This window comes from Cheilinus undulatus, linkage group 2, assembly GCF_018320785.1.
Source record: "Cheilinus undulatus linkage group 2, ASM1832078v1, whole genome shotgun sequence".
In the NCBI taxonomy this organism is placed as follows: domain Eukaryota; kingdom Metazoa; phylum Chordata; class Actinopteri; order Labriformes; family Labridae; genus Cheilinus; species Cheilinus undulatus.
In genome coordinates, this window is record NC_054866.1 from 4,090,183 (window position 1) to 4,378,540 (window position 288,358).

General features: G+C 39.9%; 2 protein-coding genes across 2 annotated transcripts; both read right to left on the reverse strand.

Moving 5' to 3' along the window:
* Nucleotides 1–20,809: 20,809 nt before the first annotated feature.
* On the reverse strand, nucleotides 20,810–194,084 carry si (sucrase-isomaltase (alpha-glucosidase)). Its single transcript, XM_041804892.1, has 48 exons — nucleotides 194,026–194,084; nucleotides 186,491–186,614; nucleotides 184,448–184,533; nucleotides 184,242–184,362; nucleotides 178,457–178,566; nucleotides 178,021–178,172; nucleotides 170,548–170,719; nucleotides 170,146–170,245; nucleotides 169,035–169,147; nucleotides 165,672–165,797; nucleotides 156,220–156,351; nucleotides 155,967–156,086; nucleotides 149,449–149,562; nucleotides 146,218–146,302; nucleotides 143,689–143,806; nucleotides 136,458–136,629; nucleotides 131,578–131,694; nucleotides 125,126–125,280; nucleotides 122,934–123,018; nucleotides 113,531–113,587; nucleotides 104,739–104,863; nucleotides 103,246–103,334; nucleotides 103,034–103,083; nucleotides 100,262–100,453; nucleotides 98,426–98,575; nucleotides 98,117–98,323; nucleotides 97,435–97,589; nucleotides 93,615–93,783; nucleotides 89,400–89,496; nucleotides 86,223–86,335; nucleotides 85,823–85,948; nucleotides 77,791–77,919; nucleotides 77,526–77,639; nucleotides 77,047–77,109; nucleotides 75,705–75,821; nucleotides 75,529–75,619; nucleotides 75,260–75,398; nucleotides 73,315–73,448; nucleotides 68,569–68,603; nucleotides 67,846–67,962; nucleotides 49,986–50,134; nucleotides 49,184–49,268; nucleotides 49,011–49,067; nucleotides 44,993–45,117; nucleotides 43,171–43,259; nucleotides 37,072–37,121; nucleotides 31,370–31,540; nucleotides 20,810–21,212 (listed from the first exon to the last, which is right to left on the reverse strand). Exons 2-48 carry the CDS (start codon nucleotides 186,612–186,614, stop codon nucleotides 21,135–21,137), a joined length of 5,475 nt encoding a protein of 1,824 aa, XP_041660826.1. The 5' UTR covers nucleotides 194,026–194,084; the 3' UTR covers nucleotides 20,810–21,134.
* Nucleotides 194,085–275,707: 81,623 nt separating this feature from the next.
* slitrk3a (SLIT and NTRK-like family, member 3a) lies at nucleotides 275,708–288,190 on the reverse strand. The gene is made up of 3 exons (XM_041808741.1): nucleotides 287,961–288,190; nucleotides 287,371–287,458; nucleotides 275,708–279,982 (listed from the first exon to the last, which is right to left on the reverse strand). Exon 3 carries the CDS (start codon nucleotides 279,922–279,924, stop codon nucleotides 277,210–277,212), a length of 2,715 nt encoding a protein of 904 aa, XP_041664675.1. The 5' UTR covers nucleotides 279,925–279,982; nucleotides 287,371–287,458; nucleotides 287,961–288,190; the 3' UTR covers nucleotides 275,708–277,209.
* Between the last annotated feature and the right edge of the window lie 168 nt (nucleotides 288,191–288,358).

Here is a 288,358-nt window from a genome sequence, read left to right on the forward strand (position 1 = left end):
TTTAGATAGATAGATAGATAGTCATTTATTGTTATTGTGTTGTAAAACCACAACCACATTACATTTGGAAGTCTCCTCTGCAGCAACAAACACAGTTGTCCAAGCGGTGGTTAGAAATCTTCAGCTTCACATCGTCTATCCTGCTGGCGAGGGAGCAGGCATCCAGGAGAAAGATGCTTGGTAGGGCAGGTTTCTGTGGGGCTGCTCTTAGCTTAGCCTGCAGCCCGGCTTGTTTGCCCCGCTTCTGCCTTCTCGCACAGCGCTGTCTCTTCCTCCTTCCCCACTGGCTGTGGTTGTCGTGCTGCTCTGCATCCTTCTCCTTTCAGTCTCCAAGTCTCCTTCAGGAAAGATGTAAACTCCGTGGCCATGCTGTCAGTTCTGGTGTAAGTGTAGGTCTGTGTTCGTACGTGCCGCCCCATGCTACCTCAATAGGTAGCATTCAGTAGTCTCCTGTTGATCAGACAGTGTTCTGAGGTTCTTGTTAGCTTTTAAGCTAGTAAGGAGTTGTAGTTGAGACTGAGGTCTTCTTTTCACCTTTTTTGGGTTTTTCTTGATGGAAATTTCCCGTTCTTTCTCTAAAATGTGTCCTGGATCATCCATCTTCTTTGTTTTCATAGGTTTCAACATATGTTGTAAACTTAATTGTGAAAAACACTACAAGTCCAAGATATCACACAAAAGTACATCTTTCTTGTTGCCAACTGCTCTGGTCACAACAATTTTAATCACAATCAAACACAAACAACTTATCAGATGTTGAAATTGAGACATTTTACAGTTTCATTAAAATATTGGCTAATTTTGAATTTTATGGCAGGAATACAACTAAAAAAAGTAGGGGCAGGGCAACAAAAGGCTGGAAAGTAAGTGGCACTAATGACTAACAGCTTGGGGAGCATTTTGCAACTTATTAGGTCAATTGTAACCTGACATGCCAGATGGATGGGTTTTACACATCCATCCGGAAGACCTTCCATAGACGGCGTTTTGAGGGTGATTAGATGAACGTTCAGTCTGTCTCATCTTCATGGGCCAATCAGAGCAACAAAACACGTGACGTAGCCATTACCAAGATGCACCTGTACAAAAGGAATAAACTCCATAGAGAACTGTATAACGCAAACCATGGTGACTGTAGACATGTCAGAACACAACTTTGTCGTTTTTGAAAAGAAAAGAGCTCACTGCTGTTCTTTGGTCTTCTTTTAATGAAGAAATGTTGTCAAGTTTTGATAAAACTGGTGCTTTGGCAGCATCCAGGCTAATGTCTTCTGCCATAATTGCACCAGCCTCTTGCTGCTGCTTGCATACGTCACATACATACACAATGGTTCAGACAGGAGCTTAACAAGATGGATTTGCCAGAGAAAAATACAGAAACATGCGAATCCATCTGGTTTGCAAGGTTAGGTTATTTGGCAACAGGTCAGTAACATGATTGGGTATAAAAGGAGCATTTTAAAGATGCAGCGTCTCTCAGAAGTAAAGATGGACAGAGGTTCACAAATCTGCACAAGAGAAAACACACTGGAAGTATTTCAGAAAAAAAAAAAAACTACCCCACCATCTACAGTGCAACATATCATCAAAAGATCCAGAGAATCTGGAGAAATAAAAAACAAGCATGACTCTGTACTGGAAATCACTGCAGAGGCTCAGGAGCACTTCCAGAAATCTGTGTCTGTCAACACAGTTCACTTTGCCATCAACAAATGACAGCTAGAGCTGGATCATGCAAAAATTAAGCCACAATCCAGAAATGCAACTGTATACTCTGATCTCTGTTTTCCAAAATAAAACTGCTGTGCCATGATCTGCTGGTGAAATGCATTGCTGAGCAAATCACACCTTCTCTAGTAAATTGGAGCAGCTCCACTGCCTGCACTCCAGTCCAGCTCCGGTGCGTCCCAGAAGCGCCCCTCTGCTCTTCTTTGTTGGAAATATGCAGCAGGGCTATTTTTAGCACCAGCCACTGCCACATCCCATCAATCCACATTGGGCAGATCGATCCAAACAGTCAGGAAAACATGCAAAGAGTCCAACCATTTTCAAAATTAAACGAAACGATAGGACTCTCTGTTATAAATCACTACATCAACATCACGCCCATCCTGCAGCCCAAGCGAAAGTTTACTTAGAGGTCAGGGTGTCACAGAGTTACAATAACACTGCTGATGAAGAAAGTAAACCTAAACCTAACCTAAGTAAACCTTTGAGGTGGAAACCAAAAAATTTTACATGAAGCCACACATCCTTTATAGCTAACATGAACCTTTTAACTTTATAAAGTACTCACCCACTAGCAAGAAAACCATGGAATCATGTCAAAATAAAGCAGATCAACCCCAAGAAGGCCAAACAATTCACAATTGCATAAACTCACGGTTCCCCATGATCACTGCCCTCTTGCTGATCAGAGCTGCATTGTGCAATACACACTCCTCAAGTGTATGAGGTCGCTTGCCTTCAGCTGGAGCAAAACTGTGGTGTTGTGGAACATGGTGCAGCAGGTGTATAAGGACATTTCAGGTGAACCAAAATAGAGTCTTAATGGAAAACTGTTCGGTGGCCATATGGATCAAAATTTGAAACACTTACACGAAACCAAGGACGTCATGTCCGTCTGGCAAAAGAGGAGGGGGACCATCCGGGTTATCAGCTCACAGTCCAAAAGCCTGCATCTCTGATGGTATAGGGCTGCATTGGTGCATATGGCGAGGGTCGCTTACACATCTGGAAAGACACTATCAATGCTGAAAAGTGAACTGAGGTTTACAGTAACATATGCTCCCATCCAGACAATGTCTCACTCAGGAAAGGCCTTTACTTTTTCAACAAGACAATGCTAAACCACATACCACATCCATCACAACAGCATGGCTTCACAATAGAGGAGTCCAGATGCTGAACTGGCCTGCCTGCAGTCCAGACCTTTCACCAATAGAACAAATTTAGAGCATCATAAAAGGACAAATTCAGCCAAGAAGACGGAGCAAGAATCCTAAATAAGACAAGAATGGGACAGCATTCCTCTTCCAAAACTCTGGCATCTGGTCAACACTTCTCAGAGGGTTACACACTGTTTGCCTTTTCCCCATCCCTATTTTTTTTTTTGATGATTTGCTGCCATCAAATCCACAATGAGCTAATAGTTTTACTTAAATGGTAGAATGTCATTTTCAGTACATTATATGTTATTTTTGTTCTATAGTGAATATTGCTAATCATTGCATTCTGTTTTTGTTTACATTTTCCACAGCATTCCAACTTTTTTGGAATTTGGGTTGCAATTTATCAGCCTTACAAAAAAGACATGGTTTATTTGTGATCTCAGGCAACAGCACTATATTATCCATCATCCTCTAGGGTCACAGCAACGTCTCTGAAATGTTGAGCTCTGTGGTGACAGCTGATGTCACCATATCTGTCACAGAGCACCAGGTCAGGTAGGAGACATGTTTCAAAATAACACAAAGTATAAAACTCAGATACTCTGTGCCTACATATTAAGATTTGGACCCTAGCTAATCAACAGTACTCCTGCATTAAAGGTAAACCGATGTAACCCTGAAGCGCTCTGACACTGAGGTCGTGGGTGCTGCCTGCACAGAGAGCACCGTCTGGACACCGGCTCTTACGCCATAAAGATATATAGAAATGAAATGAAATTTAGATTAAGACTAGAACGTGCAGAAAGGTGATTTGTCAGCAGTCAGAATTATAATTACATTGTGCATTCGTTGACAACAAGCGAATCAATTTGCAAGGCTTCCTGAGCTGTGAGGGTTTGTGTGAGCGTAATGATGTGAGGGCATGTGACAGAGAGAAAGCAGTGGTTGAGAGGTGAAGATGGCCAAAGTGACAGAGACAGATAGAGATTTCAAAAGGCTACCGTCTCTTATCAGCAAAGGTCACTCAAGCAATTACGTGACACATTGATTTATATCCCCTGAGGCAAACACTCCCACAAAAGCAGGAACAACACACAAACACCCGCACGCACAAACACTAACACCCGCACACAGGAGCCGTATCAATCCGCCACCCAGCTCTAATTATTATTGTTTTCTGGGGAAGTCTTGTGGTCGGCTGACATCATTAAGGTCTTGGCCACTGGGAACAGGCTGTTTTTAGTATCTGCTCTAACTCCTTCCTACGTCCTGACAGCAGCACTCTGTCATTATATTAAACATCAGTCACTCACCCCTCCCCACAGGCAGCTCTTCTGTACCTGCATGTTCTGGATGTGTGTCACACTGTGGCTCAGTCCCTGCCCTTCCACTTAGGCTGCTTTAACACCCACAGCATCACAGAATCTTTGTCCAGATTCAGATGATGAAATCATCCACGGTTCATTTTGTGTTCACACTGAGGTATCGTGAAGAGGGCCAAAACTCACACCAACAACGTGGGTTGACTTGGATTAGCCAGGAGGTCAAACCAACATCAATATTTTTGCAGATGAGCAGATTTATCAAACGTTTGACTCCACTCACAAAAATAGGAACGTTAACGAGGTTCACTCATGAACGAGAGGGGCTTTCAACGCTTCACTGCTGTTATGATTTAATGTGTGACCGTGTTAACTGAGACATTTAACCCATGAAAGTGGCACTCATTGAAAAAATCAGAAAATCAAGATTTAACTCGAAGAATATCATTTTTGGACATCACAGAACATCCCCTTTTATATATTTTATATATTTTTTTCACCATATTAATGGTGAAAATTGAAGTAACCATTTATGGTTTCATGAATGTTGATGGTAAAAATAAATAAATAAATAAAATAAAAAAATAATAATTAACAGTATTTAAGGTCATCTATGGGCAGAAATATGAGGTAGGAAAAACTGAATTTATTCAATTGATATTTGAGTTTTTAGACTTGAAGTATTAAAATAAATATTTACAATTAAATCAGTCAATTTTAATTTGTGTCATCTCAACTTAATATTTGAAGTTAAATTTAAAAGTTTCATACTGAATTAAAAAAAAACTTGAAACATTTTTTTCCTTGCAAGAAATTAAAGTCCTTATGTTAGCCCCCACCCCCCTTCAAATCTTGAAATAGATGTTAGATTCTTTGTGCACATTTGCAGCTGATAAGGAAAAGCAATCAAGTGCAGAGTCACAGGCTGTGTCTGAAACCACACACTCATTCTCTACTCCCTATCCGCTATAAAGTGAGCAGCATATAGTGGAATATAAAGTGGACTCAACTGCAAAACACAAAAATGATTTCGGACACTACTCCGGCCCAGGCGATGACATCATTGCCGTATTATAGTTAAAACGTTTAGCAGCAATGGCTCGTAAATTTCCTTGATGACGGCTGAGGATCGAAATTAACAATAGAATTTTAATGAAAACTGATACAAAATGTAACGTATTTTCACAACAAAATAAATATACTAATAGAATTAAAAAAGTCTCTAGAGTGACAAAATAATAAACATTTTTTGTGTGTATTATCAGTTACTTTTTCATAAAGATGATGGTCTCGTGTCTTTAATCATCATGGGGGAAAAAGTTACTCCATTTGGAATCCTTAATATTTTGCAGATTTGGTAAAACCAACAAACAAAAAAGCGTTTTATAAAGTTTTTAAATATGTTCCCGTGCTCCTCCCGTTCGTCCGTCATGTTTGAGAGCAGCAACAGCGAGGCATTATGGTAAATATTGCTGGCTAGTGACCATCGGTTGTTCACTACTTCTTGCAATGCATTGTGGGATAGAATGAGTGCACTATATAGTGAATAAGAATGCTCACTCAGAATTCGGACACCACTACAAAATGGCGTGCTCACTATATAGTGCACTATGTAGTGAATAGGGAGTGATTTCGGACACAGCCACAGCGAGCCGTTTTGACCAATGAACACCTTTGCTCTGATCATGTGATTACCTAATTTCTCCACTGCTTACTAATATCTGATATATTTGTTTAACATGTACTTTGTTTCATTTCCTCCAATACATGGTAAACTGATACTGAGTTCACCCCACTGATGTCCATGGTGAACAAGGGGGAAATGGCGGTTCTTCTCCTTCTGTTGTTCATTGGGTGTTGGAAAAAAAAGGCGATTCTGTCTCCAACAGCAATGAAATTTACTGATGTAATCAAAACAAAGGGGCTGATTTGCCAAATGGTGTTCAATGACTCAGCACTTGATTGCTCTTCCATATCAGCTGGTTGTGTTCATAAAACCTTGGAAACTGAATTTGACCATTTAAATCTGTAGATAGCACTGAACAGGAGGTCTTGATTTTTTTTTTTTTTTTTTTTTTTTTGAGAAAGAATGCAGTTTAAAGTTTTTTTATTCATTCTGAAACTTATGAATTCAATTTCATAGATTGTAGCTTTTTCAAATTTATCCAAGTCCAATTTCTGCTGACACATTTTTCTACCCTTACAACTCTCGCAGAGTCACCTGAGATAGCTTCAGTGTCTCCTGACTCTGAGCCATCAGGGCTGTTGAAGCTGTTTTTAGATTCTGACTTCTTTTAAAGTTAAATCACGACTGATTTCAGGAAACTGTGTAGGTAATGGAGGCACCAACTGTTTCAGCTTATAACTTCAACAGGAAATCTACAACAATCACAGAATTAGAATTATTGGGTGAATGTTATCAGTGATGAGACTCAATAAAAATAAAAGCTGATTTTTACCATTTCAGTAAATTTAAACTTTTAAACTGTTGCTGAACTGACTAAAAACACACCACTTATTTTTCTTTATAATTCCATCAGAAAATTTAAAAAAAATCACTAATATTGAATGTATAAATGAAATTTAACACAAAAAACGCTTACAGTAAAAATACAAACTGACAAAAAAAACACACAAGTATAATAAAACTGTCACAATTTAATAAAAACAATGTTCTAATCATTATTCCTTGAAAAATCTGTAAATGAGTTAAATTTGAATCTGGCCTGTGGCCCTTTACCGCATGTCTCTCCCCACTCTCTTCTCTGTTTCCAGCTCTATCCACTGTCCTCCTTTATCTAATAAAGGTACAGAAAGGCCCAAAAACAAATCTTAAAATAAATACATAAATAAATAAAATAAGTGTTAGATATTTGATGAACCATGTCATATCTGCAATGATCCTCAATTTTTCTTTCTTAAAGTTGCAGGAATGCCTAAAAATAGTAACCATGGCATCACAGTCACAGGTGACTTGACCCCAACAAATATCCAAACTTATCAATCTGTACACCTGCACTGCCTCAGAATCTGTTAGAATGATGGGTCTGAATCCAAGAGCTAATGGCAAAAAAGGAAGAATGTGATTTTACAGGTTCAGATGGATTTATTCAGGGAGACAGAAGAAAATAGTGTTTCCATTTTTTTCTTTTCATCATTAGTCTAGAGAAGGATACTGCAGCATGCCAGTGCCACTATGATAGTAATGCTAAAGAAATATAGCAAAGATGACTTTTAGCTGATTCTTCAAAATTATTCAATCAGTCAATCAAAAATCAATCAATCAGTCAATTAATCAACATATACTGGGGTCCCAATGGACCCTATGGTAATTGCATGAAACAGAGATTTCAGTGAGCGTTGCCCTTCAAACTAACCTCGCAAAGCAGACAGATTCACCAGTTTCCATGTTTCTTACTGGTGAATCCTACTTACACAGCACCCGTCTGAACTGTTTGGGCCCAGTTAGAAAGTGACAGGACCAATCAGTGTTGAGGGGCAGTACTTTCAGGTGCGGCAGAGTCGTGACGTAAGCAAGCAGCAACAAGAGGCCGGTGCAATTATGGTGGAAGACATTAGCATGGATGCTGTTAAAGCGCCAGTTTTATCAGAACTTGACGACATTTCTTCGTTAAAAGAAGAATAAAGAACAGCAGTGAGTTGTTTTCTTTTTAAAAATGACAAAAGTCGTGTACTGACATGTCTACAGTCGCCATGGTTCACATTGTGCAGCTCTCAATGGAGTTTACTGCTCATTAGCAGCTACGACGTCACACGTTTTGTTGCTCTGATTGGCCCGTAAAGATGTGACAGACACAATGTTCATCCAATTATCCTCCCAGTTTTTTTAAAGGCTCTGCCCTTTCCCAAACACAGTCTATGGAGGATTTTCCAGATGGGTGAGTGAAACAAAACCATCTCTGTCAGGCTACCTTCAAACAGGTCATGCTTGAGGAAGCTATATAGTGTAGCAGATGGGTATAGCTTCTCTGCATTTTTCAGTGAGTTTAAGGTAAAAAAAATAGGCCAAAAGGACAGTGTTGGCTCAATAGCATGCTGCATATACCACCCAAAAAGCCTCTGTGTTTGGTACGACTTTTCAATGTGAGCTTCAGGTAGGGCTGCACAACGGTGCAGGGGTTAGCACTGTTGTCTCACAGCAAGAAGGTTCCTGGTTTGCTCCCCAGTCAGGGCCTTTCTGTGCAGAGTTTGCATGTTCTCCCTGTGAATGTGTAGGTTCTCTCCAGGTACTCCGGCTTCCTCCCACCACCAAAGACATGCTCATGGTGGTGACTCTAAATTGACCGTTGGTTTGAGTGTGAGTGTGCCTGGTTGTCTGTCTCTATATGTCAACCCTGGGATTGACTGGCGACAGTCCAGGGTGTACCCCGCCTCTCGCCCAATGACAGCCGGAATAGGCTCCAGCCCCCCCCCCCCAGCGAACAGATGGATGGATGGAGCCTTATCTGAACTGTTGTTTGGGTCGAATAGCTTCGTCAGAGACAGCAACAAGTTACTAAGCTAAAACAACAGATAAATGAGTGATTTTGACTTGTGAGTGATTGATTACATGCCATTTACTGTGGATACGAGCGGATATTTGACAAGCCGGAGTACTCAGATGAACTTCTGCAGATGAGCAGGAAGAAAGAGAAAAACTGGTTCACTTTCCTGTATCATTCAGAGTCCTGATGTCGATCAGGTGGGGGAGGATTTCACCTCAAAGTCTGGTTGACGTCAGGCTACTGAAGGCTTATATGTCCAACCTGCTGCGGCTGCTGTACTGTAAACACTGTCTAAAACTAAATCCACATACCAACAGACAAAGAGGAGGTGATGAGACAGGCCTTAAGCCTTCTGCATTGGTTTTATTGCAGCACAGTGGAGGTTACTGCTTTGGGGGGCAAACATAATGACAGGAAGGTGTAAAAGTTAGACTGCGCCTGTGTCTCCCAACTTCTCCTCTTCTGCAGCAGGATGTATGTGCATATGTGTCGAGGAATTCTGCTAACAGATGTTTAAGGTGCGTGAGCGGAGGTTGATGAGATCACATGCACCAACAGAATTGGATTAGAGGGAATTTTCTCTCACATTAGACTTGCACTGGAATGCATTACAGCTGGTAATGAAATAAAGGACTGATGGCCTGAGATGCCCTCTGTGATATCAAATCTCTCCCAGCAGAAAGCCTTGTGAATCCCTGCTCCATAGTTTAAAATTTACAACTAAATAAATGTGGTTAGACAGAAAGTGAGCATGTAACCACTTTAGTTCACACTGGTTTACAGACATGAGATAATGCTGTAGTAATCTCTACAAAGAGAGTCATTTTTAAACCTCATAAAATGTCATTAAGCTGGATGAAGGAATTGATAAAAGCAGCAGAAACCTTTGACAGTTGTGCAGAGCAGCAGCTTCCCTTTTTCCTAAAGGTGGTATGACATTTTTACAGAAATGTGCATAAGTAGGGGTTTTATATTGTAGCTGTTCATCCACTGCTATGAAAACACTAATGGTTTTTGTTCCCTGACTTTAGCCCACATAGAACTACTGATGAAGACAGTTCAGATGCCAAAGGAGGCCACGTTTGCTCTACTGTTACTTTTCCTCTTGTTTCAGTGATACTCATGTTTGCATGGTGTCGTTAAGATCCGTTATCCCCAACATCCGTTATCCCACCCAAACAATCTCTGCACTTCATTTACACCAGGAGTGTCAAACTCAATCACAGCAGGGGCCGGATTCTGGATTCAGGACTAATGTTAGGGCCTAACAGGGTCACCTTTTTAACCATAAACTGTCAACCCTGTTTCACCGGTAATAGAATATGAAAAAAACAAAACAAAACAAAACAAACAACAACAACAAAAAAAAAAAACATAGCACTAATGATAAACGATTTTGACATTTATAAAGTTAAAAAGATAAGTTTGAAGGCTAACAATCTGAGAAAAGTAAATTTATTAGTTCAAAAAGTTCAATTCATGAAATTGAAATTGGAAAAAAAAAAGTTTTTTAAAGGCAAATTTATTACAAAGAAAGTCAAAATCATGAGTTTAAAAGTTCAAAATATGAAATAAAATTATTATCATGAAATTAAAGTCAAAATATGATTCAAAATTTTAATTGTGAGTCTAAAGCGGGGTACACACACATAAATAATCGGGATGTTTTTGTCCTGATTTTCCCCCTTCCCGACCAAGGATGGCAAATGCCAGATTAGCTTGTGTGTGGGGAAAGCCGACGACTCCCGAGTCATGACTCCATGAATTGTGACGTGGAAGGGAATGTAGCCAATCAAGAAGCGAGCTGACTGACAACAACTCACCTCTAGCTCGCCCAGTAGACTATAAAGTCCGTGTTCTCCAGTGCTGTCTCCAGGATTTTCTCCACAGTCTCCTCTTTTTTTTTTTTTTTTAAGTTTGTGATTTTTCCGTGGGTCAGTGTGGCCATTTATTATCTGTCTGTCTATTGCCTGTTTGTTTTTATGATGAATGTATTGATCGTAAGCAGCGCTGCACTTATGTCCATGACAAATTTCCCCCCGGGGGACAGTAAAGTTTATCCTTATCCTTAAAGATAGTCCCAAGAACACCATCATTCCCTCTTCTTGTGTGTCCTCTTCCATGTTGCGGGCTGTGTTTTCCGGTTCTTGCTATCGGTTGTTGGTGTGTTTCTTCTTCGTCGTTTTTGTTAGATCATTTGTGATCACGCGAGATTTCTGGCTTGGAGGACGAGATTCTAGATGAGGGGAGGGGTGGGACAGAATCATGATGTGTGTGGTGTGCTGTGTTGAGACTATCGGAGCACACCACACGCACACGTACCCCGCTTAAAAGGTCAAACTATGGGATTGGATCATGTGCACAAGCAGGGTGTTATTTCTACAGTCCTGAATCTGCGCTTCTGAAACTGCTGCCAGATACCCCCTTCTCAAAAACAATGCATCCCTTCCCCACCCCCAAGGAACCACTTGGGAATTTAAACGTCAACTTTGTTAGTTTTTATTGGAAAAATCCCAACATTATGGGTCCTCATACACTTGTTCTTGCTAAAATATAAGTGTACATAAAATATAAGTGTACATAAAATATGTAGAAATTGTCAGTTATTACCTGTGGTATTAGAGCCCCTTGTAGAAAATAAAAACAATGACATCTATTATCAACACCAATAAACTAAAAGTTCTCAACTTTGAATTTATAAATGTATATTAACCAAAAGTTGGGGTTTTAGGGATTATGAACCAAAAATTGGGCCACATTTTCAGTTCTAATCTTGTCAGACTTTAAACTGTTGTACGTTTTTTACATGAACAATCTAAAGTTTAAGTTTCTATTGTTAAAATACAGCTTTTTATCTTGGGAATTTCAAGTTAGTGTCTTATAAGTCAACAATATTTTTAACTTTAAAATTCTGAGTTTGGTTTCTTGTAAATTTAAGAATTTATTATCCAAAAAAGAAATCTTTTTTCTCTCAAAAATGAACAGATCCTCTTATTTTTTTTGTCATCTTTTAGGGTAGCCCTAATACACTGTCATAATTATGTTTCTAATCTTATTTTAGTCAAATAAATGCACATCTTGTTTTGACAACATCAGAGCAGACAGGACCCTAAGACCTTTGGCAACCCCCCATAGGGGTGCCGGGACCCCAGGTTGGGAACCGCTGCTTTAGAGTTGGCTTTGTTTGTCAGCCCTCTGAAGGCTGAGCTCCTCCCAGTTGCTTATGTTCCTTTTCTTACCACAGTTTTCCATTACTGCCCCTCGTCACTGATTGGTCCTGTCACTTTCTAACCGGGCCCAAACAGTTCAGACAGGAGCTTTGCAAGATGAATCCGTCAGTGAGAAACAAGATAACGGGCGAATCCATCTGCTTTGCAGGGGTAATTGTCTCATGGACATTTGTTAGTCAGCAGTCTTCTTTTTGATTGTGGTTGTCTGTACTGAACCAGAGTGAGAGAAAGAAGGCTATAAAAGCTATGAAAGTTGAACTTTTAGACATAAATCCCAGGAAAAAAGAACTCATTCATGGTTGTCTAAATTTCAGAGATGTATATGTTCACCTTTAGTGCTGAACCAGACAATTTACACCATGCTTCAGTAGCTTTACTTTTAGAAAGTTTGAACCAAACACATGCAAGCATAAATAGATTTGATACAGTCTTGTTGTCGGAGAAGAAAGCCAGATTTGAGTGCCCCATGTTGATCTGTCGAAGAGGCTCAGACAGACTTCTGACAGAAAAAGAAACCATGCAGACAAACACTGATTTACAACAACACATTCTGATGACAGTGGAGTCAGGGGGCATTCTTTATCAGCTTAATTTCTCCTCTAAGATCAGAGATGTAATCTTATTTTTAAAACAGCTGATAAAACCAGAAAGCACATGTGATTGTTTCACTGTTGTCTCTTCTCAGCGTCTTCAGACAGCAGTGTTATGATTCCAGGAAGAATCCTCCGTCAGATCAGCAGCTCAATTAGTCCTGCTGCCACTCGTGGGTGGCTGGCTTTGTTTTCTAAGTCATAACAGAGAGCTTTTCTCTTCAAAATAAAATATTACCTGAACAATGACGCCTGCATAAATCACCCAATATCCAGCTTTTTTGGAACAGAGTCCCAGTAATACAGAGACAAACACCTCCATCTGGCATTCAGCAGTGAGAGCTCTTTACATTCAAACGGTGGAGGGCCGATCGGCGTGGGAATCAATTTGTGGAGCCCATGGCTGAAATGATATCATTACGTTTACTGCAGGCTGAATAATGGATGACTGTATCATAATGGGAGAGTAATGTGATGAGACAAAGCACAGGTAGCTGTAGGTGAGAGCTATTATTAGAGTCTAGTGCCTGGTGGAGGAACACAAATCACAGCTGGGCACACGCCTGTTAATCTGTTTATCATTCATATCTGCACTGGTTTTAAAATTCATTTTATCATAGACGTTAATTTCAACAAAACTCTGTACTGTTACTGCAGTTTTTCTCACTTAATTTACTCCATAAAGTTAAGATGGATCATGAACAACACCAGGACGAGCACCTTCTGTTTTTCTACTAACAATATATCTATTTTAAGATATCTACCAACAACCAAAAGGGTGATTTTATTGTGAAATGCTCCATAGCCCCAGGACCCTGCAGGTCCTCTACAGCAGGGCTTCTCAACCTTTTCAGCCCGCGACCCCCAAAATAAAGGTGCCAGAGACTGGGGACCCCCACTGTACATTCACCATGCACATTCAGGAACCATTCTGGGACCCAGCCAAACTGGGGGCCCATGGAGGTCAACAAAACCATGGTCCATGGTGAAGTAAAGCTGTGAAAACCATATTTTCTATTTGACCTGAATAATAACCACTCTAATCAAAGAAAAACATATCTCTTTCTATTCATTTGTGTAGTAAATAGCCTTCTTAAAAGAAAATAACTTTTGTTAGAAATATATTTAAAATGGGTGAAAAATTGCTTAAATTAGTGAATAATGGCAAAAAACGGTGGAAAAGGTGCTGAAATTGGATTTTTGAAGAACAAAAATGGGTTAAAAGCGGCTAAAATTAGAAAAAAAGTGTTAGAAATAACCAAAAAATGATTAAACAGGCCAGAATGGGCACAAAAACAATGGATTATAAAGTGGCTGAAATGGCTTTTAAGTGTAAAAAATTGAGGGAAATTAAGTGGATTGGGATGAAAAATTGATATAAACTAGCAAAAATGGGATAACTGGTTAAAATGGGCAAAAAGGGTGTAAAAAGTGGTTAATATTGGCAATAATGGGTAAAAAACAGTCAAAGAGTGGCAAGAATGGGTCTAGAAGTGACAGAAACAGGCAGAAAAAAGTGGTTGAAATGGTTTAAAATGGACACTAAGGGTTTTAAGTGGCGAAATTGTGCTTAAATTGGCAAAATGGTGTCAAAGAGTGATGAAAAATGCTTAAAATTTGGTAAAATTGGTGTAAAGTGGCAACAGTGTAATTTTAAAAATATTCTTAGTGTTTTTAAGGCATCTGGAGGCCCCCTGTCGGTGTCTCGTGACCCCCCAATGGGGTCCGGACCCCAAGGTTGAGAACCACTGCTCTACAGTGGTTCTCAACCTTTTCATCCAGCGACCCCCAAAGTAAAGGTGCCAGAGACTGGGGACCCCCACTGTACCTGAAGCTGGTTGAACACAGCCATAAACATTCAAGAATAGTCATGTGCAGACAAGGCCGTCCAGTGGGGGGCCTTCTGGGGCCCAGCCAGACTGGGGGCCCACCATGGAGGTCAGCAGAATCATGGTCCTTTGTAAAGTTAAGCTGTGAAAACCACATTTCATATTTAACCTGAATAACATCCTCTCTTCCCATGGTAACGAATATCTTCATTCAAGTGTGCCATAGTACATCCTTCTAAAAAATGTAAACCCCTGTTCTTAAAAAACAGAATTTAAATGGGTTAAAAATGACAGAAAAATTGGTGGAAAAGGTGGTAAAATTGGATTAAAAAGTATCAGAAATGTAAAAATAAGATGAAAGTTGCAAAAATTTGATAAACTGGCAAAGAAAGTGGTACAAAGAGATTAAAAAGTGGCAGAAATGGTTGGAAATGTGTTGAAATTGGATTAAAAAGTTGGAAAACATGGCTTAACCAGCAAAAATTGGTTAACTGAATCAGAAAACTGGGCAAAAATGCACATAAAAGTGGTAAAGAGAGGTTAACGTTGGCAATAAGGGGTCAACAGAGGACACAATAGGAGGAAAGTGGCAAGAAATCGTTTAGAAGTTACAAAAACAGCCAGGAAAAGTGGTGGAAAAGGTCAAAAAATAGATGGAAATGTAACAAAAAGTGAAAACAAATGTGTTAACATTGGCAAAAATTGGTGAGAGAAAGTCATGATAACAGGTTAGAATTGGGCAAAATTGGTGGAAGTGGCAAAAGTTGGAAAAAGTGGCAAAAAAGATTGAAAAAAAGTGGTCCTGATTTTCATAACAAGTGCATCTTTATTGATTTGCCATGGATTTCTGTTTTTATCCGTATCTTTATCGTCAGATGATAATAACATTAATGATATTTGACCATGTTCCTGTTTGAGGGGATTCTTTCCTGCCATCACATGTTCTGTAAAATGATAGTGGAGTTTTACAGAACATGTTATATAAAAACACAAATGTATATGCTTTGCTAGCTCAGCTTTGCTACCCCTCCTTGCATGATTTTTTCTTAATGAAAAGAAAAAAAATCCTACATTTTGGTCCTCACTTAGATATCAATGAATGATTCCCCCCCAAACACACACACACACACACACACACACACACGATATATGGGTACCAAAAAGTTGTTTGAAATACAGGAAAATTTCCCTGTTAAATTTTCAGGAAATTTCATTGATAGATTTGGGAATATATCGTTGAAAATTTTGTAAATTTTTGAGAGCTTCATAGGAAGTATTTTGCTTTGAATTTTTTGAGTATTTGCATGAAGAATTTGGATTTATTTTGGATTTTCTGAGGATTTTTTTTTTTAATTTTCAGTCATTTTGTGTTAATTTAGGAAACACGTTTGTAATTTTGGGGAAATCTTATTATACTTACTGTTGAAAACTTTGCCTCTAAATTTTAAGGTATGATCATGGAAACTTGGGACATTTTTTTTCTGGGGGGGGGGGGTTGATTTGGGAATTGGTATTCTTTGAAATGTCTAGAATTTAATGGAATTTTTAAGGAATTTTTTGATATATTTGGGAGAATTTTTCATCATTTTTCAGGGAATTTTCAGGAATATATTTGTACATTTTGGGTAATTTGCTTTGAGAATTTGTCAGGAATATAAATAGAATTTTTTTGGGGGGAAATGTTCAATGAAATGTAGGCTTTATGAAAAAATGTAATTGAAACGTTTGAGGATTATCTAAAGAAATGTTGGCATGGTGGCACTTTAAAATAATATGTTTTTCAGAGCTTTTCACAGATATTTTAGCTAGGTTCTTTGAAATTTTAGGGATTCGTGTTGATATTGGACTTCAGTTTTGGTCAAAATTAATTCCTGTTCAAAGTCAAGGCTGAGCTTTCAAACTTATGAGGTCTAAATTATCCCAAATAAGAGGGAGAAAATAAAAATGCTTTCCAAACAAAAGCTCAGTTCTCAGGAGGTTAAAGGGACTTACAGTTGTGACTTTAAGTAAAGATTAAAATGTACACATTTTATTGACTAGAACTAGAGTAAACTATAAAGGTTAAAAATGATGTTTCTATTCAACATGTGTAGATTTACATCAAATCCTGTTTTATTCTTTTATTTATTTATTTTTTTCATCACAGAAGTGATCTTTTTCCTCATCCATGGCACCTCTGTGACCCACTAACTGAATGGTGACCACTGGCTTATGCTGCAGGGTTAGGGTTAGAGACGTAATGTTCATATAGTGATGAGATACAGTCAGGAGTCTGTGTATTGTGTTTGCATGTTCTTCCTCTTTTTTTGGACTGATCTGCTGTTGTTAACAGACTAATGGTAAAAAGTGATGAATATTTGGTGCACCACTGGTCGAGTGGTTTGAGGCACTACCCATGCACGCGGGCAGCCTGGGTTCGAATCTGGCCTGTGGCCCTTTACTGCATGTTTCACCCTACTCTCTTCCCTCTCTCCAAGTCTATCCACTGCCCTTCCTCTATCTAATAAAGACATGAAAAGGCCCCAAAATAAATCTTAAAACAAAAGTGTTAGATAAATGATGAACCATGTCATCTCTGCACATGCCCACACCAATAAAGCACACATAATATACCACTGTGAGACCCTGAACTACAGCAATGTTATTAAATATGCTTAACACTTTAAGCTGCTCTTAATCATCCCACCTTGTCCTCATGCTGGAGAGTGGCAGACCTGCAGGGTATCCACCACAGCATCATGCATCTCTCAAATCAAAGCATTTCCAATTATCAGGAGCACACTTCTGGAGATGCTGCACGCGGCTCCGTCCACTGGCCATTAGTTCTGGCTGTTGGTTATTTTATTCAGGACACCTGTTCACCCTGTGCACAGCAGTCGGTTTCCCCACTGAAGCCTCTATGCGCTCGAATAAAGGCCAGAGCAATCTCATCACAGTTCTTTCTCTGCAGGTAATGTGCAGTAGATGCAAATTAGGTTAACATCTCTTTCCCTTGGATTCAGTGGATGATGGAGCAGTAACTACAATCTGAGAACATGGAGTGAACTAGAATGGTTCTAAGAGGGTTTCACTGATTTTAGGGAAAAAGAACAAATTATACAAAGTAATTAAGAAGAAAAACATTTCTTAGCTGTTCATTCGAGTATTCTGAACTGATAAAAAGTCATAATTAGTTAGACAGAACTTCAACATCAGTTGTATTGATTGTTGTTTAAACTTCTTATTATTTCTTCTGACTTTACAAGTGAGTCCTCCTGAGTGTTTACTCAAAGCCCCATCCATACATTATCTGACCCTTTATGTGGGGTCACATAAGGGCTGGATCTGATCCCAGCTGTTAATCAGCTAGAGGTGAGATAAACCTGGGGTGTTCCCCAGCCAATCACAGAGGTGCCATGTACAGACAAACCAGCAGTCACACTCACACCGATGGGCAATTTAGACTCACCAATCAACCCAAAGAGTTTCTGGACTGCGGGGTTAAACTGGAATACCTTAGAAGAGCTCACCCATGCACATGGAGAACATGTAAACTCCACAGAGACAAGACAGGAAATAAAACCAGAAACCTTCATGCAGGGGGCGACAGCGCTAACCACTGCACCACTATGTAGTCCATATACCTAAAGATGCCCCTTCAATTGTTTAAATCCATGTAAATCCCAAATTCCAAACAGTTGGACTGCTGTGTAAAATGTAAATTAAAATGCAATGATTTTCAAATCTCATAAACCCATATTTTATTCACAAGAGAACATAAAAAAACATATCAGATGTTGATTTGACCATTTCATGAAAAATATAAATTCTGAAAAAAATATATAGGGATAGGGCCATGTTTACCATTGTGTAGCATCCCCTCTTCTTTTAACAATGTCTGTGAAGTGTGAAGACCAGCTGCTGGAGTTTTGGGAGAGGAATACTGTCCCATTCTTGTGTGATGTAAGATTGTAGCTGCTCAGTGGTCCTGTTTTTTTTTTTTGTTTTTTGTTTTGTTTTGTTTGGTTTGTTTTTTTGCCAGATTTTTTCCTTTTATGATGCTCCTATTCTTTTCTCAGGTGTAAGGTCTGGACTATTGTACTATGAAGCCATGCTGTTGTGATGTATGCGGTACGTGCACAACCAGGCATACACTGTGCGATTTCAAGTCAACCATATGATGGTCATGGCAGAACTCATACTGTGTGTCTGAATCGCTTACAATGCACAACCATCATGCTCGATTTATGTGGTCGTGCCCGACTTGAGTCCTCAGACTGTTTGAGTGAAGTCAGGATGGACTGTGACAGAAATACGCAGAGTTTCTTTTTAAAAAAGTCTCACACTGTGGTGAAGTGTTTCTATAATTTAGAACGTTGTCTGACAGTTTACAAAAGGAAAAATACCCCAAAGATGTTTATTTTGCTGTTTCTGCTCTGACTGTGGGAGAGTCTAGAGTCGTAACACCAAAATATCAAACATGTCAGAAATCCATCCGACCAGTTGGGAGTAGCTCATCGACCATAGTCAGGCCGTGGTCGGCTCTTGCACCCTGTCGTACACAGCACATCAAATGACTGAAAGTCAGCCCAGTGTCAAAGCGAGTCATGCAACTCAAAATTTGCGGCACAATCGGACAACAATCGCACAATGTATGCCTGGCTTAAGCATTGTCTTTCTGAATATGCAAGGCCTTCCCTGAGAGACATGTTCCGATCTTACAGTATGTGGCGTGCAACAAGATAACCAACAGAGCACACCTTTACTGAAAGACACATTTACCAACTAGAAAAGCAGAGAGCGCAGACCTCCGCCATTAGCCCTACCTCCCAATAGTGAAGAACCCTTCAAAAAATGCCTGGATCCATCCCCATGTGCCCCCCACCATGGCATTTGCCGATTACTCCCTCCCTGGTGGGGTGAAAACATGGTGAGGCAAAGCATTGGCTTCGCTACGGGTGCCAACAGATGCACCCATTGACTCACTGAATGACTGAAAGTCATGGTAAAGGGTGAATATTCCTCTGTTCCTCCCAGCATTGAGAGTATTCTCGCTGCAATTCACTCTGTCACTCTGTTACGCTCCGACTCGTCTCCTCGACCAGGCGTGTGTCTTTCAAACTCTATAAACTCCAAAACTTTGAATAGTAACACACCCAAAAGTTGCTGCTGGGATTGAAGTTACTCATGTCTGCCATCTCCTGGTGTAAAGTGGTAACAGCGCAGACCTCCGCCATTAGACCTATCTCCCAATAGAACAGAATCCCTTAAAAAATTCCTGGATCCAGACGGTGATGCAGATCAGTCCCAAAATCTAACCAGTTCTTTTTTTATGCCATTTCTGACATGTCCTGAAAATTTCATGAAAATCCGTCCACAACTTTTTGAGTTATGTTGCTAACAAACTAACAAACAAATAAACAAACAAACAAACAAACAACAAACAAACAAACAAACCCACCCAATCACATAACATCCTTGGCAGAGGTAATAACTCATAACTACAAACCTTGCACCATCAAGCACAGCTTAACAGCAAGCAAGCAACATATGCCTAGCTCTTGCTAGCCTTATACATCCATTACAATAGCAATTTTGGTTCAGTTTCACTGAAACAATCAACAAGTTGCTCCTCCATTTCTGTGGTCCGTCTAACTTTATGATTTACGTCTGTTGCCATGGCTGTGTTTGCTGTGCTTCCTCCCTCAGTCACCTTGCTTCCTGATTGACTTCCATTCTGTTACACAACAATCCAGAGAGTGCATGCTCAGCTTTCTTCAGTGTTCCCTACACAACAGGATTTCAGACTGAAATACTTAATATGCTTAAAATGTACTACTCCAAATTGATTTTAACACAACTCACACCACAGGAAAATCTGACAAAAATAGATAATCAGACCACTGAAAGGCTACAGATATTAGAACAGCAGTGGAGGAAGAGACACTGGACTGTTTATTGCCTATGCCTTTTTTTTTCCTCCAATGAGAAGAAAGTGTCTTTTTCACACCTTGGTGTGAAGTGCTGCAAGGACTTCTGGGAAGATGAATCCCTCAGGCGTCATGGCTCTTTGTTTAAGATTGGCCTCCAAAACTTCTCAGACTGATGCTTCAAAAGTGGCTCACTAATAGAGGAGTTTAAATGTTTGACCTGATGATGTTCAGTGTTCCTGAATAAATCTGGAGTTCTTTTGTAAGACCTGAAAAAGCTTCAAAATTCACCAGTGGGGCTCTAACAGAAATACTGTATGTGGTAAAAGAAAAATCTCTTAAGCCAGTGTCTACCACACACCTTGTTTCAGTGATCTTACTAAAAACACATCCAGAAATCTTTCAAAATGCTGGAACCTTGAGGGCTAATCGATTGCTGAGTTTAAGGATTCATTACTGCGGCACCATTTAGTGTAACTCAGTTACAAAAAGAGACAAAAGAAACATTTTTTTCTTACAATAAAGCACTTTAATGGTTTTTAGTTTTATGTATTTGGTAGGGAAACAAGAACAGTCTGATTGTCTCACTCAGTCCAGTTATTTAAACAACAAATGTATATTCTGTCTGCAGTCGGTGTAATGCAATGTTACACAATATTTGACATGACGTGAAAAAATACAAATAAACAGCCTTAATTTGGCCACAGAGAAACAGGACATGAAAATATAGGCTCATCATTTAAATTCCAGCAGCAAAGAGCATTTAATTTAAATCACATTATATCAAATGGACCATTATGTACAGGCAGGCTTTCAGAATTATTCACAAGAAGCAAAACACAAGAAGAACTTGTTTGTTTAGGCGCTGGTCCTCCAGGTCATGGTGAAAGTCTCGTGCACAGGAACAGACTTTGAAGTTGCATCAACAATCAGCTCCTGTAGACACAAAGAAAAAAAGAGAAAACCATAAATTTCACATGTCGGCAGGTTTCCTGACATCCTACCTTCCTGGTTTAAAGATATTGACATGTTGAAGATGAGGGTTTAGTGTAAACAACATGAAAGCCTGCCACACCACCAACAATGGCACGTTCCCTTATTCCCCACTCTGACTCATCTACTCTCTAGATTCTCCTCATGTGCTGTAGGTCGTGGCTCTCATGCAGGCAGTCTGAAAGCCCCAACTTGTTAACAAGAAGACTGAAATGAAAATCAAGCTGTGATGCTGACAAGATGTGGCCGCCTCGTTCTCAACTTGAAATGGGCTTTAGATGAGAATGAATACTGAACATTACATCCTTATCTTTGACACTTTTCAGAAAGTACATTGTGTAGTCTTACAGGGGAGCAGTAGGAGTATTATTGCCTGAATTTCTGGCTCAGTCTAGCTTCGGCAGGACAGTAGCAGGATTTCAGTTTTTCAAAATAAAACAAAAGCAGTGAAAATTCATTTCTAAATGACTAATTCATCGTGATTAATAGTCATGAGTAATAAAAATACTGACAAAAATAATCCCAGTCATTCTGGCCAAAATTGTCCATCTCTATTGGTAGTTCCACTTTTTATCAGCTTTTCACCACTAGATGTAAAAAAAAAAGGAGAGTAGTCTTTGTTGAGAAGACTTCTCAATTCAAGAAAAAGTACAAAGCTTCAACTCTGCATCTTTAGTTGGGATTTTTGCAGTTGGTTTGCACCGAGGTAAGCTGTTTTGAAAAGAAAAACGAACAAGAACTCGAACAATCAGATACAAACTCTCTTTTGTCCCGTGTGCAATTAATGCTTTGGACTTGCACAACCCCTAAATGTTCTTTCCTTGTGGTGATGATGATGATTTTAGTGTTTTTTAGAATGACCTTATAGGATATGTTGATCATTTGATAGTTTTTACATTGCACATTCACTTGTGAATGTTCTTTTGTGCACTTTATTATGAAAATTTCTCATCAGAATTGGAATATTCTTTCTTAATCAATGTTAGTAACATGATACTACTATGATGTAGCTTGCTGATGTAAACTTGTGTGTTCTTAACTGTTCTTGTACCACTATCTGCTCAGCTAAAATGATTTCAAATCTTTTAAAATGGCAACCAAAACCAGAAAGATGTGGAAGAAAATGGAAAACTACCATCCAAATGGATCATAGAATAGCCAAAGAGGCAAAGAGTCAGTCAATGATGAACTCCAGGATGGAGCCCAAGAAGGTCTAAAGTTACCTGTGAGCACTGTAACAGGTGAAGATGCCTATGTGAAGCCAAACTATTGGCAACAAGCCTGCATAAAGTCCAAAGATGAGGTTACAAATGAAGAGGTAACAATTTTCCACTGGCCTGAAGAGAAATGGTCAACATTTTGTGGACTGATGAGAGCAAGACTGCTATTTTTGGATATAGGGGTGGCACATAGTTTGTCAGACGACCCCCAAACACTGAATTCAAGCTACAGTACCCCGTGAAGGCAGTGAAGCATGGTGGTGCACGCATCCTGATATGGGGATGTTTTTCTTACTTTGGTGTTGGGCCTATTTATGGCATACCAGGGATCACAGATCAGTTTGAATACATCAAAGACTTAGAAGAGGTCATGTTGCCTTATGCCAAAAAAGGAAATGCCCTCGACACGAGTGTGTCAACGAGACAGCGAACCCAAACACACCAGTAAACCAGCCCAATCCCAGGATGTATGTGAAATATATCCATGCACTACATGGAACAGTCAAGTTAGAGTTGAAGAGGTGTACTTAATAAAGTGATCGGTGAGGGTATGATGGAAGAAATGACGTGCACAACTTGTTCTGTGTTTTGTGACTTCCTTTAGGATTGAGCTCTACTGAATTTGACGGATATGAAAACGTGGGGAACATCCCTGAATGTCCCCTGAATGTAATTTAAAAGGGAGTAATCCCATTCCCCTCCTGTCATACAAACAGCATGGGTCCCTGGTGAAGTTAAACAAGTCTGGGCTTATCCATGTGATGAGATATTGTAAATGACAGCATGAAAGGGCCCATAAAGGTTCAGAATGAAACATCTTGTCCTGTACTCGACAGAAATAGCTCTCCTATCTCACTGTATTTAAATGACACAGCAGCAGCTGCTTACCGCTCCTTTCAACTTGTTACCCTATCAGACAATACTTAAGGAGATGAATGGATTGTCTCGCACTGAAACACCACTTATTACCATGCGCACACAGTGTCACCCTCATCCCTTCGCTCTCCATCTCCGTGCCCTTCTTCCCGCTCTCCACCCATCTTTCATTCTTCCTGTTTATCTCCTTCCCCTCTCTCTTTCTCTCTCCATCTATTTTCTTTGTCCTTCCTTCCCTTCGTTCTGAAGACGGACCGCCTTTCTGTCTTTTCATTATTCTCTGCCCACCCGTGCATGCCCGACACACACACTCTCGAAATCCCTCTGTCATTCTGACTTTCTTCATCTGCAATTCTTACCGTCTCTGCTCGCTTCTCCCCGTCTGTCTGCTCCAAGAGCAGTATAAATCAAAGGGCTTCCCGGCTTTTTTTCACCTACGATTATTTATGGAGCTGCTGCCGCAATCATTTTCATGCTCCCGATAAGTGCGCTGAGTACAGTACACAACCTAGACGGGAATATTTTATCACAGGCCAAATGAGAGAAGAGAACACATGCTATCTTCTTAAACTCGGCCTTTTATTCTGCTTTACACTTGTTGGAGCAAACCTCTTTGACACCCGTCCTCCATATCAAACAACTATTAAGTTGACTGTGAGGCAGTTCTCCACGCTTCTATACAGGTTTTTCTTCCCCCATCTTATCCTGGCATGACCTGAACTCAAGTACTTTGTGATTTCAGTGTTTACAAAGAATTATCTTCTATTCTGTCACTGTCTTGCCTCATAAAAGCCGAGTCTTGACCTTAGCTATCATTCTGGATAGCATTCAAATGACTGAAATGTCCTTGTGCCTTGAAAAGAGTGCATTTACGCCAATTTTAATATCTTAAATATGATCCTCATCCCTGTTTTGATCAAACTCAGGATATGTTTTTTTACATGTAAACTAAGAAACAAGGTTATTCATATCTATGCTTGCATAACTAGTTACTTCTATTGTCTGATTACGTCATCTTATTTGTGCAGGCATCTGTGCGGATTTTTTTCTTTTCTTTTTGACACTTCAGCTATTTCTAATCTGAGAAAAATGAGACCACAGTGGCTTATTGCAGACATTTAAATGCCAACGTTATGCTGCAGATATGGCGCATCAGGCAATGACTGCCACTGCATAAGAAAACGACAGCCAGTGTGGATATGCAGACCTCAACATCTTCTCCCATTCTAACTTCCAGTTGTATTTAAGTTTTTTTCATTCCCAAAAGACAAAACTCAGTTCTTCGTCCAGGCCTAAGACCCACTTGTTTGTTTTGCCGATGTCTCACTTGGCTGAAGTGCCTGAAAACTGGGTACAGCATATTTTTTCATTGACTAAGCCACCCTGCAAAAGCCAGATTAGTGGAGGGCTGCAGTGATGGTTGTCCCTCTGGAACTTTGTCCCATCTCCACACAGGATCTCTGGAGTTTGGTCACCTCTTTTATTAAGGCCCTCCTCCACTGATTGCTAAGTTTGGCCGGACTAGCAGCTCTTGGAAGAGTCCTGGTTGTGCCAAACTTCTTCCATTTGAAAACTATATGGCGGCCACTGTGCTCTTGGGAACCTTCAGTGCAGCATTTTTGTAGCCTTCTCCAGAGCTGTGCCTGTCAACAGTCCTGTCTCTGAGCTCTGCGGGCAGATCCTCTGACCTCATGGCTTGGTTTTTACTCTGACATCATCATCAGCTGTGAATCTTTCTATAGAGCAGGGGTTCTCAACCTTTTCAGCCCGCAACCCCCAAAATAAAGGTGCAAGAGACCGGGGTCCCCCACTGTACCTGGAGGTTGTTGAACAGCCATGCACAGTCAGGAATAGTCGTTTCCAGACAAGGCTGCTCATAAGGGGGATAAAGGGGGAGAGCTTTCTGGGGCCCAGCCAAATGTGTGGGGCCATGGAGGTCTGCAAAATCATGGTCAATTGTAAAGTTAAGCTGTGATGTCCTTATTTTATATTTAACCTGAATAATTAGCAATCTTAAAAAAAAACAAAAATATGTTTTTATTATTCTTTTGTGCCTTAGTAACTAGCCTTCTTAAAAATTTAAATCTGTTTTCTTTAAAACGGTATTAAAATGGGATGAAAATGGCAAACATTGGTGGAAAGGTGTTGAAAGTGGATTTTGCAAGAAGCAAAAATGGTTCAAACTGGCAAAAATTGGTTAAACAGGCAAAAATGGGCATAAAACATAATGAAATATTTGTTAAAATGGGCCTTAAAGATGGTTAACAGGAAAATGAAAATGGAAAGAATTGGTTTAAAAGTGGGGCAAGGGTTTAAAATCGACAAAAATGATCATTAAGTGGCAAAAAATGTTTTAAAATTGGCAAAATTTGTGTGAATTGGCAAATGTATAATTTAAAAAATATTCTTTTTTTAAGCATCTGGAGACCCCCCCTCAGTGTCTCGTGACCCCCAGTGGGGTCCCGACCTCAACACTGATAATCACTGCTATAGAGAGGTGAGTGCCTTTCCAATTAATGCCCAATCAATTTAATTTACCACAAGTGGACTCCAGCCAGGGTGTAGAAACATCTCAGCAAAGTCAAAGAGAAATAGGAGAAACTTCAGCTAAATGTCAGCTGTGTTGTAAAGAGCTCAAATACTTAGGTCAACATGATATTTTTTTTTCTTTATAAATATTTGCAAACAAAAATCAAAATTCTGTTTTCATTTTGTCATGATGTTGTGAGAAAAGAAAATGTAATCGACTGTAACTTTAGGCTGCAACATAAATAAATAATAAAAAAAGAAAGGTTAAGGGGTTATGAATACTTTTTGAACACACCATTTTTGCTGTTAATCAGTCTGAGCACTTGAATTAAGTTTGTCAGGGCCAGTATCAAGGCTTGTTTTCTTGTGGATTTCTCCTCTCAGAACAGGAGCTTATCCCCGTGGGTGAAGTCAGAGTATGGTTGGCATAACCAACTACAAAACTGGGACATAACTGGTTTAGCATCAGGTCCCACTACCTACCACCTCTTTGAGACAAATTTCTTAAACTTTGCAATAATAACCAAGTTTTGACCTGAGATGGAACAAATATGTGGCAGATCAAGAAGATAGAGACCTTTCCTTCAAAATAAAAGCTCATCAGAGACTTTTTTCCCCATAATTTTTATCCTAGCAGACATCCGCAACCCAATGAAACTGCCTTCGCAACCCACGTTGGGGTCCCCAAACTGCCAGTTGAGAGTCAAGAGCCTGGAGGTTATGTATGTGCACCAATAAAAAGAGGATATTTTTCTCAAAGGTGGCAGCTCTGGCTCAAATCAAGCCTGTGGCTCCTCTTTTGCACCTAACCTCTTTCTTACCTCCTGGTTTACAACACTATTAACTGTCCTAGAAGGCCCAAAAGAAAATCTAAAAGAAATATTAAAGCTGTCAAAAGTTGGGATTCAATTTAATGAATTAATCACAAGAAATAATGAAGATTAATCACACTTTGACATCATCAAACAACCATCCATTGCCGCTTGGCAAATTCAGTGCCAAATATTCTCTGTGTTCTTATTTTCTATCGTTTTTATAAACTGAAACATCAACACCATCTAACATGATGAACTAAACTCTTGATAACCTTTGGGGTTTTACATCAGATCTGCCTGCAGGTTATTAAATTATAAATAAATGCAGTATAAAAACTGTCACTGAAAAATCATCATTAAAAAAGCACAGACAGAAACTCTCAGTGACTTCTTGATGATGTAACTGAACATGGGGTTTGACCTTGACCCTCTTTATGAAAACATTGAGGAAAGTCAATCACAAACACAAGAGATTTCCACAACAGGCGATGCAAATGTGTTAATTTTCCTCAATAAATGAGAGTTACCTCAGGAACTGAGAGGCATTTTGGACATAAATTCATCATGTAGCAGAACCCTAACAGGCCACATGGCTCAGCTACGAGAACACCACTCCCCACCATTCTCTCTCTATTTCCACTCAGCCATTGGAGCAGATGATTGAGAGCCAGAGAAGGGAAGTGACGATCATTTTACATGAGCGGCCTCCAAATCGGCGTCCTGACTGGAGTCTTTATTACAAAACAACAGTGTCAGGAGGGATGCAGAGTTGATTACAGCTATTAGATGACACAGTGTGGCTCAGCAGGGGGCGGGTTGTGAACCTGCTGTTTTTTTTTTTTCTTCTTTTTTTGTCACAGTGACAGTTTTTGACAGGCAGAGGAATGCTCCATCAACTTGAAAGCTGTTTGTATGTATTTATAAATTGAGTGCATGCAGCGATGAGAGAGGCTCGCTGGGCTGTGATATTAACGTGTAAAGTGAACTATTACATGCAATGATTTTATGCACGTCAGACAGTGATTAATATGTTTATCTTCAGGTTACTCAAGCAAAAATTTAGCTGAGCGTATTTCTGGGCTGAATATGAGTAACCTGACACACCGGATTAACCGTTTCACATTTCTACAACATGGGATATATTACATAACATCCCATATCCATGACATAGGCATGCACCGAAGTGTAAAAGAGAGCTTCAGAGGAGACAGCTTTAAAGTGTATATGCACAAGTATACACTGAGCCATATGCAGGAGTGCATGTACAAAATGACTTACTGACAATCTATACGGAGCAAAAACTAGAGTGTTGAATTCTCAGTGTTAATCATTTTGATTTTAAGTGTTATTTAAACTTCATTCTGAGTGGAATTGCCTTTAGTAATGGGATTATTGGGCTGTGTTAAACCAGTCAGTGTTAATCCAGTTCTGTAGAGAGTCAGTTCATTTAAAGGGATACTTCAACATTTTGGCAAATTTGTCCATTGCCATAATTCCTATAGTCTTAGTAATAGGTTTGTTATCTTCAGTTGTCGGTGCAAGCTGTTTTTAGATCGGCCGCTGTCAAGTTCGGACCTGCTGTGCCAGCTCAATGTAAGCAGACGGTATTCTGGCTTTCCCTCATCAAACTCTTCAAATACACAATCCAACAACTCCAAAACGCTCTCGTGGACAAGTTGTCACCTGCACATTCACCATGCTATGAAATAATAACATAATTATGTAACATTACGATGCAAGAAGCAAATACTCAGACCTATTTCTTGAGTAAACCACTGGGCGGAGTGACACAGTGCAGCAGCCATGCCTGGAGTGTAGTTCCGGCTTTGCATTTAGCTTAAAAACGTCTCCGTCTCGCAATGTTCCATGATGTTCCATATTTCATGGCGTGGTGAATGTACAGGTTACAACTTGTCTTAATGAAGGAGGGAGTGCAGATTTTCAACTGTGCTCTAACTCTACATCTGTCTCTTTGCCACAATCCGTATTTTGCCACACTTGTTCAATGTGAGGTGGCAATCTCAGTAAAATATGAAAGGTGCTTGCCACTGTTTTATCTCAGAGTGGAAGTTAAATCAACACTGATGTTTTTGCTGTGCACAGTGTTGAATAATTCTGGTTAAGTGATAACGTAACACTTTAAAGTGTAAAATGAACACTCAAAAGAGTGGTTATTACAGACTTTTTTAGTGTTAGATTTAACACTCTCAGTGTTAATTTAGCTCTGGTGATTTTGCTGTGTAATATACCAGTGCTCACACAATAACAGAGTTCAGGTTAGCCACTTTTGCTGTGTAAGTTATCCCCTTAAGATTAACTCCAACTGTTCTCTGTTAAGCTTTTACTTTGAATTTGTGCTTTTTAAACTACAGTTACTATACTTACGTTCAGATTCAATCATGCTTTGATAGTGGAAGAAATTAACAAAGTTTTGGCAGGTAATGAAACTAAATTTACCAAAGACAACAAAGAACTTGTTACGGATCAAAGAGTTAGAAAAATATTTAAAGTGAAGTGTAGAAAAGGCAAATGTATGAAGTCACAAGAGGCAAACAAAATGCAAACTAAAAACTCATTTATTCAGCCTGGCATAAGTAGTACTTTATAAATTTATGGTTACAATATTAATGCATCATTATTACCTCCACCAAGGAGGTTATGTGATCAGCAGGGTTTGTTAGTTTGTTAGTGTGTTAGCAACATTACTCAAAAAGTCAGAGACGGATTTTGATGAAATTTTCAGGAAATGTCAGAAATGGCATAAGGAAGAACGATTCCATTTTGGGACTGATCTGGATTACTGTCTGGATCCAGGAATTTTTTTAAAGGATTTGTTATTATTGGGAGATAGGGCTAATGGCGGAGGTCTGCGCTCTCCGAGTGCTTTTCTAGTTTTATTCTACTTTGCGTGAAATGTGGGCGCCAGTTCTGATCCTTTCTGTCTGAACGGGACTTTGTAAAGAAACGAGATGCTAAATGTGATTATTAGAGCAATTTGGAGATTAAATATGTAAACTTTGACCATCTCATTTGACCCCATCTCAGACACTGAGATGGGGTCTCTAGATGGCTTAAAAAACTAAGCTCATTTTTTACATTACACTGTTGCCACACCAATTTTGCCAAATTTTAACCTGTTTTCATCACTTTTTCCCTCCAACTTTATCAATTTTAACACATTTTTGCAACTTAAAAACCATTTAATGTCCATTTTAAACACTGTCCACCACTATATTTCTGCCTGTTTTTGCCACTTCTAAACCAAATCTTGCAATTCTCTGCCTTTTGTTGACTCTGTTGGCACATTATTGCCACTATTAACCCCTTTTACCACTTTTTAAGCCACATTTCACAATTTGATATGCCAATTTTTGCCCGTTTCTGAGTTTTTCTGCATTAGCTGAGCCTTTTCTTGCCAGTTAATATCAATTTTCATCCGATTTCACCAAATTTCAACCTATTTTTGCCACTTTAACGCCATTTCAGCCACTTTTGAATCCCCTTTTACCCCCTACTATACCCATTTTTGCTACTTCATTTCTAATGTATTTTAATTCTGTTTTGAACAAAAGGATTTACATTTTTAAAAGAGGGCTACTTACTACACAAATGAATTAAAATGTGTTTCTTTGATAAGATTGGTTTTTATTCAGGTTAAATATAAAATAACACAGCTTAACTCTACAATTGATCATATTTTTGCTGGCCCCCAAGTTTGGCTGGGTCCCAGAAAGCCCCCCCCCCCAATTCTTGAATATTCATGGATGTGTTCAACCCCGATTAGGTACAGTGGTGGTCCCCGGTCTTTGGCACCTTTATTTTGGAGGTCGAGGTGAAAAAGTTGAGAACCACTGGTCTAGATAACCTAGACAAGCATCTCGCTAACTTTATTAGCATCATATCAAGGAGTTTTAACATTTCTCAATTTAGTTTGTGGGGTTGCTGAAATTCTTATTTCACTAACTAATCATCTTAAAATATGGGAATTATATTGATATTACTAGGAAATCTCTAATTTTGTTTTAAGAATTAATAATAAATCAATAAAGAAAGAATTACCTCCATGACACATTGAGACAGCAACTTTAAAGCACTGATGTTTAAGGCATGTCACGTTATTAGTTCCACGACTGGAGCAACAGGTACTGAACATTACAGAAAATATCAGTTATAAGTTTTGCCTTATAATAAATGATTGACACAGTATTAATAAAAGTTAATATTTTTTGCTGTTGACGCTTAATCCCCTCAGTAAGCCCATGAGGGAAACACATTTTTACTGTTATTGTTACTGTACCAGAGGCTCCACCCACATTCATAGCTACAGTAGATCCTCAGGTGGATAGACTTGCAATCATTCAAAGTTTTTAATTAATATTTAAAAAAAAAATTACTATTATATTAAGTTAATGTCTTCATTTGTTTACTGTTTTATTCCTTTGCTTTTAAATGTCTCATTATTTTCATTGTCTGTTTTTTATCCACCCATATGTCTAATACAAGTTCATTAAATCATATCAGTGTGCATTAATTTCTAAATCATTTGTGTGACAAACAGGAATGTTAAAGGAGTAATGCCTTCATTTTGGTCTGTCCTAGTGATGAATATAACAGTCAAAGTCCTGGGACAGGTTTCACGTTTCAGACTAAGCGTGCTCACCTGAGTGTCCAGGTTGTGCGTCGGGGTCAGTGAATGCTCCGTTCCTTTCCCATCTGTTAGAGTCACATGAGTGATGTTAACAGAACCTGCACCCCAGACCTTCACCTCACCCAGGATGAGATGGTCAGCAGCAGCCAGGCCGTTGTGCTCGATCTTACTGGTCAGTTTTTTCTGGAAGAGAAAGTGACACAGATGGAGAGGGATATAAGAGATTAATAAAAAATAAAAACGCAATGCAGAATTTAATTGATTGATGTAGTAAATTTTGGTTGCTGAGTTAGAGCCATTTAATAAGAGGCTTTCTCCATATTCAAGTCCACAGCCAGGAGGGTTCAGAGGGTTCGGTTTTTATTTTATTCTTAAATTAATAAATGTCTCCCTCTAAGAAACGATGGCTGCCAACAATTCTAAACTTACCCAACAAAATAATGAAAAAATAAAACAAACTAATAGAAATCCTTGTTAAAATCACTTTCACCTATGACTGTGTTCAAAAATCCACGACACACCTAACTGCTGTACGTCATAAACTGGACAGTAGTATACATCCTACCACACTAGGATGTATACTAGACTGGACAGTGTTTTTAGCTGTGAAACAGGAGTACCCTGGTCCCACAATGCATTGCAGCTCTCCAAACTACTCAGCAGCGGAATCTGTCTTCCAGCTGACAAGCAGCATTAATGTAAAAGTAATCAAATAGTAATATGCTACAAATGTAGTTAACTAATATTCAACTATGTACCTGCATTAATAATGAATATATGTTTATTAACCTTGAATTCTATTCATGCAGGTCCTAGCTTGATGCTAGCTTTATTAAAAAAGCAAGGACCACAAATGCACAATGGCAGGCTGTAAGAGGGAATAAAAGTAAGTGGCTATAATATCAAACTTTATACGACAACGTCAGTCAGAGGTTTGACCTACAATTTCTCATGTCTCAAGTCTAATTAAAGGTCACATATTTTACCCTTTTAAGACAAGTTCATATTGGTCTCAGAGGTCCCCAAAACATGCCTGTGAAGTTTGTTGCTGAAAAGATACTCCAGTTTTGGATTTTTGTATGTCTAAAAACCTTCTGGTTCAGGCCTGCTCTGAACAAGCTGTTTCTGTGTCTGTAGCTTTAAATGTTAATGAGCTGTCTGACTCCACCCCTCTCAGGAAATGGGTGTGGCTCTCCTGATCCTCCTCTGAGCCGATCAGGAGAGGAAGGCGGAGCTTTCTTCCAAGCGGGGAGGGCCAACCTGGGGGCGGGGCTTACTCCCCACATAGCATCATGAGGAGAAAATCAGAGAGCGTGTTTCAGCACACATTTTCTGAAAGGTGGGAATGTGGACAGGGCAGGGGCACTTTTTTTTGTTAGAGAAGCCTGAAAAACTATATTTTGCATAATATGTGACCTTACAGCTTAAAATACTTGTGCAATAGCCATGAAGATTAAAAAAATGTTCTCTTTTCTGATTTCCGTGCAAAATATGAATAAGTTTGTTCTCATACAATAACCTAAAAAAGACAGCATGCACCAAAGGTTTGGGACAAATGACAGTACACTCAAACGCAAATACAGTGTTAATACAAGTACAGTATTATAACCTCTATCTCTTTGCTTTTTCTGTCAGTTCCCTGCTGGAGACGTGCACATTTGAGCTCTCTGATCCTCAGTTTATCACAGTAAAACTACAGAAATCTAAGCGGGTAACATGTTGTAAAAAATGGTCTTATTCTGAAGGTCCGCCATAGAGCGCTACATGAACACACCCTCATGAACACACATGTCCACATCCAGATAGCGATCCAAAATGGCATACGATGAGCTAATCTGCCAGGCAGCTCCAGCCTCATTGCCTAACTTATCCTCATCTTCTCACATCTGTCTGTTCAAACACACACCCACTCCAACATGTGCACACGCACACTCTTAGGCTCTCTTTCTCGCTCTCTCCCCCCTTCGCTGTCAGACAGTGTGCCTGTTTTATCGCTGTGTGAAATTGCTTTGGAATGAGCCTGATGGTAGGCAGAGGACAGCCACAGATGTTTGGCCATGCTAGGCTCTGTGTGGGTACGTGTGTTCTCTGGATGTGTGCATGGATCCCCGTTTGTGTATGTTTGAGTCTGAATGGTTGATCACTGATGTGAGACTGTGGGCTTTTGCTTGGCTAAAAGGCACGTAGGGCTGGGTTAGTCCCATTAGTGCCAGTGATTTGGGAGTGTCTGTCATGTTTGACTCAGAATGTGATCAAACTGGTGCACACTTGCTTCTTAATTAGCCACATGACTTATGCAAATGCAACACGTAGGGCTCTTTATCAGCTGCACTGAGGCACAAACATAGGCACAGTTAAATGTTCTGTAATTCTTTATCCATATTCAAATGAAAGATAATATCAGAGTAAAAGCACATATGATAGGGTGGCTTTCTGTCTGTCTTAGTCTGAAATTGCACCCTTTTATCTGCTGTTTAGAGCACATCCACCACTGAATGATACATGATTACAGCCTCTCATATTCAATCTACTACTGAGGAGTCTTGGTCTCAGCAAAGGGTCTGTTTTCACCATATTTGGAGTTATATTTTTACTCACATTCAAGCCCAAAGATACGGTTGTTTTGTGAGTTATTTTGGCGCCGGGATTTGCGCTCCTGTAATTAAAGCCACACAATTTCCCTTTGTGCTTGTGTTTATGATAAGAGGTTGTTAGTGCAGACAGAGATATAAGTGCCAAAACATGCACCACAAATGCACTCTGATCTGCATAAACACAGCCACAGCTGCTCCAATCCAATCACCTCCATGTGAGCGAGTTCTTTTGGAGCCATAAAACACGAAACAGGTGCGTGCACAACAAAAGCCTCACACCTGCTGAATGTGACATTGTGACTTCATTAGAGATGTTTGCTTGTGGATGGCTCAGAATTAAAGGCTTTTACTGCTTTGATGGAAGGATTTGACTGCATTGAAACCTGCCTAAAACACTAAAACTAAATACAGTAAGCAGTAGAGGTGTAAAACACTTGTTTCACTATGTATGGTGGCCCAGAAGTTTGAAACAGTTTTTTTCTTTTTTTCTTTTTTTTTTTTAAGATGTATTTTTAGGCCTTTATTAGTTAGAGGAGGACAGTGGATACACTTGGAAACAGGGAAGAGAGTAGGGAGAGACATATTGGAAATGGTGCAACCCGGGCCGCCGGCGTACATGGTGCATGTGCATGAAATAATAACGTATAATTATGTAACATTACGATGCATGAAGCAAATACTCAGAACTATTTCTTGAGTAAACCACTGGGCGGAGTGACACAGTGCAGCAGCCATGTCTGGAGTGTAGCTCCAGCTTTGCATTTAGGTTGAAAACATCTCCGTCTCATAATGTTCCATGATTATTTCATAGCGTGGTGAATGTACAGGTCACAACTTGTCCACGAGAGCGTTTTGGAGTTGTTGGATTGTGTATTTGATGAGTTTGATGAGGGAAAGCCGGAATACCATCTGCTTACATTGAGTTGGCACAGCAGGTCCGAACTCGGCAGCAGCTATCTAAAAACAGTTTGCATCGACAACTGAAGGTAACGAACCTATTACTAAGACTATATGGACGAATTTGCCAAAATGTTGAAGTATCCCTTTAAAGGGTTGTTTTATTTATATTTCATTTTTTAATATTCTTTTGTATTTTATTCACACAAAATTGCATTTTACAGAACATTGTTGAAAATGACAAAACTAATTTACATTTTACAAAAACATGTTGGCAAAAGACAAAAAAAAAAAAAAAAAAAAAAAAAACTCATGTTAGGGTTTCACCATTTCTGATGAATTGTCCTTCGTAAAAATTATCAGTACAATGCAATTTTGTTTTATCATTTGGAAAAGGTTTTTTTTTTTTGTAAAATGTTAAATTGTTTTGTCTTTTTCAACAGTGTTTAGGAAAATGTAAATTGGTTTTCATTTGTAAAAGTGTTCTGTAAAATGTTAAATTGTTTTGTTTCCATTTGTGAATGTCTTTACAAAATGGCAATATTTAGTAAAATTTAAATTTCTTTTGTCATTTGTAAAAAAAAAAAGGTTAAATTATTTTTCAATTGTGATTTTTTTTTTTTTGTAAAATGACAATGTTTAGTAAAATTTTAATCTTTTGTAATTTGTAAAGATATTTTGTGTTCCACAACTTTGTTGTTCCTAATTTTTTTTTCTTTTTTAATATTAAAATGTTTTTAATAATGCCAATGTGTTTCAAACTTAGTAAAAGTTTTCTGATAATTTCATTTTGCAGACTTTATAATTTTGTTTTCCTTTTATTGTAAATGTATTTTATAAAGATGTATTTTGTCAGTTATAAAAGTGTTTTATAAATTTTATTTTATTTTTTCATTTGTTAAATTTGTTTCATTAATTGTAAGCGTTTTTATAAAATAAAAATGTTTCGTCAAATTCAAATCCCTTTTCTCATTTTTAAAGGGGTTATGTGTTTCACAACTTTGTTTTGTAAAACTTTCGTCAAAGCGTTTTGCTTTTGTAAATTTAAAAAGTTTTTTTTGTTTGTTTTGTCATTCGTAGAAGTGTTTGGGTTTTACAACTTTGTTTTGTAATTTTTTGCCTATGTAAATTGTTTTATAATATATATATATATATATATACATATATATATATATATATATATATATATACAGCGCTTAACAAATGTATTAGACCACCTGTCATATTTGTCTCAAAGACCATCCAGCATCATGAAGTGCTTTAATGCGGACTCCTTCATTTTCAGTCAGCTCTCCATGTTTTACCATTTTGAACAGGAATGAGGAATTTCAAACTGAATTCACCCAAATTTGAGCCGGCTCACTGGGCTTCTCTGAGAAGTCAGAAATGAATCAAGTATAACATTCAACCACTAAAACTCATTTTTCTGTTCAGGAATGCAAGTAAATAACTATAATTTGACATATTAATCAAGAAATAGTAAAATGATTAACAATTTTTTTCAGTTTTTTGTAAATCAGTACATTTGAAAATTCATGGATAACAATAATAATTATATTTTAGCATTAAAAATATGATTTGGGTTAAAGAGCTTCTACATATTGGTGTATTAACCATTGCAGAAACATAAAAAGGGATTTAGGTAATTACCAGTACTGTTAATTTAGGGCAGCTGTGGCATAAACCTTACTTTGGTTAGGGTTAGGGTGGTCTAATACATTTGTTAAGCACTGTATATAAATGTTTTCGATAATTTTAAAATTTATTTTAAGCTTTGTAAACTTGCTTTGCTAATGTAATTTTATATTGCACTTCAAGGCCACCAAAGTCATGATATGAAACAACATTGATATTATGGACAATGAAGGGAAATTTACTACATCACCATTTTGGTTGATCTTAAAGCTGAAAAACCTCCATTGTAAAAAAGTTAAACTACTTTAAACTGATTATAACAATGTTTTGCCCTTATTGTTTAAAACATATACTTTTGTGTAATTGCTCTCTAGATGTCAAAGAAAAGAGTCCTAAATCTGAGATCTTAGTTCCAGAGGAAAGTCATTACTTTGTAAAACACGTTCATCATAAAACATGATCTTTGTGCTTATGCTTTAATAGTTATCTTTTAAATGTAATGCCCTCTCTATCCACCTGTCTGTATTAATAACAACCATGATGGTAAAGTTAAATGTAATGAGATGTTAAGGTAGACCCTGAACTCACCGCTGCTGCTGTAAAGGTGGTCAGCAGGTATTGCTTCTTCCCAAACGTGTCTGAGGAAACAAAAAGAGTAAAAGGGTGAGAAAAGGGAATAAAGAGAGAGAGAAAAAATCTTTTTGAGACCATCTAAATGAATCGTAAGTGATTAAATAAAAGACCTTATGGAGTGGTGAGGAGTTATGTGCATGTTTAAATGTATTCAAATGAATGGACGACCACCACTACTACTGCAACAAGTCGGCTACTTCTAAACACACAACTTCTACTAACGCCTAACTTTCATACACAAAGCATTTACTCAGTTCTTTAATGTGCAGAAGCGGACATAAGAGGAAACACTGAAACCCATACAAAGAAAAAAGACCAACAATATCAACGGTACAATTAGTAGAATTCACACATAGTGCTGGGTTTATTTGTGTACTGCATCAAAGTACTTCAGTTGATATCATGATTTCATTGATGAATTTCACATAATGAGGGAGAAAATCTGTTAAAAGTGGCCTTCCTGGCAAAATTCATCCATGAAACAAAAACGTCGGTTTGCTATTTGGTAAATTCACCTTAATGAGTGCATTTTTAATTGAAAAGGCTCGATTCAAAACATGAAGTAACCACAGAGGTGAATGGAGCTGAGCAGACCTGGGTGATCATCATGAAGCTTATAGGCATAATATCAAACTAGTCTTAAATCAGAAAGATAAAAAAAAAACAGAAAAAACAATGAATATTTTTTTCAAATGATTCAAAATTGTATATTTTACTAATTTTTATGAAAATAAATGAATAAATGCATTAAATGTAAAATAAAAACAGTCGTTTGGTGAGATTTATGCTGGAATCAGAGTAATCACAAAAGCTGTAGAAAGTGAGTCTGCACACAAATTTTGCTGGGCCCCTGACAAACCCAGAGAATGGGCCCCTAACAAACCCAGAGAATGGGCCCCTGACAAACCAAGAGAACGGGCCCCTGATAAACCTAGAGAATGGGCCCCTAACAAACCCAGAGAATGGGCCCCTGTTAAACCCAGAGAATGGGCCCCTGACAAACCAAGAGAACGGGCCCCTGATAAACCTAGAGAATGGGCCCCTAACAAACCCAGAGAATGGGCCCCTGTTAAACCCAGAGAATGGGCCCCTGACAAACCCAGGGAATGGGCCCCTGACAAACCTAGAGAATGGGCCCCTGACAAACCCAGAGAATGGGCTCCTGATAAACTCAGAGGATGGGCCCCTGACAAACTCAGAGAATGGGCTCCTAATAAACCCAGAGGATGGGCTCCTAATAAACCCAGAGAATGGGCTCCTAATAAACCCAGAGAATGGGCTCCTAATAAACCCAGAGAATGGGCTCCTAATAAACCCAGAGAATGGGCCCCTAATAAACCCAGAGGATGGACCCTCTCCAGTTATGATTCATGGATGGTATCAAGCGTGTTGATTCAGTAGCATTGGTGCTAGCGTCCTGGCTAACTTTCCTCATTTTGGAGCTGAAAAGTATGTCATACTTTTCATTGGGTTCTAAGGTTGAAAGTATTTATTTGTGCCACCTAATAACTTCTTTTCCCACCCAATTTTGCCACTATTATTCACCACCTTTTCAAAATTTTGGGCCCTTTTTGCCCTTTTTTACCCACTTTTGCCTGTACACCACTTTACACCATTTTTTTTTAAACCAATTTTCATCCCTCTTTATGACCCTCAATATTTGCATATTTTAATGAGCCTGTTTTTGCTCATTTTAATCACATTTGTGAAGCCCATTTTGTTGCCAGTTGAACCCATTTCTGACCATTTTTCCTGCCTCAGTTAACCCATTTTTTGCCAGCTTAAACTACTTTTTCATCCCATATCACCAAGTTTTCCACCCTTTTTGCCAATTTAAACCCAATTCGGCCACTTTGTAATTCATCTTAATACTTTTTATGCTTGTGTTGCCACTTCTAGCCCATTCCTGCTACCTTTGAGATCCCTTTTCTACCATTTTTGTTGCCATTTTAACCCATTTTAATACTGTTTTGAAGAAAAGGAGTTGACATTTTTAAGAAGACTACATACTCCAGCACAAATAAATAATAAAGATATTTGTTTTTTTAATAAACAGATTTGCAGGGCTGGGACAGAGCTCCTCCTACAGGACTAATGCTTCTCCATTCACTCTTTTGCACTTAATTTACATTTAAAATACACACCATAATAATCATTTACCAAATACTAGAGGCCCACCTATAGTGACTTTATCTTGGGGCCCCTTGGAGCTTGAGGCCCCCACTGGCTGCCTACCCCTGCCTGATGATAAAACTGCCCATATGTGTGTTGAAGAGTGAGCTGATGTGACTTTCTGTGTCAATAAATGATCAGTTGATGAGTTGGATAAGTGAGTGAGTCATGTTGTAAAGAGCTGCATCATTCAGTGAATAAACCACTGGGTAGTTTAATGAATACGAATTTAAAAAGTCCTAAGAGTGACTGCCAGACTTACCCACACTTTGACTCATCACACAGCATAATCTCAACTAATTATCAGTTTAAAAAATGAGTAAATAATTCAGCCGAACCACAGGACTGGTTAAGTGAATGATGCTGAATGAATGAGTGGATAAGTGATGAATGAGTGACTAATGCACAGTGTGACTGACAGCGCAGTGAAAGCCTCTGAAGTGAAACTCAAACATGCAGAACTGGAGAACAGCAGATAATACAGGTAAGCAGGAGAGGCAAAGCAAACAAGAAAGACATAGCGAGGCTGGGCTGCAGACAGGCAGCGAGACGCAGACGAGAGAAGCGAGCAAGCAGATAAAAGAGGAGTGATGGAGAGCATATCTCCAGGCAGCGACACGGGGAATTACTGTAATAGTTTCTGTCACTCCCCTTCTCTGTCATCCCTCGTTCTCTCTCTATCTCTCCCTTCCTCTCTTTGTCCCAACACAAACATGCCTTTCACAGAGGAGTGCATCTCTCTCAGAGGCACTTCAGAGGCCGATTCTGTTCGTATATCAGCGTATGAGAGAGAGAGAGAGCGGCTGAGACAGCAGAGAAGCAGCTTTGATGTAGTTTTCTCTGTCTGTCTGATAAAATCAATGAGGAAATTCATATTCAGGGAAAATAACTTGGTGCTTTCTCATAATGTACATAAGTTTAGGAAGTACTTGGATAAAGCCATCCGGGTGGATTTTCTGAGTCGCAAAACTCGATGCTAGATAACAGAGCTTATCTCTTAATCCGTTTATCCTTAATTATTGGCGTTAATTCTGTTAACTGATTTTTAACATGGATGTTAATTCGAAACCTTAAACTTCTGTAATCCAGTTTCTGTTAACCATATATAAAAGCAAGAGCACAGGCCTCCTGTAATTGTGAAATGTTGCTCCACCCTAAATCAGGGGTGTCCAAACTGTTTTCACAGAGGGCCAGACAAAGAGAAACATCAGGATGATGGGGGTCTGTTTGATACCTCACCTTTAGAGGGGAGACCCAATAATATTGGGTCTAACAGCGCAATATTTGCACATGCTAATATCTCCAAACCTGACACAACACATCCATCTGGAAATCCTTCAATACTAAGCAATTGGGAAAGGGCAGAGGCTTTGAAAAAAACTCGGAGAGTGACTGGATAAATGTTCTGTCTGTCACATCTTTACGGGCCAATCAGAGCAACAAAACACGTGACGTAGCCGCTACTGAGGAGCGTGGGCACAGCTCCCGAGGAATAACGTGAACCATGGCAACTATAGACATGTCAGTACACAACTTTTGTCATTTTTGAAAAGTAAACAACTCACTGCTGTTCTTTGTTCTTCTTATAACCAAGAAATGTCGTCAAGTTCTGATAAAACTGGCGCTAAGCTCTTCCGCCATATTTGCACCGGCCTCTTGTTGCTGCTTGTTTACGTCCTGACTCTGCTGCACCTGAAAGTACTGCCCCTCGTCACTGATTGGTCCTGTCATTTTCTAACTGGGCGGCAACGGTTCAGACGGGAGCTTTGCAAGATGGATTCGCCAGTTAGAAACACGGAAACGGGTGTATCCATCTGCTTTGCAAGGCTAAATATCTCTTCTTTTGCAACAAATCCACAAAAAAAACAATAAAACAGCCAAAAGGGTTAATTATGTTAACAAAAACAAGACAAAAAATGTTGATTAACAAACTTTATTCGATGAGGAGGACGGGACGAGGATGGGCTAAAAATACATTACTGATGATAAAACGCTGATGAAAAATTGATTACAAAGACAAGATGAGACTAAAATGTCCACGCCGGACTGATGGACATCCAGATTCTATGATATTTCTCCTCTGTGTGTCTAACCTGCTGTCTGTCAAAACACATAGACAGCACAGACTCCTAATATTAGCCTCTGTTGCTGCTGTAGAGTAATCCTCCTCAGTCTTGGTCAGAGTTGTGATGATAAAAAAATCCAAAACCTTCTACTATATCCCGTTAGTTAAAAATTTTAATCCAAAGTTGAAATCCTCGTTAAAATCGGCGAGACAAATGCTAATTAGTGAGCCACAGGAGAAGGCATACTGTTACATTATGATGTGTTTAAAAACAGTTAGACATCTGACAATTCAAGGAGGTTGAAGTTAACTTATTATGATGTGTTCAAACTCACATGGAGAATAACTGAATTTTACTTTTGGGTGAGAAATCTGAATAAATGCAGTCCTTTAAAGAAGAAATGTTAACTTAATACACAATTTTAAATAGAAATAAAGCATGAGTTCAGTTAAAACATGTTGTCTCATTTTCCACCCTAAATGCACCAAAATTCCTACAAATATTACATTTATCAATAAAGTGTTTGATAATTATTATTATTTATTTATTTATTTATTTTTTACAATTTGGGTAATGTTTTAGGGGGAAAATAAGATGTGACTGAAAGTTAAGACTAAAGGCCCATTTATGCTCAACGTTAAATACAGATCCGGATACAGACGGAGCCTTCTCTCCGTGCGTTCATTTCGCCCGTATTTCTGCATGTTTCCATAAAGCTCACGGATACGGGCCAAACGGAGCAGTACCACCAGAAACCGTGGGGGCAGTGTTGCTGTCACTACCTGATACGTAGCTCTAGTGAGACACGAAGAAGAAATAACAATGGTGGAACTTTTTGAGGAAAAGTTGTGCGAGTTTTTGTCTTTTATACAAGAGGTACATTATCAATACCTTCTTCACAGTCGCCATGTTTGTTTTTGAGTTTGTTGTTGTCATAAACTTTTGACTCCCCGTGGATGTATTGGAAAGGACCCATGGAAGTATGTGAGCAGTGACGATAACATTGTTTGAAAAGGACGTATATACATTTTCGTATGTAAAGGGAGTATAAATGGGCCTTAAAATGTAAAGAATGTACGGAGTTTTCATTGACTAAAACTATGAAGGGTGAAAAGAACTAAAATATGACTAAAACTAAAACTGTTTTGTCTAAACACTAAGATTATAACTAAATCTAAAAACAGATTCATATCGGTTCCACATTGTTGTTGATAAAAGGTTTACCTTAGGAAACACAGTAACGACTGACTGAGATAGAGAGTGGAGAAATGAGAGGGAGAGAGGAATAGCGTTTGATTTAAGCCCAAATCAAACCACTTTTACTGCCTGTAGCATTACTGCTGCAATGCTGTAATGAGACTGATTTTCATAGGAATGGAACAATTTTGTGCTGAATTTTAGGGAATATTCCTTCTCCTACTCCCCTTTTTACATACATGTAAATAGGACAGGGCGCTGTTTGCTTGGCTGAACAGTTTGCATGGATTTTCCCTTTGCATACTCTCTTTGGATCTGATGTGATTTATTTTTCCATTTGTACAGCTAAAAATGTGCTATACTTTAGTGGATCTCCCTCTTAGTTATTAAAGTTAGTAAAACCAGTCCACAGGGTTATGATATGCTCTGAATATGCTTTAAGACAAAAAATCAGGCTTTATTGCAGCTTTCTGTCAATGCTGACATGGCTATATTGACTCTTAAACCACATGGTAATTTTCAGGATTAACTGGTCCGTAAGTGCACATGTAAAAACAATAAATGATCAGTGTTTTTTTTACGTGTATATGTGGATGTTCCAGCGTGACCTTACACTTACCTATTCCCTCCCCGTCGTCCCAGAAGAATGATCCTTGAGCTCTTCCGCTGTCGCTCAGGGCAACGATCAGTCCTAAAGGATTCTTGCGACTGAAACAGGAGGGGAGAAGAGGCTTATAGCAGATTGCTAAAGGACAACATCTATTTATACCTGCTGCTGAGGACAAATACATTAACATTCCTGCTGGGAGCATTCACCTGATCTCACTGCTACAGGAACACTCATCACCCTCTAACTGTCTCCCTGTCTCATTCTCACTTTGTCTTTCTTCAACATACACTCCAGCCAAGGTAGGTGACAGTCCCCTGGACAGAAGTCAGCCATACTGAACATATGCACACTAATAAACCCATCATTGTCTGATTATGGAGTTACCTGGTCGCTCAAATGTGATAGATAAAGGCCATTATAAAACAGTAAATTATAATGGTCACATACAGCTTATTGCCTGATAATCTGGTTTCTTTCAGTGCATGTTTTATTGTTTAAACTGGTTTCTTTCAGTCTGTTACATCAGTGTTTTACTAAATACACGAGTGGAAGCAGAAGAAGAAATAAAAAACAAACAGCAAACATGGTACGCAGCAGGAAGAACGTTGGGGTGCGGTATTTTCAACTGAAGATGAAGTGAATTTCAACCTCGGCCAACGGATAAAACCATCCATCTCATAGATGAAGGAAATATAGAAATGGTAGCTTTTATACGACCAATAGGAGAGCTGCTTTGAAACCGCTTGACCCCACAAAGGCCTAAAAGGGAAAGAGCCTTCAGACAGTTGCATTCACTATGTGGAGCTGCAGCATGGGGAGTTTTACTCTCCATCCCTCCTAAATGATGCATCTAACAGCTGCAGAAATACAAAAATGTTATTCTATAGTACAAGTTTTTGTCCTGTCTGACCCTTCTACAGCACAGGGACACTATTCAAATCACCAGAATCAGAAAAGTCACAGCCAGAGTATAGCTAAAGTTATTTACATACCAGTTCATCCACAGTGGGACCACTGCCATGATGAAAGCCTACAAGATTACAGACAGTTTGTGTTTGGATGTGTTTCTGATGTGTTTGGATCAATGCTGCTATAAAGGGAAATAAATTCTTCTTCACTAAAGTATAAATGAGTGCCAATTACAGCTGTCTTTAATAGATAATAAAGTTAACACAATGTTTGATGTCTGGATTAGGAGGGGTCTGTCCACTGCTACCGTCTATTTAATCTACAGAAACAGAGGTGCATCTAACCTGTATTTTCCCACATACACCAGCTATGGCATGTTCTGCAGTGCTGCAGTTTTGCTCCGACCTAAGGTAAGTGACCTTGCAGACTGGAAGCATATCCCTGAGTAGCATAGCCCTGAGTATCTTGAGACAAGAAGGCAGAGATTTCGAGAAAACTGAGAGTTTATGCAGGAAAAGTATGTAAACGGCAGATTATTTTGAACTACTGTTCATTTTGACATGACTCCATGATTTTAATGCTTCCAGTATGGATGGGTACTTTATTAAGTTAATAGCTTTTCCTTTTCCTATAGCTCTGTGATGCACTGACCTCCTAATGACCTTTTGCTTGGATGCGAAGTAATGTTGGTATAGTGTTGATTTACTGTCAGAAGTCTGTGCATTATGTTGTATTTTGAAGTTGACCGAATACTTTGCAAATTTTTCTGACTATTTGGATTGATCTGCTCTGTGTGGACTGATGTGGCTTGGAAGCGGTCAGTGCCAAAAACAGACCTGCAGTGTGTCGCTAATAAAGACACACAAACACAAACTAAACACATCAGACTCTGTCTTGAAGAATCCAAAGTGTGAGCACATACCTGTAAAAGGTGTTTCTCTCTGGAGCCTGCCATGGTAGGATGTATCCCCCTCTGATATGAAGGTTAATATGGTCCAACGGTGTGGGCATCTGAACCATCTGACCTCGCACTCCGACCTCTTTAGCCTGGTGAAAGCAGAAATAATGACTTACTGTTAAGAGGCTAGAAATACTGTCGGGTAATTTGACATGGATTCATTTCATTCAACAATTCCTTCATGGGATATTGGCATTTTAGGCTGCTAAATCACAAAGCACGCAGTAAAAAATGTGACATCTCTAAAGGCTACATCTGAAACATTTCAGTGATTTATAACCTGGTGCAAAGTTTCTTTTTTTTTTCCAGCATTTTCCACTCCATCCTTGGCCCTGACTCTAACAGCTCGCTCCTCTTTGTGTACAGAAGGGACAAGTTAAATGGAGGTAACCACTCCTCTCCACCCTCCCCAGCCAACATTTATGCTGTTGTTTCTTGTGTTTGTCTTTATGATGCTGTCAGACGGATGGGGAGTCCCTTAGCTAGAAAGAGACAGAGCTATTGGATGTTTGTTTTTGTCATCAGGACACCTTCTGCAGTTGTTGAGCTGCAATGAATTAATAATATTGTCAAAGATATGTCGTTATTACTTTTATTTTAGTCTTTGTTGTGGTTTCAGTTTTTAAGCCACTTTACATATTTGTGTTTCTTTCTAAAACATAAAATCCACTGGGAAAAATGCACTTTTGGTACCATTTTTCATCTGAAAATTGGCCCCAGCTTATACACCACTGTGACTGATACACCAGTATAAAAGAGATGTGGCCTCCTGACCCCAACTGTAGCAGCCAACATCACACCTGCTGCAGACTGGTTCTACTAAAAATTCTCCATTCCTTTGGCAAAATAAGTGTCTGCTTCTCTGTTGAGAAAAATGCTGGGATATAAAGAGACAGACCTTCTTGTGAGGCCATTTTTCCCATCTTCCCTCCCTCTTTTAAAGAAAACAAGGGACAAGAGAAGGTGAGCTACACTGTATGGAAAAAATTATTTGTCCACATCCGTTTATTTTTTAATTCAGGTGTTTCAATCAGACCTGTTGCTACAGGTGTATAAAAGCAAGCACCTGGCCATGCAGCATCCATTTGCAAACATTTGTGATCCTAAATGGGTCATCAAGCGTGGTACTGTGATGGATGCCACCTTTGCAATAATACGATTCATGAAATTTCACCCCCACTGGATATTCTACAGTCATCTGTAAGTGATATTAGAAATTGGAAGCGTTTAGGAACAACAGCAACTCAGCCCAAGGCAGAAGGCCATGTAAAATCACAGAGGGGGGTCAATGGCTACTAAGGTGCATAGTGTGTAAAGTAGCCAATGCTCTGCTGACTCCATAGCTGAGGAACTTTTACTGGCATTAATGTAGGCAGAAAATCTGTGGCAGGAGCTTAATGAATGGGTTTCCATGGCCGAGCAGCTGCATGCATGCCTCCTATCAACAAGTCCAATGCCAAGCGTTGGACGGAGTGGTGTAAAACACACTGACACTGGACTGTGGAGCAGTGCAAACATGTTCACTGGAGTGACAAATTACACTTCCCTGTATGGCAGTCAGATGGGTGAGTCTGGGTTTGGCGGATGCTGGGAGAACGTTACCTTCCTGACTGCATTGTGCGAAATGTGAGGTTTGGTGGAGGAGGGATAAGATTATGGAGCTGTTTTTAGGCCCCTTATCTCTAGTGAAGGCCAATCTTACTGCTTCAGCATACCAAGCCATCTTGGACTATGCTATGATATGGTAGCAAAGCATAGCATAGCATAGCATCTTGGACTATGCTATGCTTCCATATTTGTGGCAACAGTTTGGAGAGGATCCTTTTCTTCTCCAACACGACTCTGCTCCAGTGCACAAGCAAGGACTATAAAGACATGATTTAATGAGCTCTGTGTGGAAGAACTTGACTGGCCCAAAAACAAGCCCTGACCTCAATGAGCACCTTTGGAATGAACTGGAACTGGGATCGCAAGCCAGGCCTTCTCATCCAACACCAGTGCCTGACCTCATAAATGCCTTGCAGAATGAATGGGCACAAATTCCCACAGAAAGCCTTCCAAGTAGAATGGAGGCTGTTATAGCTGCAAAAGGGGGGGCAACTCCATATTAAAGTCCATGTATTTGAATATAATGTCATTACAGTCCTTGTTGGTGGAATGGTCAGGCGGGCTTTGGTACTCTGATGGGCCTTAAAGGTACTGCAGGTGGGCCCTTAGAAGCCTTTTACAATTAAAGATAAACATCATAAACATAAACGTCATTTTTAAAAAAATCCAAACTGCTTTTAAATGATTAAAAAGTACTAGATTTTTATATTTCTTAACAGTCCCAGAACTAAGAAAACTTAGCCCAAACTTTTTACTCATGTCACTTTTTCATTACTTATTTTGTCTGCTGTAGTGAACCGGTGTCACAGTTTAACTGGTGTTGAATTAAGTGGTGACATTCCATTAAACATTCTCCAATGTTGCTTGCTGCTCGATTAGAAGAATTTATCAGTGTCTTTAGGGACACAGCATTACAAGGAAAGAAGAAGGAGTCTCTTGTAGGGCTGTCAGTATTTATCTACAGTCCCATTTAAATTTCATTAATTATTTTTCACAGATTTCAAAGTATATTTGAATATTTATACACATTTTTATTAATATGTATGTAAAGCATTCAGTTGCTTTAATCACCATGTATTTACACATTTGTCCACTAGAGGACCCTCCAATATTGCATTACAGATTGGAATGAAGAAATAATGAGCTAAAAGCAAAATTAGTCAATGTTAATTTTTATGAACTTTTTTAGTGCAAACAGCCACCTGCACCATTTAGAGGCCTTTAACAGGTATTTTGGTACTGATGGTTAACTTTACAATGAACAAACGGGTTAGAATTTAAATGTTGAACAAAAATAAATTAAATTGCGCCGCTTGGGGCTGTGATGACATCATGATTATAATGAACAAAACTCTTAAAAAAATGTTGGTACTATATTGTCCCTACATGTTTTTACCTAAAACACGAGGCCATCCACGTTTTCTAAATCAAGAACTGAGGGTTTTTTTGTTCACTATTGTCCCAACCGTGGAGAAAACCCTCCCCGCCCTGACGGAGGTGCCTGGTATGCACAGTTAATGGCGTGCCAGCTGAGACAGGAGAGGATACCCGAACCGGAACGTTTTCCACCACGACAGCAGGTTACAGTCGGTGGACATCGTGGTTTTACTCTCAGCATCTCTTAATGCAGCGAAGCCTCACTTGCCAAATCATGACCAGCGTGTGCATCACCTTTGCGATAAACATCCCTAATGGCGGCCATCGCTGCGCCTCTGTGTTTTGGTGTGAAAACTTTATTATTCATCATGTCACGTGTCATGTGACGAAACATTCAGTTCCTACACCCACATATGGGTGAAGTAGAGGCCAAGGAGAGAGGGGAGAAACTCAAGAATGATTATAAACAGCAAAAATATTGAAAAAACACACTTGAATAGTAACTTCAGCCTTCGAATAATAATGAATTTTTAAATATTCGAATTATATTCTAACCCTGAACTTTGTTCCAACAGCTTTAGTCTTTTGTGGCTTCAGCTCCTCCTAACCCTAACATAGGTTGAGGTCAGTGCTCACAGAATAGACCAGCAATGTGCAAAAGGTGTTTCAATCGATACTTTCTAACATGTAAATCCAAAGAAGAAACTAGAGCACGAGTCACTTTTTGTAATTTGATAGAAGTGTAGAGGACTAACATTTTCACGCCTTTTTGTTACACTGCACCAAAGAAATATTAATTATTATAAATTGCATTTCTTCCCTCTTTAGGACAGTCTCAAAACCTTACATGGTTTCTCTACTTAATCCTTAATTTTACAGATATGTTCTGTGCCTTTATCTTTTTGAGGCACAAATATGACATCTAAAGAGAGGGACTGCATTTTTAGATTTCCTTTTTTGTCCTGTGTTATTCCAGTGGTGATGAGCGTGGACTCACCGTGTGGTAGTCATACCAGCGTGCATTTGGTACATAAGCATCCACATTCCTGGCTCCCTGGGAAAAATAAAATAAAATATACAATGGAGTCACTGCTTCCCTTAAACAAATCCCATGCTGCATGTGTGACATGGTTAAAATGACAGATAAAAAGGGTATATATGAGTGTTTACCTGGTCGAGGGCGGGGGAGATGAGCAGGGCCGGCCCCCACAGGAACTGCCTGTGAATATCCCATGTGGTTTTGTCCTCCACAAACCTGCGACACACCAGCACAGACACCATTAGGCCTGAGTGAAAAACTCTAACGGACGCTCTCCTCTGTCCCCGGCCCAGACTACTTCTAGAGCACTCATTGAGAATTTGACGGTTTGAGGACGCAGCCAGACTTGCTCTGCCAGCTCCTTAAATAACATCTGTGACTTTACAAGACTCTCTGTAAAATGAATTAATTTGTCCTTTTTGCATTCAGTCCACACATTTCCATCTTGGAGCTGCCAACTTTAGCCAAATTTGTCCGTGGTTGGCCTCCAAACAGTCTCAGACTTTGAAAAACAAAGTGCCTTGCCCAAGGGCTTTTTATTTAATGTAGCAGCTTTGCCAGGGCAGGCATTCCTAATCTTTCTTAGCCTGTCAAATTATTCAAATGAGATTTTTTTTTTCCTCCCATTTAACTTAACATCTGCAGCTAATAAGACTGGCTTTGATGGTAACAGTCTGACAAGTTGTTCAAAATTAGCTGGGTATTAAAACAGAGAGATGCTGAAAACGTGTTTGTGCAATTAAATGAAAGCTCCACCTATAACCACATGAGAATCTCTGCATACTAATGAGAATCAGTGTAGTATGAAATCAGCTTATCTTTACAGTGAATCACAAGAAAGGAAGCCTGGTAATAGATAAATGATCTGATGAAGTGATTGCATGTAAATCTTAGAACACGATGGTAAGATAAGCTCTGTCTGTGTGTTCGTACTCGTGCAGCAGCGGCCTGACGACGGTGCTTCCTGTGGTGTGAGCCTCAAACATCAGTGTGTACAGGTATGGCAGGAGGGTGTAACGGATGTTCAGCACGTCCTTGGAAGCTTCTGCGAAGACAGGACCCCAGGCGACAGGATCTTGTCTCTGATGGAAAAGAAGAGACAAGAAAATATCACAGATTGTTTTATGAAGAAACATCTGCTGGTTTTTAAAGCTCAAGTAACAAGTAGGGATGCCACTAACGGCTGTTTTGATCATTAACTAGATGCGACTACTGAGACTGGCACAGCAGTGCTGAGTGTTCAATTTGAGGCAGATAGTCACATTCGGCATGACTGAACACGACTGCTCAGACAGGCTGAGGGGCAAAACATTCTGACACTCAGATGTTTGCTCAATAGGGATGAAAACAGGAGGAAAACAGACTAATATTCACTTAACTAGGGATATTTAGACTCAACAGAGATCCTCACTGTTTAATAGAGACATGGTGGACCGTGGAGATTGATATGACACCATATATTGAGTTTTCTGACAGTTATATGGACTTGAATTCAAATACGAAACAGAGCTGAAAGGTACACATGGCACAAGGCACAACCTCTGGTCCTGAAAAATGGAGCCAATGTGGGAGTGCAAAAAATTGCAATAGAGTGAGTGTCCACTTAAGGCTGGCTGTAGGAACACCGGAAGTCCCACACACAACACGTGTTAAAAAGCTGTTATGTGTGGGACTAGAGTTGTTGCTCCTTCAGTCATGACTTTATATCTTTGTAAAAATATTTAAAATCAAGCTGAATTTTAGCTCAGTAGGTAGACTCAGAGGGTATCCATTGATGTCACTTTCAGCATGCAACACGACTGCTCAGCCAAGCTGAGTGGCAAACTGAAATTAGAACTGGACAGAGATCCATGCCGTTTCCTAAAGACACTGCAGCCTGTTGACATGTGTGGTCACATATCGACTTTCCTGACATTTATAATGGACTTTGATCAGCCGTTTCTCTGCAGGCCTATTCAGGGTCTGTTAACTTCTTCTTCCTTCAGCTGATCTTTAAAAAGATCGCTACGTGGTTAAGAATCTGCTTGCAAAAATCCAGGGTATAGCTTGTTTTTGTAATGTGATAGATCCACATATATCAGCTCTCAACTTTCATAGTTGGATAGCTGTTAGCATGATACGTTCACTTTATGAGTGGTCACGGAAATAACGTCAGTATTTAACCACATCGAAATTAAATTAGTTTACCTAATATTTGGCCTAATCAAATTAGGCTGCTTTATTTAATCTGTGATAAATATCAGAGGACTCACAGGTTGTTGGTCTTTCCCCTATAAAACCAACTGTGTACCAACCGCAGTACTGTGTTATATATAAAAAAGTTGGTTGGCCTTCTCTGGCACAGAGGCGTGATAAACACCTGTATCTCTTTATCTATAACCCTTTATTGGATGTACACCGTCTTATATAACATCAATGCTAAAATGGTCATCTGGACCTTAACAAACTCACTCTACTGACTGTTTAATGCTTCAGGTTCTACGTATTTTGACACTCTAATTTCCCTGAGACAATTTAAGTCGATTATTACAAACCTTTTTGCCACAGTTTGAGATTGTTTCTCTGAGTAAAATCTTGTTAACTTAATCTGTAATTGTACTTTAGTCATTATTTAAATGTATTATTACTAGTAGTAGTGTTTTTATTCTTTATTTTTATTATTATTATTATTTTTATTATCCTGTAACTCAACATCATTGTAAATGAGGGAAACCTCAATGATCCTCAGAATCAAATAAAGGTTGATTATGATGATGAATAGCCCAGCTTCATCTTGTGTCTTTAGTAACGTACCTTTACGTCTCAAACATTTCTATAAATATATTCTATCAGCTGAGGATTTGGACTGGACACGGTGAGCATCATCAAGGAGTAATTATTAAAAAGACGACATTTTTCAGCTGAATTAACATCGCTTACCGTTCACTACCCACTGACCTCTATCACCTGTTCATTCTTTCTGCTACTCTGCCACGATGACGTCCCATGCATACCCTTTATTCCAGAGTTGTGGCCCTGTAACAGAGGGAGCTGGCTGTCCATTGGGACCAACAGTTACTGTTTACTGAAGCCCATGTGTTGATTCAATAACAATTGGCAAACACAGATGGAGCCAGACCATGCAAATATTTAAAAATCTTCTTAAGATTGCTGAAGCTAATAATTATTTTTTGAATGTATTCATCCAGGATAATCTCATTGAGATTAAGAATGTCATTTACAAGAGTGTCCTGGGCGAGGCAGCCCAATAAGGCTTTCAGCTAATTATATTATAGGCCATTTCAGAAAAAAAAACATTCATGTATTTTACCTTTAAAGCTCCTGTGTGGTTTGAGTTTAAATCAACTTGCAGCATACATACTTTATGTTGTCCCACTAAATTTGAAATTGAAGGACCATCTGTAATCAAAACAGCTGGAGCTGATCCCAGCTTTCATTGGGTGAGGGTGGGGTACACCCGGGCTTTTTGCCATTCAATCTCAGGGCTGACATATCAAGACAACTAACCAACTACACCACACTTACTATCATTTAAGGCTGTGCAATTAAATACAATTTAGACTTCAGTGCAATACGGCCTACTGCAATTTTTAATCACAGGAGATAAAACCTGTCAAAAAACTTTTTGTTTGTTTGTTTGTTTTTTTTGCAGGAGAGATGCTCTACACATAATAGGAACATTCAAGTGTCTTTTTCTCTTGGGTAGTTTGCAAAAAATCCTGTTATTTATTAAGATGTTTTTTGTATTCAAAGTAAGAAAGACGTAAAAATGATCATTGCCTTGAATGCAATATGAATCAAACAATCATAACAACTTTTTTCGAATCCTTCAGCCTTAAAGTCAATTTAGAGTCAGCGATAAGCCTAACTAGCTTGTTTTTAGACTGTGAGATGATGCTGGAGTACCATGCACGCACAGGGAGAACATGCAAACTCCGAGAGGAAAGGTCCTGTCCGACCGAAACAAGGAACCTTCTTGCTGTGAGGCGACAGCGCTAACCCCTATGCCACCGTGCAGTCCACTTTATCAGATTTTGAGCCATGCTCTCTGAGAATCAGATCAGGGTATCACTGAGTAAGGCTAGGTCAGAAATTTTTTAAAGTCACAATTCCTGAGCTGTAGCCGCTTGCTTAGATTGTTTATATGTGCAAGAGACAAGTGTGCAGTGTCTGAGAGAACAGATTCCCTTTTTCCAAAGATTCACACTTCAGAAGCTCTGTGGATGCTTCATTTCTCTGTTACAAGTTCAGAGAAACTCAGACATGCGGAGCTTTGCAGGAAGGAGCCAGTGGAGTAGGAATGTATTACGTTTAGACCTGTCTGTGAAATAAATGTACATTTACACGCAGCTGCGTTTCTCTTATCTTGTCTCTGTGTTTGCACTGTTGACTCTCTCCTATTTGGATTTCAACAACGTGCTGAAAACGAACTTTGAAACTGAAACCAGGCATGAAGCAAAAAGTGACAGCTACATTTGCAAGTTCTTACCAGATATTCAAATGGCCCGTGTGTTGTGTTTATACTGATGGATGAGGCCAAAACTGCTCTCTGCCACACTGTTCTGACATTTTACCTCATTTTAATTAGCAACAAGTGTTGCATCCTTTCAGAGACAAGGGCAGAAAAAGAGGACACGGTGTACTGTCATCCTCTAGATGTGGGCCAATCTAAATGAATTAGTTCATTCCTGAGACTGTGCTGGAAACAGTAATCAGTCTGGTCGTGTACACTCACACAAACACACACGCACACACGCACTGAGGATCATGAAGATTTTCATTTGAAGCGTGTCATCACCATATGCTCCTCCCTATGATGCCGAGGGTGTGTGTACTCCATTTGCATATGAGTGTGTTTCAGCATGGTTGTGTTTGGAGGAGTTCTGCAATGCTGCGCGACTGATTATGTATCTGCACTCACGATCACTTCATTACATATACCCGTTTGCCTGCTCATTACTGCAAATATCCAATCAGTCAATCACATAGGAGCAACTGATACATTCAGGCCTGCAGACATGGTCAAGGTTAAGTCTGAAGCAAGCATCAGAATGAGGAAGAAAGGTGATATGAGGGAGTGCTCACACCAGGACGAGTTGCTGAAGCCCAGGCTCCTACGGGCACGCATGCATACTCCAAGACTAACTGAGCCTGGGCAGAGAGGCCTCATTTATGAGACATGTCACATCGTGACAGTAACTCTGCTCACTTTGTGGCTTCTTTGGTCAGAAAGAACTCTTTAACAGAGATGGGCGATACCAATGTTTTTAATTCGATACTGACCGATACTTTTTGATGTAATTTTATTGATACTGATACCAATACCGATACTTTTGAAGAAAGAATAAAATATTGGACTTGCAAACTTTCAAAAGTTACACATTTCAGGCAGTTAAAAAGGCGTATGCAGGTCATTCAGAAATTCATTTAAGGAGAAACTTCAATTAAATTAAAATGTTTAAGCAGGTAAAATATATATATATATATATATATATATAATCATAGCACAAACTTGTATATAGAATTAAAACATCCACAACATAATCAATATATTTTCTTTTTTAAATTCAGATAGAAGGGTTAGCCATCTATACCCATTAATTTGAAACAAAAATGTAAGAAATACAAGTCATCAAATATTTTCATAGAAATATTTATCTTGTTATGTTTTTACAATTTGGTCTTTATACATTTTATGGTATTGGCATGTGGTCTCAGTATTTTTTTATGTTTTCTTACAATTTTGTAATTTACGTAGGGACCACACTGAGTGAGAAAGACAGCCAGGTTCACATCACAGACTATAAAATGACTTCATATGCGAGCGAGTGGAGTTGCTAAAATCTGTTACTCATTAATGATTGGTCCTCAAAGTCACATGGCAGGATCAACATGTCTGATTGGTCCTTAAAGCCATGTGACACGGACGAGCAGGTAAGGCATGTTTGATTGGTTTCCAAATTCATGTGACACGGGCTGGCAGTAAAGCCAAAACAGTCCAGGAGAGAGAGGCAGGGAGGCACTTGGTGGAGAAGCGGTGGTGAGACGTATTTTATAGTAGTCATTATGGTATCGACACTTTGCTAAAGGGATCGATACCAAAAGAGTACTTGGTAAATATCGATATATATCGATACTTTAGAGATTGTGGAGAGGAGCAGTTGCACAGATTATACATTACATCCATGCTGTGTACATGGTGTGCATGCGGTATTCAACTAGTGGCTATGGACTAGCACTTATTGTCATCTCTTCTTCTGTGCTCTCGAACAGAGAAGCCACTAGGGCAGTCAGATCAAAACAAAACAAACAGACAAACAAAACAAAACAAAACAAACAAAAAAAAAAAAACAGCTGTTCTCTGCAGAAGAAACTGCCTACCACAGCTGGCTGCGCTAGAAAAACAGAAGAAGTGCATCCAGTGTGCTGCCGCCATTGTGGGATGCAGAGTATTGTTAATGTTGTCAAATAAAAGTATGACTGAAAATGTTCGTTGACTACTGTTTTTCCAAGTCAAAGACAAGACTAAGACCAGCTAAAAAGATTTCTAAAGAGATTTCTAAGATTACTAAAACTTACACCAAAAGTGTAATCTTAAACAGCCTAGATTGTCAGGTGCTGGTCAGTTGCAGGAGCAAAGTTAACAAAGCGAAATTATCAGCTGCACACTGAAAATAATTTTACTTAGACTTTATTATGGGCGAATAATAAAGTCTTAAAATGTCATTTTCTGTGGAAAAAATTGATCAAAACCAAAATTAAACAGGGTAAAAATGACTACAATGTGACTAAAACTAAAAGGCATTTAATCTTAAGTAGAAGACTGAGACCAAAGTTAGAAATAGATGTCAAATTAACACTCATGCAGAGCAAGGTTATAATTGTTTTGGATTTTTCATTAACTTTTATTTTTATTGCGTTTTCACTTTCAGTGTTTGATTTTAGTTTAGTTTTATTAGTTCTGACTGCTGGTTTGTTAGTTTAGTTTTTATTCTTTGCAAAAAATGCTTTGTTTTAGTTTAGTTATTAGTTTTAGTTTTATACGGATAGATGTTGGGACTGAGTGAGCATCATACATTTTTAAAAACATACTCAAACAGGCTACTCTTCACTCATCGTTTTATTTTATTAATGATGATATTTGAATACAACTCCAGACATAAAACTACCACTGTGTGAAGTCTTAACCAATCAGATCAGGCAATTTTAAACTCCCCAGACTTGTGTGTCGGTGCCAGGATATTTTATTTTGTCTCCATTTTAATTTTATTTAAGTTAGTTTTGTAAGTGCACTATACAGTTTTAGTTAGTTTTTGTTTTTTGGTAAAGTTTTGTTTTGATTTAGTTTTAGTTAACTAAAATTATTTTTTAATTTTAGTTTTAGTTATTTAGTTAGTTTTAGTTAACTATAACGACCTTGATGCAGAGTCTCTCCTATCTCAGCTGCTGAAGCTTGGAACTCCTTCAGAGTAGTCATAGGTGTCTTGGTGGACTCTCTCACTAGTCACCTTCTTGCACGCTCACTCAGTTTGTGAGGACGTCCTGATCTAGGCAGATTTACACATGTGAAATATTCCTTCCATTTCTTAATGATGGATTCAACTAAACTCCTGGCGATGTTACATGCCCTGGATTTTTTTTGGATATACCTCCTGACTTATTCTTTTCGATAACCTTTCTTTGAGTTGTCTGGAGTGTTCTTTTGTCTTCATGGTGCAATGGTAGGAATACTGATTAACCAGTGACTGAACCTTCTAGACACAGGAATACAATCACTTGAGAAACATTTACTGCACTTAGGTGAATCCAGTTTCACTTAATGTGAGACTATCAGCACAAATTGAATGGTCCTCTGTTTTCACATTGACATTAAAAATGTTTTTAATATAAAATACTTGAATTATTTGGACCATGATTGATTTATAAAATCAATAAAAGGGTAAAACATCCAAGGGTTGATGACCATTAAAGGCTCTGTATATAGGTAGCACAGAGTGAAAAAAGCATTAAAATAAAGTTTTATAATCAATAAAAGTCCCCGAGGAGGAACCCTGGCCCCAGCAGTAAGGTCCAAGCCCCTCAGAAAGCCCCAAATGTTTTCAGATCATTAAAAAGCAAAGTCTGATTTGTGTCAGAAGAATTGATATGGCACCAATAGAGAACACATTTTTATTTTCATAAGTTCCTCCTGGCCTAGAGATGTTTAAATGTTAGGATGTGCTGACTTATATTGCTCTTTTAAGAGCTGATGAAGAACTGTTGGCTTCGTGGGCATGTCCTCTTTCTGTAGCTGAAAAGAGATACTTCAAAATATTTTGTTCACTTGTTGTGATTGCTTTTAGAAAAATGGTGAAGGGCCTCATTGGTCTTTACCTGGCACCTCTAAATCCTCCTCTAACACCTCTAAATATACTGGTTGCTGTCACATGAGTAGGTGATTAATTGTTTGCATTAATGAGCAGTTTTAAAGGTATACCTAATAAAGTGATCAGTGAGTGCATGTGCCTATCTTCTTATCATCTTTAAACAGAGAAACCATGAGATATCATGATAAAAACATCCCAGAGACCAATAAAATGACAGACATTTTCCTCCAGCTGTAATTTAGCAGGGTCACACTTGATAATAGTTATTAGCTGTAGCCCAGTGGTTACTAAGTGCAGGCCTAACAGCACATGATTGAATACAGCACATTTCCATTATGTTATGACCTCAGGAGTTTACCAGATTATGATTTAATTTTCTGAGGAAATTTACAAGTTGTAATTATCTGGGAAACCAGAAGTTGTCCCTGTTTAGATACCCTCCTTTCACATCTTCACACCTCAATATCAGATGTGCTCACTGGGAAGTAATTACCGTGGTAAGTTGTGAAAGTTGATATAAGTGTAAAGGAGTGGGAGTGATCAAATGAATCTCAATGAGTAGGTTTGGGCCTGCTCTGCTCTCACAATGACAAAGAGGACCGCTGAATTGTAAAGTATTCGCTTCTACTAAGAGGTGGGTGTAAGATTTGACCTATAACTTCTGCCTACATTGGAACTAACTTAGCTGTTGCCAAACTTTAAATCTTAATAAATAGTGAGCACAATGTAAGAGAGAACTAGGCTCAGTTTGAACTTCTGCAGAGCTGTGCAATAGCAATAGCTGGTAAAGAAAATGCCAAGCCAAAAGTCCCACTTGAATGCACATTAAAACACACTTTGAAATTAAGAGGAAAGATGGTTTCAAATAGCTTTACAACTAAAATATTCCATCAGACACTTCCGAGTCAGATATTCTTTATAAATAATGTGAAAAAAGTTTCTGACAAACGATTGTTGTGGAAGGACTCCAAGAAAGTGTTGAGAGAAAAAGACACATGATCAAAAGTAGTATCACAAATATCAGTTTGGGGCCTTCACACATCAGAATGCTACTCTTAAGAAATGTTTCCCCCGCCTACTTTGCGTTTGTGTTTTCTGAGCACAGTGGCCTCCGTAAATCTCAAATGGGGCAAGTTTGGTTCAACCAGGACTCCTCCAAGCTCTGGTCGCCCAGCCAAACTAAGCAATCGGAGGAGAGCAGCCTTAGTAAAAGAGGTGATCAAGGAATCCAACAGTCACTCTGATTGAACTCCAGAGATCCCATGTGGAGATGGGACAACCATCACTGTATCCCTCCACTGGTCTGGGAATGATGGCAGAGTAGCTAGACATGAGGGCAAAACCCAGGGCAAAACACATGAAACCCCTCTTGAAACTTGTAGACTGATCAGAGTTGAGGAAAGCTGAACCGAGTGAAGTACAAATATCACAAATGAAAACCTGTTCGACAGCCCTCAGGACTTCAGACTTCTGCTTTTCTATGAAATGCTTATCTAAGGGTAAATTTGGACAATATGATGTAAAATTACAATTTAATTAATTCTACTATCACAATCAGCTAAAAGCCATCAGTCCAAGCTGTGCAAGCCTTCAGTTTGACCTGGTCTAATCCTATCAATTATTGATTCTAATATAAAAGGAGTTCTGATCTCTGAATCAACGCTAATATAACCTACTCATATATTACCATGTTTGTAGTTTGCATCCCACTCATGACACTGAAAATCACAAGGCTTACTTATTATAACGTTTAAATGCTAATCTGTCATGCACACATGAATAATGTTTCATTTTTGTGCTGTTACACTGTGAAATGTAGAATTCCCAAAAAGATATCTCCCGAAAACTTTTCAATACTTTTAAAACATTCATTGGAACAAATCTTGCATGACTTGACAGTTATACCACTGTCTGTCAGGCCCTGCAGGTAGACTTTTCATCAGTGAAAAACCAGAGGAGGGATTGATGAAGATGTGCAAGCAGGGAGTGCTGAAGCCTGAGAAGCAGACTGAGAATCCATCTTATGAATCCCCCTAATTTATGGCCACATTTATGGTGGCAAAAAGGCCTTGTGACACACACTGATTGCAGTGGATATGTGAGTGCATGCATACTCGCACGCGCAGGCTCCCAGGAAAAATGAGGTTATCTGCCTGTGTCAGCCCTTCTCATCTTTTCCATCTTCTACTCGTTCTTTCTCTTCATTTATCTGTCTGAAATCTACTCCCTCGCCCTATCTCATAAACCTTTGAGCTTCTGTTTTGCATTGCAGAGCTAATATCATGAAAAAGGAAATATATTTGGATGAAAAATATGTCCCTTTGGGTGAGGAACAATAGAAGTGAGCCGAGTATGACTACTCTGCTGAAGCAGCTAGTGGTGGAGAAAATATCTTTTTGTTTAATTAATTTTGGACCGCTCTGATTCGACTGTAGACCCTGCAGTGTAGTGCTGTAGCAGAGAAAGTGTCTCAAGGTCAACGCTGAGAGTCGTCTGAGGGCAAAGAGACAGTAGGCGTGACAGAGCTCTGGGAATGACTCTGCAGAAACTCTCCTCTCTTTCTCTCTCTCTCCACTGTCTCTGACCTTGTGCACCCTCCGGTCTGGTTTGGAGCCTTAATACTTTGTTGTCAAACGCCTTGTTAAGCAGGCTGGAAGGTTACAGTCGCTAACTGTGTGATGATTGGAGATTTTATATGACTGGCAGGAAAAATAATACAGTTTTTACAGTAGACTACACAAACAGCTGACCCTAACACCTCCTCCTCCCATCCTTCAGACCTTGTTTGTAATTATTTTTCCAGCTTCCGTATACCTTTTGGATTCGACATAAGTGTTAAAGAGTGATTCAAATGTTTATTAAGCCTTGTTCCGGCTTTAACATCCTTCTGCAGCCCTGTTTACATTTTGCATTTATGATGCAAAATTGACTGCACTTTTTGCACGTCTCCATACTCTACATTAACAGTACATCTTCAGTTCTGTCCTGAACTCACTGTCCCTCCTTTACTCATTCTGTGGCTTTCTTAAGGTGGTTTGGCATCCCTACATGCATGCAGTGAAGCTGATAAGAATGAATGCAGGTGAATTAGCCATGAGCTAAGAGGCTAGTGGTGCCTCTAACAGCTTTTCTCCTCATATTGTTAAAACAAGCTTTTAAAGGACAAAGTGATACATGTGACAACCTCCTGCCAGCAGGGCCTGATGTTTTGTGTTGCCCCGTGTGCCTGTCTGTTCCTGCTGCAGGTTCCTGGTAGGTGCTATTTGCCACATCTGGAAGGACCTAGCCCAGGGGTGTCAAACTCAATCACGGCAGGGGCCAGACTCTGGATTCAGATCAACCTGAGGGCCCATCAGGGTCAATATTTATCCATAAAGGGCTAACATCATTATACCAGTAATGTAATAAATATGAAAAAAAAAACTTGATAATTGCTTGATGATAAAGTATTTTGAGATCAAAACAGTTAAAAAATATAAATTAAAAGGCTCATAATCTGAGAAAATGTATTAGTTCAAAAAGGTCAAAACATGAAATTTAAAATGAAAAAAAAAGTTTTTAAAGGCAAATATATTAGAAAGAAAGTCAAAATTATGAGTCTAAAAGGTCAAAATATGAAATAAAATTTGTAATCATGAAATTAAAAGTCAAAATATGATTCAAATTTTTCAATTGTGAGTCTGAAAGGTCAAACTATGGGAGTATGAAGTCAAAGAAAAGAGTTGAAAATATGAGATAAAATAGAAAATAATGAGTTAAAAAGGTCAAACATGACAAAAGTTGAAATTGTTAATCTAAGCTCAAAATACTACATTAAGTATGAAGTACAAAATAAAAAGACAAAATCCTAAGTTTGAGTCCTAACTGTGAGATGCAAAATTGAAAATATGAAATAAAAAACACAAAATTTCTTTTCCCACAATCAAGACTTTTTTTTATCTAATTATTTGTACTCCTTCCTTTTTCAGATTTTATGACTTAACAAGGATATCTGAAATCATCAAGGATAAGTTGACATTTTTATACTTGAGAAAATCTGCAGACTTCATACCAATGGATCAGTTGTAACAGGATATCACATGATCTTGCAGGCTGGTTTCATGTGCTGGATTTGGCCCCCAGGCCTTGAGTTTGACACCCATGACCTAGCCAGTCCTAGAGGTGTATAGAGCTTAGTAGTCTACACTCTCTATCAGCTTTTGAACTGGGCTCTGCTGTTTCCAGACTTCTAAAATGTCTGCCTTGATTTGCCATCTTTTGAGTCAGGCCATGACAAACTCTATACTTAAAAAAAAGAAAACAATACCATGGAGTACTGGTTAGAGTGAAATGCCAACTAACTTCAAGATGACTAGTCACATGGGAGTCATGCGCTATTCGGAGATGGCTCATGTTTCCTTTTCCCATTTTTGTTGTTGTTTTAAAGACATATGAAGAGAAAGCAATAAGACTGGCTTTCTCTTCATATGTCTGGATCTCTGGATCTTTAAAAAAGTAACAATCCCCATCATTCTGAGCAAGGCCGGACTGATAAATAAACCCAGCAGAATACAGCTGACCACGTCAGTGGACGACCAATCCAAACCAGATGACGGCATCCCAGACCACTTCTGTAGGCAGCCTGAGTGATCAGATATCAAACCATTTTAAGTGCACACTACGGTGCATTCACAGGAAGCATTAGCGATTAGCATTTAACATCTGAATGCATAAATTGGACACAGTTCCCTGTCAGTGCATTGTACTTGTATAAGTGAGGTTTGTGTGCAGGTATACAAACACACATGAACTTGAGTCAGGCACATGCCGATTTGAAAACCTCAATACGCCCTTACTCTGACTCTGACAAGCTTTATTTTGCTTCCAGGAGAACTGGACAAGAAAATAGGATTCTGCAGCATCTACAGGTGCATCTAAAATACTTTTCAGGTGCACCTAAAAAGGTGAAAATATTTTCAATTTTTCTTTTTTCTGTTATATAACAGAAATGCTGACTTTCTGGAAAATACGCTTATTTATTCATTCAGTACTTGGTTGGAGCTCCTTTTGCACAAAGTACTGCATCTATGTGACGTAGCATGGATCATATCAGCTCAAGGCACTGCTGGGGTGTTATGAAGCCCAGGTTGCTCTAATAGCAGCCCTCAGCTCGTATGTATTGTTGAGTCTGGTGTCTCTCATCTTCCCTTTGACATTTCCCCAAAGATTTTCTACGGGGTTCAGGTCAGACCAGTTGGCTGGCCACTCAAACACAGTAATACCAGGGTCAGCAAACCAGTCTCTTTGAGTTTTGGCTTCACTGTGGGTGGGGGCCAAATCCTGCTGGAAACAGAAACCAGTATCTCCATAAGGCTTCTCACAGATGGAAGCATGAAGGTCTTTAAAATCTCCTGGTAGACGGCTGACAGCGTTGACTCTGGACTTGATAAAGACCAGCGGACCAACAGCAGCAGATGACATGGCACCCCAAACCATCACTGACTGTGGAGAAACACTGGACTTCAAGCACCTTGGATTCTGAACCTTCCAGATCTTTTTCCAGACTCTGGTACCATAAATTTCTAAATAAAATTCAAAATGTACTTTCATCTGAAAACAAGACTTTGGACCATGGAGCCAGAGTCCAGGTCTCTGTCTCCTTAGCCCAGGTGAGAAGCTGAAGACATCTGTGGTTTAGCAGTGGCTCAACACTAAGAACACAACATTTCCATCCTTTTCCTGGACCCGTCTGTGTGGTGACTCTTAATCCACAGAAGCTCCCCTAAGTTTTTGAATCTGCTTTGTTTGACAATCCTCTGAAGGTTGAGCTTATCCCTGATGCTTATGCTCCTTTTCTTACCACACTTCTCTCTTCCAGTCAACGTTGCATAAATCTGCTTTGATACAGCCTCTTGGAACAGCCTGCTCTTCCAGCAGTGACCTTCTGTGGCTTCCCCTCCTTGTGGAGGGTGTCAATGATTGCCTTCTGGACGATAGTTAAGTCTGCAGCCTTCCCCATGATTGTAGTTGTGTGTGCTGAACCAGAGTGAGAGAATGAAGGCCAAGGAACCCTTTAGACTTTTCCACAATATTCTAATATTTCGAGGCGGTGTGTTTTTTGTTAGCTGTAAGCTGTAATCATCAAGATTAAAACTCTCAAACTCTCAGTTTCCTTAGATTTTTTAAATGTAGCAGTTTGAGATAAAAAAAAAAACACAGACATCTGTGCAAATAAGATGCAGAAATCAGAAAGCTTAATACCAGTATTATCATGTATACAGGGATATTTTTAACCAGGTTACTCGGTGTGCATGAAAATACCATATTTCTAAAATGATTAAAAGCAGGATAAGTCACATTTTGTTCTTTTTTCCACCAGTTTTATCCTTCATAATTTCCCTTTGTCTTTCTTTCAGCCTGTGAACAGGGTCCATGTTCCCTTATCTGTATTCATAATTTCACCTCCCCATCCGTCTTTTATTTCTGTCCTATTTGGTTTGAATACCTTTACATTTCTTCTCCTGATCCCGCTTACTTTTCATTTCCTCCGACTTTGTCTTTGCCTCTCTGTCATCCAGAGCCACCCTCTCCTGCCCTGTGTGTGTTTTTTCTGTCAATTTCCTCCATGTTTAAACACCCATTTGAAAGCCATTATTAAATGATTGGAATCATGGGGGTGTGTGTGAGAATGTGAGCGTGGAGTTGAGGTTAGGTGCTGTGCATTGGTCCCCGGATCACCTTGAGAATTCAATTACATCCCCACTCCATGCGTTTAAAAAGCACAGGCCCTGACACACACCCACCCACACACACATTTGTGTCCTGTCTAGTATTGCAGACTCCAGTGCAGCGAAAGTTCGCCCGGTGGGATCGATCTCCGGACGGGTGTTATTGGATTTCTCAGATGTGTTCCAACGCTCGAAAAGGTCACCGCTAGAATGAATGCCACCAACACTACAGCCCCAAACAGGTCTATCTTTTTGTGTATGTCACACTGATTGAGCAGAGGCAGGTACAGAAAGCAGCCTCAATTTTTTTTACCCGTTTTGGAGACAATAGGCATTTTTGGTAAAGTAAGGGTGGTGTCACATAAGGTACCAAGGCCTGGATCCAAGAGGATTCGGCCTCCAGTTCATTTGAATGGTGTGAACACAAGCAGACTGGGTTTGGGCACCATATCCAGAAAAACACCAGTAGTTGCTCAAAACAAATCAGCTATATATTTTAATGTACAGCAGACTATGATGTTAAGCATTCAAACCTGTGACTAAGGGCGCATTCACACCAGAGCTGTTTGGTCCGCTTTAAACAAACTCTGGTCCGTTTCCCCGAATAGTCCAGTTCATCTGGAGTGGTGTGAAAGCTCACACGAACTTTGGTGCGGACCAAACAAGTGGACTCTGGTCCGCTTGAAAGAGGGGGTCTCAGTCCGCTTCCTAACGAACCCTGGTTCGTTGGAGATGTGAAAGCAAAGCAGACCAACTTGTGAACCAAAGGCAGGAAGAGGCATAAAGCGTAATGATATACGGATTTATATGTGATTAAATACGCTCAAATACATGTCGGTACCTCTCTTCACGTCTATGTATCCATGGCAACAGTCTGTGCTGATTTATTCGTCTCTTGTAAAGGACATGCTGGACAGCTCACCACCTGGCCGGCTGCTCATAATGCCGAAATGCAGGAGCAGAAACCACAAGACAGTATAAATTCTGTGTTTTTTTCATTGTTTATGTGGAAGAAAAGACCGTTGGAAGGAGTTTCGTCTTCTTCTACACTTTCTTTTCTTCTTGGTCGCCGTTTGTTTGTGGCGACAGCGCCCCTAGCGGTCAGATGTTGTAGGTGTTCAGACTGTTTGGTCTGTTTGACCAAGACAGCAGTGTGAATGCAAACCAAACCAAAGGAAAGTGCAACTATGTTGCCATTTTTGTTCCAAAACAGACCGAGTCCCTGGACTATCAGGTGTGAAAACGACCTAACTTTAAAATGAACTTCAATTCATGAATTTGATACACTTTCATCTTGATCCATTATTATGATTCACAAAGTGTCGGTCTTTATAAAAAAAAAAACAAACAAACAAAAAAAAAAAAACATGTCTAAACATCCAGACGCCCTATGGACTACTGTTTGGTATTCTTACAGAAGAATACCAAACTAAACCGTAGCATAGTATAGCAAAGCACAGCATAGCACAGCTTTGCATAGCTTAGCATAGCATAGCATGGCATGGTATTGCAAAGCATACCATTCTATACCATACGGATGGGACACGATGTGATACAATACAAAACAACAACTTATGATAATATACAAAAATATAGCATGCCGTATCATATACACCTTGTTTCCACTTATACATGTGACCAATATCCAAATATTTGCAAATACACAGGCAATGCACTTTTTTATGGATGGATCAAAAGCTGATAAACTATCTGTAGCAGTTGGGGAGAGGATAATATTGTCATATTTTTTGCCTTTAAGCAGCTTGGAATATGTGTTTACTGGAATAAAAGAGATAAAACAGGTCTAATATAGGATATAAGGAAATAATCGCAGAAGTTGGCCAACTAGGGAAGCAGCATATATTTCATACATGGACATGTGAACAACCAAATGAGCTGACCTAAGCTAACTTCCTTAGCCCTTTTAATGTTGGTTCATTTGTCAAATAACATTTTTTTTTTTTTTTTGTTTAATCTAACTATCACTTCCAATGGAAATAGAAATAGATACAAACAGAACAAAGTTACCAATGTTAAAGCAGACCAGTGGTGGAATAGTCATGCTTCAGCACCATACAAAATAGTTGCTATTAATGGAAATTTAAGGCGTGAAATAATACTTTTGGTCTGTCAAAACTTTATTATAACTTACTGACGCTCAATTTCTAGGATATCTCTCTGTAAAGAGGATTGATCTAAAAAAGAAAAGAGTTGGAAAACTCTTATTGAAGAAGTGTCTTTACTTTTAATCTTTTATTCTTTGATTTATATTTGATCATGAGCATAGATGTTTGATCTTTGAGGGAAAATAAATCACAATGCCCACCACATAAAGAAAATCCGTTCATCCTCTGTTTTTCTGTTGATTGTTCTTTGACCAATACTAGCTGTTTATGGTGAAGTTGTACAGAAAAGGAGTTTTATTTTATCTTTTGTTATCCTTTTTATTCATCTATTGTGAGAGAAAAGAAGGCAGAAAACAGCCAGGAGTGTGTTGTTTGTTTGTAACCTGAAGTGATTTCTTGGAAAGGTTAAGTCGAGTACATTGAGAACTTTCACATTTTTGGTGTTTTTTATTTTGTTTATGAAAAAATACACAAGAATCAAGTTTGATATTTCTTGTATTAAATTGAAGAATTTTTGAGTATTAATAAATGCTTTTATTTTGGTAGGATCAGTAGTGTGTGGGCAGGTAAGAAAGACAGGGCAGGCACCTGTGAAGGTGAATGTTTTTTCTTTCCAGTATGGCAGAAGCCAGCAAGACACCACAAGAATACTGATTTTTTTTTTTTGTAGAGAACTGTTGCATTTCTGCTTGGTTGTTGATATTTCTCCATCCTGAGTAAGATCCACCATCTCAGTGATGCATTGGTTGGTTTGATTTACAGTCTGTACAATCTTAGCTTGACTAGGAATGCACAATATTGGGGTTATTACAATAAGGGGATATTTACAAATTAAATGTAGCTGATATCAATACCAATATATAAATGTAGTTTAGACCTAACATTTCAGTCTTTGAAACACAGTTTAAGGATGAACAAAGAAACATTCTTCTGGCTCTAGATCACACTAAAGTTTACGTAAATAGGATGAACACAGAAAAAGACTTCAGCTGTCTGTCGGTCCTGCCAAAAGTAAAAAAAAACATTGATGGATACAAACAAAAGGATTCCAGCAGCAAATGGCAGCACAAACTGAGCTAATTTGCTCCTCTGTCTGATCTCAAAGTCTGATTTCCAAATCATACTGCTCTAATCATCTTCAAGCACCACACTTCTGTAAAGTTAGTCAGCTTCCAGCAGTTTCCTTTTGTTTTGTGTCTGAATGTGGAGATGAACCATCAGCGTCTCTGTTCTCTGATTGGCTGTTTGCTTTGGTAGACATTACTGAGAGGTGTAATTTAGTCTGTTTTGTTTTTCAAGTACATTCACTTACTAAGCATATATGTTGGTTTTAGAGATGCAACAAACATTTTATATGTTGTGCTACAGGTTTTTGTTCTGTGCTACAAGATTGTCGACCTCTGTAGCACCAGTGTTATAGGCAAAAAAAGTTAACGTACAGCCCTGCATACCCTTTATTGTTGCCACAAGAATGAAAAAAAAAAAGATGATATAAATTTTTTATGGCACAAAGTTGGCCTTCAACATTTAAGTTTGCATACCCACCAGTACATCACAACGCAAGTGATTGATATAAGGTTTTGAATGCACTTACCGGGTTACCCTTGCCGTTGTGGTTGCGTGAATATGGATAGAAGGCCCCCAGCTGCATCCAGCGCAGACACATCTCATACTCAGCTGGGTTGAAGAACCCACAGATGTCCGCCCCGGTCTGAATGGGGTACATAAAAACAATGTCAAAAAGAGTGTGTGGTACAGAAGTACACAATGGAAGAAAAATGGCAGCTACATCAGTCGTTGCTGGGAATCGGGGTAAGATGACTACCAATGAAAGGGTCGTGTTTCTGAAGTGTCTTTGGCCTGACACTGTGAGAGTGACAGATGTTGTGTATCTGACCCTGTGGCTGCGCTCAGGGCAGGTTTAAAATACAAGGATCGATAAGGTGTCAGATTATAAATATTATTAGACAACAGAGGAGATGAGACACAACAGAGGGGCGGTGTGTGAGCGAAGATGAGACGGCATTAAAGCTGCAAAGACAGCGAGGCAAACAAATCGAGACACTTTAGAAGTTACATTAAAGACCGCTCAATTGATAGGAGTTTTCTCTCAGATGATGTTAGACTTCTGCCGGCCTCTCAGTTGGGTCAGGGCTTGTAACGACATGCTTCACATTGTATCTGCAGATGTCCTTTGATCAAAGGGTCTCACAAACCAAATAACATCAGTCAGACCGCTGTAATCTACTTAGAGAGGACAAGGTCACATCAACGAGATTATGTGTTGTCAAAACCGAGATCAGATGATGATACTTACGTAAGAGATGCCGAACAGACTGAACTCCATCATGCCTGCAGAACAAAGGGAGATGATGCTAAGTTATGCCGAATTAAACATTCCTTTTATATTTCTGAGTTGGATAAATCACATCATAGAGTGTATTTACATGGACTTGAATATCCCAGAAATGAGCATTGTCCTGGTTCTGATCGTATCATCACCCAAAGAAACCGGGTTATTCATGTCCCTGTGTTCATATAGTATCCTGCTGTCTGATCACTGCAACTGTTTTGTGTAGATGGATGCTTACTCTTTACAAGGATAACCATGGACTTTAAGAAATCTGAGAAAATGACATCACTTTGGCCTTTTGAGCACTTAAAATGCATTGTATGTTGCAGAACACAAGCAGCATTAAACTTGTTCAGGACATTGTGCATGTTGGGGAACCAGTGTCATGCATCCTTTAACACAGATTTGGATAGATCAGCATGTTGACATGTCCTTCAGTCTAAACTTCCACTAATTTTTGATTCTTTACATGATAAATACTAGTACACTAGTTTCTGATTACTGTATGTCATTTGTGCAGGCGTCAAAAGGTCTAATGTTTATTTTTTACAACACAAAGTCAGACCACTTTGGCTTATTCCAGATAAGCAGAGGTCTGTTATCGCCACCATGCAGGACAAAAGAGCAAAGGGTGAATGTACACATCTGTGACCGACAAGAAACTTCCAATACTGTCAGTTTTTAATTACCAAAAGACAAAGCTGAGTGTCGTCATTGCTCCAGGAGTAGGACTCTGTCATTGCTGATACATCTTTGGTTGAGGCTGCACCTGCACAAATCTTCAGCTGCCAGAAAATGGGATAACAGCTGATTCAGACGATGTGTGTTATGACTGTGTGACAGCTCTGGTGCATGTCATCTCTGGCTTTCATACTGGGTACAGCAATGTGCCTAAGTTTAAGGCATGCAGGGCGCTTAGGATTCACAATGGGGTCAGACGTACCACGACCTAGGCTGGAGAGGGTGGCCAGAGTCAAGCTCGACACATTTTGACACTCGTGTGGTGATAGGCACGGAGACCACTGGGATTTTTTGGGCCCTTGGGACATCTAAAACATGACCAACAGGCTCGTGGCAACACTACTACTCATCCAGACAGTACCCTAGGCCAGTGGTTCTCAACTTTGGGGTCGGGACCCCCTTAGGGGTAGCGAGACACTAAGAGGGGATCCCCAGATTCCCTAAAAAAAGACTATGAATGTTTTAAAAATTGCATTATTGCCACTTTACACCAATTTTAACCAACTTCCATCCATTTTCCCACCAATTTTAACACATTTTTTCCATTTGACACCTAGTTTTGTCCACCACTTTTTTTCTGCCTGTTTTTGCCACTTCTGAATCAATTCTTGCCATTTAAGCCTAATGCTGCCTCTGTTGACCTATCGTTGCCACTATCAACCCCTTTTTACCACTTTTTACACACAGTTTTCCCAATTTACCCACATTTCACTATCTGATATGCCCAATTTTCAAGTTCAATCAATGTCTGCCAATATCTGCCTATTTTCTTTCTCAGTTAACACATATTTGCCAGTTCATATCAATTTTTCATCCCATTCTACCAAATTTCCCCACATTTTTGCTAATTTAAAGGAATTTCAGCCACTTTACAACTCCCTTTTACTGTGATTTTTCCCCTTTTTTTCTACTTTAACCCATTTTTGCCATCCTTTTTTTTTTGCCATTTTTCTATAATTGTTGCCACTTCTAACCCATTTCTGCTACTTTTAAAGTCCTATTTCACCACTTTTCCACCTTTGTTGCAATTTTTAACCCATTTTAGCAATTTTCAACCCATTTTAATTATTTTTTTCAACAAAAGGGATTTACATTTTTATGAAGGGTAATTACTAAATAAATGATTAAAAATATGTTTGTTTCTTTGACAACAGTTGTTTTTATTCAGATTAAATATAAACTATTTTTAATCACAGCTTAACTTTATAATGGATCATGATTTTGCTGACCTCCATGGGCCCCCAGTTTGGCTAGGCATCACGAAGCTCTCCCATTTATCCCCCTTATGGGTGGCCTTGTCTGCATATGACTATTCTTGAATGTGCATGGCCATGTTCAACCACCTTCAGGTACAGTGGGGGTCTCCGATCTCTGGCACCTTTGTTTTGGGGGTTGTGGGCTGTAAAGGTCGAGAACCCCTGCCCTAAGCCTTGCTTATTTGCTACATCCACTCCACTACTCTGCCTTAAAGGTGTAGACTTAGCTATTTTTAAACAGATTATTTTCCCATACCCCTGGTTCTATGCAAAGACATCCAGAGCACGACCAGGGTTGTGTCAATCCCCCATACCACTCGATGGTGCCCTTAGTCAGCTTACTCATCTATGCCTGACTTGAGTGTCAATGTTTGGCTCAAACATGCCTAAAAGTAATGCACAGTACAGTGCATGTTGGCTGCACATGTTTTTTTCCTCAGTAGCTCTCCCTAAAAGTGACTTGATTCATTGTAGAAAAAAGCAAGGGAAAAATCCATCCATTGAAAGCATTCTGCACTACAGAGTTCCTTCAGGGACATGGGCTAAAAAAGTGTCTAGTGCACACCAAAAACTTTCTTCTGTGCATTCAAATTTATTTCATGCTCACAAGAAAGTTTATCATGAGCTTGACGGTCTCCTGTGCAAGTCAAACTTTGTGGTGCACATGCAGATGTATCTTCCACACACCAGGAATTTTCCTTTTCTGCCAATGTCCCTTTAGGGGCTTCATACTGTATAAACAAGGTGAGTTTCTCCACAAAAATGCAAAATCCCTCAGAGTTTCGGAGTTATAGAGTTTTCCTTTGAAGAGCACAAACTGGAAGTGTGACTGTACTGGGTTTATCTTGCTTATGACACCTCCTAATAATCCAGACATGTATGCAGTGATTCCATAAGTCGGTGTCTGGACCCTCTCAGGGTGTCGTGAGACACCAAAGGGGTTATGAGATGCCTTCAATTAAACAAAAACAACTGATGATTTCATATCATTTTTTCCACTTGTTGATAATATAACTAAAATATGTTTATTTCATCAGAAAACACAGCTACTAGGTAAGATACACGCTATAAAAAAGTAATGTGTAAAAAATACCCCAAATTTAAAATTTGAACTTGATTTTGTTTTTATATGCTTTAAAGGTGCAGTGTGTAAAAATGGGAATATGAGCACCATCTAACAGTCAGATTTCAGATAACAATGCTCACTTTTAATGGTAACCATTGAAACTAGTGGGGTTAAAACATTCATATCTGTTATTTGCTGCCTTCTGTAGCACTGCAGAAACATGCAAGATGCCAAAATCCAAGATGGCAGAATCCATAGAGGGACCTCTGACCCCCACCCTCCCCACCCCTATGTATGAAAGGCTTATTCTAAATAAAAAAACAAATATAAATATTTTATATAATCAGTTGATAAAGCACTCATTTAGATAGGCATATTTATCTATTTATGTATGATTTTCCCAACATTGTTCCACTAAATGCTTCCATGTTAAAAACTACAAACTGCTGCTTTAACTGTCCAGGGACAGTAAGGGTCTCTGACATTGCTAAATTGTGGGTTACATGCTTAAGAGTATCGGAAGAGTGTGAAAACAGGGTACATGTGGCTATTTATTGATTTCCTGTCTGTTTTAGGCTAACCAGTAATTTCAACATAACCAGCTATGCTGAGCAACCTCCCACATTGCTCTGCACGATTCAGCACAGCCCCGAGCAGCTTGAGACAAGAGGGCAGAAATCACGGGGGAACTGCATGTTCATGGCAGAATAGTATGTCAATAACCTTGCAAAGCAGATAGATACGCCTGTTTCCGTGTTTCTCACTGGCGAATCCATCTTGCAAAGCTCCCATCTGAACCGTTTGGGCCTGGTTAGAAAGTGACAGGACCAATTAGTGACGAGGGGCAGTACTTTCATGTGCGGCAGAGTCGTGACGTAAGCAAGCAGCAACAAGAGACCGGTGCAAATATGGCAGAAGACATTAGTGTGGCTGCTGCTAAAGCGCCCGTTTATCAGAACTCGACGACATTTCTTCATTAAAAGAAGAACAAAGAACAGCAGTAAGTTCTTTTCTTTTAAAAAATGACAAAAGTCGTGTACTGACATGTCTACAGTTGCCATGGTTTGTGTTATGCAGTTCTCTATGGATTTTACTCCTCAGTAGCAGCTATGTCACTTGTTTTGTTGCTCTGATTGGCCCATAAAGATGTGACAGACAGAACATTCATCCAATCACCCTCCAAGTTTTTTTCAAAGGCTCTGCCCTTTCCCAAACCCTGTCTCTGAGAGGTTTACCAGATGGATGTGTGAAACACACCCTTTAAACACCCTTTAACTTTATTCTCAAGATTCTTGGCATATGAGATGCAGCTCTCAGTGGTTGTCTGAAAGCCCTGACTTGTTAACATGTATGTGGAATTAAAAATCTACCAGTGATGCAGCTATTATGTGCCAGCCACATGTCTAGTCTAAGTCTATGGTGAAAACACACTGGCACAAGATCAGGCACTGTGATTGGGTTAATGAGAGTAAGTTGAGTTATATGGGTGTCTGAAATCAAGATATGCGGTTTACACTTCTAAAACCTCAACACCAGGATACTCAAGTCCATGTGAGTGCACTGGCTCCTTTTTCTTATGCCTACATGACTGTCAGCAAAACTAAGAATCAAACTCATTTTTTTCTGTGACTAGGTGTTACTGTCTACCTATAATGGATTTGTAAAGCTGGTCCCAGCCAGAGAAGTTGTCTCCCAGCCAATGTCCGACCCATTTTCCACTGGAGGGGTAGGTGGACCTGGTCACCACGATGCCTCTTTTACCCGTCACATCCAGCAGGGCGCTGCACAGAGAAAAGTGAATCAGGGGTTTATGATGGAAACAACAGACTCAAACTAGCAGCACATAGAATGTAAAAGTATATTATCCCCTATAAATGAAGTACATTCATTATAGACGCATAGATCATTCTGATCAGTTGTGATTGTTAAATTCAGCACAGTGCTAAAATGAAACAATTGGTAAGATAAAGCACATGGGCTCCAGGCCCAAAGGTGCTAATCATTTCCAGGCTCTTCTGTTAGCTCTCCCGCCAATCTGTCCTCCCTGTGGTGAAAGGAAAATCTCACCACTAGGACCAATGTACTCCAACACTGGTGATTATTATCGTAAAGATTTGATGAGGTTGTATTTCTGCAGATGTATGTGTAATGCATTCCCCGTGGCTGCATTTTCCTCCCAAATGCATTTGTGATAATATTTCCTGCTCTTCCTGTTCTCCTTTTTCTTCATCTACATCTAATTTAATTTGACTGTGTTGTGATTATGTAGGGCTGAGATATTTATGCTAATTAGTCTTTGTATTGCCTCCTGAACCAGACTAAATTTGGACAAAAACATTTGTTTGGTCTCACAAACATCTGCCTGATTATGGGGCATATTAGAGTTTTTCCCCTTTTACGAAAATACACCAAAACAACTACATCTCATGATTTTTTTTTTTCCTTTTTTGTTTATTTGAATTAAAAGAACACCTGCCTTGTTTAAATTTGTCACTCCTTCTCCCTGGAATAATTTGCAGAATGAACTCAAACTTGGTGGTCTGGTCTCACTGGAAGCCTTTAAGAGGAGGTTGGTTGACTTGGAGGCACTCACATCTGTCTTTAGATGTTTTGAATGATGTATCTTGATTATAGTTGATCTAAACAAAATTGTGTAGTTCTTTTTATTAGTAATATTTTTTTTAATGTATTATGGTGGTGTTTGACATCTTATTTGTATGGCTGCTCATTGTTTGTCTGCTTGTTTTTATTCTGAACAAGTTTTTTTCTCCAGGCAAAATAAAAGTTAAATAAATATAAACAAAGTACAGCTATACTAGCTACTTAATTAACATTACTATATGAGTATGCTTTAACAATGTGAGCTTAAGCAAATATAACTAGAGCTAAAGTAGTCTTGCAGAGATGCTGTAGCTACATAGCTAATGTAGCTGCTTTATGATCTTACCTTTAGCTATGAAGCTACGTTATCTACCTAATTCATGCAGCTACAGGAGAAACGTCAGCTACGTCCTCCGTCTTAGAATGTTTTCATTTATCACTAGTGGCTCTCTCAGATGCCTGGGGTAGTGAATAAACCAAGTTTCAAACATGAGAAATTGAGTCTTCTGAGTCAGCATATATCATGTTTTTCTTAGCCTGAATGGTAATGGCATTATAGTTAATAGTTAATAATAGATAATAGTTAATAATCAGTTCTAAAAGGCAGCATAGACTGAATGATGTTGTGGCTGATGAAGGACAGTAGGAAGAAGGTACTGGGTTATGTCTTCTCCTATCCCCCCTCCAGCCTTTCCGAGTTTTTAGAGAGATGGAGCTATCCTCATACATCCTACTGCACCTTATTCTACTGTGAGGTCAAAAAATAAATAAATAAACATCAAACCAACTGAACATGAACAGAACTCAAAAGAAGAGGTATTTTTAGTTGTTTTAAATGAGAAGGAGCCCAGCAACCAGAGGTTTTGTCTAACCTATTAACAGTAACCAAGGAAGGCTGTCATGACAGGTGTAGTTCACTAATTTAGCAGAAAATAATACTTTCTAATGCAAACTTTCTTTAGATATAAAACTAACCTACACAATCACTTACTCATATGTGGGCTTGGAGTGTGACCAGCCGTAGAGGTTGTGGACATCATAGTGTCTGACTCTCTTTCCATCACTGAGAATCTGCTCGCTGTTCATGCACAGAGTCTTGTGCTTCAAGCCAAGATGTTTGGACTCTAGGGCTTTTGGACACGAGCACAAAAAGCAGTCACAATGAATTCTTTTTAAGCATACTCCTACTGTTGCCATCACAGCGTTATAATCTTGTTACAAAATGAGGAGACCCAAGCAGTGGGACTGTGTGTGTCTTACGTGGCATGTAAGGAGGGAACTCAAGGTCCTGATTGCCAAGGCATTCCCCTCCAACCGTGCCATGGACAAAACTGGCAGGCTCATTCATGTCCTGCAGATGAAGAAAAGGGACAGAAGTCAGACAGAACAGTTAAAAAGGTCACTTTATTAAAATTAGTTGCCTTGGGTTTACTTACAATCCAGATGCCATCAAACTTGGTAATATTGTGGTAGAAATCTTCAATCTCTTTGTGCCACCACTCTGCCGTCGTTTGGCGGAAGAAGTCTGGGAATGCTGCGTAAGATCTGTATTCCTGGAGATAAGATAGTGAAATGATGAGAATAAAAAAAAAAAAATACTAATCCAAAGCTTCAATATGCATGCTTCTTGACATGCTCAGCTTCTTGAGGGAGCTCAAAAAGTCTACATGTTCATTTTCTCAGCCTGCTGCCACCGCCACAGAAAAAAGTAAGAAAATGATGGATGGATGGATGGATGGATGGATAGATGGATGGATGGATGGATACACACATGGATGGATGGATGGATGGATTGATGGACGGATAGATGGATGGGTGTTGGATGGATGGATGGATGGATGGATGGATGGATGGATGGATGGATGGATGGGGGTTGGATGGATGGATGGATGGATGGATGGATGGATGGATGGATGGAGGGATGGATGGAGGGATGGATGGATGTTGGATGGATGGATGGATGGATGGATGGATGGATGGTTGGATGGATGGATGGATGGATACACACATGGATACATGGATGGATGGATTGATGGACGGATAGATGGATGGATGTTGGATGGATGGATGGATGGATGGATGAATGGATGGCGGATTGATGGATGGATGGATGTTGGATGGATGGATGGATGGATGGATGGATGGTTGGATGGACGCATCGATGGATGGATGGTTGGATGAATAGATGGATGGATGGATGGATGGATGGATGGATGGATGATTAGGGGCGGATGGATGGATGGACTGATGGATGGTTGGATGGATGGATGGTTGGATGGATGGATGTTGGATGGATGGATGGATGGATGGATGGACTGATGGATGGATGGATGGATTAATGGACGGATGGATGGATGGATGGATGAATGAATGAATGGATGGATGGTTAAGATGGCTTAAGAGGGAACACACGTGTTTTCCAGAACAACATTTTCGAATGATCCAGGTGTAAAACAGCCTCAGATTTCACTCATGCACTATAATAATGCCTATAACTGTACAGATCCTGTGCTACACTTTATTTTCTGAGCTTTTCTTTGATTGCTTTTAACATTTTTATCTGTCCAGGTTTAATTTCCATATCAGTATGAGCAATGTTGTCTCATAACCTTTACCTTGATTTTCTACTTTCATTTGTTTTGGATAAAAATGAAAAAGTCAAATTCCTGTTATGTGTAAACTTACTGCATAAATCTATTCTGGTCTTGCAGATTCTTTCTGTGAGAATCAGGAAAACTTTCAAATCTGCTAACAAAGTAAAACTGGAGATAACTTTACCTCTACTTGGGTATCCCAGTCCAGAGACTCATCCACTGTGACGTTGGGGAAATCTGGCCACACCTGCACAAATATATAAGGAATTATATCAGCAAAAGCAAATTAGGTAAGAGTACCTTGATGCAGACAAGATGGCCGATCTACATCCAATCCACACCGGAAGTCTATACGTCTAAGGTAAGGCTTAGGCATTAAAACCCAAGTGGTTAGGTTCAGGGTAAGGCAGTGGAGAAGGTGATATATTTGAGATCCAGCACCAAGGGTTAGGCTTAGGTGCAAAAAAGACTGACAAACACCGGCAGCTGAGTCCAACACGAAGAAGAAACTTTCACTTGGGTCTTCTGGCATGGATTGGATGTATAGCGACGCCCATGTCGGCCATCTTGACTGCAGTTGGTTCCCCCTTAAGTTAGGTCCTGTTTCAATCCATGGTGTCAAAAATGTATTTGAAATTTGACGCTACATTTGTGCCCTCTTACCTTCCCCCACACAATGCCATCACTGAGCTCTTTGGGCCATTTGATGAAGACGTCTGCAGCAACACCTCTGTCAAAGGCCGGGTAGTCGGTCTCATTTCCTGAGATAGCTGGATCCTGGAATAATAAATGAAGAAGTCTTGATTAATAAATGTAAACAGATGGCATTCTGCCTTTATGTCATGCAGTATTTACATCTGCCCTTTGTTTGATTATCCAGGACCAAATCATGTGACACTATGAATATTTTATGATGAAGTAGCATTACCAGAATGAAGATGAACCTCATGCCCTCTCCCCTCATTCTGTCCACCAGAGCAGGAAGTCCTGTGAAATTTTTGTCCAGGACAAAGTCCAGCTGGCGCTCCATGTAGTCGATGTCTGCATACTGAACATCCTACGGCAGAAATGTTAGAGACAAATTAGGAAGAGTTTGATTAAAATTCTCAGACAGAAAGGAAATAAAACCACACATTAAAATGTAAATAACTTCCTGTATTTATGAGTACTATAGTGTTGGCCAACCAGGAAGTTAGCATTCATTAACAAAAGCCTTTGTTTTGGTTGGTTTTTTTTTGTTTGTTTGTTTGTTTGTTTATTTTGTTTTGCTCTGTGTTTATGGACTTTTGCTGAATATCTCAGTGGTGGAAATGTCTAATACATTTTTTTTTCATAAAAGTAATCTTAAAAACAAAAACACTACTTTCATCATTTGAAATAAAGTATCATGAAGTGTAAAGAAAAACATGAAAAGCAGACTGATAAAAACCACTATTAGAGGTGACTGTGAGAAATGTTGCACCTTAGACCCAGGCTATTCAGTTGGAGGCCCTGGGGCCAAATCAGGCCCCCAGTGTCATTTCTAGTGGCCCTTTAATTATCCAATATGTAGAACTTCTGCCCTTAACCCCTCAAAGCCTGTTGTATCATATTTGATACATACTTTTATGATACCTCTATCTAATCAATATGATCAATAAATGACTTAAAAAAAAATTCTGAATACAATCTGATAAATGATAAAAAATGCTCTCAAGTGGATTATCAATTATCAAAAACACCTAATGTATCAAATGAGATACAAAAATATATATACAGTGCTTAACAAATGTATTAGACCACCACCCAAAGTAAGGTTTATGCCACAGCTGCCCTAAATTAACAGCATTGGTAATTACCAAAATCATTTTTTATGTTTCTGCAATGGTTAATACACCAATATGTAGACGCTCTTTAACACAAATGATATTTTTTTATGCTAAAATAAAATTTTTATTGTATCCATGAATTTTCAAATTTACTGATTTACAAAAAAACTGAAAAAAATAGTAAAGCACATTAATATTTCTTGATTAATATGTCAAATTATAGTTATTTACTTCCATTCCTGATCAGAAAAATGAGTTTTAGTGGTTGAATGTTATGCTTGATTCATTTCTGACTTCTCAGAGAAGCCCAGTGAGCCGGCTCAAATTTGGGTATGAAAAGGTGAATTCAGTTTGAAATTCCTCATTCCTGTTCAAAATGGTTAAACGTGGAGAGCTGACTGAAAATGAAAGAGTCCACATTAAAGCACTTCATGATGCTGGATGGTATCTGAGACAAATATGAGAGGCGGTCCAATAAATTTGTTAAGCACTGTATGTGTTAATTTTTATGGAAATTTGGATTTTTTTGTTTCAGTAGAAAGTTAAAAATTCATTTCAGTCCCCCAGAAATAGAATTTTCTTGCTATACTTTGTATTTTCAGGCTTTAAGGGGTTAAATACCTATACAAATTTAAAAAGTGACCATTCCTATATCATATATTTTTTAACTGAGGTCTTGCAGTATTTCAGATATTTTCTAAGCCTCCACAGCCTCCTTCTCCACACTAGTTATAGTTTTAAATTGTGGACTCTGTTAAATGAAAATGTCACATCATAATTTATTATACTATACTATATTACACTGTTTACTGATTTACTAAACAGAAAACCAAAGTTTGATTTTCATAAATAAATATCTTGTTGAAAGGAAGGTATGCTCTGAAAAAGGCACTTCCATGTTTGTGCTGGAAGTGACGCTAGAATGCACACTCACCCTGTGACTGTATCCTGCGTTCTCTGTTAAATGGGTTTTTCAGTATTTTTGAGTCATATGAGGTAAATGGCAGTAGTAGTGGTATAAGCCTCCAGTGATTTCAGTGGGCATCGCTCCTATAAGAAGGTCTCAGCAGTTGTACCAACCAGGAAGTAAGGCTACACAGCATAACAGATGAGGCTGGATTAAAACAATACTCAAAGAGGAGTGGGCCAAAATTCCTCCACAGTGATGTGAAAGACTCATTGCCAGATATCACAAACACTTGCATGCAGCTGTTGCCACCAAGGGTGGACCAGTTATTAAATTTAGAGAACAGTGACTCTTTCTCATAAGGCCAGGTAGGTTCTAATGTTCTGAAATTTTCAGTGTGACAAATATTAAAACAAAATAAAAAATAAAATAAATAAATAAATATAGGAACCGGGCGAATTCTTGTTCACAGCATCATGAAGTATTTCTCAGGCCCTTCATATGGATACCTTTTCAGGAAGTGGCCCCCATTCTTTCTACAGTTTATGGTCAGGATAAGGAAAAACAGCAATCACAGATGACCATATTACCCGCCTAAAGGTGGCAGTCATGCTTGTAACCATTAGCCAACTACTTTCAAACAAGCAGTGAAGAGGAGGAAGTAGACATAGGAAAACACACAAAGAAGAAAAGTTAAATATGGGTGCAGTAGCAGAGGAGCGTCGAGACCACTGGCTTTTTTTTTTTTTTTTTTCAGCAACTTCTCCGTGGTGTTTCTGAGAAGCCTCTGGATGTAAAAGCAGAGGGCGCTGAGGACATTAGTGATGCTAATGCATTTAAAATGCCATGCATGGATAAACAGAAGTAGAGAGGTTCCATCCTGTGTTTACATGAGTTGTTCTGTGCTCCTTTACTGACGAACATGTGTCAGGATTTCGCACAAGTAAAATTTGAATATGAGAACTCAGAAAGGCTCTACTATACATGTTTTACTGTCATCATTCTCCGTATTTAATGCTATCCTTCATGGTAGATTTTAGACTTTTAATTTCTGTGTTGCTTTTTAGTTTGCATCTTTTTAATCTGTTTTTCCTCCTTTTTCAAGTTTAATACACAACTATCACCAGTGGATCTCAATATTATGACAAGGATCAAACTGTAAGCTACACTACTGTCAGCTGAAAAGTAATAAATGAGGGAAACCCAGAATTGGGCCTATGAATTACAATATAATGCTCTCTTTTTTACAGATGAACTAAACCTGCACTGAAGCGTGACCTCAAGACTGAGGCACAGCTGAACCGTGACCTCTGTTAAAACCACTAAATCCCGACTATCCGTAATAATGAGGTTAAGATTGAGCATTCTATCTTTTTTAGCAGAAAACTGCAGAGTTTAAGCCAGAGTAATTTTAGCAAAGAAACAAAACAAAAAAAAAAACAAAAACAAAACAAAACTAGGTGGCTGGTGGATGAGTTTACATGTTTGGGGGGGCACAGGTTGACAAGTGGTTAAGGTGCGCCCCATGTATGCGGACGGCCCGGGTTCGAATCCGGCCTGAGGCCCTTTACCGCATGTCTCTTCCCTGCTCTCATGCCTGTTTCCAACTCTATTCACTATATCCTCCTCTATCAAATAAAGGCACAAAAAATGCCCAAAATAAACCTTTGAAAACAAAACAAAACAAAACAAACAAAAAAAAAGAGTTAACATGTTCCATGTGATGTTGTTTAATGTCCCTGACAAACTCTGTAGTCTCAGTTAGCCATTTGTTAGCAACCATCTTTTATAGGATGTGAAAAAGCTTCATAATTTACAAATGTGGCACTTCAGCATGTGCTCTAAATCACAGAAGAAAATCTCAAACAGGAAGTTCTAAAATGCTCATAAATATCTGGGTTTTAGGACTCAATGCTGCAGCACTAAATTTAGGTTTTCTATTTATGCTTTCCCATCACTATGACTTAATCACAGCTTTTAATAATGCTGTGCATTTTACATTAGACCTTGGATAACCCCAAGAATCCATAAACTGCGTAAAAGTAAGTAAAGTTCATCTGAATGAATGAATGACTGCTTTAGAAAATAAATTATGATTGTAACTTCAACAGGGTAGAGAAATAATAACATTTCTAACTCTGATGCCAAAAGCTTAGACTACTACTTATAAACATGGGAATCAGAAATGTTTGTCTCAACTTGTGACATTCACTTTCCATGCAGCAAGAGCACAACTTCGTCTTCTCTGTCTGTGGTAGTTAGAGTTAGTGAGCCTATGTTTTGGTGCTTTTATCCCATTGTGCTGATGATTCAGAGTCATTTTGGCTGGCTTGGGCTCCTTGCAGTTCAATGAAATTTAATAGAGCATTTGTTTGGAAATCCTCCTGTTCTACTCTGCACAGAGGAGGGCTCTGCTGTCACATGGAGCTTCATGTCATAGTTAAATATAAACCTCTCATACATAAACATTGTTTGTTTTAAACTTTTTTTCATCGGCTGTTTGGCAACAGGAATGACTCAAACGTGAACCCTGGATTTTAGCGTCAGACAGCATTATTGTTTTGCTCAAACTGGAAATGTCTAGAGGCTGTGAAACAAAGAAATGGATTTAAAATGGAATTACAGGTCACATTTCATTTGGTCAAACTGGATATACTTGGTGTAATCCATGAAGTCATGTCTGCATTTAGCTACATCCCAATAACTTCTTTAATCCTATTTTGATTCATGTAGTTACTGTCTGCGTACAACAAATCAGATTATTACAAATAAGGCCAGATACTGGAAAAAGCTCAGTCCATTTCACTGAGAGCATCTCCTGAGGATAAAGGGAACTCTCAGATTGTATTAATTCAGATTATGGAAAAAGACACAGATTGACTGATATACTGTAAAATCTAGAGTAGAAGTCACCCTCGTATTTAAGTCGCCGTCTGATGTTTGGAGTCTCTGAGAGGGGGAAAAAAGGTTGAACTGTCTTCCCTTGTGATAACATCCTTTGTGTTCAATGAAGTGTGCTGTTTCTGTGCAGCTCTTTAAGTGCCTTCTGTTTTGATCTACTAGTTATAGTATGGTACTGCATGTTATTTTTACATGCATTGATGGGCAAGATGATTCTAAGTGACTGCTCTTTTACTAACAATATAGCTTAGGTGACATCCTGACATTAGAACTCACCTACTCACCTTTTATGAATTAAAACAGCTCATTCATTATTTCCTACATATGTCCACTTCGGCTTGGTAATGCTATATTAACAGCTTTAACAGCTTTTCTCCCTCATGCTGTCATAAATATGCTTGTAAAGGACACACTGATATACATTATATAGACCAGGGGTGTCAGACTCAATCCTAGCATGGGACAGAGTCTGGATTTAGGTCTAACCTGAGGGCCAAACAGGGTCAACATTTAACCAAAAACCGTCAACCTCATTTTCATCAGTGATGAATTATGGGAAGTAAAAAATAACGTAGCTCTGATGATAAAACACCATAAACATCAGCATAAAAAAGTCAAAATGATCAGTTGAAAGGCTAAAAATCTGAAGTAAAAAGGCCAACGTATTAGTTCAAAATAAAAAGAAAAATAAAACAGAGAAAAAAATAATATAAAAGACAGAAATATGAGACTGAAAGTCAAAATCATGAATGTTAAAGATCAAAGTACGAAACAAAATTCACAGCTGTGATTTTAAAAGTGAAATATGCGAATATGAAACTTAGAAGTTGTGAGTTTAGAAGGCCAAAATATGAGATAAAATTCAAAATCATGAGTTTTAAAGCTCCAAATATGAGGTAATATTCAAAATCACGAGTGTTAAAGCTCAAAATATGAGGTAAAATTCAAAATCACGAGTGTTAAAGCTCCAAATAGGAGGTAAAATTCAAAATCACGAGTTTTAAAGCTCCAAATATGAGGTAAAATTCAAAATCACGAGTGTTAAAGCTCAAAATATGAGGTAAAATTCAAAATCACGAGTTTTAAAGCTCTAAGTATGAGGTAAAATTCAAAAACATGAGTTTTAAAGCCCAGAATATGAGGTAAAATTCAAAATCACGTGTTTAGAAGGCCAAGTATGAGATAAAATTCAAAATCACAGGTTTAAAGCTCAAAATATGAGGTAAAATTCAAAATCATGAGTGTTAAAGCTCCAAATAGGAGGTAAAATTCAAAATCACGAGTTTTAAAGCTCCAAATATGAGGTAAAATTCAAAATCACGAGTGTTACAGCTCAAAATATGAGGTAAAATTCAAAATCACGAGTTTTAAAGCTCTAAGTATGAGGTAAAATTCAAAAACATGAGTTTTAAAGCCCAGAATATTAGGTAAAATTCGAAATCACGTGTTTAGAAGGCCAAGTATGAGATAAAATTCAAAATCACAGGTTTAAAGCTCAAAATATGAGGTAAAATTCAAAATCATGAGTTTTAAAGCCCAGAATATGAGGTAAAATTCAAAATCATGAGTTTTAAAGCTCCAAATATGAGGTAAAATTCAAAATTATGAGTTTTAAAGCCCAGAGTATGAGATAAAATTCAAAATCACAGGTTTTAAAGCTCAAAATATGAGGTAAAATTCAAAATCACAAGTTTTAAAGCTCCAAATATGAGGTTAAATGCAAAACCATGAGTTTTAAAGCCCAGAATATGAGATAAAATTCAAAATCACAGGTTTTAAAGCTCAGAATATGAGAAAAAAATCAAAATCATTAGTTTTAAAGCTCAGAATATGAGAAAAAATTCAAAATCATGAGTTTTTAGGCTCAGAATATGAGGTAAAATTAAAAATCAGGAGTTTTAAAGCTCAAAATATGAGGTAAAATTTAAAATTATGAGTTCTAAAGCTCAAAATATGAGGTAAAATTAAAATCAGATTTCTAAAGCTAAAATATGAGTTAAAATTAATATTTGTGAATTTAAAATGTAAATATGAGATGAAATTATAAACTGTGTGTTGAACAGGCCAAAATTATTCATTAAAAAAGTCAAAATATGACCAAAAATGTGAATCCCAAGTTTAGGTTGTAATTGTAAGATGCAAAATTGAAAATTGGAAATGAAAACACAAACTAATTTTTTATCTAATTGTTTCTTTCTACTCTAAATTAAGAATATTTTTAATGATCAAGGTTTAGTTTACATTTTAATGCTGGAGGAAATCTGCAGACCTCATACCCGTGGGCCAGTTATAGTGAAAAAGTGATATGATCTTGAGGGCCAGGTATAACTGTACCATGGGCCCGATGTGGCCCCCAGGCCTTAAGTTTGACTCCACTGATATAGGCCAAAGTATTTGGCCACATCTGTTAATCCTTGAATTCAGGTGTTTCAATCAGACTTGTTGCCAGGTGTATAAAATTAAGCCTTGCAATCTCCATCTGCAAACATTTGTGATAAAAATGGGTGGTTCTGAAGAGCTCAGTGACTTTACGTGTGGTACTGTGATGGATGCAATAAGATGGTTTGTGAAATTTCCTCTGCATTAAATGTCACACTTTTTGTTACATGTATTGGTTGTGGAAAATGGTAATTATGTAAGAGAAGGGATTTCAAACAATTACAGTTTTTGTTGTTATCAATGTCTGCATTGCAATTAATTTGCATATTTTGAAATCCTACTATTTTTCCATTTAAAACTGTTTTTGTTCACTTTGTCTTTTCTACTGCTTTAAACTAAGGTTAGTTGTCTTACTGTTTGGAAACAGATCTGTTATTTTTTTTAAATAAGGAACTTTAGGTAGATTGGAGATCTTGACATAATCTTAACCACCAAAAAGAAACTTTTTATGGATTAAAAATGGAAAAAAGGGAAAAATAAATATGATAAATGTTTGAGATGACAAGGTTTAGATAACTTTTGATGTGTTTGTGAGCTGCCCGTGAGATTTTAAAGTGAAATGAGACACAAAGGAGCAGTGGTGACTTGTTTACATTACTGTGACTGCAGGGGGACGCTGACGTGGCTTAAGCAAAGTCTGCTGAAAGGAACAATAGAGTAGACATTATGTATATGAGAAAAATGTATGCACTAGTTATGGGTCTTCATTTATTGCAATTAATGCATCAACTCTGGCAGCCCTATTTAAATGATAGCACTCTTTCTGTTTTGCTTTATTACTCTTAGATTTTCTTGTCATTGTGCTGCAGTACAGACTGCCTCTTAATTTGAAAGGAAGCACATGTGAGAAAACGGTTCCTCTCTTGGACCCCGATGTATTTAAATAAAAAAGTCTTTTAACTTACATAGGGTATTCCCGCCTCCTTCATGTCACTGTAAAGATCTGCTATCTCTTGGTCGTTTTCGTAACCATAGCGACAAAGCTGGAACCCAAGGGACCAATAGGCAGGTAGAACCGGCCGTCCAATCAGCTGTTAAGAAGAAAAACACACAAGGAAGTCAGAACAGTTCAGAGCAGGAAAAAGTTGTTTTGCTGGAAAACGGGACAGTGACCACAGAGTGTTTGTTTGATTCTGTGTGTGTGTTTAGATAGGCTAAATGAGAGCGTGCACTGAAGCGAGGAACTCCCAGCTGCTGCAGTCCATCAACAGGGGCCCAGGGCCAGGGACAAAAACACACAAAGATAGCACACACCAATCCACGCAACTCCACACACAAACAGGGCAAAAGTCAGAGAGAACTTACCGCAGTGTACTGCTGCACCACAGACTCTGGCGTCGGTCCCAAGACCATGTAGAAATCCAGGATGCCTCCAAGAGTTCTGTAGGTTAACGCTGGAGTGGGCTGGAACGTCACATCTGGACAAGGAGTGGATGAGACACTTCTGTCACTCAGAGGTTTTTTTAAGATGGTGTGTAGTTAATCTGCTAGCATGAAATGTGTGTGGAAACAAGGAGAACTTTGAATGTTCTCACTCCCATAGTTTGTTAAATTTGCTCAGATAAAGACAATAAAATAACTTAATTGTTGCATTTTCTCTTGGTTGGTTTTCTGTTCATGCTGCAATGTTGTAAAGCGGGCAAAAGTATACACCAGCAACAGACTGCCCTAATGTCATTATGGCACAACCTGCTTTTCCTACTCCAAACTCCCACTAGGGTGTCCAAACTATGCAGCCTGTGGACAATTTCTTATTGGCCTGCAGTGGATTCTGTAAAAATTAAGAAATGAAATAGTCGGTAGTAGACAATGATACCTGTGCTTGACTTTTTTATGCTCGCAATGAAGTTAAGCAGTGACAAGTATGAAGGCTGACAATGTTTTAAGTGACATAGATGCCAACTACAGCGGTATTTTATACGACAATGGCAATACATTAGACCGGTGTTTCCCAGCCATTTTTTCTTGTAGCACCCCCCACATGTATCTAAAAAGGCAGAGCCCCACAAGGACCCATGAGAGAAGAAAAAGAGACACACTGTCGTCAAAAATCAACATAGATTTCAATCGTTTCAATGATAAAATCCTAAAAAAGGCTTATGCATGCTTTTCTTATCAAAACACCTTTGTATAAACTACTTAAAAACTGCTTTATCATGGTTTTAGTCAACATTTGAAAATCTAATTTTGACAATTACTCACTATTAAAAGCTACCCAAAACCTTAGTGGAAGTGGGACATGTTTTTAAAGTTTAAAAAAAATGTTGACTTACTTTAAAGGGATACTTTAACATTTTGGCAAATTTGCCCATTGCCATAATCCCTGTAGTCTCAGTAATAGGTTCGTTACCTACAGTTGTCGGTGCAAGTTGTTTTGAGATCTGGGGGGACCGATATACCAGCTGCACAGCTAACGCTATGGAAGCAGACGGTAGTTTTTGCTTTCCCTCATCAAACTCATCAAATACACAATCCAACAACTCCAAAACGCTCTCGTGGACAAGTTGTGACCTTCACATTCACCACGCTATGAAATAATAACGTATAATTATGTTACATTACGACACATGAAGCAAATACTCTGAACTATTTCTTGAGTAAACTACTGGGCGGAGTGACACACTGCAGCAGCCATGTCTGGAGTTAGTTCCAGCTTTGCTTTTGCTGAACTTTAAAACATCTCCGTCTCATAATGTTCCATGATTATTTCATCCTGATACATCCTCAATGTTTTTTCGGAGTGTTTTAATAGCTGTAAGGCATTTATTTAAATTTAATGTTTTTTTTTTTTGGGGGGGGGGGGTATTTGGCCACCGGCCACCAGTAGATGATTTATGGCAGTGGTTCTCAAATGGTGTGCTAGTGTGCCTTAAGGCAAGTCCAGGCGTGCCTTTGTACAATACCTTATTACTACAACTGTATGGCATGTACTGTAACCAGGCCTGCCCACAGATCTGACTGGACTCCTGAAAAACCCCAGAGAAAGGGAGTTGTGATTTACTGATGATGTCAGTGCATGTGTGTGTGTTGGATTAGTAGCACTGGTGCTAGCATCCTGGCTAACAGTTACCTCATTAAGAGCTGAAAAGCATGGCATGCTATTATTGGGTTACATTTGGTGTTGAAATGATTATTTCATGCTATTTTTAACAAAGTTAACCGATTTTTTCTACCCATTCTTGCCACTTCTTTTGACAACTTAAACCACTTTTTGCCACTTAGCATTTGTGCCCACTTTTGACTCATTTTTGCCACTTTCTAGGAACTTTATGTAGTATTTAACCCATTTTTGCTACCTTTTTGCCACTTTTGGCCCAATTTTGCTATTGTTTGGCCATTTTTTTCCATCATATTGAACCCCTTTTTACCACCTTGTAGCTACATTAACCATTTTTTGCCACTTTACTGCCACTTGTGATCTATTTTGCCACCTTTTTGCCCATTTTTGCCCACTTTTGCCTTTGTTTGACAGTTTTTTTTTTCCAAATTTGTCCTTTTTTTAAATCACTTTTAACCCATTTTGACCACCTTTTTTACAACTTTTAACCTGTTTAGGCAATTTGTAAGACTTTTTTGCAAATAATTTGACACTTTCAACAATTTTTTTGTCTATTTCAACCCATTGTTTGGCCACTCCCCCCCCCCCCAAATTTCTGCCCATTTCTGACTTTGTTTTACCACTTTTTTTTGCCAAATTTACCATGTTTTTTTCATCACTTTAACCCATTTTTGAGACCTTTTGCCGACTTTTTCCATGATCCCCCAGTTGGGTGGGCCCCAGAAAGCTCTCCCTTTTATCTCTCATTATCAGCCACCTTGACTGTAACAGTCAAGTCTATTTTTATACATATGGTGTGCCTTGAGATTTTGGCTTAACCTTAGGTGTGCCTTGGGCAAAAAAAAAAGTTTGAAAATCACTGATCTATGGGGTATTGCCCAGATGGATGTGGAATAAATCCCATGCCATGGAAACAGTCTATTCTGCTGGCAGTCTGTACCCAGAGTTTTATGTTTTTGACTTGACTTGATGCTGTTTGCATAACTGTGTCTGACCTCCTGTTTGGACTGCAGAAATGCAAAGTGACTGAGATTTGTCCTAAAGGTTAGATGCAGATGGACTATGAGGGAATTTTGGGTAACTCTGCTCATGAAATGCAAAGATATAGCAGTATGTAGGTAAATGTAAATGTAAATGTGTGCATTGCTGTGTATTATGCAAATGCAGAAATGTGCAGATGAGGGGAGTGTTCACGTTGCCATGTGTCGACCTTATATAAGCCTCCTGTCAGAGGACATGTGCTCAGAACATGGAGAATGGCCCCACTCATTAATAAATAAGTGCTTTCTGTTTATCGTGTGTGTGTGGTAGGATGGTTGGCCTCATTTGCATGTGGCAAATGTGCATCAACTGACAATCCATGTTTACGTCTCAGCATGTGGTAGCATCTGAAATAGTGCACTTTGCTTGTGTGTTTCTCTCACCCATGGCATTGCTGTTGAGCAGCAGCACTCCGTGAGCATCGGTGGTGTCCTCCAGACCCATATAAAAGGGATGCACTCCGTAGCAATTCATCTTGTACTGTAGCAGACAGACAGAGAGAGAGAAGCGAAAGAGTGATGGTTGAATAGCTGGTTTGTTCTGTGATTTGTTCTGTGTGTTTGTTTCCACTTTGTTTATTCATGAACACTTTCCTTTACACCTGACAGGACATATTTCACTGTGTTTTGGGGTATGACAGCTACACTGCCACACTGGGCTTGGTCCCAATGCTGTCAACATAATCGAAAAAGTTCTCCAAAAGTAGAAAAAGTTTCCTACGACCATCCTCTATGCAAATTAAACTACATACTTCATATTTTAGTCATAAGTCCCACCAAATCTCAGAAATTCTGCTGGCCTCGGTTCAGGCATCAGCAGAGAACTGGGACATCTTGTGTCTGGATTTAAGTTTCTGCTGGATGCTAGAATCTAATCAGGGAGTCCTTCATGTATCAACAGAGCATTAAAATTAACAACAGCTCTGATGTGTAGTGGTCACCAGCTTCAGCATGGGTAAATATAAACAGGACCAGCTGGTCGTACGCTTGTGCACATTGTAATGCCGTCCAACTGCATACAGCAGCTGGACGTTGGGTGGGATGGAGCAGGTGACTTAAACAGTGTAAAATAAACAGAAAATATAGCAATACTTTAAAGCAGAACAAAATGGCAGAACACTGACATCCTTCATCTGACATCAAATCCAGTGAAAGATTACTCAGACATGGATGATTAAAAGGCTTTGTTTAAATTGAAAGCAGTACGCAGTGCCGACACTTCTAAATTTTGCCCCTTGGCGTAGCAGGACTTCTTTTCAGTACACTCTCCTGTCTTCTCAACAGCTGACATTGTCAATGGATGATTCATGACAGCGTCTAAATAGACACATTCTGTGACACACAGAAACAACAGGAGGACTGTGACCTTTCAGCACAAACTTGTTCTCCAATATTTTGGGGACCTGAAAGGGAAAAGTCGTTCTCTGACAAAGTGTTTTCAGAATATTCACATATAAAGGAAAAAAGAAGTCCTTGCTCTTTTTTGTATTGGCTGTTTATTCAAAGCAGTTCCCGTCTGTAGTGACATAGAGGGACACATCACAGGCTCTCTATCTCTCTTTCTCTCAATTATGAACTTTTCAGGCAGTCTCCACTATGATCTGCGCAGTTTGGCAAAGCATGACGCAACGACAGAACAGCCTAACAGCCGGCCATTGGCTGCTACAGCCCAGCCACATTGCATTGTGGGATACAAACAGACAATATGGTAGACAACATTAGCCACTACCAGCAGAGACAACTGAAAGATTTATTTTTTTTTTAATTTATTTAATGACGTTCAATATCAGAGTTACAGGTGTGGACTTAATCTTTAAACACTCTGGAAAGTCACCAAAGTTCCAGCCACCCGAGTTGCTAGAGAAGTCTCCACATCTGAAAGGCAAACTAGAGGGCTTTCAGGGAAAAAAGTAGGAGGCTACAACTTGTAAACTTCTTGTAACGTGTGTTTCTTCTTGACAACGACGTCAGTCTTGGAGGGTTAATGCATATAATGCATATGTATAACCCAGGAATGTGGGGTTGCAAAAATAATTATTGAGAGATATGTGGTATGTCAGACATTCTGGCTTTTATTAAAGTTGTATGAATAAATATTTACCATTGAAATGCATCTCTGCTGTCAAAAAGATGTTAGCTGTACGCTGGATGTCTCCACATCTGACTACAAGTATTCCTGTTTTTTTCATTTGCAATATACTTTTTTTTTTTGTAAACAAAGACCATTTAATAATTGGTCTATTAAAATTCTTTCACAAAAAAAGTGAACTAGCATGATAAAACCTGGTGCAACTACGAGCGTTCTCAGTCAGGCTTGGAACAATCAAAGGTTGTACATACTTAAGTGGAATGCTGGAGATAAGGCTTCCTGTTTTATGTCTAAATGTTTTCTTTTAATACTCTCTGAGAATTATTCCAAGTTAAAAATCTGCTGTCAGCTTCCGATTGTTTTGTCTGGTTTCCTGCACGCACATCCAGCTTTATTGTGGAGAAACTCTGCCTGTACCACAGTTTACAGCCTTGTTGTGAGGAGTTTAAATGTGTGCACTTTATGATTGTTCTTCTGCACCATGAGGGTCCCTCTGTGTCCTTCAGTGTTTAGACAAGGATGGAACTAGACAAACCGCGCTACGAGAAACAAGGATGGAAAGGTGGCGGGGGACAGGAGACCTGCCACTTTCAGATGTCAAGGTCCTGCAAAGAAAACTCACGGGCACGTCACACTCCATCAGCCTCTTGATCTTCTGGTTCATGAGAAGTGGTTAAACTATAACACAATAAGTCCAAGGACACATTGGGGATGTCGGAATGCGGCTCTTTCTTGTGCTGGGAGTGCACATGTCCTTGTGGCCTTGCTGCATGATGTTATAGCCTGACTGGAGAAGAGGAAAGGTCATTGGCTCGTCCACTAATGCATAGTGACAGCCAGTGACGGTGTTCTGTAGGTCACTCTCTAAGGGTCTGATCTGACAATCACAATAGACACATATGGACTTTATGTATCCTAACATGACTCATACAATATTAGTGACAGTCAGAGGTGTGCAGTCAGGGGCAGCAGGGCCAGCACTGTTAGCCCTGTTTAAAATGAAAATGATATATGTGGAATCAGTTACTTGTTTAGACTGAAACTCTATCCAGAAATGAATGGTTAATAAACAGAAATTTCGTACGTCCTAAATGCATCACAGCTCCTTTCCTCTGCCGGGGCCCGTGGTCGTGACATTGCAAGCCTGGGCGTTACTATTGGGGTTACAATGTTGAGTGACAGTATCATCACCCAATCAAATTTTGATGTGTTATTGACAGAACCCCCTAGGGCCAGCTGAGTTTCTCTGAGTTTGGCCAATGGGCAGGTGCAACGTGATGACGGATTGTCAGCCAGATATCATAGGAATGGCGCTGGATTTGACAGCAAGCATGATTAAGTTACAGACCTGCTTCTTATGCATTTTTCAAGGCACTTGTTTGCTGAAAAAATGGGAGATTAACTAAACTTAGCTTACCTAGAGGAAGACCAAAGCCATCAAATGATTTGTGCACCATTAGACAGCAGTGAATTATGATTGCTATGAGTAGTTGACAGCAAGCCCAGAGCAGAACGAACTGTTTAAGTGGACATGTCTACTCTTCAGTACAAACCTGGGCACACGGATTAGCAGTGGATATATAGTATGTGCTATTATGACTGCATGGACATCTATAAATGTAATATTACCGCTCCAAATGTTTCTGTTAACACAGTCAGCTTAGGGTCTACCTATGCACCACCAAGAAATAATTCCTAAAAAGCAGAACTTTCCAGAGGAGTTACAGCCATATTTCTCACTTATTCCTTAAACACGCATATGCCTTCTTCCAGTCAACATCTGGAATTGCAGAGGCTCTGTCGACTGCTATTATATGCATACTTTTATCATCTATTTTGATGGAACTGATTCAAAAATGTTCCCATTCTTAAACGAGATGAAAAACTCTGTAAAGAGCATGTGTATGTCATCCTCTCTTCGGATCCATCGGCTCTGTATCTATCCTCATTTTCCTGCTCTCTTTTCCTATTTTCCACCCTTGCTTTAATTCCCTCGCTCTCCGAGGGGCCCCATAACACTTGTCTGAACCCCGTGGAGCCGTCTTGACAGCTCAGCAATTAGGCTTAATAATGCTGATGCAGGTGGAAACCTCATCCTGTCTGGCCTTGACACCAGCAGAGAAAACATGATGACACTCCATAACCGCCGTTCACATCAAGAGCAGCACATCAAAGTGACGCTAACGTGAGAGAGACAAGTTTACATACTGTGCAGTGAGGTTGTTTACAAGTCACCTCTGCAGTCTCTGGAGGGTTTGATGTTAAAGGCATCCAGTGCAGGGTGCTCTAGTTCATGCGCCATAACAAGATCAACACTGGTTTTGATGGAAGGTGTCAATGATTTCAAAGGAAGCCTGCTGTAAACAATAATTTAACTCCCAGTCAAATTTCATGCATTGAAATCCTTACAAGTCAAGCATCCTTTCAAAAAGATGATATGCAGGTATGAAGGAACAGGTAATTCAGAGGAGCTGTTCCCGCTCTTACATAGAGTCAGGAGTGATACTTACACCGGGAGGCTGGTCCTTAGCGAACATGCCCCAGGTGTGATAGTTGAGGTTGTGTTTATAGGTGGGGTGCTCCGTCTCTCCAAAGCCGTACACAAACTCTGACGACAGCCGCGTTGACACTTGGATGAACATGTCTGAGAAGGTGAAACCTGGCACGGCAGAGTCCCAACTGCAGCAAGCGACGGAGGATTAAATCGGTGGGAGATGGAAGGAGAAGAGAGGAAAGAGTGTTATTGTCAAAGGGAGTTATTCACAACATGTTTGACACAAATAAGCATAATAACCAGTAGGAACTGCAGGCATCCCTTCAATATACTTCATACATTTTAATTAGCAGCATTTCTACTGACACTTCTTAAAAACGCAGAGAGCTTAACTACAAAATAATGTCACCCTGGCTTGGAGATATGCTTTGAAAAGACTCCGATGCTCGGCTGCTTTACGTGACATCATTGCGGCTGCTGAACAAGAGGGAAAAACTTCAGGCAAGGAAACATGGGGCAACTTTTCTGAGCATGTCTGATTGGATAACAGCGCCAGAGGAGTTGACTCAGCATTGTTACTTTAATTTCACAGGAACTAGAGAACGGCATTCTGCAAGAAAATAGTCAATTTAAATGTTTATCCCAGGTCTCACTTTATTACTAATTAATGGAGCATCTATACGGAGTGTAAAATACCACCCTATGTTGGAGAATTTATGGGACAACAAGGTACGATTGCTGACGGTGGGCTGGGTTAGACAAAATCTTGTCACAAGGCTCCTTCCCATTTGAAACAAATAAAAATAGCCCACCATTTGACTAACTTTCACTGACGTTTCTTTATCTGATGTCTTTATAAACTCAGCCTCAGCTAAATCATAAAGACAAAGACACAGAGGGTGTACGAAAGCCATCCCCAGATGGCGGCCCGTGGTCCCAGTCTGGCCCGCCAGACCAAATTACCTGGCCCACACAGTCATATCAGAACAGTAATCTAAGAGGGAAAAGTATAACACAGGGGTGTCAAACTCACTCACAGCAAGGACCGGATTCTGGGTTGAGGTCTAACCTGAAGGCCTAACAGGGTCACCTTTTTAACCATAAACTCTCAACCTCATTTTGCCGGTAATAAAATATGAAGAAAGCACTGATATTAAGTCATTTTTGAAATTCAAGTCAAAACGATAAGTTTAAAGCTCAATAAAATAATTTTAAAAAGTGAGATAAAAGGTCAACACACAAAATTAAAATGTAGAAATTGTGTTTTTAAGTAAAATTCATGAGTTTGGAAAGTCAAAATATGAGATAAAATTCAAAATCATGATTTAAAAGTCAAAATATGACTTAAAATTTTAAACTGGGTAACCAAAATGTAAGAATATGGGATTCCACAGCCAAAGTTAGGGGTTTAAATTGTCAAAATAGGAAGAAAAAAAAAAATCATACGTTAAAAAGGTCAAAATATGATATAAAAAGTAAAATCGTGATTTGAAAAGGTTCACGTATGACATTAAAAGTCAAAATCATAAGTTTGAGTCATAATTTTCCAAAACATGAAATTAAACCACATTTTTTCTTCTCCATTATTCATGTTTTTTTAATCTCTTGATATTCACTCTTGATTTTTTCAGATTTTGATGACTTTAACAGGATGTTTTAAATCATCAATGTTAAGTTTACATTTTTATATTGGTGAAAATCTGCAGACCTCATACAGGAGGGCCAGGGAAATATGCCATGATCTTGCGGTCCAGATATTACTGTACCACGGGCCAGATTTGGCCCCCGGGGCTTGAGTTTGACACCCCTGGTATAAAATAAAGGCCATAATATAATTCTATTTAGAACTCACATAGACTTGATCCTTTCTCTTGACACCTGACCCATTACATGTTTTTGTGCTCTTTGCATATTCGCTGCTCACAAACCAGTAAGCAAACAACGTGCATATTTTCAGATTGAAAATGTAAACTCCATTTGGTTAAACTTTACATTCAATTGTTGTATTATGGGCTAATATTGTTTCAGAGTACATTTTGTTTGGTGTGCCACTAAACACCAGTAATAACTTATATTCACCTGTAATCACAGAAGAAACAATATCCACATACATCCCAGACATTGCAGTGGTGTCATGGGTAGGAAAGAATGCGACCCCTGGCCTTCAGCTGTCTTTACATGAAATATTTTGGCCCTTGGGATAAAGTATTTGGGGAACCCTGGTGTAGGACAATAACTCTTAAAAACATGTTAAAATCACTTCAGTATTTCATAAATGTGATGCTAATGTTGCTGGCCAAAGTCAGCTGTCCTTCCTCAGTTGCTAGCTGTGTCACTCCCTCTGTCTTTCTAGCTCCAGGGGTCTGAAAAATCCCCTAAATCAGGGGTTCTCGACTGGTGGGTTGGGACCCAAAAGTGGGACGCAAAGCTCTTTCTAGTGGGCAGCAAATGTGTGCCGGGAGAAAGTTTTGAATGGACATACAGTTCATCAATACATGTTATTAGGTTTTTCTGATTAAATTAGTAATTCTGGTCTTTCTCCCAAGTTTTTAACTTTTCTTTAGTCATTCCCCTGTACAATAAAACTGATTTCTTCAGAGGTGACCATATTTCCATGTTGTCTGAGGAAAATGGAGTAAAATAAAATGTAGTCATTTTATAGCAATGCTCTTTTCAAACATTTTTGTTTTAACCTTTCTCCTTTAAAGGTCAAAAATGCAACATTTTCTTGAAATTAATGTTATAGTTGAACATTTTTAAAAATGTGTCTCTGTTTGTCATAAGAAGTCGGCTTGTGTACCACTGCTCTAAATGTCACCAAGAGGGCCCTTCTGAACATTGTACACAATGTGACATTCAGCAACAACACTTCTAAGAAATCATGAGCCTCTGACATGAGAAATATTCTAAATATCTTATAACTATAATAAGTAGAAGGGGCAGTTAATAATTAAAGTTCCTAAATGTATTAAGGTAAAAAAGGTACCTAATTAACCTCCTGAGACCTGAGCTTTTGTTTGGAATGCATTTTCCGTTTCTTATTTGTGTTGAGTAGGAGCTGTTAAATTGAAACCTTGCCTTTGGACAGGTGTTTCTGTGAAATTTTCTTCTCCAAAATTCACACAAAGTCCCTCAAATTTCAAAGCAATTCCCTAAAATGTAACTGAAAGTACTGAAACATGTTTCTTGTATCCCATGAAAAGTATCCCAAAATGTCTTCAGATATTTCCCAAATGTTTCACAGAAATGCTATAAAACCAAAACATTCAAATAAAAAGTTTCCCAAAAATTCCATTTAACCTCATAATTTTTCTATGAAAATGCCCAGATATGCCCAGCAAATTTCCCCAAACTCTACAAACTATGCACATTATATCCCCAAAATTTCCATGACTATACTTGAAAAGTTTCAAGCAAATTCCCCAAAATATCCAAACAGCAAATTCTCCCATCATTTCAAGCAAATTACTCAAACTTCAATGGATATTTCAGACAATAATCTCAAAACAGCAGAAATGATTACTATGCTGTAGGAAAGCCAGAATGTAATGTGCTCATATATGCATGGAGGGTAAAGCAAGCTGAAGGTTAAATACCAGGCCAGATTAGGTCTAGTGGGCAAATTCACCATGCTTGCATTATTTTACTCCTTTTATAAAGTCATGACAAATTTGATTCAGTGTAATATAATAAGGGTTCATGCCAGATTATCTGCACGACTAGGCCCACTAACACATTAAGGGATCACTGTCCTAATCCTACAATATTAAAGCCATGAAACTAAATCAAAAGATTTTTTTCCTAAAACATTTAACCCTATCAGAGCTTGTACTTACATTTTCGTTCCTGTGCTTTTCCTAACGACCTCGATACCGAATGGGTTGTTGTTGACCCGGACTTCATAAAGCCTCTTGGTTGCGTCTGTCTCAGGTGTAGCAGGAACCATCAGCGGCACAGGAACCTCGTAGCGATCAGTGGCAGGGTCCCAGATCTGGACAGACATGATATGTAGGTGTTAATTCATGTGTGTTTATGAGGAGCTCTTAGGTTAGAGCTTTAGAATTAGGGCTATCAAATAATTTTTTACTATCAGAGGAGCCAGCGGGTAATTAAACTCTTGCAGAGGGCCAGTAGAGAAGCAAAAACATCTTTCCCAACAGGAAAAGCTATCAGTGCGGCGCTTTGCTCTTCTTTTAGTAAAGACATGCTGTCTAGTTTTGATAAATCTGCCACTATAGCTGCATCCATGCTAATCCTTTCACCTGCCACCATTGTTTACAGGTTTGCAGTTGCTTCAACTTAGCCCAAAGCCTCTTTCTTCTTACATGCTGCTGTTTGGTCTGATCTGATACAAACGTATCAGATTGAAGCTCTGCATAATGAATCTGCCTGACGACGGACATAGAATCTGGCTAGGGCATCTCCTTTTAAAGGTTAGATAGCCTTAATTACGATTAACAAGTATAAAGAGTGACAACAGAAAATAAAAGTATCAGGGTTAGAATCAGCCAAACCCACCTTGAACTGCAGCATTTCTGAGCTGTGGTAATGGATCTTAACATGTAGAGCATCAATGTCTGGTGACCCAGGGCGGTAGCTGCTCCTGTACTTGTTGTTTCGGGTGATCTCAACCGTCATGCCTGTGTCACTCTCTTCGAATGTTGTCACCTGGTATCCGTAGTCGCTTGGATAGTAGCACCATGGAACACTTTCAAGAGCGCTTTGCTGAATGTGGACAGAGGAGGAAGCAAATAGGAGTAATTCTGTAATGTATTATTAATGATTTAATGTAGGATTACAGCATGCATGTGCGACTGAGACTCATACCTTCCAGATGCATCCTCGGGCCTTGCACTTCGCCTCATCGGCGTTCTCCTCTGGATGGCAGTCAAAGCGCTGGTACTCCTCTGCCACCATTTCCCACCGTATCCGATAAGACTCCCCCAGAGTCAGCGAGAGGTTGTGCAGCAAAAGAACCTTGTAGGTTTGAGAAGAAGCAAGATAAGAACAAAATCTAAGAACACTCAAGGGCACTCTGACCAACACTTAAGCATTAATGTGACAAGATAAAACATTTAATTTTGCATTTAGCAACATTTAAATATGCTGTAATTAAATCAAACATGGTTCAAAAAATATCAGCTGCAACTTCACACAGTGAAATTACGCTGCAACGTGCTCTAAAAAAATAACGTCATGCAAATTTGATGTGTTTGAAGTTTTTCAAAATTATATAATTGTGTTTTAGAGTTTATCTTAATTTGGATATTAGTGAAATATTGCTCCTTCTCCTCACACTCCTGTGCACCTTCTGTGTTTGCACACTGCCCTGCAGTCTCATGCCCTTATATGGACATAGTAAGGGTGTAAGCTTCCAGCTTAAGGACACCTGACATTCATCAACTTAAGAACACAGGTGAGAACAATTCAGCAGACCAAGAACATGTAATGAAGCCCAGATTTCTCTGAAAACTTTTATGAAGAACAAATTTAAGAAAAATCCTGTAGTTATTGGTGAATGAGGCCCATGGTTTCTCTCCCAGTTGCCTCTAAATGTACAGCTTTTCACGCGACTAAGCCCAAACACATTTCCCAGAGATGGCGCGCGTGCTTGACGTTGCGTGTGCTATCAATTAAGACACAGCTGCTAATTTCCCTCGCTGTTTCAACAGCCTCTGTTGGGAATTATGACTCATTCTCACAACAAATCTCGGGGAGCCCCTTTCACTCTCGACACCACGTTTGCCATCTGAAACATCCTCAGCTGGTGAGCAGGCTCCTGGGATTTTTGTCAGTCTATTTTTTATCCTTTTCTCATTTTATTTTGGAAGCATGCTTCAGTAATTCTGTTTTGGGGGGGAAAACATCCTGCACATAACACAATGTTGGTGGAAAAAAAAAAGGAACTGCTGCAAAGGCGGAATGGGCAACGGGATGTTTACAGACATTAAAGAAAAGGAGAGGGAGAAAAAATTAGTTCAAAAGAAAAAAGCTCAACAAAATCAAGGGGAAAGAATAAAATACAAGCAGCTGAATGTGCTCCATACAGGACTAATGATGTTTGGCATCTGTGAGCTACGTTCAAGGCCCAGGCTGACAAGGCTTACTAAGACTGATGGACACAACAGACCCGTGTTTAGGTTTAACAGCACATTTACCCTTCACCCCATGGAAATGATTACTGCTGGAATCTTTTGATAGATGCATGCTTATATGTGTGACTAGCAAGACCTTGAGAATCCACACAACCATTTAGTATGAGCACATGAACACATGTGCAGCTCAAGCAGATCTTTAAAGCATTACTTAACCAAACCTCTTGACACTTTATAGACTCATGCCTCTTGCTCACAACCCTGGGCGCCTTCTGTGGGATCGCTGCTCTTAGTCATCCTTTCTCATTCTTTTTTTGTCTCTCTCCTCCACACACACTCACAAAGAGCTTTCATGCTCTTCAGCCAGCGAACATTGTTATCATTTCTTACACTTAGAGGCTAACCTTGAAATGTACAGTAATGGTTTCCCATTTGGTCAGATTGAAACAAACGGCTGACGCCTACAAGATCAACTAGTGCATGAGTGCAGCAGCATGTCTGAGCATTAAAGAGTTAATGAATGCTGTTTATTCTGCATTTTATAACAGTGTAACTTATGAACGTTTACCTCCTTGACTGCATCGTACTGGATGTTGCTGTTTGGCACTGCGGTGGTAGAGTCTCCACTCGATCCCGTGCCAACATGAGTCACAGAAACAGACGTGGGTGGATTAGACACGCCAAGGACAGTGATGTTAGTGAACTTAATGTCGGCTGGGTCTGTGTAGCCAGACTGGGTCACCTGCATCGTCAGAACTCCCTGGGGAGGACAAACAATAAACATGATTCATTTAACGTTCAGAAACCTGGGCACTCATTGATCCAGGAGAGTCTGCAGACTGTTCATCTCTGACGGCCACTCACATCTGTTCACCAGAGAGGAGGAGCTCAGAACCCTAAAACCGATGAAATAAAAGCACAGCAAACTTCCATTCAGGGTTTTGGTAAGGGTTAGGGTAACCATCAGGATACAGAAGATAAAAGTTAAAAATCTGACCTGCAAAAATTGACTACAAAATGTTTAATAAATCAAGTAAACTGTCTGCTTACAGGAAATAGCTTGTCTTCCATTAGCTGCATAAGCAACAAATGTAATGAAGCTACATGGCAAAAGCTAAGCTCACAAAGCAGCTATGTGAGCTACATGAACTCCATTATCTATGTAGCTAATTAAGCTTTGGACAAGTTTGCCAGAGCAAATGTTGCGAAATCTAACTAAGTTATAGATAACGCACTAACATAGCTAACATAGCTAATGTAGCTAAATAGCTGATGGAGTCAAAGCCAAGCTCACAAAGCAGCTGTATAAACTATTTAGACATGTTATCTACATAGCTACATTAGCTTTAGATACATTTGCTAAAGCTCACATTGCCAAAGCTCACTTAGCTATGGATAACAGAACTATGTAGCTCATGGCTAACATGGATACATAGCTTACTGAGCTACAAAGCTAATGGAGATAAAGCTAAGCTTGCAAAGTAGCTATGCAAGCTACTTAGACAAATTATCTACATTTTTTCTTTTTTACCTTCAGCTATGTTTGCTAAAGCTAACTTAGCTCCATTGGCTTATGTAGTAACTTTAAATACACAGGTAGCATAGCTATGTTAGCTTTAGCTTTAGCTAATGTATAGAGCCACTCTTAGTGTATCCACTTCTATAACAGGTCTATACATAATTCAGTCCTGCAGTAGACCTCTGAGCTTTTTCTCTGTTTTATTACCTCCGCCAGGGTTTCTTAGTTTGTTATTTTTTTTTTAGGAACATAACTCAAAAAGTTATGGACAGATTTTCATTAAATTTTCAGGACATGTTAGAAATGGCATAAGGAAACACTGATTAGATTTTGGGAGTGATCCGGATCACCAGCTGGATCCAGGCATTTTTTAAAGGATTCTATACTGTTAGGAGACAGGGCTAATGGCGGAGGTCTGCGCTCTCTGAGTGCTTTTCTAGTTTATTTAATGTTTCTTATCTGTGCTTAAAAAACTAACTTAAACTGAAATTAAGGACAAAATATTCTCAGTTTCAGTCTTCCACACCGGCATTCTGAGAGGCATATATGCCTAAAGATTATAAAACGGTCTGATTTGATTGAATGAAGACTTCCCTCAGTTCATTTTTGGACTTGTGTTCAAACTTCTAATTTGAAAAAATAAAGAGAAATATTAGAAGTAGCCTGTTTGAAAGTGTTGTTGAAAATAATGTCATGTTCACTTTTTTTTCCCCCTTTTAAATCTTGTCCCTGTCAAGTATTCCAAATTTCTAAAAGAAGAAATAAAACTAACACTCAAACTAATAGAAACTAAAATAAAACAAAGCATTTTCTTTTTTTTTATAAAAACTAAACTGAAGTAAGTAACCAGCAGCAAAACGAATAAAATAAAAACTGAATTTAAAACAAAAAGTAAAAACTATTAAAAAAATTAAAAAGCAATGAATATTTTAAAACCATTATAATCTCGGTCCCTAAGGAAAAAGATTGGGAACCACTGACCTAAAGTCAATGCAAGAATTGGATAACGGACAGTTGGATGCATTTACATAATGTTTGGGTCAATAATGCTGGTTTTTTTGTGGAAAAAGCAAAGGAATTGTTTACTTCTATTACTATTTTTAAGTACTGTAAAAAAAATCATAAAAGACCTTGGAATATAATGAATTAATAAATTAGTTTCAATGATAATAAAATTGAATATTTTAAGAAAAGTAGGGTTCCTTTTAATTTGCTATCTCAATATATGAGGAATTGATAATACATTGCATGTGGGGGTCCCTAGAAGAGGCTTTTGTACTATTTGGCAATCCTCATCACAAAGTTTAGGAAGCCCTAGTCATAGGAAGTAAGTACGCACAGATTTGTACGCACTGCCCTCATTAATGGATGGCCATAAATTCTTACTATTGTTGGCACATTTGCTAGCTTGCTGTTTTAAACACACTGAAAATTAGATGAAGTCCATAACAGTGCTCAACAGTCACAGCTTCTTACACTGACTGTTGTCAGATAGACTGGTAAAGCAACTAGCTTATCAACTCCCAGAGCTCTTGTCCATCAGTCAAACAGCTGTTTCTATAGATTTCCTGTCACCACTGCAATGCTAGCGTGCAGAAAAAAACATCATCAGCATGTTTTAAACATGCGAGGCGATCCTGAGCACTGTGAACATGGAGTACTTGATCTAACAAAGCTTCCTGTGCACCACGGATCAATCATGCTTGGAGCTCTGGACTGGAAAAGTCTGAACTCTCCCGTGGTTTTGAACTTGAATTTGGATCAGAAGAAATATGTGGGCTGGATTGAAAAGATGGCGGGGGTTCTTGGAAGAAAACTTACATAAACAGCTGAGAACTGGTAGTGGATGTGGTTGCCAGTTTTAACTGTGTCTGTGAAAAGAAAAAGAGCAGATGTGACCTTCACATGTTAGTGTGTAAGCTGAGAAACAGTGTCACAGTGTCATGCTTATTAGAAAAAAACTCATAACGAGGCGCAATAATAATATGAAGAACATACTGTCACATATGTCAGTATGTTTGCAAACACAATACCTCTAGAATCTCCGTCATCCCAGAATAGCTCGCCCGCCGCCTGGTCCTTGTCATCAAGAGCAACAATAAGACCCATGGGTCGACGGCGACTGCAGACACGTAAACACAAAAGAACAAACACCATATGCACATGTTAGCAACACCCAATGAATCAAGCTAAGTGCTAAGTGTTTTAACCTTTTATCAATTTTAGAAATCAATTATGGTCAACAGAATTTTGCTTTTTCGCAAGAAAAAATTACAAAAAAATCCCTTTTAATGTCAAAGCAATAACAGGTTTCTACAAAGTATTATCAATTAAATAGAAATTTGTAATGTAAAATAAGCGGCTGCATAAATATTCACCCCGTTTAAAGTGACTGACCTAATTCAACAGAGGTCCAGCCAACTGGTGCTAAGAGTCTCAAAATTGGTGAAATGGGATCACCTGAGTGCAGTGAATGTGTCTCAAGTGATTGTAGTATAAAGACACCTGTGTCTGGAAGGTCAGGTCACTGGTTGATCAGTATTCCTGGTTACCATTACACCATGAAGACAAAAGAACACTCCAAGCAACTCAGAGAAAAGGTTATTTAAAGTACAAGTCATGGGGATGGACAAAAAAATCCAGGGCATGGAACTAACCCTAACCCTAACCCCTAGTCAAATCTAGGGATGCCCAAATTTTTGGGCCTGGTATATCGGCAGATATCAAAATTTCTGCCGATATTTACATCCGACATTTTGCCTGTGTATGTCAGCATACATCTACTGTAAACTTTGTCCATATATACTAATAAATTAGTGGAGTTGTAGGCTGAACCAACAAACTTATGCAGATTGAGGTCTTTTTCTTTATTTATCCTCATGCTTTAAACTTTAAAGTGTCTTTTTAAAGACTACAGTTTGTTTCCTCGGTCATTCTCAAACCTTAAAGTGTGTCTAAATGGACTGAAATTTCTTGTCCGAAAAGCACCGTCAGAATGTGCAAGCCTGAGTGAGACCGACCCGCCCAGACTTAGAGCTGTGATTGTAGCCAAAGGAGACTCTATTAAATACTGACTCGATGGAGTGAATATTAATGCTGTTACTTATACTGTTACTAAAAGCCAACTTATATCGACCATGATTGGTTGATGAAATCAATGAAAGGGTAGAACATCCAAGGCAACCATGTCTGTGAGTGCATTATGAAAAAAGTGCTTCTCAGCTGGTCTATACTCAGACTCCTTAATGAGAAATCTCAACCTAAATATCCAAAATATCTTCACCCACTCAGATGTATTTGCAGTTGGATAGAATGGAAGAAAGGTTTGATGAAACAATGAGAAAGGACAAAAGTAACATGTTTATCCACTTAGAACATCCATGCATTGTAAAATATTTGTCCACATTTCATTTTTGTTTCCCGTCATACTTTCATGACTCGTGAGCTACATCACATATCATTGCTGCATTTGATAAGATCATTGAACATTATTCCAGCTCAAAGATGTGTGTTCATGTGTTTGTACCTGTAGGTGGTGGTGACATCGGGCTCCTGTGTGGGGAGGATGGCTCCTCCTCTGATGTGTAGGCCAAGCTTGTCAGCAGGAAGATACATGTTAACATGCTTTTTGCGGTGTTCCAGCCGTTCCATCTGATGGGGAAAGAGCAGAATCTATTAGTTCTCCTGCGTGATGCACTGTGGGAAATACAATCCCCCTCGTTGCTTGTTTTAAGGTTATGACAGTAGATAGTCTAAAGAGGAAATGCTGGGGAGAAAGCTTGACCATCTTTTGACTGTTTAACTGCAAGGCTTTTAACAGAAACTAGTAGAAGAGCACATGTTACCTTGGTTTTATCTCTCTTCATTGGCTCACAGTCTCCCCACTCTCCATAAGGAGAATGACAAACCTTTACTTTACTGAAAAAGACTTACAAAAATTTGTTTGAAATATATGGAAATCTTACATAGCAAGTTTAACCTCTGCACAACAATTCCTCTAGTAGGTGTATTTTCTGTTATTGAGGGGTGGAGATGGACAAAGAATCTAAAAAGGGTCAGCAGATAAACTCAGTTGTAAGCTAAATTCCTCCAATTCCAGCGTCTATTCAAATCCTTTCTGTTTTTGGCAAATGTTGAGAAGAATATGCATGGTTTTAGTAATGCAGGGTTCCTTTTTGGTGCAAGATAAGTCTTTTTAATCATTTAGATGTTGTTCACAATGTTGTAGCATGTCTTTAAATAAGATTTAAAGCCAGATGCCTTAAAAACAAAAACTATTCTGACTTATTTTAAACTGTCGATTTTACCCATGGTCATTTGGGAGATTAATGCAGAAATCAAAGTTAAATTTATAAAATCCTTCAAAGTAAAAAGTAAAAGTTGGCATCAAACAATTATTGGGTTTTAATATTGGTATTAGTATTATATATTTATTTGTGACACCTTTAAAAAACTTTCCAGCTCAATTTTGCCACTTTTCATTAATTTTGCATCCATGTTTGTCCCTTTTTGCTCATTTTTGACACTTTACACCAATTAAGCCACATTTCAACCTGCTTTAATTACTTCTTCCAACCAATTGCTGCCACTGTAAATCAATTTCTGCCACTTTTCAATCCCATTTTACCACCTTTTCTGCCAATTTCTTCCAATTTTAAGACATTTTGTCACTTTTAAACATTTTCACCACTTCTTTGCCAATATTTGCTACTTCTAATCTACTTCTTTCCACCCATCGCAGTTTCTGTTGACCCATTTTTGCCAATATACTTCTTTTAACTACTTTTTATTGCTTATTTTATCCAGATTTCACCATTTGTGTTGCCCATTTCCACAGGTTTAACCCATTTCTGACACTTTTGCAGAAATTTTGAACCCATTTCTGCTCATTTCTAATCCCATTTCATCCCCTTAAAGCCACTTTTAATCCCATATTGCCACTAAAAACCCTTTTTATCACTTTTCATGAGAGTTTTTTCAACTTCAACCCATTTCTTTCATTTTTGTTTTTATGAAAAGGGATCTACATTTTTGAGAAGGATATAAACTACAGGACATATGGATAAAAAATACTTGTTGCTTTGAAAAGAGTGGCTATTATAGAAGTAAAATGGTTATTTTAGCTTAATTTTAGAATGGACCATGATTTTGCTGACTCTTAGGGCCCCTCATTTGTCTGCGCCCTGGAAAGCTCCCCCCTTTCCGCCCCTTATGGATGGCCTTCTCTACACATGGCTATTCTTAAATGTGCCTGGCTGTGTTCAACCACCTCCAGAGATGTTTTTTTTATCCCCATCTTTTATTGGTCTGAGTGTTTTTAATTTCTTATGTCCAGTTGTTATTTGTAAACTGGCCTCACATTTTATTCAGCTTTAATCAGTTTTATTTTCTCTCTGGACTGCACTAAACATTTTGTTTTTGTTAAATGTGTTTGTAAATGAATATTGATTGGATTAGTCCTATAAAATTTTAATTAATATTAAAATGATTCTCTTTAAAGTAACCTGTCAGCAGTAGTACTGCTGTATTCATTGCTTAAAATGATTTAATTCTTCTATGGTAAACTTTTTGTACCAAAGCAACAAGCCAGATTTCTCAAATATACTTGACAATAAAACCCAACTCTGATAAATATTCATGTCAAACAATACAAATATTACATGGTAAGAATTTAAAACTATATAAAGTCTTAAAGAGTCTTAATTTTACCAGTGGAAGGTCTTACATTTTAGAAGGCACATGGCCTAAGGCACGTCTTTGTCCAATCTTCATTTTCTAGCTGAATATTTTTGGTCTAAGCAAATATTTGCATGGTTGAGTGAAGAACAAACTGGTCAAAAATATGGTTTAAAATGAGCAACTAGGCACACTCTTTCCAGCATAGCCTCCATGAGTCTGATAACTTTCCTATGATGAGCCTGTAACAAAAACTGATTATCTTAACTCTTAGTTTAGGCTTGATTGCAGTTAAATCTGTTTTCTTATGACCTGGCTGGAATGGAGACTCAAACCAGCCTCAAAATAAAATGAACAAGACAGAACACATACCAATATTTTCTTTAACAGTTGGAATATTTCCATTCATAATATAGCCCATAACTTAAATATTCTATTTCTTGATTTTCACACTATACCTCATAAAGCCGCTTGTTAAAATAAAGTGGCTGGTAAAAAATGTCAGTGGCTGGTGTGTTTGAATCCACCAGCTTAAGAAGCAAGTAGGTGACACAGGTAATATCCCTACTGTGCATTGAAGTATGTTACGTAAACTAGATTGCTTCCTTGGTTAAAGTAATGGTGCTAATTTGGTTAGACTGAGAAGGGGGTTTTCCATTATGTGCTAGCGTCAAGCAAATAGACTAAGATGACTCATGTCTGAGAAAACGCCCCCTGCTGGAGAGTCAAACACCAGCCACCACTGCAGTTCACTTTTAGTGAATCATAGCTAGGAGCAAAAATGTCTTCAGGATATTTTGTGAATAAAACCAAGCTGAAAGAGGTTGCAGAGAAACTACGTTTCGTAATTCTGGTGCAGAGACCCTTTGTGAAAGGGAAATATTGTGTTCAGAATAAAAATACTCCATGTTCCTGAGGCTTTCGAACACTATTTGTAAATGCACCAACTAAAGTGTTGTGATTGTGACTGTCATTTCAAACGCACAACCGAAGTGTTATCTTTCAGACTAATCAACAGTCGAACGGGCTGTTTTGCAAAGCAGCACTTATTTAAGATGAGAAAACACATTTCTCTTTTTCTCTCTCAGTCTCTGAGCTCATTTTTCAGAGGCCCCTGATGGAGCTCGGTTAATTTCAGACCCCCTGAGGACCGACTCCTCTGACCAGCCTCAAACAATTTAAAAACTCTCTCTTCATCTCCTTCTACCTACTTCTGTCTCTGCGTCCTGTTTCTCTCTCTCTTGTGGTGCTCTAATTTTTTCATTCCATTTTCTTCCTCTCCCATGGAGGTGTCTGTGTGAAACTGTGTGCATGCACCATTTTTATACAGTACAGCAGAGTATGGGCGAGCTTGTGGGCTGGAGTTAGTGGAGCGTCTACAAGTAATTTCAGATCTTATCACGCCCTCATTGTCTGCCTATGGAGGTCTTCTCCAGCCTTGTCCTTTCTTCTTCTCCTCATTCCTGCTGCCTGATCCTCCCATCTATCCAATCCTCCACATACATCTCCCCTACTTTCTTTTCCCCATCTTCTCTCTCTGTTTTTAATGGGCTGTGTCTAAAATCTCACACTGTTCACTACATAGTGCACTTCATAGGGAGTAAGCCATTTGTTGTGCTGTCCAAATCCTGAATAAGTATCGTTTTACTCCATTGAGAGCACTCGATGGATCCCACAACCTGTTGTTGAAAGTAGAGTACCACTGATGGTCAATGTCCAAATTATAAAGGATGCTGCAGAGATGATGAAGTATTATTTCTGAAAAAGTACATATCATATATTGTGTTACCTAGAGGATATTTTACAACAATCCTTCAATATAAACTCAAAATCATTTTACTTGGACCTACTTCCTGTGTAGTGCTGGAGTTGTTTAACTCAATAAGACAGCACATAGCTCATTTAGGTGGCACATATTCATGTGATTTACAAGGATGACGCCAAACAAAGTCTATCTCTGGGAGAGTTTAGAGCTACTGGACACTATGCAGATTCTGCAGGATTCTGAGTTAAGCCCGTCTCAGACTGGCGGCTGTGTTTTGCTGCTTACATTTGCCGGTGTGGCTTTCACGCTTGTTGCTGCACGTTAGCCGCATCTCCCCGCTGTCAAAACTCTGTCATTCTTCATACCTTTTACCTCAATAAACTCCCCTACAAACGACTTCATTCAGTGGATGGTGGAAGTGTGACGGCAGAAGTGCCCTCATATAGTGTTTATCTTTCCTCTTCTACCAGTTTGGAGACAGAAAGCTTCACTAACAGTAGATCTTTAGAGAACTATTTTATTAAACAGGCGCATTTAAGCTTGTGGCCTTCCTCGGGTTATCAAGAAACACATTGTAAACATATTCTACCCATGCTGATGTTCATAATGTATGTGCTACAACAAGATAAATATGGCTCTCCATTAATCATTTTCCTGTCTATTATGGCCTGGTGTGCGGAAAACAATATGCAAGACCTCTAATCTCTAAATTCTACATGCCTGAACCGCAGGTATCAGGCACATGACACCCACCGCTCATTCAGGCAGTCTGAAACCCTGACTTGTTAACATGCAAACAAACTTAAAATCCAAGCGTGTCACACTCCCAGTCTAAAACGAGCATTATTCACCATTGCAGGTAATAAAGAAACCAATACAAAGGGAACTGCAGATAGCTGAGCCGCATGAACATTGATGCAGTGTCCGGAACAAGGAATGGCCTTGGCCGACAGTGAGAGCACCATTTCACTTCACCATAGTGGTGTTCATGCTCGGGGTGTCCGGGCTAATCAGTAGCAGCAGTGTAGGATAACCCACCAATGAGAGATGGACTATACTGAACAATCCACAGTGGAAACTTTTGTCTCTCTTCAGGACTACTCCAAAGAAATCACAACAATTGGATTTGTTTATATTAGATACTGTTTTAGCAGAGGTTACAGTTGAGATCATCAGTTTATGAGAACTATTATGGGACAATTGGAACTCAATTTTCATTTGTAATGCAGAGTTTTAACATGGTGTTTAGTTAACAGAGCACTGATTAGTTATGTGTTTGGATGATTTGTTGGTGTTTTTAGTGTTATGGTAGCAGCTAATGTGCTAACCGGCTAACTTAGAGTTAAGGGTGCTAATGTGAAGCTAAGTGTTTATGTGTTAAACATAGCGGCACATCGAGTAGTGGTTCTCAACATAGGGGTCGGAACCCCCTTGGGGGCCCAAGGGGGGGTCGCCATAGGCTTTCCAAAAAACAACGAAAATGTTTCAATAATTTCAAATTGTTTATTTTACTCATTTTAAGAAAAATATATGCTTAAAATTAGTTAAATATAAAATAAATGACCATTGGTTATCCAGGCTGTAGTAACAGGGTAACAATTTCTCTGGTGTACCATCAGGCTCAGTTTCTACTGTCTCGGTCTTGGGTCAGCTTTGGAAATTAAAATGTGCATCCAGTCCTGCATGAAGCAGTATCATAGTGAGTTTGTGTTTGTATGTTTGGTGCTGTTTAAATGCAGGTTATTGCTCACATTTGGCTGTCTAAAGTAAATGACTGCTAGCTGTCGTAAAGGGCAAAGTCAAAAGCCAAACTAGTGCCAAATGAAGGGCTGTTTGGGAGCCAAACAACCAGCCAGGCTGAGTTGAGCCAAATTATCTGAACCTTTTAAAAAGAGAGAATTTTCTCGTCACAATGAACAAGACTGTACAGTCATCAGCTGAAAAAACCACAGGTAAGTTTAGAGTTTAATGAGCTAAATCAAGGCAAAATTGTATTTAACTGAACTGGACGGGTTTGTGGAAACAGACCAGACACAAGTGTTGTGTGACACCTCTCATCCTGGCTATTTATAGGACTTTTGCACTTTCAAACCTTGGCATAGTCCTGAAAAGCCCAAACAAGGCCTTTTAGTAACATTTCTCCATGCAGAAGTCATTACTTGCCCCTTAGGTTGACTACTCCACTGCTGCATGATGTCATCTCCAAAGAAGCTATTGCTATTAGCTATTTAGTTATTGTGGTAATGAGTTCACTCTGTACATAATGACTTCTTAATTTTGACACAAGTTCCCTTCATAGTGCACTATAGACAGCTGTTTCTGTATAGGAAGTAGGCAGGGAATGATTCTGTGACTCAGGACAACCATTGACTGTCCTTTCCCACTTTCTCTTCCTTCATTTCCTCTTTTTTTCTCTCCTTCATCCCACTTTTTCTCCATCACTTCCTCCCTCCGTGACTTGTTTTTCATGGTCATTTTCACTACATCAATACATCCCCCCCACATCCTTCCATCCTCCTACCCAGAAAATCACTGGGGACCAACCGGGACAAGGGGCCGACGGCAAGACAGCCAATCTAATCGTTCATCTGATCAGTGGGCGCTTTACATCACCAGTGTGACGCCCAAATAAGGTCCCAGAGGAGCTCAACACCTCTTTTATCTCTCTGTCAGGGAGATAGTCTCTCTTCTCTCTTCCCTGTCCCCTCTTTCACTCTATCTTTGTCCTCACTCTCGCTCTGTCTTATCGCTCTCGTCTCTCAGACTCAAACAAAGAACTCCAGGCGAAGACTTTCATGTGATACATGTGCTCCTTTATGTGTGGGTCTGTGGTGTATGTGTTAATTCCCCTGATGTAACAGGACTCTTTTAAGCCTGTTTGTGATATTTCTAGTGCTTACAGGGAGCACTGATGTTACTAATCAATTAGATACACCTGTACAATCAGCATAATCAAACACAATAACGCTGCAATTAATCCTGTTTGGCTTATTTGTCGCCCTACTTTCCCTTTTTAATGCATCAAGCTTTTCACTTACACTTCTGAAGACTGTGTCAGACATGTTGAATCAACTCTCCAGTATTTTTCATGCTTTGTGAATTCGATTACATGACATTAAAAGGTGTTTTAATTCATAATCTGGCTCCTTAATGCATGCAGAAAAAGAAACACCCACAGTGTTCTGTCTAATAAAAACACATCTCAGCATCCTCATGTCAGATTATAAGAAAATATTTCATAGCAAACATAGAGTACAATATTATTATCACAGCAGGATTTGATGTTTCCAACTAGCATACGCTCCATATTCTGTCAAATGTATTTGTTTGTCACTATTGTAATATGCAAACATACACTTGAATTTCATCATTTTACAAAATATTAGTGATGCACGACATCTCTGATATCAGTATCAGCTCCAGAAGTGTATTACTTTTAAATTATTTCCCTGTTTTGTCTGGAATATCATTGCTTCCTCTGAGATAATCACCCCAAAATTGCAGCAGAAGCCCTCATGCAGTTTCTTCTTTTTTTACTTGCTTCCTGTTTTATTTCATAGTTTGTTTCCCTTGTGTTTGATTTTTTCTGTTGCTGTTCCTGCCCCTGTGTTTCCCCTCCACTTTGATTGTACTCATTAGGGTTCACCTGTGTCTTGTTTGTCACTCCTGTGTCTAATCACTCCCACTCTATTTAGTTTCTGTGTTTCTCTGAGTCCTTGTTAGGTCGGTAGATGTCTTCTGTCCCTCACAATCCCCATGCCCTCCTGTGATTTTTGGTCTGTGAACTATTTGTTTTCTTGTGAGTATTTTTGTTGCAATTTTTGCCCTTTTTTTGTTTTGATATTTTAGTTGTGCCTTTGCACTTGTGTCCACTTTTTTGTTTTGTGTTTTCCTTTTTTCTGTCCCACTCTGTCATTGTAGTGTTGTTGATCTAAGCACACAGAAAATTTGCCCGTAGCAAAGTGCGTGCTAAGTAAACTCAGTCGGTGGGCAAGTTAGTGCCAGCATATGATTACGGCAAATCTTTGGTGGAAACGGTGCGAAGGAGAAGCTAACGTTGGTGCAAATACTGAGAAAATCTTGTTGCCTTCAGCATGCCGCAAAAATTCTATGTGGATCTGCCCCTCACTGTTTTTTATCAGCTGAATTTATCAGAAATGATTCCACTGCCTTAGCAGACTGTTTGACTGAGCATCAGCACAGCTCCTGCTACAGGTTCTTGTGATACTGTGATCTTACTGGCCTCCCTGCATGCACACTTAAACCTCTGCAAATGATCAACAATACAGCAACACGTCTGGTCTTCCACCAACCAAAGAGAACTCGAGCAACTCCACTGATCACCTCTCGTCACCTGCTTCACTTTGACTCAAATTCAAGACCCTACTCGTTGGTCTTGTCTCTAGACTCAGCTAGCTAAGACTCATTCTACCACTGGAGACAACGGAGGAGAAGAGTCTAGCTAAGACTCATTCTACCACTGGAGACAACAGAGGAGAAGAATCTAGCTAAGACTCATTCTACCACTGGAGACAACAGAGGAGAACAGTCTAGCTAAGACTCATTCTACCACTGGAGACAACGGAGGAGAAGAGTCTAGCTAAGACTCATTCTACAACTGGAGACAACAGAGGAGAAGAGTCTAGCTAAGACTCATTCTACCACTGGAGACAACAGAGGAGAAGAGTCTAGCTAAGACTCATTCTACAACTGGAGACAACAGAGGAGAAGAGTCTAGCTAAGACTCATTCTACCACTGGAGACAACAGAGGAGAATAGTCTAGCTAAGACTCATTCTACCACTGGAGACAACAGAGGAGAAGAGTCTAGCTAAGACTCATTCTACAACTGGAGACAACAGAGAAGAAGAGTCTTACCGTTTCATAGTCGTACCACACAGCATCTGGGATGTATGCCCACACGTTGACTGCCCCCTGCAAAGAACAAGAAAAATGTAAAACAAGTGATGTACTTATAGACTTAAACAACTATTGAAATGATTTGTTTTCCACTTCATATTCAGATCTTATGCCTCTGTTTGGTTCAACACAAATTTTTCAAAAAGTTGGAATGCTATGTAAATCAGAACACAATGAATACCAAATCTCATTAACCTATATTTTATCAACAATAGAACAGAAACAACATGTAAGATGATAAAACTGAAACATTTTACCCTTTCATGGAAAAAATATTAGCTCAGCTGAATTTGAATGACAGTAATACATCTCAAAAAAGTTGGAACAGAGAAACAAAATGCTGGAAAAGTCAATTGGTACTAATGAAAGACAGAGGAGCATTTTGCAACCAATTAGGTCAACTGGCAAAAGTACAGTAAGATGACTTGGTATAAAAGGAGCATTTTAGGGAGGCAGAGTCTCTCAGAAGTAAAGATGGGCAGAGGTTCACCAAACTGTGTGCTGACTTGGCCTGCCTGCAGTCCAGACCTTTCACCAACAGAAAACATTTGGAGCGACATAAAAGTAAAAAAAAAAAATAATAAATCAGCAAAAGGCCCAGGACTGTTGAGCAGCTAGAACCCAACATCAGACAATAATGGGACAACATTACTCTCCTAAAACTCCAGCAGCTAAATCTCACTTCCCAGATGTTTAGAGACTGTCGTCAAAAGAAGAAAGGATGCTACACAATGGTAAACATGGCCCTGTCCCAACTTTTTTGAGATGTGTTGCTGCCATAAAATTCAGAATGAGCTAAATTTTTTTATGAAATGGTCAAAAGAGTTTCAAAACTTCATACTGTGTTTTTGTTCTATTGTGAATAAAATCTGGGTTTATGAGATCTGACAATGAATGCAAAAATTTTTTTTCTTTACATTTTAGAAAGTGCCCCAGCTTTTTTGGTGCAGTTGTTGTGGCATGGACATCAAAATGTCTAAGTTTTGTGCAATTTCAGGGTTTTAAACAGAATAAAAAATGTGAAAGAAGGTTTTGGATCGACCGCAGAGGAAGCATGGGTAGGAGATAATGCTTTCCAAATATGAGTAACTTTATAATAAAGAAGATAAAAAGTTTCCATCAAGCTGGGTTATTTTTTAAAAAAAGCCTATCATCTGATACAAAGTTCCCACAAAGCCCTTGTGACATTTCAGTCTACAGCGCTCTGATGCAACAGATGATGGAAAAAGACAGCATCAAGCGACGACTGATATGTGACAACCTTTGATGGCTTAAGGTGGAGGACAGACAGGAGCAATCAATAGAAGAGCGCCGAGTCTTTGATATCGTTGTCACTTCCCTGCTCTTTCTGACAAGGCCGAGCAGAGGGAGGGGGAGGAAGATAAACAGAGAGGACATAGCCGAAGAAAAGAGCAAACCGCAGGTCCTTCTCAAACCAGACCCAGTGGTGAAATACACTATGTCATCTGTGTAGGCCATGGCTGTCTGTCAGAGACACTGATGGCAAAGACATCTCACTCCCTGTCTTTCTCTCTCCCTCTCTCTCTGCAGCAGCTTGTCCTATTTTGTGGCCCTCTGGGTCCTGGTATAAGGAGCAAGAATGAAGGGTGACAAGAAAGCAAGGGAATAAACAGGTTAGAGAAAGAGAGGGTGATAATCCATCTATCAATTACACTTATCCTGCTCTGGGTCCTGGTGTTAGGGGCAAGAATGAAGAGTGGCAGGAAAACACATTCAAGAGAAGAGGAGGGGGGCGATCTAACGTTACAAATACATCCACTGATTGCTTCATTATATAGACTTGCTAAACTGCTTCGTAATGCAAATATCTAAAGAGCCAATCACAGACCAGTATGCATTTAGGCATGGAGACATAGTCAAGAACAGTGCTTGTCAATGGGTGGGTCATGGAGCTCTTTCCAGTGAGTCGCAATTAAATACTCGGAAAACAACAGCAGCTAGAGATGTAGCAAAAATGTCTACAATGTACGGAAGCCCCAAGTGGCAACACATTCATAATACGTCATTGCTCTGTGAAGTTCACACAAGTTATTTTCTCAAGATTTCAACCTCTGAATCTCCTTTTTGCAGAATAAAAAAGCTGGTTTTTCAAAGATAAAGACACAGTTCCTTAAGAAATTACCAGAACTTCTATACTGTACTGGGAAAAGGGAATAAAAATAAAATGTATGCATGCATGCCCTGTGTCCTTACATATGCAAGCAGAAATCCCATGCATAGCATGCTCACTGTCCACAATGGATCTGTTAAATATTCAATCTTCTGCCCGATGAATTTCACTTTCTCCTCGAGAAAAAAATGACACCTGATGCTTGAATGTTGAAAGCAGAACAGACGCATGGCACTTTGTGTTTGTATTTGCCCGACAGCTTTGAGCCAAATAGATTTGTCGCCATGTTGGCAGAGTCAGAGCACAGTACATTCCAAGCCATTTCTGTTTGACTTGTTTTGTCTCTTCTGGACTTTTTGACTTGCAAGGCTTGTAAAACATCAATCCTGTGGTGTACAGTCAAGCTCTAAACATCCTTTTGTCAGGCTTGAAGAATATGTGTGCTGTAGCAACGTCACAAGTTGTGGAAAAAAAAAGACAAAAGATTGAAATTTAAAGTCCTACATTTGCACAATTATCCTAACTCTTGCAGACCAAAAAGTGAAGAAGTCATTGTGTAACCAAAAAAAACAAACTTCAAAATATTCACATAAAAAAACAAACAAACAAACAAACAAAAAACATTCTTGCTCTTCTCTGTATTGGCTCTTTTTGTGTCATTATTAAAAGCACAAAACATGGCCTTTTGGTAGTGTTTCTCTATGCAGAAATCACTTCTTGCCCCCTAACGGTTGTTTCCCACTGCTGCCTGATTTCATCTGCAAGGAATCATTAGCAGGGTTCATCAAGTTCATCTGCACAAGAGCCAGATTTAGTCTTGACAGAAACTCTGGGGGCCGGACTTTCAAAAAAACAAAAGTTAAATGAATATTTTGGTCTGATAAACGTATTATTGTATTATTAATATTTGTATTTTTTAAGGCATTGCAGTGGGATCTATCCATGAAGCAGGCCACAAAAAGACAGGCCTGCCCACAGAATTGTCTGGGCCCCTTAAAAATCCAAGAGAACAGGCCCTCCCCGGTTGTGATTTAGCACCGGTATTGACTCATTTTTGACACTTTTTAACCCCTTTTCACTGCTTCATTTGACCATTTCTGCAACATTCTTTTGCCACTTTTGATCATTTTTGCCTCTTTTACACCCATTTTTGCCACTTTTCCCCATTTGCCACTCTTAAACAGCTTTTTGCAACCTTCCTGCTAATTATTACCCCTGTGTGCCACTCTTTAAGCTCTTCTCACTAATTTGTCAGTTTATTTTTGCTATATTTTGCCACTTGCTGCCCCTTTTTGCCTCTTTAACCCATTTTTCCATTTCTTAATCCCTTTCATACCACTTTCCCTACATGTTTTATCAAGTTTGTGCCACTCTTTTATCCATTTCTACCATTTTTAACCTATTACTAAACCTTGTTGCCTCTTTTTTTGCTCTTTTACCAATTTTTCAACATTTTAACCTCCTCTCACCACTTCTCCTGCCTATTTTTGTCCCTTTGCACCACACCAATTCAGATCGCTTTTTAGTCTGCACCAGAATTACAAGTAGATTACAATAATAATCAACTTCTTTTTTTTTTAATGATATTATTTTTATAGACCTACAATCCAAACGCAGCCATCAGCCATGAGTAGCTACTGTAGTTGTTCTGGCTACTGCCTTGCTGCCACAATGTTTTGTACTCTGATAAGAAATACAGCTACCTGCTTTGGCATTTTGTAGGGACAGCACAGTTGAAATAAATTTCCAAAAGTGCCAAAAATAAAATAGAAAAAAAAAAAAAAACCTTCAAAGCACCCCTCAGGAAAATTCCTGAAAATTTTAAAGCAAATTCACCAGAGAGCCCAAGCAAATTTTCAAAAGTTTTTATGGAAATTTTCGACAATCATCTCAAAAATTAGAATCACAGAATTTATTACTATATTGTAGAAAAGCCAAAACACAGGGTCTCAGGAGGTTAGGGCAGGAGGTTAGCCACTGGTCATAGCCAATAAGGTATGCAGAAGAGCATCTCTGAACCTACAACACATCAGACTTTGAAGCAGATGTGCAACAGCAGCATTTAACCACATTGTGTGCCAATCCTGTCAGCTAAGAAGAGAAAACTGGGGCTTCTCACACTGAATCATCAAATCTGGACAATAGGAGGTTGTGAAAACATTGCTTGATGTGATTAGTCTCCATTTCTGCTGCCACATTTGAAACGTTTGGTCTGAATTTGGTGTAAACAACACGACAGGCTGCCAGACAGCTAACAACCACGCCATGTTCAGTAAATCACTTTTCTGCCTTATTCTGATGCTCAGTTTGAGCTTCAGCACATCATTTTTACAACGTCTACATGATTGAATACATTTGTGCTGCCATGTGATTGGCTGGTTAGATATTTGTCTTAATGAGCAGTTAAACAGGTGTACCTAATGAAGTGATCAGTGAGCATATGAGTAGTCTGAAGGCAAAATCACTCAAAAGGCACAGGTGAAACATTAAAAAGAATGAAATATGATAGTAACATATTTCTTTAATGGCCTGCTAAGTAAATTAAATGACATAATGCCCCCTTAGGAGGGTAAATTTGCAGTTTGAGGCAGATCACCTGTCACAACTGCTGCACAGCCTGCAGGATTACGGCCTGGGGAAATAGATGCTCCCCCATACCTCGTTTTCTGGTGTCTGATTTGCTCCCAGCGCCAATCATTCACTCAGCTGACAAATGCGAAGAGACCGCAGGACTTAGCGTGGCTGCTAACTGTGATTGAGAGGGACAAGGCGTGGGGCCTGTATCCTCATTTAGAGTACTGAAGCCCAGTTAGCCATGAGGTAAGTTTTGATCAGGTGGGCCAAAGATTCATCCTGGCAGAATGATCAGATGGCAAGAGAGAGGGATACAGGGCTAAAGAGAGACACAGAGAGAGGAGGGGAAAGAGATACGGGATGAAATGAAACGGGATCACAAGGGTGAGTTGACAGCAACTGATTAAGAGAATGCAGATGAGATAAGGGAGCCAACGTTTGATGAAAGGATGAGCTAAAAAGAAAAGTGAGTAATGGGCAAGAGGCAGGAGAGTGGAAACACGGATGACGACTAGAGGGGATGACAGAAAGAGAGAGAGAGTGTAGGAGATCTCCCCGGTTTATCGCAGAGATCAAGGTTAAAGCATTGACTGATCTGAATGAGAGAGCAGGAGCATCATTAGGGGAGAGGCAGGCGGACAGAGCGATAAATAGAAAGAGACAGAGAGAGAAAAGAGCCATGAGAATAATGAAGGAGGAATTTGAAGGTAGGATGTGAAGGGTTGTTAAGGACCAGCCGGTGACCTCACTCGAGTGGCTGACACTATCTCTTCATGTGGCCCTTCACGGCCTGATGCATGTGGAAGAGATAGTGGGCAGTGGGTTCTTAATGCCTGCACTCAGCCTGGTGTGCACCACAACACCAAAGAAGATGGATATTCAACCACCTCAGGGCCTCCAGTTTAAAGAATCTGTTTCAAGTGGCACAGAAGCCGTCCGAGGAGCCGTTAGAGCCAAAGTCAACGTGCAGAATGACTGTGTCTGTGTTTTTCTATTTCTATTTGTATGGTTTTAAGGAGTCACAATGAAAATATTGACTTATGCACTTAAAAAAAAAAAAAAAAACATTGTAAAGGTATTTCAAGCTTCAAACAAAAGAAAGGGCCACAAACCACATGCATTAGCTCACCATCAGAATTTCCATCACAGTGCCTTTCAGCACCACTGAAAGTCACTCTAGAAATGACAAATGATGTCCTCTAAGATCACACCTCACTACAAGCAAGGGCACCATGAGGGGGCATAAAGGGGTAATGTTTCTGACACCCAGCGTCATGGATGGCCGATGGAGGTCATCGTTGTCCTGGAAAATAAATCTTCTCCCAAGCTGTTGTTCTCTTGCAGACTGAAAAAGATTGTCCTCTGGGATTTTCCTGTATTTTTCAACATTCATTTTACCCTCTACCTTTACAAGCCTTTCAGGGCCGGCTGCCAAGAAGCATCCCTACAGCTTGATGCTGCCACTACTGTGCCTCATAGTGGGGATGGTGTGTTTGCGGTGACATGCTGTGCTTCCTCTCCTCCACACTTATGTTCTCGTTTATGGCCAAAAAGCTCCATTTTGGTCTCATTAGACCAAAGAACTTTCTTCCACTTGACCACAGAGTCTCCCACATGCCTTTTGGTGAACTCTAGTCCAGATTTAATCTTCAACATTGGCTTTCTCTTTGCCACCCTTCCATAAAGATTTGACTGGTCAAGTACAGTTGTTGTCTGCAGAGTCTCTCCCATCTCAGCTGCTGAAGCTTGGAAGTCCTTCAGAGTAGTCATAGGTATCTTGGTGTCCTCTCTCTCTAGTCTCCTTCTTGCACGCTCACTCAGTTTGTGAGGATGGTCTGATCTAGGCAGATTTACACATGCGACATATTCCTTTATTTCTTGATGATGGATATAACTGAACTCAGGGGGGTGTTCAGTGCCTTGGAAAGTTCTTTTTTTGTATTCATCCCCTGACTTGTACTCTTCAATAACATTTTCTCTGAGTTGCTTGAAGTGTTCTTTTGTCTTCATGGTGTAATTGTAGCCAGGATTATTGATTCACCAGTGACTGAACCTTCCAGACATTCACTGCACTCAGGTGATCCCCATTTCACTAACTGTGAGACTACTAGCACAAATTGGCTGGACCCCTGTTGAATAGGTCAGCCACTTTAAAAAGGGGAGAATATTTATACAGTTATTTATTTTACATGACATATTTTTTGTTTAACTGACATTACTTTGTAGATATCTGTTTTCTTTTTGATATTAAAAAGATTTCTTTTGTAATTTTTTTTTTTTAAAGATTTATTTTTGGCCTTTATTTGATAGGATAGTGGATAGAGTCGGAAAGTGGGGAGAGAGCGGGGAGAGACATGCAGGAAATAGTGCCACGGGCCGGATTCGAACCCGGGTCGCCTGCGTATATGGCATGCGCCTTAACCACTCGACTACCGGCGCGCCGTAATTTTTATTTTTAAACCAAATTATATTGGCCATGATTGATTTTTAAAATCAATTAAATTGTAAAATATCAAAGGGGGGTGAATACTTTTATGGGCACGGTACCTACCATTACTTGAAAGCAACAAAAAATTATGTAGCAATTTCAGAAGAAAGCTCCTCAACATAAAAGACTTTGATAATCATCTTACACAATATAATATATCTGGGAAGGCCTTGACTTTTTCAGCAAGACAACACCAAACCACGTACCACATCCACCACAACAGCATGGCTTGCTGTGATGGATCAGACAAGAATGGGACAACATTCATCCAAAACTCCAGCTCCCCACTGTTCAGACCTTTATAGACTATTGTTAAAATTGGATGCAACACAACAGTAAACATTGAACCGTACACCGCAGAGAAGTTTTGTGAGGGTCTAACGGTATTAAAAAATGGAAACTGCTCAATACACTACTGAGAATATCTCCACTTGTTGAGATTTCTCCACCGCTGAGGGAGACATGAATGAGAAAATGCATAGTTACATTGTCACAGTCAGCTATTATCTCTCATAGATGTTATTTAGAGACAGGCGATCAGCCACTGCTACCTTTTGGACCAATCACAGTGCGTACGCTGCATTTTTTCAACCCACAGGTACATTAAAAAAAAAAAACAACAAAAAAAAACACTAATCTAGTAACCTGTATCGTCACTTTACAGGCCTGTACAGGTCACTCATACCCTAAGGCAGGGGTTCTCAACCTTGGGGTTGCGAGACACTAAGAGGGGGTCTCCAGATGCCTTAAAAAACTAATAACATTTTTTAACTACACTGTTGCCACTTTACACCAATTTTGCCTAACTGTAACCCATTTTTTTCTTTTTCATGCCAATTTGCCAATTTTAACATATTTTTGCGACTTAAAACCCTTTTTTTTGTCAGTTTTAAACCCTTTCCAACACTTTTTCTGCCTGTGTTGCTACTTCTAAACCAAATCTTGCAACTTTCTGCCTATTGTTGGCTCTGTTGACACCTTATTGCCAATATTAACCCCTTTCACCATTTTTAAGCCACATTTCACAATTTGAAAAGCCCATTTTTGCCAGTTTCTGATGTTTTCTGCCACAGCTAACCCTTTTTGCCAGTTTATATCAATTTACATCCCATTTCACCAAATGTCTACATATTTTTACCACTTTAACACCATTTCAGTCACTTTGAATTCCCTTTTACCACTTATTATGCCCATTTTTGCCATTTTATCCCATTTTTGCTAATTTTTTGGTTATTTTTTTTTGCCACTTTTGTCTAATTTCTGACATTTCTAACCCATTTCTGCTCTAATTTCACCACCTTTCTTACCATTTTTTGCTATTTTTATGTAATTTCAATTCAGTAAAAAAAAAAAAAAAAAAAGATTACACTTTGTATTTACATGTCTGCACATGACTGTTCTTGATTGTGCATGGCTGTGTTCAACCACCTTCAGGTATAGTGGGGGTCTCCAGTTTCTGGCACCTTTATTTTGGGGATTGTGGGCTGAAAAGGTTGAGAACCCCTGCCCTAAGGCACTGAAAGCATAGCCAGTCCACTTCTCCATGAGAAACTTTTGCTCAGTGATTGGTATTACTTTATCCCCGTCCTCACGATGAATCCAATTGGCTTTCTGTAATTCACAAGAGGCCAGGCTAAATTGCTTATTAATCAGGCCACTTTGACATGACCGCAGCGACTGTGTGTGCACACAGAAACACACAGTTCAATGTACACACAAGACACGGAGAGTGAGACAAACATGCACGTCACACACATATACACACTTCTATCTACACTTCTAATCTGCTAGTAATGAGGTCAGTGCTCTCATTAGAGCTGAGAGAAAAGAGAGAGGATATGAAAGAGAGAAGAAAGAGGGATGAGAGGAGGGGAGGGCAACAAAGAAAATCCCATGTCATGTTTTCCCAGTGGAGGTCAGGGTGTGTATACGGCGAAGTTAGTGTGAAGAACTGAGCAGCATCATCTGCAAGGCACATTCCTCTGCATACTGCATGTACACTTCTTACGGAACAAGACAGTATCATGTCCACAACACACAGTCCACAATGAGTGCATGAAGACCAGGCATGCACTGTAGTACAATGATCAGAGTATGTCAGTATATTCTGTCCATGTATTCTGGCATTGTGCATCTGTGCATGCATGTATGCAGGTCTGTTGGCTGACCTGGTCCAGTACAGGTGTGATGAGCAGATGTTTCCCCCAAAGGAACTGGCGATCCACCGTCCAAGTTGCACTGTCAGAGTAGAACCTAGAGTATGACAAAGCAAAGGATCAACACAATTAGAAATCTTTATTTTCTCAATGTTTTGGCTACCAAAAGCAGTTTCACTGTGTTGAACGGATTTTATCTTCATTTAATGAGTCGTTCTGCTAAGATTTTTCTTATTGAACAAAAATGAGAAAAAATAGAAAAAGATAGATTACACCTTTTTTTGTCATGCCCCCTCCTATTTAAAATATTTGAGAAAACCCCTATGTTTGACAAATTTCTGTTTATATAAAACAATTGATTTGTAGTATAAACTTGTCATCAGTTACAAATGCAGACAAATTTACAGCAGGGTGAGAATAACACCGTGTCTTTAAGAAATCATTTCAGTCAGGAAAACTCTTGGTGGTGATGGCTCTGTTTAAAAGATCCTTTTCCAGTAGCAGCAGAAATATTACAATCTGTATTTATTCTCTGCAGTAAAAAGCAGCTGCTGTGGAAAATTCAGAGGAGGAAATGCTAATTACGTCATGTTTATTACCACAAGTCACTGTGTATCTGGCCTCTGTATCACGATACATCTTATGTCAGGATGAAAAATACTCCCTTATCACAATGTGGATACCCTATGTCAGACTTCTTAGTTTTAGCCAGAGTTAATTTCATCAACTAAAACTATGACTAAAAATGTTTATCGACAGCCTTTTTTTTTCAATGACAATAACTAGACTAAGTCTAACAAAGATAGATCTGTACTGACTAAAACTGAGTTTGAGTTTAGGTTTAGTTTTTGTCAAGATGACTAAAACTAGACTAAAATGTAATGTGGTTTTCATTGGACATTTAAAAGCTGTATTTTCTCCACTGTGGGTAAATCCTCCAAAAACAACGTAGATGTAGCTCGTCTGCCTCTCAGCTGTAGAAAGCAGGGACCCCAGCTCAGACAGAGTGCAGAGAACACGCCAACATGATTTGGTACCAGATTTAGGCAAGAAAACAAATGCTTGGACTAAAAGTAAAGACTAAAATGTGAGAACTTTTTATGGACTAAAACTAGACTAAAATGTTTTGAGTTTTCATCGACTAAAACTGGACAAAAAACAAAAGGGATAGAAATGACTAAAATGTGACAAACAGTAAAATACATTTCATTTAAAGATTAAAATCAAGACTAAAATTAAAAATTGCAACCAAAATTAACACTGGTTTCAGCGCAAGGCGGTGCTACCAGGCTAATTCTGTAACCAAACATTTTAACAAGATTTTAGTGTTGTGTTTTATATATTTGTGACTAAACTAAGAAGACACTGTAAACTAAAAATAACCAAAAAACAAAAGGATATCTTGTTTTATTACGCCTTAAGTGATTACCGCAGCAGATAGCAGCAACTATAGCGTTCCAGTTGTGTAGCCAGTGTCAGCCAGGGCCAAACAGGGCCCCCTGAATTCTGATTAGCCTCCCCAAAAATCCTTAAATCATTTGGCTAACTAACTAGCCATGTGAGCACACTCAATCACTTAGAATATATAAAAATACATTAGATTGGTTTTACTAACTTTAATATCCTCAAAGTGTGGTATATGGAAGTGTCCCCCCCCCCCCCCATTCTTATCTATTTCTATAAATGGCCTTCAGTGGAAAAACTTTGGACTCTCCTGCCCTAAGTACACCTTTTAGCCACGTTAAGGTCATAGAATGTACTTAAAAGACATGGCCCAGGGGAAAGGTTGTTAAACAGGAAGTAGTCCAGAAACAGCTGAGTTGAGAAATGGCACTTTGACACTAGTCAAACAGCCCCCTCTCAAGCCATTTAGTCCAAGAGTCAATTATGAGCCAACCCTAACTGGACAGAACAGGATCCATCTTTGCAGAGGTATCATACACCTGTGATCATGCCACACAAACACGCCTCTGTACTCACATCTACAGGCTTAATGCTAAACCATCATAGAAGTTCAGTTTGTTTTCCTGGGAGTAATTTCAATGGCAGAGTTCATTCTTACTCTGTGAACACCAATGGTCAAGTCCTTCATGACTGCCTCTGACTACATAGAGTGGAAATTAGTATTCAAAGGACTTTAAAATATTCATTCAAAATATTCATAATATATTCATAATTTTCAAATATTTAATTGAGTGACTTACTCATGCATCACAGGACGTACTACCGTCTCTCCGGTGGTGTGGGCTTTGTAGAAGAGAGTGTAGAGGTAAGGCAGGAGGGTGTAACGAATGTTCAGGTAGTGTTTGGACGTCTGCACCAGCACGGAGTCAGGGCCGTATGCAGCAGGATCCTGGGGCTGGAAACAGAATGATGAATACAGGAGATGGTATTAATGAATGAAAAACGAAGGAACTAGAAAAAAAATATAAAGATCTGACTTTTATCCTTGTAAGGGAGAATGTACTCTGATCATTCTAAAGCAGAATGTATTTGTTTGTACCCTTTTATATTCACAATCAAGCCATTGAGCTTCTTTATATCAGCCAGGAGCACACTCTTCATACATTTTACCATTTTACTGCAAAATGGATATACAATTATACTTGGCAGAGAAGGCTCTGCTGTAAAGATGCTCCTTGGGTTAGTAAAGCAGCATGTTTTGACTTTCCAGTGAGTGCCTTGCTAGAGAACCCCATTTAGATAGATACATTTATGATAATGCATATTAGATATGATAAAATAAGTCCAAAAGCAATTAATCCATGGTAGCATGAATCTCAGTATGAGGGTTCAACAAGCTTTATGCCACAAAGGAGGAGGCTGGGGTGGAGGAGGTTAAGCTAAGCCAGCAGCAGCATGGTGCATCGGCATTAATGCAAGCAGGAAGTAGTGAGAGGTAGGTCATATTCAAATACAGTATGTCATATTCAAATATATGGCTGTGTAGAGAGAAAGAGCTGTGATTGGCTTTGGGAGCTGAAAAACTGGGATCAGCTGATCCCGGCTGAGCATACAACAACAATGTCCTGCACGAATTAACGCTGAGCTCCATTTCCTTTTTTTGAAATTTCTTTTGACACATTTACTCATATATGGACTTGAAAAGTAACTTCTGATGTATTTATGTTAAAAAGATATCGAGTAAATCACATAACTTCGCTGTGATTAATCATGATTAATCACAGCATTTTTGATAGTTTAAGCATATTTTTATGTTTCCAGTTTTTCTAAAGGTTGTTCTTGTCAAGTTTTTTCTATTTCTATTCTTTTAATTCTATTTACAGCACATTGAAAGTGCTGATCTGAGTCCTTTTCAATGCCACTATCAATACTTTCTATAGTTTGGTGGAAAGAGAAAATAAGGGCAAATATTTAAACTACAAGTCTTAGCTGAGTAGAGCTTGAGTTAAAAAGCTATGATTCAGTCTGTCACATATACACATATATGTGTATATATAAACACATATTCACACTGGATTTATTGATGTTTCACATGAAATTTTCCCATTTTTATGAGACATATGCTCATGCTTTTTTCATGCTTTTATTTCTACACAATTGGACTGCTGTAATGCTCTTTATGTTGGTTTTAACCAGGCTTACTTCGCACGCTTACAGTTAGTCCAAAATGCCTTCTCTGTGCTGGCTTCCAAATTGTGGAACGAACTGCCTCTCGAAATTAAAACATCCCCCACCTCACTGACTTTTGAATTGCATCTTAAAACTCATTTTTATTCTTTGCCTTTTAATTCAGCATGAGAGTTGTGTGATCTCTGCAGTAAAGTTTCTGCAGTTTATATTTTCATTATAAATTCAACATGATTTGTTGGACTACAGCCAGTGTACAGGAGGCATAATACAACAGACTTTTCTCTCTGTTTAGCTGCAGAGCCTGTATCAGACACCACTTACACTACTTCAGCCATGGCTAGATAATGAGGGGAGAGTTGTTTCTATCTGTAAACATTCCCATACTGTACATTAAAGAAAATCTTTCAGTGTTCTTTGCTCTTCTTTGATTAAAAAGAAGTTGACCAGTTCTGATCAAACTACTGCTTTAGCTGCATCCATGTTAATCTAGTCACTGGCTGCCATTGTTTACAGGCTTGCAGTCGCTTCATGTCTGCAGCTTCCGTCTCTTTTTCCTCGAATGACACTGGCTAGATGGAAGGCATATCAACTCAAACCACTGTAAGATGGATCCACCTGATGACAGACATAAAATCTGGCTAATCCACCTGCTCTACATGGTTCAGAGAAACAAAGAATTTGGGGAAAAATAAAGGAGGGAAATATGAAAATTGAGAGAGAGACTTGAAGTGAGAGGATATAAAAGAGTGAAGAGGACCAGAAGGAGGGGTGAGATGCTCGGGGGGAAGAGGGAGGAAGAAAAACAAGGAACTGTTCATTTCCTTTTCTTTCAACATCACCAATTTATTCATGAGGAATAAGTGGACATTAACCTTATTTATAATGATTAAAATGGAAATTAACTTTACATAAGACTAATCTAACAGCAAAGTTTGCCAAGAAAATGAGCAAAAGAGAACTGGAGAGAAAAGAAAAAAGGAATGTGTGAGAAAGAAACAGAAGTATGATTTAATTTCTATGATAGTGGAGAGTGAGAGGGTGATTAGCTGCTAACAGGCCGTGCTCCTCTCATCTGGCTAATCATTTATGCCCTCGGCACCTCTGAGAGTGTGGACTGGCCGGCATGGCCGTGTGATGAGAGCCATGATTAGGGCAAAGCAAAGGTCACACATTAGCTGTCTCATTTAGAGGAAATTGTACTTCAAATTCATCATCATCATGTCCCTGTCCTCAAGCAAACACAATCCCCCCCCACCCCCCCCCCCCCCCACCCCTTTCTTTCAGCGTTTCTTACCCCCCACCCTCCCCTGCCCCACCTAGACGTCGTGCTATTTTTGAAGCAGTGATGAGCGTGGAAATGTCACATGGAGAATGTTGTGAGAGCATCAATTTCCATGCTTTTCGATACAGGAGATGGACTTACTCTCAGAGTTATTTGTGTTCATCTGCAATAATAGCACAGTATGCAACATCAATATAAACACTGTTGGAGGCTCAGCGGAGCTTTTCCTGTCTCCCTGTAACATTTTCTCTAATCTGACATGTGGCATTTGCATTCATAATGTGCTTTTTTAAAGAAATATAAATATGGCTCTTTTTCATGACGGATCAAATAGTCGTTAAACCTTCTGAGAGCAGTTGTCACTGGGAGTCTCCTCCCTTTGTCCAAAAAGAGGCTTTTAAATACCAACTTAATTACTATTTTCTAAACACCCACCCATAAATAGCTGAAGAGAGACAGTATTTCATCCTTTTTTACCATCTTGGACACAAAAGAGTCAAACACCAAGGGCTGATGTTTACGGCACTGGCAGACAAAATCAAAGTAGCCCAGCGTTTTTAGCATCCTGAGCAAAAACGCGCTTGGTGTCAGCTCTTTTTTTTTTTTTTTTTTTGCTCACAGCATGCTTGGTTAAAAATAGTTCAATATTTGGAGGCACCACACTCATTCGTGTCACCCCTCCCTAACCAACCAATCATAATCAAGAAGAGACGGGACTTATGGTACCACCTTTGTCAACAGCAAAGAGGTAACTTTTCTTTGGTGAAGTTTCCCGGTTTACAACTAATACAAGGACAGAATTCCTTTATATTGTTTATTGTTGCTCTATTTTGGATAATGCAAATTGACACAAGACTCTGGATGGAGCTAAACCTAAGTAGTTAGCTAGAGTTTTTGCTAAATGGGTGGAAACTAAGGATGCTTCTAACCGTCTATTTCCCTATTCGGCTATCTGCTTATTTGCATTTCGACTAGTCTAAAGAGGACAAAACTACTAGAAAACTGTTGAATTCCTCACAGGGTCATTGTGTTAGAGGGTGTGACATTAGCCTGATATACTCTACAGCGTGGCTAACATTACAAGCTAGTGCCACTAGTCATTGCTCCTCTTTGCAGATTAATATCGTGCTTTGATATGTGGCCTCTTTTCACTTTGGGTGGAAATTATACCCTAGATGGGTTACACACCACTTCATTTCCATTTACTACTTAAAAAACTGTCATGCCGCCCTGTTCCTACTATACGCTAACGCTAAGCTACCGCTAAGCTTCTCATGTTTACATCAGGGAAGTGCTAGATGGGAAGGCAGTGGCCATTAACTGAAGCTACAGCGGCCTCTAGTGGCAGGAGGTTCATTACAGGTTAAAAGAGCTTTATTAAATGGGATTTTAAGCCTGTGTTTATAAAAAATGGTAGGTAATTAGTTTAACCGATTCATAAATCCCATGCCGGCTAATTTGCTAAACAAATTTAACCGTTGTAGAGATTAACCCTGCGCATCCCTAGTGGAAACTGACTGCAGACAAGTGAAGACGTTAAGACATACTTGAGTCTAAAGGGTGTCCTCAGCATGGTGTCCATTTTAGGACATCTTAATGTCTCAGATTCAGGTGAAGGATCTGAAAAGGCATCAGGTTCTTAGGAAGACCTCTGTCATGTGTGAGACCTCAGATACAAAGGTCTCAGGGATAAAGGTGTCAGAATTTATACAAAGGTGTAAGCTGTCAGGAAAACAAAGCTATCAGGCCTCAAGAAGAATGGTGTCAGTAGGTGTTAGGTCTCAGACAAAGAAGCTGTTAGACTTTAGATGAAAAGAGTCTCAGGGAAAAAGGTGTCAGGTCCCATGAACAAGATGTCAGATCTCACAAGGAAAGGTGTCAGTAGGCGTTAAGTCTCAGAAAGAAAGATGTTAGACTCCAAATGACAGGGTTCTTGGGAGAAAAGGTGTTAGATGAAGAAGTTTAGATGAAAGGGTGGCATGTCACCAGAAAACATACGTCAAGTTTAAGGAAAAAATATATCAGGTGTCAGGTCTTATTAAGAAAGTTGTCTGTATGTCTCAGGTCTCAGAAAAAGCACCATCAGATTTCAGATGAGAAGTGTCTCAAGAAAAAGGAGTGAGGAAAAAGGTTTTAGGTCTCAAAATATGGGTGTCAAGTCTCAATGATAAAGGTGTCACGTCTCAGGATATAAAGTGTAAAGTCTCAGGAAAAAAGGCATCAGACTTTAGAGTAAAAGGTCTCTGGATTAAAGGCATTAGATGTTACGACAAAAGGTGTCAGGAAAAAACTGTCAGATATTAGGAAACGGGCATCATTACCCATGTAAAAGGCATCAGGTCTCAAGACAAAAGGCTTCAGGTCCCAGGCAAAAGGTGTCAGGTGTCATATCCAATAATTGAAGGTGTCAGGCCTCATGAAGAAAGCCGTCAGTAGGCATCAGGTCTCAGGAAAAAAGGCATTTGACTTTAGATGAAAAGGCAAAACTTCTCTTGAAAAAGGTGTCAGGGAGCATCAGGTCTCAGGAAAATAGCCGTCAGACTTCAGATGAAACATTTACAGGTCTCATGGAAAAAAGAAGTCAGGTCTGAGTAAACAGTATCAGGTCTAGGAGGAAAAAGGCATCAGACCTCCAATGAGAAAGGTCTTGAAAAAAGTCTCAAAGTCTACAAGTCTCAGGAAAAAAGGTGTCTGGTCAAATGAAGAAAGGTGTCAGGTCTCATGAAGAAAAGGGTCAGGACTACTGAAGAAAAGTGTCAGATCATATCAAGAAAGGAGTCAACAGGCCTCAGGTCTCAGGAAACAAGCCATCAGACTACTGATGAAGAGTCCACAAGTCTCAGGACAAAGGTGTCAGGTCTACTGAAGAAAGGTGTCAGCTCAAGGAGGAAGAAGGCAACATGTCACTGGGAAAAGGGTGTCGGACTTCAGATGAAAAGTTATTTTGCATTTTCTTCTACCCAAAGATCATGGCTGTGTATTTATAAAGACGAGTGCCCTGGTTTCATAGATTTCTAATCTACATATTGATGGCTGTGACAAGATATGTAGAGTCTGCTTTTGCCTGCATTTGTCCAAAATTAAAGGACCTGTACATATCGTTTTTCGAAGCATATGACATGATTACATGAGAAGGGAACATTTTAAAATGTAGCAAAGGTATAATAGAGGCCATCTGTCACCTAAAGTCTCTGGTAAATCAAACACCAGGAAGGAAATCGCATGCTTTATAAAACCAGGCAGAAACCTAAAGATGAAATGGTTGTGCTGAGAGTAAATGATGTACCCATTCAAAGGTTTGTAAATGGTTTGATGCCCATGGGGGCCACCTAAATTGAAATTGCTTCGATATTTTACAATAACCTGTCTGCCTCTCCACCATATGGCACATCATATTACAGCAATTTAGCTTGATTTCCATTAACGTTATCTTTTACTTAAAATATAAAACATTAACCTCTGGGATGAGCATCAGTCTGGCAGCGTGCTTCAGATTTACTTTGGGCTCAGATGTTCCAATACCCACAGCAGCTATAATAATTTTCAGCGGCTAACCTCCCCAGTGCTAAAGCCCAATTCAGAGCTCCAACTGCTCCCATTTAAAAACACACAGATGATATACATGCATGCTGAAACATAAATCCATTTTGGAGGCTGCAGCGTGTATATAATGTTATGAAAAGAAGGGTATACCCTGCAGCACTTTCCACCAGATGATGGTGGTGTGATGCATACATCTAGAAGTGACAGTCTAATATAAAAGTAGAGTTTCTACTGTACCTTGTAGCCTTGAGCATTGTGGTTCCGGCTGAAGGGGTAGAACGCTCCCACCTGCATCCAGCGTCGGCATAACTCTTCGCTGGAGTCGTCAAAGAAACCACAGATGTCAGCTCCGATCTGAAACACATGAAGGGTGGACGCTTTGACATTTAAGTTGAAGTACAGTATATTTCTATTACAGCCTTAAATGTTAAACTCAATGTACTGGCATTCTTCACATGAGTGCCATTTTACTTGTGAAGTCATGGGAGTGTGGAGTGGATTGGAAGTTCAAGAATGTATGTTGAAGTTAAAACACATTAAAGTAGCTCAGCTCAATAAATGTCAATGTAGACACCTCCAGAAAGAAGACAAACATCTGAATATCTCCTGCAGTAGTGGTCATAAACAGGCCCACAGCCTAGCCTGGTGGAGACAGGGTTTGTTTGGGTTTCTTATTTCAAAAAATAGGCTTTTCGCATTTTACAACTTCACTTTCTTTTTATTAAATTAAAAATCAAAGCCTCTTAAAGAACCATGGCAACAAAAAACAACCTACTGGTTAGTCCAGTGAAATGTAGAAATAATAAGATTTTCATTGAAAAAGAATACTCAAAATGAGATCATTTGTCTACATTGTCTTTGATAAACTGAAGTAAGTGTTTGCAGTGGTTTGCTACATACTCCAGCTGTGCAGTGCACCACGGCACCATGGTTTTGCTCTGAAGGGGAGCAACCTCAAACACTGGAACCATGTCTTGAGCAGTGGTTCTCAAATGATGTGGCACTGGTGTGCCTCAAGGAAAGCCTAGGTATCTCTTGGGAATTTGTACAACTCTAAGTTATTACTACAACATCATGAAAAGTACTGTAACCAGGTCTGCCCACAGAGTCAGCTGGGCCCCAGAAAAAAAAAACAATGAATGGGCCCTCCCCAGTTGTGATTGATTGATGATATCAATGCATGTGTGCTGGATCAGTAGCACTGGTGCTAGCATCCTGGCTAACAGTTTCTTTAGTTGGGAGCTGAAGAGTGTGCCTTCTACTGTTGGGTTCAGATGTTGAAATTATTCAATGGTACTTTTAACCACTTTTGCTCCCAATTTTTGCCACTTAACCCATTTTTACTGCTTTTGCCATTTTTTCCACTTCTTTAAGTCACATTTAACCCATTTGTGTCCCTTTTTCCCAATTTTTCGCCATTTGTGGCCCATTTACACCTCTTCTCTTCACCACCTGGCTTCAACAGCTATTTGACTATTGTAATCAAATGGCTGACATCACACAGGCTTTGTCCAATTCTTTTTACGGACTATGGTAGAGTATCAATGAGCATTTAAACTGGTTGGAGGACAAAGGACTGAGATCAGAAGACCGAAGAGACACACGTGAGCGGGCTTTCCAAAACTCTTTATATGTGAAAGATGCACCCCCTTATTAGAAATCACTCACTGATTGGATGTTGCAGCTATTGGACTTCCATAAAACTTTACAACATCAGCAAAGATGAATAATGGAGGAGAAACTGAGCTTTAAAAAGACAGGATAAATGGGCCCAACAAACACAAAACAGATTATTAAACAACAGCAGTCTCGACAGAGCCAATAGTGATGAGGTGGGAAATTAAAAAGTGTTTGAAATGAGTATTCTCAATGAAATATTCAGCAGAGATTTAATAAAAATCAATACAAAAAAAAAAAAAACTGAAACGCTACGGAGTTTAATATTTGATTAGTTTTTTGATTCACCATCAAACTTAAAATGTGTTTTTGGTTGTCAGATCAAAAGAATCAGATATTTCCTTGAATAGTTATTTTTTGTGTTTATTAAATTATAAAGAGAATAAAAGTCTGAGAGAGCAGGAGTCTGTCAGAAATAAACACGCTTTACATCCAGAGTGGGGTCAATAAAGATTATATCAGACTGATCTGGTTTGATCATTGTTTTATTTTTTTTCTAAAGTTAGACACCTGACTATTTTTCTTTGTGGATGCTGCTCTATAAAAACTGTATTTATGAAACACAGGGATTATAGTCAGATAACATACACTGAGTAATTAGGATAATAAGTAATTGTATAATAAAGCATGTGTGTGTAGAAAAAGCCTGTTTTTTAAATGGCTGCAGCCTTCTTTTCATGTTCAGGTGACGTCAAAGAAACCACAGACGTCAACTCCGATCTGAAACACATGAAAAGCGGACGCTTTGACATTTAGGTACAGGTAAGTACAGTATGTTTCTATTACAGCCTTAAATGTTAAACTTAATGTACTGGCATTCTTCATGAATGCCATTTTACTTGTGAAGTCATGGGAGTGTGGAGTGGATTAGAAGTTGGAAGGATGTATATGTTGAAGTTAAAATGCATTAAAGTAGCTCAGCTCAATAAATGTCAATCCAGACACCTCCAGAAGGAAGAAAAACAACTGAATATTGTCTGCAGTAGTGGTCATAAACAGGCCCACTGCCTAGAAGGAAGTCGAGCTTAGTGGACGGGCTGTTAGGTTGATCCAAAGTTCGGCTGGGACATCGACTTCAATATGGAAGCTGCTGCAGATTGGCTTCCACCTATTGTAAGCAAACGGCTGACGTCACACTGGGTTTGTCCTATTCTTTCTACAGTCTGTGGTTTAAATGGAAAGGTCAGGAAAGATGTGGTCAGTGTTTCTCATTGCAGTATGTTTCTGTCACTGGACAAGAGGCGGAGAGGCTTTGTGAGCTAAGTATGTGTATGATATTGTCTTTATGACTTAAAAAAGAACAAAAACTAACTAAAGATCCCCAGGTTGAGTATCTCTGTCCTACAGTAAAGCCTGAACGTGAAAGCCAACCACAGCTTGCTCTTTTAAAATGTCTTCCTTGGCATCTGCTAAATTAAGTCATGATTTATTGGCAGATAGAGTATGCAGGCAGTGATCTTTATTTACATTAATTGCACAATGGAGTCCAAAAAGAGACTTGAGTCAAAGGCCAGTCCACAGAGACTGCTTCTTTCTATTGTTTACTACTGGCCACATTCACAACAGACTCAATGGGGGATGATCGATCCAAATCCCATTTCTCCTGCTGTCTTCCTCTCTGTCTCTCTGGGTTTGTGTGCCTCTGAGTCTGTGTGCTAAAGAACCAAAAATCTGCTTGACACAGTCCCACCAGGACGTAGTTGGCATCCGCACGACCCCCCGAGGCTCACAGCTGGACGTTTCTGAGTGTATGTGTGCTCGTTCGACTTCCTGGCGTTTTCTTACCGCAGGTTGAACTCCGTGCACAGACGCACATGTCCAACGATACAGTATAGAGTGCACTTTGTGCTGACAAGGCAAGTGTTTTATCGGAGTCCAAGTTTTTTTCACGTGCTGTTCTGCCTACAAAGAGAGCCAGTGTGCTGCCAAACTTTGTAATGGATCGCTTTCCAAACACCCCATCCTGCCATTCTCTGGTCTTCATGCTAATTTTGGAGCAGAGATCTCAGGTTTAAGCTGAATAATCTTTAAAAAGCTGACAGACAGAGCCAGTACAACATGTTAACCAGACTAAAACACTAGAAAGGCTCTGATTGGCTCTAACTAGCTGTATATGAATTTCTGAATGGTCTTTTGGCTTACAGAAGTGCTCCATCTCTTTTTAATCATTAATAGCAGTTCAGTCTTTGTCATTAAAAGCGCTTTCACTCCAGAGCTCATGCCCTTTGTTTCAATTTAGATGATAAATTTGATCCATTGTTGTATTTGTCCCTTGGGGGTTCTGGTGTTTCAGACTGTAAAGTGAGCCAAAGCGTGCACCAATGAAGCATTGTCCTCATGTCATTATGTCACAGCCTGTTTTTCCTACAGTGTGGATGAATTGTAGTTGACTTCCTGTTAGCTAGCTAGCATTCTGGTTGACAGAATTACCGCCCATACAGCGTGAGGACATTAGCTAATGGGACACATTTCTTTTTTTTTTCTTTTTTTTTTTTTTTTTTACCTGGCTATCAACCAGTTTATTTCTAGTGTAAAAACCAGCTTTTAAACACGTGTTGGTTACGTGACTTTAGGTCTTCCTGCAGCCAGCCTCAAGTGGACACTCGCCCTAATGCAATTTGTTGCACTTCCACAGCTTCATTTTTCAGGACTGGAGTTTGCCGCTTGTACTCTACGCACGTACGAAAATAGATCAGGGCTGTTAAAACTTTACAAACATCATACTGACCACGAGAGGTTGCTGTCTCTCATGCAGCTACTTTGATGCTGCTCCGTCTGTCCCATAGACTGAAGAAAGCTGCACGTTTTTTTTTTTTTGTTTTTTTTTTTGTAGTGTCAGATATGTATTAACTTTTATGGGAAAAGCTAGGAAGTCGAGACTGCTTGCCAACTTCTTCAATTGATCCTGGTTTTAAATATTATTCCTGTTATATCCCAGTAACTTCAGTAAACACATTCCAAGCTGCTTAATGGCAAAAAACTGGAAAAACTGCCAAAAGAGCAATGTCATGACAAATGATTAGTATTCAGACAGGTAAATGCTAAATTTGGCAGGTGGGGGAAGAAAGGGGAAGGGGGAAACATCATGTTTCAGGACAACTTCTAACTATCCAGGTGTGAAAGCAGCTTAAAACAGAACCAGACTAGAATTTTGGATGACTGCATTTGTTACCTTACTGGTACCTTTTGGCAATTAAAATCAAACAGAACAAAGTTTTGTATTAAACAATGCTTTGATATCAAAGTTCACAAGTAAAATGGCCTCAAAGCACAATTAGATCCTTAAAATTAAAATTCTTGGTGCAAAAAAATGCTCTGAAATAAATCAAAAACAGGAAAGAAATTCTTCACACATCTTCGTAGGACTATGATTGCCACTAGTTCGAATTCTATCTTATTTCTTAGCTTATATTGTTTCCCTTGCGTGAAGATTTACTCACATAGGGAATCCCAAAGAGCCCAAACTCCAGCATGCCCGGGATGGCCCATTTGATGTCGTTCCAGTTGGCAGCGTTGTCCCCCAGCCAGTGACCCGAATACTTCCCCACACCTGGGAAGGAGGAGCGGGTCAACATGAGGGTACGGTTTCCTCCAAAGACACGCTGCAGAGCTCTGTGGGATGGAGAGGAGGCAGCGGGGAGAGAAGGAGAACAAGCAGGGGGAGAGAAAGAGGTCAATAAGATAAAACAGACACAGGGACTCAGAGATAGAGAGGATGACTCAAAGAACACCAGAGTAAGAGATACCAGAGCTCATACTGTACAAACCCACAGAGGAGAGCGAGATGTAGAGATACTGGTGGGGACACAGCCAGAACTAGTCGTACTTTTCCTTCCCTGTTGTTCATTATTATTTTGTTTGATGAGGGAAATCGAAGCAGCATCGATTTCCATGACAATAGAAAGCCCTGATGATGTTTACAAAATGTGTCTCCTGCCAATAATACATTTTAATTAGTGGACAGAGAGGAGGAGGAGGACGGAGAGGAGAAGGAGACAACAGAGAGATGAGCTGGCTTTGAAGGAATGACTCAGCAGATTGACTTTAGCAGGTCAGGATTGAGGGCGTCCAGAGAATATGTGTGGATCTGTCAGTGAGTATGTGATCTCTCATAGGCGATAGCGCTCAGCAGTGCCTGCCCACTTTTTAGGCAGCGTGGGTCCTGGAAGCCAATTTCACCATTCAAATCCCCCATAGACGTTTTGTACAATCATTAGTCCAACGCTTTGGATGCATGAACCAGCTACCTCAGTGCTCATGACTGTAAAACATTTGATTTATGACGGTGTTCAAAAATGGATAAAAGGAAGAGGTACAGGACTGTGTATATATTTCCTTACAAGGAGAATGGAACTACATATTCCACAGTTTATTGGGATTTATTTTATTTGTTGTTATTGAAAGCTTTTCAATCTTTTAAAGTATGTATTCACCTTTTTTCCACACTTATCTTTATCATAGCATTTTTATGTGAAATGACAATGCTATAATATGTCCTAGTTTGAGTATTTATGGCCTCATACTGTGGTGGCATGTAGTGTCATCATCAGCAGTCGACAAGCTTCATTCGCAGGCTCGGTAGACATTTCCATGAAAACCAGAGACCACACAAATCAGAGACATCACTGTGACACTCAAGGATACTGCTCTCTCAGTACTTTGCCTGAGATCTGGAATAAACTATTTATTTTCTTAAAACGAGGTAAATATCTTAAGAACTTTTCTGTTTTCCAGGAGACTATGTCATCGTTTCACACTCCAGTAGCCTGTGGCAAGTCTAACTTGGATTTTTTTTGATAATATAGCTAATTTATTCAAACATGCTATGGCGAAAATGAAGGGGATTTTTACTTCCAGAACCACACTGTTGGGAACTATTGGTTTGCTAATCAAAAACACCCAAGGACCTCAAATATTTTGATAACACACGTACAAAGTTTGTGAGAGTGTGCAGAGAAAGTTTGTCGAGGGCAGAGAAAGTTTTAAGTACACACTAAGTTTTGTATGCAAGCAGAGACAGTTTAAAGTGCACAGAAAAAAAGTCTTGTATGCAGTATGCAGGTCGAACGGAAGAGGATTAGGGCTACTGAAAAAAAATTGAGACTTTTTCTACATGTGAGAAAAAGTCAGAACTCTGAGCTTAAAGTCAGAATTCTGAGAAAAAAGTCAGAATTTTGACTCCTGAAAAATGTCAAAAGTCTGACTTTAATTCTAAATTAGACTCAGAATTCTGACTTTAATCTAAGAATTCTGACTTCAATATCAGAATTGTGGCTTTTTTTCTCACAAGAAAAAAAAAAGAGTCTCAATTTCTTTCTTTTTTTTTCCAGTGGCCCTAAGTCTCTTCCCTAAATTTGTACGTTTCGTACGAAAAAGTTTAGAGTGACACAGTGAACATTTTTTACGCAAGCAGAGAAAGTTTTACGCGAACACAGTGAAAGTTGAATAGGTGAACAGAGAAAGTGTGAGACCACACAGAGAATGTTTTGTTAGTGAGCAGCAGAAAAGGTTTTTCCATGCGCAAAGAGAGTTTCTTACGCAGGCAAACAAAATTTTGAGCACAGAGAAAGTTTCGTACGTGACCAGAGGAAGTTTTGTACGTGTGCAGGGAAAGTTTTAAATGCACAGAGAATGTTTTGTACCCAGGTAGAGAAAATTTTAAGCAAGCAAACAAAGTTTCATATGCCCACGGGAAAATCAGAGTGGCAGTTTCACAACCAAACAAAGGCATCCTGAATGCGAGGAGAATGGTTTCAGCATGAGCACCTGAAATTTGAGCAACCAACTAAAGATTTGAGGACAAGCAGATATTTGGAGCACAGACGTCTAAGCACAAGGAGGCAGTTTAGAGTACAAGTGCAGGTTTAATGGAAAGTCTGAAGAAAAATCTAAGCCTAAAATCAATAATTCATATTCTCAAAATGTCAAATATGCTCTCGAGTTGTGCAGCATAGATATACAGAAGCCTACATAGGAAAATATGACACTTGTTCAGTGACACTGGTGTTTTTGGTCAGTGCACTGCCCATTTTCAAAAATGTTGTCATGTCACATTGTCTTTAGGAGCTGAGCACCTAGGGTGGCCATATCCGGAATTTCAATGCCTTGTCCTGCGTCCGGCGTCCAGCGCAGCCTCAAGCTGGACGCTTATTTGTCCTCTTTTTGGAATCGCCCACCTGAACGTAACGCAACATATTGTGCATTGCTCTCTTTCTCCGCACATCAGTCTGGTGTTTGTATGTAATGTATATATAACATTGACCAAACATAAACTTTACCTGGCCGTCACACATTAGTTGTATCTCGTGCCATCTGTGATCAATAAAGTGTGCGCAGTGTCAGCTCCCTCTCTCTTTCTCTCCTCATACTAGCTGCACAGAAACTTTGATCACGTCTGTCCCATACACTCGTTATTCTGTAATGTCTCTTGTCAAATGTCAACTTCTATTATTGTTTAGTTTGTGAATTTATGATAAGACTGTGAAGTTTGTCTTGCTTCAGTAAGTGCTGCAAAGTGTCCTCCTTTTTGGTGCTGTGGAAATGGCTACCCTATGAGCACCCTAGACGTTCTGATTCAAAAATCGCCCCTGTGATATCTTTGTATGTATGCAATCTCTGTCTATAGTGTGTTTATAACAGAAGATAAAGTACCAGTAAGTGCTTCAAGTGGCACAGCTGCATTTGAACAAATAACAGCTGGGCTTTAGCAGTTTTTTATACAGCTATAAATTAACAGGATAAGATAGTTCTGATATGCCCCATCAGAGAACCTTATATAACTGCAGACACTGCACAGAGCTATACAGCCTCATTTGAAGAAAAAAAAAAGGTAATACTTGAAAGGTTACGGTGGCATTTTATTCAAATGTAATGATTTCTACTGGCATCTCAAGGTACATCTGGCGTTTCTTTAGCAGAAATGAATGATCAGAAATAAATTACCTATTAAAAGTATGCACCCCCTTGAATGTCTTATCCTTTATTGATTTTAGAGATCTATCACAGTCAGTGTAATTTGGCTTTTTTGGCAAAAAAAATCCTCTCTGAAAGTAAAATTAAAAATAGTTTTATACAAAGTAATGTCAATTACATACAACAAATGACAGCATAAATTTTCACCCCTTTTAAGTCAGTGTTTAGTATAGTCCCTTTTGGCTGCAATCACAGCACTGAGTCTGTGTGAATAGGTCTCAATCAGGCTTGGACATCTGGACCCTACATTTTACTCTATCCTTATTTGTTAAAACTGCTCAAGCTCTGCCAGGTTGCACGGGGATCTGGCTGACAGCCCTTTTCAAGTCCAGCCACAAATTTCCTATTGGAACCTTTGTTTGTTTCCATCCCCTGACTTAGACCTTTCAATAACCTTTTCTCTCAGCTGCTTGGAGTGTTCTTTTGTCTTCATGGTGTAATGGTAGCCAGAAATACTGATTAACCAGTGACTGGACCTTCCAGACACAAGTGTCTCTATACTACAATCACTTTAGACACATTCACTGTACGTAGGTGATCCCCATTTTATTAAATGTGAGACTTCTAGCACCAATCCACTGACCCTTTATTAAATTAGCTCAGTCACTCTAATTTTACATTGCATATTTTTATTTAATTGACATTACTTTGAAGAAATATGTTTTTACTTTGACATTAAAGAAGTTTTTGCATTTTAATTTAGTTATCATTTTTTTTCTTTTTTGCCAAAAAAGAAAAAATTATACTGGCTGTGATTCATTTTTAAAATCAATAAAAGGGAATAAACAGGCACTGTAGCTGCATGTTTTTACATCAAGAGAACAAAAAGGTAAAATGTTCTGACATGTTTTACAGTGATAAATAAATTTACAAAGCTGTTAAAAAACTATGCCAAAGAAAAACCATATAAACTCATTGATCACTTCATTAGGTACACCTGTTCAACTGCTCATTAATGCATGAATGTATTTTATGAGAGCAACCACGCATTTAAGCATGTAAACATAGTCCAGAACAGGAAAAAGGTGATTTATTTGTTTATTTATTTTTTGGTGGTCTGGTAGGCCACGTTCTGACCATATGATTTGCAGCAGAAGTGTAGACCCATCAGACCAGGCAATGTTTTCAATAGTCTTCTATCATCCAATTTCGGTCAGCCAATGTGTATTATAGCCACATTGTTGCTCTAAAGCAGGGTAAACATGATAAGAATAGTGCTGATTTTTGGCTTGAGTCTAACCTTCCAACCAAAGTGAGTAGAGGCCTGGTTATGGGATGTCTAAAGATTGTATTGCCAGATTCTGATCGTTATTGTGTATTTGAATAGTTAATGGCCAGTGAGTGTTTTTCCACATAAAATGGCTTGGCTGTGTATTTAATATCTTCTTTTTTGCATGCTACTTTAGTTAATGTATGTGTTGTTGTGATTGCATTTTTACTTTCATGGGAAGTTTTCCATCAGCTGAAAGCCCATTAGTGCAGGTGTGTACTTCCTCCTAATTATTGCTATTTCCCATACCATCACCATTAGAGCAAATTACAACTCCAACAACTGGTGCCAACTTTTAGCCTTGTGTGGAATGACTAGCCAAGGGCTTTGAGACGAAAGAGTACCAGCCTAGATGCAACTTCAGCTATATTTTTTCTATTTTACCTCGTGGCGTTTAAGTGCAGTGTCTTGCTAATGTGCCAGGCTCCCATACGTTTACTCATCTGACTATAATGATGCTAATTTTCTGAAAGTCTTTGAGGGATAAATCCGACGTGCTCTGGCAGTCGTCGTCTGCTCCTTTCAATCTGGTACATCAGTTTTATGTTTTCTTTTTTTGCGTGTGTGATTGAAATTAAGAATAACTACATTTTGGAGCTAAGTCAAACAAAACAATATCAGCACTGGGATTACTCTTATGGTGCCTGCAAAGTCGAAGAAACATGTACAACCTAAATCCAAAAAAAACTGGAACACTGTAAAATGTTAAAAACGGGAATGCAATGACTTGCAAAACACATAAACCCATACTTAATTCTCAGTTTAACATAAACAATATTTCAGATGTTGAAGCTGAGACATTTTAACATATCACATAAATATAAGCCCATTTTGAATTTGATGGCAGCTACATATCTCAAAAAAGTTGGGACAGGGGCATCAAAAGGCTGGAAAAGAAGATGGTACTTATAAAAACAGCTTAACCACTTAGGCTAATTGGCAACAGATCAGTAACGTGACTGGGTATAAACTGAGCATTTTAGAGAGGAGTCTCTCAGTTGAAAGGAGGGTCTGAAGTTCCCCTATCTGGGAAGAAACTGTGCATAAAAAAATTGTGAAACACTATCAAAAAAATGTTCCTCAATGTAAAATGGCAACGACTCTGACTATCCCACCATCCACAGTTTATAATAGTAGACTAGTATTTGATGTTGGTGGTCTTCAGATCCTCAGGAGGCACCTAATTAAAAACATGCAATGATTGCAATCACTTATTCTGTTTAATTTCTTTTAACAGACCAGAGTGTTATCTTTTTTACCTGACAGTTTCGACTGCTCACTTGCAGTCTTCCTCAGATATAAATCAGCTGACGACACACGTCACAGCAACATCACGTGACCACTCTGAGGAAGACTGCAAGTGAGGAGTCGAAACTGTCGGGTAAAAAAGATAACACTCTCGTCTGTTAAAAGAAATTAAACAGAATAAGCTACTAGTGGACCAAATGAACCTCATTGGATGATTGCAATCACTGTCCGTCAACACAGTTGGCCTTGTCATCCACAAATGCAAGTTGAGGCTGGATCATAAAATGAGAGGCCATTGTTGCTGCAATCAAATTCAAAATTAGCTAATATTTTTGTCATGAAATGGTAAAATGTCTATTTGAACCACTAGTATGTTATTTATGTTTTATTGTGAATAAAATGGGTTTCTGAACATTAAAACTCATTGCAGTCTGCTTTTATTTACAGTTTAAACAGTGTCCCAACTTTTTTGGAACTGGGGTTGTAAAATGCATGCATTTTCATAGACCTAGTTTCAATTAGCAAATTTTAAAATTAAACTTTTCCAGAAGCAGTGTACCATCTGCATGAGGAACATAGCATTATGCAAAGACTGAGTAGATTTAAAGGCATTACTGGCCAAATGTTTGCACTCAAGCTAGCATGTGTTCCCTCAATTAGCTAGAGTTTTTGGCAAAGATATTAGTAAATAAAACAAGTGATATAAAGTCTAGCATTATTTATGCTTCTTAAATTTCCATATCTCAAAGAAAATACCTCATATCTCCCATTGATTCCATCTGGAGGTTTTCTCAGTTAAAGAGTCCATAAACTGATCCAAGGCCAGGCTCAGAATAGAAATACACTCACTCTTGGATCTGCACTCATTAAAACTCATTTCTGCATTTATCCCATGGGATCAAAGCACCATGACTCACATGCAAGGATTTACCAGAGGGCAGAAGTCACAGCTGCACTACAGGGGCATATTTATGTGTTGCACTTTTTTGCACATTAGCTCCAAAATTCTGTTCTGGGGTCAGTTATTGAAAAGTCCATTTTAGAAAACTTGATTTTAAAGATTTTCTGTGCTCTGATTACATATGGTGTATTAAATCTGCCAAAGCCTCACTGCTCTGAAGGGTTTGCTGCAAGCTGGCCTCCAAGAAAAATCTGCGATAAGTGGCTGTAAACGCACTCACTTTTCAGTAGCCAGCACCATGGAGTAGCCATATAGACTGTGGACATCATAGTGGTTCCCCCAGGCCTGCTTGGCATCCATACACAGCGTCTTACTGTACATCACCTCATCCAGGATCTCTGGGGGAGAGGAGAGATGGAGAAGGTGAAAGGATGGGGTAAGGTGAGCCGAGGTATGGAATGAATACAAAACATCAGATATCAGATGCAGCGAGAGGAGGAGAGAAACAGGAAGAAAAAAAGAGCAGGAAGGAGAAAGAAAGACACTGATATATACAGCAATAGGAGGTGGGGAGAATGAGGAGAAAGAGAAATGGAGAAGGAGGATGACTAAAGAGAAGTCCAATAAAAACAGTGGCACCAAGGGAGCATGCCTTTTCCACTTATGATGGTCCTGTCTGCGACACAGTTCAAGTAAAAGACACGGAAAACGAGTCATTTCTAAAATTCCTCACCAGGGACACATTATTTTAGATGAGTTTTCCTCTGGACCTGGACTACTATAGGAGCTTTTGTGTTAAATTTATCAACTTTAGAGCTACAAATCGCAGGCCAATGACAACCTCTGTTACTTCACAGCTGCACTGCAAAATCATCAGTGTTGATTCAACTCCCACAGTGTTGCATTTAAAACTTTACCTGAGTTTATATCATTCTCATCAGCCATAATTACACTTGAGGAAATATTTACTTGAACGTGTCAATATTCAACTCTCCTATAGTGTTCATTTTTTGCAGTGTACTTATCACACAACAGGTTAGTTCCTTTCACACTGTGTGTTCATTTACAGCATTTATTACTAACACATTGCAATGCACTTCCTACACCTAATTAACTTTGCCACCTCATGTTGAACACCTGTGACAAGCTGGGGCGTCCTCTGGCAAGCACAGAGTAGAGGGACAAACTCAAAGCCAGGTGATGCTCCTCTTAAAAGACATAAAACCTCAACAGGCATGATGTCTCTAACTCAGTGGGTAACTTCACTCATGGTGCAAAAGCATCTAACATCAAAAACAACAATAATCAGGGAAAAACACAGGCAAAGGAAGCCCAACAGTGATCAGTTATACATCAGGCCACATCTATACACTCTGCCAAAGGGAATGATGGAAAAACTGCCAAGATACCCCCAAGATTTTAAATTGCAATTGGCAGAGCTTAGACCAACTTCATTCAGCTCAGTGAGCAAACAAGGCTAGCTAGCAAGTAGTGATGCACGATAAGTTTTTTTTTTTTTTTTAACTGATACCAATAACCTATAACTTCCTACTCCTGATGGCCGATGACCGATAGGAACCAATATTTTTTTTTTTTTCTCAGTTGTTGAGAAAGAAGTTTATTTGATGTATTTATGCAAATCTGGAGGTAAGAAGGGGTTAATATGTAGTGAGCAAAGATATCTAGAACTAATTCTAACTGGCATCACTCATGTTTACATCAAAAAACAAAGAACTATTCTGACTTTACAACTGTTTTTTTGTTTTTGTTTTGTTTTGTTTTGTTTTTTTTAAAGAAAACAAACGCCTTTATTATTGCTGGATTTAATCAGTTAATATTTTATTATCGCGATAATAAAAATTTGTAAAATACAGTGCTTGACAAATTTATTAGACCACCTGTCATATCTGTCTCAGAGACCATCCAGCATCATGAAGTGCTTTAATGAGGACTCTTTCATTTTCAGTCAGCTCTCCACGTTTTACCATTTTGAACAGGAATGAGGAATTTCAAACTGAATTCACCTTTTTATACCCAAATCTGAGCCGGCTCACTGGGCTTCTCTGAGAAGTCAGAAATTAATCAAGCATAACATTCAACCACTAAAACTCATTTTTCTGTTCAGGAATGCAAGTAAATAACTATAATTTGACATATTAATCAAGAAATATTAATGTGCTTGACTATTTTTTCAGGTTTTTTGTAAATCGGTAAACTTGAAAATTCATGGATAACAATAATAATTATATTTTAGCATTAAAAATATCATTTGGGCTAAAGAGCTTCTACATATTGGTGTATTAACCATTGCAGAAACATAAAAAATGATTTTGGTAATTAGCAATGCTGTTAATTTAGGGCAGCTGTGGCATAAACCTTACTTTGGTCAGGGTTAGGGTGGTCTAATAAATTTGTTTAGCACTGTATATGCAATCTTGGCCAATAATTTATCAGTACTGATAATTATCGTGCATCCCTACTAGCCAGCTAATTAGCCAAACTAATCTAGGGAACATTAACCTTTATGAAGTGTAGACCTAAAAATTTCATCTACCATTCATTGAATCAGCAGCATTGTCCACCGTTGAACCATGGTCTGTAGTTTCATGTTTGTGAATTTGTTTGTAGCTCAGAGCTTTTGAGGTAATCATGCATTAGCTTGTTAGCGTTCGTCACAGTTTCACTACATAAGACCATTCAGCTTCTTACAGACTGATGAGAACGAGTAGTCAGCGGTGTGTTGGTATCAACAAAACACCAAATCTAGAGTTTAGCTTTAGCTTCCAACACAGAAGAATGAGGTTCTTACTTGGTGTGTATGGAGGATAGTTGAGGTTGTTGTCAGCACAGCCTTTAGTTGATCCTTTCTTGAAATTAGACACCTCATTCATGTCCTGCAAATGAACCAGAGAGCATTAATTTATGAAACAGATTTTTTTACACATTCACAAGACTATAAAGTACACTTTGAGCTAAAAATTGCTTTATTTCCTACATGCAATGTTGGATACAAGGATTCGTACTCTTTTTCACTGTACATTTTATAATGACAGTAACAGCTTCCGTTCTTAAGTTATGACACATTAAACAATAAAAATTAATTTGGTGGTGACTGTGGCTCAGTAGGTAGAGTCGATCTGTAACGGGAAGGATGTGGGTGCTCAATCCACACCACATGTTCAATTTGTCCTTGGGAAAACCACTTAACCCAATTCACTCCCACTGCTTTGTTGGTGTAAATGGTTACGAATATGTAGGAATGGTATAAGCCAATCCTGAAGGCCAGTCCTCCATAGCAATCTATACTATCAGTGTGTGAATGAGGAGTGAGTGGTGTGAGAGGGAGTGAATGGGTAGGCATGACCTGTGGTGTAAAAGCACTTTGAGTAGTCAGCTGTTTAGAAAAGTGCTGTACAAGACCAAGGCCACCATTTACCAGTTTACATTCCAACCATTTCAACTTTGATCAGCTTTAGTTTGATAACCTGGCAGAGGTAAAGAGTCACATGACTTGGACTTGAGTCAGACCTTAGTCATATATTTATTGAGTTGGAACTCAACTGGACAAAATCAAATATGACTTACATATAAATATAAATATAGACTTACAACAGAATTTGGGCTTCAGCAACAATGACTTGTGACGTTAATCGGGCTTAAGCCTTATGACTTGAAAATAGTTGAACAATCAGCTTGTTTGAAATTTTAAATAGCACAAAGAACTGTAAGTGGATGCTTATGTTTGCTGATAATACTAGCAGCTTGCTTAAAGAGGATATTCAATGATGATCCAACTTTTTGGTATTTTTGTATATAAATTTGGTCATTAAGAGCATCCTTTGCTCATGCTCTGGCCTTGTCTAAAGCCCAAACATGTCTGTCTCTTCAGAAACAATACTGGACTTTCTTGTTTGTCAAGACAATTAATATACCCGAACTTGCTTTCATGCATGGACACAGCTCTAACCAACTCAAGGAGGCAGAATTTTAGGGCCTGATATTTTTGCCATTTTGCAGTGCAAAAGTACGAAGCAACCAATTTGCACCAGGTTTGAATTTTTACCTGCTTTTGAGAGTTGTTGAGCCTGTTAAATCACCCAGATAGTACTGAATTTGTCAGAACAATAACCTAATAATGAAACTTTGTATTCTAACAGGGTTGAGGGTGAGAGCACCTTAAACAGTTGTTTAGTTTGGTTGGTCTTAATTGACCATTCAATGACTGAATTTGGATGTACAGCCTCATCATTAACAAGTCTTCTTGTTTCTAAGATAATACTTCATCCACTTTCATAATATCTTTATTATTTCACATAAAAAGTGCTCTAAGCTACAGTCTTTGCTCTCTGACTATCCCACATTTGATTGTTTGTCCCAAAAGTCTTTCTTGAGCTGGATCTTTAAATATTTTTAAGTGGACATAACCCACTTTGTAATACTTTTGCTCATATATTGAGGTATTCAGTGCTTCCACTGACCCATAAATGGGAATTAAGTGGGCCCAGTTCTTGGTTTCTTTGTCTGCTTGTGGCTAAAAAAGCAGAATCTGGCAGTCTTTAGAGGCTGTGTCAGTTTTGACATCATAACTAGAAAAGCACTGCGAGAGCGCAGACCTCCGCCATTAGCCCTATCTCCCAACAGTGAAGAATCCTTTTAAAACTTCCTGGATCCGTCCCCATGTGCCCCCACCACGGTATTTGCCGGTTACTCCCTCATTGGGGTGGAAACCCGGTGAGGCAAAGCATTGGCTTCGCTATGTGTGGACTGTCATGGTGGAAGCATTGCCTGCCGGTACCAACAGATGCACTGACAGTCTCACCCATGGTCTCACCAGACGACTGGAAGTCATGGCAGAGGGTGAATATTCCTCTATTCCTCCCAGCATTGTGAGTATTCTCACTACAATTTGCTGTCTTTCTCTTTGTTACGCTCCGACTCGTCTCCTTGACCAGGCATGCGACTTTCAAACTCTATATACTCCAAAACTTTAAATAGAAACACACCCAAAATGCTGCTGGGATTGAAGTTACTCATGTCCGCCATCTCCTGATGTAAAGTGGTAACAGTGCAGACCTCCACCATTAGCCCTATCTCCCAATAGTAAAGAATCCTTTAAAAAATTCATGGATCCAGACGGTGACCTGGATCAGTCCCAAAATCTAATCATTTCTTCCTTATGCCATTTCTGACATTTCCTGAAAATTTCATCAAAATCCATCCATAACTTTTTGAGTTATATTGCTAACAAACCAACAAATGAACAAACTAAACCCACCAGGTCACATAACCTCCTTGGCGGAGGTAATTAATCACTGCAATAATACCTACCCTTCGTCAGGTATCTTAACTGGATCTCCACCTGTGGCTAAAGAGGTTTGCAGCTGTGCTCATGTTGAGAGCTTGTTTAGAGCTGGTGAAACCTCCTCTGATATTCGATCCAGGCTATATTTAGTCCAAAGTATGTTACAGAGGTTTACTGCGATTGCACTGTGTTCAAGGATGGATGAAGGGTGTGGTATGTGCTTTGGGTATCTTTGCAGGTTGACTAGTCAGATCAGAGAGGCTGGGAAGAACAACGTCAGAATTACAAGTTGCCTCATTTAGAACGAGAGTTAATGTCCTTTTTAGGACTTGAAATTCAAAGTGTAAGACTTTGGAATTGAGACTTGAAAACTTTGACTTACTTGTGACTTTAAGAAATACTGACTGGGTTCCACCTCCGGCTAAATGTGAAACGATTCGCACTGCAGTAAACAACTCTGGTAGTAAGTGAGGCAGATCTCAATTTTCAGCCTAGAAATCATTAATGCTGTAATATGACCAGCCTGTTTTTGTGTCAGCCTGTATTTGGTGCTCTTTACAGTCTCTGATTTTCAACCCACAGTAGAGTAATTGCAGCTGAAAATTACAAAAAATCTAGGCTCAGTGCCCTGGTGTGCAATAATTGGCTGCGGTGTAATGTCAGCTTCATAATTCTCCGTTAGTTAAAAGGAAAGTGGATACACACTCTTCATTTTGCGTGTTTTTAAAATTGACTTACAATCCAGAGGGCATCATGTTTGATCTCCCTGGAGAAGCGCTCGTACTCATCAACCCACCAGTCGATGCAGCTCTGGCTGGTGTAGTCTGGAAATACAGTCTCTCCTGGCCACACCTGCGAGGGAGAGAATGTGGGATGAATGTGTTTAAAAGTACTTTTTAACAGTTCGGAGTAAAACTCAGAAAAGTTCAGGCTTCATACTGAGCTTCCCTGTTGATTGTATTCCCCTCATGTGGACTGTTTTTGAAAAGACTTCATTAAAAAGTCAGTTTAACTTTTAAAAGCAACAACATGTCTTTAAAAACCCAACACTGCTCAGGTAAACAACAAAAATCATTCATGCTGCACTTCTGATACACACAGCTATTAACAGAGCCTTTGGTTAGTACTCAGTGTTAATTTCATCCACAATTCTGCACATTCTGGAAACTCACAGACCAAATGCTGCAATACCACCACAACTCATGGGGGCAGTGTGAAGCTAACACTTCAAGTCCAACTAGCATAACACAACAAAGACCAATAGTTTGGAAAATGACTGACCTTTTGCAGAAATACCGCCTGGTGTGGCTCCCAATGAACAAATCCAGCCAGACCAGGAAAACCCAATTAAAATGATGACTAAGATGTACCTCCTGAGTCCGAAACAGACTTTGGCATCTGTAACGTTTGCATGGTTGTGTCTAACATGGTGTCCTGCCTGTACTATCTAGAGATCTATCTGTGAGTTCCTCAGCCTGTAAGTTCAGAATGTAGATTTTGAAAACCGCTTTCTTAGAGGAAGACTGACCTCACATGTATGCCAAGTGTGCTAAACTAAGGTAACAGAGCCTACTTCAGGAACGCTTCTATGCCTGAGTTTACATCATACATATTCACCCACAGTAGAAATTAGAATCAGCCAACAACTGCTTAACTGTAAGACAACAAAACCTACAGGATCTATCGTCTGTTTCATGTGAAGGACCGGTGTTATGGTTTAAGTAGTGACCATGTTAACTGGTAACAGATATCAAAAACTTTGTTTAGCTTTTCATTAATTTTGTATCATCTAAGACTATATTGTACATAACAGAAAATGCATTGTGACATTGTCAGGCAGGTTGATGCATCATCAATGCAGAAGTTGTACCATAACGCTGTGGAGAAGAGCTGGAAGGCAAGGCTTTCAATTTACCGGTGGATCTTCATTCCAAGCCTCACCTATGATCATGAGCTTGGGGTAACGACCGTGAGAACAAGTCTACGGACATGAAACAGATTCCTCAAGAGGGCAGCTGGGCTCCCATAGAGACAGGGTGACTTTAGGAAGGATGTCAATATAGAGCCACTGCTCCTAATCTCAAAAGGAGCCAGCTGAGGTGGTTTGTAACCTTGCAAAGCAGATGGATACGCCCGTTTCCATGTTTCTCACTGGCCAACTTGCAAAGCTCCTGTCTGAATCTTTTGGGCCCCGTTAGAAAGTGACAGGACCAACTGGCGACGAGGGGCAGTACTTTCAGGTGCGGCAGAGTCGTGACGTAAGCAAGCAGCTACAAGAGGCCGGTGCATCTATTGCGGAAGGGATTAGCTTGGATGCCGCTATAGCGTCAGTTTTATCAGAACTTGACGACATTTCTTCGTTAAAAGAAGAACAAAGAACAGCAGCGAGTTGTTTTCTTTTCAAACACGACAAAAGTCGTTTACTGACATGTCTACAGTCGGCATGGTTCGCGTTATGCAGTTCTGTATGGAGTTTACTCCTTCGGTAGGAGTGCAGCTCGGTGACAGCTACGTCATGTGTTTTGTTGCTCTGACTGGCCCATAAAGATGTGACAGACAGAGCATTCATCCAGTCACCCTCTGAGTTTTATTTCAAAGGCTCTGCCCTTTTCCAAATGCTGTGCATGAAAGATTTACCAGATGAATGTGTGAAACAAATCCATCTGGCATGCCAGGTTAGAAGGTTTGGGCATCTGATCAGGATGCCTCCCGGTCACCTCCCTGTGGAGGTCTTCCAGGCACATCCAACTGGAAGGAGACCCTAGGGTAGACCCGGGACTCACTTTAGGGATTAATGTGGCCTGTTAACACCTCAGAATCCCTCAGAAAGCGCTAAAAAAATGTCACTGGGGAGATGGGATGGTGCTGATTGCTCAGCTTGCTACCTTGGCCCAGTCCCAGATAAGCAGAAGAAAAGGGATGGATGGATGGATGGATGGATGGATGGATGGGCGGATGGATGGGTGGATGGATGGATGGATGGATGGATGGATGGATGGGCGGATGGATGGGTGGATGGATGGATGGATGGATGGGTGGATGGATGGATGGGTGGATGGATGGATGGATGGATGGATGGGTGAATGGATGGGTGGATGGTGGGTGGATGGGTGAATGGATGGGTGGATGGGTGGGTGGATGGATGGATGGGCAGATGGAAGGATGGATGGATGGATGGGTGGATGGGTTGGTGGATGGATGGATGGATGGATGGATGAATGGATGGATGGATGGGTGGGTGGATGGGGGATGGGTGGGTGGATGGATGGATGGGCAGATGGAAGGATGGATGGATGGATGGGTGGATGGGTTGGTGGATGGATGGATGGATGGATGAATGGATGGATGGATGGATGGAAAATGTTCTGTGTTTTAACATGTTGTAACTACAACATCCTTTGACAACTGAAAAGCATTTCTTCAGCTAAAAAGCCACCACTTAACATGGTCACTAGTTAAACCATAACACCTGCACTCCTACAGCATTGTAAACGTCGAAGGCTCAAGAATTATGATCATGTTTTCACTGATGAGTTCATGATACATATTTTTATTGCTTAAACTCAGGCATTTCAATTACAAATAGGGCTGTCAAGATTAATTGCAATAACTACAATTAACTACAATGCACAATTAGTGCACTATTTTTTATTGCATTTAATCTCATGCTGGGGCTGCACGGCGGTGCAGGGGTTAGCACTGTTGCCTCACAGCAAGAAGGTCTCTGGTTCGCTTCCTGGTCAAGGCCTTTCTGTGCAGAGTTTGCATGTTCTCCCCATGCATGCTTATTAAAGCAGGCCTGAATCCAAACAGGAAGTCAGTTCAAGACAGAAGAAAAATCCAGAAGAACAATTTCAAATGCAAAATAATAGAAATCGATATGCAATAAGAGTGATTAATCATGATTAACTACAGAAATACTGGGGTTCAACAATTGAAAATTTGAATCTTTTGACAGCCCTAATTCAAAATAAATCTTATAATTTAAGCACAAACCAGTGTCATCTGTGTTTGTTTTTCCTTTGTGTACTGAAGTTACTGTAATTAGCTGATAAAATCCCTACATAAAGCTTAATAAAATGCATTGAACACATTTAATTAGGCTTCTCTATGTCAAATTGTAATATGCATCTCCTTATTAAACAGCAGACTCCAGTAGATGCTGAAATAATCACATTTTAATCACAAATAAGAATCGTGCTGTGAATCAGGAATCGATTTGGATAAAAAATTAATTCATCTCTTTTGAAAATAATCCTTAAATCTAAAAACCAGGTAAGCAGAGGAGGGTCAGCAGAGCCCGGCTTGGCTTGGGTGGAGGTCGCACCTTGTGTTTGCACTTGTGACAAACGTAGAGCATAAATGGTTCCTAAGAGGGTGTGGGCGAAAGTGGGCTGATGGAAATGCCAGAGAAATAGCTTAGGAGATGTGGAAATGACAAAAAAGAGAGGAGAGACGAGCAGAGATGAAGTAAGGGAGAGGGCGGGATTGAAGAGAGTGAGTAGAGAGAGACAGACATGTAGAGGAAGAGAACAGAGGAGAGGAGAAATCGATAATGCAATAGAAATCTCTAGACGTGACTGTGTGTTAGAAGTCGTCCTTAATGACGTGTATTGAGAAAAAAATGATTAATCCACGGAGAAAGGCCGAGATTTCATGTGTGTATCAGAGCGTGTGTTTTAGTGTGCGAGCCCCTCTGTAGATAGAACACAGCAGATATTAAATCTCAAGGTTGCTCTTGTAAGCTATCTTTTACCTTTTACTTCCACCGCCAATAACTTTACAACCCAGTTTGTAGCGACGACATGAATCACGCTCCTGTGTGCACACGTGCCCACGCACGCATGGATTTACAGGCAGATGTTTTTGGCAGGTGGTCAGAACTCCAAGGTCAGAGCTTATTGATAGTCCCTCACCGTCTCCATCTTTCTTTTTTACAGTCATTTCTTCCTCTAGATTTTGTCTTTCTGATGTTTGCAGCTGCTTACTTACACTGACACCTACAGTAAACACTTTCAGCAAATCTGCTGGCATTTGTGGCTGTGTATCTGAGTCCATCTTTTGTCTGTTTTTATAGTTTCCTGTCCGTCAGTCTGCCTGTATATGCCACTACCTGTCTGCTTGTATCCATCTCTATCTCTGCTCGGAAACAGCCGGTGGACCGCTCATCCTTTTTTGTGTCTTCCCCTGATAATCTGTCTTTTTGTCTCTTGTCTCTTACTATGTCTGACTTCCTGTGTACTTGGCTGTCACTCTCCTACACAGAGACAGCCAGTCCGTCTCCCTGTACATTACTCTCTAATCTATTATTTGTGACTGGCGGCCTACCTGCACATGCCTTTTTTCTCCGCCGTGTTTCTGCCTGTCATTTCTACCTTGAAAACCCGCGCTGACTCCTTTCTCTCGGCGCTGCTTTGTTTACTTCCATCCACATTTTTCATTTTTTCCTGGAGCATCCTAGGCATGAGGTCGTGCTGTGTTTTTACTCGCACACAGAAACATAAGGGGCCACCAGGAAAAGCTTTCATCCTTATCTTTGCGAGCAATTAGCCGTCTTAAAGGCAGAATAAATACCAGACTGTGTCTGCATCCCCTTTATCAGTGAAACAGCTACCGTAAAGGTCGCTCTGCAAACGCCCCACTGTTTTTTATAACCGGGACACATACTTACATTCATATGGAAATAAACTAGAATCAATTATAATCACACATGCGTGCACAGACATAAAGCACAAACAACCAAGAATAGCTTCTGGTTTGGAGATAGATGCAAACAGGCTGACTGCCGTTCCCCACTCGTCTTGCTCGCACACTTACATGCACACTTAATTCACAGCGCGGTGATGCAGAACATTTTAAGATTAAACACTAATGCAGAATCAATGCATATGTTTGACCTGTTATAAACAGCATGAGAAAGCGATTAGCAGAGGGACTGGGCCTAATCGTGTGCGTAATCAAAGGCAACACTATAAAAGCATCGGAGCAACAGACTTTTACCCCCCACCTCCAGCCCTCTCTGCAGGGGAGAGCTTTTCAAACACGTGCTCTGTGGGAAAAAGGATCAGAAATAACATATTGCAGGCTTGAACTTCCATTTGGGAATATTATGCTTTGAGATTGTGGTGAAACAGTCTCACATACGCGTATGTTTGTTTGTTTACAGCACAAATCATCAACTGGTAGTCAATCAGCAGACGAGGCCCTTTTAATAGTCTGGGTATTATTGCATGGATAAATGTGGGTCGGCCCTTTTTATATGCTGGGTTATTACAGAGGGTTAAAATTCCCCCCATGTGTTTCCATTTTAAATACTTTTTCATGGTTGACTTTAAACGGCATTTCTTTTTTGACTTTAGGGTAGTGATTGTGTCACATGATGACAACAGTCTGCAGTTTTTTTAATCAAAAATGGCCATACTGTTATTTCTATTTTCCCACACGCCGAAGGCATTTAAACAACAGTTTGTTTCAGCACTGTCATGATCATTAAATGCAGTAGTGTCAAACATTGCTGAAAGTTAAAGAAGACATCTTTTAAGCTAGCTGACTTTGGATCTGATGACAAAGAAAATGACTGAACCAGGAACCCAATGTGACCGAATCCTGACACAATAATTCACTGATAAAAAGCATGTAAATAAAAACAGAATACAACGATTGCCACATTTCATAAGCCCATATTCGATTCACAATGGAACATAAACAACATACCAGATGTTGAAACACAAACATTTTACTTTTTCATGAAAAAATATTAGCTCATTTTGATCTTTGATTTTAAGTAATCAAACTGGCATTTAAAGGGTCAAAATCCTCAAAATGATTGAATGTGTGATAGTTTGAGCACAGCTGAAGTTGTTTAAGAGATTTATGAAAAAAGAAAGCTGAAAAAAATATTAATCTGTTAAGTTTTTAGCAGTTTTTTGAAGTGGACACTTTTGTCCTAAATGGTTTTAAAGGGTAGTAAATTTTTTTCAGTGTTCCCCTGACCTATTACACCAATTGAAATTTTAACTTAAAAATTTGCAAAGAAGGAAACTTTGAGGCAAAAAATTAGACCATATGGACTAACACAGCCAAAATGGTGAGCAGAGAAAGAGGAAACATTTGCCCAAATGAACAAAAATGTCGAGCCAGTTATAAAAAGTGCAGACACAGGATATACATGGAACGGGGGTAGATTTGGCAAATATTGTTTGAATTTGGATGTGAGTATCATGGAGATTGAATTGCACCAGGTAAGGGAAGCTTACCTCTCCCAACAGAGGAGTTTCCCCATCAGATTCAAAGACCCAAGCTTCTTTCTGAGTCCCACGGTCATAGGATTCATACGGAGTGTTTCCTACTCTCTTACTGGTCGCTATGGCAGGATCCTGACAGCAAAGAAATAAAGCCATGTGATTAGAAAACAGAAATTTTAATTCAAATAGCTGCTGGTGAAGAAAGGCATAGCAGCGTACGTCATAAGAAGAAGAAACTGGCCCAAGAAAGACCAACATTTCTCACCAGGATGAGGATGTATCTCTGCCCCTTCTCATGAAGGTAGTCATAAAACTGCGGCAGCTCACTGAACTTGACTTTGTCATAGGTGAAATCTTTCTTGTCCTCCATGTAGTCAATGTCAGTGTACTGAATATCCTGTATAAAGAAGAAAAATCACACTGTTAATACTGAAAATCCACCAGAAAATCACTTCCCTAGTCATGCATTTGGATGATCTTTTGGAAAACAGTATGTTGTCGGAATAACTTGATGAGTTTACTTCCACAGAGATGCTTTTTGATATTCAGAGCTTAATTGGAAATTCAGAAATGCTGGCATGGCTCTCATGCATTAAAATCCCATTTGCATCTTGCATGAATAAAACAGGCAAGAAAACCTCTTAATACCTCTTAAAGTTCCTGTAAAGCAGCATCAGACATTTGTCCAAACAGAAAACACAGTATGTGATAGAATAACATTTTATAAATGTGTGGAAAGACTGAGAACTGGGAGTGACTAGAATATGGATTTAGACTGTAAAGGTTTTTTTTTTACGTTTTCTGGTTTAGGTTTTTTAGGCTGAGATTAAATGTGGAACTCAGTGACCGGCCTGGGTCCCATATGCATAACCTTGTTCCCTAGGGATAGGGTTAGGATATAAAAGCATGAAGCACTTTATCTTTGTACAGTCTGCTGTTTTGGTTTCTAACTACAATGATTAAACAAAAAAGTAATGTAGAGCACTAAGGATTCATCACAGGGCCTTATGTGCCACAACCAGCATCTGTCACTCAGCAGCCAAGGTCAAGCTTGATGGCATCTCTGTTGACCAACAAGATGCTGCATCTCAAGGGGCTATCCTTCAATAGATTCAAATCTACCCTGATAATACGCTCGTGGACTGCCAGCAATTTTTTGAGCCCTTGGGGCAACCACAATACAACTAGGGCCTTTTGCAGCCTTACCACCTGCCCAGATAGTCCCCTAGGCCATGCACACTCACCACATCCACCCCTTACTCTACCCTAGAGGTATGGGCTTGGTCATTTTTTCAAGTAGATCATTCTCCCATGCAAGGACACTCAGAGCATGAACAGGGTTGTGTCACTCCTCCATTTCACCTGATGGTGCTCTTATTAGCCACATCTATGCCTTAAAGGGGACATATTATGCAAAAATCACTTGTTCAGGCTTTTCTTACACAAATATGTGTCCCTGGCCTGTCCACAATCCCTCAAATACCAGAAAGATCCATTCCCTCTCCCCCTCCCTTTCTCCACCTTTCAGAAAATGTGCTGAAACAAGCCATTCTCAGATTTTACACCTAGTGACCTCACCAGGGGCGTAAGAACCTGCCCCCAGGTTTGGTTGGCCCTCCCCCACTTGGAGGAAGGTCCCGTCCTCCTCTATGCATCTTCCTCTTAGCTCCCAGCTGAGATGTTGGATAGCTAAGTGGGTTACCCTGCTGACTGTGGTCTGGATAGTTGATGGTTCAAATCAAAGTCAGGTCCTAAACTTTGGATAAGTGTCGGTAACATCAGGAGTGCTGCATCCATTTCCTGAGAGGGGTGGAGTCAGACACCTAATTACCATTTAAAGCTGCAGACATAGAAACAGCTCGTTCTGTGAAGGGCTGACACAGAGGGGGTTTTAGACATGCAAAAATCCAATACTGGAGTGTTTTTTTCAGCAACAGACGTCACTGACATGTTTTGCGGACCTCTGAGAACAATGTAAACTTGTCTTAAAAGGGTAAAATATGTCTCCTTGAATTCAGCCCTAAGTCTTGGCCCAAATATGTCTGAAAAGTTCTGCACATTACCGTATATATATAGCAATGGCAACCTATATTTACTCTTACAAGTCTGAGAAAGAACATGTTGTTTCTACTTGTTGATAAAAAAATCCCTTAATGGGAGCTGGAGTCCTCTGTGGCATTTTTGGCATCATTGGAAAAGTTTTAGATGAGGTTGTTCATGTCTTATTCTGACTTTCTTGCTTTCTAACTACCCCTTCATTCAGGGGTTGGAAATTATCTACCAGCCAACGTTTGTGTTTTTATTCAGTTTCTGAAAATTTCACTTAACCTACGAGCTAGGGAGACAGCCAGACCAATGAAAACAACATAACAGGGTGGTTTGTGACAGAAAATGCTAAAAATTGAATCCCTGTCTTCCGCCTCTCCCACTCTGACACTGGTCACACACGTCGACCACAGTGCAGGGGTAGAAAGTAACCCATTACATTTACTCACTTTACTGTAATAAGGTGTTTCTGGGTTCTTGTACTTCTTTGAGTACATTTAAATCAGTACTTTTACTTCTACTGAAGTAAGTTTTAACCAGAGTAGCTGTACTTTTACTTGAGTATAATACTCGTGTACTGTCTCTGCCTCTGTTGACTACACAGTTGCACACAGAGAGAGAATGATTCCACAACACATCCCAAAACAGCAAACACTAGAGTGATGATATGTCAGTGTTAAACTTTTCAATGTAGTTATTTTACAGTGCTGATCAACCAGTGTTAGTTTAACTCGGTAAAGGGTCAATTACACTAAGCTCCACTCAATGTGAATTCAAACTGGAGGGTATGTGGGCAGAGCTTCCCATCATGCCCTTGGGCAGAGCGTTGGGTTTGAATGTTTCCTGTTGTACAGTCATCCCTGCTGGGGTTCTTTTGCTCATGTTTCTAGTGAATGGCTGTTGTTTTCAATGTGAGACACATTTGGACCATGGGTGAAGTCATCCACTGAGTTAGAGTTCCCTCCTTAGGGTGCTTTTACATTAGACCCAGTTGTTTAGAACTGTGCCACAGCGCGATCCCCCCCCCCCCGACTTGCTTTCTTACTAGCAACATCGAACCGTGCCTGGGCACACTTGCGTATTTACTCAGTCTGAAACAACAGGTGATGGTATGCACGTAGCTGGTTTACAACCCCGCAAAGGAGGAGAAAGAAGAAGACTCTACCATGGCAATTACTGGGGTCATGACCTGAGCGAAGATTATTTTTCTTTTGACCCGGCAAAAAGTCAATCCTGCAGCCATGGATGATTAAAATCACTTTTTAATATGCCAGCAATGCCGCTCTTCTTATCTTCACATCTACTACAGCTCAGAGGATTAAATGGGCTCGTGCTGCGCAGATACAGCGGTTTTTGAGGTGACAGGAGACTTTTATTTCCTTTGCACCTCCTCTCACTGACTCCAACTTGTGTTCATCTGTAAGGTGAGTCACAACAGACCATTTATTGACTGGATTCTGATGATTTCCATCCTTTATTGAGGAAAAATTGTGAACATACTGCCGTGCTGTGGAAAGAAGTTTAGTTTTTACGATGATGTCATAAAGCTGATACGGCGCTCTGTCCTGTATCCGAGTGCGGTTGCATTCACATCTCCTCCGAACCGTGCCAGAGTCCACTGGAATCGCGCCCGAGACCACCTCCCCGGGCCAGGTGCTTGGGCGCGGTTCATTTGCATTCACACTACCCAAACGAACCGAACTTTGGACTCAAGTGCACTTGGACCTGGGACCGGGCCCCTAGTGTGAAAGCCACCTTAGACTTTAGGTGTTCCTTAAGGTAGTGTGCATTCTTCATCAGTATGCATTGCCTTGCTGTGAGTTTGACTCTTTCCTTTGTTCTTCCCAGTGGAAAACTTGCAACAAGATTTTCAAGAGTGACTACAGCTCTGTCAAATTGTAAAATATTGAAGACTTAAAGGCTGTACTTCAACTATATGTAGTGTGCATCAAAACAGGTTTTTAAAAAGTGCTAAGTTCAACTCTATATGAGTGTCAATGTCACTATATTTTACTTCATTTTACAGGGGCCCACTGGACTTTCACGTGGAAACTTCTGGCAAACTACAAAGTGGGCTTTAACATGTTTGTGCTGAGGAGAAGCTTCCATCTAGCCTCTCTGAGTAATCATCAGGTTCTTGGTCACCTCTCTTACCAAGGTCCTAATCCCTGATCGCTCAGCTTGGCCAGAGGACCAGCTCTTGGAAGAGTCTTGGTTGTGCAGAGCTTCTTTCATTAGAGAATTATGGAGGCCACTGTGCTCGTAACAATCCTGACTCTGAGCTCTGCAGACAGCTGACCTCATCATTTGGTTTTTGCTCTGATATGCATTGTCATGTGTGAGGCCTTCTATAGAATGGTGTGTGCCTTTTCAAAGAAGTGGTCTAAGGGGTTTAGTCACGCTTAATAAAGAAAAGGCAAGGCGTTTAAAGTGTTTCACTAATCCCTGTATTTCTCAGTATGTGGCAAGAGTGAAAAAGTCTGAAGACCTCTGCTTTAAAGGGACTTTAAATGAGCCAAATAATACTTCCTCTTCTGTCATCATCCTAGCACAATATATTCCAGTCTCAGCATGGCTAATAACAACACTGTGCACCATTTGCACTGTGAGATAATGTGTCAAACCCTAGCTTGTCTGTTGACCTTCCTTTGCTGGGCTTTCGGAGACCTGGTGTGAGTGCAAACAGCCAGGTTAATGTGCTGCTAAACCTTGGGAGGACAATGGGAATGTTAACACATTCTTCTGTTTTTTTTGGTCTGGGTGTGATTTTATGTTTGTTCGCTGTCTGCCAAAGTCTACTTCATATCGATAGAGCAGATGGTTTGGACGGCTCTGCCAGATCCTTCCTCTAATGGTAATCAGCTCCAGACATATTAGGGAGAATGTGATAATGCCCTCTGTGGTCTATCTAATGGTTATCAAATATGTCCCTGAGTACGGCAGGAGAGGAAGCAGCTGCATCCTAATGTGTCCTGCCATGAAAGAAAGATAGGAGATTATCAGAGTGAATTATTGAGACGGGTTTGAAATCTGGTTGGGTTTGATCTTTGAATAAGACAGAGTTCAAACCGCGTCCTTGATTCGTGCAATCATTGCTGAGTTGTGATGCAGTTAAAGTGTTTTATGAGGGAGTATAAAGATTAAAGCTGGAGTTTACCTTAGTAATTAAGGTATAGTGAGTCCATCAAACACCTGTGCCCTGTGTGAAATAGACTTTTACAGTTACTAGTTGCAGGCTTGGCCAAAGATAAGCAGCGAGGCTCATTCCCTGGAAAATGTCAACCAGGACTGGTATTTATGGAGTGTCTCAAAAGGGAAGAGCTGTTGGAGTAGTTTTAACATTCAGATCAGGATGAATGAGATAATGAAAGAAACTCGGTCGATTGATCTTTGATCAGCGCCAACATTCAGCGATGCTTGAAAAATAGTTGTCCCGGGATTGAACCTGTAGAGCCCAGCAGACTCTTCATTATTTGACAGAAAGCTGGATTACCCCGTCTAAGCTAAAGGCCATCCCTATCACTCCGACTGTCTGTCCAACTCCCGCTTCAACCTTCATATCACGTCTCGGCAGATAGTGTAGTGGTTAAGGCTCTCGCTTCTGGAACCACACAGCAGTGCATGAGCGGTTCAGATTTAACAAGGTGTGCACGAGGTGAAGTATCGATTCCTTTTGCCTTTCTTACAAAAAGCTACACAGCTCTAAAGAAATACCCCACACTGTATGAATACTGTGCAGCACCGCTGTCTGATTAAAGACAGGCACTTTTGGAGATGCACCATTCATCTCAAGAAAGGGAAAATCCTTCAGCCTCTTCAAATGTCATGCAGCATTTACCTTGGGTTCTTAATTGATGTCTTTTCAGCTTCATATTGGGCAACTTGTAAGAATGTCAAAGCTGCGACTGGGTTTTATTTCAGAAGGTCCTGTTTCTCTTTTGCTGCAAAGAAAGTCTTGTTGATGCCACATAAATGCCTCTGATTGACGACGGTGATACGTTTGCATTCATCGTATTAACGTCTCGAATCTTTGCTATGGTATATTTTGTGGCATTGACACTTGTTACAAATTTCAAGGCCCTAACTCATCATTTTTCTCTATATGTTCAACTTAGGCAACCTTTATAAGCGACTCCCAGACTAAACTGTTGGCATACCTTTATTTAAAACACTATATCCTGCTTCCTCTGTACTTGTGCAATTTAATACCTGTGAAAAACGCTGGAAGTGACGTTTCTTCACTCTGTGACCTGTTGTCATGCTCAATAGGGAATCGACAAATAAAGAATAAACCAGCGTAAATTAGGGCTACTTGGACTCCACAGGGATCCTTGCTGTTTAAAAAGACAAAATGGATCTTAGGCATTTATATGTGTCCATAAATCAAGATTCCTGACGCTGATATGATTTCAGAGTCAAAGCAGAGCCTGAAGGCACATTCTGTCTGGTTTCATTAGTGGTGGATGTGAAAAAAACACTAATGATCGGGTGTTTCTCCATTTTTCAATGACCCATTTACTTTGACTAATCTGTATAAAGATCACTCTGTAGTTCAAGGGTGTCAGACTCAGGATTCTGGGTTTAGGTCTCACCTGAGAGCCTGACAGGGTCAACATTTAACCATAACTGTCCACCTCATTTTCACCAGCAATAAAATATGAAAAAAAGCACTGATGATTAATCATTTGGAAAAAAAAAACAAAAAAAAACAATAATAATCCAACTTATTAGTTCAAAAGATCAGAACATGATGTTAAAAATTGAAAAATAGTGTTTTTAAAGATCAAATATATGAGGAGAAAATTGAAATCATAAGTTTGAAATGTCAAAATATAAGATCAGATTTGAAATCATGAGTTTAAAAGTTAAAATATGACTTAAAATTTTAAATTGTGAGTCTAATAGGTAAAAATATGGGATTAAAAAGCCAAAATTAGGAGTTGAAAATTTCAAAATATGAGCTAGAATTCAAAATTATGTCTTAAAAAGTTACAAATATGACTTAAATTTAAAATTGGGAGTTTAAAAGTTCAAATTATGATTTAAAAAATAAAAATTAATCATTAAAAATGTCAAAATATGAGAAATACATTTGAAATCACAAGTTTAACAGTCAAAATATGGAATTAAAAAGCCAAAGTACGGAGTTGAAAAGGTCAAAATCTGAAATTGGAAATTTTAAAGGTAAAAATGTGGCATTTGAAGTCCAAATTATGAGTTGAAAAGGTGAAAGTATGACATGAAAAGGCAACATCATAAGTTTGAGTTGTAATCTTGAGATGCAAAATTAAAATATGAAATAAAAAACACAAATTAATTTTCCTTTTCCACATTCTTGACTTTTTTTGAAATCTTTCTTACTCTTTACTTTTTCAGATTTTTATGTCTTAACAAGGATATTTGAAATAATCGAGGTTCAGTTCACATTTTTGTACTGGAGGAAATCTGCAGACCTCATACTGGTGGGCCAGTAATAATTCAAATATGACATGACCTTGTGGGTTGGATATAATCATCCCACAGGCCATATTCAGCCCCTGGGCCTTGAGTTGGACACCCCTGCTGTAGTGGATAAATTAGTTTGTAAAATTTTGAGGTGTATCTCAAAAGGGGATCAATGTATCCGCGCTTTCTTTCTTGCAGCTCTCAACTGCCATATAACGATTGTGATGATGAATATATATGTTATCAGGTCTGATAGGTTCAATTCAATTCAATCAACTCTGGTATGAAAAAAAGTCCACTTAAACTATTTTATTCAATCTGTGATAAATCCTGTCCAGTTCTGATCAAACTGCCACCTCTGCTACATCCACTTGAATCTCTCCACAGGCCGCCATTGTTAACAGGCTTGCAGTTGCTTCAGCTAAACTAGCCCATTGCTATCACCTCTGTCTCCTCGAATGATGCTGAACATCAAATCAACTTGAAGCTTTGCGAGATGGATCAGTCTGACGACAGGCATGTAATCTGGACAATCCATCAGCTTTGAAGGATTTGTGTCTGGGTGAGCTCGTCTCTTTAAACCTTTAAAGACGATGCATCATGACTAAACCACTCTTTAGTTATTTTTTGTTTTCTACACTTTTAACCGAGCATGCAGACGATATACCGACCAATGAAATGTAAACACAGTACTATGCAGAATTTTTAGGCATGTTTGGACCAAAAATTGAGGCTGAATTAAGGCCTGAATGTGGCGAAAAAGCTGCCTGAGGGCATCGTCAGGCAGGTAGGAGGACAGGCACAACCCCAGCAATGCTCTAGATCAGTGGTTCTCAACTGGTGGGTTGAGACCCAAAGTGGGTCGCAGAGCAGTTTTTAGTGGGTCACGAATAGGTCTCTGTAAAAATAAAAATGGTGCCAAAAAGTCCTGAAGTCCTCAGTGGACATGCATCAATGTCTTTTATGTCACTCTGTTTTGCTGTTAAATCGGTTAAATTTGAATGTTTGGTCAGTATTCCAACTAATTAATCTCCTTTACTTGCAATGAATAAAGCTGCTTTTATCATGATAATGAAGTAATTTCTCAAGATCTCAGCAAAATCAGCAAAAATGTACACATAATGATGGGAAAAGAGGGTGTAAGACTTGCCAGTTCTGTCCCTTCTGTTTTTCATATTATGCATTTTGGTCCAATCATGCTCCAAACTGCAACATATTCCATTAACTAAACATGCGTTTTTGAATATTTTTTGGAAATTTGGGTACTGTTTGTGGTAAGAGAGACTGGTGGCTCCTGAGGCTACCCAGTTAAGAACCACTGCTTTAGATTAGTCCTTGCTTATTACCAGGAGCATGGGGAAATAATCTAAGGGTTGTACGGTTGCTATTAACCCCTGGTAGATGTCCCAAGAGCCTAAAAACCACTAGCAGCCCTCGGGCATATTACTAGGTGTGAAAAGGCCCGGACAAAAGAGATGCCATCAAGCTTGACCTTGGCAGTGACAGACATGTCAACACATTGCAAAGCAAGCATCAGGTTGTAGATGTTTCAGCTGATGACTGTTTGCTCTGCAACCCAGGACTGACTCCCTTGTTGAGTCTTGTTGTTATTGCACTGAATTTTATGTCTCTAAACGTGCTGCTTCATGCCATTTTGATTTATAGCTTAAATTTTACTGGGAAAATAGTATAATATTAATATCTAACTTTCAATTATACAAAGATTTGGTTGTAATTTGTCCTCAATTTTCATATCTGGCCTTGTAATGCATGCCAGTAAACATAGTTTGATGGTTTTATTTCCCTGATAGTTTCCTGATTAAGATCTCATGCTTCTGTTTATTTTGGTGGTGTTGTTTCTAAATTAAAGAGCTGTTTCTTATATTGTCAAGGAATCAGACTTGCATGAATGGAAGTGGAGCCGCCACCTTCCACCCAGTCTGATATGAGTTTATTGTGGCTTTTAATTGTGAGTACAAACAAAATGTGACAAGGATTCACATGCTGAAGATTTACAACTCAGAGTTGAGACGATGTTGCCAGACACATGGGGACGAGTCAGGCACATGAAATCCAGCGTATCTCAAGGACAATAATAAGATTAAAATTTTACCACCCTGATTTTTTCCTCATGAGTAAAAACAAAGAAAACATGTGGGACTGAAGACAAACAAACACACCAGATGTAGGTCACCTCTGAGAAGAAGAGAAGAAAAGCTGACTTACATATGGGATGCCTATAGCGCGGTTCCTTTCAACGGTTGCCTTGACCTCATCCAGGCTGCCGTAGTCCCATCGAGAAAGCTGGAAACCCAGAGACCAGTAGGCAGGAATGACCGGTCTGCCGATGAGCTGGACAATACGAATGGTAATAGGTAAAAAGAACTGAGCTTCTATAGCAAAATATACAGTTTAATTAGAAACTATTCAGACCCCTTCACTTTGTTCAGTTTAATTATGCTGCCCTTCATTTTTAATTCTTATTAATCTACACTCAGTTCTCATCAGGACAAAGTGAAAAAAGAATTTTAGAGTTTTTTTTATAAACTTATGAAAAATAAAACACTGAAATATCACATTGGCATAAGCATTCAGACCTTTTACAACAGCACTTGAAATTTTGATCAAGTTCCTCCCATTTCTCATGATCTTTGCTGAGATGTTTCTACACCTTGATATGGAAAGGACCATTTTCATGTGGATTTTTTTTTTTTTTGGCAAAAAAGTCTATATAAAACTGTCTTTGGTTTCTTCTATGTAAAGTGGAAGCATTAAGGTAAGAATGCTCTGTCTGACTCGTTCAATATTTCAATTTTGAGCATATTGAAATCTGTGTGTTACTGTGTGAAAGTAATTTGTATGTTCTACAAAGAAACAACCTAGATATAGTCTGAGGTCCTGAGCACTGTGGAACAGGTTTTCATAGTAGTAGTAGTTTTCAAACTTTTTTCGCCCAAGCCACACCAAAGGTTAGGCCAAAATCTCAAGGCACACCATAGAACAGTCAAGGTGGCCCATAAGGGGGATAAAGGGGAGAGGTTTCTGGGGCCCAGACAACTGGAGGTGGCAAAAGTGGGCAAAAGGTGGCAAAAATTGGTTAAAGTGATGATAAAACATGGCAAAATTGGGTAAAAAGTGTCAAGACAACGTCAAAAATGGTTAACAAATGGCATAAGGGGCCAAAAAATTGGTTTATAATGGCAAAACATGTTTAAGTGTCAAAAAGGTGGAAAAATGGCTTACAAGTGGACAAAGGGGTTAAATGTTGTAAAAAGGTGGTTAAAATGGTTTAAAAGTGATTATAAATGGGAAAAAATAGGCAAAAAGTGGCCAAACAAAAGCAAACGAAGTGAGTGAAAATTAGCAAGACGGTGGCAAAAATGGGTTGAAAGTGTCAAAAAGGTGACAAAATAGGTTACAAGTGGCAGAAAAGTGGCAAAAAAGAGTTAAAGTTGCTAAAACATGGTAAAAAGCCATGAAAAAATTGGCAGAAAATGTCCAAATCATAGCAAAAGTAGGCAAAAACCATCAAAAAGGTAGCAAAATAGGTTAAATGTGGCTTAAAGTTCCAAAGAATTAGCAAAAATGGGTCAAAAGTATTTTTTTAAAAAGTTGCAAAAATTGTTTAAGTTAGTGGCAAAATGGGTAGAAAATTTGGTTAACCTGGTTAAAAGTAGCATGAATAATGATCATTTCAACACCAATTTTAACTCAATAATAGGTTGCCAAATGAGGTAGCTGTTAGCCAGGATGCTAGCACCAATGCCACTGATCCAACACACATACACACTCATCGATAAATCACAACTGGGGAGGGTCCATTCTCTGGGGGGTTTCAGGGGTCCAGCCAGATTCCCAAGGCACAGCTAGACTTGTCTCAAGGCCCACTAGTGTCCCTTGCCACACCATTTGAGAACCACTGTCATAGAGGATATCTCTGTAGGGTTGAGGAAAAACTGAATAGAGCAGTCTCCCAGTCATTGCTGCTGAAAAACACCCCCACAGCATGATGCTGCCACCACCATGCTTCACTGTTGGGATGGTACTGAGCAGGTGATGAGAGGTGCCTGGACGTCTCGTAGAATTGAGGCCAAACAGGTTTCATTACACCAGAGAATCTTGATTCTCACAGTCTGAGAGTCCTTCAGGTGCTTTTTTAAAACTCCACACTGTAAACCCAGATAAGTTGACTTGACTTAAAACATCTGAGGCAAGTGACTGCACTTAAATGGTTTTAGAATTGACATTGAGTCTGCTTAAAATGATGAAGTAGTTATTTCATTACTCAAAGACTGGGCTTAACTTTTTAAGTGGTGTCTACTAAAGGACAGTTTATTTATTCTTTAAATTTGTTGTACAATCAACTTCCCCTTGTCATCTATTCAACTTAGTATTTTAAGTAAGAATAACTAATTTTCTAGGGTGTAATCAAACACATTTCTCACCCATTAAACTATTTTTTAAAAGTTGTTTAAACTTAAAACTTATTCCCAAAATGTTGTGTTGACAGTATAGGCATATCAAAATAAACACACAAGGCAGGGCTAGTTCATTTTTAAGAAACTTAAAACACAATAAAAAAAACAGGAACACTCCATTAAAAAACACTTTCTTGGAAGTATCTTGCTTTTAAATCCCATTCAAAAAACTTTTTAGTGACAGATTTGTAGTACTTGAATACATCATTGGCTTTCGTGTGTTTTGCGCTGAGGAGATGCTTCATCCAGCCACTCTGCCATAAAGCCCAGATCAGTGGAGGGTTGCAGTGATGGTTGTCCTTCTGGAGCTCAGTCAGAGTGACCATTCAATTCTTGCCACTCTGACTGAGGCCCTCCTCCTCCAGTTGTTCTGTTTGGCAGGGCGATCTGCTCTTGGAAGAATCCTGGATGTGCCAAAAGTCTTCTATTTGAGAATTATGGAGGCCGCTGTGTTCTTGTGAACCTTCAGTGCAGCAGACGTTTTTTTTGTAGCCTTCTCCTGCCTGTCAACAATCCCGTCTCTGAGCTCTGCGGGCAGTTCCTTTGACCTCATGACTTGGTTTTCTCTAATATTCATTGTCAGCTGTGAGGACCTCCATGAGGAGGCGCGTTCCTTTCCAAATCATGTCCAATCAGTTTAACTGACCACAGGTGGACTCCAATCAAGGTGAGAAAACATCTTAGCAAAGATCAAGAATAATGGGAATAACCTGGGCTAAATTTATCAATGCACTCTATTTTACCACTGTTTTTGTTGGATTTGCTGGAGATACTGTATTATATAGTGTATTATGCCGCTCAATTTTAAGAGTTTATCAGGGCCTTCAGAGACATTAAGAATCTGAAGGTGAATACTTTAGTCCTGTTATGTTTGTATTAGGGGGTTTGGTGGCCCCAGAAGATTTCCAGGTTCAGATGGGGCCATAGCACACTAGTGTGTGAACCACTGCCCTAAACTACTCCAATTTTACATGTTCTGAGTTTTATTACCACATCAAGGCGACTCTCTAACCTTGTTTGCTGAACAGAATGCTGGAAAACATTCTCTTTATTGAGTCACTCAGAGTTTAAGCTATAAAAAGTAGCAGAAAAGAATTAATTTGTGCCTCACCTCCAGGAATTCCTGCACCACTTGTTCTGGTGTGTCTCCAAAGAGAATGTAAAAGTCAAGGACTCCTCCGATCGTTCTGTAGGTCACAGCGGGAGCGGGCTGCAGAGTCACCTCTGAAAAAAGACACCAGAGATGGAAACAGTGCCAACTCAGTCCCACTACTATCCTGAACTATAAATCATAACCTTTGAAAGGCCTCTCAAATAACTGTGAACCTGCAAAACTTCTCTTTCTGAGAATATTGCTTTTTATTCTTTAAGGACTCTGAATGCTTCCATTCATCTCCTTGGAAAGAAAAGAGAAATAGAATGTTTTCTTAGATTGGTTGATGATAGAGTCAACCATGAAATGGCACTTTTTTCTTCTGTTTGAGAGCCTGATATAATCGGTCTGTGAAGTCTTTAAACATCTGCATTTGTACACTCATGGAAAACTTTATTAAAAATATATGCCCATCATTAACACAATTATCTAATCAGCCAATCACATGCCAGCATCTGAAGCATTAACACTGTCTTAACAGTATGCAAGCGCCACTATTGCAGCACATCACTCATCTTTGCATGCCTGCTCTCCACACTGCAAAAATTTACTTCCCTTTTACTTTCAGTTTTGTTAGAAATATAACATATATCACTGTCATTTTCAATGTGAAGAAAGGGAAGTTTTCACCGGCTTTAACTCTGCAGAGCTGTCTGGTTTTGCCTCTGTGTTAACAGATGCCAGAGACATGGATATTATCAATGCCAGGAGTGCCATGCCCATTCATTATTTTTTTTCTTTTTTATTATTTTCCCCAAATCTTAAAGTCCCTGTAAATTGAAGAGGTAAAAATCTGAAGAAGAGATTGGTCTGTCTCCATGCCTTAATGCAGTGGTTGCTGCTGTGTAATTGGCTGAATACATTTTTGGGTTCATGAGCAGCTGAAGATGTATGTAGTCAGTGACTCAGAGTCTGTAAAATGTGCTTTTTTTCTGCAAGCTTCTCTTTCGTAACCATGTTTTGGACTCTTTTACATCTCTTGGTTAAGGACATTAGTCATTATCTGAATACTACATGCACTTGTTTGTCTCTTTATGTGACTCGTGTGCTTGCACGTGTTTATCCTTACCCATAGCATTGCTGTTCATGAGGAAGACCCCGAATGACTTGCCACTCTCATCCTCCAAACAGAGGAAGAAGGGATAGTGCCCGTAGAGGTTGTGAGTTCCCTGCAGAGAAGACAGACAGATGAAGGGACTAACGGAGGAGGTGTGAGGCACGTGAAGGCTGTAGGAGACTGAGGGGTTGACTTCACCACCTAATCAGCTTACAAGGCATTCAATTATAAGCCCTCTTGGGAAAGGGAATTACACATGTTGTGAGCACATGTAAACATGCATCTTGCACACAGACCCCGGTTAGACTTGTCAAGTGTAAGCCTTTGAACACAGTCTGGCAGAGCAGAGCGTTGTGAGGACTGACATGTGTTTACATGCAGAAACATCTGTACGTTTACGTGGGAAAGGCTCACCCCGTTAGGGAAACCATCTCTGGTGAAGATCGGCCAGGTTCTCCAGTTTGTGTCATGGCGATACTGTCTATGCACGTGCTCTCCAAGGCCGTAGATATTATGGGATGGAAGCCTGGCAGACAGCTGCAGATACTGATCTGAAAACACCAGTGGACCTATCGTGGTGTCAAACCTAAATGTAAAAAATAGAAAGAGAAAATGAAAACACAAGTCTCTGGTGGGAGGTGAGAAGACAGACTGATGTGAGAAAGAGCAAGCGAGGGGATGTGGGAAAAAAAAGACCAGGGGAGCAAAAAAAAAAAAATGTGAGAGACAAAGCAGGGTGAAAGAAAGTGAGATGCAGCGAGAGGAGAGAGAGAGTGGGAGTGGGGAACAAGACAAGGACGTGTGGAGGAGTTGAGCTGTTGAAAGAAAAAAAAAAAAAACAGAGAGAAGACAGACCATCCCATCAAGCTCTAATAAGCCCTCTGGGTAGCTTTTCTACAGCCCTCAAAACAAGACACTGGTGGTTGAAATACTAAGCCTATGCTCCAGCTGTACACAGCTGACAGAACAGAGGTACACAGACAAAATGGACAAATTAAGTTTGTATGGGCAGGACATTCAATGCAAATAGTGAGAGCAGATGCATGTATAAGCAGTATAAACATTTCCCTTAAGTGTTGAAATAAAATGAAAAAATGATAATGACCGATTGCTCCTGTTATGTGATACTGTACATATTCACTTCTTCAGCCTGATGCTAAAGGAGAAAACCTTTCAGGGGATTTTGCAAATTTAGAAAAAATAGAACCCTGAGATATCATATTGACATATTCAGACCCTCAGGTTCCTCCCATTTCTCTTGATCCATGCTCAGATGTTTCTGCACCTTGATTGGAGTCCACCTCTGGTAAAAGGTAAAGGCCTCACAGATGACAATGACTACCAGAGCAAAAATCCAAACCAGTCAAAGGAACTGCCTGCAGAGCTCAGTCCCAAGAACAAAAATAGAATAAGTTTGGACCAACCAGGACTCTTCTAAGACCTGGTCACCAGGCCAATGGGGGGTAATCAGGGGAGAAGGGCTTTCATAAGAGAGGTGACTGAGAACCCTGTGTGCAAAAAAAAACTGGCAAAAGAATATGTCACACAAGAGTGGTTTATATAAAAGGTTCATTTTAATTCTAGAGGGAGTTTCAAAGCACAGTCCTGACAGGTCAAAGTACAGGCTATTGAACCAACACTGTCTATTTATCAAAAGAACTTTGATTATGAGACAATAATGGTTTCTTAGCAATAATTCATTATGACCTGATGAATATATTGAGATATTAAAAGGTCCATCCACAGAATTTATTGAGTTATGATGGTAATAAATCGCTGCTTTATTCGATAAAGGAATATCAAAAAGTTATAAAACCATAAGAGTAATATCAGCGCTACTCTAGGATACATTAACAATAATGGCCAGAGCAGGAGTCTTCTTAAAGGAGCAATGCTTACCGAAATCACTGGAGGCTAATGCCACTACTACTGCTAGGTACCTCATACAGCCCAGCTTCAAAAATACTGAAATATCCCTTTAAACAGCCGCTAAGTTTTCCACCTCTCTAAAGAATCAGGACCCATCCATCCATCTTCTTCTGCTTATCTGAGATCGGGTCATGGGGCAGCAGCCTAAGCAGGAAAGCCCGGACTTCTCTCTCCTCGGCTCTCTTCCTCCAGCTCTTCCAGGTGGATGCCAAGGTCAAGGCCAGCCGGGTGACAGTCTCTCCAGTGTGTCCTGTGTCTTCCCTGGGGCCTCCTACTGGTTGGACCTGCCTGAAACATTTCACCAGGGAGGCGTTCAGGAGGCATCCAGACCAGATGCCTGAGCCACCTCATCTGGTTCCTTTCAACGCGGAGGAGCAGCGGCTCTACTCTGAATCCCGACCAGATGGCCGAGCTTCTCACCCTATCTCTAAGGGAGAGCCCAGACACCCTGTGGAGGAATCTCATTTCAGCCGCATGTATCCGCAATCTCGTTCTTTCGGTCACAACCCACAGCTCGTCATCAAAGGTGAGGTCAACTGGTAAATCGAGAGCTTCGCCTTTGACCTGGCTCTTTCTTCACCACGACAGACCGATGCAGAGACCGCATCACTACTGACGCCGCACCGATCCGCCTGCCAATCTCCCGCTCCATTCTTCCCTCACAAGAACAAGAACCTGAGATACTTGAACTCCTCCTCTTGGGGCAGGATCTCATTCCCAACCCAGAGAGGCCATTCCACCCTTTTCCGACTGAGAACCATGGCCTTAGATTTGGAGGTGCTGATTCTCATCCCAGCCGCTTCACACTCTATTGCAAACCGTTCCAGTGAGAGCTGAAGGTCGTGGCCTGATGAAGCCAACAGGACCACATCATCTGCAAAAAGCAGAGACCTGATTCTGCTCACAACTTTTATGGACAGAATTTCAGGGCGTTGGGGGGCCCGGTTTGGTGGCCTCAGGGATCCGAACCCCTGCTTTAAAAAACATCCAGACCTTAAGGTCTAGTATGTTTGATTTATTCATATTTTATAACCTTTAATTGTGACTCTTATTTGCCTTGAATGTCACTAGCCTGTTGTGTTAATTCACCATTCAAAGACTGACAGTAAAACAGAGAAAATGAAAGAATGAAGTTTGTACAGGCAGTAGAATAAGTCAAAATAAATGACTGAAAGTTATTCTCAAGTATTGCTTTGTTTAACTAGAGGGAGTGTCTGAACAGGAGTCAGAGATCAGGACGTTTATTAGTATGAATTAACTCATGATTCCTTATAAAAACATTATGATGGCTTGGTGCAATTTACAGATATGAAAGTGATTTTACAGCTTTTAACCTTGATATTGCTGAAATGAATTAACTCATGATAGTAATCAGTCATGTGATAATGGCAAATCCAAATGTTATAAAACCATAAAGAGTCAAATCAAAGTGCATTTTCCAGCAATAACAGCTTTAAGAGCGGGAAAAGCACATGAAGGCGTTATCTGGTTTATAATTAACTGTTAATGCTGTTGTGCTCACTGTTTGTCTCATACAGCTTGCCATATGTATTTTTTTTACTTATCTCTTGCATGCAACTACCAAACAGACTTCCCATCTTGAAAGAAAATGAGCAAAAAAGGATGAAATAGCCTTTCCAAATAACTGCAAAAAAGAAAACCCTAAAACTTTCACTTATTAGCAAAATAGTGGCATCTGTATAGAGGTTTCATGTATGATGGCTAAGTTAAGTTAACTTACTCTGCAGATTGTATTTTTTGTTATTTGTCTTGATTCTGCTTTAAATTAGCAGAGCTCACAGCTGTTTTTCTGTTAAGGGCTCACATTATTTTTTAGAATCAATTTTCAATGTGAATTTCTTAATTTGAAAAACAGGGCCAAAACTTCTGTCAAATTCTCATCCCTATTTCCCCACAATGGGGTCTCTTATTGTAAATATGGAACATGTTTAACATTTATGATTTTAAATCAGAGTGGCACCTATCATCTCTTGAGCAGATCAGAAGAGAGAGAATCCCTCTTAACCTAACACCAGAGAGGAATCTGTCCAGATTATCCGTAAAAGCATCAGATATTCTGGCCTTTACTGGTCTGATGAAGGTAATCTGGCCCAAAATTAGCATCTTATATCAGAGTTTCTGGTATTTTTCTGGTATTTACTGGTCTTTGCCAAATACGGGAGGTGGAAAAGTACCAGACTATTGTAACCAAGTAAAAGTACAGTTACTGTGGTAAAATCTACTTGGATAGAATTCCTGCTCAATAAATCTACTCGAGTAAAGGTAAATAGAGAGTCATTTAAAATGTACTCAAAGTACTGAGTATCTACCATGGGGCTTTCACAGTGAAATATGACCGGTCCTCAATGTTCAGTAACTACAAGAAAATATGGACCTCCGGGTTATTTATTATAAGGTTTGACCAAACCGAAAGTGCAATGCAACGGTTGTTTTGGGAAGAAATATTGTTTTCTTTTGCTATGTGCATGCACTGACTGTCATGTTGTGAAAGCCAAACAACTGGTTGTTTTTACGTTGTTGGCAGAAAGCTTGGACCTCCTTATGGTGGTTTTCAGTGTTTATTTTTTTACTTCAGTACTTGATGGTTTTTAATATAAAATTAAGTAGAATACTTCACTTCACTCACGAGTTTTGATATACATCCGTACGTGTTAGACCCGGAGCCTGACCCTGATAGTTCGGAGAGAGAGGGGGAAGAAAACCAGCAGCAGCAAAGGATAGAGCAGGACGTATCTGTTTGGTAAGTGTTTAACTACTGTGTTTCTAAATGGCTAAATGGCCTTGTGGGGGCGGCCTGTTTCGCTTTGCCGGCAGCACAGACGAACCAGTCAGGAGATCCTATTACAATGACCTCATCAGTTCACTCTTTCGAAATCTTGTCTCAGGAAGATCTCGGATATCTCGGGAAGATCTTGGAGAGATTCCCAAAAAAACATTTTCATCAGTTTACACTCTAACTCCAAGATTACTGCCACATATGTTTATCTTGCGGTTTGAAATTTGCATTAGTAAAGCATGGACACCCAATATTGTGACTAAGAAACTTTTAATATAAACTCAGAGTAATTTTACTATGACTCACTTCCTGTTTGTTGCTGGGGTTATTTGTCTACGTGACACAGCACATGGCTAACTCTGGCGGTGAATATTCATGTAATCGACATGGACGACATCAATCTCACCTATCTCAGGTGGACTTTAGAAACTATGCAGGGAAATCAGCCCATTGAAGCATGTTGAGTTAGTCATGGCTGAAGGTAACTGAGAAGCCAACACAAAGGGAATTGCAGATAGCTGAGCAGAATAAACCACAGTCCAGCTACAGGGACTAGAAAGGGCCTGGACTGAGCAGAAAGGCAAAGAAAGGGCAGAAAGGCACCATTTCATTTCCCCATAGCTGGGTATTCAAGATGACTAGACTAAACTATCCACAGTGGATGCTTTAGTCTTTCTTCAGGAAACTTCAAAGAAACTACAATGGTTGGATTTTACTGTTTTAGTGGAGGTTACAGTTGAGATCATCAGTCAATGAGGGCTAATATGGACGGATTGACAGTAAGACTTAATTTTCATTTGTTTTAAAGTAGTGTCTAGTTAATGGAGCACTGGTTGTTTGTTTGTTTGGACGATTTGATGGCTTTGTCATTGGAGGATGGTGTTTGGCTGTTGTTAGCTGCTAAGTTATGGTAGCAGCTAATGTGCTAATGGGCTAACTTTGAGCCCGCAGAGGTAATGTGAAGCTTAGTGCTGTGTACGTGTTAAATGTAGCCGCATATTGAGCAACTGACTGCATGTGTATAAGGAAAAGTTTACACTTTGAAATATGTTTGTTCAAACAACTCACACAAAGACAAAGTAATGTCTTTCTGAAGCCATTTCCAAGGTCTGGTCATAAGTTATATGTGTAAACAAGCAGGCTGTAAGAATAAGGTAAGGATTATTCTGGTTTACTGGAATTTTAGATGCAGGTTTTTGGTCACATGGCTATCTAAATGTCAGGTAGTTATTCTAAAGAGCTGAAATGCTAAAGGACTGTCAGTCATTTTGGCGAGAGACAGAAAAGTCTAGAGGAAACTCTGCTTTATACTGTGTACCCCACTTTAGGTTCCATTTTAGACATCAATTTCTCCCAAGCAAAGAGGCTTTTCTTCTTCCATGTGTGTTTAATATAATAGAAAACCTGATTTGGATGTAGCTGGATGTATTCTGTCACTCCATTGCTTAAAAACTCACATAAGCAAAACTGAAAGGATGCTAAATGATAAAAATATCCTGATCATACTGTTTAATGTGGACAAACTGCATGCATTATCCCCCTGCAAGCTGCTAATCTTTTCCCTGTCAGAGGTTAAGTATGAGCGAGCCAAGCCTGACCTTTACCATGAATATGACATAAGCACCCTGAGGGATTATGAGAATTCATATAACATGTGGCCTCATAAAGACAGGGTTAAGGGAGCAAAGGAAAAGTTAGAGCAATCTGATTACTAAACAGCTGCTAATCTTCAACAACTAATCTCCCCAACAGCTTCTCGTCTCCCAGTTGAAGGTCATCATATATGCATAGTTAATAAAAACAATGCTGCGTAAGTGAAGGAAGATAAAGACAGAAGCCAAAGGTTGTCATGTGATGCAAGAACAACCTACAAGGAAAATAAATTCTTTTAGTGCAGAGATGTTGGAGATAAACACACAAAGCTAGTGTTTTTGTAGCCAAATCTTTGATCCTGACCGCATTATCTCGACTGAAATGTCAGAAGGAAAGCTGCAGCTTTCACCTTTCCAGCAGAGAAACATCTGAGTCATCTAGATATGAGATAAACGTTTGCCTTGTGAGGAAATTTGTCATGCCCTGTAATTGGCAGTCAGCTCTGATTCACAACAACAAACCCTGGCATCGTGCAAAACACCATTAGTGCATAAGCCATGATTATATGGCACGTGCATCACGTCTTAGAAGTAATAAAAACCACAGAGCCCATGCCCTAAATCCCCTATTTATTATGAGGTGTCATGTTGTGCATAGAATCAATGATAATGATGCTGTAATGCTATGTGGTGTCTAATATGAAGCATCTAAGCCGTGCGCCCACACAAATTGGGATGATCGATCACTGCTGTGTCACTCGGGGCTCGCAAACTTGCCTGGATTGGCATGAGCATAATTACTTGTTGCTGTGGGAAACTAACATGTGAAGGTGCTGCATGTCATTAAAGCATGGTAATGAGATTATGTGGTGCAGGGACCACCTTAGAGGATGTAATTGCATTAAATGAGATACAAAAAAATCAATGCAAATCTATTGACAGCTGCCTAGTCTAATTTTTACTGCATGACTGTGAGAGTTCAGTACATAACAAGTGTGAGAGAGTAGCAAGAGGCCAAACACCAAATTAAATATTCAACATCTCAGCTGGCCTAAAAATACTTTTGGGGCACTCTGGCACTACAGCAGCCTCCAGAAATACACATTCATGCAATCAGCTAGGATTATAGTGCAAGGGGCCACCAGAGCTGATTGGTCCTCTATGTGTTATTCATGTTCCGGGTTGGAGCAGCGTGCTTTGTAGCTTTGTGAGGAGGAAATTTATGCTGCAAAACAAGAGCGTCTAGAGCAGAACTTTGCAGAAATTTCCAATGTCAAGGAGAGAAAGTATTACTTCCCACTTCCTTAAAGCTAAAACATGTGGAGCTTGAAAAACTAACTAGAATGAAATGAAATTACAATCAAATTAACCTTAGTTTTAGTCTTTGACAGCAGCATACTGACTGACATTTACACTGACTGATTATTTTTTCAAAGCCTCTGCTTTTTCCCCAAACACAGTCTATGGAAGGTTTTCCAGATGGATGTGTCACCGCTATGACACACAGTGTGCTGCTGTTGTTCTTGAAAATAAATAAATAAAAATAAAAAACATATAGAGTGCACTCACAGGACTTTTTTGTTCTCCTTCCTGCGCACAATGAGGCCAAAGGGCTCGGATTTCACCTCCAGTGTTTCGGTGATGGCGCTGGACGGGTTGTTGGTGATGCTGCTGACGTGCTCATGAGGGACTTCGAACCTCTGCTTGTTAGCATCATAGATCTGTCAGGAGGAAACAACCACACCGCCGGTGTTAGCGTGGCATCTTATATCCCCATCATGTTCCTACTTTGTTTAGTACTTCTGTGTTTTTTCCTATCTTTTTGTTTGGTGCTGCATTGAGATTAAACATGCTTCAAAAAGACTTCTTTTGAAAGAGGAAAGACTAGACTAGATTTATCTCACTGTTCCCTCAGTTGTTATCAGGGTTTATGTATGGAGGAAGTGTGTGGAGATGTTAAATGAAAACAGTGAGAGGGAGAGAGATGGTGCTCATTAGTTTGTACCTTAAATCGCAGCCTGTTGTCCGTCTGCATTTCTGCATGAAAGGCCAGTTCTTGGACATCAGCTCCATATAACGAAGGAGAGGCCATTCTCTTCATCTTGGCATTGTACACTGCAACATTAAAAAGATAAAAAGACAAGTTTGAGCTAACAAAATACCTATAAGACCTGCCATAAACATATCACACTGAAATAAATCCATTTAGACTCTGAAATGTGCGAAACAAGTCAGCAAGTATGGAGATTATGTAAGCCCAGTGGTTCCTGCGGGTCAGGACCCAAAGGTTTTCAGTGAGTTCTAAGTTGTTGCAGACAAGGAAGCCCTAAGCAAATGCACATCAATTTTGATTGTTGTCTTCAACCTTTTTTCAACATCTTATTTGGAATAACAATGTTGGTATTCCCACTAGAATGTGGTTTTTCACAAGATCAATAGAAAAAAAGGGCAAAACATTTTTTATTGTAACAGGAAGTGGAAAAGAATAAATTCTGTGCATGCATGTCCTTCAGAGTTTCTGTATTATTGTGGCACTTTTTAAACACAGTTTTGGTCTGTCTCTTTTTTTAAATCTTACATTTTGATCCATCTAAAGTCAATTTCAAGTCCAAGATAAATGAGTTGGCAGTTGTGACTGCATGGGACGTCCTGAAACTTTGGTCTGAACCAGACATGCCATCCAAACTGCAATATATTACAATAAATATGTTTGACTTACAAGAAGTTTTCATAATTTTGGGGTCAGCAATTCTATACAAGAACATGGGGATTTGTCTTTGGGCTAAACCAGTAGAAAACCACTCAGAACTTTGTCTCTTCTGCCTGTTCCCTTTGGTTCATGGATTGTTTTTTCTTTTTTACATAAGGCTGACTGCATTGCAGAGTGAGGCATTGTCACATTTACGTACATTAGTTTGGAAGTTTAAAAGAAGTACAAATGCATCTTAAGAAATTAAATTATCATTTTTTTCAAAAGTTAAACTTCCATATATTCTAGATTCATCTCATCTAAAGCGAAATATGTCAAGCTCTTTTTTGTTTTATCCTTGACGATTTCATTCTAGCACATGAAAATCAAAACTCTATTATCTCAAAATTTTAGAATTTTGTGGAAAAGTCCAATTTACAAAGGTTTCCTGAGCCTTCATTCTCTCACTGGTTCAGTACACACAACCACAATCATGGGGAAGACTGCTGACATGACAAAAGATCAGAAGAGATTCACTGACTCTCTCAACAAGGAGGGTAAGCCAAGGAAGGTCACTGCTGAAAGGACAGTCTGTTCTCAGAGACTAATAAAAGGAGCACAAGCAACAGGGATGAGCTCAGCCTTCAGAGGACTGTTGAACAAAGCAGATTGAAGAATTAAGGGAGCTTCACAAAGACTGGACTAAGACTGGAGTCAGGGGATCAAGAGCCACCACACACAGACGGGTCCAGGAAATGGACTACAAGTGTCATGCAACTGGATTGCTGGACCATTGCTCGGTGGTCCAAAGTCAGATGAAAGTACAATTTGGATTTTCTTTTGTCAATCAAGATCCCACGGTCTGGAGGAAGATCAGAGTGGCCCAGAGTCCAAGCTGCTTTAAGTCCAGTGTTTCCACTCACCACAATCAGTGATGGTTTGTGCTACCATGTCATCTGTTGGTGTTTGTTCACTGGTCTTTATCAAGTCCAGGGTCAATGCTGTCAGCGTCTACCAGGAGATTTTTGAGACCTTCATGCTTCCATCAGCTGAGAAGCTTATGGAGATACTGGTTTCCTTTTCCAGCAGGACTTGTCCCTTGCCCACAGTGAAGCCAAAACTACCCAAAACTGGTTAGCTGACCCTGGTATTACTGTGTGTGACTGGCCAGCCAACTGGTCTGACCTGAACCCCATAGAGGATCTCTGTGGAAATGTCAAGAGGAAGATGAGAGACACCAGATTCAACAATCCAGACGAGCTGAAGGCTGATATGAGAGCAACCTGGGCTTCATAACACCTCAGCAGGACCACGGACTGATCGGCTCCATGATACAAACATTGATGCAGTAATTTATGTAGAAGAAGCTTTGACCAAGTACTGAGTGGACAGTAGACAGTAGGTGGTGGCATGTGCATAGTTGGTTTGAAATCCATCAAGAAGGAGAAAGAAGAGTTAGTGACCATTGCAAATATTCATGTCATGTCTGGTTGACCTTTGTAATCCACCATGTGGTAGAGAAGTCCATCCTACTTCTATGGATGTTTTATTATTTTAAAGATTCCAACAATGACCCTCTCCCTTCCTCAGCAGCTACTGTGCAGATCAGATGATGAAATTGGTGCACATTGCACATGTAGAGACCTTCTTTACAGCTCTAGTTCCTGATGAGTACCCGTTGCTCAGGCAAGATTGTGTTCAGTGGATCTTGAATCATATGAAGACCACCTCTTCGAGCAGACTATGAACTCACAGAGACCAAATTAGTTATAAACTGGGGTCAAGTCCGGGTCATGGGGCCACCAACAGTAAATATAAAGCTTGTGCAAGACATAGGTAAGCAAAGCAAAGACTCAGTTCACTACCATGTTATATCTTTTTTTAAGTGTCCTTGGGTTCCTTGAAAGGCGCTATATAAATTCAAGATATTATTATTATTATTATTATTAATTCAAGCAAAAACCAATAAATTTGGTATTCCATTGGAATTTTCTGTGCATGTTTCAGAGTTGAGTGCAGAATCTCTTTGTAGCGTCTGCTAGTTTCCTAGTTTCAAACAATGAGGAGAAGACTTTGGAAATGTCAACTTCTCTGAAACATTCTCCACATCCTTTATTACATTTCAAGTGGTTGTAAAGCTGAGTGTTGTTCTCAATGATCCTAGCGTCCCTCATAAATCATTTTTAGAGAGCTGTGCGCTGACAGGAGAAGTTTCTCAGACTAAATAATTGTATTCAAATAAAACATAACTTGACAAATCCCTTCCTTCAATGATGAGTGACTCACACCACTCCAAAGTGACTGCAGGAGTCCTCCGTTTGAGCACTCTGCTGAAAATTCATCAGGTGAGCTGGGGTGGGATTTCATTCACTCACAGCTGTAGTCCCAGGTTATTCATTTACCAGGATGATCAAAGGGTACAATATGCTAACAGAGCTCCCAGTTCTCAGCCACCTCTCAGCTAAATCTGGCTAAATTTCATGGTCGCTACCAACCAGAGAGTGTGTAACACTCAGACTGTCATAAAGACAGGTGAAGTCATTTTTGTTTATCAGGACTGACAGTCCTCTGCAGCCTGATTCAGACTGGGCTCGTGAGACACATGTCTTGGCCAGGACACGGCGTGATTTTCATTTCATGTGCAAGTTAAAAATTCAGGGCTTTCAGACTGCCTGCATTAGTGCCACATCTCACATGCACACCTATTTTTTTCTGCAAGCTGCAAGTGGTTCTTAACCAAAATAGACTAAGAGATGATTGCAGAACACACAGTGCATTCTGAAAGTTTTAAGACCCCGTTCACTTTTTTCAGTTATGTTATGATGTTATAAAAACAAAAAAACGGAGCTATCACATTGACATAAGTATTCAGACTCTGCAACAACACTAAAAATTTAGCTCAGGTTCCTCCCATTTCTCTTGATCTTTGATTAGATGTTTCTACACCTTGATTGGAGTCCACCTGTGGTAAATTAAACTGATTGGGTATGATTTAGAGGCCTCACAAGTGACGAGGCATATCAGAGCAAAAGCAAAGCCATGAGGTCAAAGGAACAGCCTGCAGTAGCCTGCAGTAGTCAAACTTGTGCAGTAGCACAAGTTTGACACAACCAGGACTCCCTACAGACCTGGATCATCTGGCAGCTCACTGGCCAAACTGTTTGGCGTTCACATGTTTTGCACTGAGAGGCTTCCACCCAGTCACTCTGCCATAAAGCCCAGATCAGTGGAGGGCTGTAGTGATGGTTTTCCTTCTAGAACTTTGTCTCATCTCCACACAGGATCTCTGGAGCTCAGTCAGAGTGGCGGTCGGGTTTTTGGTCACCTCTCTTACAAAAACTGAGGATAAACCACAAGATTCCCACTGTATTTTACCCATGGTTCCCAGTTGGGTCAGATCTGCACCAGTCTGCACTAGCTGGGTACAAGCAGCATGGCTAGTTGGCACAAAAATCTTAGCGTGGTTGAGGTCCAAGACAAGAATCTGTGACCCAACCTCAGTCGCCGTCAATCAAACATGTTTAAATATTTTTAGCCGAATCTGCGAACATGTGTTGCAAACAGCCAATGAAAAAGAGAGGGTGGGACACAGGAAATAGTGTCAGAAGATGACAGGAAAAAATGGGAATATCAAAACAAAGATGGCGAACAGTGGACAAATTTTATTAGTGTTGACAAACAACAAATACTGATTGAGATTGATGCCTTCAGTTTGCTTCAGTTGGTTTGCAGGGGTGGAAAGTAACTAATTACATTTAGTCATGTTACTGGAATGAAGTAGTTTCTTCGTACACTGTACTTTTTTTGTGTATTTTAAAATCAGTACTTTTACCTCTACATACACGAACAATTGTTTGTACCCTGTTCGAGCACGATTACCCCTCTCCTCACATCTGCTTATACATTAGTAGCACCATTCTGTGCCCGAGCACCCTAACTTACATACAGTCTGATACAGAAGGTGGTGGCATACGGTTGGTTTGCAAATCCGCCAAGAAGAAGAAAAAAGAAGCAGCTATCATAGTGAGCGTTTCGACCAACATTTTTACTGTACTCTGAGCAGGTAATAGGAGCTATGGAGCTTGGGGGATGAAATGGGCCTGTGCTGCATGGATAAAAAGACACAGGAGAAGTTTAGAGCTCCTTTATATGGGGGGACAGAGCCTTCTCCATAGCTGCCCCCTCCCTCTGGAACTCACTCCCTAAACATATCCAAGACTCTTCCACATTCAAATCCCTGCTCAAAACCCACCTTTTTAAACTGGCTTTTAATGTTTGATTCTGTTGTCTTGTCTTTGCTGCCTGATTATCTGCTTGTTGTTTGCATGTTGTCTGTTTAGCTGTTATAGTGTCTTTTGATTTCTTTGGCATGTAATGTCTTTTAACTTTTATACAATGTCTTTGAGTTCTTGAAAAGCACTTTATAAATAAAAAGTATTATTATTATCATTATTATTATTATTATCATCATTATTATTATTATTTATTGCTCTAACTGGGCCGTGGTTGCATTCACCATATCTGCAGATTGTGCTTGAGTACACATAATTTGGACTCTTTAAATAGTCTTGGGTACTGAGTCCAGGTCAGATACATGTATGTTCATACTGATCAAACTATCAGGACTTTGGGGTCAAGTGAACTCAGATCCAGGGCACCATAAAGGTTTTTTTTTAATTATTTTCAGTCAAACCAATTTTATAAACAATCCTCCAGACATTATTTCAAGGGTTTTCTTTTTTTATTTATTTAGGAAAAATGTGCTTGGAAATGTCGCTCAGATTTAAAATGCCCAATGGTTTTTCTTGCTTTTACACAATAACTGAGTTCTATACGGCAGTGAAATCAAGCAGAAAATGGAAAAACCTGCATGCTGCAAAGTCAATCATGTTTTCTGATATGCCATCCTTGTCATATTTCACAGAAACCAACGCCTTAGGCAGACTAAGTGAAAGAGGAAAAATGATGTGAGGAGGACAGACTGACAGATTGAAGGAAAGTGGAGCAGTTAGAATTAGAAAATAACCCAAACAGAAGCCAAATGCTTTCATCAGCTGGTGAGCGCATGAGAAGCGTAGATTGAGCACAGACAGGGATTTACCAAAAGCAGTGGGATTCTCCATAGTTTCCACCGTGTAGCTGTGGTTGGTGGAGAAGAAGCACCAGGGGACATTTCGCTCATCCAGTGGGCTCCAGCAACAGCCACGCATCTCACATTGTTGCTGTTCAAGGAGATAGGTTAGTGTTAGTTATTTAGATAAACCTTCACCCCAAATATTTATGTAAATCATCAGAGCTGAGTCACACCTTTGAGGCGCCAGCGTCAGGGAAACAGTCGACTCTCTCAGCCAGAGGAATGTTGGGACACTGAGGAATGAATTCTTCAGTAGGTTCTGACAAAAGAAGAAAACATTCACTGAAAACACAAAATTCAGCGCAGAAGAACAACAATCTTCATTTGCAGGCAGAAAAATGTGGTTCAAGGGTGCTTTCACAGTTTTTGCTTTGTTCTGATGCAGAAAATGAAATGAGTCATTAGTGTATTTCGTCTTTGGGGTGGATTGTGTTCACACTGCGATATTGTAAAGTTAGACAGTCTTTGCAAATGTCAAAAGTGTGTGATGATTAAGATTCAGGCAGTTTATGAAAACTTACATTTTGAACTATGAATCCTAGCCTCTTATTTCTCTCCCTCTTGAAGCTAGCCATTGTGCCATTCTTATGACGTTATGCATGGCTTTTAATGCCTTACAGAAGTTTTTTAGTTTAACTAAGGGTACACTAGGCCCAGTTGTTTTGAACCGCGCCACAGCACGATTCTTGCCCCTTTCCCTTCCCCCCGCTGGCTTGCTTTCACATTAGCATCACTGAGTATGTACTTAATCTGATACAGCAGGTGGCAGAATGCATGTAGCTAGTTGACAAACTCGCCAAGGAGGAGAAAGAAGAAGAAACTCTTGTGGCAACCACTCAGGTAATGACCTGAGCAAAGTTTGTTTTTTTTTTAACCCAGCTGAAGAGTCCATCCTGCTACCAAGGATGAATTAAAATCACTTTTTAAGAGGCCAGTTACATCACAGCTCAGATGGTTAGATGCTGCACGGATACAGCAGTTTTTGAGGTGACAGGAGACTTTTATTGCCTTTTCATCTCATCTCACTGATTCCAGCTTGTGTTCATCTTGTGTGAGGTAAGGAAAAACGTGATCAAACTGCCAGAAGTTTAGTTTTTACGATGACGTCATAAAGCTGATATGACGCCCAGTCCTGTATCCACGTGTGGTTGCGTCACATCTCATTCAAACTGTGCCTGAGTCCACTTGAACCGCAACAGAGACCACCTCCCAAAGTGGGCCCGGGCCCAGTGCCTGGGCGCGGTTCATTTGCATTCACACTGACCAAAACTAACTGAACTTTGGGATCAAGTGTACTCAGATCCAGGACTTGCCCCCTCACCCCATGTGAAAGCCAACTAAAACACTGCATCGATAGCCAATTATGCTTCAGCATTTGAAAAAAAATATATGGTTGCTTTTTATGCCTTTATTCAGAGAGCTGGACTGTGGATAGAGTAGGAAACCAATAAGAGAGAGAGGGTGAGACATGCAGGAAAGGAGCCGACCAAAGCACTCGTTCATCTGCACTCCTGCTTCAACATTTTTGAACATTTAAATTTTCTCAAAGTTAATTCATTATTTTATTTTTTAGTAACTTTGGCTTAAAATATGTTGCATATGGGTTGAGGAGATGCACCAATTGTGAAAATTAATGTTGATATAGTGACAACTCAGCTAAATCCTGGTGCTTACACCAATTTTCATCGATTCTTTTGGTGTAACACTCCTATTTTGCCAAAGTTTTCTCTTGTAAGTTCATCCAACTGCTGACTTTTTTTTCTTCGCATATTTGATCCTGCAGTTAGGTGTATCTGAAGCCAGCATTAAACAGATTGTATATACCAGCCAATGGCAGCTCTGGATACCTGTTCATGTCACCATATTCATCGATGACTGATGTATTGACGCATCCTTAATGTCCACCATTAACACTGTAGCACCTTGTTATCTTTAATAAGCTTTGGTGCAAAATAGAAGTTATGGAAGCCATGACTGAAGGCAAATGAGTTACTTCAAGATTAGATTTATTTATTTGCTTTTGAAATAACCCGGATTACCAGTCATCACACACTTTCTTCCAACCATCTCAGGAGTGTTTTCAGCAAATATCCGTAGCCTTTTTCTCATTTGATTGCAGAAAATACCAAGCATGAAGAGTTACACTGAAGCAGGAGGAATGTGGTCAGCATTTAAGCCAGTTGTGCCGGTTGTGTATTTGCAGGGTGTTCACTTACCATCTTTAAGGACTCCAGGCTCTCCAGTGACAAACAGGACTATGAGGGTGATGGCCGCCACCGACATCAGTGCAAACATGACCATGAGGGTCACCTCCAAACCCGAGAACCGCTTTCTCCCCATCTAACAAACACAAACAAGCAAGCACAAGCATACAAAATGAGTGATTACCAAGGCCAAGATCATTAACACCCTATAATGACACCAAGTATACTGAAGGCAAGGTCTCCAAGGTCTCAAAAACTTCCCTTGCTTAATGAGGCCCATTGGCGGGACACACTTATACACAAAACAGTCAAAATATGGTAAACACAGATCTGACGCATACATATTTCCCTTGCATTAACCTTGGAGAAGTTTAGAAAAGGCACAGACATTAAGAAATAATCTTACAGTTAGAAAAAAAGAGTCAGGGAGTCGACAAATCTCCCAGACAGGCCGGGTTTAGTCTTTTTAAAGGCACCCATCACATCACTCAAGCAATTAGGCTTCACTCCAGACTTCTCTTTGAGACAACAACAAGGTGAACGTCTGTATGTGTGTGGGTTTGTGTCTGTTTGGTTGAATGAGGAGCTTATAGCTACCAGGTTTAATGTGCTGTGAAGAGCAGGCGAGGGTAAAGAGAGACAGAGAGCCAAACGTGTGTGCCCCCCTCTGTATCATACAAAATCGCTAAAAAGTGCCTGCCAACTTGAAATGTAACACCACTTTACAAGGGAAAAAAACACACACTAACTCTTCTCTACATCATTTAGCTAATTACCTAAAAATAGCTCCCAACCATAACAGCGGATCATTTTACTTCTCCACTACACAGACATGGTGATACATGGGATATGCACACAATTAGCCGGGAACAAGGGCACTTTGTGGTTTCGCTGCAGTGCTTCCCATCAGTACAGGAAGTCTAGACTATCATCTGATACTTTAACTTTAATCATGGCTACTTTAAAACATATTTTTAAAGTTAATGTCAGCTAAAGAGAAGGTTTGTCAGCTTTAATGGAGTAGTGCAGGCATGATGGACTGGGCCCTTCCAGATATTTATTTATTTATTTATTTATGTTTGCACATTTGTCACACTTAAATGTTTCAGATCATCAAACAAATTTGATTATCAGACAAAGATAGCATGAGTAAATACAAAATGCTTTTTAAATTATTTCATGCATTAAGGCTGAAAAACTATCAAAACCAACTGCCCTATGTGCGCAAGTCATTGCCCCTCCTAATGGTGATTAACCACATTTTTTTTTGAAAGCTAAGCTTAGTTTTAAGAGTCCAGAAATCTCTTAAATAGAACCTGTCTGACAAAAGAGCTCAAGAAGATCTGAAAATAAACAAAAACAATGGATTATAGCACCATCTAGAGAAATTCAAGAACAGATGATTAACAAAGTCATTGACATCTATCAGTATAGAAAGTTTACAAAGCCATTTCTAAGGCTTTGGGACTGCAGCTATTAACCACAAAAACAGAAAACTTGGAACAGTGGTAAACCATCCCAGGAGTGGCCTACCAAAATTAATCCAAGAGCTCATCAAGGAGGTCCCAAAAGAACCAAAAACAACATCTGGAGACCTGCAGACCTCACTTGACTCAGCTAAGGTCAGAGTTCATGACTCAACCATTAGAAAGACACTGGGCAAAAATGGCATCATGGGAGAGTTCCAAAGTTAAAACCACTGCTGACCAAAAGAACACAAAGACTTGTCTCACATTTGACTTAAAACATCCTGATGATCCCCAAGACTTTTTGGAAAATATTCTGTGGACTGATGAGACAAAAGTCGAACTTTTTAGAAGATAGCATCCTGTTACATCTGGAGAAAAACTAACACTTTTCATCAAAAGAACAACCTGGACCACTTGAACCATTAATTCTGCTCTCTACTATAATATCCTGAAGGAGAATGTCTGGCCTTCAGTTCATGACAAGAGCACAAGGGAAAATGCAAGAGTTTTTGGCTGTTGTATGGTGGTGGCTAATGTGCTAGCAGGCTCAGTGAGCTAACGTGATGTTAAATATTGTTGCTCATGTGGAGCAGTATGCATGTTGAAACTGTCTGTATGTACAGTCATAGATGAAAGTATTGGCACCCCTGGAATTTTTCTGGAAAATGCACCATTTCTCCCAGAAATTTTTGCAATTACAAATGTTTGTGGTACACTCATGTTTATTTCCTTTATGTGCATTGGAACAAAATGAAAAAGCAGAAGAAAAAAGCCAAAATTGACATAATTTTACACAAAAGAATGCTTCAGAATGCTTGATGCTTCTCCATGCTTGGTGTGACACACACAGGCACACAGCACAAAGGCTGAGTCAACTTTTAGACATTCTAACTGGCTTCAGGTGTGATTTCTAGATTGCCAGCACCTGTTACTGCCACAGGTGAGTTTAAATGAGCATCACATGCTTGAAATAAAATGATTTTCCAACAGTTTCAAATGGGTGCCAACAACTTTGTCTGGCCTGTTTTAAAGTTTTGTGTAAAATTTTGTCAATTTTGGCTTTTTCCTGCAGTTTTTTTTTTTTTTTTTTTTTTTTTGTGGCGTTCCAATGCACATAAAGGAAATAAACACGTGTATACCAAAACATTTTTAAATGCAACAATTTTCGAGAGAAATGATGTATTTTCTGGAAAGATTCCAGGGGCGCCAATACTTTCATCCATGACTGTATGTAAGACACAGCTGATTAGTCACTGACAGTCATTTTTAATGGGCTGATCATTTTTGTAAACAGGCAGACTGGATCAAGACAGCAACAGCTAGGATGTTTCTCCAGTCTTGGATTTGGGCAGTTTCTGACAGAAATTTATGTCCAAATATGTTGTAACAACAGTTATCTTGTACAGCAGAGTAACTCAACACATGAATACATGTAAAGCTAATGTGAATAGGCTTGTATTGTATGTGTGCTAATGTAAGCTTTTTTTTTTGCTAGCTGAACTAAACTGCTGCCACTGTTCATGTCCGACATCTTTCCTCTTGATTTTTTGGCTTTTGGAAAGCCCAAGTCGAAACTTTTAGAGTATCAGCCGCCTGATTTACAGGTCCTGCAAGAGCAACGCTTTGGCATACTTATGCTTACAGATTTCACTGGGCCGCTGACAAACCCAGAGAATGGGCAATCCCCAGTTTTGATTTATTGATGGTATAAATGTGTTTGTTGGATCAGTAGAACTGGTACAAGTCTAAGTGCACTCTGTCTCTTCCAGTTTTGCCATTTTAAACCCAATTTGTCTCTATTAACTCAATTTTTGCCACTTTTTCATCCTATTCCACCATCTTGTCTGCTCTTTTTTGCAACTTTATATCCATTTTTGTCACTTGTAACCATTTTTTCTGCCCCCTTTTTAACCACAATGATCTTTTTTCTATTGCAAAAATAAATGATTACTTATTTGTTGCTTTGATAAGAAAAGGATATCATTTAGCAAAATAGACCATGATTTTGCTGACTTCCATGGGACCCCCAGTTTGGCTGGGGCCCCAGAAAGCTCTCCTCTTTACCCCCCTTATGGCCAGCCTTGATACTAGTCTCTGCTGAAAGCTTGACACGCCTCCTGTGCATAGTTGTGGCTGCGTAGGATTGGGCAGAGGCTGTTTTAGGGAGCAGCTTAACAAACATCTCAACTCATATCTGCACATATAATAAATATATTGTGGCAGGCACTGTGGAAACCCAAAGACTGACTGGAAAGGAAGTTCTTCGAGCAGACACACCATGTGGAATATTGAGGTGAGTCCTAACCATGAGTAAAGTCTCAGTCATAGTAGTTTTAGTATTAAACAGCAGGTGAAAGGTGGACTAGCAGATGAGTTTTCATGCTTGGAGTGTCAAACTGTAGTCCTAGTTTACCACTTGTTATTGCTCACCTTTTGTAAGAACTGAACAAGCTTCAAAATACACAAATGGGGCACTACCAGAGTAAAAAAGGAGGTAAAAAAAGATCAATCTTGTGACCACCACAGAGCTTGTTTCAAGCATCTCAGAGCTCATTCAACATCCCTATGAACTTGAAGACAATGGAAGCAGAAGTGCTAAAATGCTAATTCATATGTGTGTTTTAAGACTCATTACTGCAGCTCTCTATTCTGTTCAACACTGGAATAAAAATGTGTACCAGTGCAGAGTATCTGAACAAAAAAATCTGGCTACTCATCAGTATTCAGAGCCCTCCACAGACATCTGTTCTTCAAGGCTGTGTTGCAAGTTACAGTGAATTATTTACTCCACTGGCAAAGAGCTGCACATAACCAATGTTATCATTAACAAACTCAGGGTGTCCGCTCAAATGGGGAGTGAACTGCATAATGCAAACATCTGCAAGCTTTTCAAAGTGTTCAAGACAAGTAATGCTGCAGTACTAATGCATTTCTCAAGGTAAATATTCTTGTTTATTGATCATTTTACAAAGATCTTAGAGTTATGAGAAATGAATCGCAGCATGACAGTAAAATTCATCTGCCATCGCTAAGGAAAATTATACAGGAAGAAAAACAAAGATGGTTACACTTTATTAAAGGGCTCATAAATTATCATGAATTCATGCATTAAAGTCAAGCCTGATTATCCATCACTAATTCACGTACTACTACTTCAGACATCAGTTAGTGCATTAAATGTTAAATCATCACGGCTCATGGGCTTTTAATGCTCATGATTTCTTCATAGGTAAGCCTGCAGTTAAAGGAACAGGACAAAAACCTGACAGTGTAATAACTGTCATCACTCCATCATTTTGTTGCATTTAAGTTAAATTTTCTCAAAAACAGCAGAGCAAAATGTCTGACATAGGGTCAGCCCCAATTGAAATTTTCATGTTTTGGTGGAACCATACAAATCCATTGCACAGGGGCCCCAAAAGTGAGATAGGCCCCTGGGTAAGACCTACATGCGTGAAAACTGGCAAAAAATATGTATTATGATTAGACAAAAAAATGACCCATGACCATCCTCTAAAATGTACAGGAACTGAACTGCAAACCATTTTTGGTCAAATTTTGTCATTTTTGCCAATGCACACATTTTGCATTTTAACAAACTTGTCCAAGGGATTTTATCGGATTGAGTCCAGAATTTTTTTTGCATAAACTAGACCACCTGGAGATCTAAAGTTTTCATCACTGTGACTTTTTAACCATAGGGCGGGGCCATTATACGGGCCTGATTTTACACTATTTTTTTTTTCTTTTTTTTGCAGTAAAAATGACACAACAATGCCTTATACAGTGCTTACCAAATTTATTAGACCACCCTAACCCTAACCAAAGTAAGGTTTATGCCACAGCTGCCCTACATTAACAGCATTGGTAATTACCAAAATCATTTTTTATGTTTCTGCAATGGTTAATACACCAATATGTAGAAGCTCTTTAACCCAAATGATATTTTTAATGCTAAAATATAATCATTATTGTTATCCATGAATTTTCAAATGTACTGATTTACAAAAAAACCTGAAAAAATAGTAAAGCACATCAATTTATTTATTAATATGTCAAATTACAGTTATTTACTTGCATTCCTGAACAGAAAAATGAGTTTTAGTGCTTGAATGTTATGCTTGATTCATTTCTGACTTCTCAGAGAAGCCCAGTGAGCCGGCTCAAATTTGGGTGAATTCAGTTTGAAATTCCTCATTTCTGTTCAAAATGGTAAAACATGGAGAGCTCACTGAAAATGAAAGAGTCTGCATTAAAGCACTTCATGATGCATGAAGTAACAGGTGGTCTTATAAATTTGTTAAGCACTGTATGTTCATATGAGGCTATATAGCTCATTTTGTCCAACAGAGATTGCTGTCCTGTCTTTCCTTTAAAGGGAAAAATAAGCACATATTTTGTTCATTTTGTGTTGTGAGCACACATGGAGATATGATTTATATTACTGAAAGACAGCATGTTTACCATCAGGTTGACCAGCTAGTAAAATATACATAATGATTATGCCTTGTAAACTAAGGCTGCGTCCACACGGAAACCAATTCAGGTGTATACGCAAAAGTTTTTTGTTGGATCCACACGCAAACAACATTTTGGGTGTCTGTAAATGATACTTTTTGAAACCGGGTCCCAGAGTGCATAACTCCGTATAACTCCGTGTGGACTGCTATACGGGTCTTTCTTGAAAAAATTACGTCACACACAGCGTAGCTCCCTTAAGGCGCCTGCGCGGGTTCAGCCAAAACAATAATAGCGGACTACACGGTTGTGTTTGTGCTATAGAAGCTACTGAGCTTGTTATGGCTTTTACAGAAAAATCTAATGCTCCTTTACCACCACCGCAAAACGCATACACCATATGTTCTTAAATCCAACGTGGAGAACAACCAGAAGGGAAACTAAAAGGACGTTTGTGTCAGTTTTCTGTGATTTTCTTCTTCTACTTTGGTGCATTTCCATGTCAGCATTACAGCGCCATGCATAGGCTTGGCATATGTACTACAGCGTTTTCAGTCGTTTCAGTGGTTCCGTGTTTACGCGGATATTTCCTGAAACGATCCATTCTTTACAACTTTTCCAAAACGAAATGGCAATATATCGTTTTTGTCTCCATGTGGACAAGCCAACTTTGAAAACTTCACTAGACACACACAGGCACACACACCCCGACACACCAACACACACACCCACACACACCGGCACACCCACATAGAGAGCAAATAGCTGTGTGATTTGCATTTGTTTAGATAAGAGCTATGCCATTTACATATGAAAAACTACCCAGGCACAGGGACAGGAGGGGGGCCTTTCTCAGCTTGAAACTGCAACTCTACATCTGTTTCTGGCATTTTCTTGCCTTGAATTCCCGTGAAAAGTTGGAACGTGTGAAGTTCCCTGGAAAGTCACAGGGCTGAGAATTGTTGGGAATCAAATAAATGCAAAAAATGTTGAATGTAAAGGAAAACAAAAGGGTGACTTTCCGAGATGAATTGCAACTAAAATTTTGAATCTTTATTACAGAACTGGGAAAAAAATGCTAATTTTCAATAGAATTTGACTAATATGACACCATGGGTGCACTAAACTGACTGACTGTTAAATAAAGTGTTATCCCAGCTGTTTAAGAATTTGACTTCATGGATGACATGACTTCACAGTCACACCACCAAAGACTGTGTTATTTTTAACAGCGTTAAAGACATATTATCGCTCAGCTTTATTTGACCAGCTAGAAGCATGAAGGTATGGTAATTATAACCCTATGAATTCAGCAGATTGTTTTGTTTTTTTTATGTCCCTTTAACTGCAGATTTATCTATGAAGAAGCCATTAAAACTCATGTTATGGTGATTTAAACACTTTACATTAAGAAATGCATGAAGTCAGGCATAAGATACTATTCCTATACGTGCATTACAGAAAGGTCATCATAAGTTCACACATGCATTCTTGATCATTTCTGGATCCTATAAAAAATACTTCATTTAAAATGACAGTATGTAGTTAATGCAGTGAAATGTATGGTAATGTAAACTAAAGAGTAAAACAGAGAAAGACAACCAGCAGCTGCAGTCTTACCTCGGCTCTCTCCAACGTTCAGGTCAAAGTGTGCGTCAGTTCAAGTGAGATAGCGTCTTTTAATCCACAGGATGTGTTGTTGTCATGGGGTCTCGCCACTCCTTTACTGCCTGTTTGTGAACATGATACGTGTGTATGTTTTACAGTCTCTGCATGCGGCCCTCAAAGCCATAAAATATCAGATAACTATCTGGAGAGTGAGGAAACAGCTGCAGCTAAATCCCCATATCAGGATTTTACAATCTTCTCTGCTATCACGTTTGATATCGCTCTCTTCATCACCTTGTATGTTTATAATTTACCTGAGATTATCATGTATTTATTGTTGTTTGTGTAAGCTATGACTCACCACAAGAAATCTTTACCCCACTGCTTAATCAAACACCCGTGGCACTCGTGCACACTCACTCGGACACACACGTACTTATCAATTATATTGACTTGTTGCAGGAGGAAAACACAACTCTTTAAAATAACAGTGTATGGTTCACAGAGGTCACAGTAAAGTACTCAGCTTCAGTCGTTATGGTTGAGAATATCCCTGAGTGACAAAAGTATTCAGCCACTTGACACCAACAGGGACTGTAATCACATAGTATTCAAATACATGTACTGGCCCCCGTTTGCTGCTATAACAGCTCCACCCTTCTTGGAAGTCTTCCCACAAATTCTGAAGTGTTTTTATGGGAATTTGTGTCCATTCATTCTGTAGAGCATTTACGAGGTCAGGTACGTATGTTGGACCAGAAAGCCTGGCTCAATCTCTGTTCAAGTTCATCCCAAAGGTGCTCAATGGTGTTGAGGTCAGGGTTCTGTACAGACTTGTCAAGCTGTTGCCACAAAGTTGGAAGCATAGCACTGTCCAAAATGTCTTCATATGCTGAAGCATTAAGACTGGCCTTCGCTCGAGATAAGGGGCCAGGCCAATCCATCTTCTTCTGCTTATCTGAGGCTGAGGCTGCAGGGGTATTAGGTTAATCAAGTCCACCCAGATGTCCCTTTCTCCTGTGACACTTTCCAACTCCTTCTGGAGGATCCAGAGGCGCTCCCAGACCAGACAGGATATGTAGTCCCTCCAGCACATTCTGGGTCTTCCCCGAAGTCTACTGCCCAGCTGGGTGTGCCCTAGACACCTCCACGGGGAGGCGACCAGGAGGCATCCTGATCAGATACCTGAACCACCTCAGCTGGCTCCTTTCGATGCGAAGGAGCAGTGGCTCTACTCCTAGCTCCCTCCGGATGTCTGAGCCCCTTACTCTATCTCTAAGGCTGAGCCCAGCCACCCTCCAGAGCAAACTCATTTTGGCCACTTGTATCCGTGATCTTATTCTTTCAGTCATTACCCAGAGTTCATGACCATAGGTGAGGGTTGGGAGGGAGACTGACTGGTTAATTGAGATCTTTGCCTCTTGGATCAGCTCCCTCTTCACCACAACGGTCCAGTATAACGCCTGCAGTACTGCTGATGCTGCGCCAGTCCGCCTCACTCCCCACCCAGGGCCAAGCCCAAACCCCGAAAAACAGCCCCATCCCATTATCCCTCCTCTACTTAACTTCACAGCTGGCACAGTGCAGTCAGGCAGGTAATGTTCTCCCAGCACCTGCCGAACCGCCCATCTGACTGCCAAACAGAAGTAACTTTTCACTCCACAGAACCTGTTCCACTGCTCCGCAGTCCAGTGATGGTGTGCTATACACCACTCCAACACTTGGCATTGGACCTGGTGATAGGTGGTTTGCATGCAGCTATGGAATCAGCAGAGCATTGGTGGCTTTTACACCTTACGCACCTTAACAGTCACTGACCCTGTTCTGTAATTTAACATGATCTTACACTTTGTGGCTGAGTTTCTGTTGTTCCTAAACACTTCCACTTTCTAATGACGGCATGTACCATGGTTTTTGGGTCATGGTTCAATATGTTGCTTAGTTTGGGGGTCACAGCAAGTACAAACTTCACTATTGAGAACACAGCTTGGTATTTACCCATTTTGTTTGGTCCTGGTTCAGTATGTATTGTTTTGACGGTTTTGTATGTACCTAGGTGTTGTGGTTGCAGTTTGATATGTACCTCGGTTTGGGTATCACAGTTTGGTGTGCAACTCATTTTTGGGGTCATGGTTTGGTATGCATCTTGTTTTTGGAACCACTGTTTGATATGTACTTTGTTTCTTGGTCACAGTTCGGTATGTAACTCACTTGTGGGGTCATTAACGATATGTACCTGTCTTGGGTCACTTTTCAGTATGGACCTTAGTTTTGGAGTTTTGGTTTGGAAAGTATATGGTTCAGTATGATTTGGCTCAAAAAGCTCCACAACAGTCATAGAATCAAAAACCATTAGGTACAAATCTGGTCCAGGCCTGAAATACAGGCACTGAGCCGAGCCAGCCTATGCAGGGCTGAACTCAAAGACAATGTGGACTGGCCTGGATTTTTGAGGGCCCTGTCTAAGCTTTCACCTGCATTAGAGCTGCATGCCTGACTAAGGTCCATTCTTTGAGGCAGTCGTCTTTTACTTTGCTGACCTCAGAAAGCTCTTACCAGAACCAAGTACTCAACTCGGATGTCTAAGAGCCATCTCTCTTTCATTTAAAAAGCACAAATAAAATGGTTCCAGTGAGTTTGACACATAAAATCAAATAAAAAACCACACTGAACTGCAGGAATGTTTGTCACAGTTCAAACAGGGAGACTGCTCTGTGTGGGTGAAAGAGCATTGATCTGTCGGGGCGAGAGAGGGAGGGCAGCGGGAGTTAGTCATTGTAGATGATACAACATGTGTCTGGCCGGTACTCATGATTCATTCAAACATTTGGGCTGTTGGTTATTAGCTAATGTCAGCTGACCTGTTGTTGGTGTTACTAAAAAGCTCAAGAGCAAAGGGTTATTCTTCTTCAGGCACTTTACGGCATTTACAAAACAGCTTCAGGTACTTCAACTGCATGTTTCAGGAGTGGAGGAGGGCTGACACTGATTTACATAAAAACCAGGACTCGACTGTTTAACAGAGAAAACTACAGTTAATGTGGAAAATGAAATGTTAAATCTCATGTTGATTTCATGTGGGCACAAGAAAACAATAATGACAAGGGTAAATTTACTCCATGATAGCCAGCTTTTACTCCAGCTTTCACATGCTAACACAGTTTAGCTTAACCATTTATGATGTTCTAGTTACCATTTTTAGTTTTTTTAGTTGACTATTGATTGAGATACCATGCAGATATCAATCAGAATAAATCATGTGAAACACATAAATGTTCAATGATAGCTTTTCTAGTTGAAGATTGTACTTTCCTAGCAGTGCAACAGACTAATTGTGGTTTTAGTGGTAGTAAAAGCAGTGGGCACAGTTTAGGGATTGAATTTTGCTGCATTTGCAGTACTTGAGTACTAGCATATCATAATCAACGTTATTTTTTCTCTTCTGCCCATCAGCATTTCAAATCCCAGCTCTGCATGAAGTAGCAAGAGACGATAATGTTACCAAAGGCCTTTGAGTGCATAAATGTAAAGAAAACATCAACATAGAGCTCTGCAGTATGAAGAAGACGGTCCAAATGTTATTCAGTCATTACCATCAACTCCCTCACAGACCAAAACACGCTACTCTGAGAGAAAATAGCTAAAAGTAACATCTGACCATTGATGAGTCTGTTGTACTTGTCAATTTGACAACACTTGCCTCTTTCCTCATGCATCTGTTCCACACTTGTAGCTTTTAATACCCATGATGGCGGCTTTCTGTCCAACTCGACAAACACCATCGGCTTGCTGAAGTCTTAACAAAACTTCATGTGACCATGTCTTTGGCCAGTTTTGTTATTAGAAAGCCAATCTCCTCTGCTCTGTCATAATCACAGGTAGTGACTGCTAACCGGCAGTAATGGCTAATGTTTTGGCTTTTGACTTGCTTGTCCCATGAGAGTTATCGTAGCTGACGTTACAGTTGTTGGCACTGTAATCCGGCATACCTGGAAAGGATTTACCTCTGTGTGGCATTTATTTTTTTCTTACTTTTACGGTTTTGTTCAGTTCGACAAACCCACAGCATTAGCACACATCACACTAAATCAGTTCAAATATTGCTGCCTTAAAAAGAAGTGTGCCCAGTGTGCAAGTTAAAACATCCGTGACAGCCACTGTGAGTACGAGCACCCACAGTGCTTAATTTGTAAATCTTCAGGACCCAAAACACTGACCTGGTGTTGTTCCGGCTGTAAGAGGAAGGCAAACATGTCACGGAATACATCAAAATACGCACAATGGTGCCTTGTGCAAAAATGGACCAATAAGATCACATGACTGCAAACAACCTATTAATCTAAATGTTTAAAAAATGAATCAGCGGCAAAGAAGCACGTACAATTGCCCATCCACAGAAAGTGCCTATCTCTCTCATTCTTTCTCTGAGTGATAGCTGTCAGTCAAATCTGCGCTGTTTCAGCACCAAGGACAGCGCAAAATCAACACCAGCTCACGTAGCCGATCTAAGCACAATTATTGCTAAACTTTCACAACACTAAAACCCAACTTATACAGTTGAAATAATTGTTTTACGGGCCAATCAGAGAGACAAAACGTGATGTTATAGCCCCTGCTGAGGTGCACCGAGTAAACTCCATATAGAGCTGCATAACACAAACCATGGTGACTATAGACGAGTCAGTGCATGACTTTTGTCATTTTTGAAAAGAAAACAACTCACTGCTGTTCTTTGTTCTTCTTTTAACAAAGAAATGTCGTCAAGTTCTGATAAAACTGGCGCTTTAGCAGCATCCAGACTAATCTCTTCGGTCATAATTGCTCTGGCCTCTTGTCGCTGCTTGCTTACGTCATGACTCTGCTGTACCCGAAAGTACTCCCCTTAACGCTGATTGGTCCTGTCACTTTCTAACTGGACCCAAACTGTTCAGATGGGAGCATTGCACGATGAATTCGCCAGTGAGAAACATGAAAACGGGCAAATCCATTCGCTTTGCAAGGTTAGGTAAGCGGTGGTCCAAACGAGGCAAAGAAATCTTCGCCACAGCTGCCGCTACTAGCTATGCTAACTACTGTAATCCTGTTCCGGTGGGATCCAGCACAAATTAAGCCATGACCACCCATCCCTAACACGGTTGATCAAAATTTATCTCTGTGTCTAATAGTCTGCCCCTGGGAGCTTCAGTGTGCTTCCTTCTTTTGATCATGATTATTGATTGTTTTTCTTTTTTTTTAAGATCATTTTTGGGGATTTTGACTTTTTTGATAGGACAGTTAAAGAATGATGGGAAACACAAGAAGAGAGAGAGGGGAAAGACATGCACCAAACAGGGCAGAGACTGAGAATCGAGCCTACGTCCAGTCAAAGGACTCCAGCCTCTGTATATAGACATCTGCTCTACCCTCTACCCTAACAGCAGGTCTGTATTCAAACAGGAAGTAAATAACCCTGTTTAAGACAGTCCAAATATTTAAAAATGATTGGTTTTAATTGACACTTATTTAAACTATGTTTTGTATATAACTCCAATATCAGCAGAGGGACAAAGCTCTTCATTAAAGAGTTTTGCATATTCAGAGAGCTAGATTTACTCTGTGTAACTTGTCTGATTTTCAGCCCAGTCGTTGTCCTTTGTTAACAATTCTCCACAGCCTTTGTGGGGTAAGATAGATGACTGCACCCTCTGCAGTGACACCAACACAATGCTACAATCATCATCATGAGGCAGGTCAGAAGCAAAGAACGCCACTTCCTCTCTGGTACGCACACATGTGAGAGTGACTGGGACTTGCAGGAAATTGAAGCAGACTGTGGGCTTTATGCATGCAAACAGTTCCCATGTTTGTAGATTAAAAATGAGCTTTGTGGGAAGTGCTACTTCTATTTATATTCATTATTTATTCATTCTATGACTTTGCTTAAGACTGATTAAGAATAAAGTGACCACAGTGAAGTGACTGATGAAACAAAAGTCTGTGGGCTTTATGCATGCAAACAGTTCCCATGTTTGTAGATTAAAAATGAGCTTTGTGGGAAGTGCTACTTCTATTTATATTCATTATTTATTCATTCAACAATAGGGGGCAGTGCACATTACTGATCATGAACGTGTAAATGTGCCAGATTGTAACCACGGGCTAATTTCCATCCATCGTCCCTGGCAGGTTGATGGTAAAGATATTAAAGTGATTAAAAGCAGACAACACATGGAGACCAAGTATTAAACACTATTAAACAAAGACCCAAATATAATAAAACAGGAGATGGTTGTATGACTTTGCTTAAGACTGATTAAGAATAAAGTGACCACAGTGAAGTCTGGATGAAACAAAAGTCGTGTGTACACGCTCGCTAGCAAAAACTGCTAACAACAACACAGAGTCAAGTATGATAGCAAAATGCAGCTTTTTCTAATATTAGCAAAAATGCTAACAACAACACAGAATCAAGCTATGATAGCTAATGTTGCTAATGCTAGCAAAGACGCTAACAACAACACGGGATCAAGCTATGATAGCTAATGTTGCTAATGCTAGCAAAGACGCTAACAACAACACAGAATCAAGCTATGATAGCTAATGTTGCTAATGCTAGCAAAGACGCTAACAACAACACGGGATCAAGCTATGATAGCTAATGTTGCTAAATCTAGCAAAGACGCTAACAACAACACGGGATCAAGCTATGATAGCTAATGTTGCTAATGCTAGCAAAAATGCTAACAACAACACAGAATCAAGCTATGATAGCTAATGTTGCTAATGCTAGCAAAGACGCTAACAACAACACGGGATCAAGCTATGATAGCTAATGTTGCTAAATCTAGCAAAGACGCTAACAACAACACGGGATCAAGCTATGATAGCTAATGTTGCTAATGCTAGCAAAGACGCTAACAACAACATGGGATCAAGCTATGATAGCTAATGTTGCTAATGCTAGCACAGACGCTAACAACAACACGGGATCAAGCTATGATAGCTAATGTTGCTAATGCTAGCAAAGACGCTAACAACAACACGGGATCAAGCCATAATATCAAGCTACACGGTCGCAGTGCAGCAGACCCACATTTGTCCTCAAAACGACAACATCTAAACTAACTAATGCGATCGCTAATGGGTCCCCAGAGACCGCAGACCATCTACATCATTGATGACCAGGGGCTTCAAGACATCATCCAGATCGCCTCGGGTGACCCGTACCGCAGAAAACCTACGAGAACTACCGTCTCAAGAATCCTTGAACTGTATGACAGCTAAAAAGGCAACTAAAGTGATCATTCACTTTACAGCACAAGTTATTATCTACCTGGTGTGTTTGTCCTCTGGGCTCGTTTGCAGTTTATAAATATTATCGCTCAGTGAATTAAGACACTCTGATTTACAAACCACAAATAAGTTTAAAAACTCTACTTTGTGTAATATTTCCTAATTTAAACACTTTACTTGTACTAATTTATCTTCAACAAAAATGCAAGTAAATGGTAGGATTTTAAATGTCAATTTATAGATAATAATAATAACAATAAAAATATTTTTTTTTAGTAAAAAGCACTTTCAAAGTGCTGTACATAATGTTAAGATAATGAAAATAAACACTTGATAATAAAAATGTTTAAAAATCTAAAAATTACTAAAAGTAAAGAAATGTAGTGATTTATCATGTTTATGATTATGACTTGATTTTTTTTATCAATTAACAGCACTAACATAAATAAAAATATGTATATCCATATATGCATATATATTTAAACATATATATATATCTTTTTTTTTTCTCAAGCACTTTAGGTCCATATTTTCTTGTTGTTGCACATTAAGGAAAGGTTGTATTGCACTGTGAAAGCCCCTTGGGTATTAAAAGTAGCTCAGTACTCCGTACATCAAGTAAATTTTAAATTTTAACCAGGGTAACTTTTACTTAAGTAGATTTATAGGCCAGAACTTTTACTTCTACTCAAGTAAATTTTAACCAGATTAACTGTACTTTTACTTGAGTACAATAGTCTGGTACACTTCCACCTCAAAACTCCAGCAAGTGAAAGATTTTTTTTCAGGGCTCATTTCATCCTTCAGATGACAGAAGAATTGCACGTCCTTCTTCGGACACTGGGAGGCTTTCTGCAGCACTCCTGTCCTCACAATGTGCAACGAAAGAAACAAAACTCTTTGTACTCAACCAGCTTTGTACTCACCAAACGTTCAGATGAAGCTCAGTACATGAAGCACACAGTGGGGGGCAGCTGCTGTGCAGGTAAAATGGCAAATGAGGGGTTGTCACAGGGCCCTCTATTACCTGTGGACCCCTTACAGTTTCTACTTAGGTCTCCCCTTTTAGAAAAATCAGTGAAGTGCTGCAAGGGCTACTGGGAAGATGAGTCTCTTTGAAACTTACCCAGACTACAAAATAAGGCTTCTGCTACGCTTGCTAGGCCTGAGTCCAGCCCAAAAGCCGTGTCTGTTTCCATGAAGTGCTCATGGAGATCTCATCTGAACTAATACTTCTATTTTAACAGCAAACCTACAAAAAATATTTAAATCGTGTCCAGTCAAAAATATAGTAAACAGGATAGGCTGAACTCAGAGGAAACAAGGATTTTTGGGTCCAATCTTAGCCCTAATGCAGTCTCCATTAGTTTGACCAGAGTCTGCTCCTGAACATGGTGTTAGATACATAAAAATCCTGGGGCTTTGCACTTGAAGTGCAGAGAAAGAGCTCCAGTTGTCTGCTGTCTAGCACCATGGGCCCTTGTGAAGCCTCAAAGGCAGCTGAACTCTGCACTGTTGATCAAGTTTGTCAGTCTGGGAAGGACTGCAAATCTACAGCTTAAATTGTGTACAGTGTTTCTGGCCAGACATCCTTTCATGCCAATACATGCTGTAGTTTGGTGATGGCTTCGGTCCATGTCAGCCCAATAAACAGAATGGAGAAGATCAGCTGAATGAGCTATTCACTATCTGGAGACGCAATCATCCACTCTTCCCTCTCACCGCTTGATTGCCGTGGAAGATAGAATCGAAGGCGTCGAGGTGAGCTCTGGGTGAGAGCGTGTGAGTGGGTCCTGATAGGTGAGACTTGGTGTAAAGACAGGCTTTCATAGCTGTCTCTGTGATGCAGCGTGGATACTGTGTGAGAATTAGTGACATAAGAGCGACTTATGTGTGTGTGTTTCATTCTGCTCACTCTTTCTCTCCTTACAATTCCAATTCCACTCTGCCACTGCCAATTTCAGGTGCTCTCCCTCAAGAATGCAGCGCCAGCCCATTTCAATAGAACAAACTGAAATTGGCAATTCACTCCCCTGTATCGATCCAGTCACTCTAAAACCTGGCACTCAACATTGAGAGCTGCCAACCAACCAATTTTATACTTGTGTGTTTTTGTGTGTGTGTATGTGGGGGGGTTGTTTTCGTTTGTGTAGGAGGGGCACCTGCTCCAATAAACCACAGAGGGAGGATGGAGGTTGTTTACCTGATACCATATCTGCATAAAGAAGGATTTTACTAAACAGAAATTAAAACTTAGTTTATAAAACTTTCCCAGAATGTTGAACAATACAATATGGAGATTTAGAGCCATATATCCCTTTAATCCAACTTTTCTTCGAGCACATTAAACACAATCAAGACCTTAACATCATCCAGCATGAGTACGTTTACATGCACACTAATAAACCTTGTGGAAAGCCTTCCCAGAAGAGTTGAAGCTGTCATAGCTGCAAAGGGTGGACCGACGTCATATTAAACCCTATGGATTAAGAATGGGATGTCAATTAAGTTCATATGTGAGTCAAGGCAGGTGAGCGAACACTTTTGGCAATATAGTTTATCTTCTTTTTTGAAAGGCCTGATGTGCCTGTAAAATGTCAACATGTTTTGAACAAGTTGAGGCCCTCAAAAGTCCATCCAATGACAGAGAAAAACAGATAATGGAAAAATAGGTCCTTACTTTGTCCCTGATAATAATAACACCCAAAACTACCCTAAACTGGCTGTGATTTACAGCGCATTCAGAAAGTTTTCAAACCCCCGTCACTTTTTTTTAGTTTTCTTAAGTTGCATCCTGATGCTACACTCAGAGCTCAACAGATTTTCTATCAGCTGACTGCCCAGGTAATATGGGTAATATGACCATTTCCGTACGCTGATGGGTCCTGTCACATTGTAACCGGGCCCAAACGGTTCAGATGGGAGCTTTGCAAAAAGGCCAGTGAGAAACAAGGAAACGGGCATATACATCTTCTTTGCGAGGTTTGCGTTGCAAGGGAATACCTTGAAAGGCCTTTGCACACTGGGTCTGTTTATTTTGTCTGAATTTTTCGAACATTAAAAAATAAAATCGAGCTCATGTTGTTCTAATGACAGTTGCACACTCAAGCTGAAATTTTCAAACTTTTTTTTTGGAACAGGCTCGATTTTATGCGAAAGTTCACATCAGTTCAAGTCATTTAAACAGGTGACTGATGATTCAAAACAGTGTGTCCTCCTTGCTTGCTCACACTCGCCGGACCCCTCTCCTCTTTCTTTTTCTCTCACACTGAAACCTCACGTAAAACACCAAAATTGCTCAATTATTATGTGGATATGAACCATTGAAATATAACAGATAGACGGGGGATTGTTTAGTTCAGCGCCTGTTGCTTTATTCTCTTGCTTGCTCACCCCTGCCCAGCCCCTCCCTCTTTCTCACTCTCTCGCACCAAAACCTCGCTTCAAACACTTTGCTGGTGTATTATGTGGATGTAAGCCATGGAAATATAACAGACAAAGGCATACATTATAACCTACTCACAGGTCATAACAGAGCTGAATTATAAAGGTGATCTCCGTTTCTCTAACTTGGATCAGTGCTATGACACATGAGCAGGTGCTGCATGAAGCTCTCTGTCTGGATGGATCCAGCAGGATTTTAAAGGAGTGACAGAGGCTCGCAATACAAAACAATTTCTGCACAGTCTACGAATTTAAAGGCGAATAAAAATGCACTTGGGCCCAGTGGGCAAGGTTTGAGTGCGTGACGTTTTTTTCGGATTAAGGATCTGAAGAAAACACATCCGAAAGTAACGGACCCAATGTGTAGACCTTAAATCAGTCATAACTTCAAACTCTTAGTCAGACATGGCGTTACAATCAGCTGGAGCACTTAGGTCCAAAGAGGACCTGCGATTATGTGAGTAACTGTCAACAAACCCATCTCAGCCGCTTGCATTCAAAACTACGGACACTCTGCAGAAACACACACCTAAATGAACCTGACTCCTTGCACAATTTACAGCTTAAATGCCCACGTTAGTAGCTGAGGCTTACATTTATATGCCAACACAGTGAGAGAAAGTCTGAAACCTGCCAGATCACATGGTGTGCACAAAATAAATACAGGTCAGGTGTCACCGAGTGATCTGCTGACAGCTTATTTTCTCTCTTAATAAAACTATAAATGCATCCAAACATAATGAAATATGGCACAAATTAAATGCTCATGGCGAAACGTGAATTAAAACATAATTTTACCTTTATACAGCAATATGTGGTGCTGATATGCACTGCTGTCTTTTCCTCCCAGATCTCTGTCCTGTTAGGCCAGCTGTTAGTAACATGGGGCTACTAGCCTGCTAGCAGATGTTGCTAACTCCCATCCCACCTCATCTGTTCTTGCTCTGCAGGTGTCCCGTAACTCAGAGTTGATAGGTGCATCAGCTGTTGTTCTAGTGGGCCGACTGCTGCTGGTGACTTCTGGGTCACAGCTGTTTTTGCCTTAAAAAAAAAAAAAATCCATTCCATTATGTTAGCTGAAATGAACGCTTGCTGCTAGCTGTAGCTATCAAAGTAGCACTTGATGTCTGGGATTGGTGGGATGTTTTTGGATGTGATGATTGTGTACAAGTCAGGATGTGATAGGCTACAGGCTGCAGCAGACTTACAGTCACACACACTCAGTACAGCACTTGAGAAAAATTAGCATGTCACTTTACGTTTTCACACCCCTCGAGAAGCCTTAGCCTCCCCGAGCCTCACACACCCGCCGCCCCTGTCTGAGTCAGTCATGTTGATCCAGTCATTCAGCCTCCTAGGAGACAAAGTCGTCAGGCAGTTACACTGTGGTGTTGCAGTTGATCTCTCTCACTCACTCAGCCCGTCTTTGTGTTTCTGTTGTATCACCAATAGCTGCACAAGGCATAATATGCAGGTGGCCCATCTAAGTGTTCCCATTATGCAGCCTTCCCCATAAGCATGGCACAGATGTTAGACCCTATGGGGGACAAACAGCATAGTGAATGAAGAAGAAGATGCTAATGTACTACTTTAACACTCACTGGGCTTCTGCTGTGTCATTTCTGAGGGAAATGTCTCTCATCCCTGCTGTTCTCGTCTGCATATTTTGACAGGGACGCCCCCCCCCCCCCCCCGCCTACACATGGTCACATGGCCACACGCTCTCTTAAAAAATAATGAGTCTCTAACAACTGTCAGTTCATTTAATGCAGCAATCAAGCCCTAACAGTGCATGCTGATTCAGTGTAAACATTAACCACCACTTTATTGTTTGTGTGTTATAGATGACGGTTGTTATTCATGTTCAGTACAAAGCTCAACACCCACTTCTATCTGTAAAAAAAGGTCAAAGTGTGAGCGTTTCATACGGCCCTCTCTCGCTGCTTTTAAATCAGCCATACTGGGACTGCAGGCTGTAACCTTACGAACTCCTGCAGGCCTGAAGTGTAGCGGAGGTGAAGAATATGACAGTAAACAAAGCACAGAGTTTTTCTTCATCTTTTTACAAGTAAAAGATGAAAATTAATGACAAATAAGCAATTATTATTAGGAGGGTCAGTATTTCATCATTCCAGTTGGGTTCCCATTAATCCACTTATCATTAATTATTATGTTTTTATTTATTTCTAACATGAACAACAATGATCTAAACCTTTAAATTCTACTAAATTCAGTTTCTGTTTATGTCATGTTCAAAGTAAAAGCATAGAGTGAGATGTTTCTACACCTTGACTGAAGTCCACCTGGTAAATTATATTGATGGGATGTAATTTGGAAAGGCACACCTCTCTATAGAAGGCCTCACAGCTGACAAGAGCAAGAGGCAATGAGGTCAAAGGGACCTGCCTGCAGAGCTCAGAGACAGGATTGCTGCAAGACAAATCTGGAAAAGACTGCAAAAAAAAAAAAAAAAAAAAAAAAAAAAATCAGCTGGTTCCCAAGAGCACAGTGGCCTCCATAATTAGCAAATTTAGCAAAAGCTTGGCACAACCAGGACTCTTTCAAGAGCTGGTGGCCTGGCCAAACTGAGCAATCATTAGAGAAGAGCCTTAGCAAAAGAGGTGACCAAGAACCCAATGGTCACTCTGACTGAGCTCCAGAGATCTTGTGTGGAGATTCGACAAAGTCCCTGAAGGTCAACCATCACTGCAGACCTCCACTGATCCAAGCTTTATGGCTTTTATGAGTGGCTAGATGGAACTTTCTCAGTACAAACACATGAAAACCTGCTTGGAGTCTGCAAAAAAACCTCCACATGAAAGCCAAGCAGGCTTTTGTACCACTCGGCCATAAAACCTAGATCAGTGGAGGGCTGCAGTTTTATACAACACAAAACTCTGGGATTTGATTGTACTTGTCTATGCAGAAAAAAAAAATGTCCTGCTCCCCATCTGGAGTCTTCTACAGGTAGACATGCATTTTTGATAAAGGAGGATTTTAGTTTTGGGTTTAGCCTTTTATACAAATAGAGAATCTTAGATCACTGAAAGTGTACCTTTTAGAAAACTCCTTTGAGGGTGAATTTATTTAGAGATTCAAATTCAGTTCAAATTTTAACATCTTTATTTATCTGTTAGGAACGCCATTTGGGTAAAAGCATCAGTGCATCATACCCAGCCAACCAGGAAGGCTTCTTTTAACAGCTTTTCTTCTGCAATATTAGAAACTCTTGAATGAAACCAACACATTTGTTTAATGTCTAATTAATAAACTTTTTGGAGAGCAGTTTTTACTGTTTGGAGCAAATTATCAGCAGTTTATCTGCTGAACATTAAGAGTGTCAGTCAGGAACACTCTCATACATTTAAACATTGTTTATCATAATGGATCTACAGTTTTACTTGGTGAAGGAAAGGCTCTGTCCAAAAGATTCACCCTGAGTTATTCAAACAGCATGCTTTGACTTTCCAGGGAGTGTATGGCTATAAAACTCTCATGGATAAAAACAGTTATGACAATAATTATTAAATACAATAAAATTAGTTCAAAAGCAATTAATCCATAGCAGCATGAATCTGAATATGAGAGTACAACAAGTTTTATGCTATAAAGGAGGAGGCTGGGGTGGAGGAGGAAGTCAGGAATGTGGTAAAAGAAATGAACTTGTGTTTTCATTTAATATTTTCAATTTTGCAGCTCACAATTATGACTTAAGCTTACAGTTTTGACTTTTAATCTCATGTTTTAAACTTTTAGACCTTTTTAAACCTTAAACCTTTTTAACTCATGACTTTTTTCTTTTTTTTTTAATTCAAACTTTTAATATGTATATATGACAACAATACACACAGGTGCAGATGTTGACAAATACAAACAGACATTAACATATTCACAACAACACATACGAGGGAGATCAGTGCATGCTCATACTTAAATAAATATTCAATTCATTGTCAAAAGGTTCAAATTGTCCTATACAGGGGAAGATCCAGTTTCAAAAACAAGACAGAAACAAACACAACATTTCTCATATTGACCAGATTCAACAGTCAGTCTAATTAAATCAAATCAATATTGGCAACGATGATATGTGCCCCCGCACCCGCTTATAAATGATTTCAGACCTAAACTTAGTGTCATTTAGTGTATCTGTTATTCACTCCATACCTAGAAGATTAAAAAACTCAAATATCCATGTTTCTATAGAAAAACATTTTGGTTTGTGAATTTTCCAGTTTGACAGAATCATTCTGTTTGCAGCCAAGAAGGCTAAACCAACTGTCTTTCTTTCTTGTCTTGTTTTTAATTGTACAGCCCTGTGACCCAAAAGACACACAGATGGACATGGAGCAGTATTTACATTATGATCACTGAAATTAACTTACAGACTTCTGTGCTAAATAACTTGACTGCAGGGTAGAGCAGGAACATATGGATCAAATTTCCCTCTCCTCCACAGTCATGCCAACAATGATTTGAAGCACTTTGGTCTATTCTTTTAAGGCTAGAGGGAGTAATATAAGCTCTATGAAGAATTTTCAGCTGCATTACTCTACCTCTGACTGAATTTGAGGTTGTTCTAATGTCACGCCAAATGTTTTCCCACTCTGCAGAACCCCTAAATCAAGTTCCCATTGTGACTCGGTCTTTGAGTTCGGGTTTGGGGAGGAATGAAGCATTAACTTACATAAACCTGAGACTGCTCCTCTGTTTGACGATAAAAATCTGATTTTTTCGTCAATTTTTTTATTAACTTGTTATTTTGAATTTCATCTGGTGCTTTGTCCTATTTAACATTCTTACTTTACTTTTAAGCCCACATGTTGAACTTTTAGAGTCACTGTTTTAAAATTCAACTCACATTTTATCTTCTAAACTCAGGAATTTGACTTACATCTTGAGCAGTTGCCTTTTAAAAACATTAAAACACCTTTTGACCTTTCTAACTAGTAAGTTTAACTTTTTATCTCAGAGTTTGAGCATTTCAACTTATCATTTTGACTTTTTTAATCTTATAATCATCTATTATCAGTGCTAAGTTTGGTTTTCCCATAATTCATTACTGGTGAAAATGAGGTAAACTTTTTTTTTTAATTTTAGGCTCTTCGGTTAGACCTAAATTCAGAATCCCGCCTCTGCTGTGACGGATTTTGACACCCCTTCTCTGGAGGCTTATGGCACTACTATTGCAAAGTACCTCATACAATCCTGCTTAAAAAATACCAAAATGCCCCTTTAATGGAGTTATATTCTTCCTTAACTGTGCCCTCCCCTGATTATTTCACATACGTCTGCTTGGCAGGGAGGAAACGTGATCCCTGTTTGAGTCTGAGTGCACTTCTCCCTCCTCTACCCCAAAGGTTCTTTCTGATTGCATTTTAAATGTAATAGCTAATGTTATCTGACAGCTAATTATCTGAGCTTAAATGTGCTTATGATAGCAAAATATCTCACCAAATGCACAGTTGGTCATAATTACTTCCTTATAGTAGCGTATACTGCTCATTTTAAAACGATCCTTTCCACAGTCCTTAGAGTTTCCATAAAAAAGCAGCTACCTCAGCACCAGTCATCATGATGTGGACTTTAGACTCTCAGATTTCCACTAAAGGTAAACTGATCTATGTTCATAAAAATATGGACATCACATTAGCTATAGCACTAAAGGACAAAGCTTATATTTGGTGCATAATGACTTAAACGCATGCATTACAGCAGGATGAGGATCACCACATGAATGTGGGTTGGCTCCAGCGTTGACAAACAGCTGCCCTGCTGAAGGGCTCCCTCCTGAGTCTCTGCGCTGCAGCTGATCCCTTTAGCCTGCATGGGGAAAAAAAAAAAAAAAAAAAAAACAGTTCTCCCCAGGTGATCAGAAAAGCTTGCTGTGATTCGCTAACTCTCCATGTGTAATATCAAATTATGTCTCTTTGAATTGAGTCAACTTCTATGCATCCAAGAACACACATTTCAGATCTTTATACCATCTGACATTTCTGTTTTACTGTTAAACTTTTGCAGCCAAACCCTTTGGAGAGCTTGCAACATCTTTACTCCCTCATGGTGTGTCTGCCTGTCAAGCAGAGAAAAAGAAGAAAAGATCAAAGGAAAACCGAACATCAAGCCTCTTTCTGACATTTTACTGAGACACCGTCTCTCTGTTTCTTTGGGCTTTATACTTTTGTATTCATAGATTACGATCTACAAATGCTTTGAAGATGTTTTTATGATTGCATGTTTGCATTAATCATCAGCTCTTAAGATAATCTTTTAAGCAAATCCATGTTGCATTTTTTCAAAAGATTTTTAATGGAGTTTAATGCATCTATCATAGAAATATTACAGTAGATAGAGTCAAAAACTTGCTGGAGAGAGTGGGGAATGACATGCAGGAAAGAAGCCGAAGGACTGAGTGAAGGTGGAGTGGCCCGCATCGAGGACAACAACCTTTGCACATTTTCATTCAGACATAACGCAAGCCTCTGAGCACCTTGAATATTTCTTTCCTTGAATTTAGAATACGTACAGGTGCATCTAAAAAGGAACAATATCATCTTCCATATAGTCTAGATTCATCATTACAAAGTGAAATAAGTGAAATCTCAATGATAACAGCTTACAGCTCATGAAAATCAAAAATCCACTATCTCAAAGTATTAAAATATTAGGGAAAATCTAATTTCAAAGGCTTCCTGAGCCATCATTCTCTCACTTTGGTTTAGTGCACACAACCACAATCATGGGGAAGACTGCTGACTTGACAAATGTCCAGAAGATGATTATTGTCATCCTCCACAAGGAGGGTAAGCCACAGAAGGTCACTGCTGAAGGGCCGGCTGTTCTCAGAGGCTGTATTAAAGCAGATTCATGCAAAGTTGACTGGAAAAGAAAAATGTGGCAAGAAAAGGAGCACAAGCAACAGGGATGAGCTCATCCTTCAGAGGATTATCAAACAAAGCAGATTCAAGAACTTAGGGGAGCTTCACAAGGACTGGACTGAGATTGGAGTCAGTGGCGACCACACGGAAAATCCAGGAAATTGACTACAAGTGTTGTGTTCTTAGTGTCAAGCCAATTCTGAACCACAGGCAACAATGCAAGTGTCTCACCACGGTTAAGGAAAAAAAAGGGGTCGTTGCTCAGTGGTCTAAAATCCTATTTTTAGATGACAAAAAGTGTTGTCAATCGAGGTCCTGGAGTCTGGTGGAAAGTGAAGAGGCCCAGAATCTAAGGTGTTTGGAGTCCAGTTTCTTCATATTCCACAGTCAGTGATGGTTTGAGGTGCAATGTCATCTGCTGCCAAAATTAAAAGCACCTGAAGGACTTAGACTGTAAGAGACATGATTCTCTGGTCTGATGAAACAAAGATTAAACTGTTGGGCCTCACTCCTAATAAATGTTATATCTGGAGGAAACCAGGCACTGCTCATCACCTGCCTAATACCATCCAAACAGTGAAGCATGATGGTGGCAGCATCGTGCTGTGGGGGTGTTTTTCAGCAGCAGGACTGAGAGACTGAATGGAGAAAGGTGCAGAGATATCCTCAATAAAAACCTGTACGGTGGCACTCAGGACCTCAGACTGGGTTGTTAACCTTCCAACATGCCAATGATTATAAGCACACAGGCTACACAACACAGAGTGGATTAGGTATGTCCTAGAGCCATGGTTCTCAACTGGTGGGTCTGGACCCAAAAGTGGGTCGCAGAGCTTTTTTCAGTGGGTCGCGGATGAATGCCTGGGGAAGAAAATTGTGCCAAATTGTCAAAGAGGCTCCATAAAACAGCCATGATTTGTCCTGTTTCACTGTTTTGTTACACCTTTTGTACTGTCCCAGGCCCAAGCTCTAGTATTTTTTTTAATAAATGCATCTGATTAACCAAAAAGATCTCCAAAATTTAGGTTGCAATTCTCCCTGAGGAGTGGATGTTGGGTCCTGAGACTCAACCAGTTGAGAACCACTGTCCTAGAGTGTCCCAGCCAGAAACTTGATTTTAACTCTGACATCTCTGGAGAGACCTGAAAATGGCTGTCCACTGATGGTCCCCACCCAGCCTGACTGATTTTCAGAGGATTTACAAAGAATAGCAGAAAGTCCCCCAGTCCAGGTGTGCAAAACTTGTTGCCCCATATTCAAAAAGATTCAAGGCTGTCATTACTCCCAAAGATGTTTCAACTAAGCACTGAGTAAAGGTCTACGATTAAAAAAGTGAAGAAGTGTGAATACTTTCTGAAAGCACTGTTGGATTGGTGCCCAGAACTTTTTTTATATTTAAAGATAAGATTTATTTAATATAATTATGCAACATAAGGTGAAATCATGAGAAATGAAACTGTTTTTAAACTGTCGCTGACTTGTTTTGCTCAAACAGAAGTATTTTATGTTCTGTTAAAGCTCAGCACCACAACAGACTAATAAATAAAGCATCCCCTTTATATCTGAAAAAAAAGCTCAGATTGCTGATTTAGACCCCCCCCCCCACACACACACACCCCTTCTCTCTCATCAGGCTCCGAAGTCGGGCTGCACGGGTAGCAACAACAAATTTCCTCGTTGCCATGGCAACTCTGAGCTGGGTGAACTTTTGTCAGGTGCCAAGTGCTGCAACAGAGCGGCGTTGGTGATGTGTGCGTTTGTGAGCGTCTGCATGGGTTGTGTGTATGTGCTTATTGAAGAGAGTATCGCCATGGTGAAAAAAAGAATCAGCCTATCAGGACTGTGAATCCCCCTCCTCTCCGTCACTCTCACTCCTGGCCTGTGTGACTCTTCTTCTCTTTTCTCATACTTCTGTTATCTTTCATTCACAAACGCCTTCGTCACTTCTTCCCATCGCTGAAAATGACTCAAAGGGACTCCAACTTTCTAGACCCCTCGCTGCTCTCATCTGCTCGGCTGTCTGTTTCTCTCTTTCCAGCGTGAACACAAACGTGACAACTTATTGTGAGCTCTTCAGTTGTTTTGGTACACCTACTCTCCTCCCTCGCCTTGTTCTGTGATATGCTGAGTCTTAGCTCTCAAAGAACACGATGCATTGATCTTTTCTATCCTCCCTCATTCTGTCTTTCTCTGCTCCCTCCATCCATTATCCTCCTTTTGTTGCGCTCATTTCTTCCCTTCCTGCATACATCGCTAATGACCTCTCTGCTGATTCAGAGTTATGGCTTATCTCTATTTCAACATGACGGTGAAGACTATTATTAATATGCCTTGACTGGAAATCAAACAGCAAAGAGCACTGCAGCTGGAGACACAAAATATCTCTTATAAAACATCTTCTGCCTCAGTTACTGCACACAGAGTTATCAGAAAGATAGAAGTGAAGATGGTCGTTTACACCCTGCAATTACATCCTTTTTGGGCATTTTGTTACCAAACGGTAATCTTTAATTCTAGGTGCGGATGCACCTCAGTGCATGCTGGAAAAAGTTTGATACTGGATAGCTACAGTGCACTCAGATTTAGTATTCAGGCCCCCTTCACTTTTTTTAAATCTTGTTATGTTGAAGCCTGGTGCTACGTTCATTCAGTTTTATTTCTCATTAATCTACACTCAGTGCCCCATCATGAAAAAATGAAAACTGAATTGTAGAAATTCTTGCAAATTTGTTAAAATAAAACTTAAGTATCTGTTGACATAAGTAATCAGACCCTTTGCTCAGTTTTTCTTTGAAGCATCTTTGGCAGAAATTACAGCCTCAAGTCCTTTTGAAGATGATGCAACAAGCACACCTGAACTCCGGGATTTTCTGCCACTCTTCTGTGCAAATCCTCAGTCAGATCGGAAAGGGACCTTCAATGTTTTCAGTTCTCTCTCAAGCTGCTCAATAGGGTTCAAGTCAGGGCTCTGGCTGGGACACTCTAGGACATTCACAGAGTTTCCACTCCTGTGTTGTCTTGGCTGTGCACTGAGGGTCACTGACATGAAGGTGACCCTTCAGCCCAGTCTGAAACCCTGAGACCTGCCAAACAGGTTTTCATTGTGATTATCTCTGTACTTTGCTTTATTCAGCTTTCCCCTTAAACCTGATCAGTCTCCCAGCTGCCAAGAAACACCCCCACAGCATGATGCTGTCACCACCATGCTTCACTGTTGGGATGGTATTGGGCAAGTCATGAGCGGCGCCCAGTTTAGAATTGAGGCCCAACATTTCAGCCTTGGTTCAGTCAGACCAGGTAATCTTATTTCTCACAGTCTGAGAGTCCTGGTTATGCCAGACTTCTTCCATTTGAGAATTATAGAGGCCACTGTGCTCTTGGGAACCTTCAGTGCAGAAGAATTTTTTTTAGCCTGCCCAATAGCTGTACCTTGTGTTAATCCTTTGTCAGAGCTCTGCAGCCAGTTTCTTTGACCTCATGGTCTGGTTTTTGCTGATGTGCATCAGGTCCCTGTGCACCCAAAGTGAAAGTGGTGTCCGCATTCTCAGTGCATTCTTATCAGGGTTCTGTTTGTGGTTTTCATGGACAGGATCTGGAGGCGCAGCAAGGGAGACGAGGGTTTCCGTTTTGGGAACCTCAAAATTCTATCTCTGCTTTTGCAGATGATTTGGTTCTGTTGGCCTCCTCAACCTCCAGCAGGCACTGTCGTGGTTTGCAGCCTACTGCCTGCTAGAGGTTTCTCTGCCGGAAAATGTTGGATTGCTCTCTCTGTGTGGGGAGTGAGTCTCCGCCTCAGGTGAAGGACCTCGGGTTGTTGCTCATGAGTGAGAGTGAAAGGGAGCATGAGACTGGCAAGCGGTTTGGTGCAGCATTAGCAGCAATACAGCATTGTAGTTGAGAAGAAGTTGGGCCAAGAGGATCTACATCCCAACCTTTACCCCTGGTCATGAACTCTGACTTATGACTGAAAGAATGAGATTGCAGGTAGGGTCTGGGCTCAGCCTTAGAAATAAGGTGGAGAGCTCAGACATTCTCAGACAGTAGGATCTAGGATCTAGTGTTGCAGTACTCAAGAACAGTCTTGGTCTTGAAGCCAGTCTAAAAAAGTCTTGGTCTTTTTGCTTGTCTTGGTGTCGGACTGGTTGGACTCAGGATTTGTCACCAAGACCGGTCGAGACCAGCACTGATCTGCTATTCTTCGACATCATTAATATGATAATAAGGAGAAGCAGTTGCTAAAAAAACACATAGTTACACATGCAAAAACTTGGACATCAGTCCATCTTATTTCTAGTCAGAAATACCTCTGAACACTTCCTAACTCACCTGAAAAATTTAGATAAACATCTCATTTTCAGATATTTAAAATAATCCTAGACTTTTCAGTGGCTTTTAAATACATAAAAGGATTTATCTTTTTATAAGTTAGATGGACACATTTGTTAAGATTTGAGATTTTTGCATGTTGTGGCTTAAAAGAGTTCCAGGCTCCTTGTTTTTAATCTGTCAAATTTATTAAAAAGAAAACTAAAATTAAAGAGAGAATACTCTTTAACTGTTCTACCTTGTCATGTTTTTTTTGTTTTTCCAATTGATTTTTATGGTCTTTGTCTTGTCTCAGTCTCAGGCTTGACTCAGTCTTGATCCCCAAAAGTCTTGAAAAGATCTTGTCTTGGTCTCAACCAAGGCTTGGTCTTGGACAGTGTGGTCTTGAGTACAACACTACTAGGATCAGAGCCACTGCTTCTTTGCATTAAGAAGAGCCCTTTGACCTGGTTCAGGCATCCAACGAGAATACCTACTGGATGCATCCCTGTCTGGTCTTGGCCTTGGGATCCCCCAGAAGTATTTGTGAAGTGTTGGTGAGGACAGGGATGTCTGGGTGGACTTGTCTGGATGGATGGATAGATGGATGGATGGATGGATGATTTTTAACCTGTAGAAGGCAGGTGCTTATGCATATTTTATTACAAAAAGGAGAACTTGAATATTTTGTTAAAAAATCAAGATTTGGACCCTTACTGATTAGCAGTACTTCTGAATCCCCATTTACAAAAAATGGACTTTAGTTACTCCTTAAATAAGCACTGCTAGCCTCTAAGTGCATGCTCCCATCCATTTATATTGCAAGCATATCGGGATAGCCATGACCTCAGAGGCTTATACTGCCAACATTTTCTCCTCATTTTGTCAATAAACATGCTTTTAACAGAAACAGTGATACACTATTTAGAGAGGAGAACTTGTTGAGTGCTGGTTAGATGGAAATGACAACTCAATTTAAGAGAACAAGAGACGAGTGATGCTGGAGGGCCATAAATACGCCACAGTAAGCCAGGGAGCAACCAAAATGATGGACTGTTGTTTGCATAGGAGGCAGGAAAGTGAGTTCTGATATCAGGTCGACACTGGAGATGGATTGTTAGTGTGTGGTATAAACACATGCACTGAAGTGCAGTTAACTTGGTGTCTGAATGTCCAAAATGGATGTTGATGCTAAATGTAAACAGGGTCTGTGTGTGAGAGAGTGTCCTAAATTAGGTGAATGACTTGTTGTTGCTGTGTGGCTTTGCCTGCCAACACAGAGGCCCTCTCTTCGATTTCACTCCATCAGTATGCAGCTCATCTCTGCATCACTGTCCTTGTGTTATAAATACTTAGACACACCCACAGACACGCACGCACAGAGCTAAAATAAACACGCACACCTCATCTCAGTTTCGTCCCTGACTTCATCGCTCGCTAACCTTGTGTTAAAAATAAAACAGAATAAAAGAAAAGAGAAAAACAACAGAAGCTGGACCAAGTCCAAAGTCCAAACACACGTGCATGAGTGTTCAGTACGCCACAACCACCGCCGCCTCGCTCTTTCACTCTCTCTCTACATAAACACACTTCACCCAGAAATGCTCAAACATGTGAACACAGCCAGTAAACTCATCCAACACTCTCCCCATGGTGATAAATAAAGCAGAGCGAGCTCAGCAGTAGCCCTTTGCCATGTCAGGCTTTACTGACGTCTACTTCAATCCTGGGGAGTGGTTTAATCACGACCCAAGGCACCAGCTGACTCTGAAATACACAACATGTTACACACCAGTCTACTCTGAAATACACAACATGTTACACACCAGTCTACTCTGAAATACACAACATGTTACACACCAGTCTACTCTGAAATACACAACATGTTACACACCAGTCTACTCTGAAATACACAACATGTTACACACCAGTCTACTCTGAAATACACAACATGTTACACACCAGTCTACTCTGAAATACACAACATGTTACACACCAGTCTACTCTGAAATACACAACATGTTACACACCAGTCTACTCTGAACAACACAACATGTTACACACCAGTCTACTCTGACATACACAACATGTCACACACCAGTCTACTCTGAAATACACAACATGTTACACACCAGTCTACTCTGAAATACACAACATGTTACACACCAGTCTACTCTGAACAACACAACATGTTACACACCAGTCTACTCTGACATACACAACATGTCACACACCAGTCTACTCTGAAATACACAACATGTTACACACCAGTCTACTCTGAAATACACAACATAGGACACACAATTAAAAATGACAGAAACACACAGCTTCTCTTGCGTACACACTTTTTGGTTCTTTATTCAAAAATTCACAAGGTAAAATTAAATGTGCACACACTTTTAATACAATAGAGATAAATCCTTTATATCGTCTTTATTCTATAATCAGTACCCCATCATGACAAAGTGAAAACAGAATTTAAAAAAAAATTAGCAAATTCATTAAAAATGAAAATAAAAAAATCACCTTGACATAAGTATTCAGCCACTTTGGAACAATAACTGTGTATTCCCATTTGATTCTACTAGGAGGCTACAGGTTCATGAACATGTCTGTGCATTATAAAGTCACAGTCAAGTCATTCTCAGTGTGCAGTAGATTATTTCTCTCCTAGATTTCCCTGTGGTGTTTTAAAACCCTCTATGAAATTTGGGTAAAAATCCTCAAAAACCCTTATCCAGGAATACCTAATATAAATTGAATTCTATGTTTGAACTATTCAGAGTACAAGCACATACAAGGTGTCTTTTGAAAGGTAACACTCTGAAGTTTCTTCCCGATCTGTCAGACTAGGTGTTATTGGTATTGAGTGGTCTACAAAAAAAATCCCTCTGAATTTTATTTTGAAACCAAGGACTGCAGATGCCTGGAGCTAGGAGGTATTAGCTGGAAAACTCAATTGGACCAAAGCATGAAACCTTAGCCAGTTCAGGTTCAAAACTGCTACAAGTATAACAGAAAATGAGTATTTTACACCTGTTTTAAGAGGAAAAGTCCAGGTGTTTTCAAACTGGAGACTCCATATAGGACCCTTGGACATATACCTTCAAAAAAGGCTGCTACTCCAGAGTGCTTTAGCATGGATATTTTATTTTTATTTTTCCTTTATTTTAGCAGGGGAGAACCCACGGAGACCAAAGTCTCTTTTCCAGGGGTTCTCTGTAGCAATACAGTACAATACAGAATTAAAAAATATGTGTACATGGTTGAAACAGTTACAAATACATTCATAAACACATATATAATTTATAGACACATGCCCTGGTTTTTAAATCACAATTTGAAGCAGCTGCAATCACCTTCCTTATACAGTTCAGATACAAGCTCTTTAAAAACGCTGTATGATAGCAAAGAGGGCAATCTAGCTCTCAACTGAAAATTATTCCACATAAACACTAACACTAAAAGCGGTCCTACCCCATTTGGTTCTAAACATTGGTGTTTTTAAAGTGATCCAGCTCTGAGAGCATGGGTTGATATGTTTATAGATAAGAGAGAAGTCAGGTAGGGAGGGAGTTTACCAACAAGTGCTCTGTACTGTGCTGCTTTCTATGCTGACTTAACGAGGGCAAGCCAACAGACTGATAGAGGTCACAGTGATGTGTACGAAAACTATCACCAGTAATGAAACGAAGAGCACAGTGATATATGGCATCTAATAGCTTCAAAACAGAAGCAGCTGCATGTGTGTAGAGGATGTCTCCATAATCTAAAACTGGCAGTATAGTCACCAGGACTTTTCTGTTTCTCACAGACAGGCAGGACTTTTTCCTGTACAGAAAACCAAGTTGTGGTCTGAGTTTCTTAATTAAATTTGAGATATGAGACTTTAAGGACAGATCTTGATCTAGCCATGTACCCAAATATTTGAAGGTGGCATCAGGATTGTCAGTGGTCTGTCTTGAGAAAATCATAAATTTGGTCTTAATGGGGTTTAGCATTAGTTTAAGATCAATTAGTGCCTGTTGGAATACAATAAAGGCAGACTGTAGCTGGGACAAAGCTTGACTGTGTGAGGGTGCTGAGGAGTACAGTATTGTATCATCCACATAAAGATGAACCTTACAGTACTGTAATTTTCCCGTGATGCCATTAATATATAATGTGAATAAAAGCAGACCCAAAATTGATCCTTGAGGGACTCCTTTGCTGACCACCTAAAAGGTAGACCTCACATTGTCTGCAACAATTGCTTGAGTCCTATTTGTTAAATAATTTTTAAACCAGGTACATGCAGTCTCATCAACACCAATTTTAGAAAGTGAGAAGAAGAGGAGAACGGTCAACCGTGCCAAAGGCTTTTGACAGATCAACAAACAGGGCAACACATTTCTGACCTTTATCAATTGAAGTGATAATGTCATTTATGACAAGAGATGCTGCTGAAATTGTACTGTGACCTGATCTGAACCCTGACTGATGGGGAGAGAGAATGTTATTTGAAGCTAGGTAGGTGCGCAGTTGATGATTAACCAGTGATTCTAATACTTTTGCAAGACAGGACAGTTTGGAGATGGACCAGTAGTTGTGATTTCTAATCTATATTTTTTTTCATGCCAGTCCGAAGGGTCAGATTAAAAATCATCATCTAGGTCTCAATGGAAGGGTGGCACTCTGAATTCTGTCCAGAATCAACATCAGGGGCATTGCAGGGGGTAGGCGCCCTGAGACATTTGCCTTGTACCTCAAGGTAAAAGCAGACCTCCGGAAGATGTCAGGAAGCCTCCTAATTGGTCCTCCTACTAGCCACTAGCTGGCTGCTAAACACATGTATTTGTGATAGACGGCAATAACTGATGACTGTCAGGAAGTGATCCCATGGCACAACCAGGACTCTTCCAAGAGCTGGTAGCTTGGCCAAACTAAGCAATGGGGGACAAAGGGCCTTAGTAAGAGAGGTGACCAAAAACCTTGACCTCCAGAGATCCTGTGTGGAGATTGGACACAATTCTACAGGGACAACCATCACTGCAGCCCTCAACTGATCTGGGCACTATGGCAGAGTGGCTGGACGGAAGCCTCTCCTCACTGCAAAACACATGGAAGCATGCCTGGAGTTTGCAAAAAATTCCAAATGAAAGCCTATATGGATAGCTATATTCAGGTCTCTCCAGAGATATTCAATAAAGTTCAAGTCAGGGCCCTGGCTGGGCCACACCAGGACATTCACAACATTGTCCCTAAGCTACTCCTGTGTTGTTCTGGGTGTGTGCTGAGGGCGACTGTCAAGTTTAAAGGTAAACCTTCAGCCCAGTCTGAGGTCTTTAGCACTGTGGGACAGGTCTTCATTGAGGATATCTCTGTTCTTTGCTCCATGCAGCTTTACCTCAACCCTGACCAGTCTCCCAGTCCCTGCTGCTGAAAAACACTCCCACAGCATGATGTTGCCACCACCATGCTTCACTGTTAAGATGGTACTGGGCAGGTTTATTTATATGCTAATTTGATTTGGATCCCCAGTAGCTGTCCTAGAGCACAGCTAGGCTTTCTGGGCCCCACACAGGTGGACCAGTGCCTGGTTTCCTCCAGACATAATGTTTAAAATTGAGGCCAAATAATTCAATCTTGGTTTCATCAGAAAAGAGAATTGTGTTTCTCCTTGACTGAGAGTCCCTGAGGGGCTTTTTTTTTTCCAAACTCCAAGTGGGCTTCCGTGTGTTTCATACTGAGGAGAGGCTTGTGTGTGACTACTCTGCCATAAAGCCCAGATCAGTGGAGGACTGCAGTGATGGTTGTCCTTCTGTAACTTTGCCCCATCTCCACACAGGATCTCTGGAGCTCAGTCAGAGTGACCACCAGGTCACCTCTCTTACTAAGGCCCGTCTCCCCTGATTGCTTAGTTTGAACAGATGACCAGCTCTTGGAAGAGTCTTGGTTGATACAGACTTCTTCCGGTGATATACCATTTAGCAACTAAGTCTTGTGGGCTAGTGGTTAAACTGAAAAGATAACTCAGTTCAAGATAAGTCATAAAGGAGTCATGATATGTTGACTGTGTATGAACCTCCTGTAATAGCAACAGTTTACTTGTATCCAACTTTGTAGTTTTGAGATATAAAAAAGACAAATGTTATTATTTCACATCAGAGTCAGGATCTCTAGGAAGCGCCACAATTACCATCACCTAAGGCAGACATAGATAAAGCCATGCTTTTTGTTTACTTGCATAAAACAGCAGATCACCTCAGTGGACAGGTTGGTCTTTATTGGCTGCCAGTACAGGTTGAATTTATGCAATAAATTCAATCCAGATAGAGGCATCCTAGACCATCTCTGTATGCAGTCTGAGCTATCAGATATCTGTTTCCTGTCTGCAGTGAGGTGCGTCCACACAAAGCATTAATGATTACCACTTGGTATCTGAATGCCCTAAACTGTTACAGATCCATGTGACTGTGTTGTGAAAGTGGAGTTTCTGTGCCTGCATCAATAGTTTGTTTGCAAATGTTTAAGTGTGGATAAAGATGGTTTGCACATTTCTCTCTCTCATTTTCCTCTGCTCTTACATGTCTGATTGCTATTACAGTCTGAATGAAACAGGAGTTTATTCTCAGTCCTGTGGACGTTTTGGGCCTGCCTGTGAGTCATTCATTCAGAGCCTCAGTCTTTGGATGTGACTGTTTTTTCAGCTCTTTGTTTCTGTCTTGTATTTTTACTCGACGGTGTGACAGCTCAAATCCAATAGCCTGAATTCATGCCTGTATGTTCAGAGCGAGTGTGAAGTTGAAGAAGCTGGAGTTTCACTTCTAATTTATAATTTTTCATCATCTTAATTGAGAGAACATCAAAGTCACAGTCAGCACCTTTCATATTCCCGTTTTATCATCTCGCAGGTTTCCAATTTATATTCACTCCTGATACTGCTCCAATACTTTTATGACTTGCAGTTTTTCAAGCTTTGCTCTGGAATTCAACTTTCATCTTTGGCTACCCGTATTAATGTTTGGCAAAAGCCACTAAAATTTAGAACCATGCCGTCTTCTCCTTTGGAGTCATCCAAACGTACATTAAAGTGTAATTTGATTTAGATAATTTGATCAAGTCAATCTAATTTCAAATCCAGAACAGAAGTTGCGCTAGTAAATAAGATGTCATCTGTTGTTGAAAAGAGGGGAGATGGTTCAAACAGTCTCTGTGTGAGATGATTTTTGAGCATGGTGCACTTTTAATGTAGCTCTGTAGCTCTAACACCTGTTAGAGCTACAGACCTGTTTTAGCTTGGTGGATTTTGACATCCCCTTTAGCTACTGCTACAACAGATGAGATTTCATCCTATTCAGGGATGTTGATAGTTGGGAGGCACAGACAAACAGCACATCACCATTATGCGAGAGTTATGCTCCTTCCTTCTGTTGGCGACATATTTTCTTAAGTTGGCAACACTATGTTGATTCCACAGCTGCAGAATTAAGGACTCCCATTGGCACTGATGTAAGCGCAGAAGCTGTGAGGTGAAAGCTTCATGGAATGGGTTTCCATGGCTGAGCAGACGCACATAAGCATCACCTGCAATTTCCACATACAACTGTAACACCGCCCTCCGCACAGCCCTCCATTTTGATGTGATTCCATGATTTTATTGCCTCTGTTACAGGGGAAAACATTATAAAGTTAAAAGGTTTATGTTTGCTACAAAGAATCCGTGGTGGTTCACACATGAAGAATAATAATCATGAAAAACAAATAGAAAAAACAAAACACTGGAATTAAAGTTTGATAACTTTATAACTATTAAACAGAAACAAGAAATATGAGTACATAATGGACGCCATCAGTGCAAAAGGAGTGGAAATCAGAGGCATTAAAGATGTGAAGAAGAAGTGGAGTGGTTTAAAAATGCGGGCTGTTGAAGACTCTTCTCGAGAAGCTGCCACAGGAAGTGGCCCTATGCCAGATATGGGCCATACTCCTCCCTGGGCCTCTTCTGTGGCGGGGCTGTCAGATGGAGTAGAGCAGTGGTTCTCAACGTCAGGGTTGGGAGATGGCCAGATGGCTTAAAAAAATAGAGAATATTTTTAAAATGACATCAAACTGTATATTTTGGACATTTTAATGAAAATATAAGCATGAAATTTGTTAAATACAAAATAAAGATGCTTTATCAGTAGCTTTGGTGCTAGCATCCTAAATAACTGTTCCTCATTTGGAGCTGAAAAGCATGTAAAACGGTTTAAGGGTTTTTATATTGGAAATATCTATTTGTGCAACTTCATAGCCACTGTCCCTACCCAGTTTCGCCACTATCATTGACAACTTTTCATCAATTTTTGCACGATTTGAACCTTTCATTGAAAGTTAAAAGGTTTATGTTTGCTACAAAGAATCTGTGGTGGTTCACACATGAAGAATAATAATCATGAAAAACAAATAGAAAAAACAAAACACTGGAATTAAAGTTTGCTTCTTTTAACCTAATTAAACAATATTAGCCCCTTTTGATGCCCATTTTTGCCAGTTTAACCAATTTCTGCCAAATTGTGCATATTTTCCTGCCTCAGTTAACTCATTTTTGCCAGTTCCATCCATTTTTTTCCACTTTTAAATCCCATTTTACCAAATTTGCCATGTTTTTGCCACGTTAACCCATTATTGCCATTCTTTTCTAAGTTTTGCCACTTCTAACCCATTTCTGCTACTTTTAAAATCCAATTTCACCACTTTTTCCACCAACTGTTGCTATTTTTTAACCCATTTTAGCAAATTTTTTAACTCTGTTTTAAAAAAGAAAATAGGTTTACTTTTTTAAGAAGAAAATACTAAGGCACAAATTAAAAAGAAAATAGATTTGGGATGTTTGTTGCTTTGGTAAGAGTGGTTATTATTCAGGTTAAAAGTATGGATATCACAGCTTAACTTAAACATGGGCTCCAGGTTCGAATAGGTCCCAGAGAGCTTCCCCCCTATGAGCAGCCTTGTCTGCACATGACTGTTTTTGAACGTTCATGGCTGTGTTCAACCACCCTCAGGTACAGTAGGGGTCACCGGTCTCTGGCATCTTTATTCTGGGGGTCATGGGCTGAAAAGGTTGAGAACCACTGGAGCATGCTGACCTACCATCCCTCCAACCCCCAGAGCCCATCTGTAGTAATTGTCAGCCTTTATCCCCTCAGGATCAGAATCCACCACCGGGAAAACGTATTGAAGTCTGCAGAAGACCCTCAACCCCAAACATACCAGCAGAAGATCTAAACACACTTAAGTGTCAGCTCTTCAGAGCAGAGATCGAGAAGCTCCAACCTGAGACTCAGAAATCAAAACAGGAGAAGAAAAAAAATTGCTTGAAAATTAAACACAAAATAGGACTTCTTACACTGAACTTTTCAACTTGTGTTCATCTGTTTTTTACTCCCTAAACACACATTTCCTTTCTTTCCGTGATATTTGAAAGTAAATATATCAGATTAACCCAGTACATCTTTCTCCAGGCCCCTGTCCCATCCACTTATCCACTGTTGCATGTTTTGTTGAAGCTCCCTCTGCCTGCCTCAGATAGCTTACAGCTTTTAGCTCTAACCCTGGTGTCTGCCCTCTCTAACCCTTCGAAGACCCCGGCTTTGTTTACTCATGCATGCTGAATGTTAATACGTTCAGTTAAGAGTCCAAAACGCTGGAAAAAAATGCAGTTGTTTGTCCTGCGACTTTCTGCCCTCTTCATTCCACCACGATGAGCACTATGTAAACACTCTGGGCCATTTCACTCATGCGTGGTAACACGAGCTCGGACACAGGAGGGAAAATAGGAGATGAGAGCTTTGGTGCAGATGTTGAGGGATGTTGGACTGAGATAAGGATCTGCCTTTTTTTCTTTTTCAGGCACAAATACTCAAATATTCCCCGAGGTAATCAATAATTTTCTGCTCTCAGTTTGACTCAGCAAAGATCACTGCAACATGAATGCTCTTTGAGAAAGTCTTCAGTATTTCACTGCTGACACCACTACACTTACATTTCACACATGGAATTATGCAAGTCAGAGGGTTAATTGTGTAAAGTAAGACGCTTTAGGATTAAATTAAAGGTGGAACATGAGATAAGGCAGCGTAATGTGATTAGCTAACTAGCATATAAATGGATGTAGATGTACCACATGGTTAGGATACAGAATCATGCTCTACATGTTGTTAAATGGCCAATTTATAAGGATGGTACAGTAGCTCCCAGCCAGACTGACTATGACTGGAAATGCCATTTACCCTGCTCTGAAAAGAGGATATTTATCTTTAAACACAGTTTATATTCCTTAAAGAAGAAAACAGGCTGATTTGCTTTCTAGATGAGAAGGTTAACACCACTTTTATATCTGTTTAATTTGCAGCAGCATCATCAGCAGGGTATCTCAGTTTAGCATAAGGCTACAAGAAGAGGGAGCAGCTGTCAAAATCTGGGGTTCTCAACCTTTTTAGCCCCCAAAATAACGGTGCCAGAGACCAGGGACCCCCACTGTACCTGAAAGTAGTTGAACAGAGCCATGCACATTCCAGAATAGTCGTGTGCAGACAAGGCCATCCATGAGGAGAGGAAGAAGGGGTGAGCTTTCTGGTGCCCAGCCACACTGGAGGCCCAAGGAGTTGTTATAATGTAAATATACTTTTTTTTTTTCCCCTGAATAATAACGACTCCTATGAAAGCAAAAAATATTGGCTTAAAAGGGTCAGAATTTGGTAGAAAAGTGGTGAAACTAGATTAAAATGTGGCGGAAATGGGTTTAAATGAAACCCCTGGAAATGGGTGGCTAATTGGGATTTAAAAAGTGGGAAAAATGGTAAATAAGAGTTAACCGTGGCAATAATGGGTCAACAGAGGCAACTAAAGGTGGAAAGAGGAATGACTTTGTTTTGAAGTGGCAGAAATGATAAGACAAATTGGTAAAAAAAATGGTTCAGATTTTTAGATTTTATGAAATGGGCAGAAAAGGTGGTGAAATGGGATTGAAAAGTGACAGAAATGGCTTTAAAGTGGCAAAAACTGGCATAAAAAGTGGTAAAAGTGGTTAACAGTGGCAATATTGGCTAAAAAGTTTCAGAACTTGGGAGAAAAAGGGGTGAAATTAGATTTAAAAGTACTGGATATTGGATTTAAATAGGGGGGAAATGGGTTCAACCTGGAAAAAGTTGGTTAACTAAGGCTGTAAAAACCAGAAGGTGGCAGAAATGGTTTAAACTGGCAAACAAAGGACATAACAAATAGTGAATGTGGTGAAAATGGACATAAATAGTGGTGAACAGGGGTTAATTGTGTCAATAATGAGCCAACAGAGGCAACAATAGGTGGAAAGAGGAAAGAATGTATCGTGAAATGGCAGAAACTGATAGAAAATTGGTGGAAAAGCTTTAGAAAGGTGTCTTACATTTTAAGAAGTGGGCAGAAGCCATGATGAAACAGGATTAAGAAGTGGCAGAAATGGGTTTAAAGCAGCAAAGATTGATGGGAAATGTGATGAAAACAGGTTTAAATGTTACAAAGTTGTCGTAGAGTGGCAGAAAATGGGTAAAACAAGACAAAATCAGTGTAAATTGGGGATAATTAATGAAAAGTGTCAGACAGTGGCAAAATTCAATTCTTGATTCAAATTAATCACGATTATGGTACTGGATTCTATGTTAAAGCAAACCTAAGAAGAAGTCAGAGCTCTTTGGTTGCTCAGTTAAGAACAGGGATCTTTCTCTGGCTCTTAAAGTCGCCGGGTTTAAAAACATCCCAGAGGAACAGAGAGTGTGTGAACTTTGTGATCTAGGAGAAGCGGAGAATGAATCTCATTTTCTTTTATTGTCCTTTCTGTGATGAGCTAAGATTGCCTCTGATGAAGGAGATGTTTCTTAAAAATCCTGACATATTTTGGAGCAACGATGATGACAGGATGGAATATTTGTTCTAATATTTATAAGATGGCTTCTTTTGTGGCAAAAGCCTGGGGGAAAAAAAAGTCAGGATGTCTTTTTTTCATTCGTGTTATTCTACCAGGTGTCGTCTGTTAGTTTTGGGTCATTTTGTATTAATCTTGGTGTCTTGTAAGCCTATTTGGGCTGGGCAAATTGTTTCCAAATGACACAAAAATCAAATCAAATCTGCTGTCAAAAACAAACAACAATTTGATTTTTTTATTGTTTAAAGCAAAAAATTTAAAAAAAGGAAAAAAAAAAAAAAATACAAAACAGCCCAAAACTCAAGTAAGGACCTGTTTACAAACTAGTGTCATGATTTTAGACAGTGTGAGAGAACTTTATTTCACATAGCAGACATACCTTTGCCCCCCCCCCCCCAAAGGGGGTGCAGGACCCAAGTTTGGGAAACAATAGATCCAGCAAATTCATTTTGTCTTCTTATTAATGAATAGTTTTGATTTTTCTTTTGCGGAAGACTGCAGGTGACAGTCGAAACATGTCAACTTAAAACATCTCCTACAGTTAGTTGTCTGAAAATAAGAAGCACAAGAAAAATATTTGGGAACCAACGGTCTAAATAATCAGGCTTTATCAAGCATTATTAATTATTTTGAACTTCATAATGTTGCACTACAGCTGACTCACCTGTCTTTAATACTAGTGATCACAGCACAGTAACTATTTAGCATCAGATAACCTACTACGTATCCTTAGATGCTTGTTTATAGGAGTTCATAATGACAAATATTAACAGGATGGGGCGTTCAGCAGCAGACCTGTACACTGGGGCGGACCTCTACGCTGGGGCGATGACGTATATTACCCAAGCCGAATTTTCTGCTCAAGCCCCTTGCCCACTGGCTAACCCTAAATCTAGACACTCTGGTTTTAATGCCTAAACCTAACCACTTGGGTTTTAATAGCGGGTCTGCTACTGCACGCCCCAGCGTAGGGGTCGGGGTCTGCAACTGCACGCCCCAGGGCTACTCTGAGGTCTAGTAAGAGTCAGCGGTCCGGTCATACTAACAACAGCTAACACGCTGCACACCCCAGGTCTGCTGTTGCACGTCCCAACGTAGAGGTTTTGTCGAGGTCTGCAGCCAGACCCTCTTGCCTGTTTCAGTGCTTGGCATGGTTGTCCTACGTGAAAATTGCTGGTGACACTGACGTGGACATGTTTTTTTTCTTTTATGAGATAATAAAGGGGCTTAATACTTTGTAAACCGGTGAATTACACAAGCCATGGGAGTTGATGCTTTGATCAAGGGCAGAGCAGAGATACTCAGCAGTGCCACTTCAGTACAGCGAAGTCACTGTGAAACAATCAGAATATGGCATGTTCTGCCTCACTTTTTGTGCCTCGCTGCCTTTATTGCCCAGAGATGAATTGTGCCTCTCTCAATCAGTCATCTGCACGCTCAAAGTTTTGTTCTCTCACATGTGTGTGCATGCCATGAACCGACGAGGACTGTTGTCAAATTAGAGAGCATCACCCAACTGACCAACTGGAAGGTGTCAGCTCGACAAATGATGTTGCCTTAGCTCGGTCTTTAGCTTACAGACATACAGTAGGTAGCGCTCGCTCTACCCATCTCACTCAAAACAAAATGCGAAACTTTCTCTTTAAATTTCATCACCTCTCTGTAATGATAAACTTTATTGAGACCGCCTTTACATCCAGCCCATTCTGCCCAGCAATGTCAGAGATTTGTATGCTAATGGCTATCCTGAAGTCACCAGACCGCTTCTCTCACCTCTAGGCTACTGCTGCTTCCAAACACCTCCATAAAATCATGACACATGATACAGAAAGAGGGGGAGAGAGGAGAAGAAAAAATATGGGGGGGGGGGTCAAAGCATCACCAGATGATTTTACAAGTGCAAAGGATGAGGGCGCGAAGAAAAGCGAGAGAAAAACAAGAGCGTAAAGGAGAGGACAAGGGTGGCCACCTCTCTATCTTCCTTTCTTTCTTTGTTTCACATACACACAAACATGCACCCCATGTCTCTCCTTCTGCCTGTCTCTTACATCAACCTGCCTGTCAACCCCGCTGACCCCAGCGATCCATCAAGCACTGCTGCGGCTGCAGCTCCCAGAGTCGGAGGGAGGGATGTGAGGTGAAGGAGAGAAAGAGGGACTGGTGAGAGAGGCGGGCATGGGCCTGTTTGCTTTAGTGTTCATTTTGGACACATCAGTTTCCAGGGTTCACATCAGCGCCCCTACAGCTTACAATCAGCCCCCCAAGAGATTATTGAATTATGAAAAAGCAACAAAGGAAAATGACAGCTGTCATGTGTGGCCTTTCTTTACATCTATTTACTAGATGTATTCTGGACCATTAGATATGTGTTCTGCAAGGAACTAGACTTTTCACGCCTGCATCTGGTTCCTTTAGTGGAAAAAAAAAATGCAATGTACTGAAAACACACAACTTCAATTTTTCTTATTCTTTTAACAACAGTATGTAAATGTATGTGAAACAAGGAGACCAGTTCCTCGAGTGTGGAAGAGGAATGCTGTCCCATTCTTGTCCAACGCAGGATTCTAGCTGTTCATCAGCCCCAGTAACCTGACATGTCAGATCATCTGTTTCAAATATCCATTGCATAGATATATTTCACATTCATGTGGGAATTCTCCCATAGAAAACATTTGGTAAGAGCAGGGCTTTTCAACTAAGTTTAGTTTTCGTCAGAAAGACTAAAACTAGAACAAAATGTCATTTAGTTTTCGTTGGACAATCAAAATCCGTGATATACCGAACCTTGCAAAGTAGATGGATACGCCTGTTTCCTTGTTCTTCACTGGTGAATCCATCTTGCAAAGCTCCCATCTGAACCATCTGGGCTCGGTTAGAAAGTGACAGGACAGGGGCAGTACTTTCAGGCGCAGCAGAGTCGTGATGTAAACAAGCAGCAGCAAAAGCTGGTGCAGTAATGGAGGAAGAGATTAGCGTAGATGCTGCTAAAGTGCCAGTTTTATCAGAACTTGATGACATTTCTTCGATAAAAGAAGAACAAAGAACAGCAGTGAGCTGTTTTCTTTTCAAAAATGACAAAAATTGAGTACTTACATGTCTATAGTCGCCATGTTTCGCTACGCATGCCCAGCTTGGTAACGGCTACGTCACATGTTTTGTTGCTCTGATTGGCCCGTAGAGATGTGACACCCAATCATACTCTGAGTTGTTTTTTTTTTTTTTTTTCCCCAAATCCTCTGCCTTTTCCCAAATATTTGAAGGTTTCCCGGACGGATGTGTGAAACAAATCCATCTGGCGTGTCAGGTCAGCAAAAAACAATCCATCTGTATCTACTCTGCCTCTCAGCTTCAGAAAGCAGGGACCCCGGGTTTAGCAGAGTGCATAGAACACAGTACCATGATTTGGTACCAGATTTAGGCAAGAAAATAAACGCTTGGACTAAAAGATAAGACTAAAATGTTTTTGAGTTCCATTGACTAAGACTAGACTAAAACTAATAGCTGCCAAAATTTACACTAGATTGGAGGAATGTTCTCTGTCACATTCGTGATGGGCCAATCAGCGAGCAAAGACAAAGTGATGTTGTATGCAAGCACTTCTAGTTTGCCGCTGCTGTAGATTGTTAATAGCGGAGCTTCTCCGTGAATAATATTGTGGCCAACCTCGTTCGGGTGATCTGCAAAAATATCTTCTCTGCCATTACAAGCCTTCAGTGTGGCTCTTTGCTCTTGTTTTAATAAGAAATGTGGCTCAGTTCCTATGAAACTGCTGCTTTCCTACAGCTACATCCGAGCTAATAGCCGTACCCACTCACACATCAAATAACCCTTTCTGCCCCGTAACTCTCACAAACTCATGTCAAAGCAGGCTGGCAGAAGAGCTAATGCATCTTTCCCATCATGAAAAGCTTTTGGGGTTGTTTTTGTTCTTTATTTCATCCAGAAATTTGGTCAAGTTCTGATAAACCTGACGTTATACTGGAGGCAGCCATTGCAAACAGCTTTTAGCACAACTAAACCCCTCCTGTAGCTACTGACTAGTTCTTCTGAAATGATGCTGATTGGTCCGAACAGTGTTCGGTTTGGCACAAACATTGAGGACTGGAGCTTTTTAAGATGTCTATACCTGATGACAGAGATGGAGTTTGACAAATCCATATGCTTTGCAAAAAAAAAAAAAAAAAATTCAAACTTTTCAAGGCAATCGCTGTAGATGTAACCTGGCATGCCAGATGGATTTACTTCACACAGCCATCCAGTAAACCTTCCATAGACAGTGTTTGGGAAAGGACAGAGCCTTTAAAAAAAAAAAAAAAAAAAAAAAAAACTCTCAGAGGGTTATTGGACGAATGTTCTGTCACATCTTTACAGGCCAATCAGCACAACAAAACACGTGACATAACTGCTACCGATGAGTAAACTCCATTAGAGCTGCACAACATGAACCATGGTGAATGTAGACATGTCAGTACACGACTTTTGTCGTTTTTGAAAAGAAAACAACTCACTGCTGTTCTTTGTTCTTTTAATAAAGAAATGTCGTGAAGTTCTGATAAAACTTTTGCTTTAGCAGCATCCACGCATCCATGTCTTCCACCATAATTCTTTTCGCTTATGTCATGACTCTGCCGTGCCTGAAAGTATTGCCCCTCGTCGCTGATTGGTCCTGTCACTTTCTAACCGGGCCAAAACAGTTCAGACGGGAGCTTTGCAAGATGGATTTGCCAGTAAGAAACACGGAAACAGGCGAATCCCTCTGCTTTGCAAGGATAACTTATACCTTTATACGTGGCTTTTGCCATACAAACAGACTTTGCCTCTGAACTATCATCCTGCCTTTTGTTTTGACCAAACTTTTCAAGGCAACTGCTGTAGATGTTATCATAACCGTACCAACACACAACAGGTTTTGACAGCCAGCTTTCTTGCAGTGGAGTGTCGCGACATTAGATTTTATGAGAATTGCGAGGCTCATGCCCAAAACTCCCTTCAATGGAAACACATCCAAAATGCAATTGTACTTAGTCAAAATTTAAGAAATATCGCTTTCATTTTGCGAAAAACTGTTATGGAAATGCAGCCTCTGTCGTTCCAGCTAATGAGTGTCAGAAAGAATGAGCTGGTGACAGAAATCATGCTAGAGTTAGCAGTAAACAGCGTTTATGAACCGGAGAATTGTTGTCTTTTTAATAACTACATCTTGATGATGTTCATGATTGGTTTTTCTTGGTTGTGACATCATCACAGCATCGAAGGGCATATAAAGCCTGAGATCATTCATTAACACGCCAGTATCTGAGCTGGTCAGTATTTACAGCTAATTTTTCACTTACTGTTGTTTTTATAACTCAAGTTTAAAATTTTCATCACTGAAATGGAGGAAAAAATTCAGAGAAAAGCCCAAGAGAAGAAACATGGAGGCAGGTTGCATGTCTATGTCAGTCCTGGAGAGAAATTTATTTCCTCAAAGAACAACTTGAAGAATTTCAACATTTACATCACCTCAATTACTGCGAAAACTTAGCTGTGAAGAAGGAAGCTGCAGAGCTGAAGTCTCAGCTGAGAAAGGCTCGCTTACACTTGTTTAGGCCTGAAGACAGAGTTGCAGTTTTAGAACAAAAAAGACAGACATAGAAAAGCCTTAAACAGCAGAGCACAGACTCTCAAAATGTGTCTGCTGATGAAGAAATAGTGACTGAAGAAAGGGACACCAATGAGCTGATTCTGCAGCTGCAGACAGCTCATGAGGATCTGGAAAGACAGACTCTGAAGGGGTATGGACAAGCTGCAGACTAAGATAGAGGAAATGCTGGAGAAAAATAACACTTTAAGAAGAGAAGCCGGTTCAGATGGATGTTCACATGCGCCGGCTCTTAATAAAACCAGCATTTAACTGCACCAAAGTCAAAATCAATGTTCATGTTAAGAAAGGTAGGTATGTCTGGCACAACCTCACCAACTTCCATGGTTCACAGAGGATGAATAAAGGTTTGGAGGAAACAAAGCTTCAGCAACACTTTTAGTTCAGAGAAATACTTTATTAGGCCAACGTGTTTCAGGATCATCCCAATGAAGGTCATGAGCCAAGAAACATAATTTATTAGACTGTCAAGTTTCTGCTTGCTGCCTTCATTAGGATGGCCCTGTCGAAGACAGCGAGCTGAAATGTATTAGTCTTAAAAATGACACTTTTTTGGCCTGTAACCTTTGTTGGGATGACCCTGATGAAGGCCACAAGCCAAAATGCATGGGTCTGATTAAGTTGATCTCTAAACTACAAATGTTGCTGATGCTTCGTATTTCCACCATGTTAACAAACTAACAATAAAGAATCAGAACGAGCTTTGATTTATGTTTTATTTCATGTCTGTTGAGCTGACAAGTATTTTTTTATTAGTAAAGGTTCCGACCTTCTCACTAACCCGCAATTTCTACATAGGACAACTGCGCCGCACACTGAAGTGATGCAGTTTTGCTTCGACTGAAGGTGAGCGACCTCATCACCTGGAAGCAAGTCTAGAGCGCTGGGCCACGGCATGCCCAGCCCTGATCAGTGGGCAGAGATCACATGAGGACTGGGAGTTCACGCAGGATTACCGTTGTAGGCACTGTTGTAGCTCTGTGACCTATTCACCTCTTGGTGACCCTTTGCTCACCCTGCAGGATGTAATGTTTATATTGTGATGATTTGCGTTTGGGAGTCCACGCGTTGTATTGTATTTTGAAAGAACCGGATATTTTATGCTTGTGACTTCCTTTTTGGTGCTTTTTGATTGATGTGGTTTGGCAACGGCCGGCGCTGAAAATAGACCTGCAGCATATCTCGTATGAAACGAAGCCTAGCAGCGCTCCTGGCGTGTGCTGCTGCTGGACTGGAGCGCTGGCTGTGGAAGTGCTCTTATAGACTAGAGGGACAGCGATGAGCTTCACAGTACAATTCGCTGGTGGATTGCGGCACGGTCGCTGTATGTGGAAATTGGAGGTAAGGCAACAAGCTAGGTGCAAGATACTGTTGCGATTTTCTGCTTTGAGATTTGAGATGGCGGCACTTAAATCTCCAAGTTTAAGTTTGGCATCAGACAACTCTGGTTCCGCCGATTTTGACTCGCGCTGGATCTCTCCTGGCTGGTGTAAGATCTTCTCTTAGAAGTAGGTAGCGCGATTATCAAATTCAGCTAGTGATGTTGACATATTTGGTTGAATCACTTTGGGGTCACTTACTTTCATCTACGCTTGTCTCAGTTCTTTAAATGCTCCAAAATCAAAGGTGTAAGGTTTTGTGGGCTCTGGGGAAGATTTTCCAAAGAGGGTCCTCTAAGACTTGTAGATAAATGCACCAAGTATTCCCGTTGCCCTAGTGGGGTGGGTCTCCCCATTCCCCCAGTGAAGTAGTTGCAAACGAATGCCTCACTGTCCCTGGTTGAAGTTATCCTGTGCTGCACTTCTGATCTCACCATGCCGGAGTTCATGGAGCTTGTGTACCTCATAGCACTTCTGAGTCCTTGATAGCGTGATCCAGATCATGGTGGATCTAGACACTTGGAGTCTGGCAAAGAGTCCCGTGTTGGGTGGTGGTGTTCTGTGAGGAACCGTGGCTCTGAGGTTTCTCTCTCAAAGTCACTGGGGGGTACTTGCGTAGGAAAGCTCTTGTCCCATTTCTTCCAGCCGAGAACTGTGCTTGATCTCCTCAATGTATCCCTGCTGGGCTTCTCCTGGATTGTGGGAGGCTTTAGCGGACTCTGCATAATGGTCGTTCCTAAAGCGGTCCATGTCACTGCCTTGTAATGCTGAAGATCTTGATAACACATGCACAATTTTAAAATTTGGTGAGTGTTTAGTGTGAGTGTAGTTTAGACATGTTTACAGCAACCATATTTCAACATACCTTGAGTGTTAAGTAGGGGTGTAAATGTACGTCTATTCATACCGTATCCGCATGGGCCTCTCGGTACGGTAGAGACGAGTACCAAACAGATGCATGTTGAACGAAGCCCATACACAGACAGAAAACCAGAGAACAACACGCTGTCCTGGCAACCACACAACCACAGCAAACGACAGCAACAGCCCGAATATTCCCAGATAAAAGTGTCCTGTTTAGGAACATTTTGTTTCCCAGTAAAATACAACAGTGGACAAAGACAACAACAGCAGTGCTGACATTATTCAGCAGGTGTGTCACTGACAGCATGTCGTCCAGTGAATCAACAAAAGCATTTGAAAAAGCAACACTCAAACAAGAACGTCACCTTAACGAGGAGGAACAACAAAAAGTCTCAGCAGCTGGTTATGAATTTCCCCTGATATAAAATCATTTTTATTATAACACTGGTGCTCTGGCTTTGTGAATCAAATTACTCCTAAACACGTACGTTCAACTGTCAGCCTTGGAGGAGGGGGAGAGGGGACTCCATCATGTCTGCAGCTGCATCATAGGTAAAGTTATCCTCAGATTTCACACAGCTCTTACCTCTTTATCCACCAAGATGGGCTGTGGAAAGTTCCCCCAAACTTTGTAGCAGGTCCCATTGGTTAAAAAAGTAGTCCAGTCCTGAAGTCCATGTTGAGATAGGCAGGATAGATGCTAATTAGAAAACGTAAGCTAACTTATGGTTGTATGATGATGTGTTCAAGTTGGCTGGGAAATTTTAGTGTTTAAAGAATGGGTATAAATATGTCAAAATATCAATTAAAATAACTTAGGAAATCAAAAATGTATTTACTTATTCATATTTTTATTAATTGAAGACCTTTTGAAAAGAGGTTGCAGCATTATTAATAAAATTGAAATGTTATTTATTAAGCTTATAAATTTTAATACAATTCAATACAATTTAAAAATATATATAAATTCTGTTATTTATTCGCTTTAATTACCATACTGAAAACTTACGAACCATGACTTTAAAAGTGGGGTATGTACCGAACCGAATTTTTTCCGTACTGTTACACCCCTAGTGTTAAGACATAAATTTTGGATCTAACTTTACTGGGTCTTTAAATCACTGAGTGCCATAGACGTATCTATACGTCAAAGTGTTTTTTCAGCAGCTGGCATGAGGGGGCGCTCTCACACTCCCTGTGAGTAATTTTGGGGCTTCTGGGATACGTAGTCGGAACACAGAAGAGACGGTAGATCAAAGCCAGAGAGATCAGAGGTGGAGACCCTGGGGTCAAAGAGCAGAAGTAATCTAAGCTAAAAGTTCTAAAATAGACGCTGGAAGAAATTTTAAACTTTTGCCTGAGAAATCGCTTACTCACTGAAACCGACACTGAACTTAACAACAGCAAATCCAGGGATCACCGCGGTCATTTATCTGCCTCAGTCGGCCAAGAGGCTAAAGAATGCCGCAAGGTCTCCCCCATGCGTCATAGGAAAAAGGCAGCCTCTCGCCAGCTGGATACATACAGCGACGACACTTCAGAGACGGACTTTTCCGACCCAGACTCTGAGGAATGGCTGCTGTGTGAGTGGAGCGGATCTTGTTCTCCGTCCCAGAGCTATAGAGGTAAGTTAACGTTAGAAACCCACTGATTATTCAGCCAGATTTATGGAATGAAACCATCACTCATGCTCCTGTGATTTCGGAAGCAGACTTGAGAGAAGAGCAAGCCCCATGCAGTTCTACAACACCGTCTGTTGGCAGAAAAAGAGGTAAGAACAAAAAAATTCTGTATTATAGAGTATATATATATATATATATATATAACATATTATTTATTACTTCTATAATTTACAGGTAGTGCCGCAGGACACACAAGCAGGAGAGGACGTGGGCGTATCGGGGGTCCCGTGGAGGCCGTCCGGTTCCAGAGTGTGAATGACAGTGACTGGAAGCATTGTTATTTATTTTACAATAAAATAACGTTTGTAATACAATTTTCAGATGTCTTTTATGTCATTGAAGGCAAAATTATAACATTCAAATCATTGTTTTGCTTGACAGACTCTCTTTCACAAAAATGCATTTTTCTCAGCTTTCTAGACAAAAAGTGGTCTTTTTGGTGAAACTAGCCTCTATTCAACTTCAGATAAATCAAGAACAAGGTGCAAACAAATGTTTTGTTTTTTTTTTTTCCCCATGATGATATAGAGACATTCTTCTTTCATTTGAGCTATTTGGTGTTTTCAGAGTCATAGTACAAAATATTCTGTGGGTCTTGAAAGATGACTCAAAATGGCCAAAAACGCTGGAACAAGCCACTTTCCATTTTATAAAAGGGCTGGCACTCAATGAGTTAAGTTATAAAAAAGCCAGGGATTTGATTCTAAAACACCAATAAGTTGAAAACAAACCACAAAAAATAATATCAGAATAATAAATTGAATCTATATGCAAAATTAAAGAATAAGAGTAATCCCTGCTAAATTTCTTTCTTATTTAACCTCTTGAGGCTCGAGTTTTTTTCTGGAAAGCATTTTTAGTAAACTGACATGTCAGATCAACTCATTCAAAGATTCACTGCATGGATAGAGTTCACCAAAAGGCATGTGAGAGACTCCATGGTCCAGTGGAAGAAAGTTCTTTAGTCTGATGAGACCAAAGGCTTTTTGACCAGCTCCCCAACACTGCACATAACCACAAATACACCATCCCCACTGCACGGCGGTGGCAGCATCAAGCTATGGGGATGCTTCTTGACAGCTTGCCCTGGCCTTCTGTTTTCACTTTGACATTAAAGATTTTTTTTTTTTTTTTAGTAAAAAGCCAAGCTATATTGACCATTTATTAATTCAGTTAAAGGGTACTGTACTGCATACAGCTTACAGTTCTTGCCATAGTTTTTTTTTATTTTTTTTTAAATTTTAAATCAGCACTCTTTTGCTTCTTCCAGGATACAACTACAGCTTGGACTGTCTCAGAGAAAGGTTTCAGTTTTCCTCTCATCATTCTCACTCTTCCAACTTCTTCTTCTCCCTTCTCACCAATTAATAGCTTGCCTACATTTCCTTTCACTCTCCCAGAACTGATGCTAGCAAAAATGCTAAACGCTCCAATTAAATGGAGCAGCGGTCTCTTTGGGTAAATCCTCTAACGTCTTTTTTTCTCATATTAAATAATTTGAGTAATGACCAGTGAAAATTATAATAAATCTCCCTGTGCCGCTCCTTAAGTACAACTTCTCTTCAAGTATATATGAGGTTCAGCATTACAGCTTTACATTTTACAGTTCGTCGTCGTCACCCACCCGTCCATCACCTGCTCTCACTTTTCTCTTTGCCGTTCAATCATTCTTTGGAGCAAATTATTCATGAAGCTGAGAAAATTACTCAGCCGAAGCAGTTAAGCATGCTCATACATCAGACATTTAAAAATAGTTCCTACCCTTTACTTCACCGTCTCCTTTCCCTGTCGTCTCCACTCAAATTCATTTCTCTAAAGGTGTCTATAATTTCAGTTGTCTGCCATGTCTACACTGTTTATCCCCCCATCCCCTCTCCTCCTCCGTACCTTTCCATCTCAGACCTCTCCCCCCTGGTTTCTTATCACACCCTGCCCTCTCGTCTCCAGGCGAGATGGAGAGAAGGAGAGGGAGAAAGAGGAGCGGGGTGGAAGAGGAGATAGTGCAGAGAAGAGTGACAGCAGCTTATAGGGGAGAAGGTGGGGGCTTTTTCCCCCTCTGTTTTTCTATCTGGCTTTCCAACTCTCTCTCCCTCCTTCCCTTGTGCTTTCTCTGCCTCTCTTACTCACATAGCAGGGGTCTCTGGTCTTCTCTGTCTGGTTGTGTTTCCTTAAGGGTTCTCAGCTTCACTCACACAGCTGAGATCTGCCTGGTGCTGCCCTCGCTGCCTGACAACTATGTGCACCTTGCATGCCTGCCTGTCTGCACACAAACACTCGAACAAGCCTGCAGGGAAACACGGGAATACACACTGACAGGAAGTATCTTTCAAAAATACTCTGCACACTTGCAAGCGAAGCAGGCATGTAAGACATGCATGCTGATTTGCAAAACAAGCAGCCCATACAGCCATGCAGTGTGCTAAGGCAGAGATTCTGCTGTTGTCCTGCCTGTGAGCATGAATCAGCATTCTGCCTGAATTATAGGGCTGCATTATGGATTCTCTCTGCAGCCCACATACTCTCCAGACATTGTTCAGGGAAACAAACACATGCACACAAGCACACACAGCAGCAGCAGACTGACAGACATCAGAGGAGCCTTTGAATAACAAAAACAAGTGCTTAACATCAATTTTTGACAGCCTTTTACACCAGCATATAAATTATACATGCCCCTCCTTTATTCAGACTTCTAGCCAAAGCTCCATACATCCCCAGCATCTTAGCTTGGCTAACATTAAGCTTAGCAATACTGGCCCACATTAAGATTTAGGACCCATTTGAAGAGCGTAGAAAAGTGCTCCCTTAAAGTCCCTTCCTGTCCACCTTCCTTTAACAGGGCACACCAAACAGTCATAAGTACAACATATCCCAGTCCTTGCTGAAACAGTGTCAGGCCCTCACTTTTCTGGGTGAAAATGGTGCTTCTTAATGTGTGAATATAAATGGAAAGGCTTTAAATAGGAAAATCATACAGTTTAAAGCAGAGCAGCCCACAGAAAGGGTGGGCTCTCTTAAAACCCTGAGGATGGGCCCTCCTCAGTGGTGGTTTAATAATGTAGCATTTGGTGCTAGCATGCTAGCTAATGCTTTCCTAGTTTTAGACCTGAAAAGTGTGTCAAACTATAACTGGGTTTAAAGTTGGACGTATTGATTCATGCTTCTTTTAGTCAATTGTTTTCAGTTCATTTCTGCCACATCTTTTGCCTCCTTCTACCCACTTATTTTTGACAGTTTTAACTCATTTCTGCTGTTTGTTGTCTTTTCTTGCAACTTATAACCAATTTTTGCCCCATTTTCACCATTTTTAACCACTCTGTTGCCACTTTTAACCTATTTTGACGTTTGTCAGCCTTGATTGGAATTTTTTAACACTTTAAACCCAGTATTACTGTTGTATTCCCTTTGTCACTTTAATTTTTTGCAACTGACTGCCTTTTCTTGCCAATGTTTTGTCAGTTTATACAATTTTTACCACTTTGTTTTAACACTTAGTTTTTGCTACTTATTTGTGCCACAGTTTTGTACATTTTAGCCACTTTTTTTTGCCTCTTATAACCCATTTTATTCTGTTTGCCACTGTACACTTACCATTTTTTGCCACCTTGAACCAAATTTCTACCATTCCATTTCTTTTTTGACACTTCTTTTTGCCCATTTTATCCCGTTTTTACATTTTTACCTATTTCTTGAACAATGTTATCTCTTTTGTGCCACGTCTTGCCCATATTGTCTCGTTTTTGCTGGTTTCAACCCATTTTGCTGATTTTTGGCCATTTTGCCCCTGTCTTGCCAGTTTGAGCCCATTTTTCATCTATTTTGTGCCACTTTTAAATGTTGTGCAGTTGTTTTCCAGTAAAATTGCTTCACTTTTCCGTACTTTATTTTCTGATGTTTGTGCAGATCAAGGCTAAGCTATAAAGTCTGACATTACTTTCCAACTAGTTTAGTTCAGTGTGCCCATCCACAGTGCTAACATCACCAATATAAAGGTCATTCTGTATTAAGAACATGGCTTTACATTTTGAAAAAGGCTATACCATAAAACAGCAAAATATATGATTATATATTTTTTGTTTCTTTGGTAGTAGTGGATATTATCCAGATTTAAAATAAACTATGGTTATCACAGCTTAATTTTACAGTGGACCATGATTTTGGAGGCCTTTTTTGGCTCGGCCCCAGAAATTTCTCCCCTTTATCCTCCCTTACTGAGGCCTTGGTTTAACAGTTATCAGGAACCCAAATCCAATAGCCAGTGAGCTGGACATACTCATTAAAGAATGATGACATAGTGCCCCTTAATTATAGAGGCATCCACTCACTTTACAAGCTCTAATCAAACACAATAAATAACAGGCTCACATAGTTTTTACAGCTGGGCCAGTATCTTGTTGATGACCAAAATGGCTTTCCAAAGAAGCGAGCTTGTTTGGACTACATACTTTACATTCAGTAGCATCAAAAATTAGAACTAGACTTTCTCAAAGTATACCCACTTCGGCATACTTTGAACTTCCAGAAACTATTTCATTGGATTAAGAGAGTTAATATATTTAAGACTTTTAAATACAGTGGTGAATGGTTGATTCTCTAAAGCTATCCGGAGCCTATATATATATGAAATTCACTGGACATTATTTGAAAAGGCACACACAGGCCTTACAGCTCACAATGCATATCTGAGCAAAATCCAAGCCATGAGGTCTAAGGACCTGCCTGCAGAGCTCAGGGACAGGAACGTCGACAGGCACTGATCTGGGGAAGGCTAAAAAAAAAAAAAACATCCTGCTGCTCTGAAGGTTCCCAAGAGCACAGTGGCCTCCAGAATTCTCAAATAGAAGAAGTTAGGCACAACCAGGACTCTTCCAGGAGCCGGTCGCCTGACCAAACTGAGCAATCAGGGGAGAAGATCTTTAGTAAGAGAGGTGACCAAGAACCCGATGGTCACTCTGACTGAGCTCCAGAGGGACAACCATCACTGCAGCCCTCCAGCGATCTGGGCTTTATGGCAGAAGCTTCTCCTAAGTGTAAAACACATGAAAGTAAATTCTGAGTTTGCAAAAACACACCTGAAGGACTCTCAGACTGTGGGAAACAAGATTCTCTGGTCTAACGAAACCCAGATTTTGTTTGGCCTCAATACTAAACATTATATCTGGGGGAAACCAGGCACCACTCTTAATCGGCACAATATCATCCCAACAGTGAAGCATGGTGGTGGCAGCATCATGCTGTGGGGGTGTTTTTCAGCAGCAGGGACTAGGAGACCAGTAGGAGTGGAGCAAAGTACAGAGATATTCACAATGGAAAGCTGTTCTGCAACGCTCAGGACCTCAAACTGGGCCAAAGGTTCACCTTCCAACATGACAATAAAGCCCTCAGCACAGGAGTGGATCAGTGGTCCAGCCCGAGTCCTGACTTGAACCTTATCAAACATCTCTGGAGAGGCATGAAAATCGCTGTCCACTGATAGTCCCCATCCAATCAGACTGAGTTTGAGAGGATTTGCAAAGAAGAATGGCAGAAATCTCCAATCCAGGTGTGCAAAGCTTGCTGCAAATTATTCAAAAAGACTCAAGGCTGTAACTGCTGCAAAAGGTGCTTTAACTTAGTGTGGAATAAAGGGTCTGATTGCTTGTGTCAGTTTCATGATTTTTGACACCTTAGTTACTGTATGCACAGAGCAAGACATGACAAACTTTATCATAGTTCAGCATACATTCATGATAATTCATGGACTCTATAATAAAGCATTAACAATAATTAATTTTGTCCTTATCTCATAAATGTTTTTCAGTGCTAAAGAAGCTCCAGATTTGGGACCATTAAGATCCTCATTACCTATGGAAATATACAAGCTGGTGTATGTTTGTGTGGCAGAGTGCTGATCCCCTAAAAGCGCTCCAGCCTTAATTAAGCTAACGCCTGTACTGTCGAGCTAATGCTAACAATGCAAGTGATCCCTGCTCATTAGGCAAAAATCTCCACAAATCTCTCCAACACTCTGCTGTAGGAGCAGCTTCACTCACACCATTACACACAACACTCATTACACACACACACAATAGAGTGTGGGGAGACATTACGCATCATTACGCTCACTAACAGAGCAGAAATGTTTGGCTAACATCAGGTCAGTGGGCGAGGACATGCCAGAGGTCTGTCTCTGTAGGCCGAACGGCACGCACTCGTACATGTAGAAACACTAACACACAGACACACAATTCACTGGGGGATCTGCTCTTTGCATGAGAATGTGGGATTTAGGCTTCCTCATCTGACCAGCCTAAATTTAAACGTCCATCCTGTCTTTTCAAGCACCGGCGCTAACAAAAGAAACAAATACACATTTCCTGAAATTGTCCATTGTCAGTTTGCACCAGTTGGAGCAAATCACACTTTCACTCGGCTTGACAAGGCTAAAAAAAAACAATCTGAGCTGCTTTGCACTGCTTGCAAAGGACGGCACACATTGTAAGCCAAACTTCCAGGTGAATGTAATAAATCTGCAATCTGCAAATGTCACAACTAAGAGGAAACAAGAAAGTATGATGAGTCGTACCTTGCTTGCTCTCGGCTTTAACATTATGAATATGAGTAGCAGAGATCCACAATCCATCCTTTTACCTCATCCTACCTGTGTGGGTTTTCTGTTGTATATACATTGTGTATGGTGAGGGGTTTTCTACTACCTGTCACAGGAATGACATGTAAGCCACACTCACACCAATGTGTAAAAATGAGTTAGTTTTTGTCACAGAGTGTAGGGCACCCATACATTTCAGGCTTATAACTTTGTAGTTTTTCAGATCTTGACTAAATGTTATTTCTGACAAAGAGCCATCCTGAGCACATCTACAGCGCTTAACACATTTATTAGACCACCTGTCATATTTGTGTCAGAGACCATCCAGCATCATGAAGTGCTTTAATGCAGACTCTTTCATTTTCAGTCAGCTCTCCACGTTTTACCATTATGAACAGGAATGAGGAATTTCAAACTGAATTCACCTTTTCATACCCAAATCTGAGCCGGCTCACTGGGCTTCTCTGAGAAGTCAGAAATGAATCAAGCATAACATTCAACCACTAAAACTCTTTTTTTTTTTTTTTTTTGTTCAGGAATGCAAGTAAATAACTATAATTTGACATATTAGTCAAGAAATAATAATGTGCTTTACTATTTTTTCAGTTTTTTGTAAATCAGTAAATTTGAAAATGCATGAATAACAATAATAATTATATTTTCGTATTAAAAATATCATTTGGGTTAAAGAGCTTCTACATATTGGTGTATTAACCATTGCAGAAACATAAAAAATGATTTTGGTAATTACCAATGCTGTTAATTTAGGGCAGCTGTGGCATAAACCTTACTTTGGGTGGTGGTCTAATAAATTTGTTTAGCACTGTACATTCAGTTTTCTTTTAAATCTGTCAAGGCAGTCACCACTGCCAAAAAATAACTTCTTCATTATCATCTACAATTTCTATCTGCTTGACCAGAGGCCACTCAAATTTGCTCAGACACATCCAAAAACCTTAACCACGCACCACTATGAAGACCTATGAAGTCCTTTTTATCCAACGTTGCAGCCAGGAATTTTTTTTTTTTTTCCCACCATGAAACAGGAGGTAGTTTTCCAATGGGGTAAACATGATCATTCAGTTTAGAAACCAACAAACTTGCAAACTGGCAAGCTGAGGCAGACAATATAGATTTTATTGGTGGGCATGACTTAGTGGCTTAGTGACACCACTACAAAAATTCAGGCCCCACAGCATGTTCAATTCAGTATTTTTAAATTTTTTTTTTCTTATTATTATTCTTTATGAACATACAATATAAGAGATTAAAGGTGTGACAATACATTACATGCCATTAAACAGGAAGTAGTATATTGAAAGTCTTAAAACACTTGTACTGCCATAAACAATGGTAGAAATAAGTTCAGACAAGAAATTAGAAGGGCCATTTGGGTTATGTAAGTAGGTCTGACAAAATGGTTCAGTCGCACCCTCTGAAACATTTTTAAAAACAGCTCTGGCAGCACTTTGCACCTACAGTGCTATGAAGACCATGACTTTTCACCATGAAACGGGAAGTAGTTTTCTAATGGGATAAACATGGTACAAAAGATCCCAGTGGTAAGCCAAGATCACATCAATTTTCTTGATTGACGTGGCTTAGTGGCTCAGTGACACCACTACAAAAATCAGCCCCCACAGCATGTTCAACTCAGGCGTTTTAAATTTGCTACACATATTCAGCAAGCCTGTACCTGGACAAAAGCCCCTATGACCTAACCTGGCATGCCAGATGGATGTGTGTGTTTCACACATCCATCTGGTAAACCACTCATAGACAGCATTTGGGAAAGGACAGCGCCTTTAAAAAAAAAAAAAACCTGGAGGGTGATTGGATGAATGTTCTATCACATCTTTACGGGCCAATCAGAGCAACAAAACATGTGACGCAGCCGCTCCCTAGCTGCGCGCCAACCAAAGGAGTAAACTCCATAGAGAACTATATAACCCGAACCATGGTGACATGTCAGTACACGACTTTTGTTGTTTTTGAAAAGGAAACAACTCACTGCTGTTCTTTGTTCTTTTAACAAAGAAATGTTGTCAGGTTCTGATAAAACTGGTGCTTTAGCCGCATCCACGCTCATCTCTTCTGCCATAATTGCACCGGCCTCTTCTCGCTGTTGCATACGTCATGACTCCGCCTCACCCGAAAGTACTGCCCCTCAACGCTGATTGGCCCTGTCACTTTCTAACCGGGCCCAAATGGAGCTTTGCAAGATGGATTCACCAGTGAGAAACACGGAAACGGGCGTATCCATCTGCTTTGCAAGGTTACCTAAGACCCATATCACAAAATCAGGAGAGAGTCCTTCATATTGAATTTTTGGTCAACAAGTTTGCCATTTCCAGGGGTCCATCTTGGGTAAACTTTTCTGGGAGGTATCTCCAGATCATATTGATATTGTCTGCTAGAGGAGACCATGGCGAGAAATAGTTAAATGGGCTGGTGAACAAAATTAAAAGGGTGTGACTCCGACAGCTCCTCAAAGTTTAATGTCCTGTTATGGCACAGAATATGATTCTTTTAAAACAAATAGGGAAATATTCTACCAGACTGACAAAATCTCTATGATACTTATAAAATTATTTATATTTCCCCTTATGATCATACAAAGTGAGTGATTAAATCTGTGGCAATTATACCACCATTAAACAGGAAGTAGTATATCGAATAGTGTTGAAACACTTGTACTGCATAAACATGAACAGAAATAAGCCCAGTTCCGAAATTAGAGAGCATTCTTTGGGTGGTGTAAGTGGATAAAGCAAAATGGCTCACCAGTGCCCCTGAAAAAAATAAATTAACCAGTAATTAACCTATGTTTAATTATATAGAAATAAAATACTTAAATCAGACATTCATTTTCTCTTTTGGACTGATTCCTCTTGCCGAATGAACACAACGCACTTCAAATTTTGTGTGTAGTTAGGAAAAGCCTGGTTAAAGAATTCTTCCGCTCTTGTCTGAAACTTAAATGGTGTGGTTGTGAGATTTTGGGAATTTCAAAGTGTCGCCATTAGACAGGGAGTGCACTATTATTCAAACATACCTTGCCTAAACTGCCTCAAACTGTACTTGTATGATTATAGACACCTCTTTAAAATTATTTCATGCCAAAATGTATTATATTTCTAAAGGCCATCTGTTTTGAAGACCCAGTGAGATCTGCATAAAGGGCTCCAACAGTGTGGTCTCATTTAAAATTAAGTGTAACAAGACAAAGTTGATACTTCTACGTCTGATTGACTTGTCTGAAACAGCAGCTGTGCCACAGCCCAGCATGCACAAAACCCCAACATACATGAATGTGCGAGGGCCATTCAGTGCTGCTTTGCTAATTCATTTCCTTTCTTAAGGACTCATTCCTGTACAGTCCATCAGTCTATCATCTGGGAAAACATTAAATATTCATCGTAATGCAGCCCTGTTAAATATACCTTATCCACTCTGTCGTGTACGTACATCCTAAATCACCCTCCTGTACTGCTGCTTCTCCTCTCCTCCTGCTCCACTGCTCCATTTTCCTGCTCCCTCTGCTTCTACCTCCCCTGCAGCAAACGGATGTCAGCAAAGCCAGGACCACTAGCGCACAAATGCACATAAAGAGAGGTGGGATTATTGCATCAAAGACACAGGAAAAGACAGAGTATAGCATTTTCACATCAGGCACGATTGTTTCATACGGTGCCTAGATATGATTGCTCCCCAGTCTCCTTTCCTCTGCTGGTCTGCTTTCACATTTGGGACCTGAGCCTGGAGCCAGGTGAACTGGAGCCTTAAGTCTGTTTACATTTTGCAAGTTTACTGTACTTGGGCATTGCACCCAGTCTTTATAAAGAGGTTGTCTTAAGGATAACCTCTTTGGGACTTGGGCTATAGAATGTACAAGTTGTAAAGGCAATTTTAAACATTTTCTCTGTCAACAAAACCTTTCATATCTGAGCAGAACACGCCCATGACATCTTCTGAGCTGAACGGTAGATGTAGAAGTGGAAGTAGAAGTAGGGTTGGGGTTGGCATCTAAAAACATTGAAATATCCAAAGTAAAAGGATGGACTCCACTGTCTGCGCGTGATAACCTCAGCGGTTGCATCATTTGTCTTATCTCATTTCTTTCTTCTAGGTGGATTAGCAAACCAGCTACCAGAACCAGATTCTGATTGTGAAGCCATCTATGTGTGTGCCGCCACCTAGTGTACCTGACTGTCTCCATATGCAACCATGCTTGAGCATGACAGGATTACGAATGAGCACACTTACAGATATGACAGTGTGAAACAGTAGGTTGGTTTGCAGATCTGCCAAGAAGAAGTTTTTTTTTTTTTTTTTTTTTTTTTTTAACTCTAAAGTAGACCTAGCATTAAAGGGCCATTACGGGCATTTCTATACTTTTACAGAAAACTGAAACTGCTTGGTTTATCTCATTTGTTAATGCAACTACATACAGGTTAACGGCATATCAACATGGAAGCTGCAGAGCTCATGAAAAGAAAAGGTAGCCTCAAAACATGACCTAGGCCAAGATTGACTTTTCAATTTTTTTTAAAGCTCATTATTTAAGAGTAAAACATTATCTAAAATTAGCTTTGACTTTCTGCATTTCTCCTGGATGCAGCTTTGATATAGTAAAGCTTTATTTTTCTAACCAGTGGCTTTACTCACTACATTTTACCAGCAGCTTGTCCAACACTGGCTCTAGTCTGTCCAGGATTTGTGAAGCCCTGCTTCGTCCATCCACAGAGACACCAACTGTCACAGCAGACAGTGAGAGCAGTGAAAGGATTGACAAGTCCGTTCTGACAAAGAGCAGAACGTGAGCGTCCCAGTCCTCGCCTCGCCGTTTCTCTGCTTCCTCTCTCTCTTCTTCAGGATCTCTGTTGCTACTTTTCCACTTCATTCACGACTCCTGCCAGTTTGTGTTCTGGCACAACATTCTGCATTAGGGTGTTCCCATTTTTGTTCAACTGGCATAAATTTAAAACGTCCTTTCTTAATTTAATAATAGAATCAGCTACTAGATCTTCTTCTAGATGTTTAAATACCAAACACTACTAAACACTGTAACACCCAAAGACATAAGGCCTGTTTTAAAAGCAGTGGAGAACTGCTGAAACCTCAGATTACTGGTTTATGATTGGTTCTTTTCCATAAATTAGAGCCTATAATTGGCTGTAACTGTTTTTGTATAACTTTTGACATATATCACTAAATGCATTTGTAAAAACAAAGAAATGCAAGCAAAAAACAAGGAATGTCTATTAAAGAACAATGCTGTGATACAATTTTAATGAACATAGATATTTTTTAGTGTCTTTCTCCTTCAGTCTCCTTGCCTTCTGCATCAACACAGCGCTGTATTCAGATCTTACTGACCAAAGCAGTTGGTCTTTTTCAGACAGTGATATCAGAACCTCTGTCATTCTTAATTTCTGTCACAGACTCTAACTGTGTTCTTTTGAGCTCAGATTTGATCTTAGGAAAAAGGAAAAAGTCACACAGTGCTAGATCAGGTGAATATGGAGGGTGACAAACACTTTGATTTGTTTTTGTTCCAGAAACGTCTGAGAGCGTAGTGTGATAGCGTGAGCTAATGTGTTGTCTTGATGAAGAATGCAACCATTTTTCAACAACAGTAGTCTTCAGACTTTTTCTCTCTGTTTTTCTAGAACCTGTAAAAGTGTTGATTCACCACTGACCCTTCTTGAAACCACTCTTCCAAAATGATCCCCTTAATGTCAAAGAAAACAATCAACATGGCCTTGAATTAGGTCTTGCTTTGTGGTGCTTTCTTCATCCTTGGTGACAGTGTGTCACTGCCATTTTGTCTTAGGTTTGCATTGAAAGACCCAGGTTTCATTGCTTATAATCACTCCAATAAAAAAAATTGTGTTTATTTCAGTTTGTTCCAAAATGTCTACACAAATGTGTTTGTGTCTTTTTTAACAATGGAGACAATTTCTGCCCATTTAGAATGATTTGTTCAACGTTTTTTTGAAGGTTTTGATGTGCATGGACGTCCAGAACGTTCCTGGTCTTGGTCTCTCTGCCTTCACTTAAGCTTTTGCGCCATTCAAACACACATGACCGTGACATGCAGTGTTCCCCATACACCTCAGTAAAGGTGCCAAAAGATCTGCCTAACTTCACCTGAAATCTAATGTATTAATCAGATGTTAAGCTGATAGTTTTCCAACACCTTAGCAAAAGCATGTGCACTTCAATCAGTAGCTTGCAGTGAAATAAGACGTCACTTATTGGAAACTTTCAACAGTTGTGCATAAATACCTAACCTTAACCCATTGAGTGCAATTGATGTATATATACATCAAAGTGGTTTTTTTGGCGACTGGCACAAGGAGGTGCTCTCACGCTCCCTGTGAGTAATTTTGGGGCTTCTGGGATACATAGTCGGAACACGAAAGAGACGGTAAATCAAAGCCACAGAGATCAGAGGTGGAGACCCTGGGGTCAAAGAGCAGAGCAATCGGAGGTAATCTAAAATTAAAAGTTCTAAAATAGACGCTGGAAGAAAATTTAAACTTTTGCCTGAGAAATCGCTTACTCACTGAAACCGACACTGAACTTAACGACAGCGAATCCAGGGATCGGCGCGGTCATTCATCTGCCTCGGCCAGCCAAGAGGCTAAAGAATGCAGCGAGATCTCCCCTGTGCGTCAGAGAAATAAGGCGTCTGCTAGGCAGCTGGATACATACAGTAACGACACTTCAGAGACGGACTTTTCACACCCAGACGTCGAGGAATGGCTGCCGAGTGATCGGAGCGGATCTTGTTCTCCGTCCCAGAGCGAAGAACGTAAGTTAACGTTAGAAACCCACTGATTATTCAGACAAATTTATGGAATGAAACCATCGCTCATGCTCCTGTGATTTCAGAAGCAGACTTGAGAGATCAAGCCCCATGCAGCTCTACAACACCGTCTGTTGGCAGAAAAAGAGGTAAGAACAAAAACATTCTATTTTATATATTATACATTTAGTATATGTATAAAACATATTATATATTATATTACTTCTATATTTTACAGGCAGTGTGAATGTGTGTGACAGTGACTGGAAGCATTGTTATTTATTTTACAATAAAATAACATTTATAATACAATTTTCAGATGTCTTTTATGTCATTGAAGACAAAATTATAACATTCAAATCACTGTTCTGCTTGACAGACTCTCTTTCACAAAAATGCATTTTTCTCAGCTTTCTAGAAAAAAAGTGGTCTTTTAGGTGAAACTAGCCTCTATTCAACTTCAGATAAATCAAGAACGGAACAAGGTGCAAACAAATGTTTTTTCCATGATGAAATAGAAAGTTTCTTCTTTTATTTGAGCTATTCTGTGTTTTCAGAGTCATAGTACAAAATATTCTGTGGGTCTTGAAAGATGACTTAAAATGGCCAAAAACGCTGGCACAAGCCACTTTCCATTTTATTAGAGGGCTGGCACTCAATGAGTTAATATGTAACACTCAGTGTGTAGTCTTATCATTTCATAACCATATATCATACATCACTAAATGCATTTGTAAACAAAAAAAAAAAAAAAAAAAAAAAATAGATATGCCAGTAAAATGTGTTAGAAAGAAAATCTGTGACCAATATGTTCTCTGCATAAAAAGTAGCATAATTTTGATCTCTTACTTGTCTCATCTTATTTACAAATTCTATTTGCATTTGAATTTTAAATATAAATGTTGGTAAAACAAATTATCTTGAAAGCTATATAGATTAAAATTGCACCATTGAGATTATCTGACAATTCGTAACAGTCTGGCCAAAGTGATTTAAAAATGCCATTGTTTTTTTTTGTTGCAACGGATCAATAATATCCAAACAGGACAACAACAACAAAAAAAAAGAGATGTATCAAACCATCTTCATGTGAATGCGTTGCGCCCCTACAGCCCATGCCAAATCATAGCAAAGGCATCCTAAATCTGATTTTTGTCTCAAAATGTGGAAATCCTGTTAATCTCTTTGTACAACATACATATAAAAGACATCAATGTAATGCTAATTGAGTAAAAAGCCTTGATAAACTAGGCTCTTTTGAGATAACCAAGATCATTGGTTACATGGAAGCCACCAGAAGGTGACCATGGCCAACTTCAGCATTCAGAAGTGGAGTAGAGCAGCTGCATGTCAAAGCATTACAAGCAGGCATAAAAAGACAGCAGCATGTTCCATCTGTAACAACATTTTCTCTTAATTAAACCTCTGTGTATTAGCTCTGTTTCTCTCATACCCAAATATAACATCCTGTTAAACAGTTTTCATCAAAACTGTCTGTGAGAATTTCTAACCATCTCCATTTATAACACCTCAATGTGATAAAAATATACCAGAGTGCTAAAGAAGCAGATACTTTATATATGGGATGTTAAAGCTATGTTTCAGTGTTGCCTGGTATGAAGTATTTATTTCAGCCAGTTTGGTCTGTTCTTTTGGGTCACTTGTAGGTTTGATGAGGCAGCATCTAAAGAGAAAAGCACCTGGTCGTCACACACAGATGTATAGATTTATCCCCAAGAGACACGCTCCAAAAGGACAAGCAGTTTGGCTGGTAAAGCGAAACCCAGGGTACACGACTGAGCGATATTACTTTGAGTGGAATACAGTAAAGGTGGAAACAAGGGTTAAACATTGAGGTTTGAGTGCTACATCAGAGATAGATGGATGGTTCATATAAAGATAGAGTGAAGGGAGTGAAGATGCAGTGAAGGGAAGACTAACGCAGCACGTACACTCAGCTATCCTTCCTGTTTCCAAGCAAAGTCCAGTGTGTTTGACCAATGTGAGTGCTCCATACCACGCTCAGGTACGGTACACATCCTTGGCCCATGGAAGAGGGGCTTTGCCATCATTTCGACTCATCTTGCAAATTCTGGTATGATCATTTAATGTCTCATTTTGATTGAGATAAAACATCTGAAAAATACAGATTTTTTTTTTTTCCGAACTATTCACTTAAATTGCATTTGTGTTGCATAGAAGCCTGTTTCCGCCACTTAACCCTCTATTACATAATACTGTCCCCAGGCAATCAACCAATTTTTTTTGTCAAAACACCGCCCACTATACATTTCTAGTTTTCTTTTCAAAATATATCACAAGAATTGATACTAGTGCATCTCAAAAAATTAGAATACCATGAAAAAGTTCAATATTTTTTGTCACTCTTTTCTGAAAGTGAAAACCATATATTATATAGACTCATTACACATAGAGTGAACCATTTCAAGCCTTTATTTCTTGAAATGTTGATGATTATGGCTTACAGATAAGAAAACCCAAAATTCAGTGTCTCAAAAAATTAGATTATTGTGAAAAAGTTCAATATTGGAAAGTCATGGTGTCACACCTTAATCAGCTAATTAACTCAAAACACCTGCAAAGGTTTCCTGAGCCTTTAACTGGTCTCCCAGTCTGGGTCAGAAGTCTACACAATCATGGGGAAGACTGCAGACTTGACAGATGTCCAGAAGCCAGTCATTGACACCCTCCACAAGGAGGGTAAGGTCAAAGGTCATTGCTAAAGAAGCGGCTTGTTCACAGAGTGCTGTATCCAAGCATATTCATGGAAAGTTGAGTGGAAGGAAAAAGTGTGGTAGGAAAAGGTGCACCAGCATGAGGGAGAACCGCAGCCTTGAGAGGACTGTCAAGCAAGATCCATTCAAGAATTTGGGGGAGCTTCACAAGGAGTGGACTGAGGCTGGAGTCAGCGCATCAAGAGCCACTACGCACAGACCAGTCCTAGACATGGACTACAAATGTGGCATTCCTCATGCCAGTCCACTCCTGAACCAGAGACAACATCAGAAGCGTCTTACCTGGGCTGTGGAGAAAAAGAACTGGACTGTTGCTCAGTGGTCCAAAGTCCTCTTTTCAGATGAAAGTACATTTTGCATGTCATTTGGAAATCCAGGTCCCAGAGTCTGGAGGAAGAGTGGAAAGGCACAGAATCCACGTTGCTTGAAGTCCAGTGTGAAGTTTCCACAGTCAGTGATGATTTGGGCTGCCATGACATCTGCTGGTGTTGGTCCACTGTGTTTTCTGAAGTCCACAGTCAAAGCAGCCATCTACCAGGACATTTTAGAGACCTTCATGCTTATTTCTGCTGACAAGCTTTATGAAGATGCTGATTTCATTTTCCAGCAGGACTTGGCACCTGCCCACACTGCCAAAGGTAACAAAAGCTGGTTCAATGACCATGGTGTTACTGTGCTTGATTCTGACCTGAACCCCATAGAGAATCTATGGAAGATGAGAGACACCAGACCCAACAATGCAGATGACCTGAAGGCCGCTATCAAAGCAACCTGGGCTTCCATTACACCTGAGCAGTGCCACAGGCTGATCGCCTCCATGCCACGCCGCATTGATGCAGTAATTCATGCAAAAGGAGGCCCAACCAAGTACTGGAGGCATAGAAATGAACATACTTTTCAGAAGCCTTACATTTCTGTTTTTTGTTATTGATCTTATTAATATTCAAATTTTTTGAGACACTGTGCCCCCCCTCCCCACAGGAGCCTAGTTTGGGTGAGTTGCTTTTTTTTTTTTTCCCTCTTCCTTCCTCTTGTTCTCTTTTTCATCTAAGTAAAGGGGGCGCTGCTCGTGTGGCAGCCCCGCAGCTCTCCCGCTCCTGTCCTCTCCCTGTTATGAGTCAATGTCTTTTTTTTAATGTTTCTTGGACAGGATGTAACTGAAAGACAATTTCCCCCCCGGGGATCAATAAAGGATTGATTGATTGATTGATTGATTGATTGATTGATTGAATTTTGGGTTTTCTTATCTGTAAGCCATAATCATCAACATTTCAAGAAATAAAGGCTTGAAATAGTTCACTCTGTTTGTAATGAGTCTATATAATATATGAGTTTCACTTTCAGAAACAAGTGACAAAAAATACTGAACTTTTTCATGATATTCTAATTTTTTGAGATGCACTAGTATGTGGGTCTTCAGTGGGTGTCATATTTGATCTGGGGTGGAGCATCTCTTCTTGAAGCCAAAGTCCCATAGGAGGTAAGTTAAAGACTGTTACTTCAAGATTAAATTGAAATAACTTCATAAATAGAAATAAATACATGCATGTACATGAATACCAAAAATACCTAGTCAATTTTAGTGGAAACCGCTGGTGTAGATAATGGTGAGTATGGATCCTTGTCCTGAAAGGCTGCAGAGGTCATATCGTGATTCTTTGTTTCTCTGTCTTTTATAGGAGATGACCAGTCAGAAACATCCACCACTGCAGCTGCAGCTGACTCAGACACATACAGTTGGTTCCTCACGCTAGGCTTTGCCTATTTGTAAATGAGGTAATACAGAGGTGGAGTAGGGTCAGAAATGGGGAATCTGTGGAGGCCGTTCTGTCCTGCACCGATGGATCTGACTCCATCTTCATTAGGAAAAGTACTGAACATGTGTAGGATGTAGTGGCTCACTGTACTATATGACTACTATACTACTACTGCTGTATGGACAGTTTATAGTAGTGTATCTCTAAAATGAATATTAATTGGAATAGGGCAAAGGTTTGACTATAAAATATATGAAAATCATGTTATTTTGTCATCTGCTGTCTGTTAAAATAAAATAGATGTCAATAAATTCCTGTTTTTGTAAATATTGAAAAACTCTGGTGTATTGGTTCCCTCATTGAAAGTTGTTGCCTCAGGGCAACAAACCAAAATCTGACCAGGCATTGGGTAGAGAGCATGTTTTTGGTTGATATCTCCCCCCCAGAAAAAAACAAAAAGTAGTTTTTTTTTTCTCAAAAAAACAAAACAAAACAAAACAAAACAAAACAAAACAAACAAAAAAAAAAAAAAAAACAAAAAAAAAAAACAAATCCTGCCATACAAAGCTTAAAATAAATACAAGTTGTTGTATAAATAATAATCCAAAAAAAAAAAAAAAAAAAACATGAGACAACATGAGACATTCCTACCCCTGGTAATATGCCTAGGCACACCCAGGGGCTCATGGAAATCTTGCTACCCACCCAGATGGTATCCCAGGCCAGTAGTTTCCAAAGCGGGGGTCAGAACTCCCTCGGCAGTCATGACACATGACAGAAGCTTTCTGAAATATCAAAAATGAATTTAATTGGATTTAAAATGCTAAATTTTATCCTCTAGGGTAAAAATATTTCTAACTAAAATATAGAATAATAAGGTAGTTTTTTTTTTAAGTGAGACTTGTTTTTAAATATAAATAAAATGTACAAAAAATACCTACAATGTAAATTTGTTATGATGCTTTGTGCAACATTATATCCTTTAACCACCTCAAGGGAAGATTGGCTTCCTCATGGATGAGTATGGGAACCCCTGCCTTTGGCTGTGCTTACTCGCCACATCCATCTGATGCTCTTGTGTTTTGACACTCCTGCATTCTTCATACAGGATGGAAATAAAGTAACGGTGGTTCAGCACGTCGATCAAAGGTTCGTTGGTGTAAAGCAGAAAGCCTTCCTTGATAAGGATGTGAATCTCCTCCTCCTCAGTGTCAGACTTTAGGATGATCTTGGTGTCTTAGGTGTTTTAAACATCATGAGATTTCCCAAACTTCACCGGGTTCTTCAACCATGTGTAGATCGTACTCATCATGGCGTCCATGTCCAGAGCAGTGATGATATCATTCTGCTTTAAGCAATCTTCACCAGCCTCAGTCTGATCATGGGGCTTGAAGAAGTCATCCTGATGGACCACACAACAGTTGGGCAGGTTTTTGAGTGGTCTGTTAGTGAGGGTGGTTTCCCTCCATTGGTTAAGCCGCTGTTGCTGATGATGTACTTCCTGATTTCAGAGCTTGTTAGAAAGTCACCAAGAGCTCAAAACGTCACTAAAACGGGTCAGGAATCGGAATGATCAGACAGGAAGAACGCTTAAAGGCAGGAAACTTCAACTACCCGATTCCTCCATGGCACTTGAGTTGAGTGAGTACGGTTAAGTCCAGGGATGGAGGTGTTGCTCTCTGCTACAGTGACACATACTAAAAAGGTGTGGAATTTGTGATTTTTGCAACAGTTCATTAACCCATACCTCTGGTAATGTGCAAGGACATTCAGAGCTGGGGTTGTGTCAGTCCCCCTCGATAGATGGTGCCCTCTCAGGCAGCTTACTCACCACATCTTTGCCTTCAGTCTTGGTTTTGACTCAAACATGCCTGAAAGCTCTGCACAGAACTAAACATACATATTTTTCATCTTATTTATGTCCTGTTTAATTTTGCCTTGCAAGGTGACCTTGAGTGCTATGAAAAGCACCTATAAATAAATCCATCATCATCATTATTATCATTGTGCATGGTGCAAAGCAATCCTTCCTAATGCAAAAATGTCATACCATTTGTGAAAATGTAAGCTCATATACAGTGGTGGTGTGTAAAAGAACACATGCTGAGCTCATTGCTGTTAAAACACATAAATCTCGATGCAGAGAGAGTGCAGTCATTTCAACTACAGGCCATTCTAGCACAAAGTAGGCCCCACGCTGCGGAACAAAGACAGAGATGGGCTATTCAGAACACCAGCCAGGGACACTCTGCTCCAAATTTTACTTTATGAAATTATACCTCCCCCTCCCTTAGACTCCCCATCCCTTTAATGAGTGATAACAACAGAGACTGCTAATCTTTCTTACAGGCTGAAGCTAAGACTGTAGCACAATGCTGAGCAGCACAAATGACTGAAACTTTCCCCAACTTGCAGATTTTTTTTTTTCCCAGCTAGGAGAGAGGGCCACAATCTCCTGGGACCCAAAAATTCACAAGGCAAACAATACGAACTTCTGACTTTTATGGCGCACACAGCAGCAGAGGTAGCAGAGGGTTGAGAATTACCCCCGCAGACACACACTAGCTCTCCTTCTGCAGCCCCTTTTCGCTCTCTTTTTCACGTCTCCCTCCCCCCTCTCTCCTTCTCTCTCTCTCTCTTTCATAGCGGGTCAGTCGAGCTCCTGCACTGCAGCATAGTCAAGTGACGTGTTAAAGTCTTTCTCGTGACTTCAGGACCAAGCAAAATGCTCCAAAGTGCACAGTTCTCATTCTGTTTTAGTCTTTGAATTCGCCCTTGTTTCAAAAATGAAACATTTGTTCATGCAACTCCTGTTTTGATCATTCATTTAGTGATTGTTTAGCTCTATATGGCACTTTAATCCTCAAATGGAAGTGTTTTTGCATGAATCCAGGTGAAAAACATCTGCTGCAGTATACAACAGAGCATAATTAGTAAGTGTAGTGTATGCATATTGTATTTTAAGCTGCAGCTTCAGTTTCTACACCAACAGCTACGAGCAGATACAAAGCACTTCAGCACACCAAAAGAACACAAGATATGCCATCAGCATAATTGCACAAAACTCCAGTAAGCTTCTACACACAGCCAAGAGACATTCCCCACATTTCCAAACACACACAAACAAACACGCATGCAAGAAAAAAGTGGAACGTGACTTTCTGTGTGCAGCACCTGCAGTTTAGTGCAACTTCAGCACCACGGCCAGAGACAGATCGGCTTTTTCAGCAAACTGGAGATAATTCCCCTTTTCCCAAACGGAGAAAGCATATCAAAAGACATGCACACACATAATGCAAAATTTAAGTGCTTGCAACTCTCTATCAGGCCCTTTTATAATGTGCTCTCCCTTGCTTTTTCTGCTTTGGACTCTTTCTTTCTGCTTAATTGGTCAATTACGGCCTCTTTCAGTGACAAAAGAGGGAAAAAAAGGAAAGAATCCCTACTTTCTCTAAGTGGCACATCCTTCACAATCCTCTCCTGACAACTCCATGTTCTCTCACCCTTCCCTAAGCCTCTTGTCTGTGCTCCCCCTCCCATCAATAGTGCTCTCAAACTGATCCCTTCGTCCCATTTTTTATTCCTCTCACTGTTCATTCAGAGCTGCCTTTCCAAATCGTGTCAGGGCTAATCAAGATTCTCAGCAAATGGAGCACTGACCACAAGAAAACAGAAGATCAGATGGTACATTTCCACCAAACAGTCCAGTTTGGTCCATTATGGTTTGGTATGGTATTTTCCCTTCCTTGCATTTCATTAACCATCAGAGTAATGGAAATACTGGCTAGTTAGGATTTGGATCATTTAGCTCAGCTTGGTAATAGGGGCCTGTCTTTCTCCTTCCAAATGGCTCTCCATTTGGGGCCATTTTGGCTTTTTATGTCTGTCAAACAACAAAAAATTGAAAACTGGAAACCAACTTCCAAACAGGAGCTGACTTCTACCCTTCTCTGTCCTTGCAAAGCCAATGGATTGGCCAATTCCAAGTCTTTCATTAGACAAATCCATCTCGCAAAGTTTCAGTCTGAAACAACTGGGCCAAGTCTGGGTTTGCCCTGACAAAATCAGCATCATTTAAGGAGAACAAGGCGGTGGCAACTGTAAGGTGGTAAACAGTGGTGAACTGTAAAGAGATCAGCATGGATGTAGCTACAGTATAGGGACATTGTTTCCCAAACTGGTTCACATTTCTTTCAAAGAGCCGCACTGAAAGATTTCTCGGTGCAAAGGTGATTTTGCTCTGGAAGCTTTGGTATGACTTTGTTTTGCCAACTGGCTCTGGTACTAGTTTTGATCATAATGGCTACTGTGGCAAGCTCATTCCTGAGCTGCACATGCCCACAACACCATATAAAGATGATTTGTCATTCTGATCGGCCTATAATGAATTAGACAGGACACTTTTTTCAAAGGTTCTGCCCTTCTTAACAACAGATGCTTCAGTTATTTTGGATGCTTTCATAATTTATCCTGGAACACGGAAAGAAAATAATTTCACCAAAACCAAAAACTCTCAGGGTCTAGGTTATTAGCCCCCTTTAGGGCTGACCTTTTTATTGAGACAAAGCACAAACCACTGTTGAACAATTATGAGAGTTTGACTTTGTAATGCTCAAAGCTTGTAAAATCAAGTTTAAACTGAGAGTTATCTTTCATTTTACAGACAGTATAAACCAGTGTTACTCAACCCTGATCAACCAAAGAGCCAAACTGTTGACAAAAACCTGTACAAGAGCCACAAAGCAAGTGGTGAAAAGTGGCAAAATGGCTCAAAGTAGCAATAACAGTAAGTTAAAGGTTGCAAAAAATGAGAGAGAAGTGATTAAAATGGGCAAAAAGCAGTCAAGAGTGGCAAAATAGGGCAAACAAATGGGAAAAAAGGTATTTCATGGCTAAAGGTAGCTTAAATGGGCAAAAATTTGCAAAAAGGGCAAAAATGGGATAAAATTGGCTAAAAGAAGTTGCAAAACTGGACAAAAAAGAGGAAACAACTGGTATCAAATGGCAATGGCAGCTTATTCGGGTGAAAATTGTGAAAAATGTTGAAAAGGGGAAAAAATGGGATAAAAGTGGCAAAAATAGGAAAAAGTTTCAAAAAGAAGTGGCAAAAATGGGCGGAAAAATTAGGAAAAAAATTGGTATTTAATGGCAAAGGTAGATTAATTGGGTGAAAGTGGCAAAAATGGTGAAAAGGGCATAAATGGTATAAATGGGACAGTTAAGTTTGACAATTAAAGCCTTCTGTATAAGTCTGGGAAACAAACTGATTACTGTGATTAATTTCTAAGGTCAAAGTTTCCCTTTTCTAAGGTTTTATAGGGGAATAAGTTTTCAAATTAAGACATAAAAGAGCCACAAATCATCACAAAAGAGCCACAAGTGGCTCTAAAGCCACACATTGAGTATCACTGGTACAAACACTTCAGTAAGGGTTTGAGCTGTCACTGGAGAAAGCATCACGGCAAAAACAAAAGACTCAAGAAGAAAAATTGCTGATGCTCATAAAGCAGGAGAAAAAATATAAAGTTATCACAGCGTTTCCAAGACTCAAGAGCTGGAGTGATGGGGTGTAGGTGGCCTAGTGGTTTAGGGTGCGTCCCATGTACGCGGACCGCCTGGGTTCACATCTGGCTTTGGGCCCTTTATCGCATGTCTCTCACCCACTCTCATCCCTGTTTCCGACTCTATCCACTGTCCTTCATCTGTCAAATAAAGGCACAAAAATGCCCAAAATAAAATAAAAAAAAATAAAAAAAAGAGCTGGAGTGAGAAGGAACATCAAGAAATTCAAAGAGAGACACGCAGTCCAGAGATAGGAGGAGAAAGATTTCAAAGACTCTGGAAAGAAAACTAGTGAGAGACGTGTCTGAATACCCCTGAACAACTGCCAAGACACCAGAGAAGGACTTAGCCAAGTCAGGAATTACAGTCTCAAAGAAGACCATCAGTAGAGCCCTGCAGATGAATAAAATTCCACTCCTGCAGAAGAAACATATTCAAGCCAGACTGAAGTCTGCTAGGACAACCAGGAGAAGGATTTTAATACTGGAAGCATGTAATACAGTCAGAAGAGACCAAACTAGAGCTCTTCGACCATAGAGATGTTGCTTATGTTTGGAGAAAGAAGGGAGAGGTGTATCACCCAAAAACACCATACCCACTGTAAAACAGGGCGACAGGCATGTAATGCTGTGGGGATGCTTCAGTGCATCTAAACTGGGAATCTGGTAAAGGGGAAAGGAAACATGACGAAAGAAGGATATGTGAAGATTTTGAAAGGAACCCTCAAGCAGTCAGCACCAAAAGTGGGTCTACGTCGATGCTATCTTCAGTAGACCAGATAAACTTCTTGACTGGCTTGCACAAAGCCCTGACCAAAGATTGGCCAAAGAAGAATGGGCTGGGAACCTCAGGAGACATGTCTGGTACTTGTTTATTTGGTGATAATGTGCAATTGCAATATTGCCATTACTATTTTATATAAACAGCATCATGAATCTTTGTGCTTGGTTATCAAGGAAAATGCAGAGTAAAAGTTTATAAAGTAAATGTATATTTTTTTCCTTTGTTTTGGAAATAAAGGCACTTCTTACAAAATGAAATAGTGGCACTATTGTTAACTCAAGGGGCTTTCTGCAGGCATGTTTACACTTTTTAAATACCACACAAACAAAAATAATGGCGGTCTGTTATGTGATCATGGAATCGCACAGCCTGACATCATGATTGCAGCTGCGTCATGCAACAACAGTACAGTCAGGCCAGGTCAGTTACGGCACTTTACGGCATCAACCTTGGTCCTCTGGCCTCCTGATGGCCTCCAGGCCAGCACCAGGCCCATGCCCCACCTCTCCAGGAAACCTGCCAGCCATACCAGCCATACCAGCCTCCATGATGCACATAGTTGCACCTGGCGTCTGGACTAGCCCACGTGATCCTGGGCACCCAGTATGCAAGGAGCTGGATCAGACCCAGGAAAGCGCACTAGGGGCTGGTAAAAGTGCATCTGCCATCCTATATCAGGCAGCTCAGTCTTCCCGTCAACGCTTTCCTGAGCACATCAGCATTAGACACAAGATCTCGCTAATGATACCCAAAAACAAAGAAGAGAAATCATCACAAAGGAGTCCAGCTTGCGCATCTGGCCATTAGTCAACGATGGGACTTCACAAGAGCATAGAAAGGCTAGGAGGACCAAAGACTCAGCCCAGTCCAGGTCTACAGTCGATCTCTCAGCCCAACAATCAGCGGATCGATGGATTATGCTGCCAAGGTGGTGAACTGCCTAGGTTTGAGTTTGGTTTTTTTGGGTCTTGTTCATGAGTAAGGGGAGACTGGACTGTGAGATTGATAAGCGTATTGGTGCAGCATCAGCGGCGTTGCAGGCGTCAATACTGGACAGTTGTGGTGAAAAGAGAGCTGAGCTGGAAGGCAAAGCTTTAAATTTACCGGTCAACCTGTATTCCAGCCCTAACAAAGAGTTACGAACTTTGGGTATTAAATGAAAGAATTCGAATACAAATGGTGGAAATGAGATTCCCCAGGAGACAGGATGAGGGGCTTGGACATCTGGAGGGATCTCAAAGTTGATCTACTGTTCCTTCACATTGAAAGGAGCCAGTTGAGGTGGTTAGGGCATTTGATCAGGATGCATCATGGTCACCTCCCTGCTGAGGTCTTCCAGGCATGTCTAACTGGGAGGAGACTCTGGGACAGACCCTCAGAGGGGTCACATATCCCATCTGATCTTGGAGCACCTTGGAATCCCTTAGGAAGAACTGGAAAATGTTGCTGGTGCAAAGAATGTCCGGCTTGACTCACTTTACCTACTGCAGCCCAACTAAGGATAAGCGAAAGAATATGGATAAATGGATGGAAGGCGTGTCAGGCTGACTTTTCAAACAAAAGATCTGGTTCTTAGGGTGCATGAACTTTAGGCAATCCAGGTTGGCTTCTGCACAGTATGTATGTGCACTTGCATACAGACAAGCCTGCATGTGCAAGGTGCATGTGATGTACAACTGATACTGCCACTCTTCTGGACAATCACTCTAGCAGCTGTGGAGTGTCAGAGGTCGTATCAAAGACCAAAGTAAGCCACAAAGAGAGGAGAGGTACCATCATGCTGCTGACTGTTTCTTTTTAGAACACAAGACATATTCCATGTCCTGGCTGGGCTATGAGCCACATGAGAGCAGGCCAGCAGGGGCCACTAGCAGGGGCTAATCATGTGTTAGCATGGTACATTAGAAGTGGCACACTGGTCCATGACATTCCTCTTAAATTTAGATGTCATTTTAATCCAGCAAGGTCTATTTGAATAAATAGCATATTGCTGTTTTCTTTAAAAGCATTCTTGTGAAAAATGAGGGGGAAAAGCGGTTAAAGAAGCACAGCAGCCCCTTACCTTAGTTTTAAACATGCTAGTTTTACATTTGTCCATTATTACTGCTGTTGCAAAGGAAGCAATGATTTTTTTCAATCCATCAGAATACAGCAGTGGGTCCAGCTCTACTCTTTATGGTTGGACAGGTACACTTGCTATCCCCAAAGAATGGTCCTTAAAAACATTTTAGCCCTGATTGGTTGTTTTTGTACCTTTCCCATCTTTTGCCAGCAGAAACCCAAATAACTGCACGGTGTACTAAACCAAAGTGGACCAGACTTCTTGGTGAAAATACAGCAATATGTCCTACATTCAGTTCTGCCCAAGCACAGTGCCTGCACACTCATAAGGGCACTGACAACTGACAGCGCCCTTCTGTTTCCACACAGTAAAGGCCCAAAATATCCAGAGCAAAAACGCCAGAGGAAATAAGAGAGAGGAAAAAAATAACATCAGACCACACATGAAACCACATCCCTGGAGACCACCTTAAAAGTCTGGCGCTAATCCACACAGTCACATCCAGGTTCCTGCCTCCACTCCACACAGAAAATATCCACTTATTTTTACCAACAACAAATGACTACAGTGAATCGGTGCGGTAGTGAACAGAAGTGCTTCTGAAAGGCTTCCAATAGCTCTGATCTTTCAAAGGAGCCAATTTTAAACAACGTTGCCTTCAAGCGTCGGTTTATGAGACTGTGTTGATGCATTATGTCCTGAATTATGTCCTGATTAAACTTAAAGATACACGCCAAAGGAGGAACATGGCAGACATTCTTAGAACTTCATTAAAGTAAAAGAAAAGCACAAACAAACTCAGGAGACAAGCTTTACAAAGAGAAGACTTACTATAATTTATAATGAAAAAGCATACAAAATAAATAAAATAAATAAAAAATAAAAAGTTCTATAAAAGTAACACATTGCTAGTGTTGAATTAACGTTTATATATGCCCTGACCCATGTAACTGTATTTAGCAGCAGGATATAGAGATAAATAAAGGGAGAAGTGTTCATTATTAACTAATCTCATTCATATGCATGCATAATTGCTGCTGATGCAGCAGTGACTGCAGGAGATGGAGATCTAACCCCTGACCTCACAGTCGACAGACGAAAGACTCTACCTACTGAGCCACAGTCACCCCCTTTAAAAGCTAGTCAGGGACAGATAAGGTCTAAGTGTGCAGAGGAGAGGAAAGGCAGCCATTGAAGAGCATTTTCCAATGAAACATGATTACAAAGACTAAAGACCTTTGCCCACGGAGTGTGTTTATCTCGTCCAAATTATTCACAGGTTAAAAAGAATATCGAGCTCATGTTGTTATAACCATGCTTGCACACTGACGCTTAAATTTTTGTCCATCATTTTTTTTTTTTTTTTTTTTCGGAACAGGCTCAATTTTATGCAAAATTTCGCTTCAGTCCAAGTCATTTAAATGGGTGACTGATGGTTCAAAACAGTGCCCACTGCTTCCTCCTTGCTTGCTCACCCCCACCAGACCCCTCCTCTCTCTTGCACCAAACCTCCTTTAAACACCAGAGTTTGCTCATTTATTATGTGGATATCAACCATGGAAATAAACGGATAGATGGTGGATGAAGTAGCAGCAACCATGGCAGGGACAATTTTAAGATTTTTCATTAGAAACAGTGTATTAGAGCCACGATGAAAAATAATGACAATCTGTTAATGTTCAAGAAAAGAGCTGACATTTTAGAGATTATAAAGTCAAACATTCATGTGAAACCAAACTTAATATATTCTAGTTTTAGGCTCAAAACCAAGTGTTAGGGCCATCTCGTGACTTAAAAATGGGACACCCCGTAATAGCTGTTACAATTTTAGACTGTAGAGGGCAGTAATGTGCCAAAACTGTGTAGTCTGTCAATTCAGAGGAAGAAGAAGAAGAAGAATGGGAAAATGTTAATATTCAACCAAATAACATGATAAACACCAGAACCACGGACATATTCAGCTGAAAGTCACCATATAACACGGCCATTAGCTAACGCCAAACACCAGTTGTAACTCGTAGGCTTGGCTGCAACGGCATGGTTACAGCTTACAATCGTAAGAATTAAAGTAAATGTTAGCCACAAAAAGGCAAATAATCCATAAAATAACAGTAAACTAAGATATTGGAGTGGTTTTGTAATTTTCAGATGTCTGTAAACAAAGACATTTACGTTTGTAGCTCGATTTCTTCCCCGCCTTTGCTGCCATCTTTCTTTGAGTGATGACCCTCAATACCAAGGGAGCTCCAGGAACATCTGAAAATTGAGGGAGGTAAAGCCCTCAAACTCCCCCTTCAACTCAACTCTCGGGACAATCCTCGCACTTCGCGGGAACGCGCATTTTGAGACTGAGGGTTAAGATTGAGGGTTAAGGGGAGAGTTGGGATTAAGCCTTAATGTTGTGAATTTATGACAAAAACTCTTCAACTTTTCAGGTCAAAAAGCTGAGAATTCTGACTTGTAAAAGTTTTACATTTAAAAGAACTGCAGAGTTTAACTGTTAGTGGCGCCTGGCTGCAGACATCAGACACCTGTGAAAGCATACGTATTACACTTACCTTACAGGTGTCTGATGTCTGCAGCCAGGCATCACTAACAGCTGCACACAGTGACCTATAGGCCTATTAAAAAATAGTTGGAATTTTTAAATTTATAAAGGAAAACTTTCCACCTAAAAAAACAGTCCATATGCATCCACACAATCAAAATAAGAGTGAAACATTCCCTTTTATGGACAAAAATGTCCAGAGTGACACCAGAAGGTTCATATCTGTCCAGTTAAAGGGCTTAGGTTCCTGACGTGGAATCATCCTTTAGCATTTAGTTTTTTTCTTGCTAAATTGCTTACTTGCTAAGTGGGGCACTTGCTCCTGTTATAATTATTTTAGGGATGATAAGATTAAATTTAGGGGTACTCCCACCTTCAGAGCAGTTTTAAGATTACAACAGTGGCCCTTATTCTACTTCATCATCAACTCAGAGGACTAAATTTGCACAGGTAACATCATTTTTGATGACCTGAAGCTCTTCTCACTGTTAAATACCCAGAATCTGCATCCTATCGTGTTTAAATACACATAAATCAGGCCTGAGACCACCTAGTTTGGTTTGCTTAGGCCACATTAACTGGACTCTTGGGCCAAAAATAATTCAAAGTATAGATTAAAAAAAAGGGGGAAATGGTTAAGAAAAGTTCTCCTTTACTCCTTGTGTTTAAACTTCTTTAAATGTTAGGTCCCAGGACTACAGTGAGCTTTAACATGGGCTACAGGGGGCTTTAACAACAGCAGCAGGATGCAGAAAATAGACCAGGGTACAGAGTCAACATATGGGAAGAATAAAGAGACACAAATAGACTTGAAACAAAGATAGGAAAAGACATCACAGGGACAAAGACAGAGAAAGCCAAGGACAGAAGAAAAGGCACACACTGCATTTATGGTGCTGAAGTCTGGCCAACATACAAACCTCGACAGAGAGAGAGAGAGAGAGAGAGAGAGAGAGAGGCAGAGAGTTGTTGAAGGAAAGGTTAACTCCACTGAAATTCAAATATGACTGAGATAATAGAGGGCGATTCAAACCAGGAGCCTGTGTTTACATTTCACACATAAAAGAAACATTTAGGCAACCTGCAGTTGCACTGGCCGCCCCTATCTAACACTCCAACAAAGTATGAAATCACTTGGAGATATTAGTGCAGGATAACAAGAGGATTTATTGGGATAGAACCACTCAGCATGGCGTGATGGGACAAAAGCCCAGCACTCATTTGTGAAATATTACGGGGGGGGGGGTGCCAAGCAGGGAGGATAAAAGGTCACCAAGATACGGGACTAAAGTGAAATCATCAATGATCCAAAAACTTTATTTATATATTTATTCATTTGGGGGGGGGGGGGGGGGGGTTGTTGGGGAGGGTCGGGGTTAACACAGTAATGCATTATGTTTTTAATCAAACTGAGTGCTCAGTGAAAATGCTGACCATAAAGTCCAACCTCCTGGTCAGGGAGAGGAAGTGTGTGCGTGACTTTAAAGAGTAACTAAACCCCAAGAACGCTTGCTGAAAACCTACGCATATACGGGCACAGTACAACCCAAGTTCCAAAAAGGCTGGGACGGTATAAAGTGATTGTTCAATATATAACCATATTTTCTTTTATAGTAGAACATTAACAAAATATCAGATGTTGAACTGAGAGATTTTAACAGTTCATGGGAGATATTAGCTCATTTTGAATTTGATGGCAGCAGCACATCTCAAAAAAGTAGGGACAGGGCAACGAAAAGCTAAGTGGTACAGATGAAAAATAGCTGGGGAGCGTTTTGCAACTAATTAGGTTAATTAGCAACAGGTCAGTAACATGACAGAGTGTAAAAGGGCTATTTGAGAGAGGCAGAGACTATAGGAGTGAAGATGAGCAGGCGTTCACCAATCTGCAGGAAACTGTGTCTTAAAATTGTGAACAATTTTAGAAAAAAAAATTTCATCATAAAATTGCAAATAATATATATCTCACCATCTAGTGTCCATAATATTATCAAAAGATTCAGAGAACCTGGAGAAAGCTCTGTGCATGAGGGACAAGTCTGAAGCTCACTGGATGCTCATAATCCTTGGGCTTATGAGGCACTGCATTAAAAACAGGCATGATTCTGGAAATTACTGCATCAGTTCAGCAACACTTTCAGATATTAATGTCTGTCAACACAGTTGGCCGTGCAATCCACAAATAAAAGGAGAGGGACCCAACTGCAGTCAAGATGGCCGACATGGGCGTCGCTATACATCCAATCCATGCTGGAAGTCCCAAGCAGAAGTTTCTTCTTCGTGTTGGACTCAGCTGCCAGTGTTTGTCCGTCTTTTTTGCACCTAAGCCTAACCCTTGGTGCTGGATCTCAAATATATCACCTTCCCCACTGCCTTACCCTGAACCTACCCACTTGGGTTTTCATGCCTAAGCCTAACCTTAGACGTACGGACTTCCGGTTAAGACTTCCGGTATGGATTGGATATATGTCAGTCATCTTGTCTGCATCAAGGTACTCTTGAATAAAAGCTGCATCATGCAAAGAAGAAGCCATGTTTGAACACAATCCAGAAATACAGCTGGCTACTGTGAAAGCTCATCTAAAATGGACTGTGGCAAAATGGAAAACTGTTCTGTGGTCAGACGACAAAAACTGTGAAATTCTTATTGGAAACCACAAAGGCTGCTGATATGGGGTTGCATCAGTGTCTATGGCGTGGGCAGCTTACACAACTGTAAAGACACTATCAATGTTAGGACAGCAGATAAATGTTTTGGAGCAACATACAGTATGCTGCCATCCAGACAGCGTCTCTTTCAGGGAAGACCTTAACTGTTTTAGCAAGACAATGCTAAACCTCATCCATCACAACAGTACGGCTTCACAATAGAGGAGTCCAGGTCCTGAACTGACCTGCCATCAGTCCAGACCTTTCATCAGTCAAAAATATTTGGATTATCAGAAAAGTAAAAAATCCAGCAAAGAAGACCCAGGATTGTTGAGCAGCTAGAATCCTACATCAGACAAGAATGGGACAACATTCCTCTCCCAAAACTGTAGCAGCTGGTCTCCTCGCTTCCCAGATGTTTACAGATTGTTGTTAAAAGAAGAGAGGATGGTACACAATAGTAAACATGGCCCTGTCCCAACTTTTTTGAGATGAGTTGCTGCCATCAAATTCAAAATGAGCTATCATTTTAATGAAATGTAAAAACTGCTCAATTCAACATGTGACATGTTGCTTATGCTCTACTGTGAATAAAATATGAGTTTATAACATTTGACAATCATTATTAACATCTTACACAGCGCCCCAGCTTTTTTGGAATTGGTGTTGTATGACACTGCTACTTTTTTCTAATTATAATTAAGATTTATCAGTGCATTTATGTTAATAGGAAGGAGTTTCCAGAGTCACAAAGTCATTTAAATGGATTAATTGTAGGAAAAGAAAATATGGACTCTTGCAGATGCCTCATCAAAACTCATTTGTCTCTCCCTAGAGTTTATGGATAAAGACTTCTTCTCCTGAAACAAGGTTGACAACATATAAATGTGTGCTTTCTCCTTTTAAACCTTCTGAAGATGAAACAATTACCTCTAAATTTAGTAGAAGCAGCCAGGCTTGCCCACAGGAATGGCTGGTTGGTCTAACTCAAAATTAAAGATGGTCCATGTCTTGGTTTGACCTCCAAGAAGTTCGTACTGCCCCCTGTCCTTATGGGAAACTCTGATGGTATACTGTTGTTTACCTCTCAGGTAGCTCATGGTAAATCTACGTTGGGCAGTTTTGGCATTAAAATAACCAAAAACAGTTTTCCTCTGAGCCCTCCTAAGAGCTGAGCCCCCCCAGGACTAAAAGAAAAAAAAGTGATACATTTTAGTAAAAAGAATTACAGCAATTTTGATTATTTTTATCCTTTAATTTCAGACATAATACCCCTACACCAGGGGTGTCAAACTCAATCACAGCAGGGGCTGGATTCTGGATTCAGGACTAACCTGAGGGCCTAACAGGGTCCCCTCACCGGTAATAAAATATGGAAAAGAAACTGAGCACTGATGATTAACTATGTTGACATTTAAAAAGTTTAAAAGTTTAAAGGCTCACATTCTGAGAAAAGCAAATTCAATAGTTCAAAAAGCTCAAAACATGAAATTGAAAAATACTGTTTTTTCATTGGCAAACATATTAGAAAGAAAGTCAAAATCACGAGTTTAAAAGGTCAAAATATTAAATAAAATTTATAATCATTAAAATAAAGAGCAAAATATGATTCAGGATTTTAAATTGGGAGTCTAAAAGGTCAAACTATTATGACGTAAAAACTGGAGTTGAAAATATGAGATAAAATACAAAATAATTGGTTAAAACTGTCAAAATATGACTTAAAAATTAGAATTATCAATCTTAGATCTTAAGTTTGAGTCCTAACTTTGAGATGCAAAATTGAAAATATGATATAAAAACATAAATTAATTTCTTTTCCCATATTCCTGACTTCTTATCTAAATATTTTTACTTCTTAATTTTTCAGATTTTTTTAAATTTTCAAGGATAAGTTCACATTTTTATACTTCTGCAGACCTCAGACTGATGGGCCAATTGGAACAGAAATATGAGATCATCTTGCGGGACAGATTTAACTGTTCCACGGACCGGATTTGGCCCCTGGGCCTTGAGTTTGACACCTGTGACCCATTGTATGAACTATTCCTCAGTGTTTTATCATTAATTTTAATTAAAGGAATAATTTCATTTAACATTAGGGCTGACAGAGCCTCGTGCCCCCCTGAAACTCTGGCGCCCTCCTAAGTTTGAAGCCAGTGAGTTAAAGCACTGTAGACTGTTTCATGTTTTAGCTTGTGGTGGCGGCATGCCGTCAAATCAGCCAAATCTCTGGGGTTTAGTCACTCTTTAAGTTTAAAGGAAAACAAGAAGCAGACAAATTAGGATTTCAGAAAAACATCTGGGTACAGCATTGTGGAAGTTTCTGCTTGTTTAAAAAACACTCATGCTAACAAAGGCATCATATTAAGGAGAGATTCAGTCATTTTTTCAACAGCTACCATCAAGAAAATTCAACACTGAAAACAAAACAACCCAAAATGTTCTGTTTAAGTCTGGATCATTGATGATCATCCAGAAATGACTCTGTAAGTGTTTTTGAATTTTACTGGGGATTTGCAGCATGTCTTCCGATATAACATCCAATTATAACTAAGGATCCCCACTTTAAGAAAACCTGCTGGAATCAGTGTTTTGCATATAAAACCCAAGCTGGAACCCCTTTTTCCAAACATAGTTAAAATTTTAAACATCAAAAGTGCTTAGAGTAAAATTTCTCTTCTGGAAAATAAGACCAAAGATGCATTGTGATGACTTTGCGGTTTTATGTATCACCTTTTTACACCTTCATTGATACTCTGAGTGTTTTTCATTTTCTCTGTTTAAGTGTCTCGTATGTAAAGGAAACATGAGAGGAAGAGGATTATTTTCATTCTGCACTTTGAGAAAAAAGGACAAATGTGAGAATAAAGTGGAAATGTTGAGGAAAAAAAGGCTCAATGACCTGCCAGTGACCACAGGCCACATATGTTCAATCTGAGTTTCAGACCACTTCTCATTGTTGCTACGTTTCAACTTTTGCTTTCCTCAGTGTTATCTGTGAAGTTTTTAAATAGCTTTTTCCGCTTTTAAATCTCCCATTCTCAAGCAAATAACCTAGAAAATATAATAACAGTTCCCCTCCACCATTACTGGTGACAAAGCTTGTATCTTAAGTCCCACCCTTTCTTGATTCTGATTGGACAGTAAGAGAGACGTGATATATAGCTCAACAGTGTGGTTCTGGAAGTAAAATTCCCATTCATTTTTTCCATACTGGATTCGGTTATTGTTATTACTATAATCTCAGCAAAAAGTACTACAATACCCACAATGCTAGAGTGTCTCAAAGACATTCAAAGTGCTGTAAAAAGGATTTTGATATCTGAGGGATTTTTTGATTATTTGAGGGATTTGAATGACGGATTTTACCTCGGGAACCAGAGCCATCGAAAAAGAGGGCAGGCACTGTTGAGCTCTATCTGCACTGTTCTGAAGACTTAACTGTTTTCAACTGGGGGTGCTGCCACAAGTAAATACATGATGCTAATAGCATTTATGAACTCATTTGCAGGATAAAACTTCTATTTTAAAATTGAAAATAAGTGCTGCTAGTGCAAGAACTGCAAGAAGTGACTGGCTGAAGACCTCTGACACCTGTAAACACAGGCATGGTGGTCATAGAGCTCATGCGCCAGCAGAATGTGCATTTACCGCCATCCAGTGCTTTCAGCCAGAGATTTTGGGGGAGGGTTTAAACGAAAGGCAATGTCAAAACGAAGAGCAAGAGGGAGGCTTTGCTAACTGTAAATGTGAGATTTTTTCAGCAATAATGGTTATTTGATAACTCAAACAAAAGCTGGGGAAAGAAACAAAAATTTACTAGTGAAATTTGAAAGATTAATGAAAAATTAAGCTGAAATTTGCCATTTTATATATGTTGAGAAACGCTAATTATTTTAGATATCCATGTTGATCTCAAACAGGTAAGTCTATAATTTCAAACTTTTTAAACCTCTTAACTCTAAAAATAAACCCTGAAAATGTATTTCCACTTAATTCTTAAATTTCCACTTCTTTCTCAGAACTTTAATTTTTTTCTGGAAAAAAATCAATACAGTCATGTGCATGAATTTTGGGCATGTAAGGAAGGATTCATTACTGGGCCTGATGTGCCACATCCCAGGGCTGGGGGGGGCTAGAGTCAAGCTCAATACATGTCAACACTCATTACTCAGCAGCCAAGGTCAAGCTCTACAGAATTTCATTCGCCTGCACCCCTGGTGATATGCCAGCTAGGGATTTTGGGCCCCCAGAAAGAGTACCACACAGGGCCTCTCTCCACCAGCTAGCCCAGCATCAAATGTAGCATCATTTTTACAAATATGTATACATTTTAATGTATTTTTAAACAATAAATTCTCAATTTACGAGCTATATTTTAACTTTAGTTAAATCAAGTTTACTTGCATTATTTTGCAACATTGAACTTTACCAGGGGTTCTTAACCTTTTTGACCTCGGGGCCCAACCTTGCCAGTACAGAGGGACCCGGGGCCCATTCAATTTTAACACTGAATTGGTAATCATACTCTTGATTTGATTTGTATTCAATAACTACATCTAATGTACCTACAGGTAATCAGATGGGAGAGGCAGAGGAAAAGAGACATGAGTGCTGCTGTGCTCCTGCTAATGTGTGAGTATTTAAGACAATAACAAAGAAGGATGCCTGTCTCTACACCCTTACGCCTCATATCAGTGAATATGTGAAATTATACCTCATTTTTGGATTTACCAGCAAAGAGATTCATTCTTTGCCACAAAAACACACAGCGTCTATGATCCGCAGTTAATAATAACAAGTTTCCACTTTTTTTCTCGTCATTTCGACTTTAATCTCGACTGGCCCAAAATTATTTTATCCATCAAAAATGGCCCTCATCCACTCCCGTACTTTCATCTTCACTTTTTTGCTTAACAAACCTTTTCATAACTTCTGCTCCAGACTTGCGGCTGTCTTCTTCTGCTTGTTTGAGCTTGTTAGTCAACTGACTGACGCATTACTGCCACCAAGTGACAGGAAGATGTATTACAACTAAGCGTCTCACGGCAGATACTCCTTGCGGCCCTCACAGTTCACAGGTAAAAAAGGGATTTTTTTTGCAGCCCACTAGCAGGCGCTGTTGGGCCGCGGCTCCATGGTTAAGAATCACTGGACTATACCATTTGGACATTTTTTAAGAGAGGAGGGGGTCCCCAGTGTTGTATTTTATTCTATTTGATACAGATTTCAGTCCATTGAGCGACTCATTTTGATTTAATAATGACACTTATTACTAAAAATAAATGAATAAATAAAAACACACTTTTCATTGCAGGTTTCTCAAGGGCCCCTCCCTACTGTAGGCCCAGGTAATCAGTACCCTTTTCCCCCCTGTGCTATGCCCATGGATACACCTGGTGATAACCAGTGGTTTTCGGACCCTTGAGACATCCACAGCATGACCAGGGGCTCATGGTGACCATACTACCCATCCCTAGGGTACCCATCCCCAGATGGTTCCCTAGGTTGTGCTTACTCACCACATCCACCACTCACTCCACTCTAAAGCCTGGTCCACACGCAGACGAATTCAGGAGTAAGCGCAAAAGTTTACTGCATCTTTCTTCAAACGATTATGTCACATGTAGCGTAGGCCACTTACCCGGCATGCATATATCAAACTAAAACAACAATGGTGGATTACTGGGATGTGCTGCAGAGGCCATTGAGCTTATCATGGCTTTTACAGCCAGATCTGATGCTTTTTTACCACCACCTTAAACAAGATAGACCATATGTTCTTAAATCCAATGAGGAGAACAACCAGGAGGGCAACTAGAAGAAAGTTAATATCAGTTTTCTGTGATCTTCTTCTCTCTTTTGGTGCATTTCCGTGGCAGCAATACAGCGCCATGTACAGGCTTGGCTTATGTACTACAGCGTTTCAGTGGTTCCATGCTTACGCGGACATTTCCTGAAACGATCCCATGTTTACTGAAAACTTTTTCAAAACGAAACGTAAATATAACGTTTTTGTCTCTATGTGGACAAGGCCTAAAGGTGTTTTCAACAGATTATTGGCTGTGGTAGTATGCAAGGACATCCAGAGCACAGCCTGGGTTATATCAATCCTCCGCTTATTCACCATTGCACGTCTTAATTGAGCCTCAATTTTGGCCCGAACATGCCTAAAAGTTTTGCACAGTACTGTATATATACAGTATCTTCCTCTCATGATTATTTTCCTTCACCTTCCCATCCCTAATGATTCTCCATAGAAATATAAAATATCTAAAAATGTGACAGCGATAAAGTTGAGCGAAACAGAACTGCTTGGTTCTCAAAATCTCTACTACTGAGGATTTCAGTGCATAAAATATCAACATCAGCAATTCAAAACTCAATGTACCAATATGCAAAAGCATTATAAAGCTCTTTCAGAAGTATTTTTTGAAAATAAAGTTTTATTTTGACGATAGAGCTGCTTTATTCTGCCATTTTCAAGACAATTGTTTGAAATAAATCATGTGAAAAAGGGAAAAAAAGCAAGAAACAGATGAAACTGCGCTGAAATGAATCAAAGTATCTTTAAGGTTTTATATAGATATTTGGAAAACAATTCATAAAAATACAAGGTGAACTCTTAGGATAAGCATTTTGTGCATTACTTTATACTGTAACTGCTAAATACCCAGTGAACCCGAACACCTTCTCATCGCCCTCCAGTGGACGCGTCCACAATGCTACTACGGAGGGAGTCGGTAAAAATGAGGTGTGCAAATTCAAAGAGCGACTTCCAATCTCATTCCTCCCCAATTACTGTTAATTAGCCTACATCAGCAATACCCGTTAATGTGATTAAGATTGCAGCATGCCTCACTGATTTGGTATATCCTGTGATAACGTCCGCTTTAAACCCAGCAGCTATAACTCAACATCCTCTGACCCTCACATTACTACAGCTAGGACCAGCAATGTAGTGGCAAATAAATAAATCCAGCAGGGGGAAATCAAACTTTGAAGCAAAGATTAATTCTCAGAAGGAAAAAATATAAAACATTTCCCCTAAATTACTTTTGCACTAATCCAAAAATAATGAGCTGAACAGAGATTAAATGTTATTGCCCTCCACTACATTTCTGTCTAGCAGCTATTCGTCCTTTTTGTCTCATGATGGTTGGCCACAGCTCCAACACGCCGCAGAAACAAGACACCAAATACACAGCCTGACAATCGCTCTGGACACAGGTTCCCGTGGCATCAACCCTTTCATCATTTGATTGAAGAGTTTGTTTTTATTAAGAAGGCTATACCAGACGCATAATCACTATACATTGATTTAACATTACCTTTACAATTAAATTCTTCACTGAAATTACAGAATAAATATATGCACATTTTTCTTCAAATCTTTGTGAGAGAGAAAACATTAAAAGTGCTTCCTACAAAGCCGTTAGTGGGTGACAATGGGGAATCCAGAAGCAATGAGGGGAGGAGGGGGTCAACAAAGTGCATGGAAATATCCAGAAAACCTTGAGCGTTGTCTTATAATAATATTCACAAATGTTTTACCATCCATACGTCGGCGCGTCCTTTTACGAGAAGCACCCTGATATAGACAGAAGTCCTCATTAATAGTAATAACCATATTAATAAGATATAAAAATTAAATAGAACACTGAACTGTAAATGTGTTGCAGTATCTCTGTTCATAATGTGTCGTGGTAGTTATGAGTAAATCCCCTCGCTTCCTGCACCGAAGCGAGTGCATGCAGCAAACTGCAGTTCATTAATAGTTTTTCTTTCTCTCTTTCCATCATTGCCTACAAACTTTATGTGCACGGCCTCCGGGTGTTTGTACATCCTAGTCAGGGGTAAAAGAGACTGAAAGAAAAACCCCGAGTTAGGGAGACGTCCAGCTCCCGTGTGTCTTTCACACTGCGGTAACTCCATTAGAAGGGGTTTCAGTGAGAGGATGTCTTGTGTGTTTTATTCCCCGGTGCCCCTCTTATTCCTCTTTTGCTCTCTCGGGCATATAGAGATATTTATATATTATAAAAATAACGGCTGTTGACATTGCTGGCTACTCTGAAAAAAAGGCACTTCATTGAAATATCTGAGAATGGCCTCTCCTCCAAAGTGATTTTTGGGGGGTTGGGACTGTGTTGTATTATATTTCTCTTTTATCATGCTGCTTTTTCAAGTTTTTTTTTTTTTTTTTTAATATGGGTGATTTCATTTTAAGGGTGGCAAAGTGAATTTGTGTTTTTTTTTTTTTTTGTTCCCCGTGGGCTTTTTAGATGTTAAAACCGGTACGATTTTTCCAAGACTTCGAGGTAATCCGGCTTGGTTTGAAGTTTGGCCCTTAACTCGAGGTAATCGCTTTGGGACGGGTCGGGGTAGCAGCCTTTCCCCGCCGTGAAAAGCAATGTCTCCTTCAGCCGTGCATCCTGCTGCAAATCTGGGTACTGCATGCCTGGTGGGTGCGCATGCGCCACATGCATGTCCTTTAGTTTGGGTACTGTCCCATACAAACAGTCTACAAAGCCCACTGTCGGCGTGGGCCTCTGACTGTCAATTACTGTCGGGCAGAGCCCGCCGTTCTCATGAAATCCGGCCATGTCAGCCGTGGTGTGGTTGACTGTGACAATAGTGTTGAGTTGAGAGTTGGAAACAGCCAGGGTCCACTCTCTCTCTTTCTCTAACAAGGTTCTGTAGTTACTGTTACTACTGCTGCCACTGTCTTTCTTCTCTGAAAACTGTGCTCTGTCTTCCTCTGCTATCTCTCCCTCCCTAGGCTTATATATGGGGTTGTTACACATCTGAGTCACAGGGTGGGGGATATAATCATAAACGTGACCGTGGGCATGTGTGTGACTCGTGTGAGTGTGCGTGTGAATACTGGGCGTTGGTTTCTCAGGAGTGCCGGCATTTCCGGCACTGCTCTGCCTTGGCGGGTCCTCAAAAATCCTGCATTGCATTTGGATCCCTGTCAGATCCACCTCAGAACGTTTCCGGAAGGGCAGCTTCTTCCTGCGACGGAGAACAAAGGCAAAAAATCCAGCAGCGACAAAGACGGCAGAAATGAAGAGGATCAGGAGGCTCAGGATGAGGACAGAGAGTGGGACGGCCCCTCTACCGCCGTCCTCCCCCATATTAGAGCTCCCAGTGGTGAGGTCGTCCCCACCGGGGAGGGCTGGTGAAGGCCCAGACGAGTACCTCAGCTCAGGACAGATGACCTCCACCTCCAGCGAACGCAGATCCTTCCCGAACGCAAACTCAGGCGTCTTACAGAACACATCTCCAACCACGATGACGGAGGAGAGCTTTTCCAGCCACTGCTTGAGTGGGATTATGTCACAGGAGCAGTCCCAGGGGTTCTGGTGGAGATCGATCTGCACGATGGAGGTCAGATGCTCAAGAACACCACGCACAGGCATGGAAAGGAAGTAATTGTTGCGGAGGTTGAGACGTGCAAGGTTGGTGCCAGCAAAGACGTCAGTGGGGAGGGATCGCAGCAGGTTGTCATTGAGAAAAACCAGCTGGAGGTTCGGCATCAGGGAGAAGGAGTTGGGTTGTATCTCTCGGATGACGTTATACTCAAAGTAAAGATAGCTCAACATCTGCAGACCCCGAAACATCCCAGGAGTCAGCCTTTCTATGTCATTCCCATTAAGATATAAGCTTTTCAAGTTAGGCAGGTTGATAAAGGCGCCTTCTTGGACGTAGGATATCCGATTATTTCCTAAATGCAGTAAATCCAAACTTGAAAAGTTCCAGAAATCAGAGCGGTAGATTTTCTGTATTAGGTTTCCACTCAGATACAATTTCTTGGCATTGAGAGGCCGAGGCAGGAGCTCTGAGATGTTATGAAAGCCTTTCTCTTTGCAGTTCACTGTTAGTCCCAGGTCGTTAATGTGAAGGTTGCATGTGCATCCAGTTGGGCAGATAATCGGAATGGGAGGCCTCGTTTGGTAGTCCGGGACACGTGGCTGGTTCAGGGCTGGGTAAATGCTACGAGGGGTCGGTGGGTTTCTCGTGGGCCGAGGTCTTTTTGTAGGCTTGACGACTCTTTCCTTGTATTCCACAGAAGAGGCCGTGTTGTGAAAGGAGGAAAGCATGGAGGACGGTTTAGTGGGCCATGTGTTCTCATTGCTGAACGGGACTTTGGGAATTCCCAGCTTGGCCTCGATCTCTGCATCAGAGAGCGACGGACAGAGCTCGCTGCGCTTGATCTCCCGTAAGTCTTTCCCGTGTAAGTGGAACGGGTACTCGCATGTGATCTCCCCCACTAGTGCAGTGTAAGGGATCCTCTCCAGCCATGTTTTCAACTGGACGATCTCACAGACACAGTTCCAGGGGTTCTCCTCCAGCTGGATCTCCATTAAGCTCCTCCCTATATACTCCAGTGTGCCTTTATATGGCAGTGTCTTTAGTCTATTCCCTCTCAGGTCCAGATGTGTGAGCGACACGGACCGGAAAAGAAAATTTGGGAGCACAGGGATGAGATTGTCATTTAGTATGAGCACTCTTAATTTGTGGAGGTGCCTGAATGCACCGCTTTCAATCCGTTTGATAACATTGTAGTCTGCCTGGAGGTACTCTAAACTCTCCAACCCGAGAAAAGTGTCATTCCGGAAAACCTCCAGTTTGTTTTCATGCAGGAAAAGCCGTTTGAGTATTCCCAAGCCATTGAACGCTCCAGCATGGATGTCTTGCAAGGCATTGTTACCCAGGTTAATGGATATGGCGTTGTTTAGATGGAGAAAGCTGTTGAAGTAAAGCTTCCTCATCGAGTTTCTCTGCAGGTTGAGCTTAAAGGGCCGACTCCACATCTGGGAGATCTGGCTGACATTTGTAAATCCTTTACTGTCACAGTGGACGTGGAAAATGCCCTCTTTGACCTCGCAGTAGCAGGGCTCGAAGCAGGGCTCGTCGATCTCCTCGGAGTCCTCTAGTAGTGGGATCGGGGTGGTCCATCCTAAGGCTATGGTGCTCAGCAAGGTAACCCACAGCATCCTTGCTGACACCACGGGGATGAAGTCTTGGCTCCAGGGACAGAGCCACTTCACAACACTGCAACAGAGAAGAGAGAGAAGACAATGGAGAGAAGGGAGGGTGAGACCGCGGGTAGATAATAGACAAGCAAGAAAAGAAACTTGCAGAGTGTGAGTTTAAAAGTGGGAAGACAACACTGAAAAGGAGAAAAAGGACTCAGTAGTTTCTGCAGACTAGACAACAGCCTCTAAATGGATGCATAATAGATGGAGCTGTTGAGATTAATTGTATTAATCTTGATTAATTAAGGTCCAGAATTGCACACTTTTTTGTCCCATTCAGCACACTGGTTAATCCACATCAGTAGTCTCCCTGCAGCCACATTGATGTAAAATACGTCCTGCTCTGCTCCTGAATGCCTCATTTCACTTAGAAAACTAAAAACAGCTAAGTTTTATTAGTAAAAAGTCATCACACATTTACCCTTGTACTGTCCCCTTATTTCCTTTTCAATCCATAAGAAAATCCTTTTGTGTAGTTAGTCCACCACAGCTCTCAATGTCTCATTTCACTTTAAAAACTCACAAACCACTCAGTGGACGAGTCAAAAGTCAAACATTTAGCTCTTTACTGTGTCCTTATTGTCTGCCAATCAATATCAAATTCCTTTGTCCATTGTTAAGGTTATGTTACATTTTTAATTTACCCAAAGTTCCTTTGTTTTCCAAAATAAAAGCATGTCTGTATCCAAGCATGAAGGAAAATTGTTGCAATTAATTGTGATTAACAGAAAAAATTCTGGGAGTAATTGTCACTCAAATTTGTACTTTTAACAGCCGGGGTTTCTGCAGATTACAGGACACATTCTAGATGGATGCATAATAGATAGGGCTGTCAAGATTAATCACATTAATCATTAACAACTGAGGACTGTATTTACTGCAATTTTTTTTAAAAATTGCAATTATTTGCAAGATATTTTGTCTCTTTCTGCACACTTTAGCTAATCCACGTCAGTGTCTCCCTGCAGCCACAGTGATGTCAAAAATGAAGTCCAGCACTGCTCCTTAATGTCTCATTTTACAATAAAAGCCTCACAGACAGCTCAGTGGACAAGTCAAGAGTCATATGAACCTTGTGTTATCACATTTAGCTTTTTCACTGTTCATTTTCAATTCATCACAAATTCCTTTTTCCAAGGTTAAGCTTATTACACAATCATACAAAAGCTGAAGTAATCACATACACTTGGTTTAAGAAAGTAAAAAAAGAAGAATCCAAAATGGGATTAATGACAACTAACAGCAATAACGTTGAGATTAATCATGATTAACATGATAACAACATCCTTTTGAGTAGTGAAGTTATAATGAAGATATTGATATATCTAAAGTTGTATTGTTTACCATAAAAAAGGCAAGCATCCAAATCCAAACGGGAAGAAAACAGTTTTAAATGCAACTGGTAGAATTTTAAAATGTGATGCAATTAATGGTGATTCTCGCCATAACATCTGAGATTAATCGCAACTACAATTTTTTTTTTTCTTTTGACAGTCTTAGTTTTGCAGGTGACAGAATAGCTTCCAAATGAATGCACATCAATTGATCACATTAATCTTGATTAATCAAGATCAACAATTAATATAATAATGCTTTCAATCTGATGAATTTCATGCGTTGTTTGTTTCAGCACACTTTGGTTCATCCTTGTCGGCGCCTCCCTGCAGCCACAGCGTTGGAAAATAAGTCCAGCGCTGCTCCTTAAAGTCTCATTTCTCTCTGCACATTGTGCCATTGAACATTTAACCGTTAACTGTCCCTTTATTTCTTTATCAATCCATAAGAAATTCCTTTTTTCTGTGGTCAGGTTTATGCTAAAATTTTGGTTTACCCAAAGGTCCTTTGTTGTCAAAAATAAAAGCACGTCTGTCCGGCAAGAAGGAAAATAGTTCTAAATGCAATGTGTGTAATTCTAAAATGCAATTAAATTAATCACAATCCATGGCATAAATTCTGATAATAATCTTGATTTAAGATATCTATCTTTGATAATCTTAGTTTTTGCAGAATAAAGGGCAGCTTCCAAATGAATGCATACTAGATAGAGCTGCCAGAATTAATCACCTTAACTGTCCATAATTAGTGCGCTTTTTTCTGCCATTGTGATGAATTCCATACATTACTGTGTCTGTGGTTGGTTAATCCACATCAGCATCTCCCTGCAGAAATAGTGATGTATAAACAGTTCCACCACTGTCTCTTTAATGTCTTATTTCACTTTAAAAACCTGACAGAGTCAAAGTCATCTGCATATTGTCTTATTGAACATTTAAGCATTTACTGTCCCCTTATTTCCATTGCAAATTCCTTTTTTTCTGTGGTTAACTTCATGTTAAAATTTGTTGTCTACTCAGAGCTCCTTTGTTTTCCAAAATAAAAGAAATTCTGAATCCACCAGAAAGGAAAACAGTTTTAAATTGAAATTATGCAATTTCAAAAATGCATTGCAATGAATCGCGAATTACTGCATAAATTCTGAGATAAATCATGATTATAAAATATCATTTTTTGACATCCCTAGTTTTCTGCAAATTTGAAGCCAACTTAAAAATAGATGATAGGGCTGTCAAGATTGATCACATTCATCTTGATTAATTAAGGTCCATAACTACTGCATTTTTTTTTCAATTGTGATTAATGACACGCTTTATTGTTCCTTTCTGCACACATTGTTCAATCCATGTCAGCTCTTCCATGCAGCCACAGTTATTTAAGATAAGTCCACCACAGCTCTCAATGTCTCATTTCACTTTAAAAACTCACAAACCGCTCAGTGGACGAGTCAAAAGTCAAACATTTAGCTCTTTACTGTGTCCTTATTGTCCGCCAATCAATATCAAATTCTTTTTTCCATTGTTAAGGTTATGTTACATTTTTAATTTACCCAAAGTTCCTTTGTTTTCCAAAGTAAAAGCATGTCTGTATCCAAGCATGAAGGAAAATTGTTGCAATTAATCGTGATTAACAGAAAAAATTCTGGGAGTAATTGTCACTCAAATTTGTACTTTAAACAGCCGGGGTTTCTGCAGATTACAGGACACATTCTAGATGGATGCACAAAGATAGGGCTGTCAAGATTAATCACATTAATCATTAACAACTGAGGACCGTATTTACTGCAATTTTTTTTAAAAATTGCAATTATATGCAAGATATTTTGTCTCTCTCTGCACACTTTAGCTAATCCACGTCAGTGTCTCCCTGCAGCCACAGTGATGTCAAAAATGAAGTCCACCACTGCTCCTTAATGTCTCATTTCACAATAAAAGCCTCACAGACAGCTCAGTGGACAAGTCAAGAGTCATATGAACCTTGTGTTATCACATTTAGCTTTTTCACTGTTCATTTTCAATCCATCACAAATTCCTTTTTCCAAGGTTAAGCTTATTACACAATCATACAAAAGCTGAAGTAATCAAATACACTTGGTTTAAGAAAGTAAAAAAATAATCCAAAATCAGATTAATCACAACTAACAGCAACAACTCTGAGATTAATTATGATTAATTGTTGCACAGTCCTGGTTTAGGCACATTAAAGGACTGCTTTCATATGGATGTATGACAGAATGACATTGGAAACTTTTGTAGGTGCTGCAACAGAGCCGTCTGTTTCTGCAGAACATAAGCCAGCACTCTAGGATGGGTAATATGATCCTCAGCAATGCAAACAAATCTCTGCATTCAGACAGTTAACGTCAGTGTATTGGGGGAATCGCCATTTATTATACAGCAGATGTGCTGCTAAGGTCGCAATAAATCACCTCAGAGATGCTTATCGCCGTGAATAAACGAAGGCAACAGCAAGTGGGCGAGGGTAGTGGTGAGGAGACACCGTCCCTGGGCTGTGTTGATTACATAACAGGGACCTCAATCCCTCTTTGGGTAAATGAGAGTCCAGGAAAGCGTGGTGGAAAAAAAAAAAAAAAAAAAAGAGTAGGTGCACATGGAGGTCTGACGCAGGAGGGAGAGGACGGGAATGGAAAAGGTGTCAGCCCGGCGACCATTAGTGGAACGAGACGAGGACTGTTGGAGGACTCTGCGAACATCCATCACGTTAAAATTAATTCTCAGCATATTTATCTGTGCTCCGCTAAAGCTCATGGAGATGGGAGAGAGAGGAAAAAAAAGGTTTTCAAAAGATGTGAGGTTACAACACTGCAGGGGCTGCTGAGCTGAGACGTCAGGATCGTGTCAAAAACAGAAGATGGAGGTAGTCCCCAGGGTCCAATGAATCCAGCGTACATGGAGCAGCATAGCCAAGGCCATTTGTTTGCCCTCTTGGTGATTTCTTCTGTTAAATACCCCACATAAACCCAGCAATCAGGAAACTGGAGTGCATTCTCACTGAGCCTTTCTTTGCCAAATAACACAACCATAGTCGGCTTAAACACTCGGCAGAGGTAGGCTACTACCTGGGGCCTCGTGCTCCAAGATATAGCCTTTATCAATGTGCATCAATTATGACATCTTCAATTACTTTAAATGGTTAGAGATTGTGTTCAGAGTAGAAATAAGCATCCAAAAGAGCACAAAATAGCATGAACAGATTTTGTTATCTAAGAGAGTCCCTGGGGAGGACGCTTGGCCCCTATAGCAAGATCCAAGCCCCTCAAAAAGCCCCAAAATGTCTTCCAATCAAGGACAGTACAGTCAGCTATTTTCATAGAGTCTTACTGAAGCAATGCATTGTCGGATTAAATGATATAGGTTTGCACTGTGGATGCAAAGGAGTGAAGAGTGCATAAATAGCATGGATAGATTTTATCGAGAACACTCCCTGGCTCCTGCACAAGATCCAAGCTTGCAAAAAGCCACAAATGAAGGAAAATACAGTCAGCTAGAGCCCTATAGTAAAACTGAAACAATGCACAAGTGGATTAAATGATTTAGGTTTGCATTTTGAATGACTGCATAAAATAGCATGGATAGATGTGATCTAAAATAGTCCCTGCTGCAGGTCCAAGCCCCAGTGCAGTCAGCTGGATCCCTAAGGGCACACTGGAACAGCGAATCGGAGGATTACTGTGTGGTAAAAAGGCATGCTATAAATAAAAAGGTGTGCTGGCAGAAGGAATGACATTGCACCAATAGGGAGCATATTTACATTTTCCCTAGAGTTATCAAACGATTAAATATTGCTGCATCTTTTTAAAATCCCATTTTAAGCTTCCACTTCTTTGCATTAAAACATTTTTGAGTTTTATTTTGGATTCCTCTACTGTCAGGTTACTGACTTCTTTGGATTCAGACCTGCTTCTGCAGGTAGAGGATTGTAAGATGAAGCTTAACATGGAAAAAGGAACTTGTCATGGATTGAAAAGGAAATTAGGGGAGAGTAAAAAGTGGAAGCTTGATATCATACGTTTGATATCATCCACTGAGCTGTCCAGGAGTTTTTAACATCAAATCAGACATTAGGGAGAGATGTGGGCTTGTTTGGATGAACCAAAGTGTGCTGAAAGGGACTGCGATTAATCGGTATTTTCAAAACTAGTGCATTAATTGTGGATCTTAATTAAACATGATTAATCTCAACATCCCTGTTTTTATGTAACACCTGCTCTAGAGACATGCTAAGATATCAGGATCTGGGGAGTTCTGGTTATAACACTCCTCTAAGGCAGTGGTTCTCAACCTTGGGGTTGGGACCCCATTGGGGGTCGCGAGACACTAAAAGGGGGTCTCCAGATGCCTTAAAACAAACCCATAACATTTTTTAGATTGCACATTTGCCACTTGACTTCAATTTTGCCAAACTTTCCCTTTTTTAAATCATTTTCCCCACCAATTTGAACACACTTTGCCAATTAAAACCTATTTTTGTCCATTTTAAACCCTTTCCACCAATTTTTTTCTGCCTGTTTTTGCCACTTTAGAACCAAATGTCGCCACTTTCTGCCTCTGTTGACCCATTATTGCCTCTATTAGCCACTTTTTACCCGCCCCCCCCAACCAAATTTCACTGTTTATTATGGCCATCTTTTGGCAGTGTAACCCATTGCTGCCCATTTTTCTGCCTCAGTTAATCTATTTTTGTCACTTTAAACTCATATCAGCCACTTTTTAATCCCCCTCTACTAATTTCTATGCCTGTTTTTGCCTCTTTAACCCATTATTGCCATTTTGTGCTTATTTTTGCAACATTTTTGCCGCTTCTTACTCATTTTTACCGGTTTCAAAATCCCATTTCATCACCTTTCCCACCTAGTTTTGCCATTTTCAAGCCATTTTTAATTCTGTTTTTTAAGCAAAAGGATTTAAATTTTGAAGAAGGCTACTTACTATAGCACACTAGAATTAAAAATGGTTTATTTGATAAGAGTGGTTATTATTCAGGTTAAAAATATAGATATCACAGCTTAATTTTTACAATGAACCGTCATTTTGTCGACCTCCCTGGTCCCCCAGTTTGTTTGGGCCCCAGAAAGCTCCCCCCCTATGGGCAGTCTTGTTTGAACAGGACTGATCCTGAATGTTCATGGCTGTGTTCAGCCATCTTCAGGTACAGTGGGGGTCCCCGGTCTCTGGCACCTTTATTTTGGGGGTCCTAGGCTGAAAAGGTTGAGAACCACTGCTCTAAGAGCTGATGTTGGGTATTTAGATGCTCCATAATAATTTGTCCACTCACTATGGATTCTTTTAGTGAAGGGCCTCGTATGGGTCCTTGCCTGGGGCCTCCAAATGACTAAAACACCTCTGGACACATCCAATACTAAGACTTTATTTTAGATTTGAGGTTTAAAGGCTTATCGGCAAAGCGTAACGGGTGAAGCTGCTGCTCCAAGACGCTCAGTTAGGAGGCTGTTTAAGTAGATCCGATCCGCCTGGGAACTTGAACAGTGATTATAAGATTAATACTAATGAAAAACAATAATAATGATGGTAAAAGAGGCAGTAGGCTGTCCTTTTTGGATGGAAATCAGAGGCTGATCGTGGATTGCGTTCAGGATCCACACGGTTTGAGTGGAAAAAGAAGTCAGGCATACAAAAACACACAAGCTGCACACACACACACACACACACACACACACTACGTTCTCCGTTCAAACGACGATGCTGAAAATCCAAAGCAGAAGCGCTGGGACTGTGAGCCGGAGAGTCGCTCTCCATGGTGCTGAAAGCAAAGCCCCGCAGAAGAGGTGGAAAAATAAAAAACAGAGAGTAATCCCCCTTAAAAGCTGGTGGTAAAACAGGAAAAACATCCGTGAATTAGAGCTCCTCTATGCAAAAATAAAGCGCTGTTTTCCGTGCGTCTCCGTGCGTAATCCTCCAGGATTTATCGATCCCGCCTCCACGGTGGAGATCAAAAAAGCGCAGATGCGACGTCAAAAAAAAAAGTAAAAAACGACATTTAGACAATCAGACACAATGCAATTCCCTTGAGGTGTTTTCAAATACGTACTTAGTTTAGCGGGATTCCAACTTCACATATCCTCCTGCGGTGTGTTCTGCTGTTGCACGGTGCGTCCCGCTCACCGTCCGATGCCGGGCTGCGAGAAAGAGGACAAGAAACGGAGGGGTGACGGAGCCGTTAAAGGAACGGGAGAGAGAGAGAGGGAGAGAGAGAGAGAGGGGGGGGGGGGGGGAGAAGCGCATGTGAATGAGCCAAAACCAAGCTGGGGGGAAATTCTCCACATTAAGGTGGAATTAAAAAGTCAGATCAGTAAAGTAGTCTGCTGTGAAATGATGGAATCTAACATTCTCCCACCCATGCAAGCAAAACAAGCCTGCACTGACAGGAATTTAAGACTAAATAAGAGTGCTGTCAGTGCAGCAGAGGCAGAGAGAGCTTATTGAAAGACATGCCGAGCATAATGCAGTAGCCTTCCGTCGTGACATTGGCAGGGGAAACGGTGAATAAAGAACAAACGGCTATTGATCAGTCGACTGGATCCCTGCGATCCGTTATCCTGCTTGATGTTCCCTTTTTAAGTCCATGACGCACACACACACACACACATCTGCATCACATCTCCCAGCCCAAACACTCACCTTAGTTTGCGATTGGAAAGCATCGGGAAAAAAGGAGCACTATGAATCTTGTTAGATCTCTCTCTCCTGCTCCTCTCTATCTCTCCCCTCTCTCTCTCTCTCTCTCTCTCTCTCTCTCCGTGGCTGAAGCAAAAGAGAGGAGGAATGAAGACGTGATAGGAATGCAATCTCCTCCACTCCTGCTCTCCTGTGACTCGGACTCCCTCTCTTCTTTCTCGTCTCCTCTCTCCTTTTTTTTTTTCTCCTAAGCAGTTTGTTTAAAATGCAAGCCCTCCACTTGTGCCAGTCCGCTTCCTCTTCCTCCCCCTCCTCCTCTTTCTCCCCCGCCGCCGTCGCCTCCTCCTCCCCCCTCCTCTCTCTCTCTCTCTCTCTCTCTCTCGGGCGAGCCGGGTGAGAGT

Coding starts and splice junctions, on each gene's coding strand:
- si (XM_041804892.1), bottom strand. CDS start 186,614: ATGGGGAGAAAGCGGTTCTCGGGTTTGGAGGTGACCCTCATGGTCATG. Junction 169,148..170,145: donor CATGAACAGCAATGCTATGG/GTAAGGATAAAC, acceptor GTCTTTTTTCAG/AGGTGACTCTGCAGCCCGCT. Junction 49,269..49,985: donor GTCAGGCCGCTGCTGCACGA/GTACGAACACAC, acceptor GGTGTGTCGCAG/GTTTGTGGAGGACAAAACCA.
- slitrk3a (XM_041808741.1), bottom strand. CDS start 279,924: ATGCTGTGGGTTACCTTGCTGAGCACCATAGCCTTAGGATGGACCACC.